Source organism: Drosophila takahashii, chromosome X (genome assembly GCF_030179915.1).
Source record: "Drosophila takahashii strain IR98-3 E-12201 chromosome X, DtakHiC1v2, whole genome shotgun sequence".
Lineage (NCBI taxonomy): Eukaryota > Metazoa > Arthropoda > Insecta > Diptera > Drosophilidae > Drosophila > Drosophila takahashii.
In genome coordinates, this window is record NC_091683.1 from 11,535,062 (window position 1) to 11,773,206 (window position 238,145).

The following is a 238,145-nucleotide window of genomic DNA, read 5'->3' on the forward strand; positions in this document are numbered from 1 at the left end:
AAAAGTCATGAAATATGTATGAATTTCCAAGGGATTAACAATTAAGCCCCAGTATAAAAACTAAAAAAATCCAACACAAAATAAATCCATATTAAAAGTTCCCTTTTTGACAAAATATTCTATAAGATATATTTTTTAGGAGTAATTTTTTGTCAAAAAATATTGTATCTACAAAATGGCTGTTAAATACATAAATAGATACATATACATATGTATCTTTGTATCTTATGTAACAAGTTTGATTCCACCTGATTCATGGTGAAAACGACTTCAAAAGAAGTTCTCTTGTGCTAAAAAGTCCAATAATTGTACAACCCATTTACAAATGTTTACTAAACGTGAATATTTCATTATTCAATGAACCAATTCGCAAATCTCAGTGTTTGTGCATTATTTTCTCCATTTTTTCTGTACTAATATTTGTTTGCCAAATATGGTTCAAGGTTTCGTTTTCTTTTCCTTGCCATATTATTTTTTTAGAAGCGTGTGGACTTTGTTTTGCGCGCTGATTGTGCTTCGTGGGCTAATTATAGATTTTTTTAGGGGTTTGGTGTACGGAATGTATTAGCGGGTCCGCCTCTTTGTTGTTGTCTTCAGTGCTCCACTTGAGTGTCAAGTTTGTTTACGGTTGCCAATAATTCGGAATCTTTGAGATACATTTTGCTATGATTTTACATGTGTGCCGCTTGTTCTCTTTTTTTTAGAGTTTGTTTTTGTCCGACTTAAACCTGTTTTTGCTTTGGTTTTTTTTGTACGACTTTGAAATGCGAGAAATAGCTATGAAAAAAAACTATAGAGGAAGCAGCATAAAAAAGTCACAATTTTCAACAACAAATTTGATATCGAAATAGAAAAATAAAAAGTTGGCGAATTGATAAGACATTTGTGACGTCACAGCTTGTGACGCTCGTAGAAAATAATGGAAGTAGCAAATAAAAGGGGAAACCAGACATCATTTGAGTTAATACATAATATTTGACTATGTATATTTATAAGAAAATCATAAATTATGGTAAAAGCGGAGGTCAAATAGGAAATATTTATGACCAAATCATAATAGTTAACCCGCATAACGTTATCTTGGCCTTACGTTACGTAGATCACACATCTAATGCCACACACAAATCAAAAATCCAAATCGAAACGTGCCAAAGGAAAAACAATAACAAAGCAAAACTGCATTCGCTGCACACCACACATACCCAGATACATATGAAAACTATGTTTATGCGCTGCCCATTTTATGAAATTGTTCCCGCATAAACACTATGTATTTCTTGTTTTCACTTACCATTTTTATCCCCGCTTTTATAATTTTTCATTTCACGATTTGTTGAATTAACGAATTCAATTATTCATGAAATTCACCAGCATAAACACGGTAATAAACTCACACAACCGTCTTGACAATACGGTGATTAGGGCGATGAGTGGGAGCGAGAGAGCGAAACGAAACTCCCTCTCCCCTTCTCTCTCCCGCAAACTGCACTCGTACTCGCACGAAACTTCGAGTTCGACTTCGACTTTTAGATTGTATTTCGTATTTGTCGATCCGATCGCAGGCCACAAAAACCGAAAAAAAAAATAATACGAGATGACGTACAACATGAACAAGAAATAAAGAAGAAGAAGAATGCCCTTGGGCAGCAGTTGTTGTTGTTAACCGCTTTTTGGTAGCTAAATATTTGAAGGCTTTTGAGGTTATTATGCTGCAATGCATTGTTTTGCCGTTCGGATCACTATATCTTATACGGTTGGTACTTGAACAAAAAAAAGTGTACTAACCGCAAAACGAATGTACAACCAACAAGAAAAACATTGCGGTTTGCTGTTCGTTTCCAAACAAGTTGTGGTATTTAAAAGACAATTTAGGGAGAATATATCTTGGGAAACAAGTACTAACAAGGCAGATAAGGGGTGCACCCTACACAAAGATTATTTCTGACTTTAGTATACGCCCTATAAATGTTAAAGATTTTTAGAAATATCAAGACGAACCATGAATCATAATTTTTAAAGAAATTCCTAAAGAGTGAGTTCAGTATTTGTACAATAGTTGCATAGTTTCAATATTATTTGTATAATTTATGTATCACTCAACAAATACCAACGAAAGCGCATTATCGCAAATGAAGTTGATGAGTCAAAGAAGACACGAGGTCTTCACGTTTAGGGTTCAATATCCCAATGGCCCATCGGGGGTATTTCCATTTTTCGGAACCTACCCTTACTGTCTTCGTCTTTCCTTTCCTCAATACCCCTTCCGATTGAAAGGCGAGCAATTGGATATTGAAAGTGGTATTGGAATTAGCCGGAGTAGTGCGCTTTGAATGGGGATCATCCCACTCAATTAGCGTGACTCGCCAAGGGCGTAGATAGGATTTGAAGTAGAGGGGGAGTTTTTATTCTTCTTTGGATTTGGAAAGAAGTAAATAAGATTTATATTTTTTACGAAAGTAGAATTAAACTCTTGGTATTTTTTCAAGGAACATACACATTTTTTAATTACCCCTTGAAAATACCTGCCTACTCCCTTGTCCTCCCCTCATTCCACGCCCCTTCTTCGTACCCACCATACACTGTAATTACCGTTAACCGAGCTTAGCATTGTCTTTGGCCCTCTGTAACGTAACTGTAACTGTAACTAGCGCGCTTTCTCTGCTCTGCCGACGTCGACGCCTCTGCCACTGTCCGTTTTCGGGCTACTGGCAAGTACAGTGGTCACTAAAGTAAAGGTTTTTTATGTTTTTGTATGTCAATGCAGGCTTGAGAAGTGCTATACAAAAATAATACTAAAAACTAAAGAATAACCTCTGTAAGTATTAAATTTTCACATTTTTAAAGAGCTGCTGTTCCGGTTTAAGGAGAGCCCACTGTACAGTTTGTGAGGATGAATGGAATGGAGTGCGAGAGGATTGGCGACTAGACAAAGAGTAGGCCGATGGCCCACCCTCTTGACTAGCCCCCACCCATCCCCTCTCTCCATCCCCCCGGTGAGACGGAAATCCCGAAGAGAGTGGGGAGAAAAGAAAACAAACTGTTGGCGGCTGCTTTCTCAGCGAGAGAGTTTGGGAGAGGGAGAGGGTAGAGGGGGAAGCAAGGCCGCAATTAATTACAAACTCACCCAGCTGTCCCCACACGTTGCCAGCCCCCCTCCCCTGCCCCTGTCTTCTGGTACTTCCTTTTTCCTCCTCCTTCCTCCTCTCTCCCTCCCGCTTTGTCTGTATGCGAAAAGTAAAGTGGCACGTATCAATGTTGAAAGCATAAAAACACAAAGAGACCAAAAAGAGTCGCTCTCTCGCAGGCAAAAAAAAAGTAGGAGACAAAGCAGAGGCGAAGAGAAATGCAAATGATGGCAACACTAAAAAGGCCGAAGGATATGTCATGTCACTTTGAGTTCATTTTGATCTTCGTAATTTTTAATTTTAATGCCTATTTCATTGGAATTCCCAAATAGTCAAGTGAAATTAATAGGCATTTTTTTCTGTGCATGCCTCTGATCCTTTCATTACCCTTTTTTTCTTGTTGCTCGCTTGACCAAATTATAAATACTCACACAAACATGTGTTCAAGTGCAAAAAACAACAACCACCTTGGGTAAAAATGGCAAATGTCTGTATGTTAGTGCATATTTATGGTTATTTTTTTTTGCTTTCTGCTAGACAGATGAAATCCAGAGGAAATAGAGTTGAAACGACTAAAAGTCTATTGCTTAAATGCAGCCAAATCAACAAACATAATGGGATGTGCTGCCTGTGTGTGTTTGTGAGTGTTTGCGGGCCGACAAACATGCGCAGGCTGAAAATCTGCTGACGACGCCAAGGCGGCATTTATCACTCCAAAGCCAAAACCGAAACCAAAACCCCAACCCCAACCCAAACCCAAACCAAAAAACGGGGGCCTCCGAGGGGTACGCGCATTGGGAGTCATTGATTTTCGTTTATGAGTCGGGCAGGCGACGCTCTCACTTTTTATACGTTCATTCACACGCGGCTGGAGTCGAAGAGAGCGCGTGGCGTCGTCGAAGAGAGTGGCGGAAAGAGAGAGCGCCAGCTGGATGAGGGACGGGGAGCGGGCAGCGGGAGAGCAAGAGGGCATTTGAATATGTTATTGATAATTAAAATTAAAGCGGGCTGCTCTTCCTCTTTTCAAATGCAATTTCATTTCGTTTTCACTTCCCCCGCTTTTCGCGCTGTGTGATTTACGTTTACCTGCGAATCGAAATGAAATCAAAGCCAAAAAAAGCGCGTGCTAAAGAATTAAAGGCAATACACTAAAAACATCTTGAAGTTCAAACAAAATAAAGCGGGGCGCTGATTTCGCTGCCGACGTCGCCGCTGATGCGCTGCCCGCCGCAGGTAGCCGTGTGCGTGTGTGTGTGTGTGTCCGCATCGGTTTTTATTTACTTTCCCACCGGGAAAGTGAGAAGGTGGTTCTTTGTGTGCTGAAAATCCTGTTCCTTTTAGCAGAAAGTGTTGGAAATCCTGTATCTTTCAGCAGGCGACGGTGTAGGGAAAATGTAAATTCCCTAGGAAAACCACATAGAAACCTCATTTCCCCCTTACTTTTTGTGTCACCCCCGTGTATTTTGAAACCAGAGACGGAAGAAATGTAAGGGGTAAATGAGGTTTAGTCCCTTCCGCTTGTATGGAGAAACCTCATGAAAATATCATATTTTCCACAGGAATGGGTTGTTCTGCTTGTTTTTTCCAGTCTCCCTGCTTTTTTTTGGGTTCTTCTGTTATCGGGCAGCAAATTGAAAGCAATAAATACTTAATTGTTAGCTTGTTGTTGTTGTCATTGTTGCCGCTTAATTACGTAATTCCGAATTTATCTTGGGCGACTTGAAGAAAATGCAAAAGAGCGCCAAACGTGTGGAAATCGAAATGGAAATGGAAGTGCAGCGAATGAGCGGGGAAGAGGAATGAAAGAAATCAAAATGGTTTATCATAAATATGATGAAACATAGAGATGGGCAAGTCAAGTATCGACAAGATAAAAAACTAAACGAATTTAGTCATCGTTTCGAAAATAAATCGTAGAAAATAAAAAGTAATTTCCATCTAAAATAAAAATAATTTCGATTAAATAATGTCTTAAAAACGTCTTGCTCAGATATAAAAGTAATTATAGAGATGGGCAAATCAAATATCGACCAGATAAAAAACTAAATGAATTTAGTCTTCGTTTCAAAAAATATTCCTAGAAAATAAAAAGTAATTTCCATCTAAAATAAAATCAACTCCGATTAAAAATTGCCTAAAAAACTTCTTGCTCGGATATAAAAGTAATAAATTCTATGTAATTGTAATACCAAGAAAGAGAGCTCTGAATATTGATAGCACTTTCCCGAGAAATGCTCAAAAGAAAAGGTTTCGAGCTCATTTGTCCACTTGTGACACAATTAGCTGATAAAGTTCTTGATGTTTTTCCCCGCAGCCTCTGGCAATCGTGTGAATCATCGCCATTGCGAGAGCTTTTGTTTCGGGGAATTTCAAATATATGAATAAACAATAGCAAGAACTTTACTTTATTTTTTTTTTATCTACGCTAAACATTTTGCACAAACACAGGCAAACATTTGTTTCGTCATTGTGAACAGCAAAAACAACAGCAGACGTCATCGCCATCGTCATCGGCGCCTTAATAATAGTACACAAAAATGATAAACAAAGATCCCCCCACTCATGGCATACCCCTCCCCCTTTTCCACCCACCCCCACGCACGCTCATGAACTCTCCCCTCTCTCTCGCACTCGCACTCTCTTTGTTTGTGTGCAAATTTGCATTGTCTCTTTGTGCTCGCACACAAACATAAGTACACACATAATCACACACACCGATGAGTGGCCAAAACTGACCTCACAATTATTGTTGTTGTTATGATGATTTGTATCCCTTGTTGTTGTTGTTGTTGTTGTTGTGGATCACTCTAAAACTGTAAATTGAATTGAACTTGTTTTGGGAAAGGGTGTTAAGTTCTAATTTCTTGAATGAGTCCTCTATGAAAGATTGGGTAAAAAAATTGATTGCAGGAAAATGATCTACCTTGAATTTAAATATACATAAAAAGATCTATACTCACTCAAAACTCTTCATCGGCATAACAATAATACCTACATATCTAGGGTTTTCCCCTCTCATTTATGATATCTATTACTACGTTTTTGAGAAGACACCCACTTAACCTCACGCTTGATTTGGCATTTCCATGGATATGAATTATTCCATTTGATTCGTGTGGATCGGATCTCTTAATTAGTAATTACCTCAAGTGAGGATGATTGCCCTAGGAAGTATTTTGCATTTTCAAATCCAGCCAAAGTCACTTTTTTTATTTTACATAATAAAGAGGCAGCAACAACTATGCGGATTATGCTCACCATCACCACCCAACCGCCCACCGCCCAACCACCCAGCCACCCACAACAACACAAACACACCACCCACTGACCAGCGTTTTGCTTCCGTTACAAATGAGTAAAAATCTTGGCGAAACATACGTACATATATTGGAACAGTCGGAGCTAAAGAAATAGTACTGAAAATCTTGAAGTTTAGTTTAAATATTTTCACAATCATTTTAGTACTTTAAGCAATTTCTTATAATCCCGAAAATGTGTTAAATAGATCTAAATATATTCCTTGAAATCAAAACTAAATTGCTATTATTTTTCCCGCAGCTGTGCGTACATACAATATACACAGTACGCACGTAGGCCAGTGGCTCTCTCGCGCTCTTAGGCGCTCTCTTAAGTCACTTCCGTTTCAACGGCGAACATCTGTGCGCTCTGCTCTGCCGCTGCCACTGCCGACGCCGGCGGCGACTGCGAACGAACGTCTTTCATTCAGCGTTTGCGTTTTTCATTTCGCGTTTTTCATTTCGTTTCGAACGCGAGAACCGTGCGGACGTGTGCGGTTGAACAGAGCAGAAACAGAAACAGAAACCAAACTGAACAGAAATCGGAAAGCAACGGTGAACTGAACAGCGACTGCGACAGCACCAACTTCTCTTACGCTCTCGCCGCCGCCGTCGCCTCACCCCCTCACCTTTAACCCTCAACAGGCGGCCACCGAAAAGAAAAAAGACCACTAATAATAAAAACAATTAAATGTGAGACCCCCGCCCCGCCCCTCTGCAATTTTGAGTCAATTGTGTGCCTAAAAGACCCGAAACAAACAAACAAACTTGGCAATTTTTGTTGAATTTTTTTATTGTGTTTTAACGTGACAATTTGTTATTGAGAAACTCGAAAATTCAAAAGTCCTGGATTATTTTGAATTTTAATTTTGGCAACGACAACAACAACAAAGAACATAAAAGAGCGGCAGCCCCCCGACTAACGGTAAACAGCCAAGTGAAATCTCAGGCAAAAAGTAAAGACAGCAAAAGCAAAGGCAGACAGAAGAAGAAGAAGCAGCAGCAGCAGCAAGTGCAAGAGAGCAAAAAAAGAGCTCTGAGAAAGAGAGCGTGTGTGTGTGTGCGAGTGTGCGGACTTCCTTGTTTCAAATGATTTATTGAAAAAAAAAAAAACAATATTCAATCAAAAAAAAGAAATCAAAATCAAATTGAAAATCAAATTCAGCAGACAGCAGAGTTGTTTTCTTCTCTCCAGGAAGGCTGCAGCTAAATCAAAGACAAACAAACAAACGGACAAAAACAAAAGCACATAAAATACACGCTTGCTTTTGCTCTTTGAAAAACGCACAATGACCTTGCCCACAAACACACACGCATCTGCAAACGACGCCGGCAGCGGCAACAACAACAACAACCATAATCACAACAACAACAACAACAGCAGCAGCGACGAAGATTCAGACATGTTTGGTCCACCCCGCTGCTCCCCGCCCATCGGCTACCATCACCATCGATCCCGAGTGCCCATGATCTCCCCGAAGCTGCGGCAGCGCGAGGAGCGCAAGCGAATCCTCCAGCTCTGCGCCCACAAGCTGGAGAGGATCAAGGACTCGGAGGCGAATCTCCGGAGGAGCGTCTGCATCAACAACACCTACTGCCGACTGACCGACGAGCTGCGACGCGAGAAACAGATGCGTTACCTCCAGAATCTGCCCAGGTGAGAATTGCTAAATGATTATCCTATCATAAACTTTAAATGGAATTTTCTAGTACATACTAGGGTTACCACCTACCGTTTAGTATTTTTATATTATTTCTGACTAGTTCTTGGTATTATATTAGATCCCAGGGATCCCTCACTTTGTAACCATTTATTTCATTTCTACCCATGAAAAATCTAAAAGCCAGATTTGTTGGTATTTTCTAGTATATACTAGGGTTACCACCTACCGTTTAGTATTTTTATATTATTTCTGACTAGTTATTTAGTTGGTATTAGATTAGATCTAATTGCTACTACCAGTGACCTTAATTAAAGAGCTACTGAGATTAGTCTAGCTAACGCGTTGCTTAACATGGTCTTTATATAAAAATTTTTACCTAACCCCCCGTCGTCGTCAGTCGGGAAATGAATGGTGTTACAGAGAAAAATAGTGTTTATAACCAGTGATCTTACATGGTGGCAGAGAGGGAGCGATAAATTAGCCAGTTATGAGGTAGTTTGTGAAGAAATCAATGGTATTACCAGAAATCCAATAAATACAACCTGTGATATACGAAGTACGAAACTCAGTATAGTAGTTCCGTTTATCCAATAAATACTATTCCAAGTGGGGGCATTGCATTTTAACCGTCTTACTCAGCGGCTACCTGTTTCTATTTTTAAATACAGCCACTCAATATGAGATCTGGTACGAAAAAACCCCACTCGTAAGTAAGCGTGTCCGGTATTTCGAATGTAAATCTTTTTCCTCCGTTAAACCGAAGGTTTTAACGTATTTGGGCATAAATAACGATTAAATGAACACTTTGAATGTAGCAGATGATGCCTTCTGAACGCATAAACTATTCAAAAGCATTTTGCATTTACATTTGCCACAAATATTGTGAAGAAACTATTTGTGAAAGAATAGAAAATGGCCAAGCATTGTTGAGTAGTTGAGCCCAAGTAAAATAGATTTGCAATTCAGCAATTATGCCTTCAAGTCAACCCAATTAAGAGACACAATTTTGTGGCATTTGTTACTCTTTCGGATTGGGATTCAGATTCCCATTGCCTAAATAATAATACCTGCACAAACCAAAGCCAAAAGCCGCCTTCTTAACCCCCAAACACATTTGACCGAAAGCGAAAACCCTTTGATACCTGATACAGTATGTAAATTTTGCCAAATAAATTAACTCATTAAACGAGTGGGTGGAGTGTATCTCGCAATATTATTTCAACCTCCAGTGCAGGTTACACTCATCATCATCATCATCATCATGATGATGAGCTGAACCAAACTGAACTGAACTGAACAATGATGATGTGTATGTCATGTGAACTGTGAACTTGGGGGCGACGCCCACGCGGCGGATGCTTGATTTGTTTTTGCCCTTTTAAAGTGCGTGGTGCGTATTGTACACACATATATACAAACATATATATATATAGATGATGTGCGGTTGCCTGGGTTTTAAAGGTTAAGAGTTGAGAGTGGGCGACTTTGCTCTTTTCCCAGTTGCGTGGCATTTGCGGTAGTTAAAACTGAAAGCTGAAAACGGAAAACAGAAAACTGAAAAGTAAGCAAGCGCGATAATGCAAGGTGTCGAGATATATATGGTATATATATGCACTATGTGTGTGATGCAACCGAAACCGAAACCAACGGATTGTTGACGGATCGTAAGGGTTTTTGAACCCTTAATTTATTCTATCCTTTGCACAATTGCCACATTTTGTTTGTTAATCATTACTATTTCACTAGCTTAGACTTTGTATCTGAATCTGTGTGCTTTTTGAACTTTTTTAACTAGCACAAAGTGTCAGCTTTGTGGTGCCAACGATGATGCAATTATTCAGGCCCAAAAACAAATACCAAACAGCATTTTCTATGGCTTCCATAAGGACTATCTATCCGTCTGCCCCTTTCCAATGGCCAGTGGGCTGGCTCAATGCCGATGATACTGCAATGTTGCAGCAACAATCCGACAGATACGAATATACTTGTGGATATACAGACGCAGTACGACGTACATACAGATGCAGATACGGATACGAACACAAGGAAAGCGGCATATTTCATAGCCAACACAACATTCAGGCCAAGCTCAGGCCAAAAACCAAAGAAAACCCAAAGCGAAAAGCAAAAAGCAAATAGCAGCAAAAAAGCAAAGCAAAAGCAAAGCCAAAGCAAAGCAAAAGCGAAGCATAGCTAAACGCAGATACTCAGAGACATAAAAACGCGACACGAAAACGAAACTAAAAAAAAAACAGAGGAGAAGCCCAACGGAAACAATGGAAAAAGTTGGGATTTTTCCAACATTATTTCTTTTGTTTTGGCCAGCAATTAGGAAAAGGGCCCAGTTAATTCGAAAATCCAAATATCCAAAAATCAAAAGATACTTTCAAATAAGTAAAAGATAATTGTGAATAAAAAGCCGATTTAAAGTCAAAAACCCATATTTACCAAGAACATACTGCCATAATCAAGCAAATATTATGTATCTACAGTTTGGGTAAATCACAGAAAATCAAAATAAAAAAAACGAAACCCAATTGATATGTTAAATATTCAACCAATAACCAATTGAAGCCCCAAAGATAACAGCAAACATTCCACTTAATCAATCAAAAAAACGGGGAAAAAAATATAATAAAATACAGGAACACAAATGCTGCACACACGCATCGCGGCCAAAACAAGAAAAAAAACAACAAAAAAAGAGCAAAAAAATAAAAGAAATACAGAAAGAAATCAAAGCCAGCGAATAGGAATTTTTACATATATACAAACAGACATTTGCTGGTCTGTCTCTGAAATTTTTTTTATATTTTTTTAATTTTTGTATCTGCTGTTGGTGTGCGCTAAAAACAACAACAACAACAATAACAAGAAAACGTTGCGCTCGTTGAAATAATCACGTTCCACTTGCAACAAAAAATATAAAAAAGCAGCCACAGCAGCAACAACAACAACAACAAAGAGGCGATGATAGCCAAAGCAATTGTTGTTGTTTTTTGTGGGCACATGCCAGCAACAACAACATCCAGTGCACTAAACCTTCAGACTTTGCCAACACATAAACGTCTGTTTGTATCTGTGTGTCATTATTTTCGTCTTGCCTTTTCCACACATTCGCTACGTCTTTTACCCTATTTTTTGTTGTTTTTTTACTTGATTTTTTTTTAATATATATGTATATGTATGCAATTTTTTTTAGTTTAAAGAAACATATGTTGTGCATTTTGTGACAACTATATGGTTTTTATATCATGAATTCATGAAATTAAAAAAAAAACCAGAGACATTTGCTTACTTTTTTTTTATTTATGTATCAATTGAAAGTAGGTTTTTAGTTCAAAGAAATAATATGATATTAAAATACTAAAATCAGAAATAAATTTAAATTATGCACCCATATATGTTTCCTTTACCAAATCTTAGGATTGGTTTTCATTAAAAGGGGATTTCTTTTTGGCCTCCCCACACGAGCACTTCCTTATAAACGTTAACTGGCGCCACGCCCCCTGTTTCTGTTTCTGTGTTTTTTTTAAGCCCACCTGTTCTCGGCCATATATAATCTATTTATCTCTCTATCATCAGCGAGGTTGCTTTCTTTATTTCTTCTTCTTTCGGCCCGCTCGTTTGCTTTCTTTCATCGGAGGAGAGCCAAAGGAGAAAACAAACAGACAAACAACAAACAATTCAACATACCGTTACACGCTTTGCAAAGTTAATTCATCGCCGATTTTCCTTTTGGCCAGCAGTGTGTGCCTCGCGTTTCCGTTTTTTGCTTTTGCCTTATTTTTTTTTGCTCATGCTCTTGCTTTTGCTTTGTGCTTTGTTTGACATGTTTTCTCTTCTCGCCCCCTTTTACACAAAACACACACACACCGCACACACACAACACGTACGCACATGGAGAATATGTGGAATACAGTGTGTATGGCGTATTTTATGCTCATGGTGCTTATTATTACTCTGCCGTAGCTTTCCTGTAGTTGCAATCGATAATTTAATTACGAGCAAAAATATGTTAAACGGTGAAATTGAAATAAGCATAGGGGCTTATAAGTGGTATTATACATGGGTAGGATATTACGGCGATGACGGCGAAGAGTGGATGTAGTGGAGTATGGGGATATGCCGGAGATAGCGATGAGCGATAAGTTATCGCTGATTGTTGGCCATGCTTTTGCCTGCGCTTATCGGTTTGCAGTGTGGCAATCAAATTGATCGATTGATTTGCATAGCGCCCTGGCATCTTATTATCGAAGAAACAGATCTTAAAACTAGAAATATAATGTATCTTTTAGATATTAGCAAAATAGGACAATACTCTATATAAGCAATCATCATAATAAGAGAGCTGAACCTGTCAAAACAAATACAACCATTTGAAATGACGAAAATTTAAATTTGCCATACTTGGCTTATGGCAAACTGAATCTGAATAAGTTGAATTTTAGGTTGTTTCTGTTGTTGTCGCTGCGGACGACGATGGTAGTTTGGGAAGTTTATCTACACAATATCCACGCTGCTCATTGCTTATGCATCCGCTCGCTGAAATGAAATCCATACAAATTGCTGCTGCTGCTGCTGCCTTCTTTTTATGCATTTTAAACACTCTCGACATTACGGCAAGCCAACAGTTGTCGGCTCTGCCGCTCACTACAACAATAATAGCCTACAACAATAACCAGAGAAACTACAAGAGCATTAACGACAGGCGGCAACAACTACAGCTGAAAAACCACAGCAGCAGCACACAGCAACAGGAAAAAGAATAACAACAATACCATGGGAGCAATATACCAGCAACAATAGGAACAAATATTGAAAGCTATAATATTTTAAATAAATTTTAAGTACACCAAACTGAATCAAAAATATCCCTTAAAAGTTAGTATAATATTGAACCGATTAACATGATGCTTGTCCAAAATCAAGCTACCTATTAACCTAGCCGAATCAGCGAAGAAACGCTCTTATTCAATCGCTTACCGAATCTCCTCTCCAATCTTTGAGAAGACCCCCTTTTCGGGTCTCTCTCTTTCTCTCTCTCTCGAGACCCCCTTCTCTTGGGCCTTGGGTTCGGGTTCGGTATTCCTCTCCCATGCTGCTTCCTCTTCCACGGCTCCACTATTCCACCCGTCCACTCTTCCACTCACTATATCACTAATACACCCGCAGAGCGGCAGACATCATCGCATAGTAGTGCATAGCATTTTGTGTAACCCACTCAGGCCGCCCCATTTTGTGGCGTCGTCGTAATAATTTCGCGACTGCGACGACGTTTTTATAGTTTTCTGTTTTTGCTTCTTTCTGTTTGGGGGGCTGCCTCCTCTGCCTGCTATCATGTCTCTTTTTCCCCCTGGGGTTTTCGTGTTTTTATTGTTGTGATTCCGATTCGGATTCGTGTGCTGCCTTCTTTTTTTTTTATAGATATTTTTCCATCTCATCATCTATTCGGTAACGCGAATTGCACCACCAAAGATTCAACATTCCCTTTTGTAAAGCATAGTAAACATAATATCTGATCCCTAAGATCAAATATTATATGAAGCATTAGATAGTATTTTATTTATTTATTTATTTATTTTTTTTTTTTTTTTTTTTTTTTTGTGAAATATTTTTGTAAAGCATCGTAAACATAATATCAGATCCCTAAGATCAAATATTATATGAAGCATTAGATAGTATTTTTTTTTTTTGTGAAATATTTAGAACAATTCGATTATACAATGTTGAGAAAGAGAAAGAAAAAGAGAGCTGAGCTGGGATAAAGATTGGGTGAATAGCAACTAGTTTCCCCACCTTTACGCCGCTGTTATTGTTTACCCGCTTATATTATTTTTAATTGTTTTTCAGTTCCCGCCCACCAACCTTGCGACACGCGCGCGCTTTTCCCCCCGTTTCAGCCCCTCGCGAATTCGCGTATGTTCTGTACTTTTGCGCCAATCGAGTTATCAGAGAAAAGCTCGAGCTGATAAGCAGATAGAGATAGAGATACACGACGTGTGCGGATGGATGGTGATAAAGTTGAGGTGTTGCTGGGGATATATTCAATTCAGGTGCCAAGGTCTCCAGTCTTTTTTTTTGTCTTTCTTTTTTTTTCTCTGCCGTAATTAAATTTACAAACGTAAACGAAGCGTAACGAACCGAACCGAACTCAAGTTAACTGAGAGCTGTTCCGTTTTTTCGCCCGTCTTCTGTGTATTTTATAGTATTTCTTTGTAATTTTATATAATTTGTAATTATAGAGCATTTATTAATGTGATTTGTAGTTTTGTGGTTTTTCCTTGATTTTAAAAACCACATGTTTATTTAAATTTGCAAGTGGGGGCTTCGTACGTTTTTTTTTTTTGTTGGTATGTTTGAAAAGGAGACTGCGAAATGAAGTTGTCTTTGACACGAAACTGCCATCGCCCCCATGTGGCGTATGCCACGCCCCCTCTTCAGGGGCGGGTCGCCTCTTTCCCTCCCTTTCCCTCCGCCCCTCTGCTTCCGCATACACGGACCAAGTCAAAAGCGCGCTCAATGACCCCCAACAGCGTCCTACATTCGCGACTTGGCGCCCCTTTTCCATCCACTTTCCACCCCCGACTTTTCCACCCTCCCCCCTTCTGTTGCTCCCCTTTTTTCCCATTTTTTTTTTATTTCTCCTTTGCTTTTGTGTGCACTTGTCGTTTGACAACGTTTTCGTCTTTCTTTGCCGCTTTCGCTCTTTTTCATCGCTTTTCCTCGCTTTCCCTTCTTGTCGCTTTTCTTCCCCACCCCCTGTCAAGTGCAGCAGGGAAAATCCTTTTTTTCCCCACGCTTTTCCTCCCCTTTGAGACCGAATTTCAATTCGATTAATCAAAAATGAAATACAGGTCAGCCTTGTGCAAATCGTAGGAGGAATTAGATAAATACCAAGACTTTTGGGTTGGAACTTTGAATGCAAACTAAAAATTTAAATGGGAAAAATCGAACTTAAAGTTTTAATTATTGGAACTGCATATCTGTATATAATATGATACCATCTTAAGTCGGGTCACACAAAATATAGGCCTTACGGGGACGGGGACTGAAATACCACAAATAAAAACATTGGTTAAAGAGCCTTGAACTGGAAACCCCCCGAAAAAGGGGTTGGGGTGAGGTGAGCAAACAAAACCAAAGGTTGACCAAGTTTACTTTTCCGGGGGGAAGGCGGTGGGTGGGCAGAAAAGAGGCGAGAGATTAACGCGTAATAAGTGTGCCCCAATTTCTGCTTGAATTCAGCGAGGAAGTCGCCGCACATATTTAATGTAGAATGAATGGGGTGCGGGGTGGGGTGCTCGAGGGGTTCTCTTGGGGGGTGGTTAACGCAAAAACGGCAAAAAAAAAGAAAACAACATGAAAAACGTGCGCAAAACGAAAAGGCAGATAAGACAGCAAAGACGAAGGACAAAGAAAAAAAAACTACAAGTGACAAACTCCCAGTTATATTTATTTCTTGATGATTTCTTCTTATTGTTCGGAGAATATGACGTCACAAGATGATCCAGCAGCCATATATTCTTATTTCGGTTTATGATTAATCAGGTTTATTAATAGCTTTAAGCTGCGACCTCACGTCTCTCTGATTAATGCAGGATGCCCATATATATATAAAGGCTATATTTAAGATATTCACTCATATATTCCTTAGGGGTTTTAGCTTTGATTCATTGTTTGTATTTCATAAGCCACCGAAATCTGTATCATTTAGGGATTGCATCTTGCGAAGATGATGTAAAAGATGCATTTCTAAACCGAAATAACCGGAAAATAGCTTGCCTCTAGTAATAGCCATTAAAACTGCCTTTTTACAGTGTGTTATCTGATTTAGCAATAAAACCGAAACTCTGACGTGGTGAAAAAAGCACCTTTTACTTGGGTTGCCAACGGGGAAAACGCAGATATATTGGTGACTGTGACGGTGAAACTGTGACAAAAGGGGCCGCTATAAGGTTGTTTTGTTAAAACTATTGGCGATTGGGAAATGTACGAAATAGTACTGAAAATGTACTAAAAATACCTCATTTACCAAGTGTGACCTTATTTTTTACAGTTTTTATTGTGATTTATCCATAAGGTCGTTTAAAAAACTATTGACGATTGGGAAATATACGCTGGATAGAGTACTAAAAATGTACTAAAAAGAGCTAATATTCCAAGTGTGGCCTTATTTTTTACAGGATTTTTTCTTTATTTTTTTTGTGATCTTTCCAGTTAAGCTCACCTGATTTATACCTTATTAGCCCGCTTCTTGGCCCTCTAACTCTGTTTTGTCTCCGCTTTGTGGGCCACTTGTGCAATCGCAATCCACCGCTCCTCCTCCTCCCCCTCCCCCTCCCCTCTCTGTGTTTTGGCCTGGCCATCTTCTCCGTTGCCTTTTGGCACCTCATTTGGCCAGCCAACAACTACGACTGCTACTCTCTTGGCTGCTTTTGCTGCTCCCATTTTGTTTTGGCCGTCCATCATTTCAAGTTAACGGTTGCGCGTGCATTAAAAGCAACAACTACAACAGCAACAACAACGAAACTAACACACTTTTTGCCCCAAACCACCTTCCTCCTCCTCTTCTTCCCAACCTCTGCTGGCCCCCTTTGTTGTACGCTTTCTGGTTTTTTGGTTTCTATAAGTTGAGCGATTTTTTGTTGCTTCTTCGCTTGGGTTTCGTTTCGTTTTGTTTTTGTACAGATTCCTCCATACTTTCGCTTTTTTTTCCCCCTCCCCTTCCCCCTTGAAAGCCCCTCGAAACAATCTTGTATTTTATTTTATTTTTTTCGGGTCCCTTGGTATTGCCGCTTTTGCCATTCTTGTTGTCAGTTATATTGCTTTTGTTGCGTCGCTTTAATAGTCAACATTGACATGCTCAGCTGCGCATTTTAATGCGTTGTGCCTGCCAAACCACCACCCACCACCCCCTTTTCTATAGGTACATGTATACCACCTGTGCACGATGAATTTCCACAAATTAGGTTGTTAATCGGGGGTTTGATTAAACACCCAGTACTTGATTTGGGATTTTCTTGGATTTCTTATAGAGTTAAATATATAAAATAAAATACCCGATAAAAAAAACTTCCAATATAATAGTCGAAATGGAAAACCCATTAACTTGTTTTTCTACCTGTGTACCGTGGCATTTTCTTCTACCTTATTTTAACATTATTATTTTGTGTTTTTTCCCTCTGCCGTTGTGACTGTGTTTCTTCGTTTTTTTGCTTTTCAAATGGTTTCCATATTGGGTGGAGAAGCAACAAGAAGAAGAAGAGGAGAAGTGAGTGCCCCAAACACAGTGCTTTTATTGAAAGAGAAATTAACTGAAATTTACTTCGCTGCTGGTCACCAAGAAAAGCCAAAAGGCCCCGGTGCCACAGTTGTTGGCCCAGTTAATTAAAAGCGTACCCCCCGACTGCCCGATTTCCTGTGCTGTGCTCAAATCCTCCCGCAAAACCAACCCATCCATCCACCCATCCACCCGCCGCCCCCTGGAAAACCCCTTGGAAACAAGCATTCTGATGTCAGGGCTGGGCCAAGTTTTGGGGGGATGGGGGTGGCTATATTATCGATGGGCGTTGAAATGTTTATGGCGAGATTACACCGTTAACTGATTTGACACAGCTCTCTCGGTGTCGTGGGATAGGTGAGGTAAATCCTAAATCCAGGAAGGGATTTAGGCTTATGATGTGTTGGTTACTCTCTATAAGGACTGGATCTATTTAGACAGGGGCGATAAATATCGAAATTATCGATTGTATAGAAATACAAGTAGCTGTATAGGTATTATTAGGACAAATATGTGTATTAGAAGTAGGGAGGTAAATGCAGGAAGGGATTTAGGCTTATGAAGTGTTGGTTATACAGCCTGCTTGTTTATAATATCGATAAATATCGAACAAATCGATTGTATAGCAATACAAGTAGCTGTATATGTATTATTAGGACAAATATTGTATTTTATCGGTTTATTTGTCATCGAACTATCGGCTTAATCGACATGGTTTTTTCCAATTGAATCACATTCAACTCGCACTCCCTTCAATTATCGCTCTTTACCGACCGACCGTTGACTAACTTTCCCTTCCACTTTCTCTCTCTTTTTGCAGAACCAGCGACAGCGGCACAACCACCGAACTGGCGCGTGAGAATCTCTTCCAGCCGAACATGGACGATGCCAAGCCGGCCAGCAATACAACAACTAGCAGCAGCAACAAGTCGTCCTCGTCCTCATCCTCAGCCTACGGCGATGCCTTTAGCTCCTCGAACGGCGGCGGAGGTCGCGGCGGTGGCCTGTGCTCCCTGGAGAACCAGCCGCCCGAGCGGCAGCAGCAGCAGCAGCAGCAGATGGTGACGCCCGCCGGAGGGGCCTCCGCCCCCGAGGCGGCCAATTCGGCGCCCCTTTCCGTTTCCGGTTCGGCATCGGAGCGGGTGAACAACCGCAAACGGCACCTGTCCAGCAGCAATTTGGTCAACGATCTGGAGATACTCGACAGGGAGCTGAGCGCCATCAACGCGCCCATGCTGCTGATCGATCCGGAGATCACCCAGGGAGCCGAGCAGCTGGAGAAGGCCGCCCTGTCGGCCAGCAGGAAGCGATTGAGGAGCAACAGCAGCAGCGAGGACGAGAGCGATCGGCTGGTGCGCGAGGCTCTGTCCCAGTTTTATATACCGCCGCAGCGCCTGATCTCGGCCATCGAGGAGTGTCCCCTGGATGTGGTTGGCCTGGGAATGGGAATGAATGTGAATGTGAATGTGGGCGGAATCAGTGGAATCACTGGCATCGGTGGAGGTGGAGCTGCAGGCGCTGGCGTCGAAGTTTCCGGAGGCAAACGGATGAAGCTGAACGACCATCATCATCTGAACCACCATCATCATTTGCACCATCATCTGGAGCTGGTCGACTTCGATATGAACCAAAACCAAAAGGATTTCGAGGTGATCATGGACGCGTTGAGGCTGGGAACGCCGACGCCGCCGAGCGGCGCCAGCAGCGATTCCTGCGGACAGGCGGCCATGATGAGCGAATCGGCCAGCGTTTTCCACAATCTGGTGGTCACCTCGCTGGAGACATGAAAGTACCAGTGAATCCGCAACCGAATCCGAATCCCCGAGCAGCAGACAAAGATTAAAGAGTTTAGATTTTATATAAGACACTGGCATAGAGTTTTTAAGGAAACATTTAGGCTATGACACGTACACGTACTAACCTAAGCTAAGCTATTATTATAAAGAAGCGAAGATCGGGCGGATTGGCCAGTATTACTCATTAATGGCAGTCGCGATTTGTACAAACAAAAATACACACAAAAAATAGTAGTAGGCAAAGGAAAAAACAAAAGAAAACAAAACAAAAATCAAAGAATTTGTAGTCAAAACAGCAGAAAGAAACAAAAACAAAAACAAAAACCAGAACAATCTATAAGTTAAATTTAAAGGAAGAAAACGAAAATTAACTCCATACTTGTAACGAATCAACAAAAATTCAGTTGTGGTTTCCATTTCGGTTTCGTAGAGAGCTCCGTTTTAAATGAGAAAACTATGCAGAAAACTTCCAGTTAAACAAAAAAAATTGCATAAGCCAAGCACATTCCACAATGCTATATAAATGATATACCCAACTTTCGTTCCTCCTGAATTTTTGTTTTTTTTTTCTACACTATCCATTGGATATTTTAAAATATCTCGCATGCGCGAAATATCAAATTTTGCATTTAGGAAATATATATTTTTTTGTAAAATAAAAAACCCACAGAAGTTCTCCTAGTCATTCAAACAAAAAAGAAGAAAATAAACGAAAGAGAACGCAACGATATCCAAATCAAAATTGAAAAAAACAAAACAAAAACCGATGCAAGGTTTCATTTTATTAAATTCCAAATAAAGTTCGTTTATTAAACTTGATTTGTTCCAACTTTTTGCCTCTGCACAAACACACAAGATGAAGACAATGTTCTGACAAGAAAACTGAGACATGAAAGCAAATTAAAATAGCAATTTAAACAAAAAACAAAACCACAAAAATAATATACAAAAAAAGTGCAATTAGAATTTTTTAAAATATTGAAATCAAGCCTCAAAAACAAAAACAAAAAAAAACCAACAAAAGTGCATTCAAAAAGATTTAAACACAAATCGGGCAAATTATTAAATTAATAATTAGTAGTAATTTAATAAACCATTTAAGGCAAACAAACAAAAACCGCAAAAAAAAAACAAAACAATTTTTTCTTCGAAAAAAATTACGGCTGTGATAGAATTTTAAGTTTTTTGGCTAAACAAAAGAGAAGAAACCACAAAAGTTACCATTAAAAAGCAAAACAAAAAGTACTACAAAAATATACCAGGCATAAAATCATGAATATTATGATCTATGTGTAAAACGAACATTTAGTATTAGTAAAAACAAAACAAAACAAAACTAATTGTGTAGAAGAAAAGCGCGAGCTGTACTTTCTTTCAGCGAGAGAGGGGCGAATGAGAGAATCTCTCAACTTTCGCTCGCTCGGCTTTCATTGATTTTATATATATCTATATATATATATATGTATAGAGATATAAAGATATATATTTTTTGCATTTTCTATAAGTCGCCTCGCCTCGCCTAAGCTTTCGTTTTCGTTTCACGTTTCTCGCTTTTGTTTTCGTTCGCGTCTTTTGGCCCAAAAGAAACCAGACCACAAACCAATCTGTTCCCCCAACGGTAAAAACAAAGATATATCTGCTTATAGGCGGGCTATAAGGGGCGGGAAAGTCAAAGACTAAAGACTCAAAGAATCTAGAGAGCAGGTCCTTCATCGATCACCTTTTTTTACTGTTGTCCCCAACTTCCCAAATATCGTATTTTGTTTAATGCTTAAGTTTTTGATATGATTATTTTTGATTTAATTTGTAATTATATTGTGCGTTTTTAACTAGAAGAATTACTTAGCCTATGTACGTACACATTTAGTGAACATTATCCATATGTATTTCCATTTTAGTTAATATTCCTACATATACACACTACATAGATAAACCAATATATAAAATACATATATGGTGTTCTGCCCGATCCCGTATTGATCGCGTCGCAGACGAACTATTAAGCATTCAAAGCTATGCAACAAAGGCAAAATAAATTATACAAAAAAAAAATTCAACAAAAAAATTATGTTTTTATTTCGTTTCTTATTTTTTAGATGGTTGATTTTGGTTTGGTATTTTATAGCTTGGACGGATTTTGAAACATTGAGTAATATAATTTGATATCGATTCGATTTTCATTTAAATTTGTTTATCGATAAGGAATCTTGTGCGATTGCTGATTAATTCCGATAACGATGGCCCAATAGCTGCGTGCCTCTATGAGATCATCATCGTCATAGCTCCGAAAATTTGTCTGTGGTTGACCTAGCCCAGGGTTAAGCCTCTGGCTTTGTTTTGTTTATACATATTTGGGGGTCAAATTTATTGAAAGCAAAACGATCAACACACTCGAAATTGTTCCGTTGACTGCATTCCGCTGGCTGTACTTTTGTATTTGTATTTTCGCTTTGAATGCCAAATTTTTTGGACCAACGCGACGCTCTCCCCGCTTTTTAGATGGGTCTTCGGCTTTAGCTTTCGGTTTCGTTTTGGGTTTTCAGTTTTTCGGTTTTTTGGTTTTGGCCAATGCCGCATTCGTTCAACGACTCTGGATTTCTGGCCTTGGCTAAAAGATTTGTAGGTTCCAGTCTGATGGATCCATTAAAATAGTCTTCATGTGGGAGTTTTAGTGCATTGCATGATCTTTATGTGATGGAAAATATGCCTAGCTTCCTGTATTCTGAATTACAAACCATAATTTTGAACATTTTAAAAGCATAAATTACATTTTTATTTAACCAAATGCAATGAAATGATATTGGGGGAACAGATTATAGGATACATTATGCGGGCCTTTTATGATTTGCCAACTGAATAATACCTCTTAATCTATGGACCAGTCTCTCTAGCACATACACATACATACATATAAATATATCTATATTAACTTGATTTCCGATCAATGAATTCGTAGTTACAAAGTTGGAAAACACGGCTTTCCTCTTTTGTTCTTGATTTGAATGTTCCAAATGATTTAACTTCATAGAGATTATATATATAAATATATATATATATTTAGTATATACATACATGTAGCGGAGTTAAGGATACATAAGTGCTTTTTAATGGAATATATAGACCGCAAAAGAGAAATAACAACTCACGATGTGAGGACAAGTAACATTGTATTGGATAACAAATGACATATGAACTAAATATACAGAGCCTAGATGTACGTATTTATTATGAGTTGCTTTTAGTGTGATAATTCATTAGCGAAGGTCATAAGTGAACAATTTGCAAATAAATTCTAAGAAAAGCATATGAATTGTATTTCTTGTTTAAGAACTATCTGGGTTGTGCTATTATTTTTATGATGGCAAGTTGTGATGTTGGTGTTGTTGGTGATCTATCCAAATGGAGTTGCGCATTTCGATCTGTGGAGGATAGATAATTTAATAGGCCTCTAGTTTTGATCTATTTTGGACTTACTCAGCACTCAGGCTTATGATCGCCACCTAGGATTCCCATATCCGCCTCGTAGAGAATCCTATTGAACTGAAATTGGACACAACTCCGAATGCGTGGCGAATACTGGGCCAGTTTGCAGGCCACATACTTCATATAGAGGCTCGTATCACATTCTTTACTGTCCTTGATATCCGTAGTATCCGGCTCTTGATTCTCCGGCTTTTTCTCCTTCTCTTCCGGTTTTCCCTCGACGGCCTTACAGCTACTGGATGCTTGTTCGTTCACCAAATCATCGGTTAAATCGCCCATCGGCTCTAAATCCACTTCCTGAATCTCCGCTTCCAACTTTGGTGGCTCGAACTCGGCTCGAAACTCCTCGAATGCCGAGCGATACGGTCTTTTGCGCGAATTTTCCGCAAGGAACTCGCAATCGCTGCTTAAGTCATCCATATCCTCATCGGAAAATGAGCCAAAGCTGTTTTCTGAATAAGTAGACTGGAAAGAAAGAATGAAAAAGTTCTTAAGAGAAAACGTTCAGTTCAAAACAGTATGTATTTTTGGTCTAAGACCATTTTTGGTCAAGTTATAGCAAAAAAAAAAAGGAAAAAATTTATTTTTTTGTAAAAAAGGGAAATCCCGAATTTCGGGGAAAAAAAAGCAAATACTGATTAAAAGTATGGATTGTCATACCTTTCTGAACTCGTTATTAAATTTCCTAACGATTGGCATTTAAACCTTGACATTTTATCTATTTTTCATTTTTCGCAAAAAATCATGGGGTACCCCTTATAAAAAAAAATAAATTGCCGAAAATTTTATTTTTTCAAGATCACCCGGAAAGTGTTATGGATTTATTTATTATTTTGTTATCTGTTCAAAACAGTATGTAATTTTGGCGTACGACCATTTTTGGCCAAGTTACAGCAAGAAAATGAAAAGAAAAAACTGTAATTTTTACCAAAAAACCCATATCCTAATTTTCTACAAAAAAACAACAGTTTCAAAAAGTATCCACAACAAAATCCTAGATCTGCCACTGACACAAACCAATCAGTCCAAAACTCTCTGTTATGAATATAAAACTGGATTTGCCAAGAAACGAAGTTCTCTTTATTTTCTTGTTCAGTTTACTCTCATGCTCTTTACACTGCTTTTCACGCGCATTTATTTGTTGTTGGTATTAGGGTGGACCACAGTACTGTTGGATCTCAAGGTGAAGTAAGATAAAGATAAAAAAGCAAGTAAGTTTTACCAATTAACATAAAAATAATCTGTTGTGAGTATACGCAAAAAAGTGTCAGGAAAATTTACAGGTTTCCTTTTTTTTCCATTGAATAAAATATTAAAAAAAGTTTTTTACATTTCAAAATAATACCATTAAGCTACAAATTATACGGAATGTCATTAAAACGGGTATCATTGATAAGAATTAAAATTGTTTTTATACATTTATGATATTAAGCTGTTATACCAAACAAGGTCCACCCTGGAGTGAGGAAATCTCAGGTAATGTAAGTATTTACCTTCTTTGGCGCTTCGGTCTCATTTTGGTTTTTGTTGGGCGGCATCAAGAAGGCGACATGCGGTGCCCACCACCTTCTGCTTGGACTGCCCCGCCGCAACTGGGATCGCAGGGAGTTCATCTTCCTCTTGACCTCCACCACCTTCATGTCCATGGCAGTGGCCACTTTCATCCAGGAATCGATCCTTTCCTGGCGATGCGAATGCGCCCGATGTTCGGTGTTCCACAACAGCGTCTCGTTTCGATAGGCGCGGATCAACTTGATGGTGCTCTCATCGTCCCAAACCACCGCATCACTCATTTCGCGCTTTAAAAATCAATAACAGTGGTAAAAAAAGACGAGTTAAAAATGATTTGCAGTCCGCTCGAAACTTTTAGATCTACATTCGAATGCAGTTGAAAAACCTTTGAGCTGTGATCTTTTTTTTTACCTCTCTCGCTCAGTTTAAAGTGGTGGTGGTGGTGATATTACCTCTTCTCTCTCTTTTTTCTTTTTCTCTGTTATCCTCTCTTAAATTACAAACGATTTGGCTTGTATTTTATTAAGGAAACGGAAGGGTTGTTTTAAAAATAAATGCGCCATTTGAATTAAAACGTTAAAACATATTTTTTTCAATAATTTCCTTTTTACATTTTATTAAGATCGCGTTGAGGTCTAGTTTACATTTAGTATCCGTATCCCTGGCTGCAAGGAGCTGGGGTGAAAACGCTCGCACAGCTGAATACATAGTTTTTGGGGCACGGTGGCGATGGAACCGAGGCGCCGCCGTAGGACGGAGCAGGAGCAGCAGATCCGTAGGATGGCGCAGATCCGTAGCCAGCTGTCCTTGCCATTCCAACGATTTGATCCATTTGGGTGCGAGCGTATCCCGAAGATTTCGAGGCAGGAGCTGAATAACCAGAAGAAGCAGCAGGAGCCGAATAACCAGAAGAAGCAGCAGAGGCCTTGGGTGCTGAATAGGATGGCGCGGCAGGCGCCGCTGCAGGGGCTGAATAACCGGAGGAGGATGCCTTTGGTGCTGAATATCCAGAGGATGCCGGTGCTGCAGAGCCCGCTGAATACGCCCGCGCTGAATATCCAGATGATGCGGGAGCTGAATACGAGGGAGCGGCAGGTGCTGAATAGGATGGAGCTGAGTATGATTGAGCCTTTGGTGCTGAATAAGATGAAGCAGCAGGGGCGGAGTAAGATGGAGCGACTGGCGCTGAATAAGATGGAGCCTTGGGTGCTGAATAGCTTGGGGCAGAAGGAGCTGAGTATGATGATGAGGGGGCTGAATAAGATGAAGATGCGGGTGCTGAATAGGATGGAGATGCAGGCGCTGAATAAGATGGAGATGCAGGCGCTGAGTAACTGGATGAAGCAGGAGCTGAATAGGAGGGTGCAGCGGGCGCCGAATAAGATGGAGCCTTTGGCGCTGAATAAGAAGGTGCAGCAGCCGCTGAATAACTGGCTGGTGCAGGAGCTGAATAAGATGGTGCAGCTGGTGCGGAATACGATGGAGCGGCAGGAGCTGAATATGATGGAGCCGCAGGTGCGGAGTACGATGGAGCGGCAGGTGCTGAATATGATGGAGCGGCAGGAGCTGAATACGATGGGGCCGCAGGCGCTGAATACGATGGAGCCGCAGGTGCGGAATACGATGGAGCCGCAGGAGCTGAATACGATGGGGCAGCAGGAGCTGAATACGATGGAGCGGCAGGAGCTGAATACGATGGAGCCGCAGGTGCTGAATACGATGGTGCAGCTGGTGCTGAATACGATGGAGCTGCCGGTGCTGAATACGATGGAGCGGCAGGAGCTGAATACGATGGGGCAGCAGGAGCTGAATACGATGGAGCTGCCGGTGCTGAATACGATGGAGAGGCAGGTGCTGAATACGATGGTGCAGCTGGTGCTGAATACGACTGAGCTGGAGCAGCAGGCGCTGAATACGATTGGGCTGGAGCAGCAGGCGCTGAATACGACTGAGCAGGAGCGGCAGGCGCTGAATAGGACGGTGAGTAGACCGGAGCAGCTGGGGCGGAGTATCCTTGGTCCTTCGGCGCTGAATAGCTGGACTGCGAATTGTAAACGACCGGCGCTCCGTAGGCCTGCGAGGGAATTTCCCTGGTGTGTCTCTCCTCGTAGTCAAACTCCGACTGCGGCAGGCCCTCGTCGAACTCCTCGTTCTCGGTGGCCGGAAGCGCAAATGCGGTGGCCAAAAGGCAGCCGATGGCCACCAAGATCAGTTGTCGTCGTCCACACATTGCTAACCAAGTTGTGACTAGAGTTTCGGGAAACGGGGCTACTTTATACGGCTGCGGGAAAAACAGATCAGCGAAATTATCCAATTCACCAAGAATATTGTGCAATTGCAGTTTGGTTTTGGTGGGTTGACTTTTCACTGTTCTGCATTCGGAGCGGTTCCATTTAAATTCGCTGGATTCGATCGTTTTCCCGTCACCTTTACTTTTACCACGAACCGTTGAGTCGGCGTTGTGAGTGAAAAGCTATTGACCCGATTTAAATACCCTTCAAATTTAGAGTTTCTATCTTAATAAAATCATTATTATTAATTTAAATTTTTTATTTATTAATATTATCGGTGATATTTATTACGATTTTTTGTGCAAAATTCATCACTATTTTAATTGAACCCACAAAAGTCAAAAGAAAAAAAGAGTATGCTAAGTAATTAGTTTTATTGTGTGTCAGCACTTTTGCTTAAAAACTCGGTCATCGATGGAATGCTGAGCTGTCAATATGTGGGTTGAAATGCTGATTGAAATAAAAGATATTTAATTGCAAGCTACATGTGTAAAATTTAAGCATTGGAGTTTACTACCTGTTCCGGTTTTCGTTTTTATATATATCATATTTTTATAATAAATTATTGTAAAACAATAAGGTTATTATTATTTCTCGCATTTCTAATATCCTCCTTATTATTATGTAAACTTAAAAGCTCTAAAAGCGCACAATTTCAAATACAAGCAGTGCAGCGCGCCATCGCACTGCTTCGCCAAGTGCCGACTATCGATTGTTCTATCGATAGTGCTATCGCCCGGGAATCAACACGTCAACGCTTTCTTCCTCTTCTTCGCGTGCCGCTGCTCTGCTTCTTCTTCCTCGTCGCGGCGACTCTGTTTTTTATTCCATTCCCCACAAATCCAATCGCTCGCTCGACGTTCCGAATTTGTGAATTAGTGAATTGCTGTGGTGAATAAAAGTCGATTGGATTGGCCAGTGGAAAGTCGCGAAGGACAGCTGGAAGCGACGAACAAAACGGGACACGTAAGTGGAAAGCGGTACTTGGCTGGAAAGATGGCAGGCATAAGGGGCGTAGGGAGGGGCGCGGGGGGCGCAGACAGCTGCTTGCGTTGCAAAAAACGAAGACGAGGGGAAAGGAGGGGAAGGGAAGGGAAAGGAGAGAAGTGAAAGAGAAAGAATTGCGGAAGAAATGTGGAAGTAGAAAAGGTTAATGCTCTTTTCGCCGATTTTCACCTAAAAAGTCTGTGAAAAGTATTACCACCCATCAAATCCAGCCGGTAAACTTTATAATTATATGTATTTCTTACTGCCACATGAGCATTACTTTTGACCGATAATCCAGTTGTATGTTCAGTTCTATTAAGTACGTGTAGAAAGTGGTAAAAATCGAAGTAATATTTGTAATTCCAGTCAAGATATATCCACTTCATAAGTTTCCTTAAGTTTTTACCTTCAATCTACCAACATTTCATGTCATACCTTAGTTCTGGAAAGATTGTTCAAAGAAAATATCTAGAAATATCTACCAGTTTCCATAGAAAATCATCATATTGTATTAAAATAATCCATTTCTATGTTCAGTTTTATAAAGTACGTGTACAAAGTGGTACAAATCTAAGTAATACTTGTAATACATCCAAGTTTAATATAGTTCTACTAAATATGGTAGCCTATGAGCAAAAGATATATTAACTTTATAAGTTTCCTTGAGTTTGTACCTTCAATCTAGAAATATCTACCAGTTTCTATAAAAAATCACCATATTGTATTAAAAAAAATCCACTTCTATGTTCAGTTCTATTAAGTACGTGTAGAAAGTGGTAAAAATCGAAGTAATACTTGTAATTCCAACCAAGTTCTACTAAACCTAGTGTTCTATGAGAAAAAGATATAGCAACTTCAAAAGTTTCCTTAAGTTTGTACCTTTAAACTAGAAATATCTACTAGTTTCTATAGGAAATCAGCATATTATTTTAAAATATATGTAGAAAGTGGTAAAAATCGAAGTAATACTTGTAATACCAGCCTAGATATATCAACTTCATAAGTTTCCTTAAGTTTGTACCTTCAATCTACCATTATTTTTTGTTATACCTTAGTTCTGAAGAGATTAGTCTAGAAATATCTACCAGTTTCTATAGGAAACCACCATATTGTATTAAAATACAATAAATAATACAACAATTCAGTTTTATTATAATTCCAGTCAAGTTCTACTAAATATAGTAGTCTGTGAGCAAAAGATATAATATAGCAACTTTAAAAGTCTTATTAAATTGGCTCCTATAATCTCGAAATATCTGCCAGTTTTCATAGGAAATCAGCATATGCCATATTAAAATATTAATAATATTTACCCCCGATAGACCATGAAACTGGTGCTCTTGCTGAGCGCCCTGCTGGCGGGGATCGCCCTTTCCCGAGGCGCCGCCGTGATGTCCGTGGACCTGGGCAGCGAGTGGATGAAGGTGGGCGTCGTGTCGCCCGGCGTGCCCATGGAGATTGCCCTGAACCGCGAGTCCAAGCGCAAGACGCCCGCCATTCTGGCCTTCCGCGATGGAGTTCGCACGATTGGCGAGGATGCCCAGACGATTGGCATCAAGGATCCCAATTCGGCATATGGCTATCTCTTGGATTTGCTGGGCAAGACCATAGATAATCCTATTGTTGATTTGTATAGGTGAGTTTTGCTAAAGCCACGTCATTGCTTACCGATTAATAACTTAACTTAACAATAGAAAACGCTTTCCCTACTACAACATTGTGGGCGATCCGGAGCGCAATACGGTGATCTTCCGGAAGAGCGACACCGAGGAGTTCTCCGTGGAGGAGCTGGTGGCCCAGATGCTGGTCAAGGCCAAGCAGTTTGCCCAGGAGTCTGTCCAGCAGCCGATCACCGAGTGCGTACTCACGGTGCCGGGTTACTTTGGTCAGGCGGAAAGGGAGGCTCTCCTGGCAGCCGCCCAATTGGCCAATCTCAAGGTGCTCCAACTGATCAACGACTATGCAGCGGTGGCCTTGAACTACGGCGTCTTTCATCGCGGCGAAATCAACGAGACGGCCCAGTACTTCCTCTTCTACGACATGGGCGCCTACAAAACCTCGGCCGCGGTGGTCAGCTATCAGTTGGTGAAGGACAAGCAGACGCGCGAGGTGAATCCAGTGGTCCAGGTGCTCGGCGTGGGCTATGATCGCACGCTGGGAGGTCTGGAGATTCAGTTGCGTCTGCGCGATTACCTGGCCAAGGAGTTTAATGCGCTGAAAAAGACCAAAACCGATGTGACCAAGAATCCCAAGGCTCTGGCTAAGCTTTTCAAGGAGGCGGGACGCCTAAAGAACGTGCTCTCGGCCAACACAGAGTTCTATGCGCAGATTGAGAACCTGCTGGAGGATATTGACTTTAAGTTGACGGTGTCACGCGAGAAACTGGAGCAAATTTGCGAGGATCTGTGGCCCAGGGCCACCAAGCCACTGGAGCAGGCTTTGGCCTCCTCGCATCTCAGTTTAGATGTAATCAACCAGGTGATTCTGTTTGGCGGCGGCACGCGAGTGCCACGCGTTCAGGAGACCATCAAGGCGCTGATCAAGCAGGAGCTGGGCAAGAACCTCAATGCCGATGAGTCGGCAACCATGGGCGCCGTTTACAAGGCAGCCGATCTCTCGGCGGGCTTTAAGGTGAAGAAATTTGTGGTCAAAGATGCCACGCTGTTCCCCCTGCAAGTCTCCTTCGAGCGGGATCCTGGCGATGGAGCCGCCGTGAAGCAGGTAAAGCGTGCTCTGTTCTCCCTGATGAATCCTTATCCCCAGAAGAAGGTCATCACCTTCAACAAGCACTCGGATGACTTTGAGTTCTTCGTTAACTACGCTGATCTAGATCGCTACAGTCAGGAGGAGGTGGCCGCCTTGGGCAGCCTGAATGTGACCCGAGTGCAGCTGAGCAAGGTGAAGGAGCTGCTGGAGAAATCCAAGAAGGAACTGGTGGAGAACAAGGGCATCAAGGCGTACTTCTACCTGGACGATTCGGGCATTTTCCGCTGCACGGGCGTGGAGTATGTGTACGAGAAGCAGAAGGAGGAGGAGGAGTCGTCATCGGATGAGGATAGCACCTTGTCCAAGCTGGGCAGCACCATCAGCAAGCTGTTCACCAAGGAGGGCGAGGAGGAGGGCGAGAAGAAGGAGGACGAGGAGGCGGCGGCCAGTGAGGAGCCGGAGAAACCCAAGGAGGAGGAGCCAAAGCAAGAGGATGCTAGTAAACAGGAGGCGGAGGCCAAGAATGACACCATTAAGCTGGTGACGGTTAAATCCCCAGTGACCTATGAATCCCACACCCAGTTCACTGTTCCCTTGGCCGGCGAAGGCTACAATAACGCAGTGGCCAAGCTGGCGGCGATCAACAAGGCGGAGGAGCAGCGTGTGCGCCTGGAATCCGCCTTTAACTCCCTGGAAGCCCACATCATCGAAGTGCAGCAGAAGCTGGAGGAGGATTCCTATGCCAAATGCGTGACTGCCGAGGAGAAGGAGAAGCTCCTCGCGGAATGTAGCTCTCTGGGCGAGTGGCTCTACGAGGATCTGGAGGATCCCAAGGCGGAGATCTACGAGGAGAAGCTGGCGCAGCTGAAGAAGTTATCCAACGTCTTTTTGGCCCGCCACTGGGAGCACGAGGAGCGACCAGAGGCCATCAAGGCGCTCAAGGGAATGATTGAGGGCGCCGAAAAGTTCCTGCTGACCGGACGCAACCTCACCAAGGACACGAATCCCGAGAAGGATGTCTTCACCCAGGTGGAGATCGATACGCTTGCCAAAATCATCAGCGAGACGAATGCCTGGCTGAAAACGGAGACGGCGGCCCAGAAGAAGCTGGCCAAGAATGCCGAAATCCGGCTGACCGTCAAGGATATCACCGATAAGATGAGCCTGCTGGATCGCGAGGTCAAGTATCTGGTGAACAAGATCAAGATCTGGAAGCCCAAGGTGAAGCCAGTCGCCGCGGAGAAGAAGAAGGAGGAGGAGCCGGTGGCCTCCGGCAGTGGCGATGGCACTAAAGAGGCGACGGAGGAGCAGCAGGATCAGCAGGAGCAGCCGGAAAAGGAGAAGCCTGTGGAGGAAATCACGCCGACGCCCACGGAGGAGGCAGAAGATGCCAAGACACCGCACAGTGAGCTCTAAGGAGCCAGCGATTATGGAGGATTACAAAGAGAAGTGCCTGTTCTAGGGGGTCAAACACGGGGGAACAAGACGGGCGTCTTAATTTCTATGATTTTTTTAGCTAAAGTCGGGGTTAAATTATGCTACTTCTAATCTAAAACAAGAAACAAAAAAAAAAACACAAAATCCACACACAAAATAATGTAAAACCGTTACTAAAATGTATAAACCACTTTCCATTTCCGTACCATTCCGCATGGGAAATACAAGACTTGAAGAAGTACTCACACGGTCCCCTCTATATATCCACTATATATATCTTATCGAACCATTGTAGCGAAAGTAGCCAAACCAATTGGGCGGGGAGCCGAGTTAAGATCGTAATAAATCTGAAATCGCCAAGTTTGTGTTGTATTGAATGTTAATTAAAAAGATTAATTAGAAAGTAGATTTTAGAAACTTTTCAAATCTGCCGCCTAGTCAAGTCACCAACCAAGGTGGGTGTACCAGCTAAGACAGAATGCCAGGTGGGTGTCCTCGCTAACTGCACTTCTAGAGATGACAACCCATCGATAACCCCTATCGATAGCGAACATCGAGAATATCGCAATATGACCGCTCTTGCACACCGCTAATTTGTTGTTGGTAAAAAAAGGTAAAGCGGGCGGACGTGCGTGGAACTGAAACTGAATTTAATTCTCCGTGAATCTGAATTTTCGCTGCTGCGTGCGTGTATTATTTTGTTCTGTTTTTTTTTTTTATTGTCTTTTTCCTGGAGCTGCTGTTTTGCCCACCAATACACACGCAGAGTTGCTGTTTTTTGTGCCCGTTCCGTTTTTCCCCTGTGTCTGTGTCTCTCTTTCTGTGTTCCGTGTTCCGTGCAAACAAAGGATTTGTTCTTGGGGCTCCTCCGTTAGTTTCAGTTGTTAGTTGCTCGCTTTAGCCCTGTTTTAGTCGCCCAAATATTGATAAATGATTAAAAGCCAACTTGCAGACTGCTCTCCTGCGTGTGTGTGAGTGTGCCCGTGTTTGTGTGTGTGTATGCAATGCTGAAAACTCAGACTGGGAACTGCAGGGGGAAAGGGGGGCCGTTGGATGGGGAAACGAAGCAGGATGAGAAGGAGGAGGGGATAAGCAGGGGGCGGGGGGAAAACAGTTATGCAGCTGTGCACAGTGGAGCCTCGGCAAAATTGGCTCAGTTTTCGATTTCCGATTGCCCATACTTGACACTTTCCTCTTTGTCATGGATTTTCTTCATCTGTCTCCATTTTTCTTTCAACGCGAGCTTTTTCTGTGTAGAAATTTCCCCCGTGTGAGCACACGAAAATAACAAACGCAGCAGAAAACGAAGACGAAGAAGGGGGGGACAGGAGATAAACGCAAAATTTGTTTCTTTTTCGCCGATTTCCAATCGGTTTTTCGATGAGTTCCGATCGTTGCGTAGGCAAGAAGAGAAGAGAAGACCTGCTGTGCGAGCGAGACGGACCAGCCGTTTGCACAAGTGTGTGTGTGTGTGTGTCAGGTTTTGTCTGTTCCTGTGCGTGTGTGTGTGTAAGCCATTAGTTGTTTTTGTTTTTGTTTTGGCTAGCTAACAACAATAATACAAAAGTTAAGAACAAGCCAAGTGAAATGAAACTGAAACACGTGTTTAAACCCCGATTTGCAGCCAAAAAGCCCAGGAAAAGCCAACAAACAAATATATAAACTGAGCACTGAAAAAGAAAAGCAAAGAAAAAACGGTAATAAGTCGGGAAAATCAAAGTGCAAAACTGAACGCCAAAAAAACGAGCGGAGAGTGCGAGCGAGACAGCGCATGCTGGGCGCCGCAGGAGCTGAAGAAGAAGAAGAAGCAGTGAGAGTGAAGTTAACTGGAAGTGGAGTGGAAAGAGGAGAGCGAGCGAGAGGAGAGGAGAGCCAGCGGAAGGGAAACAACAAAGAACGACGGCGACGGCCAAAAGAAAAAGTCGCCTTTCCAATCTACCTCGAAACACAAGCAAATCGTTATTCTAAAAAGCACAATAACTAAAATAAACACCAAAATATAATATAAATATACTGGTAGAAGAGGAAGCAGCCACTTGACAAAAAGGAAAACGCAACAGCAGCGCCATCTAGTGTCGGCGAGTCGAAGCAGCAGCTGACAGACAGAAAGAGACCGCAAAGAGGGGAGCGAACAACAAATACAAATACAAGCTTTCTTCGCCTGGAAGTCGCAGAGGAGGAACGACAGAGAGGGGGGAGTCGGCTCCCGAAAAACTCCATTTGGACCACAAAAATATAATAATCATCATAGTAGCCAAGTAGAGAGCCCAGAAAAAGAAGACCAGACCAGACCAGTTGCCTTTTTAGCCCGCCACAAGATGGCGTGCCTTAACACCCTGAAGCAGGAAATCAAAACGCTGGAGAAGATCTTCCCGAAGAACCACGAGCGCTTTCAGATCCTCAATTCCAGCGTCGACGAGCTGCTCTGTCGGTTCATCGATAAGAATGGAAAGCGCTACGATATCCATGCCAACATAACGGTAAGTCGCCAAAACACACAGAAAAAATTGCAAGCCCAAGGTCTAAAGAAAAAAAGTTTACATCTGACTCATTTCCAAAAGAAATGCAAATTCAACCAGCTTAATGGATTTCTAACAAGTTTTTCCATGAAACTGACCTTCTCTGCAATTTTAAATATAATTTTCGCAATCAGCGGCCCCCAAGTGCATAGGAATTGAAGCTTTTTTTTTTCCGTGTATCTGCCTTATCGTCTCTATTTATCGTTATCGATAGATAGGCTGCATTGGAGTTGGGCTATCATAGCGCCGTGTTTACAAATGATTTGGAGTTGGGGGCCGAGAAGGGACTACGGGTTCTGGGAGGTAACCCTCTACTGTTCCAGACCCGGCAATGCAACGATAACTCTATTTATACGGCGATTGTATGGGCTTCTATATATAGCAGGTATGGCAAGTGGTCCGAGTTTAAAAGCCCGGGGTTAATGGTTCGAAGGCCTGACATCTCAAGAATATAAACTTATTGATACAAGATTATTTATCTTGATTATCCCAGAATTTCTCCTTTCTTCCTTGAAATATTGCCATCCTTGTCTGCTTTCCGAAACTACTTCTTTTCTTTCTTCAATTTTACTTTATCGTTTATCCCTCTCTTTCTTTACCGCTTGTGCGTGTTTATATATGTGAAGATTTGTGCCGATTCTTTATTCCCACGCTGCTCGGTTCAAATGGGATTCACATGTATGAATATTATACGTATAAGTATGTGTGAGGTAGTCGATGCCCTTTGGATACTCTCTTTTTTTTTTGCCAATTTAGACTGAATCCTTCCAATGGCCTCTATAGGATATTTTTATATTGGGTATTTAAATACTGATTTTAATAAAATGGTATTTAATGGCATAATTGGATATCCCAATTCTTCCAATATCCCAAATGACACCCTCGATAAGGTGTGATTCATCATCGATCGGTTGCCAAGCTGTTCCGTTCCATCTGTTTTCTGTCTTCGGTGATCACTGATCCCCGCTTGGTTCAACGATCTAATTAAAGGTTATAATTTCGTACTTGCTGTCGGGTTGTTCGGTGCTCCATCGTTTATTATTTGTTTATTTACATGTGCATGCAAAGTAGCTCCGACGACGACGACGACAAATTCACCTGAGAACGGCAAAAAAAAAAAAGAGAACGCGAATGGAAATAAGAGAGATCTTTTGTCTGTGCCCAATTGTCGAGTGCAAAGTCAAAGTCCTTGACCCACCCCACACACGCGATTTGCAAGGCCCACCCCACTTGGGCTAGAAACACAGTAGATCCCCGATATAACTGACTAACTACTGATATTAGTATACTTTACAAACATAAATATAATATAATAACCTAGAGGTATATTGCATAGGTGTTTTTTCTATGGGAAAATCAGGCTTTATCAGTTTGGATTTTATTTTTATTTATTTTTTCTAATCTAATAAATACATACTCAAAAAATACCCATTGTTTCTGGGGTATTTGAACTCCAAACCCCATATAACTAATACCTCTATTCTTGGATCTTCCAGGAAACGTATCCCTCATCGCCGCCTGTTTGGTTCGCCGAAAGCGAGGAGACGAGCGTCACAAATGCTGTTCAAATACTTAGCAATACAAATGGACGTGATAATCACGTGATTAATCAGGTGAGTCGACTTTATACCCCGTAGAATTCATTAACTTTTGGATATTACTACTCGATGCTATAGGTGGGCATACTGCTGCGTGAGCTGTGCCGACTACACAACGTTCCACTGCCACCCGACATCGATAATTTGGCCCTGCCGCTGCAAACGCCGCCGCCATCCGCTTCGCCACTCCGCTGCGAGCAGAGACCCGGCGGCGGGGGAGCGGGGGGCGGGGGCGGACCGCACGGCAACGAGGAGACCGACTCGGATCAGGAGGAGATCGAGGATCCCATTGGCGAGAGCGAACAGGAGAGCGAGGGCGACGAGGATTTGCCGCTGGAAATGGATGATGTACGAAGTACAAACAAGGTGAGCTAAGCTGTAGGATATATATAATATCCAGAAATCCATCCTACAATAAGGACCAAAACATATATTTCTCGATATTTAAAAGAAGTTTTCCCTCGAAAACATCGATTTTGTAAAATATCGAAAATATCGATAATTTTTAAGCTCTACCAATATCGAAAATATCGATAATTTTCAAACTATCACAAAAAGGGCCCTGCGTTTCCAGAAATTCATATTTCACTTGGGTGTCGCAAGAGACTCCCCTTTAATTGCCCTGCAATTGATTTGGCACATGTTACCTTCCCAATATTACCAACTTTTTGCCTCTACTATAAGTGCCATCGTGGGCGGCAAGGTGGCAATTACCTTTGAAGTGCTAGTCTCCTAGCAAATTGCGTCTAAATCGACCAAATAATTATATTTGTTGCAATCGAATTTGAGTTAATACATAGCTGCTCGGAAATTGCCTTGAAACAATTGTCTTTAAATCGATCAAATAATTACATGTGTAGTGCAATTGGTTGAGGTTTAATCCGAGATAGTTTTTGAGCTGAAATTGTATACTTACTTGATAATTAATAATAATAATTAACGCAGAAGGACGACATGGAAGTGGAACACCTAGCAACTCTAGAAAGACTGCGTCAAAGTCAAAGACAAGACTATCTAAAAGTGAGTTCAACAATACCTGATAATGCAATGTGATAATATTGAATGTTTCTACTCTTCTAGGGTTCCGTTTCGGGCTCCGTGCAGGCAACCGATCGCTTGATGAAGGAACTACGTGATATTTATCGATCGGACGCCTTCAAGAAGAACATGTATTCAATTGAGCTCGTCAACGAGTCGATTTACGAGTGGAACATACGCCTCAAGTCTGTCGATCCGGACAGTCCGCTGCACAGTGATCTGCTAATGCTCAAGGAGAAGGAGGGCAAGGACAGCATACTGCTCAATATCCTCTTCAAGGAGACGTATCCCTTCGAGCCGCCCTTTGTGCGCGTCGTCCATCCGATAATCTCAGGTGCGATTAGATTGGCCTGCGTAAACTAGGCGCCCTAACTTGAATGTTTGCTCTATTTACAAGGCGGCTATGTGCTCATCGGCGGTGCCATCTGCATGGAATTGCTGACCAAACAGGGCTGGAGCTCGGCCTACACCGTGGAGGCGGTTATCATGCAAATAGCAGCCACCCTGGTCAAAGGAAAGGCGCGCATCCAGTTCGGGGCCACCAAAGTATGTAGCATTTGTCGTTCAACTTGAAAACTTTTAACCATCTTCTTTATTCCTTTCATAGGCACTGACCCAGGGCCAATATAGCTTGGCTCGAGCCCAGCAGAGCTTCAAGTCTCTGGTGCAGATTCACGAAAAGAACGGTTAGCTGGCAGAGTTAATAGTTGAACGCAATCTAATGTTTTCTGTTCTCGCTTACAGGCTGGTTCACACCGCCCAAGGAAGATGGCTAAGATAGAAGAGTCCCCAGACGCACATCCTTTATAGAATAACGCATGCCACAACCAGCACACATCCATCAGCCACCAGCATTACCTTATCCACACCACCCGCCAAGCCCAAGCACACACACCTACCGCACTCACTGCCGGTTCGATAAAACCATATGGACGGAGCCCCCGAACTCGAGGAGAAGGCCCACTTTGTTTTGCTTGCTTGCAACGTGGATGGAACCATCCGCATATAATTAAGTTTAACGTGTATACCTTAGACACACTTTTGTATCCACGGTTGCTCTTTTTTTCGTTGCAAGTAAATTCATTTGTATATGCGCCCCACTCGACGTTTAATGTAGTGTAGTGTGTAGTCAGTCGTCTTCTAACCAAATCCAAATCCAAATCCCGCGGCCTGAAATCGTCCATCTTGTACAGAGTCTTGGAAACTGGAGCTGATTAAGTGAATATCGCAGCAGAGGTAGCAGACTAATCAGCGGACGAACGGTGTAAAATGTAAAGGCAATATCTGTTATGTATATGAATATAATTTGTAATTTAAATATTGTAAATGTAGTGGCTTCGAAAACCTTCCAAACACAACCCCCGCACACACCACACACACCATACACACACACACGCGCCTAAAATGTAAACTAGTTAAGACGCCTAACTGTATTCTTATTTTAATTTAACAAATCCGTGGTATCTTATATTTTTTCTCCCTAACTTAACTGGTAAGCAACCGAAAACAAAAAACAAAAGAAACGGCAAGTTGGCAAGAGAGTTGACGCAATGTCGAGCGGAATAGATATATATATATACCTATACATACATATAAATATAAATATACATAAATATAAAGATATATATTAATATTAGCGCGAGAGTTTAGCTTAAGCAGAATAATACAGAACGATGCGTCGAGGATGAGCAAATTCTAAGTGTAAATTCGTCTTTCCAAATAATCGTAAAATAACGTAAATCTAAATCTACAAAGAGAAAAACAAACATTACAAATAAAAACAAGCTAAATCGAGTAGTTGGAGAACGAAAATCGAAAATATTTGCAAGTGTAATATGCATTAAAGTAAAGCAAAAGCAAAGAAAATGAAAACAAGAGTTAATTTGAGGACAACTGTTTTGCTGTCCCCATTATCATTGTTTTTTTATTATTCGTACAACGGCAGACAAAATTTCATTGTACATTTCAAAACGGAAATTGGCATGCACGACGAAATGTTCATTTTAAGTATGTATTTAATAAAGAAGGATATATACATGCATAATACGGATCGAAGAGTATTTTATTTCCCCCAGAGGATTTGTAAAATAAAAAGAGCGTCTTGTTTGCACAGCTTTAATCTTAAAGTTGGTAGAAAAAAAATCATAATATTAACTAATAGCTACTTAAGATAACCCGAGGGAATTCTATCTAAGACTAATCGTCCGGATCACTGAACGAGGAAGTGGATCTTCTGGGTCACTCCACCTGGACCTTGCCCACCACGTAGCTCTCCGCCGCCGACGAGGGCTGCATCTTTGGTGCCTTGGCCTCCGAATAGGCGGGTCTATGGGCCACCTCGCCGTTGTCCATCGAGACGCCGATCAGCATGTCCATGGCGCCCTTCAGTCGCATCAGCTCGGCGGTCAGCTTGACCTCCGCCCGAACGGCCGCCGCCAGCCGTTCCAGGGCCACGATCAACTGCTGGCTGTAGGCCACCAGCTGCCGTTCGCAGACATCCAGGATCGTGCTGGCGGCCATCATCAGCGGACGCATGAATCGCACCTCGCCCAGGTGGGTGCACACAAAGTTGATGAACCGCACGAGCATGGCGTCCGGTCGATCGGTGAGCGCCTTGTCCAGCGATCTGCGATGCAGCAGATCCGTAATGACCGCCACCACGAGCTCCGGCTTCTTCTCCATCTTCGCCTTGGCCATCACCTCATCCAAGGCCTTCTTGTGATTAAATCCCCGCAGATGGACGTCGTATCGCTGCAGTCCTGTTCCCTTCGCCCGCTCCCGCACCGTGTGATCCACATCCTGGCTGTTGTTCGGTCGCCTCAGCTCCCTGAACTGTTTGCTGGCCCGATCCGCACGGATCTTCTTCAGGTGACTCGGCTTGCTGTCCACGATCATGCGGCGTATGGAGACCAGGCCATCGACCATGCCGGCCACAACGGCCTGATCCCCGCTAGCAACGCCCAGGCTGACCACGGCATTGGGATATGTGAGCGTGTGCACGGTTTTGTAGGTGCTCACATCGTAGATCTTGACGTGCCGATCCAGGCCGCCGGAGAAGAGTCGCCGGCCATCGGAGCCCAGGCGCAGGCAGGTGACGGTCTTGTGGTGCTGCGACATCATGGTGAGCAGCCGGCAGCCGCTGATGAGATCCCAGACGCGCACCTGGCTGCCGCCGGCGCTGACGAAGATGGAGCCGTGGGGCAGGAACAGCATGGACTCCACAGGAGCTCCATGATCCAAAGTGCGCTGCACCGCAGTCTCTGCACGCGTGTCATATAGATTAATCTTGCCATCGTAGCCGCCGGAGACGAACATGTGCGAGGTCTGCGGATGCATGGCGCCGGCACGGATATAGTCCGTGTGCACATCGCCGTAGGTCTGGACCACCTTCTCGTTGGCCACGTCCCACAGCCGGATCGCCTTGTCGTCCCCGAAGCTGGCCAGCTGCAGTTTGTCCGCCGTGAACTGGGTGCGATGCACTGGGGCCGTGTGGCCCTTGAAGAGGCGCAGAATGTTGCGGCTGGTGGTGTCGAACAGCTTGACGTGGCCCTCCTCGTCGCCGGCGGCCAGGAGGCGCCCGTCCTGGCGGAAGGTCGCCCCGTAGGCGGTCTTCTGGAAGCGCGAGAGGTTCTTCACCACCAGCTTGGTCACCAGATTGTAGATCTGCACGCGCACCGAGCAGGTCACCGCAAAGTTGTCCGGATCGCTGGGGCTGAAGTCCACATAGTCGATGGTGTTGTGCTCCTTTACGAGCTCCGGTTTCTGTGGGGGATTTTAAATGGGATTTATTGATGCGATCCAATCCTCTGCAGCTTTGAACTCACCGCCAGTCGGTTCCAGTAGACCGTGTCCGGGGTTTCCACCTGCGCCCGCTGCTGAAACCGCCTGGTGTTCAGTGGAAGGAAGTTGTTGTTCTGCATCCTGGAATCTGAATATGAATCTGAGTCCTGAATCTAGTCAATCTCCTTTCGCGCGCACGTGTTCTACTCCGCCAGAGAAACTGCCGCGAATCAGTGTTACCAGAGCTCGCCAGTGCTGGCAGCCCGGCTGTTTTCAAGCCAAGTCTGGCGGGGGGCTTGATGCGCCTCGGGGAAATTGTAAGTGTAGGCATTAAAAGTGTTGTACTCTAATGTTGATATTATTAAGAGTTTTAATATATATATATAGAGAGTTTTATTTGTACGTTTTATGAATAAAAATCCCTAATAACGATTATGTGAGAGTTGAAATAATAAAAATAACATGTAACGATTATTTGAGATTTCAAAAAATAAAATTCTTAAGTAACGGTAACTTTTGTTTTTTTTTTTTTAAAAATTCTGAAATAAAAGTATATTTTATTTTTAGAACATGGAGGGAAAAACAAAATTTTTGGTGATTTTAATATTTTAATAATAGGGGGATTCCCTAAACTGTTGAATTGCTGAATTGTTGAAAATTCAACAAAAAATTTCAGCAATTAAGGGAACAACCCAAAATGATTCCTGTTGAATTTTCAAACAGCTGTTATTTGTTGAAAAATTTCACGGAACTTAAAGCATGTAAAATTTGATTTATTATTGCTAGTTACTCTCTAAAAGTGTTACCAAGGTAAAAAGAATTACAAATATGCTTTCTAAGTTGATTTTAAAATAAATAATGCGTTCTGGTGATACTAAAATGTTACAGAGTTGCCACGACTTTTAAAAAAAGGTTGACTTTGTATGGAACAGCTGATTAACAGCTGACCAAAATTCAACAATTCAGCAATTCAACAGTTTAGGGAATCCCCCTAATGATATTTTTTGGTCCCTGGTTAATAAAATAAATAATAATTACAATAAATGAAAAACAAAACGACATATTAATAAATTTTTAATTTTTTCCTACCTTTTAGCTTTTTTCCCGCCAGATGATAGTGCCACGACCAGCCACCTATCGATATCGATAGACGTGGCAGGTGCGTGTGCTATCGAGCACGGGCAAACACATGTTTGCAAACAAACATATGTTCGCTGTATTTGGCCCCAAAAGCAAAAAGGAAAAAGAAACAAGCAAAAACATTTCCGACTCTGCGATCCGCCGGAGCAGCGCGCTTTGGGGCTTTTGGCAACCTGAGTGACAGCCCCTCGCACTGGGCACTAAAATAATAATCATAGAGGCTAGATCTCGTGTCCCGGCTTAATTGAAATTTATTTGTTGTGATGCGGCCGCCACTGGGGGTTCCATAGTCGTATAGTTCTAGATTCTCCTCATCCGCCGCCTCCTCCACTTGCCAAATCTTAATTAACCGGAGGCATTGAGCATGTTAATATTAATTGGTGGCAATCAATGTGCCTGAGACCTCGAATCGAACGGAAGCTAGATTCCCGAGGAGAATAGTTCTAAATTCAGACGATATCCAGTTTCCATGGCGGAGGAACGCAACGAGAAGAAGGTGCTCTGCGAGAAGATCATCAGGGACATCAATGCGGTGTTCCTCAAGGATCAGGATCTGTGAGTTCCCTCATAAACTACTGTTAACCCTCCTATAATCTCTGATTTCTAATCCCTGATCCCCGCCAGCGCCTCGTTCGAGATCATACCCAAGGAGACGAACTGCAACAAGTCGCCGGTGGTGCATGTGGAGCACAATCTCGGCCTGGAGTCGTGGTGTGCCCAGCATGTCTACGACCACGCCCACCGCACCCTCATCTCCCACCGCCGCCAGACGACCGCCCAGCAGCTCCGGACGCTTCAGCAGCAGCAGCAGAGCGACGCCCTGGCCAAGTACCTCAATGTGGCCCTGCTGATCAATCCGGATGTGACCACCTTCTGGCACATTCGCCGCCAGCTGGTCCAGAAGAACCGGCTGAGCATCAACAAGGAGCTGCAGTTCTCCGCCCTCGTGCTCTCCATCAAGCCCAAGTCCAACGAGGCCTTCGCCTACCGCCGCTGGCTGTACTCCTTCCAAAGTAAATGGGGATTACAGGAGGCAGTCAACAGACTTCTGATATTCTTCCCTTTTCCAGGTGCCGATGCCATTGACTGGCCAAATGAGATCGGAATCTGCGAGAGGGCCGCCGACAGGTGCGCCAGCAACTACCACGCCTGGTCGCACCGCCAGTGGATCCTGCAGAGCGGTCCCTGCCTCCTGCAGTCGGAGCTTCTGCGCACGGAGAAGTTCATGCGCAAGCACATCAGCGACTACAGCTGCTACCACTACCGCCAGGTGCTGCTGGGCCGCGCCTTCGAGCTCAACTTCGCTTTGCCCAGCGATTGCGGAGCCAGTAGTGGCCCATCGCCGCTGGCCAGTCTGCAGCAATTGCTGGCCAACTATGGCCTAAAGTGCGAGCCCCAGGCCGAGGAGCTGCTGGAGCTGCTGCTGCCGCTTGTGGATCGCAGTTCGGTGAGCAGCCAAAGGCTGAGATCATTCCTCTACTGCTGCAACGTGGCCGCCAGCGATATGCGGCTGTGTGCCGAGCAGCGGCTGATGTACGGACCGCGGGACTGCTTCGAGCTGCATCGCCGGGCGGCCCTCAAGTTCATCGTGGAGCAGTGCGTGCGCCTGCAACTGGGCCTGACCGGCGGTCAGCCCCTGCATTTGGGCAGCTTCGACTTCGAAAAGCATCCCTTTCTGGGCGCCGTGCGACGCGAGGAATCCTCGCTGGGCGGCAAGCACCGGCGCTGGTGCAATCTCCACCTGAGCTTCGGCTATCCGGCCGACTAGACAGCGGGACCTGAAAACCTTGAGAGAAAGCTCAAATCAATCTACACCAATAGGATTACTCACTCTGGGCCTCTTTCCGTTTTCCATCCGTTTGCAAGCTTAGATTTCGTAGGATTTTAATTATCTTTGCTACAAATGAGAGATTATTTCTTGAAAAGTATTTGTAATTTTAACATTTCTAAATTACAATCCAAATTTTGTTAACCGCTATTGAATTAGAAGACGATTTAAAACGGTTTTGGAAACGGAAAGGGTTATCTATCTATATACTCTATATATGTGCGCCCCAAAGACAAAGTTCAACTAGCCCGATATGACGAAGGACCTACTGGTCCACCAATTGCATTTCGATATCTGTTAGCATTAGCTGTTCGATTCTTGTTAGCCCTATGTTCAGAAGTACGATTTAACCAATTACCGCCATGCCATGCACGTGTTTGTTGTTAGCCAATTTGCAGTTAGTTTTTAAATAAATCCAACCAATAGAAGACCAAGGTGGCATCTTAATGGGTGGTTGAGTGTTTCCTATCACTACTATTTTGACCGCAGCTGTATATTTTTACGATTTATGGTTACTTTTTCTTTTTTTTTTGTTCTTCCTTAAAAAAAGTCCTAAAGTTATTCTGATTATGGGGATCGAAAGTTAAAGAGTGTCACTTTTAGAATACTTTAACAGCAAAACAAACCATGCATCCGTTTGCATGTGATACCCCCAGAAAGTTGGCCAACCTCAGCATTTTCGAATTTTGAGGTTCTTCTGCTAATTCGTAACGAATTTAAATTTATCCATTGAAGGTACATTTTTGATGTATTATAAATCTATTAACATTTTTGGTACGTGGTATATTTATTGAGATCTCTTTAACAAAATCAATTAAAACTGCATTCTCAGTTTGAAGAAATCGATTTCTTAATAGCAGAAATGCCCACTTCAAAATGCATCATATAGGGGTTTGTTTTTCCGAAGATGGTAATATCGCATGGTATCGTTTTTGTGGCGGTGCAGCCAACCCCTCCCCAAATTCCCCACTCGTCTGGGGGCTTTCGTTTTCAGGGGGACCAGTGCGCATGTCAGGGATGCGAGATGCGAGATGCTGTCGAAGGCCCGAGATGACAACAATTTCAGCAGCGGACTCAGAATCGCCAGCCCGTAATCCCTGCCAGCTTTTCAGTGTGTTTCTGGAGCAGTTCGCGTGCGGCGGTGTTTTTGTGCTGTGTTGAAAGGCTAAAAGTGCTGGCTTGCTTAGAGGTTTACAAACAGTTTTTTTTTTCGACCCGATCCGAAACGAAAGAAGTGCATATAAGTTCTCCGAAAACTTGCAAGTAATTAAAGAGGTTTATTTTTTGTGAGCTTGGTTTCTGCCTGGGAATATGTATGGATGTTTTTTACAGTTTTTTTTTTGAAGAGAACCTTGTGAGTGGGTGTGCTGGTTAATGTGGGTGCTCTACTGTGCTTCTGTCTTTGTTTGGTTTTTAAAATATTCATATACGTTTTTCATCGGTCCTCTTTGCATTTCTTATCTCCCACCACCCCCCGTTCCACCTTTTTTCTACCCCCTAGGGGCGTGGGCCCAAAACTGCGCCTCAATCGGAGTTTGTGTCGTGGGTGTGAGGTGTTTAGGGTGCTTTGGGGTGTTTGAGGTGTTCGGGGTGCTTTGGGTGGTAGTGGCAAGTCTGTTTATGAGTTGATTATGAGCTGCAAACTGGTGTGCCATTGTCTTCGGGCCCTGTGTCCCTCCTCCAAGGACCCCCGATCTCGTCCTGACCTGGGATATATACTTGGATATACGCCCACTTCGCCGCTCCGGAATACCTGACCCTGGGGCTCTTTGCCTGCACATGTGTAGATAACTCAAAATGGACACACCTGATGATTTTGTGTGAGTGTGTGCGAAATTCCTTTGGCCATGGGAGCTACACTCGCGGCTGTAATAATAGCAGCTCCGGGTAATTGGCATAAGCGGATTAGGCCCAAGGTGAACTAAATGGCCATCAAAGGCCTGCAGCTGACCAAGTCAGTTAGCTGGAATTTTGGGTTAAGCGGTTTTAAAAGGGGTTAGCTGGAAATTTTAAAAGGAGTATTCATTATTATAATCTCTTAAAAAAAAAGCTAAGTGCTTCTCAGAAGAATAAAGTAGTGTATTTCCGTTATGACAACTATTGTTTCGACCTCAAGTGCCAGTGGGAATGTGCCAGAATGTCGTGGGTAACGGTAACGGTAACGTAATGTATGTGTGCGTCTAGCCCCATGGCCCACATAGGTATGCAATGCATGTGCGCCCAGCGGATGTGTGCGTGTGTGTGTTTGGGTGACAGTTTTCAGCTGCAGGTGACAACTGAACAAGCTACCGATAGATGGCGACACCTCATTCGATACCCCAGGACTTTTTCATTTCCTGTCTCCACTTTGCAGGCATTCCGCTGCATCGCAACTGTATTTGCATTGCAACATATTCTTAACCATATATCGTATATACATATATCAACGGATTCAGCGGGGGGCGTGGCAGGGCGACGGCGGCGGACAATGAACCCGCCCACGCAGCAAGGACAATAACTTGAGACCGGATTGGAATGGGATGTGGATGTCAGCGGAGGAGCAGCATGAGTTCGCCCCTTTGGAGCGATGCCAATTGTGGAATCGCAGCGGCCCCAGAATTAGAATCAAAATCCACAGTCAAAACCAAATCCAAATCCACATAACTCCATTGCGATAAGTTTCGATAGTTTGGCAATAATCGCCGGAAATGGGCAGTCTGCCGAATCTTCACGAGCTGGAGGAGGCGGAGCGCAAGCGGGAGAAGCGCCGGGAGTACGAACTTTTGCTGGAGCAGCGGGCCCGCGACACCAGTCGGGAGCGGGAGCGACTCTCTGCTTTCGCTCAGCAGCGCAAGGTAAGTTGGCTATCGATAACTAAACTGTCGATCAAATCGATAATTACAGTAAAGCCTAATTAAAGCTATGATCACAGAAGAATAGTCTTTAGCTAAGTTAAATAGGGATTATATACCTTGTATCACCCCCTCAGCAATCCTCGTATAATGCTTACATAATGGCTGGCCTGGGGATCGGCGGAGGAGGATCCCTGAGCCTCAATGCAGCCGGAGGAGGAACAGCCGCCGGAAACGGAGAGCTGCCCAGTGGCAATGGAACGAATGCCGGAAAGTCGCAGACCCCAGGGCTGGGCACAGGATCTGGGCTGGCCACCAGTTCGGGTGCTCCGGTGGCCAGCGGTGGCTTTGCTTTGCTGGGCCTGGGCAAGAAGTATGCCCCACACTCGCACCACCATCAGCACCAGCATCAGCACCACCAGCACCATCAGCACCGCCATTCGCTGACCACCAGGCACCGAGTGCTCCGCACGCGCAGCTCTGGAGGAGCCCAGAACGTCTGGGACGAGCAGATGATGGAGGTGAGTAGAAAATCAAATAGAACAAAAGATGTATAAATATCAGATAGATGACGGTCAACCGATTTTTTCAAATCGGGCTGCTCAGTAGAAAATTGGGATCTGGATTTTTGGTAAAAAATTGAATTTTTTTTTTTGGTTTTTTTTCTGTAACTTGACCAAAAATGGTCCTGCACTAAAACTACATACTGTTTTGAACAGATAACAAAATTTGCAATAAATCCATAAAACTTTCCGTGTGATTTTGGAAAAATAAATGATGATTTTTTTCGAAAAATTAAAAATAAATAAATTGTCAAGGTTTAAATGCCAATCGTTAGGAAATTTAATAACGAGTTCAGAAAGGTATGACAATCCATACTTTGAATCAGTATTTGCTTTGTTATAGCGAAAAAACTGCAACGTTTTAGCGAAAAAACGGGTTTGGTTTTTTTTTGGAAATTCGCGATTTCAGTTTTTGACAAAAATTGGAATTTTTTCTTTTGGTTTTTTTGCTGTAACTTGGCCACAAATGGTCCTACACCAAAAATTCATACTGTTTTGAACAGATAACAAAATTTGCTATAAATCCATAAAACTTTCCGTGTCATTTTGGAAAAATAAAATTTTCGCCAATTTTTAATTTTTTTATAAGGGGGTACCCCATGATTTTTTGCGAAAAATTAAAAATGAATAAATTGTCAAGGTTTAAATGCCAATCGTTAGGAAATTTAATAACGAGTTCAGAAAGGTATGACAATCCATACTTTGAATCAGTATTTGCTTTGTTATAGCGAAAAAACTGCAACGTTTTAGCGAAAAAACGGGTTTGGTTTTTTTTTGGAAATTCGCGATTTCAGTTTTTGACAAAAATTGGAATTTTTTCTTTTGGTTTTTTTGCTGTAACTTGGCCAAAAATGGTCATACACCAAAAATTCATACTGTTTTGAACAGATAACAAAATTTGCTATAAATCCATAAAACTTTCCGTGTCATTTTGGAAAAATAAAATTTTCGCCAATTTTTAATTTTTTTATGAGGGGGTACCCCATGATTTTTTGTGAAAAATTAAAAATGAATAAATTGTCAAGGTTTAAATGCCAATCGTTAGGAAATTTAATAACGAGTTCAGAAAGGTATGACAATCCATACTTTGAATCAGTATTTGCTTTGTTATAGCGAAAAAACTGCAACGTTTTAGCGAAAAAACGGGTTTGGTTTTTTTTTGGAAATTCGCGATTTCAATTTTTGACAAAAATTGGAATTTTTTCTTTTGGTTTTTTTGCTGTAACTTGGCCAAAAATGGTCCTACACCAAAAATTCATACTGTTTTGAACAGATAACAAAATTTGCTATAAATCCATAAAACTTTCCGTGTCATTTTGGAAAAATAAAATTTTCGCCAATTTTTAATTTTTTTATAAGGGGGTACCCCATGATTTTTTGCGAAAAATTAAAAATGAATAAATTGTCAAGGTTTAAATGCCAATCGTTAGGAAATTTAATAACGAGTTCAGAAAGGTATGACAATCCATACTTTGGATCAGTATTTGCTTTGTTATAGCAAAAAAACTGCAACGTTTTAGCGAAAAAACGGGTTTGGTTTTTTTTTGGAAATTCGCGATTTCAGTTTTTGAAAAAAATTGGAATTTTTTCTTTTGGTTTTTTTGCTGTAACTTGGCCAAAAATGGTCCTACACCAAAAATTCATACTGTTTTGAACAGATAACAAAATTTGCTATAAATCCATAAAACTTTCCGTGTAATTTTGGAAAAATAAAATTTTCGTCAATTTTAAATTTTTTTATAAGGGGGCATGATTTTTTTCGAAAAATTAAAAACGAATAAAATGTCTAGGTTTAAATGCCAATCGAAAGGAAATTTAATAACGAGTTCAGAAAGGTATGACAATCCATATTTGGATCAATATTTCCATTGCTGCGGTAAAAAACGAATTATTTTTGTGTGGATAGGCATTTCATAGGACATATAGTTGAAACTATAAAGAATATTGTTTTGAAATTCATCATATTTTTTCCCTGTGTGCTGCCAAGGGCACTTGTCACTTATTAATAGAATCAGAGTGCAGCTCACTTTTTTGCCTTGGACACTTGACCATCTTGCGGCTCAATGTCGACAAGGGAGGTGGTCTGTGGTGGTCAGTGGATGGGTGGTTAATGGGCAGATGTCAGAGCTTGCAAATGGATTATCTTTCCCAGTTGCACAACAAGTAATTAAGTGGAACCTGGCTGGCATTTCCCTTTGCTATTCCCGTTCCCTTGAAAGCCCAAGGTTGCTGGCTGCAGCGCCATTATCCTGATTTAATCCCTGAATCCCTGTTGATTCCTGGAAGCTGTGACTTCTCCTCGAGGTCATTAAGTTGATTCCTGGTAGAGGATGCCACCCCTTACGTATTTAACTACGCACAAAAAAAGCAAATAACACATATCGTTTTTACATGAAATACTCTTTTCGACCAGTTCAAATTTACCTGGCCGCATATCAAATTAAAATTGATTTTAAATAATGTAAAATCGATATACATTTTTTTTGGGTGTACTACCCAGAACCCCATAGTAATTTCCATATATAATATATCTCTTTTCAGCAGCACCTGGCCACATACTCGCCGTCGCCCATTTCGACCCGTTCGCACCGCATCAACCCGGTGTCCTCGTACCAGGTGCAGGCTGCCCTGGCGGCCTCGCGTCGCCGGGAGTCGATCAACAGCTCCATCGGGGCCACCTCCATCCGGCGCCTGATCACGCTGAACAACCGGAACTGCCGCCACAAGGTGCCGGCCCATGTGCGCCAGAAGGTGTGGCGCCAGTTCAGCTGCCTGAGCCTCGCCCACGGCCTGATGAACTGCGTCCTGCTGCCGGTGATGGCGCTGCAGGGCTCCAATGCGGTCTGGCACCACCGCGAGCAGTGGCTGCCGCTGGGCCCCGAGATCGGATCGCTGCTCCTGAGCGCCCTCTTCCTGGTGGCCGCCGGCATGAGCCTGCCCAGCATTCGGCTGATGAAGCGCTACGGCTGCGGGCCGCTCCTGGTGGCCAACTATCTGGCGGTGGTGCTCTTCCTCCTGTCGCACCTGTACGCCTCCATTTACACCCTGCTGCCGGCCTACCTGCTGCTGGGGGTGACCTTGAGCGGATCGGCAGGCTGTAAGGCGGCCCTGATTGTCCACTTTGGCGGCAAGCTGAGCTGCTCCTGCGAATCGCAGCAGTCGCAGGCGGCCGTGGATGTGCTGCACGAGGAGCACAAGATGTTCTGCAATCGGGATCAGAAGGTGAGGCGGTTGGCCAGATGGTTCCGGGTCTCGCAGGACCTGGGACTCATCGCGGGAGCCCTGCTCGCCTCCATTCTGCTGGCCTGCAGCGATGGCGACTTCACGGGCGATTGCTCCGGCCTGGTCTACTACGGCAACGAGAGCTGGCCGCCGCAGCTGAGGGACTTCTACAATAGGAACGAGCACGGGGACCGGATCTGCGGGGCGGACATGTGCCCGCTGCGGGTGCAATCCCTTTTGGCCGGCGGCTGGGCCAATGGCAGCTCCATACCCAGCTCCATTTACGCGGGATTCATCGAGAGCGAGCCGCGGGTGGCTGGGCAGTCGCTTCTCTGGCTTTATGTTCTCTTCGCGGTGATGTCCTTGGTCCTGTCGCTGGTGATACTGCTGGACAAGGTCCAGGCCACGGGCTCCTCGCGACCGGAACGCCTGCGGGATGTGAGCATCACGGACACGCTGCTCTTCGCCGGTCCGCTGGCCTATTTCGTGGGCACCGAACAGGCCTACATGCTGGGCGACTTCCTGCGGGCCTTCGTCACCTGCTCCCTGGGCATTGGAATGATTGCGGGCGCCCTGATCGGAATGGGTCTCATGCAGCTCATCGTTTCCTGCACCCTGAGCATGCTGCTGCGGCACGTCAAGCGGATCGTCGTGATATGTGAGTGATTACTAAGCTATATCATATATGAGTGATATCAAAATGATATCTAATTTTTATGACACTATCACACCATTTAAAGAAAAAATCCATTTGATAGAAGCGAAGATATGGCGATGCTATTTTTTTTTGTTTATTTAATTTATAATATTAAATTACGTGGGGTAAAAAATAAATAAAAATACCCACAAATTATTATTTTTGCCAAGCTTTCAGATAAAAATAATTCCCATCCCATAATGATCTTTATAAGAAAATTGTATAGTATATATGTACAATTGTGATACATTTCCCCTCTCCTAGTGGCCGGCTTCTTCTTTCATTCCTGCCTGCTGTTGGCCCTGTCCAGCTGGAAGCCCTCGAGCGACGACAGCGCCCTGTTCTACGTGATCGCCGCCTCGTGGGGCGCCTGCAATGGGATGTGGGAGACGCTGCTGCTCTCGCTGGTGACCCTCAACCATGCCGGCCATGTGACCGAGGTCCAGGCCCCTCTGCTGGCCCTCCGGTTCCTCGGACTCGGGCTGACCTTCGCCGGGCACGGCTTCCTCTGCGAGTCGATGAAGATCATTGCGCTGGTGGTGCTCCTGGTGATCAGTGTGCCGCCCTACGCCACCCTGGAGATCCGATTGGAGGCGCAGCGCAAGGCCACGCTGGTCAGCTTATGACGCAGCATCTTCAGCTAGTCCCGACGCCTGCGACGGGATGTCGTGGCCCGGACGCACACCATGTGACATGTTCCCGATACGGACACCGATACGGACACGGTGTCATATCCGCGGCCAGATCTCCTCCAATCGCAACCCGTCAGTATTGAACAAGAACGAGAACGAGAGACCCAAGTCAAGCGACGCAGGCTACACTACAAGTTCTGCGGCCAGAAGTCGAGGGATGCGGACAGGGATACGGACAGGGATACGGTATAGGTATCTCTGGACTTCTGTCCGCGGGCCTAGAGGTTAAGACTAGTTCATAAGATCGATCTATACCCATGTGCGGGGGGTTTCCTTCTCTCTAAATGGGTGCATTCTCAATTCGTAGCATTTGCCAGTGCCAGTAATGTTGTTCCATGTCTATAACTTATCTATCAAATAGAGAGAGCGAGAGAGCGAGAGAAAGAGAGAGGGAGAAGAGCTTTATGAGCCACAATAAGCATGTAATGTAGCATGTAGAACGTTATCTATGTACGAGTATATCCGATCTGAGACGATACGATATCAATTGCTGTATCTACATATGTATTTTGACCAAAGAGGGTTTTTGTGTGTGTTTCGCAAAGCAAACTAATATTACCTTCGAAGTTCGAACTCCAATTTGCAATTCCCAAACCGAACCGATCCGATCCGGTCCAGAAATAATGTTGTGTATGTTATGTATGTGTTTTATCGGTGTTATGTGCGTTATATAGGTTTCGAGACCCTCCACTTTCACCTAACCATAGGTATACGGCATACCCATCCCGATTCAGATTCCAATTCAGATTCAGATTCAGATTCAGATAAAGCTAGCTGCAGCTAAGGCTAACTGTTATGATAACAAGGTGAAATCCTAAGGTCTAAGGTCTAAAAACAACAATGTTAACATTTTGAGAATTTTGAGAGTAACCATTTTGTGACCGTTGGCGATTTCATGCATCGGGCTAAGTATTACTAGTATGTTGCTAGCCATATACTATATATACACATAGACATACTATATATTTTTTTCTTAGCGGCGGTTCCATCTGAATATTGAATAAAGCGAATCGCAAACGTGTTAAACCGGGGAGACGCAAAGTCGAAAAAACGATAAGATCGAGTTCTACGTGTATTGGATGTGTATTGTATATTGTAGGTGTCCATCTCCAGATCTAATAAAGAATCCAAAACAAGTGTATTGTGGTTTCGGTTCGACTTGGGTTCTACTTAGCACTGAAGCAATTAAAACGTCTCGGGTCTTATGGTTTAATTACAAACAACTGGATTCATTTGTGCGGTTTGGGTCTAAAGCTTTTGGCCTGAAGCTTTTTCTCTCGCCGATCGGAGCGTGAACAATGACCATATATTCTATGAGCTTGTTAGCTTTATCAATTGGTGTACTTAGCTAAGTTATTTGCTTAGTTAGTGCCTTTTTGCGGCCCCAGAGAGACGCGTCCGTTGGTGCCCATGGATAAGGATACGGATAAAGATAGGGACTCCGCCTACAAGCCAACATCCCCATCCGCCGAATGGAGCGACAAGCTGGCGGAGCTGGTCGCCTGGTTCGAGGGCAACCCCAATCTGCCCGAAAAGATCGGTAAGTAGCCACCAAACCGGGAGAATGGAGCCCAAATGGCTTTCGGGTTTCGCTTCAATTGATAACCAGTCGAGTGCGAGACAGAATTAATGGGCGCGCAATAACCTGATATGGTTTACGATCCATTAACCTTGTAACTGGACAGTGGCAAAGGTCAAGTATCTCTAGAGATATAGAGAGAGTATCTAACATAATATTCCTTGGATTATTTAGGGTTTTTATAATTTTCTATACTTTCTTCTCCCCCTTAGAACCAATAGTTATGCTACGATTCCTCAAGTGCATGGCGTTCGATGTGAAACGTACCAAATCTCTGGTGGAACTCAACTATAGTATGCGGAATAAGCATCCCCATCTGTTTATGGATCGCAATATGGAGGATGAGATGACGGCCAAGGGCCTGAGGGTTTCGTAAGTTAAGGATACAGTACTTAATAGCATATAATATATTCCCCCTTTCAGGGACCTTCTGATTTTACCCGGAGTTACGCCCCAGGGCAACAAGCTGCTCTTCTTCCGGATGGCCGATCTGGATCCACAAACGGTGGGTATTCTACCTTCGAAATTATTTTCATTCCATAAGTAAACTCCCTATTTTCATAGCGAAACTCCGTGGAAGAGACCAAAATCTTCTTTATGATGAGCGATGCGAGATTCACTATGCCGGATGTGGAGCGGAAAAACGGAACCGGAGAGGATTACGTACTGGACGAAGCGGATATTGCGCAAGGCGATGTTCAGATCGTGGATATCGAGGGCTATACTATACGCCACCTGGCCTACGTCTCGATTTTCGTGTTGCGCATCTACATGAAGTTCCTGCAGGAGGCCTATCCCTCCCGTTTGCAGGCCATGCATGTCATCAACTGCCCCTCGTATCTGGACAGGCTCATCTCGATGATGTCCCCCTTCCTGAGGGAAGAGGTTCGCAATATGGTAACACTTAATTTATCCCTTATTTTTTACTCTTTCTAATGAAATCGATCTGCAGATCAAGTACCACACCGAGGGCCTGGAGAGCCTCTATAAGGAAGTGCCCCGGGACATGTTGCCGGAGGAGTATGGTGGAAAGGCTGGTTCCATAGCGGAACTCAAGGCCCGAGGCGTTCAGTCTATCAAGGACAAAAGGTAAGTTACGAATATCTTGGCTAGAAAGGCCCATTGATACCTTGTTTTTATCTTGATATAGTGCCTACCTGAGCGATGAGCGTTACTGGAAAGTGGCATCCCAAAGCAAGAGTCGCTGGTCGTGGTTCTGATCCTCCGATCTTCTGATAACTTCCACGTGATATATTTTCAAATGTGATCCAAAAAAAAGCGCGCCTTGCCAAAAGGGTTCCCAAGTGTGAAGCTGCCCTTAATGAAGAATTTCTAAATAATTGCAGATTTTATTATATTCTTAGCATTTAGGTTAAGTACCATTTTTTTTCTATTTACTATTAAAAAAAGGGGCTACTGTCGATTTGTAAGCAGCAATGTGGGCAATATACTTGATATACCAATAAATTATATTAATTGCATTTTATGAGATTTTATTACACCCAAACGTGGCTTGACTTTTTAATGGACTGTTTTCTTTTTGTAAGTAAAAAAGTAATTCCTGGCACAAAAAGATTTTTTTTTTTAAACACACAATAATATTTATTTTTTATCTAGAATTAGAAAGTAACGTTTTTGGCAATATTTTTAAAGCCATTGCTCACGAGTGAAAAGACCCCTTTTCTTTATTTTTCAAATGAAGCTAAACTTGTGTCATTTCTGACTACGGAATTTGGATGCGGCACACGACCAGGTGATTAGGCAGATCCAGAAGCTGGGACGGAACGTATTTAGGCACTATTAAGCGTCGGCCAAACGACGGCCCAAAAGCAATTATGAAATTACGTGTTTTTAATCGCAGACGCAATAGCATTGAATATTCAAAAACTAAATCGATGAGCGAAATCGATGCGAGTGGCAGAGTCAGTTGTTTGCCAGGCCTCAAGTCCGGCGGTTCAACGGTTTCAAAAGCGATTCGAAAGAGTGATTTTCGAAAGCGATTCGAAAGCGATAGCTGCGTCCGATAGCCGATAGGAACACCTGGTGCGAGAGAACAGAGAGGCAAGGCAATCGATAGGCCAAAGCACCAATGAGCCGCACAAGTGGGAAAGAGACGGAGGCGAGCGGTACGGCGGAACAACTGCAGCGGGAAAGCGGTACGGCGGAACAGCTGCAACGGAAACGAGAACGCGATTTGAAGGACCTGCTCGAGTGGTTCCAGCAAAATGACAAGCTGCCCAAGGAGATTGGTAAGCGAAGGGCCCAGCTGGGCCATGAGGGAATCTCACATCCGTTCTGCGAGCTAAGACCCCCCACTGCCCACCCAAAACACCCATCCGAAACTCCCGCTAATGAGGTCGTTAGTAGGCCGCCCCACTCGCCGCCTTACGTCACTGCAATGCAGTGTCTATAAACAAAAGACGATACAGTCAAGCCACCCTAAGTCCAACTTGCCGTAAAAAGTTTAAAGTTTAATATCAAAGTGATATTTCCGAACATATAATTTTGTACCATATTGATATGAAATCATACCATTTTGTTATGGAAAAATTGATATGAAAGAATATCAGTTCCATATTGTTCCGTTTTCCGTTCACTTAAACCAAAAAAAAAAATCGATATAAAACGTAGATCGATTTTACATTACTTAAGATCAATTTTAATTGTAAATGTCAAAACGATATGTGTTTTGCATCGATTTTACGGAAACATGTTTTTTTTTGTGTGTAGGTAAATTTAACTGCATTAACTATAATATCCTTATGTATTTTTACAGAACCCTTGCTGCTCCGGCGTTTTTACCAGTGCATGTTTGGGGACTTGGTGGAGACCCAGAATCTCATAGAGGTCAACTATGCCCTGCGCAACCGACATCCGCACCTGTTTATCAAGAGAGATCCTCTGGACGCGGACAGCAAGCGCACCTTTGACTACGCGTGAGTGTCTATATTTTCGTATATATGATATAGAATATATTTATAATTTGTTCTACCTATTTTAGGGACATTCTACCGCTACCGGGCTTAACGCCGGACAAATGCAAGGTGTCGCTGTACTGTTTCCGGGAGTTTGAGGCCACCAAGGTGAGTGATACTTCGACTGTGGTTTGGAATCCTTTCCTCCAGTTCCAAATCCCATCCGCAGATGCATCACACGGAGGACACGCGCGCCTTCTTCATGGTCAGCGATTGTCGTTTTGCGATGCCGGACGATCCCGAGAACCCGGAGATTTTATCCGAAGGAGAGGTGCAGATTTTCGACATGAAGGGCACTACAATGCGGCACATTTCGCGACTGACGATCAGCACGCTGCGCGCCTACATCAAGTTCCTCCAGCTGGCATATCCCGTGCGCCTGCGCGCCATCCACATGATCAACTGTCCATCGTACTTGGATCGCATCGTCAGCGTGGTGAAGCCCTTCATCAGCGAAGAGGTCTTCAAGCTGGTAAGCTTTGTTAGGGAACCCTGATGTCATTTAAAATTAAATTTTTTTCTGATATCGCTACAATTATTTTCTATTTTTCAGATCCGCTTTCACACGGTGAGCGTGGAAACCTTGTATGAGTTTGTGCCGCGGAAGATGCTGCCCGAGGAATACGGCGGAGATGCCGGTTCCTTGGAGACACTGCGGACCCAGACCCAAAAGGCCTTGGTTGAGCATCGGTGGGTTTACTATCTGCAAGTCAGGTCCAGTTAGTAACGCCCCATTGCCTTTTTATAGCGACTATCTGATGGACCCCAGGCACTGGGTGGTGGAGAAACCGGAGAAGCGTAACGGCAGCTCGTGGAGATTTTTCAAATGATCGACGAGGGCATAATCGCCTGGTATTTTTTTTTTCGTACCGTTGTGAAACAGTTGGAATTAGTATTGATGTACAGTTCAATTTCTGTGGCACCCAGGATAGACTTAATATATGTGCCTGTGTATGTAAATGGTTCCTGTGGCATTTCGTCTCTTAAATAAAGCTCATATTGTAATTATTTAAGTTAATTTGTATTTTGAAAATGGTCATGGAAATGGAAAAAAATATAAACGTTACTTATTTTTTAGTCTCGATCTGAAATAGCTCAAAGTATTTATTTTGGGAGATATATAAATATTATATTTAATAACTTTTGGCTAAGAAATATGTTCAAAATTTTAGCTACTTTTTAGGGAAACGCATATTTCACACTTGCAAAAAGTGTAATGCGAGGCAGTGGAAACACGATAGGCGACGAAACTATCGGAGCACGCCAATCGTTATCGCAACACATTATTGGTGGCATTATTTATTTTTGCGATCTAAGTTAATTTAGTGATTTACTAGTTAGTTCGAGGAGCAAGCACAACAGACTTCAGCCATGGAGCGGCCCCAGAAGATGCCCAAGGTGGCCAAGGTGAGTGCGAACGTCCGCATCATGGTAAACCCCCTAATCCAATTGCAATTCCAATCCCGAAACTCAACCAGGTGAAGAACAAGGCGCCGGCGGAGGTGCAGATCACGGCGGAGCAGCTGCTCCGGGAGGCCAAGGAGCGCGACCTGGAGATCCTGCCGCCGCCGCCGAAGCAGAAGATCTCCGATCCCGCCGAGCTGGCCGACTACCAGCAGCGCAAGCGCAAGACCTTCGAGGACAATCTGCGCAAGAACCGCATGGTGGTCAGCCACTGGATCAAGTACGCCCAGTGGGAGGAGCAGCAGCAGGAGATCCAGCGGGCGCGCTCCATCTGGGAGCGGGCGCTGGACAACGAGCACCGCAACGTCACGCTCTGGCTGAAGTACGCCGAAATGGAGATGAAGAACAAGCAGGTCAACCATGCGCGCAATCTGTGGGATCGGGCGGTGACCATTATGCCGCGCGTCAACCAGTTCTGGTACAAGTACACCTACATGGAGGAGATGCTGGAGAACGTGGCCGGGGCGCGCCAGGTGTTCGAACGCTGGATGGAGTGGCAGCCGGAAGAGCAGGCGTGGCAAACCTATGTTAACTTTGAGCTGCGCTACAAGGAGATCGACCGGGCGCGCGAGGTCTACGAGCGGTTCGTCTACGTGCATCCGGACGTCAAGAACTGGATCAAGTTCGCCCGCTTCGAGGAGTCGCATGGGTTTATCCATGGCTCGCGGCGAGTGTTTGAACGGGCGGTGGAGTTCTTCGGCGACGAGTACATCGAGGAGCGGCTGTTCATCGCCTTTGCCCGCTTCGAGGAGGGCCAGAAGGAGCACGACCGGGCGCGCATCATCTACAAGTACGCGCTGGACCACCTGGCCAAGGAGCGCACCCAGGAGCTGTTCAAGGCCTACACGATACACGAGAAGAAGTACGGCGACCGGGCGGGCATCGAGGATGTGATCGTGTCCAAGCGCAAGTACCAGTACGAGCAGGAGGTGGCCGCCAATCCGACGAACTACGACGCCTGGTTCGACTATCTGCGCCTGATCGAGGCGGAGGGCGAGCGCGATCAGATCCGCGAGACCTACGAACGGGCCATCTCGAATGTGCCGCCGGCAAATGAGAAGAACTTTTGGCGTCGCTACATCTATCTGTGGATCAACTACGCTTTGTATGAGGAACTGGAGGCCGAGGATGCCGAGCGCACGCGACAGATATACAAGACCTGCCTGGAGCTGATACCGCACAAGCAGTTCACCTTCAGCAAGCTGTGGCTGCTCTACGCTCAGTTCGAGATCCGCTGCAAGGAGCTGCAGCGGGCACGCAAGGCCCTCGGTTTGGCCATCGGCATGTGTCCGCGGGACAAGCTCTTCCGGGGCTACATCGATCTGGAGATCCAGCTGCGCGAGTTCGAGCGCTGCCGCCTGCTGTACGAGAAGTTCCTGGAGTTTGGGCCCGAGAACTGCGTCACCTGGATGAAGTTCGCCGAGCTGGAGAACCTCCTCGGCGACACGGAGCGTGCCAGGGCCATTTTCGAGCTGGCCGTGCAGCAGTCGCGTCTGGATATGCCCGAGCTGCTGTGGAAGGCGTACATTGACTTCGAGGTGGCCCTGGGCGAAACGGAGCTGGCCCGGCAGCTGTACGAGCGCCTGCTGGAGCGCACGCAGCACGTGAAGGTCTGGATGTCGTTCGCCAAGTTCGAGATGGGCCTGAGCCACGGCGACAGCGGGCAGGATGCCGAGCTGAACGTGCGACTGGCGAGGCGGATTTACGAGCGGGCCAACGAGATGCTGCGCCAGCTGGGCGACAAGGAGTCGCGGGTGCTGCTGCTCGAGGCTTGGCGCGACTTCGAGCGCGACGCCGCCGATGCGGTGGCCCTGCAGCGGGTGATGGACAAGATGCCGCGGCGCATCAAGAAACGGCAGAAGATCGTCTCCGACGAGGGCGTCGAGGAGGGCTGGGAGGAGGTCTTCGACTACATCTTCCCCGAGGACGAGATGGCGCGGCCCAATCTCAAGCTGCTGGCCGCCGCCAAGATGTGGAAGAAGCAGAAGGACGTCACGGAGGAGGAAGAACCTGTTCCAGTACCTGCCGCTGATCCTGGCCAGTCCGAGACGACGGCTGGCGGGGATTGACCCGAAAGTAGCTATTCCATTTCGCATTGAAGTCTTTTCGCGAAGGCCACCCCAAAATCACAAGGAATAAACCAATTAAATAAGACCAGGATGACATTTTAAAATCGCATTTTATTTTAGTAACGTTTTTACTATTTTTTTGAACAGTGTGCTAATAACATGTCTAAAAGTGTGAAGATATTTATTTTAAAGTTATAGTATTGTAATTTCTACATCATTCTAGCACTCTAGTATATTGAACATTTGAGCAGGGACCGTAACAGTTATAAGTTTTACTTTAAATCAAGCATTGCTTCCTTTTGCCCTTAAGAATTCGCGGTCTCATTGTGTTGATGATTCGTTCAATTGGTTAGCAAAAAAATAGACAAACAATTTTTGTTACGATGGTCAATATTTGTTCCTCTTGCCCTAAAGAATTCGCGGTGTCGTTGTTTTAAAGAATTCATGTATTTTAAAAGTCTGATATAAGAGTTACTTCATGACCAATTTTAAAAAAGTTACAAATTTTTAGGTCATTGCGAATATGAATTGTGGCCTATTAAATTGGCTTTACGATTTTTTTCTCAAATTTTTAGTGGTTTCGATTAAAAATAATAAAATAACTGTTATTTTCGGTCCCTGCATTTGAGTCTAAGACCCTATTATAATTTTCCGAGGGTTCTGTAAGTCCCATCCCACACTTTATATCATCCATCTCGGCTTACTTGGCCCTCAGCAAAAGCGTGAAAGCGGAGTAGGTGAACCTCATGACCTGGAATCAAGCACATCCATCAACTATATATAATAATAATAATGTAAAGTATTACCTGCTCGAAGGTCTCCAGCGAGAGGGCGATGTAGTTCCCGGCGAAGATGAGCGAAGGACGCTGGGTCCTGGCCAGCGTGAAGAGCAATTCCCGCTTGAACTTGGGCAGCTGGTCCACCCAGTTGCAGGCGTAGAAGGCATCGCACAGCGCCTCGCTCTGCGTCCGCATCCGATCCCCAAAGAAGCAGATGACAAAGACCTCGAGAGTAACGGCCGTGAAGAAGACGATCGAGATGATCATGGCGGTGAGATCGTGGTCGTCGGCCATGTAGAGGAAGTGCATGGCCACGGTGCACTGGACGGCGGCGGAGCAGGCGAACTGGGCCATGCAGGGCACCGCCAGGATGCGCTGGATGATCCTCCTCAGCCGATGGACCCGCCTCAGGTCGCGGATGCACTCGATTAGCTGCTCGTAGCTCTGCTCCTGCCACACCTCGTAGTCCCCCGGAAAGTGCTCCCTATCCCTGGCATCCCTGTACCCAATCCGACGCACCCTTAACTCCAAAGCACGCATGTGACCCGTGAGCAGGCAGAGAAAGGCCGGCGGATACGAGTCACTCGCACAGTTCTGGATGGCCTGCACGGCCAGGCCGAACAACTGGTAGATATTGATGAGCACATAGTTCCTGGTCGAGTGCATCCAGTCCAGGCCGAACCAGGCCGGGTACAGGAGCTCCCGATCCGGCCGAATGATTACCCTAATGCAGCTCAAAGTAGTGCCGAAGACAAAAATCCAGCCGAAGGTGCGGAAGCTGCCCTGGGCAATGTCCACCTCCCTGCGCAGGGCGGCCAGCTCCTCGGGATCGCCCACCCGCCTGGCCCGGTCATCCATCCGGCGCAGGAGCGACCTAATCTCGTAGAGCTGCGACCGCACCAGATACACGTTCGCAAACTTCAAATTGGCCACGATATCCGTGATGGTGATGGTCAGATTCTCGCAAATTCCGGCCAGATTGGTGGTGAACAAGAGCCTGGCCAGGAGGCTCAGGGGAAACAGCAGGGTGACCACCAGATTGATCGTTACGGAGTACAGTCGGTAGGCCCATCGGCTAATCCCCCTGGGACGCATCAGCCCAGTGAGCTCCCAGACGCGCCAGTGGTAGTAGACAGCACTGTGGGTGTCCAGTTTGGGTTCCTCCATGATCTAGTTTACTTTTGACCCAAGCCAAAGTGTCCCTTGGTATTTATACTCCTGTGATTACCTGTGATTGCGCCATTATTGAGCCAACTTTTTGGCTAAGTGGCTGGGAAACGTAACCATTGGCCCAGGTAATGATCCCCCAGAAAAAAAGTTTTCACCGGGCCATTTGTTTTTGTTGGAAATCTCTCTCTTTATTCTGCAGTATTCTTCATTCTGGCTGGGAAATGGGGAGTGGGGGTTGTGTGTGTTTGTATCAACTAACGGTTACGGCCCCAAAACACCCGACAAGCGAGGTCAAAGTGCCTTGTTTTAAACTATTTAGTCTTAATAATCCCCTATTTCACTTCGTCATTTAGCTACCTGAGGGTTAAGTGCTTCTCCTCGCTGATTACATGAACGCCGCTACTTTAACTCCAATTAGGAGGTTAACCTAACCGGAGGTTAATAAATTGTGCCTTAGAATTACTCTTCTCACGTCAAGTTATTGCTAATTGAGGGTTTGCTGTTAACTGATTTGTTTTGTATGGAAATCGGTGCTACTCTAACGGCCATCGATGGGTTTAAACTTTAAAGTGAGCGTTAACTTTAACCAAGTTTCTCAAATCCAAGGTTTGAAAACGGGTGCTATTTTAGAGTTTATACAATGGGCCCTACAATTATGTTCTGGCTACTTTGAGGTTACTTGTCAGGTGCTTTCGGATCCCCAAAATCTAGAGCACTATTAATCTACTATCGGTAGGGAGCGAGGGGAAGAGGGGTGCGGGGTCAAAGGTCAGGGGTCGGGAAAAGAACACAAAAACAAATCCGTAGATGCACACCATCGAGAACACGTTCACAGAGTGATCTTAATTTGTAGTTTTTAAGAATTAATTTAAAAATACAATCAAGTTGTGTAATCCAAGGCTTACAGAGTGATTTTTGCCCGGGTGCTTGGAATCTCCGGTCTCTCCGATCCGATCCAATAATGTTGTAATAATGTATCAAGCACCCGGGCAGCGAATAAGAAATATTAATAATATATATCGCAATATATATATATATATGTGGCTAGGGGTTTATAATAATGTGTACAAATAATCGATATTGCTGCAGCTTAGAATTGAAGTTGAAAAGTGGTTTTTCGAATAAGGAAACTGTTACGTTACGGTTACATTTCAATACTCTACTTTACGTTACGGTCACAATTAACAATCATCGTTAGACAAGTGATTCGTTATTATTCATTATCGTAATCTTCATCTTTATCATTAGACTTTTTCCCGCATGATCATCGCTGGGTTTCAGTTTGGATTCTGTTTCAATATTATCGTTATTAAGCTCAGTTCTCAGTCGCAAAAGCATCGTGTGACAAAAGCAGGCCGTGTATATCCGATATCGAGTCGGGGTCTTGAGTTCAATACGTCTCCAATTGTCAGACTCTTGCTCTTGCTCGCTTTTCTCTGTTTTAGTTTTAGTTTTAGCTTTAGTTTTAAATTGCTCTCTTTGCTTTACGGTCTAGTTTGAGTTTTAGTTTTAGTTTTAGCTTTAGTTTAATTTTCTGTTCTGTTCTGTGAGTCGACCTGATCTTGATTCGGTTTGATTCGATTTGATTCGGTATTGGGTTTCGGTTGCATTGGCTGCCTAGGGATTTGGAATTGTTTCGTCTTTAGCGCCTTCGGCCTGAGGGGCGGCGCTCTGATTTGAAATTGCGTTTTTGTCTTTGTCTGACTTGGCATCCTGCAAAAGAAATACGAGTATTGCCAACGTGTTTCAAAAGCGATTTTTCGATAGTGTAAGTAGAGCTCTCAGATCTGTTTTCAAGTGCATTTTGCGAATTTCTCAAGGAAACCCGCAAAATAGCCTTGGTCAAATCAAATATATATTAAAAATGGTTCAACTTCCTCAGTTTTAGAAGTTGGACTATAATTATTGGCGGTTTAGAATGTAATATATTGGAATACTGAGGCTCGTTTAAGAAAGAATATTTAATATTTATAGATCAATTAAGGATATTCAGATACTAAGAGTGCATTTAATGGCTGCCACTTGGGAAGTATAAAAATAAATAATAGTTTATAAAAAAGGTAATACAAAGTGGAAGCCATGTATGCATTTTATCTTTAAATTTTAGAAGGTAATACTTTGTAAATGCAATCTATATATACAAACAGATGTTCTCTTTTGCGGATTTACTGTGGTGCCAAGGGAACCGAAGGGTCGGAACCTGCTGCTTCAGGACTCCGGGCTAAAGGGATGCAGTGCAGCAGGTTGCGGCTTTTCCTCCTACCTGGCGTACGCATCAAAGGGGCGGGGCTCTTGGGGATTTGGGGTTTGCGGATCAGGGTTGCAAATCGATTGCAGTTCGAGCGTGTAATCGATGTGCAACCCTGGATGGGACACCTATTCAAGGAGTTTTTAAGGGACTGACTCGGGGAATGCTCTATATGCTCACCTTGGCCTTCACGCTGGCCGCCTCCTGCTTGAGATACTCCTCCCGTGCCGCCTCGTAGAGACCCACAAACTTGTCGCGCTGTCCCTTGTACTGGCCAAAGAGTTCGTCATCCTTGTGGCCCTTCAGCCGGTTCTCGATATCCACCTTCTTGTCGTGCTCGCTGCGGATCTCGTCCGTCACCCAGGGCTTGTCGATGGGGTACTGGTTGATCAGGTTCTTCAGCGTCTTGATGCTGCTCTTTCCCTTCAGCGCCTGCTTGATCAGCTTGGGATTGGGCTTCGTGATCCGGCCGCCGTTCATGCTCATTGGCCCGCCGAAGGGTGGTCCACCGGGTGGCATGCCGCGCGGCGGCATCCGTGGGCCCATCATGTGCATGGGCGGTGGGCCACCCATCATGGGACCACCCGGACCAGGACCGGGTCCATTGCGTCGCATGAAGTGCGGTGGCGGCGGTGGCCCGCCCATGGGTCCCATGGGCCCCGGACCCCGCATCCCCGGCATCGGCGGCTGGAAAGGCATCTGCGGGTAGGGTCCTCCGGGACCCATGGGTCCACGTGGTCCGCACGGGCCCATGGGACCCATGGGCGGACCCATGGGCGGACCCATCATGTGCCGTCCAGGCGGTCGGTTCGGCGGCGGTCCGCGCTGAAATCCATTGAAGCCGCCGCGATTCAGGTTGGGATTCGGGTTGCCCGGAAAGCGCTGCCAGTCGTTGCCGCCTCCATTCATCTGGTTGTTGAAGGGCTGCTGCTGCTGCTGCTGGCCGGGATTGGGATTAGGATACTGCTGCTGCTGCTGCTTGATGCCCTTCATGGGCTTCTTCTTCAGGCCGTCGCCCTGGTTCTGCTTTTGGTTTCCCGGCGCCGGACTGTTGAAGTCTATGTAGAGGGGATCGCTGGGCATCTGGCTGGAGGAGAACATCATCTGGTTGTTGCTCCCGTTTCCATTTCCATTCCCATTTCCGTTTCCATTCCCATTTCCATTGCCATTCCCTCCCGGACGGAAGGGTTTCCTGTAGGGAGCTGCCGCTGCCCGGGGATTATTGATGTTGCTGTTCTGGCTGTTGCGCTGCTGTTGCGGATGCTGCTGCTGCTGCTGTTGCGGATACTGCTGCTGCTGCTGCATTTGCTGCGGGTGCTGCTGCTGCTGCTGCGACTGCATCTGCATGGCCCGGTTCGGCTGGAATTGGTTCTTGGACACCATTGCGGGGGGCGGGTCAGGATCCAAGGAAACAGAACGGCAAAGGACTAATTACACACTTATTATGCTAAAGAAAAAATAACTCAATAGAAAAAACGATCCGATTCCAGTGCCGTCAAACCGATTACACTGTAGTAGCGATAGTCGCTGGCGATGACAGCGATTGTGGAACAGGTGTGATGTGATGTTTCCACCTCGCAGGCACATATCGATAGGCCTGTTATCGGAGCTGCACGTGTGATTTCAATGTTTACTATTTTTTTTGTGTTAAATAAACATTAATATTATTACTCTGATAATATTAAACTAAATAGCCATGGGCAAGAAGGTGCACAATGCCAGGGCGCGGCAGAATCCAGAGACCATTGTGGACAACTCGGCCGTGAAGAAGGTGGGAATCGCCTCCCTCACCAATCGAAATCCAAATTCGAATCTAAATTCAAATCCCAATCTCCCACAGATCCAGATCGATGTGGATGCAGTGGCCGGCGGCAGTGGGCCAGGCTACGACGAGGCCAACGCCCTGGTGCTGCCCTCCGAGAAGCGGGCCACCAAGATCCGGGTGGACAAGGTGCAGCACGTGAAGATCCTCACCAAGAAGCAGCGCAAGCACCTCCAGGCGATTGTGGACAAGAAGAAGAAGAAGGAGGGCGTAGGTGTCTCTAATTTCTATTTAATTACCTCCTTATCAAACCAAATACCTTGATTTTCAGCGCGCCCAGCTGCTGGGCGACCTGGCCGCCGTGCAAATCCCGGAGGCGGAGCTGCAGCAGTACACATCCATCAGCCAGGTGCAGACGGTGGGCCTCAAGCGTCTGCCCACTTTGGACGAGTACCTGGCCAAGAAGCAGGAGCGGCAGACTCAAGCCCTGGCCGAAAAGAGCTCGGGGCACCGCGTGAATGCCATCAAGGGCTCCAAGCGCAAGCTGCTCGCCGAGGAGGAGGAGGAGCTGGAGGCCAAGCGCAGGAATCCGAATGTGATTAGTTTGGAGGAGGAAGAATCCTCCGATGACTCCTCCGATGAGGAGACGCCTGCAGCACCAGTTCCTCCTGCCATTCCCACGCCAGTAACTGCTGTGCCGCCGCAAATCAAAGTGAATCCCCCTAAAGAGAAGCCCAAAGCAGAGCCTGCTCCACCCGCCTGCCTTCATCAGACGGTCTACGTGCCCGTACATCGCTCCGCGGAGGTCCAGGAGGCTCGCCTGCGTCTGCCCATTCTCGCAGAGGAGCAGCAGGTGATGGAGACCATCAACGAGAACCCGATTGTGATTGTGGCCGGCGAAACGGGCTCCGGCAAGACCACCCAGCTGCCGCAGTTCCTCTACGAGGCAGGCTATGCCCAGCACAAGATGATCGGAGTGACGGAGCCGCGGCGCGTGGCCGCCATTGCCATGTCCAAGCGGGTGGCCCACGAGATGAATCTGCCGGAGAGCGAGGTGTCCTACCTCATTCGCTTCGAGGGCAACGTCACCCCGGCCACGCGCATCAAGTTCATGACCGACGGCGTGCTGCTCAAGGAGATCGAAACGGACTTCCTGCTCAGCAAGTACTCGGTGATCATTCTCGACGAGGCGCACGAGCGCAGCGTCTACACGGATATCCTGGTGGGGCTGCTCTCGCGCATCGTTCCGCTGCGACACAAGCGCGGCCAGCCACTGAAGCTGATCATCATGTCCGCCACGCTGCGAGTGACCGATTTCACGGAGAACACGCGGCTCTTCAGGACTCCGCCGCCGCTGCTCAAAGTGGAGGCGCGACAGTTTCCTGTGACGATTCACTTCCAGAAGCGCACGCCGGATGACTATGTGGCCGAGGCCTATCGCAAGACTCTGAAGATCCACAACCAGCTGCCCGAGGGCGGCATCCTGATCTTTGTCACCGGCCAGCAGGAGGTCAACCAGCTGGTGCGCAAGCTGCGACGCACGTTTCCCTACCATCCGGCGGATAAGGAAGCTAAGGAGGCCAGTGAGGTGACTCCAGAGGCGGAAGAAACGAAGGATGAGCCGGCTGAGGATCCCAAGGAGCTGGAGTTCGACATGAAGCGGGTGATACGCAACATTCGCAAGTCGAAGAAGAAGTTTCTGGCCCAGATCGCCCTGCCCAAGATCAACCTGGACGACTACAAGCTGCCCGGCGACGATACAGAGGCGGATATGCATGAGGAGCAGGATGAGGAGCTGGAATTAGATGGTGAAGAAGACGAAGAGGATGAAATGGACTCCGAAATAACCTCCAACCCGAGGCAACCCCTCTGGGTGCTGCCCCTCTACTCGCTGCTCTCCTCGGACAAGCAGAACCGCATCTTCCAGCCCGTTCCCGCCGGCTGTCGGCTGTGCGTGGTCAGCACCAATGTGGCCGAGACCTCGCTCACCATTCCGCACATCAAGTATGTGGTGGACAGCGGGCGCCAGAAGACCCGTCTCTACGACAAGCTCACCGGCGTGAGTGCCTTTGTGGTGACCTATACGTCCAAGGCCTCGGCGGATCAGCGAGCTGGAAGAGCTGGTCGCATCAGTGCCGGTCATTGCTATCGCCTCTACTCGAGTGCTGTGTACAACGACTGCTTCGAGGACTTCTCGCAGCCGGACATCCAAAAGAAACCCGTCGAGGATCTGATGCTGCAGATGCGCTGCATGGGCATCGATCGAGTGGTGCACTTCCCGTTTCCCTCGCCACCGGATGAGGTGCAGCTGCAGGCCGCCGAGCGGCGACTGACGGTGCTGGGTGCCCTAGAGGCGACTAAGTCGGAGAAGAGCGACCTTCCGCCTGCCGTCACCCGTTTGGGTCAGGTCATCTCCCGCTTCCCCGTGGCGCCGCGCTTCGGCAAGATGCTGGCCTTGTCCCATCAGCAGAACCTGCTGCCCTACACCGTCTGCCTGGTGGCCGCCCTCTCCGTCCAGGAGGTGCTCATCGAGACGGGTGTGCAGCGGCAGGAGGATGTGGCGCCCGGCGCCAATCGCTTCCACCGCAAACGGCAGAGTTGGGCATCCAGCGGCAACTACCAGCTGCTCGGCGATCCCATGGTTCTGCTGCGCGCCGTCGGAGCAGCCGAGTACGCCGGTTCGCAGGGTCGCCTGCCGGAGTTCTGCGACGCGAACGGATTGCGCCAGAAGGCGATGAGCGAGGTGCGCAAACTGCGCGTCCAGCTGACCAACGAGATCAATCTGAATGTGAGCGACGTGGAGCTGGGCGTGGATCCCGAACTGAAGCCTCCCTCGGATGCCCAGGCGCGGTTCCTTCGGCAAATCCTTCTAGCCGGCATGGGCGATAGGGTCGCCAGGAAGGTGCCCCTGGCCGATATCGCCGACAAGGAGGAGCGGCGGCGCCTGAAGTACGCCTACCACTGTGCCGACATGGAGGAGCCGGCCTTCCTGCACGTCTCCTCGGTGCTGCGCCAAAAGACACCCGAGTGGGTGGTCTACCAGGAGGCCTACGAGCTGCAGAACGGCGACTCCACCAAGATGTTTATCCGTGGTATCACTGCTATTGAACCGGAGTGGCTGCTTCTCTACGTTCCGCTGCTTTGCAATATACGCGAGGTGCGCGAGGATCCTGCTCCCAGATTCGATGAGTCTTCTGGCAAGATCTACTGCCATGTGGACGCCACGTTCGGCAAGTCCGGCTGGGAGCTGCCGCTCGGCGAGGTGGAGATGCCCATCAGCGAGAAGGCCTGCTGGTAAGTGTCCATTTCCCTTTTTATACCCTTGCCGAGGGTATTATGATTTCAGTCAGAAGTTTGCAACGCAGTGTTTGTCCGTTAGTCTGTCCGTTTCTACGCAAACTAGTCTCTCAGTTTTAAAGCTATCGGGATGAAACTTTCCCAAAAGACTTATTTCTATTGCTGGTAGTATATAAGTCGGAACTGGCCGGATCGGACAACTATATCTTATAGCTCTTATGGGAAATATCGGAAAAATAATCGAAAATTTTTTTTTGTTTTTTTACATATAACCTCCTACTTTTGAGAATAACAGTATTTTGATTATTCTGAATTTCGAATTGAATTTTATAAAAATCAGAACGATCGAAATTAATTGAAAAGAAATTATAGCTCCGTTGGTTTATATCACTGTGCAACATTTTTAGGGTTATAAAATGTAACCGCAATTCTGATTTCATGGGCGGAAAGAACTCATCGAAATAAGCTAAAACCCATTTGGGTTTCTCTGGCTTAGTTCGCGTTTACCTATTATAGCGAGTTAAAGTTTTACATACAAAATTTATTTGTAACGGCCATATCTTGTGAACCGATTAAAATTTCACTATCAAGTCTTCAGTGATTATGTAGCTATGAACTCAAGGAACTAAATTGACAAATGACTCTTGCGAAGACGTACACCTAGCGCGTTAAAAATCGAAAAATTAGGCAAATTTGTTTTTTAACGCGCTAGGTGCACTAGGTGCTAAGTGCGCAAGAGTCATTTGTCAATTTAGTTCCTTGGTTTCATAGCTATATAATCACTGAAGACTTGATAGTGAAATTTTAAGCGGTTCAGAAGATATGGCCGTTACAAATAAATTTTGTATGTAAAACTTTAACTCGCTATAAAAGGTAAACGCGAGCTAAGCCAGAGAAACCTAAATGGGTTTTAGCTTATTTCGATGAATTCTTTCCGCCTATGAAATCAGAATTGCGGTTACATTTTCCATGTTGCACTGTGTATTCTATTCTTTCTACTCTAGAATATGATTCATTTTTAATATTTCAGAATTTCGAATTAAATTTAACAACAATCCATAGGAAGGAAAGAACAAATAATACGAAACTGAACATTTTGTAATTTGTAATGATCTGCAAGGGTATATAAGTTTCGGCTGGCCGAAGCTATCTTTCTTTCTTGTTATTTATAAATGATGTAATTAAATGATTGCCTTTTTAGTTACTTTGGAATGTTCCTGCTGGAGGGCCAGGTTTTCTCCAGGCTGGCTCCCTTCCGGGGCAAACTGAAGTCCACGCCCGCCTCCGTCATCAAGAGCTGGTCGAGCATGAACGACAAGGTGCTGCGCTTCAAGCGGGCGCTCATCACCAAGCAGATCCACAGCCGCCAGGCGCTGCTGGACCAGTGGACAAGCGATCCTCACTGTAGGTTTATTGTATATTATATTATTATATATATTTTATTTTATTTATTATTGCAGTCCTCTTGGAGGAGTACCAGAATCTGCTCTACGACGTGGCCCTCAGCGAACTGACGCCTCTGTGGCCACCAGTGGATAAGGAGGAACCTCTAGCCCAGTCAAAAAGCTAGTTAACAGCGGGCTTCTTTTTGTATAACAAGTTTCATTTATTATTTATTTAATTGATATATATTTATATAATTCTTTATGTATAATATAAATATGAAATTTGTTTTAAATGGAACTAAAAAAAATGGAGTGGAAGTGGAGTGAGGGGGAATAAAAATGTTTTTGTTAACAGCTAAGTTTCGATAAATGTTTAATACAATCCATATATGTACATAGAAATAATCAATATTCATTGTATTTTGTATTTGTTTGTTGTTTGTTGTCTGTTGGTTTTCTCTCTTGGTAATCAATCGTAGGTTAATCCTTCAGCTGGCGGTGAGAAATCAGCATTTACACCTGTGTTTATGAGAGAGATTTGGCTAATTGGGCATGTGGCTATATAGTGGGCATCTGCCTTGGTTATATACGCTTCGAACGGAACGATCGGATTCGGATTGGCCGACAAACTGTAGCTTTGTTCGCTTAGCTTCGCTCTTCCCCATATGTACATGTAAATCGCTAGTTGGGATTGGGATTAGGACTCCGTTTGCTGCAGCTCCTCTCCTCGAATGCATCCTCCATACGTCTACAAATGTGTGTGTAGAAAAAATCAGTCTAATATATTAAGGCAACGTGAGAGCTTTACATGTCGTCATTCCACTTGATCCTCGTCCCCATCCTCATCCTCATCCTTATCATCCTCTTAATCATCTAGGAATTGTGTGTAATATCTTAGTTTTGTAACTTGAATCCTGTCCGAAGTTCGCTTATCGCTTAGGCTAATTTTATGCGGGACTCTTGTATCATTTGTGTACTCTTTAACAATCAATTTTGGTATGTTTTGTGTCTGTGTGTTATGTTCTTGTGTGTGGGGCTCGTTAACTTTAACTTTAAACTAATTTGCGTTAAATATACATTTATAAATTCTTTAGGTTCGCTTAATATTTCTGTATTGGCTAGCAAGAGGAGAAAGAACAAAATAGGTAATGTTTGAGAAGCATTTGGTTTTCCGTTTCCGTTTCCGTGTTATACAATTCGCAAGTTACAACAATTAGTTAGATATTTATCTTAAGATCGATCTCCTATCTCCTGTCCAAAAACTCTGCTCTCGATTTGCGCTCTGTTTTTTTTGTTTTTCCTATATACTGAGTATAATCTATAACTTGTAATTAATACTAAAAATTGAATTCTTTTTTTGTTTTTTCTTGTCTGAATTATTGTAGTTTGCTCCTAATCCCTATGCATACACTAAACGCAGTCGTTTTATAAACTTTACTTTGATTTCTTGGAAGTGTTCTCATTTGTTGTTGTTCCTGGCCAGGATATATGGTTATATGGAAATGGAAATGGGCCACACGGAAGCCCTCTGTAATCTCTATCTCCGTAACTCTGCTCTCTGCTGATATGTATTACAAGTTGGTGGTGCCATCTCCATGTCCACCTGGGTGTGAGTCCCTGTTTGCTTGGCAAACAAATGCAAATCTATGTGAAGGCAGCTCCATCGTTCGCTATCCTTCAGACCGTTGTCCCCGTCTCGCTGGCTGGCTCCTCGGAGGGAAGTTCAGGGGTCTTCCCTGGATCGACTGCCTCCTCCTCCTCCTCTTCTTGGCTGAGGGAAGGGGAGCTTGGGGAGCTGGCCTCGGCAGGAGCGGGACTGCAGGGAGCTGGCTGCTCCTCGGGCTTGGAAACGGTCACCTCCTCCAGCTGTGCTTGCTCTTCGGGACTCTCAATCTCCTCCTGCTGCTGCTGCTGCTCCTTTTCCGCCTCCTCTTCACCTTCATTGGCAGTGACTGTGGCTGGGACCTCCTCCTCGGTTACCTCCGTCTCGTCTGCGGGCGCCTCTTGCTGCTGCTGCTGCTGGACGGCGTCGTCCAGTTTCTGGAGCAGCTCTGGCGACAGCTCACCCATGTCGTAGAGCCGTCGCTTGTTATTGTCCAGGATTATCTCCTTCCACATGCTCACCAGCCTGGTGAAGTTGGTCAGGTCGCCAGGATCGTCGTGTGGCAGGGGAATGGAGCGCGTGGACGAGGTGTCCTCGTCCTCGGAACTGCTGCTGCTCACCGCCCGGATCTTGGCCTTGTGCGTCGCCTTGGAGGCGTCGCTAGTCGACGGTCTGATCGCGGGCAGGCCACCCAGACTCAGCTGGATCTTGTACTCGTGGAACTCGCGCTGGATGGAGCTGCGCCGCGAGTTGGCCATCTCCTCGTTGCTGCCCATTATCTGGTTGTATTCCCGCAGGCCCAGCTCCTCCACGGGCACGTAGTGCTCGCCGATCTCCACCAGATACACGTAGCGGTTGACGTGCGAGCGGAAGCGCATGTCCTTGTGGTTGGGCGTCCAGCAGTGGACCACGTGGCCCACCATCCCGGCACTGGGCTCCCAGTCCTTCCACGACAGCCGGCCGCCATTGTTGCGCATGCGTTCGGTGGGCCACACGACGGCATCGATGATGTCCAGGCAGTCGTAGATCTGTTTGGAATTATATATATTTTATTATTATTATTATTACAGTTAAAGATTTTCTTTTTATACCCGTTACTCGTAGTGTAAAAGGGTATATTATATTCGTGTCAAAGTATGTAACAGTTAGAAGGAGGCGACCCCATAAAGTATATATATGAACGATGAGATCTCGGAAACTACAAAAGCTGGAAGGTTGAGATTTCCCACACATATTCTTGGGCTTCCTACGCAGCGTAAGTTTATTTCAGCCGAGCGCCACGCCCCCTCTAACGCCCACTAACGATGTTAAAATGTGTCTGGTGCCCACACCTTCAAAGATTTCCAAGAAGTATAATATATTTTGTTGTGTCTATTTATACCTATCGAAATGTAGAAGACATTTTTCAAATCGGACCATTTGTTAAAATGTTATGCGCAATTAAAGTTTTATATATCCATCTCCCTCGCACTCCCTTTAGCCGAGTGACAGGTATTAGATAGTCGGGACACCAACCCGACTATAGCGTTCTCTCTCGTTCTTTCTATTTAATTTACTCACCCCCGTGTCGTCCACTATGATGACCTTCTTCAGGATCTCGATGCGCGGCTTCCTGATGACGGCGCCTCCTCCTCCACCGGATCCTGCTACCGTTCCCGATCCTGCGGGCTTTCCCTCTCCTCCCGCCTCCACGGAGGTCAGGCAAATCGGTCCCTTGGTCTTCCGCGGATAATCTCCTGGCGTGGTGATGATGTTGCCCAGGCCCACGCCCATTCCCAGGCCCAGACTGCCGGACGAAGAGGAGAGCTTGGTGCTACGCGGACTGGGCTCGTGCTCCACCTGCGTTTGGGGCGTGGCCAGATCCTTGACAGACTCGCCACCAGCTCCTCCGCTGGCAATGGGCAGGGTGGCCCGTCGCTCGTGATCCCTGCCCCGACTGCTGCCCATCTCCGGTCTTCGACTGCGCACGCCGCCACTGCTCGTGGCTCTGGTGGCTCCACCACTGGCTGCTCCTCCTCCTCCTCCTCCAGATCCAGAGCTTTCCTGATCCCGCTCCCTGTTCAGCAGTCCAGCAATCAGAGTGGTGGACGTGGGCTTCACGGGCATCACGGCCAAACCTCCGCGGACCACCGCCAGGCTGTCGCTCACATAGCTGCCGCCCAGATTGGCGGCCATCCCACCGCCGGGAACATTTCCCGGCCGCACGTTGTAGTAGCTGTTGACGGTGAGCGTGTTGTAGAGCGGCGCCGAGATGAAGACGGGCGCCAGGTCGCCTGATTCGCCGCCTGTGCTGCTGGCGGTGCCGGGAGCCACTCCCACTCCCAGCCCGGAACCCGCAGAGGCACCCACTCCGGTGGCCGTGGAGCCGGCGCCCACGACGCTGCCGCCGCTGCCAAAGTTGCAGGCGCCCAGCTGCACGGGTCCAGCGCCTGGATGCGCTTCCATTGCAGATCCCGAGCTGCAGCCCTGCCGGCAGCGCTCGCGGATGCGGTGCCACCAGCCCAGCACCGTCTGCCTAATGGTGTCCAGTGTGATGGCGCCGCCAATCACCTCGCACAGCTGGGCATTCGTATCCGCATAGGAAGTGGTCAAAGGCGACACGTAGATGGGATAACCAATCGGCTGATCGCAGCTGGAGTTGATGATGTTGCGCAGCGCCTGCTTGGCGTTCTGGATGCTGCCCCTCTCGGGATTCCTGTTGCGCAGGTAGATCAGCTCCTGCTGCTGCCCAGCCCACAAACCGCGGACGCACTCGCGATTCAATTTGATCACCCGGAAGCTGAGGCATCGCTTGGTCAGCCGGATGATGCGGTACTCATCCGACCCGTCCTCCATCACGTGGCGCAGGGCCAGCAGATTGGGTGCTCCGCGCAGCACGGCGCTCCGCCAGACGGGATCGGCCTCGTGCGAGATGACCAGCTCGTTGGAGCAGTTGTCGATGGCATCGTACAGGGCATGCGGATCGAGGAACTCGTCGGGATTGGTGATGTGGTCCTGCTGCAGCTTGAGGGCCATCTTGACGGCGGGCGCCACCACGGAATGCAGCAGCTCCATGTCCGCAAAGACCCATTCGTCGCGCGGCGAGGTGATGCGGAAATCGCCCTTGAACAAGGCGTGCAGGCCGTGCAGGAAGAACTCCACGCCGGTCAGCGAGCTGTGCGAGGCGGTGGCCAGGGATCGGCGGGCCAGGAGGCCCAAGGCCAGGCAGAGGGACACCAGCGGCGCCTCCTTGCCCACGCTGGCCAGCTTCAGCCGCAGCGCGGGCTTCTCCTGGCTCTCCTTTCGTCCGGCCGGAGCTCCTGCTGCCGTGCTACTCTTGGCCAGCTTAACGAACACATTCTGATCCATGTAGGTCACATAGCCACCCAAACCAGGAGCACTCTCCGATGTTTGCCGGGATATGTTGGCGAAGCTGTGCGAGCTGCTCAGCTGCTGATCTCCGCCAACGGTGGTTGGGCCTCCTCCTCCGCCTCCTGCGGGATTAGCAACTGATCCGGCAGCTCCTGCTGCTCCCACGCTCTCCTGGCCCGCACTCTTCGGCGGACGCCGCAACTGCTGCTGCGACTGGGACTTGGATTGGCCCGAGGCCGCTCCAGAAGATCCCCCGTGCGCCGAGAGATTGGGCGTGCTCTTCGAGTCATTGTGGGCGGGCGTAACCGGTGGCGGCGGCGGAGCAGCTGCAGCCGCAGATGCCGGGGCAGAGGAAGCTCCCCCAGAGGCAGGAGCTCCCATGGAGGCAGCCGCATCCCTTCGCATGTCCACGCAGTAGTTGATCCATTTGAGGTACACGTAGCAGAAGCTGGAGCGCGTGATGCCCACGGCCCGGAAGTCAAAGTCCTCGTCCAGATTGAAGTTGAATATGGGATCCAGATCGACGAACTGGCGGCTCAGCGTGTGCTGCAGGGCGTCCTGGATGGGACCGGAGGCCAGCCACTGCTCCAGCTTGGGGTTCTTCACCACATAGTAGATGATGCTCTGGCGTAGAAGATTTAGGGATTAGCATGTGTTAAAAACATGGAAAATGATATTTTACAGTGTGATTAAAATTTTTGATATGTGTGTGAAAAACAAAAGTGTTAAAATGTGAAAAATAATTGTTAACACACACAGCTCACTGTGATTTTTACACACTGTGCTTTTAACACAAATGAAAATTACATTTCACAGACATTAATATTTTATATGTTAGTTGTAACCATTTCAAAGCATATATGAATTCTTATACTCTAGATAACCATGCATTTTTCAGTTCAACATAAAATTCTACACTTTAATGTCAAAAACTTATTGTGTTAAAAACACGCTGTGTAAAAAACTCGTGGTGTTAATAAAACGTCGTGTAAATAAGACATGTAGGATACAATTTTTTAAACACAAAGCAATACTTTGACATTTAACATGTTAATAACACAAGTTGTTTGTAGTGCGTGTTATTTTCCGAGTAAAGAAAGAAATGCTCACCTTGATGTAGTAGGTGATGAGCACCTTGCGGTACTCAAACACCTGCAGCGTGGCACTGGCCAGGTTGTCCGAAATGGAGTAGCCCTCGATGACGTACTGGGCGGCGACCACCTGCCAGGCCAGCCACCTGGTGGAGAACATGGCGTTGGCGCTGAGCAGGCGCGGCAGGTGCCCCGGATCGCAGCAGCAGCAGCCGTCGTTGTCCTCCACGTCCTCGGTGATGGCCTCCACCTCGCGCTGCTGGCAGTAGGTGCCCCGGAACTCCAGGCCGCGCATCTGAAAGGTGCAGAGTCCATTCCCCAGCTCGATGATGTGCACCAAACAGTTGAGATCGTCGGAGGCGAGAACTGCAACAGTATCAGGTAAGTTATCTATTCTAATGAGAAGCAAAGTATTGTGTTACCAAAGCAATCTCCCTGGTTGACATTCCCCCAGCGACCCATCAGCAGATCCCCGCACAGCGAGTGCTGCAGGGAGCGCGTGAGGTGCTCGTAGAAGATGCTGTTCAGGTTGTTGTCGTCCGCCCCCAAATCGCGCTCCAGCTGCGAGCTGAGCCGCGTGTTCGAGTGGTCGATGCGGCGCGTGTTGTAGTCCCGCTCCCAGAACTTGATGGGCCGCACGTAGGATGTCAGGAAGATGGCGCTGCCCAGGAAGGGATTCAGCGGGGTGGAGAGCAGGGCCGAGATGCCCGCCTGCAGGAAGAGCATCGCCGAGTGGGGCACACTAAACGGCTGGGCGAAGGCGTGGAAGGCGGAGCCCCAGGTGATTTGCCACGGCGCAATGTAGGTTACAATGAATTGGAGCTATAAGGATAATGATTAGCATTGGAATGGTAGATGGTAATGGTAGATTTCCTCACCTTTAGCAGAAAGTCACAGCACTTGCGAAAGGCCAAGGATACAAAGAAGTAGTCTATGATGAAGGTCTCCGTGGCCATGGCAAAGTCAATGCGGAACAGCAATACCGTGAAGATGATGATCAGGTACTGGTTGGTCGGATCCGAGTAGGCGTTTCTCACAACTGCAGGAGGAGAATCCCGATTGGAATGGTCATGAAAATGAGAGAGATGGCAGATAAATTATAGTGACCATTTATAACCAGTAACCCTCCAAATTACTCACACTTTAAAGCACAAATGGCCACGATGAGGGTGCCCCAGGGCAGTCCGAACTTGCCGACAATTAGCTGCGCGTCCGCCGTCAGCGAGGAGATGGCCAGCAGCGGAAAGAGCACGTTCCGCTCGAGGACACTCAGGTAAATGTAGAGCTTCTCGAACCACATGATCTTCGGTGCGTTGAGCACCTCAAACTGGCCGAATTCGCGCTGCCGGAGCAGCGGACGAGCGAAGCACAGCCAGGGCATGTGCTTCCTCATTTGCGGCACGATGTAGTGCAGCAGGAGGCCCAGAACGCCAATGAACGAGTACAGCACCACATTGAGATCCGGCTGCAGGGCGGTGAAGACGGTGCTGCAGTGCAGACCCAGCACGCTGACCGCCAGCAGGGTCATCACCACCAGGTCGTTCTTCAGCCGCGTGGTCACCGTGGCCTGCAGTTTGCGTGGCAGCGGATCGGGGAGATCACTGCTAGTCGTTGCATTTCCTTTTGCATTTCCACTGCTGTTTTCACTGGCCTCGGTGGTTCCCGTTCCCTGCTGCTGCTGCTGCTGCTTCTCCTCAGCAGGCGCCTCCGCATCCTCCTCCAGGCAGGCTGCGCCCGCTCCCGCCGTCAGCGTGGACATGTCGCCGGGATTCGTGGCCGATGAGCTGGAGATCTTGTCCTCGCTCTCATCGGCTGCCTTGGCTGCCTGGTCGTAGGCCTCCGTTAATTCCTGCTTGCTCGGCTCCTCGCTGGCTAGCTGATCTCCTTGCTGATCCTCCTCAGTGGCCACTGGTTCTTCGGCTGCTCCTCCTATCGAGGTGCACGAACTGGAGGCTCTCTTGCTGCTGCCGATCGTCTTGGCCAGCGTCTGCTGGCTGCTGCCCAGGGAAGAGGCCTTCGACTTGCTGTGCTGCTTCTGCTGGAGCGGCAGTTCGTGCTCCTCCAGTGGATCCTCCGCTCCCTGCTCCCTCTCCTCGTTGGCGGTTAGTTTCTCCAGCGAGCTCAGCTCGATCTGCTCCTGCTGCTCCGTCTTTAAATCCGCCTGCTGCCTGCGCTGCTTCGGCGTGCTGGTGGTTAGCTGGAGGGCAGTACTATTACCTCCTCCCGGTGCGTTAACCTGACTGAGATCCTCGTCCTCGTCGTCCCGATACGTGCTCACTATGCAGGTCTTGATCAGCCGCCACAGGTGGCTGAAGTCGCTGGCGCAGCGGGAGAGGTGGTAGCCGAGGGGCACCAGCATGGCGCAGAAGATGGAGAACAGGATGTACTGGGTGCCGCGCTGCTCGTCCAAAGCTCCGTAGAGCGGTCCGTAGAGCAACATTACGGCCAGCACCGATCGCAGCACGCACAAAAAGGAACCTGAAAAAGGAACAAGCATTAGAATCAGGGTTCGAAAAATAAGACTGTGAAAAACTTTTGTTATTAACATGTTAAATGTCAAAGTGTTAAGTTTTTTGACATGTGTGTAAAAAATTGAAGCTTACATATGTTAGAAACATAATGTTTTTTACACAACGTGTTTTTTACACAATGAGTTTTTGACATTAAAACGTCAAAAATATATGTTGAACTGAAAAATTCACGGTTTTCTTTAGTTTAAAAAATGCATATATGCTTTGAAACGGTTAAAAATAACAATTAAGATATCCTAGTCCAATATCGATTCTTCATGTTCCCTTCGATTCGATAAAATGTAATTTTTATTTGTGTTAAAAACACAGTGTGTAAAAAACACGTCGTGTTAATAACACATTGTGTAAAAAACACTTTTGTTTTTGACACAGATGTGAAAAACTTTGCTCACACTGTAAAATACAATTTGACATGTTTTTAACATGTGTGTTAAATTCCGAATTAGAGAATTAGAGGGCTACTCACCCAGCAGACTGCTCGCCGCATTGCCGCCAAAGACATGCATATCGATCTGCTCCAGCAGGTACATGAGGAACGTGTTGATCTGCGGGCACAGGCCCACCGAGAAGATGATGGGAAAGCAGAGCAGCAGGATGTAGAGCGCGTGCAGCAGCAGGGCCACCACGTCGGCGGGCGAGTAGCGCAGCCCGAAAAAGGTCACAGGATCTGGAGGCCTTTCCCCGTAGTCCGTGTCCAGGCGCTTGAGCAGCAGCAGCAACCCTCCGCCCAGGCAGAAGTAGATGGCCCGCGAATAGGCCACCGTCTTGTTGAATCCATGCACAGGCGACGCCGCATCCGGCTGCACGCTCTTCACCAGCGAGTACTGCGCCCCGGCGATCACCGCGCAGAAGAGCAGGGCGCACAGATCCTTGTAGTGGTCGTGCTGCAGGATCGCCGCCCCCAAACAGGCCACCATCGTGCACAGCAGGCTGGCCAGGAGCACGTGCAGCCAGTGGAGGTCGCGGTCGAACAAGGCCAGCAGCTCCAGCCGGTCCATGGCGATCTTGAACTCGTGCTCCTGGCCGCACCACTTGAACCGGTACTTGTAGAAGCTCTTCGGCGCCGCTGGCTTCTCCGCCGCGGAAAGGAGGCACGCCGGTCGCCAGTAGTCGCAGTAGGGTGCAAAGTGCCCGTCCACATTCAGCATGGGCTGGCTCATCTGGCTGATCTGACTGATTTGGCTTATCTGGTTGCTCGGATGATTGGCTAGCCCCAAGGCGCTTAGAACTCCTCCGCTAGATGCTCCTGCTCCTCCTCCTCCTGCCGAAACGGAGGCATTCTCGCTGGCATTCGCCGCCACTGCGGCCGCCGCATCGCTGAGCTGCTGCAGTGCATCCAGCTGGCTGCGCGCCACCTGCCGCTCGCTGCGGATCACATTGATCAGTCCCTGGACGGAGAAGGGAGCGCTAGATGGATGCCGCGACCCGGAGCCGCCGCGCATCAGCATGCCCACCTGCTGCTGCGTCATCTGCTGGGTGGCCAGCGTGCTGCCCCTCACGCCAGAGTTCGCCTCCGCCGCAGCGGCCAGCTGCTCGCACATCAACTTGGCATCCAGGCGCAGCTTATCCCGGGCCAAAGCCCGCTCAATGTTGGTCATGTGCTCCACACTCGAGCTGGAGGCGGGATGGGCGCCCTGGAGCGCCTGAATGGCGTCCTGGTAGAACTGGAAGTGTGCGTTGGACATGTTCGGCGGCACGAGGCTGCTGCTCGCCGGGATCGGGGTGCCATCCGCCGAGATGCCCGTGATGGGACGGCCGCGTTCGTCCACAGCTCCGCCGTGCATCAGCCAAAGCATCTTGTGGATATCCGCCGTCAGACTATCGGTCAGGCTGATGCTGTGCGTCGAGTTCGAGGAGGAGGAGTTGCGCGAGGCCAGCTTGGTCTGCTTGACCAAAGCGAACTCGTTGCCCGCCGCCGTCGCCGTCGCAGCCTCGGTGGCATCCGCAGGGGAGCCTCCGCGTCGTCTTCTCCTCAATTCATCCACCTCCCGGTACTTGACCACCTTTGGAATGGCGCCCAGACTCTTGGCGGCCGCTTTCGAGGTGCACGGCTGCTCCTCGTCCAGTTGGCATCTCTGTAACGCCTGCTGCTGCTGCTGCTCCGGCTCCATCCCGGCCAGCAGCTGATCCTTGGAGCTGGCGCTCACCTGCTCGCAGTCGCTCGAGGGGCAGCCGGAATCCGCCTCGCTGCGAATGGGCAATGGGGGAATGGCAATGGGCGCCGGGATTACTGCCCCAGTTTGGTGCGATGATAGCTCCTGGCGCAGCTGCTTGTCCGCCTGGATCTCGCGCAGCGTGGCCTGCTGGCGATTGCGATCGCTGAGCAGCGGGGAGCGAGAGCCCGTGTTGTTGTCCTCCGTCTCCTCGTCGTCGTCGTCATTGTTTTCGCCCTTTCCCGACGTCGCCTTGTGCTGCAGATGCTGCTGGTGGAGATCGTGGGTCTTGAGGACGTCGTCCAGCTGATTGTGCGTCTGCTGGAGCTCGCTGAGTATGTGCTCCAGGTTGTCGTCGAAGTCCTTGAACACATCCTCGTCGGCGGCCACGTCGTCCGCCAGGAAGCCGCCCACATCCGATTCCGCACTGTAGTGCGTTTGGCTGCAGCCCAGCGCCCGCGTTCTCCTGCGGATCGGCACGTCGTCCACCTCGTCGTCATCGTCGGCGTTTCCCTGGCCAATTCCCAGGCAAACGTCCTCGTGCGCCGTCTTCTCGTCCGAGTGCTCCACTATGGGATAGACGGGAGGCTCAATCAGCGCCGTTGTGGAGCCGCAGGCGCTGGAGCTGCCGAAGAAGAGGCTGCTGCAGGTGCTGCCGTTCCCAGGTGCTCCTCCTCCTGCTCCCGAGGTGTTGTTGTCACCAAAGCCCTGCGTGGGATACAGATTGAGATGCTGGTTGCGCACCAAACTCTTGCTCGGCGGCGGCAGGGGATTGCGCATCTGCTGTTGGCCTGAAATGGCCTCCACGCTGTTCGGATGCGGACTGAGATTGGAGACCGAGGGCTGCGGGCAGAGCACCTCCAAGGCGGCGCTCTTGATGCGCCTCACTCCGCCGGCTGCTCCGCTGTTTGCCGATGTTCCTGGTGTGATGGCTGCTCCTCCACTTCCTCCTCCCGCCAGTGAAGATTTATTGCCCTGGCCCGAGCTGTGCTTGTAGCTGGTGGCGTTGGAATGTCTGCGTCGCTTCATCCCGGCAGTTGAGCCTCCGCCGCTAGCCGCTCCTCCTCCACTGCCGCCCGCTCCCGATCCTCCTGCCGCTGCCGGTGGAGCGCCTCCGGCCAGCTGAAGCGCAGACATTGTGCTGGTGGGATCCTTGCGGATGATCGCGCCGCCCAGGTGATGATGCAGGTGGTGGTGGTGGTGATGGTGATGGTGATGCTGGGCGCGGAAGGTCGGCTGGTGCGGCTGCTCGATGCCCAGATCTGATTTGGTGTAGCTATCGTCCTCCAGGTAGACGTCGGGAAAGGGATCTATAAAAGTTAATAGTTAAAAACCACAAATGGATGTTATAGAGTAGCAGAAAACCCACCTAAAATCCAGGACTGCAGGGCCCTGCTGCAGGCGTCGGCCACTCCGCCGCTGCCCGCATTCCTGGCCAGCCCCAGCTCCATGTCCTCCACATCGTTGGCCGCCCCACTGCCGCCGCCGCCGCCGCCGATCATCAGCGCCCCGATGCTGCTGGCTGCACTGTGGTGCGGCAGCTGCAGGATCGGCTGGAAGAGACCGCCGCGGCTCTGGTGCTTCAGCCGCTCGTCGTGCGTCTCCGAGCTTCTGTGGCGCTGCAGGCGCGACGAGCGTCCAGGATTTCCATTCGAGGAGTTGGGGGCAATTACCACAACGGCAGTGGAGGAGGAAGAGGCACCTCCATCTGCCGCCGACGGAGTGCTGGCTATGAAGTGCTGGCGCGGATTGGCCTGGCCGCGCGCCTTGTTCGTCGGCTGGGAGTGCAGGAACGAGGGCGCCGCCGTGGCTATCGTGTCCGACTGGTTGCGCATCAGCTTGTGCTCCACGCTGGAGTTGGCCGCCGCAGTGTCCAGGCTGCTCTGGCGTTCCAGGCGACGCCGATGCCGGCGACTGAAGACCTCGGAGCACTTGCGCGACAAGTGACCCGTGCGAACGTGCTGAACGGGCGCCGCTGGACCCAAGGCCTCGCCATCCGCGCTGCCCGCACTGCTGCCGGCCGCCTCGACAACCTCCGGATAGACGGTGAGGTACTTGTTGAACAGATCCGCTTGGGCGGCGGCGCTGGTGGAGGAGTTGCCGCCCGGTCCCGAGCTTCTGATGGACTTGCTAACGCTGGCGGAGCCTGCTAGCGATTGCTGATCCTGCTGGCTGCCGCCGGAGAGCATGGAAGGGGCGTAGAACATCAGTTCGATGGACTCGGAGCTGTTCTTGCGATGCACATCGACCTTGAGGTCTGTGAAGGATTACGATTAGGCTGGAGGAAGCACAAAGAACAACAGATAACCCACCAATTATGCTGTTCACATTATCGATCGACATAATGCTGTTCTCCTCGCTGGCCTCATTGATGGCCTGCTCGACGGAGATGCGCGAGCCGCCCGGCCGGATGACCTTCATCTCGATGCCGCCCTCGTCGTCGTGGTGGCGCGGCTCCGTCTCCTTGGTGACCTTGAAGAACTGCCCCTTGAGGTTCACCTCGGACATGGTCTGGGCGCGATCGTAGAGCCGGTGCAGCGCCAGATTGGCCAGCTTGACCAGCAGGATGGTCAGGCTGGTGGTCACGCAGTACAGGCACCATGTCAGCCAGGTGCTCGGAAAGTACTGCAGAATGGTAAAGTGAGTAAGGGAAAGGGAAGGCGGAGGAGGAGCACCTACCAGGTAAGCCACAAAGGGCGAGCAGAGCAGGTAGAGCCAGAGGTAAAGGTGCACCACGTTGCAGAAGACGCCCTGGTGCGGATCGTAGAAGTAGCCGCCGGTCAGCGAGGCCCACACGCCCTGGCGCAGAATCTCCAAGGTCTGTGAACCCATGGTGGCCTATGCTGCATCGCTCAGCCGCCGGTTGGATGGGGATCCACGCTTCAGCCGCTGCTGCTGCTGCTGCTGCTCCAGCTTCCGGATTACTTCGTTTATCTGCTGATTAAGCTGCAGGCGGGTGGGGGCGTGGTCAGCGGGGCGGGGCCGGGGGAGGAGGTCGTTCGTTCGCTGCTTTTTTCAGCTGGAGGGGGAAAGCAGGAGGCACTGCAGCGGCCGCGCTGGAAACACTGCGATCCTGGCCTGATTCCGCCGTTGCTCGTTTCCCGGGCGTCGCGGCTGCGAACGGCTAAATCGAATATTGCTCGCAATTCATATTTTATTCACCGAGAAGTCAAATTTTTGAAGGGATTTAAAAAAAATATATAAATTGCTTTCGATGGACCACCTGATATCGATTAACTGCCCGAAGTGGACCACCTGATATCGTTATTGAAAACAGCGAAAATCAAAACAACAATCTAGTGATGGGAAAAGCGAGCGATAAAAGTGCGGGGATGCTATATAATTTATATATCCGTAATTTTTTAATTAATTATTTAATTTTTTTCTTTTGTTTAGTTTTTCTTGTTAGAGGTGGAGAAACATCGGTGTCATCGATGTTTCCGAATTATCGGATTATCCTGACAAAAATCATACCCATCGTTTTCATATCGATAGTTTTTAAATGTAGTTAAATAAAATATAAATTTTAGTTTTATTTTATTATGGTTTAAAATGTTATACATACTAATTCAATTGTACAAGAGAGAAATTATACTCAAATTTATTCTATGCTAGAAATTTTATGATGATGAAATTCGGATAATAAAAAGATATGGTGAATACACATGGTAAGAATTTTATATTTCTCAGCTTACTCATATCACATCATCTGAAAATTTATGATTCATGAAATATGATTCAACACACTTTATTTGTACCCCATGATTTTTTGCGAAAAATTAAAAATAAATAAAATGTCAAGATTTAAATGCCAATCGTTAGGAAATTTAATAACGAGTTCAGAAAGGTATGACAATCCATACTTTGAATCAGTATTTGCTTTGTTATAGCGAAAAAACTGCAACGTTATAGCGAAAAAACGGGTTTCGTTTTTTTTTTGGAAATTCGCGATTTCAGTTTTTGACAAAATTTGGAATTTTTTCTTTTGGTTTTTTTGCTGTAACTTGGCCAAAAATGGTCCTACGCCAAAAATTCATACTGTTTTGAACAGATAACAAAATTTGCTATAAATTCATAAAACTTTCCGTGTAATTTTGGAAAAATAAAATTTTCGCCAATTTTTAATTTTTTTATAAGGGGGTACCCCATGATTTTTTGCGAAAAATTAGAAATGAATAAATTGTCAAGGTTTAAATGCCAATCGTTAGAAAATTTAATAACGAGTTCAGAAAGGTATGACAATCCATACTTTGAATCAGTATTTGCTTTGTTATAGCGAAAAAACTGCAACGTTATAGCGAAAAAACGGGTTTCGTTTTTTTTTGGAAATTCGCGATTTCAGTTTTTGACAAAAATTGGAATTTTTTCTTTTGGTTTTTTTGCTGTAACTTGGCCAAAAATGGTCCTACACCAAAAATTCATACTGTTTTGAACAGATAACAAAATTTGCTATAAATTCATAAAACTTTCCGTGTAATTTTGGAAAAATAAAATTTTCGCCAATTTTTAATTTTTTTATAAGGGGGTACCCCATGATTTTTTGCGAAAAATTAAAAATGAATAAATTGTCAAGGTTTAAATGCCAATCGTTAGGAAATTTAATAACGAGTTCAGAAAGGTATGACAATCCATACTTTGAATCAGTATTTGCTTTGTTATAGCGAAAAAACTGCAACGTTTTAGCGAAAAAACGGGGTTGGTTTTTTTTTTGGAAATTCGCGATTTCAGTTTTTGACAAAAATTGGAATTTTTTCTTTTGGTTTTTTTGCTGTAACTTGGCCAAAAATGGTCCTACACCAAAAATTCATACTGTTTTGAACAGATAACAAAATTTGCTATAAATTCATAAAACTTTCCGTGTAATTTTGGAAAAATAAAATTTTCGCCAATTTTTAATTTTTTTATAAGGGGGTACCCCATGATTTTTTGCGAAAAATTAAAAATGAATAAATTGTCAAGGTTTAAATGCCAATCGATAGGAAATTTAATAACGAGTTCAGAAAGGTATGACAATCCATACTTTGAATCAGTATTTGCTTTGTTATAGCGAAAAAACTGCAACGTTATAGCGAAAAAACGGGTTTCGTTTTTTTTTGGAAATTCGCGATTTCAGTTTTTGACAAAAATTGGAATTTTTTCTTTTGGTTTTTTTGCTGTAACTTGGCCAAAAATGGTCCTACACCAAAAATTCATACTGTTTTGAACAGATAACAAAATTTGCTATAAATTCATAAAACTTTCCGTGTAATTTTGGAAAAATAAAATTTTCGCCAATTTTTAATTTTTTTATAAGGGGGTACCCCATGATTTTTTGCGAAAAATTAAAAATGAATAAATTGTCAAGGTTTAAATGCCAATCGTTAGGAAATTTAATAACGAGTTCAGAAAGGTATGACAATCCATACTTTGAATCAGTATTTGCTTTGTTATAGCGAAAAAACTGCAACGTTTTAGCGAAAAAACGGGGTTGGTTTTTTTTTTGGAAATTCGCGATTTCAGTTTTTGACAAAAATTGGAATTTTTTCTTTTGGTTTTTTTGCCGTAACTTGGCCAAAAATGGTCCTACACCAAAAATTCATACTGTTTTGAACAGATAACAAAATTTGCTATAAATTCATAAAACTTTCCGTGTAATTTTGGAAAAATAAAATTTTCGCCAATTTTTAATTTTTTTATAAGGGGGTACCCCATGATTTTTTGCGAAAAATTAAAAATGAATAAATTGTCAAGGTTTAAATGCCAATCGTTAGGAAATTTAATAACGAGTTTAGAAAGGTATGACAATCCATACTTTGAATCAGTATTTGCTTTGTTATAGCGAAAAAACTGCAACGTTATAGCGAAAAAACGGGTTTAGTTTTTTTTTGGAAATTCGCGATTTCAGTTTTTGACAAAAATTGGAATTTTTTCTTTTGTTTTTTTTTGCTGTAACTTGGCCAAAAATGGTCCTACACCAAAAATTCATACTGTTTTGAACAGATAACAAAATTTGCTATAAATTCATAAAACTTTCCGTGTAATTTTGGAAAAATAAAATTTTCGCCAATTTTTAATTTTTTTATAAGGGGGTACCCCATGATTTTTTGCGAAAAATTAAAAATGAATAAATTGTCAAGGTTTAAATGCCAATCGTTAGGAAATTTAATAACGAGTTCAGAAAGGTATGACAATTCATACTTTGAATCAGTATTTGCTTTGTTATAGCGAAAAAACTGCAACGTTATAGCGAAAAAACGGGTTTCGTTTTTTTTTGGAAATTCGCGATTTCAGTTTTTGACAAAAATTGGAATTTTTTCTTTTGGTTTTTTTGCCGTAACTTGGCCAAAAATGGTCCTACACCAAAAATTCATACTGTTTTGAACAGATAACAAAATTTGCTATAAATTCATAAAACTTTTCGTGTAATTTTGGAAAAATAAAATTTTCGCCAATTTTTAATTTTTTTATAAGGGGGTACCCCATGATTTTTTGCGAAAAATTAAAAATGAATAAATTGTCAAGGTTTAAATGCCAATCGTTAGGAAATTTAATAACGAGTTCAGAAAGGTATGACAATCCATACTTTGAATCAGTATTTGCTTTGTTATAGCGAAAAAACTGCAACGTTATAGCGAAAAAACGGGTTTCGTTTTTTTTTGGAAATTCGCGATTTCAGTTTTTGACAAAAATTGGAATTTTTTCTTTTGGTTTTTTTGCCGTAACTTGGCCAAAAATGGTCCTACACCAAAAATTCATACTGTTTTGAACAGATAACAAAATTTGCTATAAATTCATAAAACTTTCCGTGTAATTTTGGAAAAATAAAATTTTCGCCAATTTTTAATTTTTTTATAAGGGGGTACCCCATGATTTTTTGCGAAAAATTAAAAATGAATAAATTGTCAAGGTTTAAATGCCAATCGTTAGGAAATTTAATAACGAGTTCAGAAAGGTATGACAATCCATACTTTGAATCAGTATTTGCTTTGTTATAGCGAAAAAACTGCAACGTTTTAGCGAAAAAACGGGGTTGGTTTTTTTTTTGGAAATTCGCGATTTCAGTTTTTGACAAAAATTGGAATTTTTTCTTTTGGTTTTTTTGCTGTAACTTGGCCAAAAATGGTCCTACACCAAAAATTCATACTGCTTTGAACAGATAACAAAATTTGCTATAAGTCCATAAAACTTTCCGTATGATTTTGGAAAAATAAAATTTTCGCCAATTTTTAATTTTTTTATAAGGGGGTACCCCATGATTTTTTGCGAAAAATTAAAAATGAATAAATTGTCAAGGTTTAAATGCCAATCGTTAGGAAATTTAATAACGAGTTTAGAAAGGTATGACAATCCATACTTTGAATCAGTATTTGCTTTGTTATAGCGAAAAAACTGCAACGTTATAGCGAAAAAACGGGTTTAGTTTTTTTTTGGAAATTCGCGATTTCAGTTTTTGACAAAAATTGGAATTTTTTCTTTTGTTTTTTTTTGCTGTAACTTGGCCAAAAATGGTCCTACACCAAAAATTCATACTGTTTTGAACAGATAACAAAATTTGCTATAAATTCATAAAACTTTCCGTGTAATTTTGGAAAAATAAAATTTTCGCCAATTTTTAATTTTTTTATAAGGGGGTACCCCATGATTTTTTGCGAAAAATTAAAAATGAATAAATTGTCAAGGTTTAAATGCCAATCGTTAGGAAATTTAATAACGAGTTCAGAAAGGTATGACAATTCATACTTTGAATCAGTATTTGCTTTGTTATAGCGAAAAAACTGCAACGTTATAGCGAAAAAACGGGTTTCGTTTTTTTTTGGAAATTCGCGATTTCAGTTTTTGACAAAAATTGGAATTTTTTCTTTTGGTTTTTTTGCCGTAACTTGGCCAAAAATGGTCCTACACCAAAAATTCATACTGTTTTGAACAGATAACAAAATTTGCTATAAATTCATAAAACTTTTCGTGTAATTTTGGAAAAATAAAATTTTCGCCAATTTTTAATTTTTTTATAAGGGGGTACCCCATGATTTTTTGCGAAAAATTAAAAATGAATAAATTGTCAAGGTTTAAATGCCAATCGTTAGGAAATTTAATAACGAGTTCAGAAAGGTATGACAATCCATACTTTGAATCAGTATTTGCTTTGTTATAGCGAAAAAACTGCAACGTTATAGCGAAAAAACGGGTTTCGTTTTTTTTTGGAAATTCGCGATTTCAGTTTTTGACAAAAATTGGAATTTTTTCTTTTGGTTTTTTTGCCGTAACTTGGCCAAAAATGGTCCTACACCAAAAATTCATACTGTTTTGAACAGATAACAAAATTTGCTATAAATTCATAAAACTTTCCGTGTAATTTTGGAAAAATAAAATTTTCGCCAATTTTTAATTTTTTTATAAGGGGGTACCCCATGATTTTTTGCGAAAAATTAAAAATGAATAAATTGTCAAGGTTTAAATGCCAATCGTTAGGAAATTTAATAACGAGTTTAGAAAGGTATGACAATCCATACTTTGAATCAGTATTTGCTTTGTTATAGCGAAAAAACTGCAACGTTATAGCGAAAAAACGGGTTTAGTTTTTTTTTGGAAATTCGCGATTTCAGTTTTTGACAAAAATTGGAATTTTTTCTTTTGTTTTTTTTGCTGTAACTTGGCCAAAAATGGTCCTACACCAAAAATTCATACTGTTTTGAACAGATAACAAAATTTGCTATAAATTCATAAAACTTTCCGTGTAATTTTGGAAAAATAAAATTTTCGCCAATTTTTAATTTTTTTATAAGGGGGTACCCCATGATTTTTTGCGAAAAATTAAAAATGAATAAATTGTCAAGGTTTAAATGCCAATCGTTAGGAAATTTAATAACGAGTTCAGAAAGGTATGACAATTCATACTTTGAATCAGTATTTGCTTTGTTATAGCGAAAAAACTGCAACGTTATAGCGAAAAAACGGGTTTCGTTTTTTTTTGGAAATTCGCGATTTCAGTTTTTGACAAAAATTGGAATTTTTTCTTTTGGTTTTTTTGCCGTAACTTGGCCAAAAATGGTCCTACACCAAAAATTCATACTGTTTTGAACAGATAACAAAATTTGCTATAAATTCATAAAACTTTTCGTGTAATTTTGGAAAAATAAAATTTTCGCCAATTTTTAATTTTTTTATAAGGGGGTACCCCATGATTTTTTGCGAAAAATTAAAAATGAATAAATTGTCAAGGTTTAAATGCCAATCGTTAGGAAATTTAATAACGAGTTCAGAAAGGTATGACAATCCATACTTTGAATCAGTATTTGCTTTGTTATAGCGAAAAAACTGCAACGTTATAGCGAAAAAACGGGTTTCGTTTTTTTTTGGAAATTCGCGATTTCAGTTTTTGACAAAAATTGGAATTTTTTCTTTTGGTTTTTTTGCCGTAACTTGGCCAAAAATGGTCCTACACCAAAAATTCATACTGTTTTGAACAGATAACAAAATTTGCTATAAATTCATAAAACTTTCCGTGTAATTTTGGAAAAATAAAATTTTCGCCAATTTTTAATTTTTTTATAAGGGGGTACCCCATGATTTTTTGCGAAAAATTAAAAATGAATAAATTGTCAAGGTTTAAATGCCAATCGTTAGGAAATTTAATAACGAGTTTAGAAAGGTATGACAATCCATACTTTGAATCAGTATTTGCTTTGTTATAGCGAAAAAACTGCAACGTTATAGCGAAAAAACGGGTTTCTTTTTTTTTGGGAAATTCGCGATTTCAGTTTTTGACAAAAATTGGAATTTTTTCTTTTGGTTTTTTTGCTGTAACTTGTCCAAAAATGGTCCTACACCAAAAATTCATACTGTTTTGAACAGATAACAAAATTTGCTATAAATTCATAAAACTTTCCGTGTAATTTTGGAAAAATAAAATTTTCGCCAATTTTTAATTTTTTTATAAGGGGGTACCCCATGATTTTTTGCGAAAAATTAAAAATGAATAAATTGTCAAGGTTTAAATGCCAATCGTTAGAAAATTTAATAACGAGTTCAGAAAGGTATGACAATCCATACTTTGAATCAGTATTTGCTTTGTTATAGCGAAAAAACTGCAACGTTATAGCGAAAAAACGGGTTTCGTTTTTTTTTGGAAATTCGCGATTTCAGTTTTTGACAAAAATTGGAATTTTTTCTTTTGGTTTTTTTGCTGTAACTTGGCCAAAAATGGTCCTACACCAAAAATTCATACTGTTTTGAACAGATAACAAAATTTGCTATAAATTCATAAAACTTTCCGTGTAATTTTGGAAAAATAAAATTTTCGCCAATTTTTAATTTTTTTATAAGGGGGTACCCCATGATTTTTTGCGAAAAATTAAAAATGAATAAATTGTCAAGGTTTAAATGCCAATCGTTAGGAAATTTAATAACGAGTTCAGAAAGGTATGACAATCCATACTTTGAATCAGTATTTGCTTTGTTATAGCGAAAAAACTGCAACGTTTTAGCGAAAAAACGGGGTTGGTTTTTTTTTTGGAAATTCGCGATTTCAGTTTTTGACAAAAATTGGAATTTTTTCTTTTGGTTTTTTTGCTGTAACTTGGCCAAAAATGGTCCTACACCAAAAATTCATACTGCTTTGAACAGATAACAAAATTTGCTATAAGTCCATAAAACTTTCCGTATGATTTTGGAAAAATAAAATTTTCGCCAATTTTTAATTTTTTTATAAGGGGGTACCCCATGATTTTTTGCGAAAAATTAAAAATGAATAAATTGTCAAGGTTTAAATGCCAATCGTTAGGAAATTTAATAACGAGTTTAGAAAGGTATGACAATCCATACTTTGAATCAGTATTTGCTTTGTTATAGCGAAAAAACTGCAACGTTATAGCGAAAAAACGGGTTTCGTTTTTTTTTGGAAATTCGCGATTTCAGTTTTTGACAAAAATTGGAATTTTTTCTTTTGTTTTTTTTGCTGTAACTTGGCCAAAAATGGTCCTACACCAAAAATTCATACTGTTTTGAACAGATAACAAAATTTGCTATAAATTCATAAAACTTTCCGTGTAATTTTGGAAAAATAAAATTTTCGCCAATTTTTAATTTTTTTATAAGGGGGTACCCCATGATTTTTTGCGAAAAATTAAAAATGAATAAATTGTCAAGGTTTAAATGCCAATCGTTAGGAAATTTAATAACGAGTTTAGAAAGGTATGACAATCCATACTTTGAATCAGTATTTGCTTTGTTATAGCGAAAAAACTGCAACGTTATAGCGAAAAAACGGGTTTCGTTTTTTTTTTGGAAATTCGCGATTTCAGTTTTTGACAAAAATTGGAATTTTTTCTTTTGGTTTTTTTGCCGTAACTTGGCCAAAAATGGTCCTACACCAAAAATTCATACTGTTTTGAACAGATAACAAAATTTGCTATAAATTCATAAAACTTTCCGTGTAATTTTGGAAAAATAAAATTTTCGCCAAGTTTAAATTTTTTTATAAGGGGGTACCCCATGATTTTTTGCGAAAAATTAAAAATGAATAAATTGTCAAGGTTTAAATGCCAATCGTTAGGAAATTTAATAACGAGTTTAGAAAGGTATGACAATCCATACTTTGAATCAGTATTTGCTTTGTTATAGCGAAAAAACTGCAACGTTATAGCGAAAAAACGGGTTTCGTTTTTTTTTGGAAATTCGCGATTTCAGTTTTTGACAAAAATTGGAATTTTTTCTTTTGGTTTTTTTGCCGTAACTTGGCCAAAAATGGTCCTACACCAAAAATTCATACTGTTTTGAACAGATAACAAATTTGCTATAAATTCATAAAACTTTCCGTGTAATTTTGGAAAAATAAAATTTTCGCCAAGTTTAAATTTTTTTATAAGGGGGTACCCCATGATTTTTTGCGAAAAATTAAAAATGAATAAATTGTCAAGGTTTAAATGCCAATCGTTAGGAAATTTAATAACGAGTTTAGAAAGGTATGACAATCCATACTTTGAATCAGTATTTGCTTTGTTATAGCGAAAAAACTGCAACGTTATAGCGAAAAAACGGGTTTCGTTTTTTTTTGGAAATTCGCGATTTCAGTTTTTGACAAAAATTGGAATTTTTTCTTTTGGTTTTTTTGCCGTAACTTGGCCAAAAATGGTCCTACACCAAAAATTCATACTGTTTTGAACAGATAACAAAATTTGCTATAAATTCATAAAACTTTCCGTGTAATTTTGGAAAAATAAAATTTTCGCCAATTTTTAATTTTTTTATAAGGGGGTACCCCATGATTTTTTGCGAAAAATTAAAAATGAATAAATTGTCAAGGTTTAAATGCCAATCGTTAGGAAATTTAATAACGAGTTTAGAAAGGTATGACAATCCATACTTTGAATCAGTATTTGCTTTGTTATAGCGAAAAAACTGCAACGTTATAGCGAAAAAACGGGTTTCGTTTTTTTTTGGAAATTCGCGATTTCAGTTTTTGACAAAAATTGGAATTTTTTCTTTTGGTTTTTTTGCTGTAACTTGGCCAAAAATGGTCCTACACCGAAAATTCATACTGTTTTGAACAGATAACAAAATTTGCTATAAATTCATAAAACTTTCCGTGTAATTTTGGAAAAATAAAATTTTCGCCAATTTTTAATTTTTTTATAAGGGGGTACCCCATGATTTTTTGCGAAAAATTAAAAATGAATAAATTGTCAAGGTTTAAATGCCAATCGTTAGGAAATTTAATAACGAGTTCAGAAAGGTATGACAATCCATACTTTGAATCAGTATTTGCTTTGTTATAGCGAAAAAACTGCAACGTTATAGCGAAAAAACGGGTTTCGTTTTTTTTTGGAAATTCGCGATTTCAGTTTTTGACAAAAATTGGAATTTTTTCTTTTGGTTTTTTTGCTGTAACTTGGCCAAAAATGGTCCTACGCCAAAAATTCATACTGTTTTGAACAGATAACAAAATTTGCTATAAATTCATAAAACTTTCCGTGTAATTTTGGAAAAATAAAATTTTCGCCAATTTTTAATTTTTTTATAAGGGGGTACCCCATGATTTTTTGCGAAAAATTAAAAATGAATAAATTGTCAAGGTTTAAATGCCAATCGTTAGGAAATTTAATAACGAGTTCAGAAAGGTATGACAATCCATACTTTGAATCAGTATTTGCTTTGTTATAGCGAAAAAACTGCAACGTTATAGCGAAAAAACGGGTTTCGTTTTTTTTTGGAAATTCGCGATTTCAGTTTTTGACAAAAATTGGAATTTTTTCTTTTGGTTTTTTTGCCGTAACTTGGCCAAAAATGGTCCTACGCCAAAAATTCATACTGTTTTGAACAGATAACAAAATTTGCTATAAATTCATAAAACTTTCCGTGTAATTTTGGAAAAATAAAATTTTCGCCAATTTTTAATTTTTTTATAAGGGGGTACCCCATGATTTTTTGCGAAAAATTAAAAATGAATAAATTGTCAAGGTTTAAATGCCAATCGTTAGGAAATTTAATAACGAGTTCAGAAAGGTATGACAATCCATACTTTGAATCAGTATTTGCTTTGTTATAGCGAAAAAACTGCAACGTTATAGCGAAAAAACGGGTTTAGTTTTTTTTTTGGAAATTCGCGATTTCAGTTTTTGACAAAATTTGGAATTTTTTCTTTTGGTTTTTTTGCTGTAACTTGGCCAAAAATGGTCCTACACCAAAAATTCATACTGTTTTGAACAGATAACAAAATTTGCTATAAATTCATAAAACTTTCCGTGTAATTTTGGAAAAATAAAATTTTCGCCAATTTTTAATTTTTTTATAAGGGGGTACCCCATGATTTTTTGCGAAAAATTAAAAATGAATAAATTGTCAAGGTTTAAATGCCAATCGTTAGGAAATTTAATAACGAGTTCAGAAAGGTATGACAATCCATACTTTGAATCAGTATTTGCTTTGTTATAGCGAAAAAACTGCAACGTTATAGCGAAAAAACGGGTTTCGTTTTTTTTTGGAAATTCGCGATTTCAGTTTTTGACAAAAATTGGAATTTTTTCTTTTGGTTTTTTTGCTGTAACTTGGCCAAAAATGGTCCTACGCCAAAAATTCATACTGTTTTGAACAGATAACAAAATTTGCTATAAATTCATAAAACTTTCCGTGTAATTTTGGAAAAATAAAATTTTCGCCAATTTTTAATTTTTTTATAAGGGGGTACCCCATGATTTTTTGCGAAAAATTAAAAATGAATAAATTGTCAAGGTTTAAATGCCAATCGTTAGGAAATTTAATAACGAGTTCAGAAAGGTATGACAATCCATACTTTGAATCAGTATTTGCTTTGTTATAGCGAAAAAACTGCAACGTTATAGCGAAAAAACGGGTTTCGTTTTTTTTTGGAAATTCGCGATTTCAGTTTTTGACAAAAATTGGAATTTTTTCTTTTGGTTTTTTTGCCGTAACTTGGCCAAAAATGGTCCTACACCAAAAATTCATACTGTTTTGAACAGATAACAAAATTTGCTATAAATTCATAAAACTTTCCGTGTAATTTTGGAAAAATAAAATTTTCGCCAATTTTTAATTTTTTTATAAGGGGGTACCCCATGATTTTTTGCGAAAAATTAAAAATGAATAAATTGTCAAGGTTTAAATGCCAATCGTTAGGAAATTTAATAACGAGTTTAGAAAGGTATGACAATCCATACTTTGAATCAGTATTTGCTTTGTTATAGCGAAAAAACTGCAACGTTATAGCGAAAAAACGGGTTTCGTTTTTTTTTGGAAATTCGCGATTTCAGTTTTTGACAAAAATTGGAATTTTTTCTTTTGGTTTTTTTGCCGTAACTTGGCCAAAAATGGTCCTACACCAAAAATTCATACTGTTTTGAACAGATAACAAAATTTGCTATAAATTCATAAAACTTTCCGTGTAATTTTGGAAAAATAAAATTTTCGCCAATTTTTAATTTTTTTATAAGGGGGTACCCCATGATTTTTTGCGAAAAATTAAAAATGAATAAATTGTCAAGGTTTAAATGCCAATCGTTAGGAAATTTAATAACGAGTTCAGAAAGGTATGACAATCCATACTTTGAATCAGTATTTGCTTTGTTATAGCGAAAAAACTGCAACGTTATAGCGAAAAAACGGGTTTCGTTTTTTTTTGGAAATTCGCGATTTCAGTTTTTGACAAAAATTGGAATTTTTTCTTTTGGTTTTTTTGCTGTAACTTGGCCAAAAATGGTCCTACGCCAAAAATTCATACTGTTTTGAACAGATAACAAAATTTGCTATAAATTCATAAAACTTTCCGTGTAATTTTGGAAAAATAAAATTTTCGCCAATTTTTAATTTTTTTATAAGGGGGTACCCCATGATTTTTTGCGAAAAATTAAAAATGAATAAATTGTCAAGGTTTAAATGCCAATCGTTAGGAAATTTAATAACGAGTTCAGAAAGGTATGACAATCCATACTTTGAATCAGTATTTGCTTTGTTATAGCGAAAAAACTGCAACGTTATAGCGAAAAAACGGGTTTCGTTTTTTTTTGGAAATTCGCGATTTCAGTTTTTGACAAAAATTGGAATTTTTTCTTTTGGTTTTTTTGCCGTAACTTGGCCAAAAATGGTCCTACACCAAAAATTCATACTGTTTTGAACAGATAACAAAATTTGCTATAAATTCATAAAACTTTCCGTGTAATTTTGGAAAAATAAAATTTTCGCCAATTTTTAATTTTTTTATAAGGGGGTACCCCATGATTTTTTGCGAAAAATTAAAAATGAATAAATTGTCAAGGTTTAAATGCCAATCGTTAGGAAATTTAATAACGAGTTTAGAAAGGTATGACAATCCATACTTTGAATCAGTATTTGCTTTGTTATAGCGAAAAAACTGCAACGTTATAGCGAAAAAACGGGTTTAGTTTTTTTTTGGAAATTCGCGATTTCAGTTTTTGACAAAAATTGGAATTTTTTCTTTTGTTTTTTTTGCTGTAACTTGGCCAAAAATGGTCCTACACCAAAAATTCATACTGTTTTGAACAGATAACAAAATTTGCTATAAATTCATAAAACTTTCCGTGTAATTTTGGAAAAATAAAATTTTCGCCAATTTTTAATTTTTTTATAAGGGGGTACCCCATGATTTTTTGCGAAAAATTAAAAATGAATAAATTGTCAAGGTTTAAATGCCAATCGTTAGGAAATTTAATAACGAGTTCAGAAAGGTATGACAATCCATACTTTGAATCAGTATTTGCTTTGTTATAGCGAAAAAACTGCAACGTTTTAGCGAAAAAACGGGTTTCGTTTTTTTTTGGAAATTCGCGATTTCAGTTTTTGACAAAAATTGGAATTTTTTCTTTTGGTTTTTTTGCTGTAACTTGGCCAAAAATGGTCCTACACCGAAAATTCATACTGTTTTGAACAGATAACAAAATTTGGTCCTACGCCAATGGCGTAGGGGGGGTACCCCATGATTTTTTGCGAAAAATTAAAAATGAATAAATTGTCAAGGTTTAAATGCCAATCGTTAGGAAATTTAATAACGAGTTCAGAAAGGTATGACAATCCATACTTTGAATCAGTATTTGCTTTGTTATAGCGAAAAAACTGCAACGTTATAGCGAAAAAAACGGGTTTCGTTTTTTTTTTGGAAATTCGCGATTTCAGTTTTTGACAAAAATTGGAATTTTTTCTTTTGGTTTTTTTGCTGTAACTTGGCCAAAAATGGTCCTACACCAAAAATTCATACTGTTTTGAACAGATAACAAAATTTGCTATAAATTCATAAAACTTTCCGTGTAATTTTGGAAAAATAAAATTTTCGCCAATTTTTAATTTTTTTATAAGGGGGTACCCCATGATTTTTTGCGAAAAATAAAAAATGAATAAATTGTCAAGGTTTAAATGCCAATCGTTAGGAAATTTAATAACGAGTTCAGAAAGGTATGACAATCCATACTTTGAATCAGTATTTGCTTTGTTATAGCGAAAAAACTGCAACGTTATAGCGAAAAAACGGGTTTCGTTTTTTTTTGGAAATTCGCGATTTCAGTTTTTGACAAAAATTGGAATTTTTTCTTTTGGTTTTTTTGCTGTAACTTGGCCAAAAATGGTCCTACACCGAAAATTCATACTGTTTTGAACAGATAACAAAATTTGCTATAAATTCATAAAACTTTCCGTGTAATTTTGGAAAAATAAAATTTTCGCTAATTTTAAATTTTTTTATAAGGGGGTACCCCATGATTTTTTGCGAAAAATTAAAAATGAATAAATTGTCAAGGTTTAAATGCCAATCGTTAGGAAATTTAATAACGAGTTCAGAAAGGTATGACAATCCATACTTTGAATCAGTATTTGCTTTGTTATAGCGAAAAAACTGCAACGTTATAGCGAAAAAACGGGTTTCGTTTTTTTTTGGAAATTCGCGATTTCAGTTTTTGACAAAAATTGGAATTTTTTCTTTTGGTTTTTTTGCTGTAACTTGGCCAAAAATGGTCCTACACCAAAAATTCATACTGTTTTGAACAGATAACAAAATTTGCTATAAATTCATAAAACTTTCCGTGTAATTTTGGAAAAATAAAATTTTCGCCAATTTTTAATTTTTTTATAAGGGGGTACCCCATGATTTTTTGCGAAAAATTAAAAATGAATAAATTGTCAAGGTTTAAATGCCAATCGTTAGGAAATTTAATAACGAGTTCAGAAAGGTATGACAATCCATACTTTGAATCAGTATTTGCTTTGTTATAGCGAAAAAACTGCAACGTTATAGCGAAAAAACGGGTTTCGTTTTTTTTTGGAAATTCGCGATTTCAGTTTTTGACAAAAATTGGAATTTTTTCTTTTGGTTTTTTTGCTGTAACTTGGCCAAAAATGGTCCTACACCAAAAATTCATACTGTTTTGAACAGATAACAAAATTTGCTATAAATTCATAAAACTTTCCGTGTAATTTTGGAAAAATAAAATTTTCGCCAATTTTTAATTTTTTTATAAGGGGGTACCCCATGATTTTTTGCGAAAAATAAAAAATGAATAAATTGTCAAGGTTTAAATGCCAATCGTTAGGAAATTTAATAACGAGTTCAGAAAGGTATGACAATCCATACTTTGAATCAGTATTTGCTTTGTTATAGCGAAAAAACTGCAACGTTATAGCGAAAAAACGGGTTTCGTTTTTTTTTGGAAATTCGCGATTTCAGTTTTTGACAAAAATTGGAATTTTTTCTTTTGGTTTTTTTGCTGTAACTTGGCCAAAAATGGTCCTACACCGAAAATTCATACTGTTTTGAACAGATAACAAAATTTGCTATAAATTCATAAAACTTTCCGTGTAATTTTGGAAAAATAAAATTTTCGCTAATTTTAAATTTTTTTATAAGGGGGTACCCCATGATTTTTTGCGAAAAATTAAAAATGAATAAATTGTCAAGGTTTAAATGCCAATCGTTAGGAAATTTAATAACGAGTTCAGAAAGGTATGACAATCCATACTTTGAATCAGTATTTGCTTTGTTATAGCGAAAAAACTGCAACGTTATAGCGAAAAAACGGGTTTCGTTTTTTTTTGGAAATTCGCGATTTCAGTTTTTGACAAAAATTGGAATTTTTTCTTTTGGTTTTTTTGCTGTAACTTGGCCAAAAATGGTCCTACACCAAAAATTCATACTGTTTTGAACAGATAACAAAATTTGCTATAAATTCATAAAACTTTCCGTGTAATTTTGGAAAAATAAAATTTTCGCCAATTTTTAATTTTTTTATAAGGGGGTACCCCATGATTTTTTGCGAAAAATAAAAAATGAATAAATTGTCAAGGTTTAAATGCCAATCGTTAGGAAATTTAATAACGAGTTCAGAAAGGTATGACAATCCATACTTTGAATCAGTATTTGCTTTGTTATAGCGAAAAAACTGCAACGTTATAGCGAAAAAACGGGTTTCGTTTTTTTTTGGAAATTCGCGATTTCAGTTTTTGACAAAAATTGGAATTTTTTCTTTTGGTTTTTTCGCTGTAACTTGGCCAAAAATGGTCCTACACTAAAAATTCATACTGTTTTGAACAGATAACAAAATTTGCTATAAATTCATAAAACTTTCCGTGTAATTTTGGAAAAATAAAATTTTCGCCAATTTTTAATTTTTTTATAAGGGGGTACCCCATGATTTTTTGCGAAAAATTAAAAATGAATAAATTGTCAAGGTTTAAATGCCAATCGTTAGGAAATTTAATAACGAGTTCAGAAAGGTATGGCAATCCATACTTTGAATCAGTATTTGCTTTGTTATAGCGAAAAAACTGCAACGTTATAGCGAAAAAACGGGTTTCGTTTTTTTTTGGAAATTCGCGATTTCAGTTTTTGACAAAAATTGGAATTTTTTCTTTTGGTTTTTTTGCTGTAACTTGGCCAAAAATGGTCCTACACCAAAAATTCATACTGTTTTGAACAGATAACAAAATTTGCTATAAATTCATAAAACTTTCCGTGTAATTTTGGAAAAATAAAATTTTCGCCAATTTTTAATTTTTTTATAAGGGGGTACCCCATGATTTTTTGCGAAAAATAAAAAATGAATAAATTGTCAAGGTTTAAATGCCAATCGTTAGGAAATTTAATAACGAGTTCAGAAAGGTATGACAATCCATACTTTGAATCAGTATTTGCTTTGTTATAGCGAAAAAACTGCAACGTTATAGCGAAAAAACGGGTTTCGTTTTTTTTTGGAAATTCGCGATTTCAGTTTTTGACAAAAATTGGAATTTTTTCTTTTGGGTTTTTCGCTGTAACTTGGCCAAAAATGGTCCTACACTAAAAATTCATACTGTTTTGAACAGATAACAAAATTTGCTATAAATTCATAAAACTTTCCGTGTAATTTTGGAAAAATAAAATTTTCGCCAATTTTTAATTTTTTTATAAGGGGGTACCCCATGATTTTTTGCGAAAAATTAAAAATGAATAAATTGTCAAGGCTTAAATGGCAATCGTTAGGAAATTTAATAACGAGTTCAGAAAGGTATGACAATCCATACTTTGAATCAGTATTTGCTTTGTTATAGCGAAAAAACTGCAACGTTATAGCGAAAAAACGGGTTTCGTTTTTTTTTGGAAATTCGCGATTTCAGTTTTTGACAAAAATTGGAATTTTTTCTTTTGGTTTTTTTGCTGTAACTTGGCCAAAAATGGTCCTACGCCAAAAATTCATACTGTTTTGAACAGATAACAAAATTTGCTATAAATTCATAAAACTTTCCGTGTAATTTTGGAAAAATAAAATTTTCGCCAATTTTTAATTTTTTTATAAGGGGGTACCCCATGATTTTTTGCGAAAAATTAAAAATGAATAAATTGTCAAGGTTTAAATGGCAATCGTTAGGAAATTTAATAACGAGTTCAGAAAGGTATGACAATCCATACTTTGAATCAGTATTTGCTTTGTTATAGCGAAAAAACTGCAACGTTATAGCGAAAAAACGGGTTTCGTTTTTTTTTTGGAAATTCGCGATTTCAGTTTTTGACAAAAATTGGAATTTTTTCTTTTGGTTTTTTTGCTGTAACTTGGCCAAAAATGGTCCTACACCAAAAATTCATACTGTTTTGAACAGATAACAAAATTTGCTATAAATTCATAAAACTTTCCGTGTAATTTTGGAAAAATAAAATTTTCGCCAATTTTTAATTTTTTTATAAGGGGGTACCCCATGATTTTTTGCGAAAAATTAAAAATGAATAAATTGTCAAGGTTTAAATGGCAATCGTTAGGAAATTTAATAACGAGTTCAGAAAGGTATGACAATCCATACTTTGAATCAGTATTTGCTTTGTTATAGCGAAAAAACTGCAACGTTATAGCGAAAAAACGGGTTTCGTTTTTTTTTGGAAATTCGCGATTTCAGTTTTTGACAAAAATTGGAATTTTTTCTTTTGGTTTTTTTGCTGTAACTTGGCCAAAAATGGTCCTACACCAAAAATTCATACTGTTTTGAACAGATAACAAAATTTGCTATAAATTCATAAAACTTTCCGTGTAATTTTGGAAAAATAAAATTTTCGCCAATTTTTAATTTTTTTATAAGGGGGTACCCCATGATTTTTTGCGAAAAATAAAAAATGAATAAATTGTCAAGGTTTAAATGCCAATCGTTAGGAAATTTAATAACGAGTTCAGAAAGGTGTGACAATCCATACTTTGAATCAGTATTTGCTTTGTTATAGCGAAAAAACTGCAACGTTATAGCGAAAAAACGGGTTTCGTTTTTTTTTGGAAATTCGCGATTTCAGTTTTTGACAAAAATTGGAATTTTTTCTTTTGGTTTTTTCGCTGTAACTTGGCCAAAAATGGTCCTACACTAAAAATTCATACTGTTTTGAACAGATAACAAAATTTGCTATAAATTCATAAAACTTTCCGTGTAATTTTGGAAAAATAAAATTTTCGCCAATTTTTAATTTTTTTATAAGGGGGTACCCCATGATTTTTTGCGAAAAATTAAAAATGAATAAATTGTCAAGGTTTAAATGCCAATCGTTAGGAAATTTAATAACGAGTTCAGAAAGGTATGGCAATCCATACTTTGAATCAGTATTTGCTTTGTTATAGCGAAAAAACTGCAACGTTATAGCGAAAAAACGGGTTTTGTTTTTTTTTGGAAATTCGCGATTTCAGTTTTTGACAAAAATTGGAATTTTTTCTTTTGGTTTTTTTGCTGTAACTTGGCCAAAAATGGTCCTACACCAAAAATTCATACTGTTTTGAACAGATAACAAAATTTGCTATAAATTCATAAAACTTTCCGTGTAATTTTGGAAAAATAAAATTTTCGCCAATTTTTAATTTTTTTATAAGGGGGTACCCCATGATTTTTTGCGAAAAATTAAAAATGAATAAATTGTCAAGGTTTAAATGCCAATCGTTAGGAAATTTAATAACGAGTTCAGAAAGGTATGACAATCCATACTTTGAATCAGTATTTGCTTTGTTATAGCGAAAAAACTGCAACGTTATAGCGAAAAAACGGGTTTCGTTTTTTTTTGGAAATTCGCGATTTCAGTTTTTGACAAAAATTGGAATTTTTTCTTTTGGTTTTTTTGCTGTAACTTGGCCAAAAATGGTCCTACGCCAAAAATTCATACTGTTTTGAACAGATAACAAAATTTGCTATAAATTCATAAAACTTTCCGTGTAATTTTGGAAAAATAAAATTTTCGCCAATTTTTAATTTTTTTATAAGGGGGTACCCCATGATTTTTTGCGAAAAATTAAAAATGAATAAATTGTCAAGGTTTAAATGCCAATCGTTAGGAAATTTAATAACGAGTTCAGAAAGGTATGACAATCCATACTTTGAATCAGTATTTGCTTTGTTATAGCGAAAAAACTGCAACGTTATAGCGAAAAAACGGGTTTCGTTTTTTTTTGGAAATTCGCGATTTCAGTTTTTGACAAAAATTGGAATTTTTTCTTTTGGTTTTTTCGCTGTAACTTGGCCAAAAATGGTCCTACACTAAAAATTCATACTGTTTTGAACATATAACAAAATTTGCTATAAATTCATAAAACTTTCCGTGTAATTTTGGAAAAATAAAATTTTCGCTAATTTTAAATTTTTTTATAAGGGGGTACCCCATGATTTTTTGCGAAAAATTAAAAATGAATAAATTGTCTAGGTTTAAATGCCAATCGTTAGGAAATTTAATAACGAGTTCAGAAAGGTATGACAATCCATACTTTGAATCAGTATTTGCTTTGTTATAGCGAAAAAACTGCAACGTTATAGCGAAAAAACGGGTTTCGTTTTTTTTTGGAAATTCGCGATTTCAGTTTTTGACAAAAATTGGAATTTTTTCTTTTGGTTTTTTTGCTGTAACTTGGCCAAAAATGGTCCTACACCAAAAATGCATACTGTTTTGAACAGATAACAAAATTTGCTATAAATTCATAAAACTTTCCGTGTAATTTTGGAAAAATAAAATTTTCGCCAATTTTTAATTTTTTTATAAGGGGGTACCCCATGATTTTTTGCGAAAAATTAAAAATGAATAAATTGTCAAGGTTTAAATGCCAATCGTTAGGAAATTTAATAACGAGTTCAGAAAGGTATGACAATCCATACTTTGAATCAGTATTTGCTTTGTTATAGCGAAAAAACTGCAACGTTATAGCGAAAAAACGGGTTTCGTTTTTTTTTGGAAATTCGCGATTTCAGTTTTTGACAAAAATTGGAATTTTTTCTTTTGGTTTTTTCGCTGTAACTTGGCCAAAAATGGTCCTACACTAAAAATTCATACTGTTTTGAACAGATAACAAAATTTGCTATAAATTCATAAAACTTTCCGTGTAATTTTGGAAAAATAAAATTTTCGCCAATTTTTAATTTTTTTATAAGGGGGTACCCCATGATTTTTTGCGAAAAATTAAAAATGAATAAATTGTCAAGGTTTAAATGCCAATCGTTAGGAAATTTAATAACGAGTTCAGAAAGGTATGGCAATCCATACTTTGAATCAGTATTTGCTTTGTTATAGCGAAAAAACTGCAACGTTATAGCGAAAAAACGGGTTTCGTTTTTTTTTGGAAATTCGCGATTTCAGTTTTTGACAAAAATTGGAATTTTTTCTTTTGGTTTTTTTGCTGTAACTTGGCCAAAAATGGTCCTACACCAAAAATTCATACTGTTTTGAACAGATAACAAAATTTGCTATAAATTCATAAAACTTTCCGTGTAATTTTGGAAAAATAAAATTTTCGCCAATTTTTAATTTTTTTATAAGGGGGTACCCCATGATTTTTTGCGAAAAATTAAAAATGAATAAATTGTCAAGGTTTAAATGGCAATCGTTAGGAAATTTAATAACGAGTTCAGAAAGGTATGACAATCCATACTTTGAATCAGTATTTGCTTTGTTATAGCGAAAAAACTGCAACGTTATAGCGAAAAAACGGGTTTCGTTTTTTTTTGGAAATTCGCGATTTCAGTTTTTGACAAAAATTGGAATTTTTTCTTTTGGTTTTTTTGCTGTAACTTGGCCAAAAATGGTCCTACGCCAAAAATTCATACTGTTTTGAACAGATAACAAAATTTGCTATAAATTCATAAAACTTTCCGTGTAATTTTAGAAAAATAAAATTTTCGCTAATTTTAAATTTTTTTATAAGGGGGTACCCCATGATTTTTTGCGAAAAATTAAAAATGAATAAATTGTCAAGGTTTAAATGCCAATCGTTAGGAAATTTAATAACGAGTTCAGAAAGGTATGACAATCCATACTTTGAATCAGTATTTGCTTTGTTATAGCGAAAAAACTGCAACGTTATAGCGAAAAAACGGGTTTCGTTTTTTTTTGGAAATTCGCGATTTCAGTTTTTGACAAAAATTGGAATTTTTTCTTTTGGTTTTTTTGCTGTAACTTGGCCAAAAATGGTCCTACACCAAAAATGCATACTGTTTTGAACAGATAACAAAATTTGCTATAAATTCATAAAACTTTCCGTGTAATTTTGGAAAAATAAAATTTTCGCCAATTTTTAATTTTTTTATAAGGGGGTACCCCATGATTTTTTGCGAAAAATTAAAAATGAATAAATTGTCAAGGTTTAAATGCCAATCGTTAGGAAATTTAATAACGAGTTCAGAAAGGTATGACAATCCATACTTTGAATCAGTATTTGCTTTGTTATAGCGAAAAAACTGCAACGTTATAGCGAAAAAACGGGTTTCGTTTTTTTTTGGAAATTCGCGATTTCAGTTTTTGACAAAAATTGGAATTTTTTCTTTTGGTTTTTTTGCTGTAACTTGGCCAAAAATGGTCCTACACCAAAAATTCATACTGTTTTGAACAGATAACAAAATTTGCTATAAATTCATAAAACTTTCCGTGTAATTTTGGAAAAATAAAATTTTCGCCAATTTTTAATTTTTTTATAAGGGGGTACCCCATGATTTTTTGCGAAAAATTAAAAATGAATAAATTGTCAAGGTTTAAATGCCAATCGTTAGGAAATTTAATAACGAGTTCAGAAAGGTATGGCAATCCATACTTTGAATCAGTATTTGCTTTGTTATAGCGAAAAAACTGCAACGTTATAGCGAAAAAACGGGTTTCGTTTTTTTTTGGAAATTCGCGATTTCAGTTTTTGACAAAAATTGGAATTTTTTCTTTTGGTTTTTTTGCTGTAACTTGGCCAAAAATGGTCCTACACCGAAAATTCATACTGTTTTGAACAGATAACAAAATTTGCTATAAATTCATAAAACTTTCCGTGTAATTTTGGAAAAATAAAATTTTCGCCAATTTTTAATTTTTTTATAAGGGGGTACCCCATGATTTTTTGCGAAAAATTAAAAATGAATAAATTGTCAAGGTTTAAATGCCAATCGTTAGGAAATTTAATAACGAGTTCAGAAAGGTATGACAATCCATACTTTGAATCAGTATTTGCTTTGTTATAGCGAAAAAACTGCAACGTTATAGCGAAAAAACGGGTTTCGTTTTTTTTTGGAAATTCGCGATTTCAGTTTTTGACAAAAATTGGAATTTTTTCTTTTGGGTTTTTTTGCTGTAACTTGGCCAAAAATGGTCCTACACTAAAAATTCATACTGTTTTGAACAGATAACAAAATTTGCTATAAATTCATAAAACTTTCCGTGTAATTTTGGAAAAATAAAATTTTCGCCAATTTTTAATTTTTTTATAAGGGGGTACCCCATGATTTTTTGCGAAAAATTAAAAACGTCTAGGTTTAAATGCCAATCGAAAGGAAATTTAATAAGGAGTTCAAAAAGGTATGACAATCCATACTTTGAATCAGTAGTTTTTTTGTTATAGCGAAAAAACTTCTTTGTTTCAGCGAGAAACCCGTTTCGTTTTTTTTTTTCAAAACTCGAGATTTTTTTTGCCAAAATGATATGAAAAAAAAATAAAATGTCTAGATTTTAATGCAAATAGATTCATAATAAAGCTACGAGTTTAACAAGGTATGACATTCCATATTTGGGGTATTATTTCCTATGTTTCGGCAAAAAACTGACATTTTAGGGTGGAAAATAAGGATTCGAGTTTTAGACAAAAACAAACTTTTTCATCAGTTTTTCAGCTGTTATCTGGACAAATCAAGGCCAATTATGATAAATCTGAATCCCATTTTAGATTGTAATTGTATACTTTTAAAAAGAGTTGTATCTCCATGAATATTATGTATTTATTGATAAACATACTTGTTTTAACAGCAAATAAAACCTAGTCCCGTTTTCTACCATTTTGTAAAGCTTACGTTATTAAATAATGGCAAAGCTGAAAACTAGTTATTTGTCTTTCTTAGATCTTTGCCTTTCACATTTTCCTAAAACTAAATTCGCCCTACTCCGATTTACCTGCATTTCCATTTTCATTCACACTTAAGCTACGATTTAGGCTAGTAAAAAAAAAACAAACAAAAAGGGTATGTACGTATCTAGGGAATCACAAAGAGTCGGGACAATCCGGGCGATTGGATCGCATCAGTCTGCGCCCCACGTTGGGCGCCACATAGTCAGCGCTCCTCGCTGCTGCTCCCATCGCCGCCGATGAAGTCGTCCCGCAGTCCGCCCCTGTGCTCGTAGTTGTGGTGGTGGTGGATGTGCTCCTCCTCCTCCTCGAGTTCCGGCAGAGCAGGTGGCGCCACCGACGGCGGAAGTGGGTGGTGGTGCTCGTGATGGTCATGATGGTCGTGATGGTCGTGGTGGTCGTGCTTCTCGTGGTGGTGAATGTGCTCCTTGGTCTGGTGGATCTGGATGGGTCGATGGTCCTCGTGGATCACCTTCTTCTCCTCCTTCAGAACGAGCGGTTTGTGGTGGTGGTGGACGTGCTTCACAACCGTGTGTATGTGCTTCTCGATCTTCTTGTGAATGGGCACGTGGATCACGATTTTCTTCTTTTTCTGGTGGCTCCTGAAAAGGAATGGCAAATAAATTATATTTCGATCAAATATTGTAAAAATATTATGATATTCTTATATTTATTTTTAAGCGATATGATTTAGATTATTTGTTTGAGTTCTTAAGTCCAAAAAAGCTTGTTATTTTTAAGTAATTCCATAGTAATCCATACCCCGCTTCCGTTTCCGGGACGCAGACGAACAGCAAGACCAGCGCCACCACAATCGAGAGCCTCAGCAGCTGCAAAAAAAAGATTCCCCATTTGTTTCAGTGTAATCCTCGTGTGATCCTGGGCTCAAATCTCACCAAACTGCGGTTATCCATATCGCTTGGCTAGAGATCCAGGTCCAGGTGCTGAGGTGTTGAAGGCTCCGACGGTGCGGCTGCTTTGATTGCTGCCCCACTGCGACCATTTTATTTATACAGGCCCACGGAATGCGGTGGATATAATGGAGTATAATGGAATACCCCGGCGCCAGTTGTTGGCGCTTCCGTGACGCAGTCCATCGAAAATATGGGCAGAGCTATGGGTTTTGGGTTTGGTTTGGCTGGCTTTGCTTTGGTGGAGCCGCATTTGATAGAGCCTCTGCGCACGCGCCGCAAACAAAAAACAGAGCTGGCTGCTCAGTGGAAAACCAGCAATTTTCATTCATTTCGGATGGCAGCGATCATCGTGTCATGGCTTGTGGGTGGTTTTTTAGCCAGGTGAGGACTAGACGGTGCCGGATCGTACTCTACACAAAGGCCCAAATTAGCCCTAATTTGTGAAATATACACGGTGAAAAAATTACTAAAAGATAAATCATAAAATCAAAAAAACAAAATTAAAATCTCAACATTTAAATTATTTTGTAAAGATTTATTATAAAAACATATTTCTTCTGGACTTTCCGGGTTTGCCTTTATCAATATAATTTATTTCCAACATCGAGGCTTCGTGTCATTTTTAAGCATCTTCAATCGGATAAATGCGATCCCCTGACTTCAGATTTTCCCCCAATTTGCAGGGCATGGGAGCTTCGTCCCCATTGATCGGACTACCATTGTATTTCTCTTTGTTTTTCCGTTTTTCCATTTTGTTTCGGCTGTGTGTGAACTTCTTCTAAAGTTTTGCTTTTATTTTTCAGCAGCTCACGCAGACGGAAGGCACGGAAAACTGCGCCCGAAACTGAGGCTCTAAAAGCTAAAGACCCAAACTCAGTCAACGGAAATAGCAGGAGTGCAGCGTGTGTTTAATACCCACATAGATATGTTGCATGGCCGCCCAGCCCCTGGATTTCGAGTCCCCGCCCAGTGCCCCCCGCTTAACTTAAGTATAAGTACATGGCACGTAACGCGAGAAATAGAGAAATACGTTACAAATAGATCGCATGCACATGGCGCATATTTGTATTATACTCAAATATATTATGCAATCGTACAGGCGATTTGCCAGTTTTGCGGGTGTTATTTAATTGCGAATTGCGCTTTTATTAGTTATTTTATTCGTTTTCAAATGCGATCACTGTTAGAATGTGGAGGCCTATCGATATCGATAGCAGTCATCGGGGTTCCAAGCTCCAAGCCCCAAGGAGAAGAAGAAGCAGCGGTGAAGAAGAGGAAAAGAGCAAAGCGAAAAGAACAGAGAACAGCGATAATAGCGGCACAGTGGGTTATATCACTGATTAAGATAGCTGAAATGTAACCTTTTAAATATTTTATTTATCTTTTTATATTTATTTAATTTAACTTTATTATAAGATCCCAAGTCGTATTTATTTTATTTTAAAAAGTTAACATCCTTATGTTATACCCAAGCTCTTACAAAAAGTATAATATTTCGAAGCTAATATAACTATAATGGTATCTTATTTGTTTATCTTAATCGTATCGTATTGTATCGTTTAATATCTTTAATTCATGATATATTTCAATATAAAAAACAATTTATTAATCGATTAGGAAGTATAAACTTTGTAGCTAGAATTTGTTCTCGTGATGCCCACTGTGCGCAGACTGGCTGAGTGTACGAGCGAGTGTGTGTGTGTGTGCGCGCCCCCCAATCGAAATCTTTTTTTAGTATTGAAAGAACAGTCGGGCAAGAAAGTTGGGGCGCAGCAAAATCGAGCCAGACAAAGTAAATAACTTAATAACGGCATACATATAGACAGTATATTCCATTCCGAATCGGTGAATTATTTGTTGACGAACACTTGTCCGCCGTGTTTTCCTTTAGTTTCAGTTACATAGTTATTTTCCATTTATTTTCCATTTATTTTATGTTTTTGTTGTGGTGCCTGTGTGTGTGTGTCTGTGAACCAATTGTTGCTGCTGCGAGAGTATTGGTGTCGTGATTAATAAATTCCCAGTGACAAAGCCCAAAAAAGCAGTAAATGTGCAACAATAAAGCTTCAAGCTCAAGAAGAGATCACGTTCGGGAGATTTGCTGGTTTTTCTCCGAGTGGAGATTTCGATTTTAAGTTTGCGTTTCAGTGTGCGTGCATGCGATCATTTATCCCAATGGGCAGCAGCTCCCATTTCCCAATTGGAGCCCCCTGGGAACAGTTCTGTGCGATCGGAAACCCAAACCCAGGAGCACTTGTAGCGCTTCTGATAAGAAACTGCCTCGATCAACCTGTTCCACCTGGACTTGTGTGTGTGTGTGTGTGTTGGTGCAACAATTTGCTAGAATTTGTTAGCCTTAAATGGCAACAAGCCAGAAACAAAAGTCAATAAACCCCAGCCCACATCTCAAAAACTATAAACTATTTCGAACCGGGCGTTGAGAATGGCGAAAATCAATCGAAAGCAAAATTCCATAAGTGGCGGACGTACATCACACATCACAAGTGTTCCCATATATTTAGATATATATATTTAGATATTCCTCTGGCAGTGAGTGTGTGTGTGCATTGCAGGTTCTAAAGATCTAAAGATCCAGAAATACTTCGGGTTTCTAAGTTTCTGGAGGGTGGGTCGAAGGGGGAGGGGGAGGGGTAGACCTGTTTCCATACCCCCAACCCAAAAATGGAACCTCCCACGCACGAAATATCCAGATACCCAGTTCACCTCCGTCGAGGAAGTCGTATTTTCAATGTCTTTGGCGCGGATTTCGCTTTCCCATTTTCCGCATTTTCCATTACCACTTACCACTCACCTCTTACCACTTTCCACCGTTTAGCGCTTACCACCTTTTGCCGTAAATCATGGCCAATTAAGGTCCGCACCCTTGGCCAGTTAGTGCGTCACTATAGCCAGTTCCATTTCCATTTCCAATCCGATACCCAATATCGACATCCCCCAAAAGTCTGGCGAGTGACCTCACGAGATGCGTCATCGTTATTAAAGCGAAAGCCAAAACAAGCAAAACTGAATCAACAGAACAGAGCTGAAAAATAACAACAGAAAACACAAAAAAAAAAATAGCGGAAACTTCGGGCGATAAGTTATTCAGGCGAAAAACCCGAACCCTTGGGAACTCACTGGTATTTCTAAAAAGAGGGGGAAGTGCTTCTGGGAAAAGGTTTGCCCAAACACCAAAGAAAAAGTGCTTGAAATCTGAAGATTGTCTTCTGATATATCTTTCGTAAGATATCCCATAAAACTAGTACTTTACTGCAGTCTATAAACCATATTTCTTATGAGATGTTCTGTAAAATATTGAACAAATCGTTTGGAATATGAATTGATCAATTGATCAATGCTATTTTTACATCAATTTACTGAGCTTCACCATGGCATGCAAGTTAATTGAAGCTTTGTTTTTGCTTGAATGCCTTAAACGGATATTTTGTGCCTGAATAAATCCATGATCAGTTATAATTTGCTGTGAAGTCATATCATTTTATAACGTGCCGTGAGCCAGGGTTGTGAAATATGGTTACTTTCGAATGGAAACTAGAACAGCACTGATTATTACTCTTATCTGAGAACTCAGATGGAATTCGGAGAGATAACCCCCTGAGATGTTTGTGGTTCGTCTTGTGCCCATTTAAATGTATTCCGTTTTCTTTTTTCTTTCAGTTAACTAGAGATCTGGCCCACAAGAAAAAGAAAGAGAGAGAGAGAGAGAGGAAAGTGAGATAAACAAACTGAAAAAGAAGGAAGCGCCAAAGCAAAAGAAATCAAAATGCCCGTCTTCCACACAAAAACCATCGAGAGCATTCTAGATCCTGTCGCCCAGCAGGTAAGATATCATTACGAAATGGGTAGAGCCTTTGGGGTTCGGGATTTTGTCTCAAGTAAATCTTTCGTCCGCATAGCTCTAACTAGTAAGCAAATTGGCGCCCAGGAAGGTAACGTTCCATGGTTATTAAAACGTTGATTAAAAGGATAAATATACACTCTGGAAAAATACTTAAGAAATTGGAATATTTATACAAATTATTAAAACCTTTTAAAATATAAAAAATACACTATATTTGATCTAAAGTTAGAAAGCTAAGATTAAGTTCGATGACTCCTATTTCGATTTTTTTTTTCATTTAAACCTACTGATGTTTCCCCAGTGTATGTTTACGTGGTAGAAGAAACACCCATAGTTGTGAGTTTATACCACCGACTCCACTTTCCCTTTTCCCCACCGAAACGATTACTGATCGATTACTGATCGATCACTGATCGATCACTGATCACTCATCGGCAGCTGTAGCCGTAGCTCCCATTCAAAACTCGCACCTGACATCATCCAACTGCATCTGTGTGGCATGTGTTGGGTGTTATGCTAGGCTATATACGTAGGCCCCTCGGATTCGGATTCGATCGCCCCCTCAATGTATATCCATTCATTTATGTGCGCTTTCCATCACGAGAAGAAACAAACTCGCGGAGAGGCGGTGATCAGCGATCAGTTGTTGTTTTCAGGTTTTCTTGTTTTGCTTTTTTTTGGTGTTACTTAACGGGTCTAAAAATAAATGAGGTAGAAATAATAAGAATAAATGTTGATCAGAGGCCAGCGGCCAACCTGAGCTTCTGAGGACAGGCAGAATTTTAATTTAATAACGTGAACGCAACAAATGAAAATGAAAAATCAGGCGGAGCAAAGAAAACAAATCAGGGATGGGGGGCTCCTTCGTTCGTTGTTTTTTTTCTGGCCGAGTTCCAAAAATAGCAGCATAAAATACGTTTAGTAAAGTCCAACAGCATCGGCGAGAGGAAGCAACCAAAATAAAAACATTTACGACGGACAAGCCATGAAAATGAAATCATGGCAAAGCAAAAGCAAAAGCATAATGCCAAGAGGTGAGGAAAGCAGAAGGTGTGGGAGTAGTAGGTGTAGGTATACCCATAACTACACCTATACCTATTCCTACACCCATACGAAGGCATCCATCCATCGGATGCGGATGCGGATGAGTGAGGACTGGGGTCTGGGGTCTGAAAACTGTGCCAAAAAGCAAGCCCAGTGCATTAGTCATCCGCCATGGGGAGGATTTTCGGTATAGTGGGTGATGTGGCTGCTGGCGAACAAATGAATTAAAAACGATCATTCAGCACATCAATCAGCCCATGGATATGCGAACTATATAGTATAGTATGGTATAGTCGGGGCTATGTCCATGTCTACATAATTAGAGCTGCCTAATTGCATAATTAATTAATCAAGTGGGCCAATTGCCGCTAATTGGTGGCGTCTAAGCACCGAAGGGAGGCCTTTAGTAATGGCAATCGGTTGTAATGCCCGCTCAGTGGTTAACCAGTGGTTAATCCCCCGGCTTACAGCAGTCAAGTCTCGGGTTCTTAATTCTCAGGTCTTTGTCTTTCGATTTAGTTTCGGTTTAGTGGGGCTCAGGGGAGATTAGCTGCTCACTCCCTATAAATAGAACCTCATGACCATGGCCAAAAGCACCTTGAGCAGGTGCTGATTTTGATTTTGATTTTGGTTTCGATGCTGATGTCAAGTCCAAATGCCATGCACCATGTGGCGTTCCATGGCGCCCACGTTTGGTCTTTGAATCCCAATTCGAGTCTGCGAATGAATGAATCCAACGAGTGGGCTTGCAGTCGAGCGATCACGCAGCATGATCATTAACAGTTTTGCTTCCATAAACAACTCCATTGGAATTGATTGATCAATCAGCGCGCTTGAATGGCTGAATGGTTGAGTGGAGCGGGACAGCGCACTCTTCTTACAAGATCTTTAATTCGGAAGCCTTCAATTGATAAAGCGAATGTGGAGCAATGAAGGAAATGATTGATGGAATTACAGTCGTTGCTTAACAACAAGAAAACAGTAAACTCTAATGATGACAACTCAGTGAATCTTTGTCAATTAGATCTATTATCGAATGGTTTTTATTTATGTATGTTTCTACTTGTGGTAAAAAAAAGAGTTATTAAATATTTATTATTTATCAGTAGACAAGAGATTATTTAAGAACCATTTATCTTGAATCAAAGATCGCTAGGAATTGAATGTTTAGAGTACATAATGTTAGACAAAAGTAAGATAATAATTATATCGGTTCAGGATTAATGCTGAAGTGATTAGAACATTAGAAATCGTAGAAAGCACTTTCAGTTTGTGACTGATAGATCGGAAACCATGATTACTAAGCCCCACCATCCACTTCCCACCTCTCTCTATATTGTATACTATAACTTATTTACTAATACTAATTTCCAACCCCAAAAACAACCCCCCAGGTATCTCGTCTGGTCATCCTGCACGAGGAGGCCGAGGACGGCAACGCGATGCCGGACCTCAGCAGGCCGGTGCAGGTGGTCTCGCTGGCGGTGGCCAACCTGGTGAAGGTGGGCCGCGAGACGATCAACAGCTCCGACGACAAGATCCTGCGCCAGGACATGCCCTCGGCATTGCACCGCGTGGAGGGTGCCTCGCAGCTGCTGGAGGAGGCGTCCGATATGCTCCGCTCCGATCCCTACTCCGGACCGGCGCGCAAGAAGCTAATCGAGGGTAGCCGCGGCATCCTGCAGGGCACCTCCTCGCTGCTGCTCTGCTTCGACGAGAGCGAGGTGCGCAAGATCATCCAGGAGTGCAAGCGGGTGCTCGACTACCTGGCCGTCGCCGAGGTGATCAACACGATGGAGCAGCTGGTGCAGTTCCTCAAGGACCTCTCGCCGTGCCTCAGCAAGGTGCACCGCGAGGTGGGCGGTCGCGAGAAGGAGCTGACCCACCAGGTGCACAGCGAGATCCTCGTCCGCTGCCTGGAGCAGGTCAAGACCCTCGCGCCCATACTCATCTGCAGCATGAAGGTCTACATCCACATCGTGGAGCAGCAGGGCCGCGGAGCCGAGGAGGCGGCCGAGAACAGGAACTATTTGGCCGCCAGGATGAGCGACGAGCTGCAGGAGATCATCCGCGTGCTGCAGCTGACCACCTACGACGAGGACACCAGCGAGCTGGACAACCTCACAGTGCTGAAAAAGCTCTCGAACGCCATCTCCAACAAGATGGAGCTGGCGAACGAGTGGCTCTCGAATCCCTACGCCCTGCGCGGCGGCGTCGGCGAGAAGGCGCTGCGCCAGGTGATCGACAACGCCGCCGAGATCTCGGAGCGCTGCCTGCCCCAGGACTCGTACCCCATCCGCAAGCTGGCCGACGAGGTGACGGCCATGGCGAACACTTTGTGTGAACTCCGGCAGGAGGGCAAGGGTCAGAGTCCCCAGGCGGAGTCACTGGCCCGCGGCATTCGCGATCGCCTGGGCGAACTGCAGTCCCTCGTCCACCAGGCGGTGCTCGGAGTGGACAAGGCCGGCGTCCAGCAGACTGCCCACACCATCCAGGGTCGCCTGGAGCAGGCTGTCAAGTGGCTGCAGCACCCGGAGATCAACGACGGCGGCCTCGGCGAGCGGGCCATCAACCTGATCGTCGAGGAGGGCCGCAAGGTGGCCGAGGGCTGCCCGGGCCACCAGAAGGCCGAGATCCAGCAGCTGTGCGACGAGGTGGAGCGCCTCAAGCGCCAGGCGGCCGGCTCGGGGCCAGCGGCCAAGGTGGCCGCCAAGCAGCTCACCCAGAAGCTCTACGAGCTGAAGGCGGCCATCCAGAATGCGCTGGTCAACCGCATCGTGCAGGACTTCATGGACGTGAGCACGCCGTTGAAGCAATTCACCGAGGCGGTGCTCCAGCCGGAGGGAACGCCCGGCCGCGAGCAGAACTTCAACCAGAAGTCCAACAACCTGCAGGCCTTCAGCGATCGCGCCTCGAAGACCTCGCGAATGGTGGCCGCTGGAGGAGCCTGCGGCAACAAGAAGATCGCCGAGATCCTGCTCTCCTCCGCCGCCCAGGTGGACTCGCTGACCCCGCAGCTCATCAGCGCCGGCCGCATCCGGATGAACTACCCGGGCAGCAAGGCCGCCGACGAGCATCTGCAGAACCTCAAGCAGCAGTACGCCGACACGGTGCTGCGCATGCGCACGCTCTGCGACCAGGCCACCGATCCGGCGGACTTCATCAAGACCTCCGAGGAGCACATGCAGGTGTATGCCAAGCTCTGCGAGGACGCCATCCACGCAAGGCAGCCGCAGAAGATGGTGGACAACACCTCGAACATAGCGCGTCTGATCAATCGGGTGCTTTTGGTGGCCAAGCAGGAGGCGGATAACTCAGAGGATCCGGTGTTCACGGAGCGCCTAAATGCGGCCGCCAATCGGCTGGAGCGATCGCTGCCCGCCATGGTGGGCGATGCCAAGCTGGTGGCCACCAATATAGCGGATCCGGCGGCGGCGGCCGCCTGGAAGAACTCCTTCCAGCGGCTGCTGGGCGATGTACGCGAGGTGAGGGAGGCCATAGCGCCGCCGCAGCCGCCGCCGCTGCCCACCTCCCTGCCGCCGCCCATTCCGGAGCTGAGCGCCCTGCATCTGTCCAACCAGAATGGTGGGTATACTAACTAATTAGGGTATTGGCAGCCCTGTAACCTCTGTGCTTCTTACTTTCCAGCTGAGCGCGCTCCACCGCGCCCACCGCTGCCCAGGGAGGGACTGGCGCCAGTGCGTCCGCCGCCCCCGGAAACGGATGACGAGGACGAGGGCGTCTTCCGCACGATGCCGCATGCCAATCAGCCCATCCTGGTGAGTCCAGAGGTCTAGTCGCCGCTAGAAATCCCTGGTTAATCCCTGTTTTCCTCACTCAGATCGCCGCCCGTGGCCTCCACCAGGAGGTGCGCCAGTGGTCGTCCAAGGACAACGAGATCATCGCCGCCGCCAAGCGCATGGCCATCCTGATGGCCCGACTCAGCGAGCTGGTGCTCTCCGATTCGCGGGGCAGCAAGCGGGAGCTGATCGCCACCGCCAAGAAGATCGCCGAGGCCTCCGAGGACGTGACCCGGCTGGCCAAGGAGCTGGCCCGCCAGTGCACCGATCGCAGGATCCGCACCAATCTGCTGCAGGTCTGCGAGCGCATCCCCACCATCGGCACCCAGCTCAAGATCCTCTCCACGGTCAAGGCCACCATGCTGGGCGCCCAGGGATCCGACGAGGATCGCGAGGCCACCGAGATGCTGGTGGGCAATGCCCAGAACCTCATGCAGAGCGTAAGTTGTCTAGGCTATTGGATAAACTAGTATAAGGAATATAAATGGAAGATATTATATTTTTATTTGTAGAGTATTTAAATATTTTTAAGTCATGTTTCTAGATGCTTGATTGATTTATAAATATTTAAAATCAGTTTATAATCCCCTAAGATTTATAATCCTTGACTAAATCTCTCTTCTTCTGTCTTGACTGTTGGATAAACTAGTACTAGCATTATATTATAAATAGAAGATATTATATTTTTATTTGTAGAGTATTTAAATATTTTTAAGTTATGTTTCTAGATAGTTATTTGCGTTATAAATATTTTCAATTAGTTTATAGTCCCCTTAAATGTATAATCCCTTACTAAATTCCTCTTCTCTTGTCTTGACTATTGGATAAACTAGTATTAGCATTATAAATGGAAGATATTATATTTTTATTTGTAGAGTATTTGAATATTTTTAAGTTATGTTTCTAGATGCTTGTTTGTTTTATAAATATGTTCAATTAGTGTGTAATCTCCTTAGATTTATCATCCCTTACTAAATCCCTCTTCTTAGCATTATGATTATAAATGTAAGACATTATATTTTTATTTGTAGAGTATTTGAATATTTTTAGGGCATGTTTCTAGATGCTTCATTGTTTCATAAATATTTTTAATAAGCTTATGATCCCCTTAGACTTATAATCCTTGACTAAATCCCCCTTCTTCCCTTTCCATCTGCAGGTGAAGGAGACAGTTCGTGCCGCCGAGGGAGCCAGCATCAAGATCCGATCGGATCAGACCAGCAATCGGCTGCAGTGGGTGCGCCGGCAGCCGTGGTACCAGTACTAGATGGTATAGGGGTGCCTTACCATGGGATGCCTTACCATGGGATATTAACAGAGCGAGGGACCCTCGGATCCGCATCCGCCCACCTGCCACGCGCCTTGTGTAACATACAAAGCTAAACACTAATCTTAATGGTTTCTATTTTAAATGTTAATCGCCTAATCTGTTCCATCTAAAATTCAGTTATTTAAGTGCCTGCAACTATTTATTATGTCCCCCCGGAAAAGTACTTGTGCTCATGTCCCCCGCCCGCCCGATTCTGTTCTATATTTTTGTTTTCGATAATTGTAAAATTAATTATTAAGCGTGCAATAAAAAAGAGAAATGAAAAAAAGTAAGGAAATGAAAAGGAAAGCAATATGTACATACAGGCAGTCAGATTTAAGCGAATGCAATGTATATAATAAGTGACCAGAGTTCAAGGAATTTCAAATTTCCAATCGCATCCCCTCCTTTGTATTTGTAGTGTACTAACAGAAGCATTTAAACCATAGAGTCCCGTTTGTTTGAAATGTTTGCAAATGTTCGAAATGTCTAACTCACTAAAACAGCAGGGAAAACAACTGCTGAAAGCCCAAACATGTAACCCAAAAAAGCGATGTGTGTCATGTTCAATACATATATAATTGAAATAAAACTGAATTTCGGGCCTTAATTGCTGGATTGGATTGGTTAAGTTCTTCTACTTGTTTCTACGTTGCGTATACGTAATGCAGAGCGCCCAAAAGCAGGCTATCGTTTTTCCTCTTCAGTAATCCGCTTCGGCACATTGCGTATACGCTAAGTGGGCTCAGAACAAATGGTTGCGTGCTTTTAGGCGCACACCACTAAAGCGCATTACGTATACGTAAGTGGCACTTGTGGCGAACGTTAATTATACGACAGGTGGGCTGTTATAAAATGAAAGATCCATGAAAAATGAAGCTTAAATGAATATACAAATATATTTATTTAAAAATAATTTATGTATAAATATTTACTATGCCCCTTACCACCCCGTGGGCCGTCAGTGGGTTAAGTTCGCTGGCTAATAAAAGGCTTGTGTTTACATATCGACGGCCGCATATCCGCCAGCTGTGCCTGTCCAGCGAGCAGTCGGGAAATCCGAGAGCCGCACTATAATTAGCTGTCCGCTGAAAACTCGCGCGATCAGAGAGTTTCCGCTGCGGCGACGGTCAGTTGCGTTTCGTTAATCGGCGGAATCGAGAGAAAGAGTTGCCCTTTTCCACAGCCGATCGATATGTCCAACGGTGCAGCTGGTGTTCCCGCGAAGAAGGAGGAGGAGGAGCCGCGATCCTCGAAGCAGATGACCATCAGCGCCTCCACGCAGGAGCTGGCCGACCTGATAGACCAGCACCTGGGCGAGCTGCGCCAGAAGGAGCCCTCGTGGCGCGTGGCCGACTCGCCCATTTCCGGCCGCGGCATCTTTGCCACCCGGGACATTGCGCCCGGCGAGGAGCTCTTCCGGGAGCACACGCTGCTGGTGGGTCCGACCGCGCATCGGTCCACCAATCTGCGCACCTGCACCCTCTGCTACCGCCTGATCCCGGGCTCCACGGACCCCGAGGCCCTCTGTCCGGCGGGCTGCGGGCTCCCAGTTTGCTCCGACTGCCGCAGCTCCCAGCGTCACGCCTTGGAGTGCAAGCTCTTCAGAAAGTGGAAGCCGCTGGAGAGCCAGAGGATCGAGCCGCGCGCCCTGCGGATCCTCAGCGTGGTGCGCTGCTTCTTCCTGGACGAAGCGGGCCGCAAGCTGCTCTACGCCATGCAGGCCAACATGGATCGCTACTACATGCAGGAGGTCCAGCGGGCCGCCGACTGCTTCGAGCACTTTCCGCGCGAGCAGGACATGCTGGACTACTTCTACCGCACCATCTGTGCCTTCAACACGAACGCCTTCGAGAGCCGGAGCAGCGTTGGGGGCCACGAGGTGCTGGTGAGGGCCCTCTTCCCGCTGGCGGGTCTCCTCAACCACCAGTGCACCCCGAATGCGGCCCACCACTTCGAGAACGGCGAGACCATCGTGGTCTGCGCCACCGAGCGGATTCCCCAGGGCGCCGAGATCACCATGACCTATGCCAAGCTGCTCTGGTCGACGCTGGCCCGAAAGATATTCCTCGGGATGACCAAGCACTTCATGTGCAGGTGCGTCCGTTGCCAGGATCCCACGGTGAGTTGGCTGATTGTCGATTGGATTGGATTGGATTGGCTTGGATTTGCATGGGCAACTGCATCCCAAATGGGCAATGGGCGAATGGGAGCGCGAGTGTCGCAATCGTTGAGAAGTGCCACCAAAATAGCTTCATCGGTTGGGCCCCAAAGAATGTCAGCCCAGGGGCGTACGCATGGGGGGTATTTTTGGCGCAGTAAGTGGAGATATATGCCAACTATTGAAGATAAAGAGTGTGGAATATCTGGAAATACTTGGGTTAACATAAGTGCTGCAATAAATTTAAGTATTTCCTGCTGAAAATCAACCCCCCTATATAAGACGCCCCTGGATTTAGGCCGCGGCACTGCAAGCACTTAATTAATGCGACGAAGTGAATGATTCTGGCTAGGCAGCTGGCCAAATGCCTCGAGAAACCGAGATGATTAGATGATCCCCAAAATGGGCCACATAGAAGAACGGCCTCCAGTGAGTACTCCTATTATTCCCTAGAAAAGCTCACAGAAGAGTAATCAGGAACCGCATGACACCACACATGTAAATATTCATTTCGTTTCTGAATGACATCTCGTTGGAATGGAACTACTTATTAGATCTGCCCGTAATTTTACCATACCCGTTATCTTTTATTGTCTGTCTGATGCGTTTACGTTTCGGGCAATCTGCCAATATTCTCGAAATGGAGGCGCCACAACTAGTTCAAGTACTCACACCCAACACCACATTCCATTACTCATTTATTCGAATTTCGAATTCGGTCGCTGTCAAAGATCGCATATCACGTCAAAACAGCCTCCTCCCTCCACAGCCTCCCTCGTTTCGATACCCCTTTGACCCAGTCGCACGTCAATCCACCGGCAAGTTGCTTTTCCTCCTTATTTTTCCTCGCTTTGTGTGCCTTTAAATATACGATTTGTGCGCAAATTCTTTAAGATTTAAAGCGGAAAACCTAGAAACCAGCCAGACAATGAGAAATCATTTCAAATTTGTCGAGTATTTCGGTTAGGCTACTCTTTTTTCGGGGAATTAATTTATCATCAATTTATCATACGGCGCAAACGTAGCTTAAGGCTACATCAGATATAGCAAAAATTTTATTTTTCCAAAATCACACGGAAAGTGTTATAGATTTATTGCAAATTTATAAAAAATTAAATTTATAAAAAAATTAAAAATTGACGAAAATTATATTTTTCCAAAATCACACGAAAGTGTTATGGATTTATTGCAAATTTTGTTATCTTTTCAAAACAGTATGCATTTTTGGTGTAGGACCATTTTTGGCCAAGTTACACCAAAAAAACCGAAAGAAAAAATTCCAATTTTTGTCAAAAACTGAAATCTCGAATTTTGCAAAAAAAAAACAAGGCAGTTTTTTCGCTAAAACAAAAAAACTACTGATTCAAAGTATGGATTGGCATACCTTTTTGAACTCCTTATTAAATTTCCTTTCGATTGGCATTTAAACCTAGACATTTTATTCGTTTTTAATTTTTCGAAAAAAATCATGGGGTACCCCCTTATAAAAAAATTAAAAATTGACGAAAATTTTATTTTTCCAAAATCACACGGAAAGTGTTATGGATTTATTGCAAATTTTGTTATCTTTTCAAAACAGTATGCATTTTTGGTGTAGGACCATTTTTGGCCAAGTTACACCAAAAAAACCGAAAGAAAAAATTCCAATTTTTGTCAAAAACTGAAATCTCGAATTTTGCAAAAAAAAACAAGGCAGTTTTTTCGCTAAAACAAAAAAACTACTGATTCAAAGTATGGATTGGCATACCTTTTTGAACTCCTTATTAAATTTCCTTTCGATTGGCATTTAAACCTAGACATTTTATTCGTTTTTAATTTTTCGAAAAAAATCATGGGGTACCCCCTTATAAAAAAATTAAAAATTGACGAAAATTTTATTTTTCCAAAATCACACGGAAAGTGTTATGGATTTATTGCAAATTTTGTTATCTTTTCAAAACAGTATGCATTTTTGGTGTAGGACCATTTTTGGCCAAGTGACACCAAAAAAACCGAAAGAAAAAATTTTAATTTTTGTCAAAAACTGAAATCTCGAATTTTGCAAACAAAAAACAAGGCAGTTTTTTCGCTAAAACAAAAAAACTACTGATTTAAAGTATGGATTGTCATACCTTTTTGAACTCCTTATTAAATTTCCTTTCGATTGGCATTTAAACCTAGACATTTTATTCGTTTTTAATTTTTCGAAAAAAATTATGGGGTACCCCCTTATAAAAAAATTAAAAATTGACGAAAATTTTATTTTTCCAAAATCACACGGAAAGTGTTATGGATTTATTGCAAATTTTGTTATCTTTTCAAAACAGTATGCATTTTTGGTGTAGGACCATTTTTGGCCAAGTTACACCAAAAAATCCGAAAGAAAAAATTCCAATTTTTGTCAAAAACTGAAATCTCGAATTTTGCAAAAAAAAACAAGGAAGTTTTTTCGCTAAAACAAAAAAACTACTGATTCAAAGTATGGATTGGCATACCTTTTTGAACTCCTTATTAAATTTCCTTTCGATTGGCATTTAAACCTAGACATTTTATTCGTTTTTAATTTTTCGAAAAAAATCATGGGGTACCCCCTTATAAAAAAATTAAAAATTGACGAAAATTTTATTTTTCCAAAATCACACGGAAAGTGTTATGGATTTATTGCAAATTTTGTTATCTTTTCAAAACAGTATGCATTTTTGGTGTAGGACCATTTTTGGCCAAGTGACACCAAAAAAACCGAAAGAAAAAATTCCAATTTTTGTCAAAAACTGAAATCTGGAATTTGCAAACAAAAAACAAGGCAGTTTTTTCGCTAAAACAAAAAAACTACTGATTTAAAGTATGGATTGTCATACCTTTTTGAACTCCTTATTAAATTTCCTTTCGATTGGCATTTAAACCTAGACATTTTATTCGTTTTTAATTTTTCGAAAAAAATCATGGGGTACCCCCTTATAAAAAAATTAAAAATTGACGAAAATTTTATTTTTCCAAAATCACACGGAAAGTGTTATGGATTTATTGCAAATTTTGTTATCTTTTCAAAACAGTATGCATTTTTGGTGTAGGACCATTTTTGGCCAAGTGACACCAAAAAAACCGAAAGAAAAAATTCCAATTTTTGTCAAAAACTGAAATCTGGAATTTGCAAACAAAAAACAAGGCAGTTTTTTCGCTAAAACAAAAAAACTACTGATTCAAAGTATGGATTGTCATACCTTTTTGAACTCCTTATTAAATTTCCTTTCGATTGGCATTTAAACCTAGACATTTTATTCGTTTTTAATTTTTCGAAAAAAATCATGGGGTACCCCCTTATAAAAAAATTAAAAATTGACGAACATTTTATTTTTCCAAAATCACACGGAAAGTGTTATGGATTTATTGCAAATTTTGTTATCTTTTCAAAACAGTATGCATTTTTGGTGTAGGACCATTTTTGGCCAAGTTACACCAAAAAAACCGAAAGAAAAAATTCCAATTTTTGTCAAAAACTGAAATCTCGAATTTTGCAAAAAAAAACAAGGCAGTTTTTTCGCTAAAACAAAAAAACTACTGATTCAAAGTATGGATTGGCATACCTTTTTGAACTCCTTATTAAATTTCCTTTCGATTGGCATTTAAACCTAGACATTTTATTCGTTTTTAATTTTTCGAAAAAAATCATGGGGTACCCCCTTATAAAAAAATTAAAAATTGACGAAAATTTTATTTTTCCAAAATCACACGGAAAGTGTTATGGATTTATTGCAAATTTTGTTATCTTTTCAAAACAGTATGCATTTTTGGTGTAGGACCATTTTTGGCCAAGTGACACCAAAAAAACCGAAAGAAAAAATTTTAATTTTTGTCAAAAACTGAAATCTCGAATTTTGCAAACAAAAAACAAGGCAGTTTTTTCGCTAAAACAAAAAAACTACTGATTTAAAGTATGGATTGTCATACCTTTTTGAACTCCTTATTAAATTTCCTTTCGATTGGCATTTAAACCTAGACATTTTATTCGTTTTTAATTTTTCGAAAAAAATCATGGGGTACCCCCTTATAAAAAAATTAAAAATTGACGAAAATTTTATTTTTCCAAAATCACACGGAAAGTGTTATGGATTTATTGCAAATTTTGTTATCTTTTCAAAACAGTATGCATTTTTGGTGTAGGACCATTTTTGGCCAAGTTACACCAAAAAATCCGAAAGAAAAAATTCCAATTTTTGTCAAAAACTGAAATCTCGAATTTTGCAAAAAAAAACAAGGAAGTTTTTTCGCTAAAACAAAAAAACTACTGATTCAAAGTATGGATTGGCATACCTTTTTGAACTCCTTATTAAATTTCCTTTCGATTGGCATTTAAACCTAGACATTTTATTCGTTTTTAATTTTTCGAAAAAAATCATGGGGTACCCCCTTATAAAAAAATTAAAAATTGACGAAAATTTTATTTTTCCAAAATCACACGGAAAGTGTTATGGATTTATTGCAAATTTTGTTATCTTTTCAAAACAGTATGCATTTTTGGTGTAGGACCATTTTTGGCCAAGTGACACCAAAAAAACCGAAAGAAAAAATTCCAATTTTTGTCAAAAACTGAAATCTGGAATTTGCAAACAAAAAACAAGGCAGTTTTTTCGCTAAAACAAAAAAACTACTGATTTAAAGTATGGATTGTCATACCTTTTTGAACTCCTTATTAAATTTCCTTTCGATTGGCATTTAAACCTAGACATTTTATTCGTTTTTAGTTTTTCGAAAAAAATCATGGGGTACCCCCTTATAAAAAAATTAAAAATTGACGAAAATTTTATTTTTCCAAAATCACACGGAAAGTGTTATGGATTTATTGCAAATTTTGTTATCTTTTCAAAACAGTATGCATTTTTGGTGTAGGACCATTTTTGGCCAAGTGACACCAAAAAAACCGAAAGAAAAAATTCCAATTTTTGTCAAAAACTGAAATCTGGAATTTGCAAACAAAAAACAAGGCAGTTTTTTCGCTAAAACAAAAAAACTACTGATTTAAAGTATGGATTGTCATACCTTTTTGAACTCCTTATTAAATTTCCTTTCGATTGGCATTTAAACCTAGACATTTTATTCGTTTTTAATTTTTCGAAAAAAATCATGGGGTACCCCCTTATAAAAAAATTAAAAATTGACGAAAATTTTATTTTTCCAAAATCACACGGAAAGTGTTATGGATTTATTGCAAATTTTGTTATCTTTTCAAAACAGTATGCATTTTTGGTGTAGGACCATTTTTGGCCAAGTTACACCAAAAAAACCGAAAGAAAAAAATTCCAATTTTTGTCAAAAACTGAAATCTCGAATTTTGCAAAAAAAAACAAGGTAGTTTTTTCGCTAAAACAAAAAAACTACTGATTCAAAGTATGGATTGTCATACCTTTTTGAACGCGTTATTAAATTTCCTTTCGATTGGCATTTAAACCTAGACATTTTATTCGTTTTTAATTTTTCCCAAAAAATCATGGGGTACCCCCTTATAAAAAAATTAAAAATTGACGAAAATTTTATTTTTCCAAAATCACACGGAAAGTGTTATGGATTTATTGCAAATTTTGTTATCTTTTCAAAACAGTATGCATTTTTGGTGTAGGACCATTTTTGGCCAAGTTACACCAAAAAAACCGAAAGAAAAAAATTCCAATTTTTGTCAAAAACTGAAATCTCGAATTTTGCAAAAAAAAACAAGGTAGTTTTTTCGCTAAAACAAAAAAACTACTGATTCAAAGTATGGATTGTCATACCTTTTTGAACGCGTTATTAAATTTCCTTTCGATTGGCATTTAAACCTAGACATTTTATTCGTTTTTAATTTTTCGAAAAAAATCATGGGGTACCCCCTTATAAAAAAATTAAAAATTGACGAAAATTTTATTTTTCCAAAATCACACGGAAAGTGTTATGGATTTATTGCAAATTTTGTTATCTTTTCAAAACAGTATGCATTTTTGGTGTAGGACCATTTTTGGCCAAGTTACACCAAAAAAACCGAAAGAAAAAAATTCCAATTTTTGTCAAAAACTGAAATCTCGAATTTTGCAAAAAAAAACAAGGTAGTTTTTTCGCTAAAACAAAAAAACTACTGATTCAAAGTATGGATTGTCATACCTTTTTGAACGCGTTATTAAATTTCCTTTCGATTGGCATTTAAACCTAGACATTTTATTCGTTTTTAATTTTTCGAAAAAAATCATGGGGTACCCCCTTATAAAAAAATTAAAAATTGACGAAAATTTTATTTTTCCAAAATCACACGGAAAGTGTTATGGATTTATTGCAAATTTTGTTATCTTTTCAAAACAGTATGCATTTTTGGTGTAGGACCATTTTTGGCCAAGTGACACCAAAAAAACCGAAAGAAAAAATTCCAATTTTTGTCAAAAACTGAAATCTCGAATTTTGCAAACAAAAAACAAGGCAGTTTTTTCGCTAAAACAAAAAAACTACTGATTTAAAGTATGGATTGTCATACCTTTTTGAACTCCTTATTAAATTTCCTTTCGATTGGCATTTAAACCTAGACATTTTATTCGTTTTTAATTTTTCGAAAAAAAATCATGGGGTACCCCCTTATAAAAAAATTAAAAATTGACGAAAATTTTATTTTTCCAAAATCACACGGAAAGTGTTATGGATTTATTGCAAATTTTGTTATCTTTTCAAAACAGTATGCATTTTTGGTGTAGGACCATTTTTGGCCAAGTTACACCAAAAAAACCGAAAGAAAAAATTCCAATTTTTGTCAAAAACTGAAATCTCGAATTTTGCAAAAAAAAACAAGGCAGTTTTTTCGCTAAAACAAAAAAACTACTGATTTAAAGTATGGATTGTCATACCTTTTTGAACTCCTTATTAAATTTCCTTTCGATTGGCATTTAAACCTAGACATTTTATTCGTTTTTAATTTTTCGAAAAAAATCATGGGGTACCCCCTTATAAAAAAATTAAAAATTGACGAAAATTTTATTTTTCCAAAATCACACGGAAAGTGTTATGGATTTATTGCAAATTTTGTTATCTTTTCAAAACAGTATGCATTTTTGGTGTAGGACCATTTTTGGCCAAGTGACACCAAAAAAACCGAAAGAAAAAATTCCAATTTTTGTCAAAAACTGAAATCTGGAATTTGCAAACAAAAAACAAGGCAGTTTTTTCGCTAAAACAAAAAAACTACTGATTTAAAGTATGGATTGTCATACCTTTTTGAACTCCTTATTAAATTTCCTTTCGATTGGCATTTAAACCTAGACATTTTATTCGTTTTTAATTTTTCGAAAAAAATCATGGGGTACCCCCTTATAAAAAAATTAAAAATTGACGAAAATTTTATTTTTCCAAAATCACACGGAAAGTGTTATGGATTTATTGCAAATTTTGTTATCTTTTCAAAACAGTATGCATTTTTGGTGTAGGACCATTTTTGGCCAAGTTACACCAAAAAAACCGAAAGAAAAAAATTCCAATTTTTGTCAAAAACTGAAATCTCGAATTTTGCAAAAAAAAACAAGGTAGTTTTTTCGCTAAAACAAAAAAACTACTGATTCAAAGTATGGATTGTCATACCTTTTTGAACGCGTTATTAAATTTCCTTTCGATTGGCATTTAAACCTAGACATTTTATTCGTTTTTAATTTTTCCCAAAAAATCATGGGGTACCCCCTTATAAAAAAAATAAAAATTGACGAAAATTTTATTTTTCGAAAATCACACGGAAAGCGTTTGAAGTCCCATTAAGAAAAATTGCTACAATAAATTGACGTTAAAAATTGAATGTGTCATCTGAGCCTAAGTCTTTTTCGTGTAGGAAACAAACAGAATTTTTGGCAGAAATAAAGAAAAGTTTTGGCCAAAGCAATAGAAATAATGATTTTATTCTGTCAGTTTGTTTTCCACTCCTTTTGATATTTGGCATTCAAGTGTGGAACGAACACTTGCCTTCCGTTCGATTGGACCAATAAAACGGGCGTAAAAAGTGAAAATAGACTTGGAATGTAGGCAAACGGTGTACCATAAAAGTTTACAGCTGATTTACGTATGTGCGCAGAGAAAGGGGCGTGGCAGAAGGAGATATGTGACAATGCGTGACATTCGCGACGGAAGGTGCACAGGTGAGGAGTGGAGCCATTCCCACCTGGCCACGTATCACGGCGCTCACCTCGTTTTCTGCGTTCCATTTTTCCCTGAAACACGCAACTCCTTGGCCGGCGATGTCTTAATTTATGTCCTGGCCACACGCACTGCCATTTGTAGTGGAAGCCATGGGAAGTGGGCTACACTAAATGCCAATTCCGGAATAAAATAATTTTTTGGAGAAATGCAAATATATTTAGGCCCTTAAAGTATTAAAATAATGTGGGTTTAAAAAGGGATTATCAAACTAAGAACATTACGATTTTACAATTTTTTACACAATCTTAAAAGTTCCTGAAATTAAAAATTGTGTATCCCAGTGGTAAACTGTATAATTTTAGGAAACATTTTAAATTGAAATAAATATTTTTGCCCAGTGTAGCAGCGTGGGAGACAAACACGCCTCGTATCAGTGGCGCTGCATCTCCGCAAATAATTTTTCCAGCTGCTCAGATTGCCGTGTAGGGTGGCGCCGGCAGAAATCGTTTGGGGATGGGTTGTGGGGCTGATGGGAGGTGGGTGGTGGGTGGTGCTCCTATGGCTTCGCTTCACTTTATGGCATCCATAACCAACCGCAGATGGAGGAGGAGGAGCTGCCACGCTGAGGTGTTTGGCGAACAAATTGACAGCGGGAAATGTTCTTTGATGGCTGATGGCTGCATCAATGCTCTTTTCTTCGTTGTCCCAACCCCTCGGCCCACTGCCACCCCCCTTAGCCACCCCCTTTGGCGAATCCAATTGAATGCAACAATAGCAACCACAAAACAACAACAGCTCAAGCACAAATTGAATAAGAGTCAAAAGCAAAATCCGCTTTGCGTCGTCCCAGCCAAATGTCTCTATTTCCCAGTGGCGCACCAAGTAGCTCCAAGTTCCCGATTTCGAAATCGTTTCAATATTGCTCAATTGAATTTTTACCAAAAAACCAGAATCTAATTTTCACCAAAATAAATCAGTATTTTGGTCAAATGAATGGAAATAATGGTATACATGTGAAATACTGTGCCTTGTTGAACTCGTAAGTAAATTTTTAATTGATTTCAACCTAGAACTTTTCATTTTTTGCTATTTTTTGCCAAAATTCACAAAAAATAGTAAAATTTCCATAAAAATGATTTTTTTTAATATTTTTAATAGCTATAGAGATCAAAAGAATGGTCCCTTATCTGTTATAAAACAGTGTATAAATCCAAAAACCCTTTTTTTTTATGTATTTAAAAATTTCGCCTTGAAAGAAATGTAATTTTTGTTTTCGTATGTGGGAACTTGGCGGCGAGTGTGTGTTTTCAGTGTGCGTGTGCCTTGGAAAAATCATATTTGACTCTTGTCGCTGTCGCTGTTGTTGTTGTTGTCGTCCCCCTGCCCAGCCCCTTTCTCCCCTTCTGCCTCCCCCCGATTTCCCCCCGTTGGATGCCTCTAATTTGTGTTTTTTTAGTTGTGTCTAATGCTCTTCGAGGGCGTCGGCGTGTCCACGTCATAAGCGTCGCTGCTTTGGTGGCTTGGTTCCACTGTCAGCAGTCGGCAGTCAGTTGTTGCTGTTGTGCTGGGTGTTGCTGTTGTACTGGGTGTTGCTGCTGCTGCTGTTGCTGCTGCTGCTGCTGCTCATGTTGCTGCTGTCGTCGCTGTCGCCATATCGCTGCTATTCCCATTCCCGCATAGACCGCTCGGCTGCGCGGAGACATCTTCACTCGCCGAGTTGCCGCGCGACGCGTTGGTTCGCCGCAGTTCCGTCCGTCAATCGTCCGCCGCCGTCCTAGCCATGTCCGCTCTCACCCAATCCCCCCGAGCGGGGGACACCACCCTGGCCGCCCTGGGGGCCCACATGGCGCCCTGTCGCAACACGACGCCCGAGCAGCTGGCCGAGCTGATAGACGCCCATTTGGGGGATCTGCGCCAGGAGCAGCCCAACTGGACCATATCCTCCTCGAAGGTGGCGGGTCGCGGGGTGTTTGCCACCCGGGACATTGCCGCCGGCGAGCTGATCTTCCAGGAGCGGGCTTTGGTCACGGGACCGACGGCCAGGAAGGGCCAGCTGAGCAGCTGCGTCTGCTGCCACGAGACGCTGCCGCAGACGGGCTTCCTGTGCCGGCATCGCTGCACCCTTCCCGTTTGTGAATCCTGCTCGGATTCGGAGGAGCACCGGGCGGAGTGCGAGCACTTCCGCCGCTGGCAGCCCAAGGACGCGGATGCCGAGGGCGAGCAGGAGCAGGTCAATCCGCTCTCGCTGCGCATCCTCACCGCCGTGCGCGTCTTCCATTTGGGCAAGGAGCAAAGGCATCTGGTGGACGCCATGCAGGCGAATGCGGAGCGGGCCTATCGACGGGAGATCATCAAGGCGGCCCAGTGCTTCAGGAACTTCCCCACCACGGATCGCCAGTTCATGGACCAGCTGTTCCGCATCGTGGGCGTGCTGAACACGAACGCCTTCGAGGCTCCCTGCCGCTCCGGCGGCCACGAGACGCTGCTGCGGGGCCTCTTCCCGCTGACGGCGATCATGAACCACGAGTGCACCCCCAATGCGAGCCACTACTTCGAGAACGGCCGGCTGGCGGTGGTTCGGGCCGCCAGGGACATTCCCAGGGGCGGCGAGATCACCACCACCTACACCAAGATCCTCTGGGGCAACCTCACCCGCAACATCTTCCTCAAGATGACCAAGCACTTTGCCTGCGACTGCTCGCGGTGCCACGACAATACAGTGAGTAGGAATGGAGCTATCTTTGGGGAGCAATCCTTTCTTCATCCTTCTTGGGGGTTAGCCAACACAAAACTCGGAAATTTCCATGATATCCAAGATTTCTTTATTATTCCTCTTGAAATCACATAATCTACTTGGATCTTCTTGACCCTTCCGATCTCCAAAACTAACTTCTTCATTGATATTTATTAATGTCTTTACTTTGACCTCAATTGCCCTGTAATCTAGTAATTTATAACTTTCAGCAAAAGCTTTAATGGGTTCCAAACGTTGGGAATTCTAAATTCTAAATAAACATTTTTAGTAGAAGCTTTCAATGGATATAATTACACATTCTAGTCTAGTTCTTCTGACAATAAAATACTTAACCCAACATTATTAGGATTTATCTTTGGTAATCTTTTTCCCTAAAATTCAAGGTCTTCGAATATGAACCATTTAATATTTACTTAGCCATCTCTCATTGGATAACTTTTTTCTTTTTCCCGTGAAACGCAAGTTCTTTTTTAGTCTCGAGCATGTGTATCCGCCAGATACACAACTCCAAAGTCGAACCAAAACTAAAACCAAAACCAAAAGAACAAACGTGAGAGCAACGCAATCTGTCGGGCTGAAAACAAAAAGCAATTATTGAAATATGAAAGCATTTCACTTGAGTTTCGACCAAAATTTTCTTGGCCAACGTCGATGTCAACGGGGCTCTCTAGAGCGTAGGGTTGTCTACAGATATATACCCATCTATATATGCACGTACGATCCACATATCCGGCCACAGCTATTTATGTGGCCGCTCTTCTGCCGCTCGGGGATAAGTTGAATAATGGCCTCTGGCGTTGGCAGTGGCCGCTGGCCAGGCCACCTGACACAAATGCGTTCCCTAATTAAATTAGTTCTATGATTTGCATCAGCCCGGGGCACAGGGGCGCCGCCTAAAAGGGGGGTAAAAATATGGCACGCACTTTTGGCCCTTAAAATGGTTATTAGGGCTCCCTGATGGATTTTGTAATTCAATTACTTGTGCTTTGGAAAACATATGAGCTATGAGCTAGCAAAGTGAAGTAGACAAAAAATCATGGGCTATAAAACCTTATTTCTTAAATGTTAAAAAAGGATATATTTCCATAGAAATATTGAAACTTTATATTACAATTTTTAATGTTTAAAACAAAGAAACCGGTTTTCTCGTTCAAAAGTTGTAGCTTCTCAAGATTTACTATAGGGTGGCAACCCTACATGCAACGAACCTTAAATAGCACATTTTATGTTTGGCATATATATTTCCTCTATACATTTGTTTACCCCATTTGAAGAACTGGCTGATCCATAGATCAGCTTTATTTAATGCCCATTTATCGGATTTTAACGCACACCCCCCGAAACTTCCATGAGCATGACACACCGAATGCTAATTTTGATTTCAGTTTCGGTTTCGAATTCGATTTCGATTCAAAGTGGAATGAACTGAACGCCGTGAATGGACAGAGGCGGACATTGAACCCGCCAAAGGGAGAGATCTTTGATCCACTTGATCCCCAGAACCCCAGACCCCCACTGATCCACTAATCCTTTAACCCATATCTGCTTGCAGGAGAACGGAACCTACCTGTCGGCGCTCTTCTGCCGGGAACAGGGTTGCCGCAGCCTGGTGATTCCCGTCCAGACTCGCACCCTGCAGCCCGACTGGCGGTGCATCACCTGCGAGAACGTGTTTCCGCACTCGAAGATGGCCAAGTACCAGGACTTCGCCCTGAACACCATCAACAACCGGATCAACTCGTGCAGCGTCCAGGACATGATCCACTTCATCAACGAGATGTGCCCGCGCTTCTGTCCCTCCTCCAACTACGTGCTCATCGAGGCCAAGCTGAACGTCATCTGGCGGATGACGAGGTTCGACCGCGAGGAGTACACCCCCGAGGAGATGGGCCACATGGATCGGTATCGCGAGGAGGTCCTGGCCATCCTCCACAAGCTGGGCGCCGGCGAGTGCACCCTGAAGAAGCTGATCACCGGGGAGATTCAGTGAACTTGTGAATACTTAAGCGTTTTTTTTTTTTATTCGCGTGTGAATGAGCGAGTGTTTGTTGTGAATGAATGGGTTTTGTTTGGGCCACGGGGTTAAACCTCTGGGCCCTTTGTTGCTATTTTATTCGTAGTCACTTAAGGAAGAAAACAAATAAACACCGAACTATGTCTCTTTATGTTGGCCCGTATTTTCATTGAACCCCTTCTAAGGAACGCCTCTGTCGCCCAGACAATAAATATGAAAGGCCAACCAGCCACGAAGATCGCCGGCCTGCGATTGACCAACAAGTTGAAAATTGCCGCGATACAAAAGTTCTAAATAGTGATATTTTCTTTACATTATTTTGGCAGGCATTATATTATCTGGGAATCTCTTGTCGGATGGGAAAGAAACGATAAACCTTTACAAATTAATTAGAATTATTAATTTCTTTCTATTAAATCCCCAGAAAATGATTATTATAGTCTAGAAATCTAGAGATATTTGTAAACGATTAAGCTTTAAAAATTCATTATTCTATTAAACCTCCAAAAATTGATTATTATAATCTAAAAATTCAAAGATATTTGGTATTGTGAACGATAATCCTTTACAAATTGATTACCATTATTAATTACCATCTATTAAATCACCAGAAAATGATTATTATAATCTAAAAATCCAGAGATATTTGGTATTGTAAACGATAAACCTTTACAAATTGATTACCATTATTAATTACCATATATTAAATCTAGAGATATTTGGTAATGTTCCCTTTACCTACCTTTATTTTTAATGCATCCCATTTTTTGCGACCATATGTGGCTTTCCAGCTAATCGATTTCAAATAGACCTCTAGTTTTTTTTTGTTTTTTGTGGTTGTACAAAAGCTTTCTTTAATGGCGTATACACAGACAGACACACGCACAGGCATACAGTCATAATAGAATAACAATAATTTCCCTAGTACAGTTGGATATACGTATGGTTATACATTTGTTTTGGGAGGTTTGGGGTTGGGTTCAAGGGTTCAAGGGTTCAGGGGTCAGGGGTAGTTGCCTATACATTAATAATCGGATATGCTCTAGCTGTGGCATACACACATACATACATGTCTGGCCTAGAACTAGGTCTTAACCTAACCAAGTGACGTGCGTTTATAGTTTCTAGATGTCTAGATTTCTAGATCTATAGTTACAATAGAAAAAAAACAAAAAAAAAAGAATTGGAAATGGTTATAAACAAAAATAAGGGGGGCGGACGATGGCGTGGAGGGCTAAGGATGGGAGGATAGGTGGACTAACTTAGGGCTAGGTGCTCGGCATGGTGCTTCTGCTCCGATTTCCCGGCCTGAAGTCGCTGCAGCGGGGGAATGGCGAACATCACGACGCCGCTGATGGCGATCATGAGTCCGGCCATCAGGAAGGCCGGCGCATACGAGTCCGTCAGATCGTACATCCAACCTATAAAGCAGAGATCATTATTTCTTATTCTTTACAAAGATCTACGATCTACACCCACCTCCGATGGGCGGTCCAATAAAGCTGGCGATGCCCTGGAAGAGCAGCAGCAGCCCGAAGGCATTGGTCAGCTTGTCCAGGCCCAGCAGGTCCACCAGGATGACCGAGGTCAGGCCCACATAGGCGCCGATCGTGAAGCCGAAGGCGATGCAGTAGAAGGCCAGCGACTGGTAGTCATGGCACAGCGGCACCATGGCAGTGGCTAAAAAAATAAAAAAAAATAAATAAAAAAAATAAATAAATTAATAAATAAGTAAATAAGTAAATAGGTAAATAAATAAATAAATAAATAAATAATTAAATAAAAAAATAAAAAAAAAATAAATAAATAAATAAATAAATAAATAAATAAATAAATAAATAAATAAATTAAAAAAATTAATAAATAAATAGGCAGACTTACAAATTCCGCAGGCTGTGAGGCAGACGTTGTAGACCAGCAGGCGGTTGACCCACGGCTTGTCCGATATGTAGCCCAGGATTATGCGGCCCACCGTGTTGGCCACCCCGATGGTGGCTATCAGGTAGCTGGCCTCCGTCTTGCTGATGTTCAGGGTCTCCGCGTAGGCGGCCACATAGAGGTAGGGGACGTTGAAGCCGATGCTCGTGCAGAAGTTGGACACCGAGAAGATCACGAAGATCACGTCCTTCAGCAGCGAGAAGTTCATCATCTCGGCGAAGGTGTCGCGGGTCTCCTTGGAGCAGGTGATGCAGCCGCAACATTTGGTCTCCTCCTGGAAATAGGAGTATAAGTTTAAGTTTAAGTTTATAAGTTTGTAGGTATAATTAAACTAAAGTCAAAATAATAATAATTATCATAAAATATTAATCAATCCCAACGTAATAATATATGAAAATAATAAAAGTAACATATGTCTAGTTCAAAATTGTTAGTAATAAGTAGTAGTTCAAATTCAATGTGACTAGTGCTACAAATATAAGTGTAAAGTTGCTGTGCTAGTATAATAATAATAAATAAAAATAAATAATAATATCATAAAGTTCTATATTATTAGATAAGAAATAAGACATTTCATAAGAAGAGAAGAACTGGTAGACCTTAGACCTCTCTATAACATGACTATGAATTAGAAATGGGCCAATGTTACCCCCTTTGAGGTAGCCCAAATATAAGTTTCGGGATCACCCAGACGAGGGTCACTGTCAACCGCCTCCTCCCCATTAATCCCCAGCCGAATTGAGCCCGAAATTAGCATGGAAATGCAATGCTCATGTTAAGCAAATGAGGGCGGTAATGAATATGCGTGTGTCCACGTTCAGTTAAGCGGATTCACCAACGCAGCCGGCTGGCAGTGCTTAGCGGGCTGCTCTGGGCAGTGGATCACCATCCAGTCACCCAGTCCAATGGAGGAGTTCTTCAAAGACAGCGAGATATTCGTGACCGGCGGCTCGGGAGTGGTGGGCAAGGCGCTGATCGAGAAGCTCCTGCGCTCCTGCAATGTGCGCCGCATCTACATCCTGCTGCGTCCTCGCCGGCAGCTCTCGGCGGAGGAGCGGCTCCTCCGCCTGCGCCAGGCGACCGTCTTCCATGTCCTGGCCGTGGAGAAGCCGCAGGAACTGGACAAGATAGTGGCGGTGCCCGGGGATGTCTCCCTGCCGGGACTGGGCATCCATCCCGCGATGGTGGAGCAAATGCGGGGGGTTTCGCTGGTCTACCACTGCGCCGCCACCGTTCGCTTCGATGAGCCACTGCGGGTGGCACTCCGCCTGAATGTCGGCGGCACCCTGGAGGCCCTCAGGTTCGCCGAGAGTCTGCCGCAGCTGCGGGCCTTCGTCCATGTGTCCACCTTCTACAGCAATCCCTACTTGCAGCGGGTGGAGCCCAAGGTGGGTTGGGGCGACCTGGTTACCTGTTTGATTCCTTTTCTCTGATCCTTGCAGTACTACTCCTCGCCGATGGACTGGCGACTGTGCCTGCGACTGCTTGAGGAGGTTCCAGACGACGGGATGCTCAATGCGCTCACAAGAAAGTAAGTCTTCCTTTTCATGGATGCTATGCTATATCCTTTGGCCATCCTTAGGCTGATTGTGGGCTTCCCGAACACGTACACATTCACCAAGAACCTGGCCGAGTCCCTGGTGAACGACTACCGCCATCGCCTGCCGCTGATAGTCTACCGTCCATCCATAGGTAATCCAGTAATCCAGTAATTCCAAACTATATCTCGATTCCCCTTACCCAGTTCTCTTTGCGGTGGACGACCCTTCGCCTGGGTTTTCGCCCTCACTGATGGGCGCCATGGGTCTGTTCGCCTTGGTGGGCGCCGGGATTCTGAAGACCGTTTACCTGGGCAGGGACATCCGGCTGGACATCACGCCGCAGGACATTGGGATCAAGAGCATGCTCTGCTACACGAAGCGGGGAGCCGAGATCTACCAGAAAGGTCCGCCGGCGGAGCTGCCCGTCTATTTATCCTCATCCTGCACCCATGTGCCGCACACCTTCACCCAGATTGCCGAGCAGATGGACACGCTGGACCTGTGGCGCGACGTGGCCTTCGGGAAGAACCTGATGATACCGGGCTGTCACTACACGGACAGGCGGTGGGTCTACCAGCTGCTGGTCTTCACCAAGCAGATCCTGCCGGCCATGATCATCGACCTGCTGCTGAGGACCTTCGGACAGAAGCCCGTGCTCATGAGTGCCGTGCGGAAGGCCTACCAGACGCTGGAGGTGATGCAGCCCTTCATGTTCAACAACTACGACAGTCCCGGGGTCACGGACATGGAGCTGCTGTCCGAGGAGAACGCCGGGTAAGCGGATTAGAGTCTTTTATCACTTCTTTCATCTCTGAACTTTAAACCTCTGGAACCCAGCACCCCCTTTAACTTGGACGCCTTCAAGCACCCGGACATCCATGGACTGATCATCCAATCCTGCGGCGAAATGCTCCTCAGCATCCGAACGCATTTGCTACGCGAGGATCCAAAAACTCTGGGCCGCTCCAAGATTATCTTGCGAACGTGGGTACCCGCTATAATATTGGTTACTTTAAACTAAAATCCCTCTTTCAGTAAGGTCTTCCTCTACCGGCTGTTCCGCCTCTTCCTGCTCTACAAGCTCATCCTCTGGATTTGGAGGAGCTACTTGTCGCAGTTCTTCTAGATTAGTGCCCTCTGATTTTCTAGTTGTTATAATTTGTTTTTTTTTTTTTGGTAACTTAAGTAGAGTTGAATTTGATGTCAGCTTGGAATAACAAACGAAGTTGTATTGTAGCTTCACTACCTTTTAACTATTTTTATTTTCTATATAATTCCTGTGTTTTTGGTAAACTAAGGCGAGTTGAATCTAAAGTCTGCTAAGAAATAGCACAACGAAGTTGTAACCGCTCAGTCTCGACTAAAATTATACTAACTTTACCTTTTGTTATAATTTTTGATTTTTTGCTAACCTAAGTTGAAATTAAAGCGTGAATAATAATATAATGAATATCATGGATAACGATTATGCACCCATTGGCGGGGAAGAGATGGCGGCCATTTACCAGGAGGAGGATGCGCCCATTGGCGGGGATGAGAATGCTCTCATTCCCCAGGATGACAATCCAGTCGTTCGCTGGGATGAGAATGAGGAAGCTGAAGATTTGGAGGAAGTTCAAGTAGAAGAAGAAGTTTCGGAAGTTTCGGAAGTTGAAGAAGATGTTGATGATGATGATGCTGAGGAGGTTGAGGAGGAATATGAATACTTTGAAGATCATTTAGATGAATTTGTCGAGATTGATACAGATGAAGAGCAAAATATGGATATTGATAATGACGAAGAAGAGGACGAAACAGAGGAGGAGGAGGAGGAGGAGGAGGACGATGGCCATGAAGGTAGGATTGATATGGAGCAGTGGGTGTGGGAGTTCAACAGGCGGGAGCCCATTGAAATTCCTGCGGTCCGTTGGGAGGTTGAGAACACGCCCTTCTGGATGCTGGCCATTCGCGAGACTCTTCGCCCGATCCAGTGGCTTTTGTGGCCCAGCGATGATTTTCTGTTAGTCCTGGGCAGCTGCCTTACGGTGGTGACCGTCATCCATTTGGTCATGCTCACCTACGAGGTCCACGAGCAGACCTTTGCGTGTCGTAGGGTCGACTACTCCTGGCAGGGCTGGATCAAAGATATGCTAGCCGAGGTGCGCTCCTTTTTGCTGGAGGACCACTCGTACCGGAAGCTCCCCTTCTTTCACCCCAGACCCAAGGACTGCAAGTGGACCCGCTACTCATTGCCCCATCATAACTAAGACACTTTTTTCGATTACCTTTCCAAAGCCTCGGCTTGAGAAGCCATGTGACCAGGGAGCCGTTTTCACCACTTATATATTTTTCTACATTTAATTGTTTCACCTGGAAACACACTAAGGGATTTGCTTGAATACAACAAGGTGCTAACCATATGGTGAGTCTTACAATGAAGCTTCTGAAAACAAAGTAGTCTTCCTAAAATTAATATTTATCTTTGAAAGTAACAATATGTCATTTATTCCATAAAGCTTATATTTCATAAAAACCACAAGGAACACGTGTTGTTGTCGTTTTACCCATTCAAACCAAAGAAGTATTGATTTTCAAGGCCACTTTATAAGAACTTACAACGAGGATGCTTAAATATACGAGCTATCTATATACAAGGAACACTTTTGGTAAGTCTTATGGTAATTCTCTAGATTAGCGAACTCATCCCCCAAATTCGCAAAAAAAATCCGTTGATTGGGAGTTTTATTACATGCTCAACGAGGTATGACATTCCATATTTTGACCATAATTTCCAATGTTCATAAATTGTTTTAAAAAAATGTATAAAATAATTTTAATCGCTGTCCATTGAGGATAATTTTTTGCGAATTTCGGGGGTGAGTCTGCTAATCTAGAGTATAACCAGTCTTATATAGGAAAGCAGTCTACTCAAGAATACTATATCATGTTCTAGCAAATCTATACTACAAATATAATCTGGTTTACTTGTATTCCCCCAGACTCACCTGACTCTGTGACACATTGTTGCTCTGGCGCAGCGAACCGTACCGCTTGATGACTCCCGATCCGGACATCGAGCGGTTCAGGTCGTTCCTGGAGCTCACATAGTCGGGCAGATTGTGCAGCGAACCCTGCGGACACGAGAAATAAACTACATTCCATCTGGACACCTGGACAAATATCCAGCACACACACCTGGTAGAGGGCATCTGGGCGGTACATGGTGCCACTGGCACTCCGCTCCCGATGGGCGTCCCGCAGCGGAGTCAGCTGCAGTTGGCTGTGACACTTCCTGGCGATGTCATCGTTGCTGGTGCTCTTAACCACCGCCTGCGGTGGCGTGACCAAAGTGGGCACTCCCTGCCCATTGACGGCGCCATTCGAATTGTTGTTCTATCACAATTTACATACATTAATAAATGGATCTTCAAGGGCCAAATCTAGACTCTCTTACCAAACTGGGCTTGAGGTTGTGACCCACACTGTTGGATCGGCAGAGGGCACCTCCTCCTCCTCCTCCCGAAACTGGGGGCAACTGCAGGTACTGATCCTTGGGCAGAATCTTCAGGGGCTCCAGTTCCGCCGGCGTGGTATTTCCATCGATAATGGCCGACTTCTTGCCCAGCTTGGGAGTGCTGGGCGTATTGGGGGGCGTCTGTGCTGCCGGCGATGGCCCCAATTCCAAGGGACGGAACATCGCACCGAAGATGATGCAGTTGAGCACGATGCCACCGATGATCAGCATCGCTCCGCGCCACCCATAGTTGCCAATCAGGTACTCGGTGAGCGGGGCAAAGACAAAGGTTCCGAATCCGGAGCCGCAGACTGCGATGCCCGTGGCCAGGGATCTCTTCGCCTCGAAGTACTGCGTCACACTCACAATGGCCGGCAGGTAGATGAGGCCGAAGCCCAGGCCGGTTCCAAAGCCAATCGTGATGATCAGCGTGAGGACATTCTGGGCGAACATGCTCACGATGATGCAACTGGCGGCCAGGATGGCACCCGCAATGGTCACCGCCCGACAGCCATATCGGTTCACAAAGGACGATGAAATGGGTCCTATATAGATCACATATTATTTTATATAAACCTATTTACCAAATCAGTGGTGGCAGCAGAGGCAGCGCACACGGGATAGTCAGTTTCTCTACCGCTGCGATGTTTCGACGCTCACGTACGCAGTAATACTTCTGCTGGCCATATATGTTTTCCACTTACCTGAAGAGAAGGTCACGCCCACCATTATAGAGGCAATCCAAGCCGTATAACCCTTGCCCTCGTTGAAATAGTCCAGGAACTCATTGTAGAAGATGCCAAAGGAGTAGGTCATGCCATCGGCTGTGGGAAAAAAGGAAGATTAGAAGGGATCCCTGAAAGTAGACCCCTAAAATTCCCATTCAAAGCGGTTCTCGTTCGATCAAACTGGTTACCAAGCGCCCGGCTCTTTCTGACAGGCCATAAATCAGTTTAGTTGGCAATTAATTACGGCTCCCAATTTTATCAGGATCGCCAAACTATTTCCGTGGCCGGGCAATTACAGGCGGTAAGCGGTGATAAGATTGCCCACCGACTGGACACTTGGCCACAATTATCATCCAATTGACAGTTGTACGGCTCAAGTGGCGACTGTACTCCACCTCCACCTCCGGTTAATCTAGATCTACACACTCCCTCCCCCCTCGTAAATCAGCCCCCTATCGGCCATATCGGATAGTGATATCGGCAAGGTCCAAGCCTGATAAGTCCCACTCCCAATCTATCCCGGCTGAACACAAAACACTCTGATTTCCGACGATTAGGCTAGAGGTGTGCTTAAAGTATTTACGATCCCCAAAAAAAAAATCCATGAAATACTCGAATAATCAAGAGTATTCGGCCACTTCGGTTGCCAGGTCAGTCCAAGGCTGGTTTGGCTGGGTTTGATTTATGGCAGCCGTAAAGGCATGAGTTTCCCTCTCCCATTCCCTGTTTTCAGTTACCCAACACCAGTTGGTCAAGTCCTCCTCCCCGGGCGAAAAGCTCCACGGGTCCACCGATGTGCCTAATTGAAACTCAAAACGGGCTAACGGGCTAGCGACTGGGGAATACCCCTCAAATAACCCCTGTTAAAAGGAAATTTTAATAAAATAATAATAAACTATCGGTGAATTTCTCAATCAGTGGTTAATATAACCGGAACAACGGATAGGATCTTTAACTGTTTTCTCATCAGGTTGGATTAGATACAACCTATGATCCACTTTTACTCCCAGACTGGCTCAAATAACTCCCGTTTTAAGGAAATTTTAATAAAAGAATAATAATCTTAATCAGTGGTTAATTTAACCGGAACAACGGATAGGATCTTTAACTGTTTTCTCATCAGGTTGGATTACATACAACCTGTATTCCACTTTAACTCCCCGACTGGCTCAAATAACTCCTGTTATAAGGAAATATAATATAATAATAACATCCTATCAGTGAATTTCTCAATCAGTGGTTAATATAACTAAGATCTTTTACTGTTTCCTCTTCAGGTTAGATTACATACTCCCCACTTTGCACTTTTACTACCCGACTGGCTGGGGAAAGACTTTCACTTACTGACTATGTGTATCATGAAGGAGCCAAAGACGACCACCCATCCCCATCCTCCATCCGGTGGAGTTGGCTGTCGTTCGAGATCCATTTCGCAGGTCTGCTCATGCTCATGTTCATGCTGCTGCTGCGATTTTCTGCGAGCCGGTGGTCCGTGAACCATTTTGTTGGTATCGCCCTGGGCTTATTGCTCCTGTTCCCTGTTTCCTGTTCCCAAATGAACCTGGTCCTGCTCCTCTCCTTTCTGCTGAATGTTGCACCTGCTGCTGCTGGATGGTCTCCTTAAAGCCAGCGGCTCATGTTGCGCCAACTGAAACGAAAGGGATTCGGTGAGCAATTAGAATACATGTAGTCTTGTGAGGAAAGTCAATTAATTAATGCCCCGCCCAGCTTTAAAATATTGAAAACACGTGATGAAGAGGATGTTGTCGCTGTGTTGTTGGTGTGTCTGCCCCGATTATCAGGCGAGTTCAACCGAAATACATTGAACCGGCTGAAAACAACCAAAACAGATTTTATTTTTCCAAAGCAAATATAGTTTAAATGCTTCAACCTAATAATAGACTTTGTGGAAATATTTTAGCAATCCCTTGAACTTATTGAAATAATATATTATTACACAGGCGAATCAAACCAAATTAAAGCGGTTATCAGGCTGCCAGTGACCTCTTGACCTCTTGACCTCCTGACCCCGCCCACCCAGTCCGCCCCTCTCTATCAGCAGCGTTATTTGGCAATTCCTATTACGATTCCTACTCCTCTCCGATTTCCATTGTCCGCCGATCGTATAAACAAGAAGCGGTGAGAGGAGAAAGGTGAAGTATCATTATACTATATATAGTATTTCAGCACTCGGCTTATCAGGCCAAGCTCAGAAAAACACCCGACTACAGGCTGTAGACTATGGAAGATTCGCTATTCGGACCCCCAGCAATCAGCACGGAAAGTCTTTCGTTTATGCGGCAAAGAGTTCGCGAACTATTAAAGAATTAATTGGTAATATACTACCAACATTCTTTTCAGTATACTTAGTATACAGACGACTCTAATCAATGACCAAAGTGTGAATTACTTTCGATTATTTTGCGCCGTTCTGTTTTGTTCTCGACTCTTCGGCTGCAGCCCACAAATAGATACGGCATATCGAACACAGACTATAGAATATAGAATATATTCTATATGCACATATAACCTATAAGCAAATGTATCTCCAGAAATGCTGCCTGCTCAATCATCGTTGTTATTGCTGCGTTTCTGTCGACTGAAAACAAAGCGCAAAAGTTGCAACAATGCCGCAAGATAATTGTGACGTGATAAAGCAGATGATGTGGAAAAAGGGGAAGGGGCGGAATTTCCCCCCAGACCGAACAAAAACAAATGCTATTTCACTTTTTCCAAAGCCATATCAGCAGGCACTTGATATGCACACACATTACAATGAGAGCCAGGCATGAACAAAAGCTAAAACTCAACCTAAAATTGATTAGAGGCGAACAATCGAGGCATGGTCGTCGGCAGAGGGGGGCGTTTCACTATACTAAATAGTGCTAGCTATAAGTCAACAGGAAACGCATCCCCAGCATCTCCAACTTATGCGGATTGCGGATGGCATGATTCATCCGTCGGCGTCGCTCTTTTGTGCAATCAAAGGCAATTAAAACAAAACAAATCAAATCAACGCAGAATTAGAGCCTATAAAATGGCTCCTACCTCCAGAATAGAATTTTAAGAAATTCGGCATTCAACATTATCACATATACACATTATCACCGTGACATTCAGAGTTTCGTGCCAAAAACGTTTCATCTGATTGCCGACAAAGAGATTGCGCATACGCAACGTTGGCGGGATTGACCAAAGCAAATTTGGATGTCTTTGCGGAGTTTACAAATTATGGAAAATCAACCCACTTGACCGCCACTCATCTGCTTAATTAAAGGATAGAAAGCACTATTTAATAGGTTTAGGAATATTTAATCTTTTACATTATCTGAGGGATGAGTTATTTGTGATAACATTTTATTTAATTACTCATAATAAAGTATTTTATTATTATGAGGTATTAATTTATTTGAGTTTTTGTGATTACCGTTAGCTTTATAGTTTCAATTATTATTCATTAAAAAAATATTAAAATGAAATGATCCTTGCCTATATATTCAACTGAGTTGCTTAAATTCCTGAAATAAAAGTATGTTTTTAACCGGTTGCTAACTGGATCGTAATCGGGTAATTACTGCTCGATTCTACTATTCCACTGCCCCCTCCACTTGTTTATCTTGCACTTTCGCCTGGCAGCGACATCAGTACCCCTCCTCGAAAGCGAAAAAGCGATAGCACTCGGACTGGATGCACTCAGTCACTCGGCCATCGGATGGGGGCCACTGGGAGGAGACTTTGCCCTTGACCCATACCCATACCCACACCCATGCACCCATGTAGCCATTATGCATTATGAGTGTGAAAGCCGAGTGATAGCCCCAAAAATGTGACCAAATGTGCGCAGTAAGCAAAATGCAATATCAGCAACCAAGAAAGCAAGAGCAACACGAACTGTTCGATTACGTGAGTGCACTGAGAGAAATGTTGAAATTTCAATTAATAAATTATCATAATTATTTCTATATGTTTCATGGGTTTAATATATATTTTTAGGCAATATTATAAATTTATTAAATAAATAAAAATTTTATTAAGCTCTTAAAGTAATCCCATTTTTTTCTAGTGTGTGGTTTCTGTTATTGTTCTTTTTCTGGGGGTGTTTTGGGTGGCTAGCAAGTGTCGTTGAACCACCAGCAGCAAAACAAACAAATGCGAGTTGCCAAATAAAAAAGAAGCGATAGAGAACGCTTGCATGTGACATGCAAATTATTCACCCCCTCTATATGAACTGAACCGCATCATCCTCTGCCAGTTCTCGACTCTTTAATTATGAGAATTACGAGGATGGCTTAATTACACTCCCAGCGGGCTTTGTCTCCTCAGATTTACGGCCCGGTTATCCTTGCCCGGTTCAAACTGCATCTCAGCTGGAAAAACCGTTGTGCATCGGTCATTCGCACTTTGTTTATTATGAAAATGAAATTAATTCACTTTGCTTGGCACTAAATGAATTTCAGCTTTTGCGGTCACGGATTTTTAATTGCCTCGGCCTTGGACTTACTTTGTGCTCACTTCCCAGTGGGAATCGACCTCCCATTAATCAGATCCACCTGACTACCAGGCTGTTGAACCTGGTCAGGGAAAGATACTGACCCACTAACCGGATTTCAAGGGGAAGAGAGAAGGGTTTCCACCTTCTTTATTGGGTTTCGTCAAAGGTATACAATTCAGGAGTTGCTATTTAATTATTGCAAAATAACTAAAATATTTCACTACACTTCGATGCCCATCCCTTGCCTCATATTTATAATTCATGCACTCACGTACACCTCCATTTAATCTTCCCACTTTTCGCCCTGATCCCGATCAATCTTTCTCAACGATCTTGTCAACACGGCTCTAAACCTTCGCATTTAGTCAATATCAATATCGGGAGCTATCAATATCGATCACGGCCACCTGTTAAGCGATAAACGAATGCACTTTCTGCGCTTTTTCTCTCCCACGTTCTATGTCTATAGGCACACCACACACCAGATAACCAGACAACAGACAACAAAAACCGAAAAAGCCGAAAATAAAGAAGCAAATCCGTTTAAAAATAGTTTCGAAGAAAAGTGCATTCTCGATATTTGGATGGTTCTCCGTTTTTGTTTTGCTCTCCAGGGCGATTGCACTTTGCTTTTCGGGGGAAACAGACACAGAAAACAGAGAGATGATCCGATCAGATCAGTTCAGATGTGATAATTCCAACGCGGAGCATTAAATCCTAATCCCACTTATCCTTATCTGATCCAGCCGACTTACCTTTACTCCTATTTGGCAATCAATTAGCTGCTTTTGCCCTATTTGTTTTATTGTTTCATTTACTTTATTGCCAGAGTGTGCGAATATTTTTACGACTTTGTTGACAATTTGTGTTCTTCACGTTACAGTTGCAATTGTCCAATCGTTGAGATTATGGATTGCACGGGGCGTTGAGTGTTCAATAAAACTGAATGGAATCGATTGGCCGACTGATCGTATCGCGGTTTAATGCTTTTGTTATGGCAGCTAACGTAAGAGGTCCTTGGCAACTGGCCACACTCGACGGGGGTCCTTGCGGCCTATGAGGATTTGGCCACACTGAACGGTTGATTAGTAGCACAGCTTGAGCACGGACTACGGCTTGTCACTTTTCTTTTATTTACTTCTAAATTCCGGGAGCGTGATATTATTTTTTGGCGAGACGCAACCGATGTCGCTGTTAGCAGGCGACCAAATAAAATTAAATGCGAACTGTGTAAGAGCAAAATGCCGAGCAGACCGAGCAGAAGAAGGAACGGAACGGCGGCAAAGAAAAAGCAAACACTGAAAAACACTCACTCTCCCTCTCTCTTTCTCTTCTCCGGGCTTCTCGCACCGCTCTCGCTCTTCTTGGGACCCTTATCAGTGGTCAGCCATATGGAATGGAGGGTATTACTTATAGAGAGAACTCTGGGACCGGGAGAGCTACCAGCTACCAGCTACCAAGTGATCGGACTCAATCCGCTTCGAATTATAGAAACCTTATCAGTTTATAATTTTTTGTACAGGTTTTCTTCTTTTTGTCTGCTTCCAATTGTTGTCCATAGGCAAATAACACGGGTTTTCGGCGGTGGACCTGGGGAGGGGGGTTGAATGCTTACGCCTTTCTGGGCTTAGTGTTAAATATTAATTAACAAATTTGCTCGAGTTGAACTGTGCGTAAAACGAAATCACAACGGCCATAAAAAGAAAATACAATCATAACAAATTGTATACAACAGACTACTTAGACCATGCAGGGCGTTATGATACTCTATCGGAAGCAGTTATTTAAAGTTTCTACTCATCATTCGAAAGTATTATTATTTGGTTGGTAAAATTGTTTACCAAAAAAATACAATATATTTTAAAAACCAAATCAAATAATACAAGATTTTAGAGTGTGTTCCAAATTGTATCCGTGGGAGAAGTGTAAGGCACAGTGGAACAAACCCAACTTGTTATATGTTTCTTGTTTAAATTTTAACCTTTTAATTTCCCATTTAACTCATATTGTTTGTCTTTTTGATCAATCCTGTAGAATGCAATTTATTGCAGTTGACATAAAATACCGAATGAACTCACCTTCTCAAAAAAGTAGTGAAAAATCAAGGTCAGCGATAAGACGAGTTCTTTATGGCCCACAGCGAACGGTTAATACTCTATGCGCATTAAATGGAGCGGAATATTCAACTTTCCCCCCACTCACGGGATTCCCCAGTCCGAGGAGCACCACAGACAAGCCATAGTTTCCATTGACCAACATTCGCACTGATCGCATAATTTGCTGGGCAAATAGTGACTTTTAATGCTAAAAATAAGCACAAGACCCCAAGACTAGACTGAGGGCAATCGGTCACAGGTTGGTTGACCACCACCCAAGATGAATTGGTCGACCAACCCGTGATCCTATATACGTACATATAGTACCCCCCGAAACCCCTTTTCCCTCTGCTCGTTTTTGATTGTCGTAATGCGACAATATTGATAACCGATTATACCAGGCCATTGATAACGCCCTCGCTGCGAAGCGGACTATTCTATTTCTATTTCTATAAACAGGAACGGGAAAGGGAACGGGTATACGGGTATGGGATTGGGAATGGGAATCAATTCCGCATAGTGAGTCCGAGGGTGGCCATGCCACGCCCCATTTCCAGTTGATAAGATAGTGGAGTCCGGGGCAGATGAAATGGAGCGCTACTGAAGGCTCAACTTGCTGCAAGGAGCGAAGTGGCGCCCGAACAGGAATCTAAATACCCAGGTGCCAACTGTCAGGCATCACAAACTCATCAGTCAGTGGGTAAATTGGAAATATTTCATTCAATACGGAGAGTGCAGGTTCGGTTTTTGCTTATCCTTTTTTTTTACTCCCTAAAAATATCACCTTTCTTTCTCCTCTGACAGTATATTTCTTAGCAATGGAGCTCTCTCAACTGGATGACCAATACAACTGGCGCAGGTCCATCTTTGGAATGCACGAAGAATCATTCGGAAAGTCGTGGAGCTACAACTTTCGCATGCCCAGCGATCCTGTCCAGCTCTTCCAGTGGATCATGTCCTTGGATCTGCCCATGCTGGAGGATGAGACACCGCCGCCGAGCTTTTATTTTGACTTGCTGGAGACCAAGGATGTGGAACTCGACCGCAGTGTCCACAGTGGCAAGCTGCTCGTAACCCTCGGTAGTCAGACAACAGATGGCGAGGAGCCGCAGCTAGAAGTTTCCGAGGAGGAAGTTCCTAAGGAGGAGGATCTCAAGGCAGAACCATTGCCTTCTCCTGATATCATGATGATATCAGAACAACCCAATTCTGAGGATACAATACCATCTGAGTTCGGAGTTACCTTTTGCTCCCTTCCCCTGATGGTGGAAATGGGAACTGGAACGGATGAACCAGATGTTCCCAGGTTTGTGGAAAGGGGCGCTGGTTCCGATGAAGATTTCGCCCCGGAGGCTATACCATCGTCCACTGAGGACCCACATCCACCGAACCCTCGATCGCTTGGGTTCTTCGTGAAGAACGCGGTCATCGCGATCTCTGTGCTTCACACCCTATATGTTCTGTCCAAGATCGCCTTCGGAACCTCCATTGCCCAGGGTTGGGAGTCGTGGTCCGGGATCTCTCCTCCGCCGCCGCAGATCGAGGAGACTTCTGTGCCCACCTGCATTTGGGAACATGTGGCCTCCAAGCTGGCGGAGCTGCGAAGTCGATTCTCCTAAGTCCGCTCCTGGAATCGCCGATGCTATTTATAAACCCAACTATTTTTACCCCTCCAGAGGCAGAGCTATGGATCCATTACATTTACAGTTCCCAGTTCCAGTCGATTCCGTTGCCTCTATCTGTTGTTGTTTTTCTCATTATTGGATGTTACTCGTAATCTCCAGCGGAGTGCCCGAAAATACGGATTGCGGATCGCTGTTGTTGTGTACTCAAGACGACAGCAACAGCGACAAGCGATAAGCCTCGGGACCTACACGAATCTCGGTCAATAGCTCACCGATCCGATCCATAGCCAAATAAATACCTAGCCGAATCTCGTTCTCTCTCTTTTTCTCTGTGACTGTGTAAAATATTCCATGGCGCTAGTTATGCTTAGTCCCACCTCTCCAATCCCCGGATCCGCTGATCTAGTGATCCGTGGACAATGATCCCCGGACAGTCGCGTCTTATCGGTGTCAAACACCTTTTGCTTATTCTACTTTAATAGGTGCATTCACTTGCCTTTTCCCAATCCCAAACGGAACTCGATCCCAACTGGCGTCATCGGTTTATCACTGCACACCGAGATGGAACTATCTGATCATATTATAGGCCAAAAAAGGGAAAAGGTTTTCAGTTCACAAGGTTGGTAATGTTGGGGTTCTTTAAAGTAGAGCAGCGGTCGGCAGCGCCCTATTAAGTGAGCATAGGGTTTTGTTATGCCGGCGCGCTGCTCGCACACGTATAACGTAGAACAGCGGTCTGCACACTTACTCTGATGATCTGCCCAGTGCAATTTACTCATACAAATATTAAACAAAATGTTATTGTACGTGTGTGCCGACCGCTTTAGTAGAGTACATAATTACAAAACAATTCGTTATCCAGTATAATGTGTAAAATATGGTTTAAAAATCTTGAAATTTTCTACAATTTTTAGTTTAGTCTTAAGATTAACTTTACTCAACTTTTTTGATCGTAACGATTTTCCTATCTATTCCGAGAGCCCTTTATAGGCCAACTACTTGCTAGTTGGTAGCACCAACTATTGATTTAATTGCAGCTGACGGCCAAGGAAACTTCTGGGCTGGAATCTTCGCTGCACGTCAACGTCAGACAGGCGAAAAGCCGGAAAATTGAGCTGCCAGGGAAAGCTCAAAGCGGGCCAATGGCAAATGGCAAATGGCATAATGTACCGGCTCGAGAATATGCATGCAAATTAGCTGACAAAACAAGATTGACATTCGGCAATCAGCGGCAAATTGTCTGCATCGGCCATTTTGTTATTTCACTTTTTTCCACAATTTTCTTTCTTGTTTTTTTTTCCACGAAACATGCCGCATTGCCATTTTCCATTTCCCTGCTTTATAAGCCCTATAAGAACTGGTTTTTAACCAGGCAAATGCCAAGAGCAAAGGCCGCGAAAAGTGCTGAGAAGGGGGGCCAAAAAAGGGGGAGGGCCCAGGCCATACATATATATATATCTATATAGTATAGCTAGTATCTGGGCAGGTCGTTTGCTCTGCCGCCGCCTTCTATTTAACATGCACTCGTCAGAAGCGCTGGGCCGCATTAATATTGCAGCGCTGGGCAGGACGAAAGTCGATCCAAGGGGCGGGACTTGCCACAGCCACCTGTTGATTCGCCCTCCTCCTCCATCATCCCATCCTGTTTCGGTTGCAACAATCAGATATGCACAGGCACACACGGGCAAACAAGCAATGCAACACTCTGAGCCTTTTGGCAGGGGGTCAAGCGTACAGCAGAGTCCATTTGGCTAGGAGCCATAAATATTAAATTAAATAAATATAAATTTATTATAAAATGATCTGTTTAAATATATGGGGGAACCCCAGAACTTGATAGTCCTTCCTGAAATCATTAAATTGGTATGGTGTTTTTCCAAAATTTCTATCAAATCTCTATAAATTCTCCACAAATTAAACTTGAAGCAAATCCGAATAGATTTAGGAGTTGTTTTGTAGTAGGTATTTCTAAATATATTTAAACAGATCATTTTATAATAAATTTATATTTACTTAATTTAATAATAGCAATAAGTTTTAAAAGTTTACACATATATTTCTTGGTACATTATTTTTTATTTCCTATTTTTCTTTTACAATACATATCATTAGCCCGAAATATATCCTTCAAGTACTAATTTTGCGACCGCCACAGTGGCATTTCCCGTGTGAGCCCTCGCTAATTATGCACGGACTAATGAAAGGCATGCGCTCTCGAGCGAAAACAGCAGAGTTTACACTTAAAACATCGGCGGGGGGAAGGGAAATGGGATATGGGAATCCTGGACTCTACCTGCCTGCATATATCTTACATATATATTTGGAACGATCAAAGGAGCTGTCACAGCATCCGTGGAACTTTCACAAGCTATCTTCCTGGCTGTTGTCACTGTACTTTCCACTTTCACTCGCTTTCCCTGCGATGCACGTGCCGCGAGTGTGTGTGTGACAGGTGGTTATATCAATGCACCTGAGTTCGCCCCCCGGCGTCACGTTCTCAGTCGGTTAGAATGTGTTATGCATATGCAGTGATGGCGAGAAAGGGCCTCTTTTTTTCACTACGTATAGTTGCGGCACTAGGCTCTGGGATTATGGAAAAAGCATACCGAAAAGGACTACATTTTATGAGTAACCCCTAGGGTTTCCCATTTGCTGTGGAAACTTTGTGGTAGCGAATGGCGAAAAAGTACTATATCCGGGAAAACAAAGGTAACAAAGGCTAAAGGTTAGAGGTTTTCATTTAAACGATATTTTAAAGCCCATTTTTTTTTTGGGTAGATTTTGTGTAATATATCCAAACAAATCTAAACCTAAAACTCAATTTACAATTAGAATAAACTAAAAACTTACAAACATTTATTCATTATTTTTCGTAGATTTCCTAGCTATTTTTGGGTCGCTTTTAAACATACATATAGTAAAAGGTAAAGTTATTTCAAGGGGTATTTATTATGTCTGGCTCAAAAATAAAACACTGGACGTATGGGCACTTCCCATCGCTGTGCACTTGGCCACTTACCCTTGCACTTTTCGATGAACCGGCACGTGGCACGTGATGCGACCGGTCGATCCTTGGGTCACGGACACCGATGCGGATTTGGATACGGATAGGAACGGGAATGGGAATGGAGATAGAAACTCGAAGACAAATACGAAGAAGAACACTTAGACCGCAAAGGAATCGAACTGTGTCGCGTGATTAATTGGCAATCGCGACCCGTGTCCGTGTCCGTATCCATCCGCTGTCCGTTAACCGCTTTGGCCGGACAGTCGAACCGTCGGACTGTCGAACAGCCGAGCTGCCGAACCGCAGGAATTTGAACTCACCGTTTTTGGCCAGGCCAGCCTGCCGCCTCGAAACATTCTGGCCGCGGGAGCTGTGCTTTTGGCTTGATTTTGAAATAAAATAGCGCCGATGCCCGAGAGCTTTTCAGCTTTTCCGAGGAGCTTTCCCCCATCCTTCCTTTCTTTTTTTTTTGGGGCTCTAGTCACGTTGCAGGGATAACATGTGTTTTGGACTCACCAACCACTTGTTGCACCGGCATAAGGTAACCATAAGGTCAGGGGTCATCGGTCATTAGTCATTCATAAGCCACTTGTTGAATCGCCATTTCATATCAGAGCCCCCGGCTGTTAAGCTCCTTGTGAGGCTGTCCAATTAGGGACTGCATCCAGCTGGACTGAAACTGGCTGTAATCCGAACGTATTTTCTCCTCATTAAAAGGGCAAACGGCAGCGGCAATTAAAATTGCCGCTTCCCAGAAAAGTTTTGTCCATGCAACTAATTATTTGATCCGCTAAGCTCCCCTCTTGTTTATGCAATAATTTAATAGGATTCTGCTTATTATTTGTAGGTAAGCATAACCATTTCAATCTATCAAAATATACTTATAATAATGCACACGTAAGAGCAGAAAAAATAAAAATGCATTCATACGTAAGCAAATGGAGCATGCAATAGGTTATTATTATAATAGAAAATAAGTAGATAAATGGAATGATAAGGGGTGCTTCAGTTGCAGCTGCTTTATGTTTGCATAATGGATTTCCGGAATTCCTGGCGATTCCTAGATGCCTCCCCTGGCCCCGTCCTCCTCCTCCTCCTCCACCTCGTGGGTATCGACGGTATCGTTGGTGTCCGCATTCAGATCCACCCAGTTGTCGTCGCTGATCTCGTCAATGGTATCCGTATCATCCACCACGGCCGCCACGCTCACGTCATCCGTGGACCCGGAATTGGTGGTGCCCGTGGTGGTGGTGGCCGTGACGGCGGACGAGGGTCTCAGTATCTCCTCCTGGGTGGCCGGAGTTGGGGTCGTCGACGTGGTATTGGTATACGATGCCGAGGAGGGTGTATCCGATCGGTAGCCCAGTCCCAATCCCGTTATGTACGATCCAGATGTTGATCCCGATCCCGATCCCGAACCCGATCCTGAACCCGATCCCGATGCAGTTTCCGTTGCCGTGCCCGTATTGGAACTGCAACTGGCCGTTGTCCCCGAAGTGGAGGCATCATCTCCGGCTAGGGCATCCTGGGACAACCTGGATCGCTGTGCCTTCTTGGCTTTGTTCTGCTCCCGGGCAAACTCGTAGTCCTTCAGATCGGACAGCTTTAGCGTAATCTTCTGTAGATCGCGTTTTAGCATCTTTATTTGGAAACAATTTTAAGCGTGGATCAGAAAACAGTTATTCGAAGAGAGCTTACATATGTTACATTTGCTCTCAATTGGTCACACTTTGTGGGAAAAGAACAGTGACTTTCGTATACCAGTCACTTTTATTAATAACGGATATATATCTTTTTATAACAATTATTTTTATGCATTAACTGCTTTATAAAGTAACCAAAATTCTAGGTTTTCTGAGTTTTCTCACTCCCAAAAATATTATTGTTCTCTCAAACTTAGTATAAAACAAACTACTGTGACTTGTGTTATTATTTTCATTTCTATATTTGGATAAATTATGCTCAATGGATATACAATATGTATATGAACACACATATATATTTATTTCTTCACATTTATGGGCTAATATATAATTTATTAAAAAAATTTGTACCAAGCTAAATATGATAAGATCCTCAAAATTCAAAGTCATTATATAAGCTATTTGCAGAACATTTATTTTGTGGCAAATGGATCACGAAAACAAATATATATATATGTATGATAGTGCGGTGATGAGCATGAAGCGATCGAGAAAAAAAACAGTATGTATTATGATCATGGACAGGTGGTGTACCTAGTAGAAGCCGTAGTGCCCATGGTGGTACGGATAGTAGCCGTGGTGTCCGCCGTAGTAGGGCGCCGCATGGACGTATCCGTAGCCGCCGTAGTAGGGGCTGCCCAGTCCATAGCCGCCGTAGTGACCATGTCCGTATCCGCCGTATCCTCCGTAGCCTCCATATCCGTGGCCAAATCCGTAGATGCCCCTCTTCTCCGTCTTCTTCTCATCCACGGCCGCCGACTCGGGCTCCGGTTCCAGGGCCTCGGGAGCGGGTTCCGCAACTGCTGCCCAGGTGCCCACCAGACAAATGGCCAGGATGACGAATACACACTGCACAGAGAAAAAAAGATTGTAGTTTAGTATTGCCTTGATGATTGTTGCTTTAAAAATACAAAACCCATATATGATGGTCGTATTTTTAAGGATATTGTTTTGTTTTTTGGGATAAAATGTTTTTTTTTTATCCAAATCTGACATTAAATTTTCTTTTATAAGGATATATTTTGCGCAAAACGATAGGAAACGTAAAATATTTATGTAGCCTTCAAATAAATCACTTAAAAAGTTATTTTAATCCAAATCTGACATTATACTCCCTTTTATAAGGATATATGTATTTTGCGCATAACGATAGGAAACATAAAATATTTATGTAACATTAAAAAAATAAATCACTTTTTGAAACTGTCACTTGAAAAAAATATAAGGTTTATAAAAGATTTTTGTTTAATCCAAATCTGACATTAAATTCCCTTTTATAGGGATGTATTTTGAGCAAAACGATGTGAAACGTAAAATATTTATGTAACACTAAAATAAAACATTTTTTTAGAGTTATTTAAACTGTCACTTGAAAAAAAATACAGGTCCATTAATCGACGCTTTTCCTGAACGGGATTTATCCTTTGTGCTGCTGCTGCTTACCAAGAACTTCATGTTGCTGCTGCAGATGTTGCTGGATTGCCGGATTACTGGATTGCTAGAGATTGCTCGGTTGCGAGTTGACTCGATGGGTTGGGCGCCAGGCGAGGTTTGTTGATGGCTGCCAGTTGCCCGGCGCTTTTATAGTCACCCGGCATGGCTCATTGTTGCTGCTACAGTTTGCAATTATGCAAACTGACAACAACAGCAGAAGCGGCAGCAGCAGCAGCAGCAGCAGCGGCAGCGATTGTTGCAGCTGAATTGAATGCATGACGGGTTGAGGACTTGAAATCGAATATTGTTTATGCTGCGAGAGCCAAAAGGTCATCCATCCGCTCATCCGGCGGATCGGAGCGGAGCGGAGTGGAGTGGGCGTGGAAACTAACGATATCGGTTATAATTGCAATACCAGTCGAAATTCTAAGATCCCAGGCTTATTGGGCAATCGAAGTAGGGCGGCAATGCCCATGCAATCCACATGCAACACGAGACTCTTGAATGCGTTCCACAATCACCAGGTCCCCGGTTCGGAGTCTTGTATATCGCATAACACTTTCACTGGCCGATCGGATGGTTTACAGCGCCCAAAAGGGAGCATTACCCAAGTTTGTCCAGAAGCTGGGCAACATATTAAAATGCCACAAGCCCCGTGGGAATCGCTCATGCATGCGCCAGGCATTATATTCAAAACTATCAACAATTGCACGTTTGACAGCCTTTTGGCATTTTTAATTAAGCCGCCAGCCCAGCTGAGATCTCTGCCAGATCATTTCCAAGCTCTTATCGAAAGAATATCCAAAGTGCACGATTTTCGAGGAGACCAGAGGTCCCTGGGTGAAGGGGTATATTGGGCCAAAGGTTGTTGCCCAGTTCGTAAAGTAGGAATTTTTCGTTTTGTTTTTCTGCTGTAACTTGGCCAAAAATGGTCCTACACCAAAAATTCAAACTGTTTTGAACAGATTAGAATATAATAATTAAATCCATGTTACTTTCCATGTGATTTTGGAAAAATACAAATTTCGTCAATTTTCAATTTTTTTATAAGGGGGTACCCCATGATTTTTTGCGAAAAAAAAAAAATAAATAAAATGTTAAAGTTTAAATACCAATCGTTAGGAAATTTAATAACGAGCTTAGAAAGGTATGACAATCCATACTTTGAATCAGTATTTGCTTTGTTTTAGCAACAAAACCGGATTTGTTTTTTTTTTTGGAAATTCGGGATTTCAGTTCTTGACAAAAATTGGAATTTTTTCTTTTAGTTTTTTTGTAACTTGGCCAAAAATGGTCCTACACCAAAAATACATACTATTTTGAAAAGATAACAAAATTTGCAATAAATCCATAACACTTTCCGAGTGATTTTGGAAAAATAAAATTTTCGTCAATTTTTAATTTTTTTATAAGGGGGTACCCCATGATTTTTTTCGAAAAATTAAAAACAAATAAAATGTCCAGGTTTAAATGCCAATCGATAGGAAATTTAATAACGAGTTCAAAAAGGTATGACAATCGATACTTTAAATCAGTAGTTTTTGCCTTGTTTTTTTTTGCAAAATTCGAGATTTCAGTTTTTGACAAAAATTGGAATTTTTTCTTTCGGTTTTTTTGGTGTAACTTGGCCAAAAATGGTCCTACACCAAAAATGCATACTGTTTTGAAAAGATAACAAAATTTGCAATAAATCCATAACACTTTCCGTGTGATTTTGGAAAAATAAAATTTTCGACAATTTTTAATTTTTTTATAAGGGGGTACCCCATGATTTTTTGCGAAAAAATAAAAATAAATAAAATGTCAAAGTTTAAATGCCAATCGTTAGGAAATTTAATAACGAGTTCAGAAAGGTATGACAATCCATATTGGATCAATATTTCCATTGTTATGGTCAAAAAACAAATTTTTTTGTAACAAATTAGAATCTTTTTTTGTTTTTTTTTTAACCTCCTGCTATCGATCATTTCCGTCTGCCGGGGTCTGGTTACCCATAGCCAGTACCAGTACCAGTACCGCCACAGGGAAGGACGACCTTGACCGCAGTGGCAATTGCAAATTGAGATTTGCAATTGCAGTTTGTGATTCGCCGTGTTCCCAAGTCATGAATGAAGCAACGCCGGAGGCAACATTGTTGAATGAAGCATGGAAAACGGCATTTTCATTTTCCCAATCGACGACGACGTCTCGTCATCTCTTGCCAAAAGTGGGTGGCTCCGCCATTGTCTTCTCCTCCCCGCGATTGTTTTGCTATCATATCATTTAATATTAATGCCCTGCGCATTGGAGGTGAATGCTCGCGAGGAGGGACGGAGCGGGAGGCGTTGGGCAAGCGGAAGCCATCGGGGGCCTGGTCTCTGGTCACGATCCGGAGATGACAACACTTTTGATTGCCAGCTAAATTATAATTCTTGGCTAATTCTAGTCTGCGCTGTCGATTGATTGATTCCCCATTGTGACCGGTTTGATTTACGGCCCAGACGGCTAATGGCTCATTGTTGGTCTGCTTGGACCAGGTTCCAGGGCCAGATCTTGAATCTCGCAAGCCCGCCGGCTCCACGGATAGCCATCAACTTTGGCCAGCTGGCCGTGTCCGTGGTTACACAACAAATAACCGGCGTTTTCGGCTGAAAATGCTTACATTTCCTTACAATTTATTGCGCTTAACAGACATTTAACAATTAATGGGCGGGTGGGTCCTAGTACTTCAGCTCCTTGGCCTTGTCGTGGGCCCCCTCGTCCAGGAGCTTCAGCTCGGCCTGCTGCTTCTCCGGCCGGATGACCGTGTAGTAGTGGTAGTAGCGCATCCCCAGGATGTAGGTGCCGTAGAGGGTCACGCCGATGCAGGCGTACACTGCGCCGCGGTGCAGCTTGTCCAGCAGCGAGTTGGCGTTGATGGGCTTCTTCTGCATGGCGGAAAATCAAGTCCGGAAAATATCTCAAAATTTCCGTTTAGTTTTGTCAGCTGTTTTGTCAGTGCTTCCGATAATGGCTGGTGTATCGTTAAGGGAAACAAGCTAAATTCCATAGCTAGAAAGCTACATATTTGATTTTTTAGCTCTGGCCTATAAAAAGATATATATTATATTGCTTATAAAAATTGACAAATCAGCTGTTCCATACAAAGTCTTCTTTCAGAAATTACAGCAATTCATCAGCCTCGAGGCTGTAAAAAATTTTGTTGAATCGTTGAAAACCAGAGTTGTTACCTTTTTTATTAAAAGTCATGGCAACTCTGTAACATTTTAGTATCACCAGTACGCATTATTTATTTTAAAATCCAATTAGAAAGCATGTTTGTGGTTCTTTTTACCTTGGTAACAATTTTAGACAGTAACTAGCAATAATAAATCAAATTTAACATGTTTTAAGTTCCGTGAAATAGTTTAGGGAATACCCTGATATTTTCGAAGGTTTCCCATTACAAACTAGCTAGATTTAGCTAGCAATCTAATCTCTCACCGATTATTTTCTCCTGCTAAACCGACACCTCCACCGATTGACCCCCCGATAACTTTCACTCGCACGTGTTTACAAACCAGTGCATTCCATTCCCGAAACGCCATTGTGAAATAGCTGCGCCACAGAGATTCTCCAGAGGATTAATGGATCACGAATACGCTGGCGTTAGCCCGCTGGGCGCCGGGGAGGGCAAGGGGGCCGGCGGCGCCGCCACGAACGCGGTGGTTCTGTGCTGCGAGTGCGGAGTGGCCATCACCCCGAATCCGGCCAACATGTGCGTCACCTGTCTGCGCAACCATGTCGACATCACGGAGAACATCCCCAAGCAGGCGGTGCTGCACTTCTGTCGCAACTGCGAGCGCTACCTGCAGCCGCCGAACGAGTGGATCCAGGCCTCCCTGGAGTCCCGCGAGCTCCTGGCCGTTTGCCTGAAGAAGCTAAAGGGCCTCAAAGACGTGAAACTGGTGGACGCGGGCTTCATCTGGACGGAGCAGCACTCCAAGCGCATCAAGGTCAAGCTGACGGTGCACGGCGAGATCACCGGCGGCACGGTGCTGCAGCAGGTCTTCGTGGTGGAGTTCACGGTCCAGAATCAGATGTGCAACGACTGCCATCGCACCGAGGCCAAGGACTTCTGGCGCTGCCTGGTGCAGGTGCGCCAGCGGGCGGAGAACAAGAAGACCTTCTACTACCTGGAGCAGCTGATCCTCAAGCACAAGGCCCACGAGAATACGCTGGGCATTAAGCCGGAGCACGGCGGCCTGGACTTCTTCTATGCGAGCGACAACCACGCCAGGCGCATGGTCGACTTCCTGCTGACCATGGTGCCCGGCAAGGTGACCACCTCGAAGCGGCTCATATCGCACGACATCCACAGCAACAACTACAACTACAAGTACAACTGGTCGGTGGAAATAGCGCCGGTGTCGAAGGACAGTGCCGTCTGCCTGTCCAAGAAGCTGCGCCACCAGCTGGGCAATCTCTCGCCACTGGTCCTGGTTAACCGGGTGTCCAGCAGCATTCACTTGATCGATCCCCTGACCGCACAGATCGCAGAGCTCACCTCGCAGGTGTACTTCCGGTGGGAAATCTCTTGATGCTTTGTTAAATTGGATTTAGCTAATTGATTGGCCTTTTTTCAGCGCTCCCTTCGAGGCCGTCTGCAATCCCAAGCAGCTGGTCGAGTACATCGTCATGGACATCGATGTGATCATGGAGAAGGACCGCAAGAGTTATCCCGGCCAGGGGCAGGTCTCCTTCAAGCACGCCCTCTGCGACATTTGGGTGGTGCGAGCCTCGGAACTGGGCATCAACGACAATCCCATTCACACGCGCTCCCATTTGGGCCATTTGCTCAAGGTGGGCGACTCGGTGATGGGTTACAACACGGGCGAGGCGAACATCAACGACCAGGAGTTCGACAAACTGTCGCCGGACCTAATTCCGGATGTGATCCTGGTGCGCAAGCACTACGATCGGCAGACCAGGCTCAGCCAGCGCATGTGGAAGATCAAGCATCTGGCGGCGGAGGCCACCGACGAGCGCAGCAAGTACGACTACCACGAGTTCCTCGATGATCTCGAGGAGAACGAGGATATACGCGGGCAGGTCAACATCTATCGCGACTCGAACAAGACGATACCCGTTGAGGTGCAGGCCGCCGCCGGCGGGGATGTGCCCCAGATCACGCTGGAGGAGATGCTGGAGGACATGACGCTCGAGTGCGCCGACGACGAGATGGGCGAGGAGGATGGGGAGCCCGAGGAGCCGCAGCTGTAGTTCTCTTTTTTTTTTATTTATCTATCATAACCGCTTTCTTTTTACCCATGTATGCCCTGTACATATTCGCTTAATCCACATAAACAACTAGGAAACTAGAGGAAACTTAATGTGTGGAATACTACTCCCTGGGAAACTAATTTCGCCCCTATGTTGCCAAGGAATACTGAAGAATTTCGACAATATCATAGATTTGCTACTCCTTTTTGGTAACATAAATGGTTTCACTAAAATTCTAGCTAAGTCTTGTCTAAGCTCCTTTACGAGAGTCCCAGCTGCGGTTTCTCCTTGAAGAAGTACACCTCTTCGCAGTCGCAGCCATGCTCCGCCTCCCATTCGAGCAGCGCTCGCTTCACGATGGGCAGGATGTGCTTTCGGGTGGCCTGGACGTTGTGCTGGCGCAGGAAGCAGCCGCCCATAAAGCGGGTGTCCACCGCATGGGCTTGCAGCTCCAGCTTTGGGTCCTGGGACTCCATTAGTGCGTGCCGCACGCGCTCCACAAACTGACTCTGGCCGGAGAGAGAGATCAGGGCCAGGTCTCGCTGAACCTGGCCGTCGGCAGGTGAGACATACATGCCCAGGATGACGAGCAGGTTGCTCTCCACGCCGAACTCGCGTACGGCCTTCTCGGCGCCCGATTTCTCCACGAAATCCCTGACCAGGATGGGCATTCCGGCCAGGGGAACCACCTGGCGATCGGTCTGCAGGATTTTCATGTCCTTGCGCAGCACCTCGGTGAGCGTAAGCCTACTAATGTCCGCCCTGGCGGCCACTAGCTCGTCGAAGAGGCTGCTCCGCTGGTCCTCCCGGCGGCACAGCTCCCTCTCCAGCTGCTCCACCATGGCCACATCCCGGGGACCAAAGCGCTTGGCCGCCGGGGCAAAGTTAATGGTGTCCAGCACGATGGTGGCGTGCAGCAACTGGGCCACGCCGGCGGATCGGGGCTGCTCCTCGGCCAAGTAGCGCTGGGCCACCAGAGTGGCGCAGGATCCGACGGCCGCATCGATGTCCAGCACACAGCTAGCGGGAAGCTGCTTGAAGGACGCACTGCTGTCCTCCAGCGGCCTGTGATCCAGAATCTCCGAAACATTCGCGGCCAGCGGGCTGACATGGTGATCCACCAGGATAACGCTCACGTCCTGGGCCACCTCGCTGGGAATATCGTCGCGGAAGAGCAGCGCCGCTTCGGCAATGCCGCACTGGCCAAACAGATGGCCCACCTCCGTTTTCAGGGGGTAATCCCGGCGAGGAATGTTCAGTATGGGCACATAGTCGTGCTCCCGGTGGCGCTGGGCGTAGACGAAGGCCAGGGTGACGGCGGATACGGCCGAGTCCAGGTCGCACGACTCGTTGCCCATCACCAGGTGCAATTTGCGGCCAGGTGACACTGAAACCTCCACCTCCGCCAGATGCTGCGGAAGATGAGAAGCCTTAGGAGTGCTGGGTCCACTCGATACCCACTTGCAGAACACTCACCCGCCCCAAGGCGCCGCGGGCCTGGGCCAGAAAACGCAGGAAACACATTTCTACGCCGGGAAAACTGTGAAAAGCTGGGAAAACAAACGGCTCTGTTCCATATAATTCAACAGTTGACAGTTATCGATTGGCAAAAGCAAAAGCAAAAGCCTGAAAATAGCTTTAAAAGCCAGATGTTTAGTTGTGTTTATATGACGCAGGATTGTAATCTCTTGTTGTTCAGCTAGCCCAGCTTAATCGCCTCAATTGGGTTTATTCCACTCTCTCGATTGCTATCAGCTGCATCTTTTCCTTATCAGCAGGGTTTTAAAATCTATAGGCAATTGTTGCTATATATATTTGGGGAGTTATTTCTTTATTATTTCGTTAGCATTATCACATAGTTTTTAGTTGTATTTAAATTCGTTAACTACCGTTAGTTACTTTTCAAATCTAGCTAGTTTGGCGGTAAACCGTCAAATCCGTCCATCTCCACGCCAGCTGACTGCTATCGATAACGGCAGATAGATTCAAACTGCTTTGGCGCCACTTTAATACTAAAATCACAAATCATTGGTACAATCGCGGACGCAGCCCAACATTAACACCGCTCCTCGATCGCAGCACAATCTTGATGGACGGCTCCACCTGCGGGCCCATTGGAAGCAGCTGGTAGTGCCGCACCAGCTTGATCACCATGGTTTTCAGCTCCAGCAGGGCAAACTTCTGGCCGATGCAGTTCCTCGGTCCGGCGGAGAAGGGTATGTAGCTGTAGGGCCCCAGTCGGGTGGCGGCCCCATCCCCCCCCAGGTGCCTCTCCGGTTGGAAGAGCAACGGACTGGCAAAGAGTTCCTCATCCCGGAGGAGCTGCCAGAGAAGTACGACCACATTGGTTCCCGCCGGGATGTGGCCGCCATCTAAAGTGGATTTCAGGTTAGTTTAGTGAGATTTACACCCTTGTTTCTTCCTCTCACCTATGGCCAAATCCCTTTCCAGACAACGGGCCACCGCCGGAATGGGCGGATACAGACGCAGCGACTCCTTGACCACGCAGTTCAAATACGGAAGGTCGGCGAAATCCGAATGGACGACCCGCCTGTCCAAATCTCCGCCGTAGCGCTCGCGCAGCTCCGCGAACAGCCGCTGCTGCACTGCCTCGTGGCGGGAGAGCAGGTACAAGCAGAAGGAAACCGCCGAGGTGCTGGTGTCGTGACCCTCGAAGATGAAGGTGTTCACCTCGTCGCGAATCTGCTGGTCGGTCAGCGGCTGTCCATCCACCGAGGCCCGCAGCAGGGTGTCCAGCAGGGCATGGCGCTTCTCTGGCATCTCTGGCTTCTCCTGGTGCGATTCCCTGGCCAGGAGAAGGCGACGCTGCTCTATGATGCCATTGGTGAACTGATGCAGACAGCGGACGCCGGCCTGCTGCTTCCTGAAGCCACTGGGCCAGCACAGGCGGAAGATCTGGGGGAACAGGAGATGCGGTCGCATGAACCGGGTGGCCAAGATGTTTGTCAGACTGAAAGGGGTTTAAAGGTAACTGCAGGATAGCTTTGATATGTATTCTCACACCCACTCTTTTACAGCGCAGACCACCTCGGAATCGTCATCTTCCTGGGCGCCCACACTTACACCCATGGCAGTTTCGGTGATGATGTCCAGGGCAGCCAATCCCACAAAGGGATAGATGTTTACAGCTGAAACGCCCTGGGAATGGGGCTTCAGACGCTCCACTAACCTAGAGCTTTGCCTGTCGAAGACCTCCACGAACTGCTCCAGGATGCTGAAGTGGAACGTGGGCGTGATGATCTTGCGCATCGTGTGCCACTCCTCGCCGCGGCTCAGCAGGAGTCCATTGCCCAGCCAGCCACGTAAAGCCCAGTACATGGTGCCCTTCCTCAGCTGCTGCTGGCTATGCAGCAGTGCATCCACGTGTCGCGGCTCCGCTGTCACCACAATCACATGGCCCAGGACGCAGCCCATGAAGCTGCGACCAAATCGCTGGACATACTCGTGGAATTTCTCATGGAGATCTGGATTATATAGAGGGAAACTGAAGAAACTCCAGGAATTTAAGCCGCAACTTACTGTCTGGCTGGAAACTGCGCATCTGCCAGGCGGAACCCACGAGGGGAACCCTCGAAACACTGGGCACCACGCCGCGCAGAGGATGTCGCAGCTCCTTAAGAGCCAAGCGGCACAGCCAGGCCACCAGACGGGCGACCAGGAGAGTCGCCAGCAAACCCACCAGCATGTTGTGATCCCTGTCAAGCAGCTAATCTTATCTGGAGCAGGGCAAACGGATTACCTATTTATACACTCGAGTTTATATAAGCAAACCGATTCGAATTGTGCGCCCAGAGATGGGGAAATGCGGCACCAGGCTGAGCGAGATGGGAAAACCACCAGCCAGCTGTTTTTCCGCCACAACAGCTGGTGGAATCAATCATTAGTTAAGTGCCGCAGTCAATGAATCGCACTTCCCATTCGATTTAACCAAAATACAGGTAATTATCTATACACTCATAGAAATTAATTTCTACATTTTAGAAATCTCGCCATTAAATCGGAATACCTTTGAAAATAGAAAGAAAATTTGCCTTTGAATATAGAAAACCTTTCTAGATAAAGAAAATTCAAGAACGATTTTTCTAGATTTTAAGGAAAAGTGTAGAAGTACACACACATTCACATTTATTCTAAACAAATACGGATAATTTTTCAGGCTTTGCGGGGTTTCAAGCCCAAATGGACGCCGTTGGCCGAGCGGAGGACGATGTTCATCGAGTGCCGGGGCTCGGGGCCCAAAGGCAGCAGCTCGAAGTGCCGGAGCAGCTTGCTGACGGTGCTCTTCATCTCCAGCAGGGCGAACTTCTGGCCAATACAGTTCCTGGGTCCGGCGGAGAAGGGAATGTACGCATACGGATGAGCCTGCGGAACGTCCGCTTCGAATCGCTCCGGTCGGAACTCATCGGGTGACTCGAAGTACTCGGGATCGCGCAGGAGAACATAGATGCCCAGCGTGAAGTTGGTGCCCGCTGGAATGCGCTTGCCACCTGGGAATAGAGGAGTCTTAGTTGGTTGCTCGCGAGACAGGATCACTACCCACGTATCTCCACATCCTCGGCGAACCAGCGGCCGATCATGGGCACCGGCGGATGCAGACGCAGCGACTCCTTGATCACATTCTCCAGGTACTTCAGCTCGCCGAGATCGCGCAGGCTAACTGCCCGCTGGCGATCCTCGCCGAGAACCTCGCGAATCTCCTGCACCAGACGGCGCTGCACCTCCGGATGCCTGGAGATCTCGTACAGACAAAATGAAATGGCCGATGTGGTGGTGTCGTGGCCCTCGAACATGAAGGTGTCCACCTCCTCGCGGATGTCCTCGTTGCTCAAAGGAGCGCCATCGATGGTGGACTGCAGCAGCACGTCCAGCAGGGCCAGGCGGCGCTTCTGGCCCAGATCGTCCACCAGTTCATCGGGCGTCGCATCCTTGGAACTGCTGACCAGCGTTTGACGACGCTCGCGGATGATGTTCTCCGTGAAGTCGTGCATCACCTTGATGGCTGCATCCTGGCGTTTGGCCTCCGTTGGCTGGGTCAGCCGGAATATCCAGTCGACGCGCTGCCAGGCGTGGATAAAGCGAGTGATCATGATGTTGGTGATGCTGGCGCAAAGGGGAAATTGGTCAGATAAAAGGGGTATTGCACCTGGAGCACACTCACTCATTGACAGCCTGGACATAGGGAAGATTGGGATTCCTCTGGGCATTGATCTTTGTGCCCATGGCGGTTTCTAAGCGGAGGAAGAAAAAGGAGTAAAAATATAAATATAAAAACCATTTATAGTAACCTGCAATGATATCCAGAGCAGTTAGACACACCACCGGAAAGATGTTGATGGGCGTCTGGCCATCGGCCCGCGATTGAAGTTGCTCCACCATCACGGCGCTCTGCTGATCGAAGATCTCAACGAACTGCTCCAGGATCTTGAAGTGGAACGTCGGCGTTATGATCTTCCTGCGACCGTGCCACTTCCTGCCCGTGCTCATCAGCAATCCCTCGCCCAGCCAGGGATTCAGCAGCTTGTACAGATTGTTCTTGGTGATGTGCTGCTGGCTACTCAACACGAACTCAATGTCCCGGGGATCCGTGGAGAACACGGCCAGCTGGTGGATGACCCACACCCGGTAAAGGCGACCGTACTTGCGCTGGTTCTTGGTCACAAAGTCCATGATTTCTAGGGGTTTTAGAGTTTAAAGGTCGAAGGTGAGATCGGGATTTGCTATTCATAAGTGGCCAGATAACTGCTATTAATCTACAAGCTTTCTATTTACTAGATATTTTAAATTTATACTACAGAGCGTCATGATATCATAGAGAACTCACGTTCGGCATTTAAACCACGGTACATGAGCACGTTTCCCAGGAGCGGAAGTGGCCGCGGACCCGGCATATAGTGCAGCATATCGTTGCGCCGCTTCCGCCAGAAGTAATCCCACACAAGGAGTGTGGCGAACGCCACCAGGAGTAGCAGACCCAGAACTCCCAGCATTGTGCAGCGGACGACGAGCGACGAACTACTGAACAGCCCTATAAATAATAATAATTCGTTCTTTATCTCCCGCAACGCTTGGTGGGGCTCTTAATCTGGAATCCACCGCTGGGTTGAATTCCGTAAGAGAGAAGCGAGTGCCTAAGAGAACGTAACCCTCGTCTGGTAATCTACTTTTCTCAATGGGCTGTTCCAAATGCGAATTTTACTAACCGGGATTTCATAGCCCAGTCACGATGATGGTTAGTCTTTTTTTTAAAGATCATGCTTAGTCGAGTAATTTAAGCTCTGTATAGGATATGAATTTTAGGATATTAATTTAAATAACTACTGTTAATTAGCATATACTGAACTTTTAAATTATTATGATATTAAATTAACTGTTAATTTATTAAGATATAGGTTTAATAGTTGTTAAATTATTAATCGAGATGTGTAGAAATACAAAGCAAATAAAAAAGTTATAAATCTTCTACACATCTTATAAAATTCGCACTGATTAAGACTTCCTATTTCCAACTAATCACCATGAGTTGTAGATATGACCATCCAGTCACCATGAGACCATCGAATGGTTATCAATAGCTGTATTCTTTGCTCGACTAGCTAAACATTCTTATCAGTAATGTAATTGGGTTAACCACGACTATTATAGTTGTCGAATTTATCGAACATCAGTAGATTTGTTGTAGAACAAATTTAGAAATCCCATTTGTTTAGCTTATCTTACTCTTAAGAAAACACTGAAGTTTATTATTTGGTCAATCATGATTACCAGGCAGCTCGGAGCTCTTATCAATTTCGCTCGTCATGCTTATTCAGCAAATCGAGGTAAATATTGGACCTAAAGTTGGATTAGGCAGATAATATAGATATCTATCCGGGATATTTGAGGGATATACATTTTAATAAAGTCAGCAATAATTATAATGATATAAACAAAATTCCGGTATAACGCTCATGCACGATGAATTAAATCATTCAATAGAGATATTTATTTTTTAGCGTAACGGAAGTCGTTTAAAAATCATCAATGGATCGATCGATTTGGTCTGATTAATTCTACACACTTCTGCTAATTCCGGTTTTCGATGTAATGAGGTTCAAGTTTAATAGCATTGAGAAATATACCCGCATAGTGTTTGTTTAAATATTAAATTATTCAGAGAGTTCTAGTTTAACCTGTTATAGAACAGCATCCAAGCTCTTCTCTTCTGATCTATCTGATCTCCGATCTTAAATTACATCTTCAGATTTAAGAGAGTCTCGCTTGAAGAGAGCTTGCTCTTAACTGCATAGATCTATGTATTAAATAAATCCTATACAATTAATTTTATTTAACTTTTATCCATAAATTAGTATCCATCTTTTAATTTTCAGTTTTAAAGTATTGTAATTTTATTCTTTACTTCCAGATAGTGTTAAAATTATTGGGGATTCCCCAAGTAAAGTAGCTTTCCTTGCCTTGGGATTTTAAAAGTTCTTTCAGATTTAGGATTACCCACTATTACAAACAATAAATTTATTTAATTTCCAATTACATTGGTTAAACCATTATCTATTCAAATATTTGTTTGGTCTTTGGTTCCACACGCCTGACAAAAGCTTTCGATCTAATCGGACATATAACCTGGTACTCTGGTACTCCTACGGGGAGATAACGCTGCATGCGAATTTCCCAGGCCCACGCTCGCGTTATCCAAGAAAGGGGGGCGGACTTTTAGTCTTCCGATAGTGGCGAAGCCTCGAGTCACGATGAAGGTGCAGTTTCCGGTTCATTCATCAAATAAATTGGTCCTCGAAGATCCTCGTTGAGATGACATTTCCAGGCGACAAACTCATCAGTTTGTTGAGAGATGAAGGGAGAATGAAACCCTCCCGGGTTGACACACCAATTGGTAGCCTGGTTTTGACCCCGGTCGTAATTTGTGGCCTTCGCCTTGGTTTTCGGCTCCAGTCCACTGATTGTGGTCGCCTTATCGCAATCCGTGTTGGCTACAAAACAGCCCCGCCGCCGAGCAGAACCAACCAGTCGATGGCAAACGGTGCCAGCGTTAGATAGATCAATTCTAAATCCATTCCACGCCGGAACTAGAAACCATGTACTTGGAGCTCGTTGCGATCCTCCTGACGACCCTGTTCGTGTGGGACTACCTGCGATTCAGGCGCCACAACAAAATGTACGCCGCCGCCGGAATCCGCGGACCCACCTGCTATCCTTTCGTGGGCAATGCGCCCATGATGATCAACGAGTCGCCCAAAAGTAGGTCATGGTCGGATAATAATACGATTATTACAAAACAAATCGGTTCCACAAGATTAGGTTTTGGTGATTCTAATCGCAAATTCTGATTCAAATTGGAGATTTTACAACTTGAAGTGAAAACAATTAAAAAACAGTTCAAAAATCAGAACTGAATGGTTTTGAAGAAACCAAAAGTGTGAGAATGTACAAATTTTAGATCATTTGTTGTAATACAACAAGGAAACAAATTTCATAAATTGAAGATTTTACAACTTGAAGTGAAAACAATTAAAAAACGGTTAAAATATTCAAAAATAAATGGTTTTGAAGAAACCAAAAGTGTGAGGATATATACATTTTAGATTATTTGTTGTAATACAACAAGGAAACAAATTTCATAAAGGTTCCACAAGATTAGGTTTTGGTAATACTGATAACGAATTCGAAAGAGATTGGAGATTTTATAACTTAAAGTGAAAACAATTAAAAAACAGTTCAAAAATCAGAACTGAATGATTTTGAAGAAACCAAAAGTGTGAGGATTTACAATTTTTAGATCCTTTGTTGTAATACAATACAATACAATTCAATACAAATTAAATGGATCAACTATTTCTTTTCCAGCCGTCTTCGATCTGCAATTCCGACTGATCGCACAGTACGGCAAGAATGTCAAGATCCAGATGATGGGCGAGCGCGGCTTCATGACCGCCGATCCCAAGATGATTGAGGCCATCATGAGCAGCCAGCAGACGATCCAGAAGAACAACCTCTACGGCCTGCTGACCAACTGGCTGGGCGACGGCCTGCTGGTTAGCAAGGGCCAGAAGTGGTTCCGCCGCCGGAAGATCATCACGCCCGCCTTCCACTTCAAGATCCTCGAGGATTTCGTGGAGGTCTTCGACCAGCAGAGCGCCATTATGGCCCAGCAGCTGCACGCGAAGGCGGATGGCAAGACGGTGATCAATATGTTCCCGGTGGCCTGTTTGTGTGCCATGGACATCATTGCGGAAACGGCCATGGGTGTGAAGATCAATGCTCAGCTGCAGCCGGACTTTCCCTACGTTCAGTCGGTGAAAAAGTGAGTACTAATCATATTCCTCAGCGAGCTAATGGATAACCATGTATTTCCAGTGCCTCTGCCACTTTGGCTGAGCGCTTCATGAATCCCCTGCAGCGCCAGGATGCCCTGATGAGGCTATTCTATCCCAAGGTGCTCGACAAGCTAAACGATTCCGTGAGCAACATGCACAGCTTCACCAACTCGGTAATCACCGAGCGTCGCGATCTCCTCCAGAAGTCCCTGGCTGGCAACGCTCCTCTCCTGAACGACGTGGGCCAGAAGCGCCGGATGGCCCTGCTGGACGTCCTGTTGCAGTCCACCATCGATGGGGCGCCCCTGAGCAACGAGGACATCCGCGAGGAGGTGGACACCTTCATGTTCGAGGGCCACGACACCACGACCAGCAGCATCGCCTTCACCTGCTACCTGCTGGCCCGTAATCCGGAGGCCCAGGCGCTCGCCTTCCAGGAGATTCGCGACGTCCTCGGCGACGACAAGTCGGCTCCGGTCACCATGCAGCAGCTGGGCGAGCTGAAGTACCTGGAGTGCGTGATCAAGGAGTCGCTGCGCCTGTTCCCCTCGGTGCCGCTCATCGGACGCCACATCACGCAGGACACCATGCTGGCTGGCAAGCTGATACCTGCCCACTCGGATGTGGTTATCCTGATATACCATGCCCAGCGCGATCCGGAGTACTTCCCCGAGCCGGAGAAGTTCCTGCCGGAGCGTTTCAGCATGGAGCGCAAGGGCGAGATCAACCCGTTCGCCTACACTCCCTTCTCGGCGGGCGCGAGGAACTGCATCGGCCAGAAGTTCGCGATGCTGGAGATGAAGAGCACCATCAGCAAGATGCTGCGGCACTTTGAGCTGCTGCCCCTCGGCGAGGAAGTGCAGCCGGTGCTGAACCTCATCCTGCGCTCCTCCACGGGCATTAACGTGGGCATCAAGCCGCGCGTCTATTAGGGACTCCTGGTTGGTTGTCGTTTGTTTTTTTTTAGCTATTTTTAAGTGAAGGGAACTGTAAATATTGCAATAAAATACTTTGTATATAGATGTATCCAGTGATGGATGGAGTTTTTTGTTTCTTAGCCATTTTTTGAATTTAAGAGATGTTTTTTAAAAATTCTACCCTTATTATGAGAAAGAAAAATCATTAAAAAGAAAGAATAATAAAGAAAATTAAAGTTATTTAAGTTTAAGGAACCAAATTCTTGTTTAACAAATTTTATAATTATCATAGGAAATATGATGTGGATATAATCATATTTTTTTCTTTCTCATAAATGCGATATACTATTTTTTTAATTTAAGAGATGTTAGAAGGACCTTTTTTAAAGAATCTACTCTTATCATGACAAAGAAAAAGCATTTAAAAGAAAGCAAAATTAAGAAAATTTAAGTTATGAAAAGGTAAGATAAATTCCCTTAAAGTTTAAAGAACCAAAGTCTTGTTTAACAGATTTTTTAAATAGCATAGGAAATGTGATGTGAATATAATCCCATATTTTTGTTTCTCATGAATGGTCTGTACCATTTTTTGAATTTAAGAGATGTTAGAAGGATCTTTTTTAAAGATTTTACTCTTATAATGACAAGGAAAAAGCATTTAAAAGAAAGCAAAATAAAAAAAATGAATGTTATTAAAATTTAAGGAATCAAATTCTTGTTTAACAAATTTTATAATTATCATAGGAGGTACATGATTCCTATATAGAGAAAACTCCAGTACCTCCATCACTGAATGCACTCACTACACTCCAGTTTCGATTTGAATGGATTCTATATTAGCTTTAACTCGCACTACAACTCAAAAAAAAACATTCCCGCGGATTCCCTTCGGGGGACTGGGGCCTCCTAATCCCAGGCGTAGGTCTTGCCCGGAGTGGGCAGCTTGGAGGAGGAGGCCTTGGCCGCCTCGCCGGCCTCCGCCGCCAGCTGCTTCTGCTGCTCCACCAGGTCGATGGGCGGGAAGACCTCGCGCCGGGCGTCCCGCTGGCAGTAGTAGTTGGCGGAGGCCAGGTGGGAGGGTCCGTCGGGGATTTCCGGCTGCGGCTGGGTGCGATCGGCCAGTCCGTCCTCGAAGCGAAGCGCCAAATTGTGCTCCCGCTGTAAGTAAAGTCGGTATCACCAAGAGATTCCCATTTTCCGTCTTACATAACGGAGAATCGAGAGTTCCGTGACCGGAAGATTCCCGGGGATTCGGAGCACGGAATAGGGATACTCACGCCCAGGAGGAAGGCCCGGATGCGCTGCAGCAAAGGCGAAACGTCACGGCGCAGGACAGACATTCTGATTCTGGTTTAAACAAAATAACTCAATTTATTATTTATTTGTGTGGCCTGCTATCGGGCTATCGATAGACTTAGATCTGGCGATAAACGCAGATGGTCATCTAGCGATGGCTATAGCTATGCAGTATATCGATAGCATCTAGCTACTTCAACCGTTCAAATTTAAAAGTTTAATTGGCTTAAAGGAATCTTTAAACTAGATCCTTAAACTTGCTTCTCCCAATTCCAAATCCCTTAAAATGCCTTTGTTATACTGTGTCTAAGTACGTGTATTTATTTTATTAATATTATATCGCCTTGCACTTTCCCAACTTTAGCGAGTGGAAAACTTTAGTTAATTCCCATAGAGTAATGATTAAAAAATTGAGGAAACTGGCTCCTTTGGTCGTCCGTTAATGATATACATATATAATAATAATAAATAAATAGTCGCTCTCTCGTTTCTGTTTCTGTTTCTGTCTTCAGTGTGTGTTGCTCTAATTGTAAATTAAACTAAGTACGCCGTAAACTAAACTACTGCAATTTAAAGCTGCCGCTTTAGTAGTTGCGCGAGTTGCTTTCAAACGATTCCAGGTTCTGTTCCCGCTCCATTAGGCGGTCGTGGACTCTGGCTGGGATTCGTCTGGCGAGGATTGGGTGGCCTCTGCGGGACTGGGCGCCAGCTGCTCCACGCTGACGGTGCGCACAAACTCGGCGGTGGCTTCGATCACAATTGTGGGCAAATCCTCGGCAGCTGTGGGTGCGGGTGCGGGTGCAACTGGAGCAGCTGCTTCTTCTTTGGTGGCTGGTGCTTCCGGTTCCGGTTCTGCTTCTGCTGCGCTGACTATCACGGCCACGGGCGCAGCTTCAGGCGCTGCTGGCTCCTCTGGCTTGATCTCAACGGGAGCTGGAGATGGAGCTGGAGCCTCCACCGGTGCAGGAGTAGGTGCTGCCTCAGGTGCCGGAGCAGGCTCTGCCACGGGAACGGGTGCAGGAGCTGCCTGAACCACTGGAGCCGCAGATTTGGGCACCGGTGCCGGCGACGCCGACTTGGCCTTGGCCGACTTGCCCACCGCCGGCGAGGGAGTACGCGACTTGAGGTTCTGCTCGTGGGCACTGCGGTCCATCAGCACCGAGGTGGACTGCGGCGGCGCCGGACTGGCCGCCCGCTTGATGTCCTCGATCTTGGCATCCATCTCGCTGCGGATCTCCTTGATCGGCTTCAGCAGGAAGACCGGCACATTGTCGTCCCGCCGCTGGTAGAGCATCTCGCCCTCGAAGTCCACCAGCTTGTGCTTGCGGGCGCGCAGCAGGATGCCCACCACCTTGTCGGATATGTAGTTGTAGATCTGTAAGATAGTAGCCCACTAAGTCACTGGGTCACCAAGAAAATCCAGGAAACTCACATTGAACAGCTCGCCGAAGGGAATCACGCGCATGGTGGGCTCGTCCTTGACGTCGTAGCCCTCCGAATTGATGATCTGGCACAGCTCGAGCATCTCCTTCATCACATGGATGTTGGCCTTCTGGCCACGCATCTCCGTGAGGCTGCCGGCCAGCGGCTTTCCGTACTGGTCCTTCGAGAAGGTCGGCTTGGGCGAGGAGGCGCGTCCGTCCTGGGAGAAGGGGTTCAGCAGCTGCGACTGCTTGTGCTGCGTCGCCTGGTTGTTGAACATGGCTACCTTGGAGGAGAGCGGCGAGTCCTGGAAGTGCAGAAGGCGAGATTCGTAAGTTTAAATTTAAAGGAAGCCTTTGAACTTTGCGCGGCGTTGCCAGACTTGTCACTGCTTAACCTGTCAGCTAACCGCGTTGCCAACTATTCGACAGGTGGGCGGTCAATTCAACTCAAGCTTAACTATAAGAATCAGCTAGTAATAGTAAATTATTTCAAATTACATATTGTTTAAGTTTAAGGCACTTATTTGCAATAAGATTCATTCAAAGCTGGTTTCAATTTAAAATAGATTAATGTTCTTCAAATTCCCCGTTCGCGTTGCCAACCACTCACCCACCCACTGGGCGCGCAATTAATGGTTTTCAAATTCAACAACTTGCTCGAACAAGTTCTCGCGGGAAAATTAATTAGCCGCAATTAAATAACAGCGGTCTTACATTTTGTGTAATTTTTCATCTAATAAGTGCAAGATTCCCGCGCCATGAGCCACCAGCGGCGGCCAAAGAAAGGAATGCGCAAATGTCGTGGTCATAAATAAAAGTCTCTGCGGAAAAGGGGGCGTACGAACAGGGGGCAATGTGTGGGCGGGGCAGCACACTTTGACGAACAACTAAAAACATATATATATATATGAATATATACGGCCACTTCCTATAGCCCAAGTAAAAGCGAGAGAAAAAGAAAACAGGAATGACCTTCACGGCCAATTTTCGCCACTAGCTGGTGTTTATTCTATTTGATTATAAATATTATTTATGGGCACTAGATCGAAATAAGAGTGGAGTCCCTGATCGAGTTGCCCGTGAATATGAATCTGAATATGAATGAATACTATTGACTATTGACTCTTCCCACTGCTTATGCGATGTTTATATAATTTGCCATTTTGGCAAGCGGCGCAATGACGTTCCGAATTTGTCTCTTTGATCAATATCCAAAAATTCGTCAATCAGGCGAATTTCATTCATATCGCACACAGTCGCAAAAGCGTTTAAAAATAAACCGAAGCCAACGATGAATGAAAAGCGGCCAGAACTTGGCGACCGCTTTTCACTTTGTTTTTTTTTTTTTTGTTCACCCCGGGGAGAAAGTCTGGGAAAAATGCATAATAAACTTGTCCATAGAAATTAGTTTTGAAATTTTCATTTCGTCACTGGGAAGTCGCCTCTCCACTTCGAGGGCGATAAAAACGAAATTTGTGCTGCAAACAAGGTACGCAGATCTCTAAACATAATGGAAATGCATTGCGAAAAGCCAACGACCTAAAAAACTGAAAAAACCAAGCTCATCGGGGAATCAAAATTAGCTAACAATTGTGGGAGACTTTCATTGAAATTTCTCCAATAATAAGTACAAGTTATAATATATTAAATATAATAAAAAGGAATTTTAAAGTATGATATTATTGAGCGTAGTATATAAATTATATAAAGTACAAGTTAAAATATTTTAAATATAATAAAAAGGAATTTTAAAGTATGATATTATTGAGGGTGGTATATAAATTATATGAAGTACAAGTTATAATATTTTAAATATAATAAAAAGGAATTTTAAAGTATGATATTATTGAGCGTGGTATATAAATTATATAGAAACTGAAACCGATATTGTCGTCTTTTTGGCCAACACTTTATATTGCAGCTGGCCGGGTCCGTTGCGAATTGGTTACGTAGTCCCCCCGGCTGTACGGATCTATTTGTCGGCGCCGTTGTCACTCTCGCAAAGTCTGGGCATTCTACACAGATATATTCTCTATACGGACGGACACTACGGACGGGTGTGGCTATGGGTATCTATGCATATTCAGCATTGCTATTTCGATGGTCATTGCCAAGAATTTTTCCGTGTTTTGATCTTTTTGGCTGTGCGAAAAACCGAAAAACCGAAAACCCGAAAACCCGTTTGTTTTTCTGCCATTCTATTCTATATGTTATATGTTCTATTTGTCTATATCTATTTGGTGTGGCAAAAAAAAGAGGCAAAAAGGCAAAAAGTCGGGGTGTGTATATTTTGGCAATTCATGTGGCGACAAATTAAAACAAATACAGCAGCAAATTTTCTGACAAAAAGAACAAACCCGCATTGTTATTGTTTTGTTTGTGGCTCTTTTAGAGGCTGAACATTCTTTATATCATTTCAATCCTAATGATTTTTAATCATGCTCTTGGAAACTGTCCAGACATTTTTCTCGCAGCTTTCGCTTGACATTTATTTTGGCCATTTGCATTATTATTTTTCCTTGCCTTTTTTTTTAAATTATATTTATTTTTTATTCCGACTTCTCACGCATTTCTTGTGGTTTTCTTTTCGACGCATAAATAATTTTCGGGCATTCGTCGCACGAGATATGCGGAAAAAACAATACAATGTGGCTGAGTTTCTGTTGTTGCGATCTTTTAATAGTTCCCAGTGCGGCATTCCAAACATTTCTTCAAATCCTAATCCAAATCCCTTTTTTATTTTCTGGCTCTGGTGTTTCTGGGCGGCATTTTTGGCAAACTTTTTAAATTTATTTTTTATACACTTTTTCAAAGGGATTCTATAAGATCTAAGTGAATTAAAATATTGTTTCCAATTGCAGGCAATATTTAGAAACCCTATGATTGTAATAACAATACCACATTTAACAAATTTTAGTTGTACAACTGTGATCTATAAATTTAAACATTTAAATTACTCGAAATTTTTAAAGATTAAGATTATTTAGGGTTGATACACAAAACTATACAGTTGTTACACTCAAGGGGGGATCATTTGGGATTATTGATCTAAAAATCGAGATTACTTACCACTACGAAACGCAGGGCCCCCAATTCGTGCGATACGTCCGTCATAATTGCACTGGTTTTAGGTTGATTGGGTTCCGGATTTTGGTTTTGATTTTGATTTTGATGCTGATTCTGGCTGGGATCTTCGACCGGCAGATGCAGATTGCTGCTGGGATGGGGTTACTGCTACTGTTACTGCTCTTTCTTGGCCTTTTGTCAGCCCGAATTCGCAACACTTTTGCCTGCAATCGGAAAGAGAAAAGAGTTGGAGACAAAGGCCCCGCGATGGGAAAGAAAACCAATTAAATTTAGCAACAAACAACATTCATAACAATGGAAATGTGTGTGATGTGCCATATCCCATTGTGGATGAGTTTTTTATGCCTGCGTCTATGGCGAATTGCCAAACGGCGTTTATTTACTCTTTGCTTTTTACCAGTTTTTACCATTTCCTTTGCGACCGAGACCCAGACCTCCAAAGAGGTCTACGGATCCACAGACCCCACCAACCAAAGCGAAACGAAATTACAGAAAGCAGGGAGATAGAAACAGAGACAGAAACAGAGACAAAAACAGAGGCCAAACAAAACAAAACAAAGCGAAAAAAGACCGTTAGGCCTGAACTTTTGAGCGCCCCTCGCATGGCAATAGTATAGTATCATGATAGTAATAGTTATAGCAGCATGGCATCATGGTATTCGTAGTCGTACGACCCCGAAAGATGAACCGGAATTCGGTTTCGTGCCCATTTCGCCGCTTTTTCCCATTTCGAATTAACTGGAAATTGCTGTGCATTAACCTCCGCGATTTCCAGCCAGCTTTAAGTTACCAACAACCTGCTACGCATATCAGGTATGTTTTTAGTTGGGATCCAGAGATCAATCACAGAAATTGATTTAAATAAGTATTCAATCAGTTGAACTCCAAGAGAACTTTAAGAAATGCATTGCAATTTTTTCTCCAACATAATATTATAATCGAAGATGATTTACATTCCCCCAAAGATAAAAGATTGAATACTATATGTTATTTAAGCAAAGCTTAGATATTCTTTTTCCTTTTAGAACGAAAGCAAAGATTTTGGGATCCTATAGAACAATAGTATGTATTCAAAGTACAACAAATCATTTATATAAGCAAATGTTGTTGGTACAACTAGTTAACTTGTGGGGGTTTTGAATGAAAAAATGGCTTCTAGTCTTTCCAGAGGCTTCGGAACTCCTTTGATCACTTATTCCATAAGGGTTAAACACTTTACCCCCTTTCCACAGTACACTCACTTTTCTTGGGGTTTCTGGAAGCTACTCCTCTTATTTCTTTTCTTTGGCTCTTGGCTAGCTGGAATTCCTCGATGTGTCGGGCTACCAAATATCCGTTTCGATTCGATCCACTCACAATGCAAAATGCAAACGTTTCGAAAACGTTTCTTCTTCTTTTTTTTTTGATTTAACAACGGAAAAAAAAACAAGAAAAATGTGATACTCGCGGTTTTAATTATTTTGTATTTGACTTGATTTGGATCTGATCGATGTGGTTGATTATATCTTTTGGTTTATTTCTTATTTTAATATATCTCTTATGGGTACACGCCGTTTGGTAGCTGCGACCAAAAGTGAGCGCCGAAAGCGATCGCGCTTTCTTTTTATAGCCGCGATGGCACGCACACCGCGACACACACACCTACAGGGCAGCTGCTTTTCTGATTTTCCGATTTTCCGATTTTCAGCTTCTTCTCAGCTTTTCTGCTTTGTTTTCCCGCTCTCGGCGTGTGAAAATGCTCTCTTCATTTTCTATTAATTTTAGACCGTCCTCACCATTTTTGCCCGCTTTTTTTCCCAGACAAACGTGAAAAACTCCCAGAAGTTGGAATTTCCAAGTTCAAGGGAGCACCTGGTGGAGAGTTGGCACTCCAGTTCACTCACTATACCAGGCAGATGGTATGGATACACATATTTAGACGGGGGGTCACTCTCCAATCAACACCAGCTTACGCGCTCCGCTGATCCGAGGGTCCGAGTTCGAGTTCGACCGCAGAACAGATTCCGATTCGGATTTCGATTCCGATTCGGATTCCGATTCCAGGGGCCTCCAAGAAGCCGCAGAGAAAAGAGCTCGAAAGAGAGGTACACGGAGAAAAAAAAGTAAAATAGATAAATAGTAACTCTTCCGTTTATTGTAAACATTTTACAATTTTTAAAATTTTTTTTATATGTTCAATGTTCAACCACACTACAAAGTTTTAAATTGTATCTATATACACAGAAAGAATTTTTCAAGAAGACTGACGTTCTCAAATTAAGTATTTTTATTCTCAATTTGAGGAAGTACTAATTTTGTGGTCAAATTTTGATAAAAAAAAAAAAGCCTAATACATAATCCTTGATGTTTCCCCCTTATTTGTCCTCGTTTTTGGAGAAAAAAAACTCTAAAAAGACTCAATTACAAGGTATATTACTATAAAAAATTGTACTGAAAGTGAGTATTTCGCACTTAAAGTGAGTACTTGGTTTTATTTTGAGTAAAAATTCTTCATTTAAGTGCAACGTTCATGAAAAATTCTCTCTGTGTATCATTAATCCCTTAACTTTAACTAATAATTATAATAATAATGTTTCTTAAAATTCGTAATAACCAAGACTATTATTTTTAGTAAATATTACAACTTTTTAGGGTCAGTCCATATATTTCTCACTTGTTTTAAAATCCCAGCTTGCGTGCTATAGCATTTTTCTCGCAGTGTGTCGGCATGTGGGAAACGTAGAGAAGTGAAAATCGAATCAGCGATGCAACGCTCGTGCCGTTCGTAATGCTCTTGGGAAAAACCGGAAGCGGTCGCTCTGCCCCTCCCGCTCCCCCTCCCTTTTCCCCCTCCCAACCGCCCCCTCTGCCCCTCCCCCTTGGCAGCCCGCTTATATAGACCCGAAATAGACCGACCATCTAACGGTATGCTGATGGTTGGGTCTCGTTTCGATCGAGGGTTCATGTAACGCGCTGATCGCTGATCGTCGAAGGGAATTTTGGATGCCGTTCAAAAGGCGCGACCCCCGAAAGGAGGAGCCGAAATAGGAGTTCTGGTCTTAGGATCCTCGAGGAATAGAGGCCCAGAATCCCAGAGAATCCCCGAGAATCCCCTACGAAATGCGCGTGCCCAGCTGCCTTGGCTTGTCAGTTGGGTTTCGGATACGGGTGCGGATTTGGACTTGGTCCACCCGGCCCGCCAATCTTTAATATACGAGTTTATTCCGCTAATTAAACAAATTCGACTGCATTGTTCGCATACAATGCTGGGTATTCGGGCACTGAGTTTTGGGGTCTGTTGGGCAGTTGGGTCGGGATAAAAACCACAGCTTAACTCTTAATACTTGTATACAAATGTGGTGTTGATTTAATACTAAATAATGTAAAGACTGTATAGTATAGTATATTACAAAAATTTCGTTATTATACTAACAAAATAATTAGTTTAAGAACTATCTTATTAAAATATTTTTCAAACTCAATTAATAAGAATTAGGATAGGAATAGATTGGTTTCTATGATCACTTATTGTTTTTATTGGTAATACTTATTTTTAAATTTATTTAAGTAGGGTTCCCATAAGCTTGTCATAATTTATTATTATAATTGCCTTGCTCTATTGATGATTCCGATTTAAAGCGTGATTCCGGTAAAAACATCATACTTGAGATTACCTAGATCAGCCACAAGTGGTTCACTGGGTATGCCTGCGGTCCATCACTTCCTTTGGACCCGTGCCACTGCAGATCTCGCTTGTTATTGTTGCATGTTTGGCTGACAGCCACAAGTGCATGGCGATGCGATTTCGATGGCAATTATTTATATACTACCTACTACCCCATTCTATATACTATATAATATATATTATATATACCCCATACCATATACCGTATGGGAGCAACATTGGTTTGCCTGGTTTGGCAGCAGCCAGCACATAAATAAAATCAACTCATGAATGAAAATGCGTTCGCCTGAGCAATTTCCTGTTGCATCCGAGGATCTGAAGATCTGATGAAGGAAGCCGCCGACTAAGTGATTGCCAAATGGTTAGCATAAATTATTTGATAGATCTGCCAGAATGCTGTCGGCACTGCGCGTATTTGTCCCTCAGTAATAAAGAGTCAATTGCATTTGGGATCACCGATCAGCCTCAAATGGATTCCGAGTCTCAAGAACAAAAATAATACGGAATGCAGAGGGCACTTGGCCTATATTCATTTTCCATTTCCAATATTTTCCCTTCGGCAAATGCGTCGTAAATTTGTGGCTCACAAAGAAGTCTTCAAAACAAATTCACCTTTTGGAATTTATAAATATTAGATATTATTTATTTGTTCTTTTCAATAAAACAAAAAAAGGAAATACTTTTAATTCCCTCAACGCAAAACTTGTCAGCACAGCAATATAATGTGTAATAGAAACAATTAGTTGTATTTATTTGTACAAAATAGCCAAGTGGAAACGTCAAAATGAGCTACTATATTTGGGTTTCGAGATGATTCATCATACCAAAATTATTCAAATTTCGTATTTCGTCGGCCGATGTCGCATTCGACGAGAGGAAACAGATTTGCTAATATTCAATTATTGGCCGCTTTAAGTAATGGCGCTGAATAACGGATATTGCCTTATTTGGCCAGCGATTGCCGCCGCCTTTTTCGCGAATTTATTTCGGATCGGTGGCGTATACGTAATGCGCGGATCAACGGGGCAACGGCAAGCGAAAATTGCGCATACGCTGCGTCTGCTTAATCATATGTTTTATTATTGTTATTATGCTGTATTATTAGTACGGGCATGCATTGTGGCGCAGAAGACGAGCGATACGATGGCTCATCCTTAGATCTAAATATACGACGGGCAGTTGGCCCACCCAGGAACAGCACAGGTCACCAAGATAGCAACTTGATGTAAAAAAAAATATATAATAAAATAAATATAATAAATTATCTAAATGGTATTGATATATTTTTTATTCTTTATTTTATTTATAATTACTATTATTTTATTCTTTTAATATTGGAAAAACCTGCTAGAAATTTCTGTTATTTTGACCGCTCGTATTATATACATGGATGCGATATATGCTATATTCTATGCGAGTACTATAGATGCCAAGTAGGCAAGTGCCGTTGACGCAAATTGCGCGCCTCTGCCAAATTGCTATTATTTTTATTGTTATGATGTAGTGCTCTCCAGAGTTGAGGTCGCTTCGTGTCCATCCATCTAGCCGCTGCACTTCGCTTTGAAGTACGTACGGCTAGGGGATCCTGAGCAGGGGCGTAGTCTGAATTTGTATATTTCGGAGGGGGGCTAGAACTAGCATGATTTATCCGGTTAAATAACTATTATTTATAGCCAGCCATTGTCATTGTATATTTGTGATACATTTAACATTTTAAGAGGGTTATTTTTTATTACCAAAATATACATTAAAGGGATCCTAAAAATGGAACCCCCTGATAAGGAAGCCCGACTACGACCCTTTGGCCACCTCATTGAACTGTCGACCGGCAGAGCGATGCGCAATGTTAAGATGAACAGAAACAAAATCAAAAAAATGGAAATGCCAATGAAATTCCAATCCCCATCCGCACCCCACAGGCTATATGGCTATATATCCGACATCGAAAAATGGCCAGCACTTGTAAGACATGTGTAAATATTTACGTTCCGCCTTTCTATATTTTTTCGCTTTTTTCCGGGGGGTGGAGGGCAGGAGGATCTCGGATCTCGGAGATAAAGTGACGTCGAAGTCGACGACCGACGAGCGGCGACGCAAGAATTTTGGAATTTGGCATGGTCGAAGGACGCCTGTTGTTGCCATTGTGGTATAATAAATATACATGTACAAACATATTTACGTAGAGTTTTTATCTAGTACGCAGTGTGTTTTTAGATGGGGGTTCGCATTTTGATTTTGATTCCGATTCTGATGCGGATTTCATATATTCGGTTGGGGATGGGGATGTGGTTGTGGTGGCCGAGTCAAATGAGTCAACTGGGGGCTGCCAAATGGGAATTTCTAATTTGTGCTCGGGTACAGCGCAAATTTGTACGTATATATGCAAATATGCCAATTCATATTCGCAGCTGCATAAACATCTGCATTTTAAAGGCCATAAAGGTCAGAAGTGCTGAGAAGATATGTGAGCGAATAGCGGCCCAATAAGGATTTTTCTGGGTAATTAAGTAAATTAGAGTTGTGCTTTTATGGATTGTTATTTGCGATTTTTTATTGGTAATTATTGTAAGTTTCTTTTATATATTTTTATTTGCAATTTTCCTTAGTAATTAAGTAAATTCCCTTATGGTTTTTTGTTTTTTTACTAGTTGATTTTTACGAAATAATAAGAATTTTAAAAATTATACCAATACAATCAATACAATATACAATAAAATACAGGGTACCTAAAACCCTCTCCAAACGTTATTTTAAATCAAATTTTCATTTTGAAATTAGCCTAATTTTGGATACAGCAGTGCAGTTTTTCCAGAGAACTCTAAACAAATCCAAATCCCCCGTCGAAATTCGCGCTGAGGATTTCATTGATTTCAAGTTCGCGACTTCGTCATCGTTGTTTGTCTGCCATCGCTGGGATGTGAGTGGGATGGCCTAAATATAGAGCACCTGGCCCCAAAATAGCCCGGCCATGTGGCCATTGTGACGTCAGAGAGGGGGTGGAAAGGGGGTGGAAAGCTGGATGAGTTGCTGTCAGGTGCTCGCCCCCCAGAGAATGTAAACAAGTAGCGCTGGAATAGAATCGAATCGAACCAAATCGAATCGAAAGGAATGCCATTTGGGACGGTTTGTTTACACTCGATTCCATCAACTCAATCACATTCGTTTCTCTTCCGATCGGAAGATCGGCTTCTTAATCTTAATCTCTCCGAAATGCCGAATACCCATAGACATAGCCGCCAATCTCTGTCAACCCGAGATGCTGATGACCGTTCCCGGTTTTTGATTTTATGCCAGCTAAGGATGACTGGGGGAATTCGCTAAACATTAGACTGTGACCCCAGAAACGTATTTCAAGTGCAATATAAATTATTATATGTTTTAGAAAGCCTATATGGAAAATGAACTCTATGTTTTAAGTACACACTTTGTAAAGCATAAATTTTTGTGTAAGACCATTTTTGGCCAAGGTACAGAAAAAAAACCAAAAGAAAAAAATCAAATCATATCATAATCATAAAACAGAGCATTTTTTTCGCTAAAACAAAGCAAATACTGATTGAAAGTATGGCTTGTCATACCTTTCTGAACTCGTTATTTAATTTCCTAACGATTGGCATTTAAACCTTGACATTTTATTTATTTTTAATTTTTCGCGAAAAATCATGGGGTACCCCCTTATAAAAAAATTAAAAATTGGCGAAAATTTTATTTTTCCAAAATCACACGAAAAGTGTTATGGATTTATTGATAATTTTGTAATCTGTTCAAAACAGTACGTATTTTTGGTGTAGGACCATTTTTGGCCAAGTTACAGCAAAAAAACCAAAAGAAAAAATTGGAAAATACATAATTCGGATCACCAATGATTTCCCAATTGCCATCTCTAGTTGAGCTGCTGATAAGCAGCCGGCATCTTGGGTTATCAACGTGTTGAGTTAGTCGCGAGCTGGGCATGTGAAGCAGACGGCAGCATCGCCTGCAGTGAACTGGTCATCCCCATTCCCCCGAAAATGTGGCTCCTGCTGGCACTCGTCCTGCTCCTGGCGATCCTGGCCCTGGAGATGCTGCGCTTCGTGCGGAACATGCGGACTGTTCCGGCTCCTCTGCCGCTGCCCCTGCTGGGCAATGCCCATCTCTTCTGGGGCCTCAGCCCCGCGGAGGCGATCCTGAAGATTGGCGAACTGGCGGAGCGGCACGGCGACGCCTTCGGCCTCTTCCTGGGGCCCTCCTACAGCGTGATGCTCTTCAATCCGCGCGACGTGGAGAAGGTGCTGAACAGCACCCAGCTGCTGAACAAGTCGCAGGAGTACTCCTTCCTCAACCGCTGGCTGAACGAGGGACTGCTGGTGAGCAGTGGACGCAAGTGGCACCGCCGCCGCAAGATCATCACCCCGGCCTTCCACTTCCGCATCCTGGAGCCCTACGTGGAGATCTTCGACAGGCAGAGTCTTCGTCTCGTCGAGGAGCTGCGGCTGAAGAGGAGCAGAGGGCAGGAGAAGATCAACCTGGGCGAGGCCATTCACCTCTGCACCTTGGACGCCATTTGCGGTGAGTGAATTGTATACTAAGTAGAAATTATTTTTTTTTTTTTTTTTTTGAGTAACTCATATAATTTTACATTGATCAGCCAAATTAATGGATATAAAACGTATAGTACAAATAGAAACAAATAACTTGAAAACATAACAGGATGGAGAAATTATAAAAAAAAAAAAAATTTTTATTTTAAAAAATGTTCTTTATTTTGGTTTCACATCAGCTAAATTATTTCTATACCATTTGAATGATTATTTTTTATTAGTGGCCGTATTCTAATCCAGCAATCCAGAAATCTCCGGGGGGGAGACCGATTGAAAGCATTGGGCCAAGGTTCAATTCCAACTCACCGCCATAAAAAACTAAATACAGTTATCAATATCAATGGCGATAAGATTTCGAGCTTGTTTGGCAGAGTATTTCGGTAGTTGGCTGGCTTTCGACAGCGCGATAAGATATTCCTACAGCGATTAGGATCAGCGGCATTAGCTGCACTCAGGGAAAATATATATAAATGCAAGAACTTAGTATGGGAAACTATAAATTGGAAAATCCCTCTTAAAATATTTTGAAATCAAGCTAGAGAAGCCTTTCTCCCAGTGTCTCGTTGGGTGGATAATCAATGCTTTTGGCCGTTTCCGTCGTGGTTCTCATGTTTACGGGCCGCTTGTTGCCGGATCAGTAGTTCCCCCGTTGCGAATGCCTGCAGATTGATTAGGGAAAATCACGAAAAGTCTATAGACGACCTGCAATATGTTCCTGGTCATCGGCGCCATCCTGGCCAGCGGCCTCTTCGTGGGCCTGCTGCTCTACCAGCTGAAGTTCAAGCGGCTGATCAACCTGATTAGCTACATGCCGGGTCCTCCGGCGCTGCCACTGGTGGGCCATGGCCACCACTTCATCGGCCTGCCGCCGCACGAGATGGTCCAGAAGATATTCGAGTTCATGGAGAAGTACTCCAAGGACCAGGTGCTCAAGGTCTGGCTGGGGCCGGAGCTGAATGTCCTGATGGCCAATCCCAAGGACGTGGAGGTGGTCCTGGGCACCCTGCGGTTCAATGACAAGGCCGGCGAGTACAAGGCCCTGGAGCCGTGGCTCAAGGAGGGTCTGCTGGTCAGCCGTGGTCGCAAATGGCACAAGCGACGCAAGATCATCACGCCCGCCTTCCACTTCAAGATCCTCGATCAGTTCGTCGAGGTCTTCGAGAAGGGATCCCGTGATCTGCTGCGGAACATGGAAAGGGATCGTCTGAGGAGCGGAGACGCTGGGTTCAGTCTCTACGATTGGATCAATCTGTGCACTATGGACACGATCTGCGGTGGGAATGTGATATTATGTGATATTTTATGTGCTATTATGTGATATTATATGATATTATTTGATATTATGTGATATTATACGATATTATACGATATTATATGATATTATATGATATTAAATGATATTATGTGATATTATTTGATATTATTTGATCTTATATGATATTAAATGATATTAAATGATGTTATGTGATATTATGTGATATTATTTGAAATTACATGATATTAAATGATATTAAATGATATTATATGATATTATGTGATATTATGTGATATTATATGATATTAAATGATATTTAGTGATATTATATGATATTTTTGATATTATACGATATTAAATGATATTAAATGATATTATATGATATTATATGATATTAAATGATATGAAATGATATTATATGATATTATGTGATATTATATGTTATTATATGATATTATATGATATTATGTGATATTATATGATATTATATGATATTATATATTATTATATGATAGATATTATAAGATATTATATGATTTATACAAATTCCTTACCCAATCACCGACCATATCCATTTTAGATCGTTTTTTCAATAGATTTCCTCCCTCTTTTTTTAGAAACCGCCATGGGTGTGTCCATCAATGCCCAATCGAATGCCGATTCCGAGTATGTTCAGGCGGTAAAAACCATATCGATGGTGCTGCACAAGCGCATGTTCAACATCCTCTACCGCTTCGACCTCACCTACATGCTGACCCCTTTGGCGCGGGCCGAGAAGAAGGCGCTGGATGTGCTGCACCAGTTCACCGAGAAGATCATTGTGCAGCGAAGGGAGGAGATTATCCGTGGAGGAAATGGAGGAGATCAAGGCAGTACAGGCAGCACCGAGGATGCCGATGTGGGCGCCAAGCGGAAGATGGCCTTCCTGGACATCCTGCTGCAGTCGACGATCGACGAGCGGCCGCTGAGCAATCTGGATATCCGCGAGGAGGTCGACACCTTCATGTTCGAGGGCCACGACACGACCTCCTCGGCGCTGATGTTCCTGTTCTACAACATAGCCACGCATCCGGAGGCGCAGAGGCGGTGCTTCGAGGAGATCCGATCGGTAATGGGCGAGGACAGGAGCACTCCAGTGACCTACGAGCTGCTGAACCGGCTGCACTACGTCGATCTGTGCGTGAAGGAGACGCTGCGGATGTATCCCTCGGTGCCGCTGCTGGGTCGCAAGGTGCTCGAGGATTGCGAGATAAGTGGGTTGAACTGAAAAACGGGATAAGAGTTTATAATAATATTATAAAATACCTTTTATTTTAGATGGAAAACTGATACCGGCGGGCACCAATATCGGCATTTCGCCACTTTACCTCGGCAGACGCGAGGAGCTCTTCAGCGAGCCCAATAGCTTCAAGCCGGAGCGCTTCGATGTGGTCACCACCGCCGAGAAGCTCAATCCCTATGCCTACATACCCTTCTCGGCCGGACCGCGCAACTGCATTGGCCAGAAGTTCGCCATGTTGGAGATCAAGGCCATCGCGGCCAATGTTTTGCGGCACTACGAGGTTGACTTTGTGGGCGATACCTCCCAGCCGCCCGTCCTCATTGCCGAGCTCATTCTGCGCACCAAGGACCCACTGATGTTCAAGGTGCGGGAGCGAGTCTACTGAACTTGTAAATAATATAAAGTGAATTTATTAGATCAAAAACCCGCCATTTTTAAATCCATTTTTGAAAATTTTAACGGTTTGGTTTGAGTCTGGGCTGAGGCGCTATTCATGGTATGTTTTAACTACCACGCGAAGGTCACACTGGCTATATTCGATAGTCATGGTTGTGGTATTTTTTGGCAGTATATAAATACCGGACAAGCAAAAGGTCCTAAAATTTCGATTACCATCTTTATGTTATGTTATATTATCGAAAAAAAAAACTAGATGTTTTAACATCTAAAAATTAACACAAAAAAATCAAGTTTTTCTTGCAAAAAAACAGCAAAATCCGCCGCGTTCGCAGCCCCGCTCATTGCACAACGTCGCGCAATCAGTTGGCGCCGAAAAATACGGCCACAAAGTCGCGAAATCGAAGGAAATATCCGCAGCAAGAAGAAGAACGAACGGAACGTTCAGTTTCAGTAGCAGCTATAATTGTCGCTGTTGTTGTGGTTGTTTGTGTTGGTGGTGCGTGTTGTTGTTGTTGTTGCTGCTGCCTCTGGGATGATGCTGTAAAGTAAAGTAAAAGTGGTGGCAAAAGCAAAAGAAGGCCGTGTGTGCAGCGCAAAACAAAAACCGAAAATTGGCGGCCAGGCGGAAAATGATCGGAACGATGGCTTGAATGCAAAAAAATATACAGTGCGTGCTCGTGCAAAAAAAAGAATTGCGCCAATAAGCAAAAGCAAACATCGTTTGCATTCCCTACACACACACACACACACACACACGCAGTCGCATACATATGCGCTGCAGCAGCAACAGAGATTTTTTTGACCACACTCACTCACACACACCCACATGCATCCACGCAGCAAACGGAGGACAACAATAACAAGAAAAGCAGAGAGAGCAGTCAAATGTTTCACCTGAGGTGAGTTTTCCCAAGGACTTGGCTTAAATTGCAACAGCCCAGTGCAACAAATTGTTTGCAATCGGCTTTTCCTTTTGGAAATACATGGCTCTTGATTTGATTTCGATGCGTGTGTGAGAAAATTGGAAATCGCTGGTGCGTCAGTATGTGTGCGAGTGCGGGCACTGTCGTGTGCTCTCGCTCGCACCCACCGACTCCTTACGGCCGCGCGTTTGTTGTGTTTTGCTGTTGCTGCACTTCTCTCTCTCTCTTGGCCCAGCCAAACAAATCGCTCACTTTTAGTAAAATTCAATAACTGTCCGCCGAGCAAAAACATGAATTAATACTTAATGATGCTGCGAATCGGTGTATATTGTGCTCCACGTCCTACGAAAGTTTCGACCGCGGCGGCGGAAAACTCCCGTTTCCAGTGAACGGTAAACTTTGGATTGGTAGTTGACCAGGAAACTGGGTTCTCTATTTATCTTCTGTACATGGCTTAAAAACGGTATAGTTTAGTCCTCTGACTATCCTGATATAATATCTTTGGGATATTTCTATTTCCGCATCCTACAAATACAGTTTTAATAACACTTTTGTTAAATCGATATATTCGAAACTATTTTGAACTTGATTTGTAGAGTTTTTCTATTTTATAATGTTATATATGATACCTTGAACAATTCTGATTTTAATCATTACAGTAGGAGTAATAACTTGAATCCTCCAACTGTCCTGATATAATATCTTTGGGATATTTACATTTCCCGGTCCAAAATCGATATATTCGAAACTATTTTGAAATTAATTTGTAGAATTTTCCATTTTATAATATTTAATACGATATCTTGAAAATTCTCATTTTAATCATCCCAATTGCAGTAGGAGTAATAACTTGAATTTTTTAACTCTGCTGATATAATATCTTTGGGATATTTCCATTTCCCGGTCAAAATAATAAAGTTTTGTAGTGTTTACCATTTTCCAAAGATTAGCTTTTAATCTTCGTTTTCCATTTTATATTATAAAAAATGACATCTTGAAAAATTCTGATTTTAATAATCATAAACTAACGTATTTTGCAATTGCAGTAGGAGTAATAACTTGAATCCTCCGGCTATTTCCATTTTCCGGTCCAAAGAGTACAGTTTTAATAACATTTATGTATGTTAAATCAATTTATTCGAAACTATTTTGAGTTTTCCATATTATAATATTTAATATAATTCTTTAAATCACATACTAACGTATTCCCCCATTGCAGTGACCAGATCACCAAGGATTAGAGCCACCCAAGAGGATACGACGGATACGAGAAGGAGCTAAAAAGATGTCGCGCTGGGGCAAGAACATCGTGGTGCCGCTGGACTCGCTCTGCAAGGAGAAGGAGAACACCAACCGGCCCACCGTCGCCCGCTCCGTGGGCACCGTCGGCAAATGGGGCAAGATGGGCTTCACCTCCACCCGCACCTACACCCTGTCCGCCCTCCATCCGATGGCCGCGGCAGCGGCGGCGGCAGCAGCGGCCGCCAGTCCCTCCCAGAGTCCCGCCTCCACGCAGGATCACGATCCCAACGACCTGTCCGTTTCGGTGCCGGAGCCCCCGAAGCCCAAGAAGTTCTTCAAGTCGAGGAACACCGCCCCGCCGGAGGTTATAGCCCAGATAATCCAGCAGTTGCCGCATTGCGGTGCCTCCGGTGCATCGCCCATGCGGGATCAGTTCTCGGCCGGTGGTGCTGGTGGTGCCACGCCCACCTCGGGCACCTATGAGGCGGGCGGACCGAAGACGAAGCCGGGCAAGGGCGGCAATTCCGCAGAGCGGAAGCGCAAGTCGCCCAAGAAGAAGGCGGCGGCGGCAGCGGCAGCGGGAGCAACGCCAGGAGGAGGAGCAGGATCAGCAGAAGCCACCTCGACGCCTGGTGCGTTCTACGGAGCCTCCGATCGCGACGGCGATGGGCTGAGCGATCCCGCCTCGGAGCAGCCAGAGCCGAAGCAGAAGCAGCCGAAGAAGCCGAAGGAGGAGAAGAAACTGAAGCCAGAGGCACCGCCTTCGCGGGTTTTGGGTCGCGCCCGCAAGGCTGTCAACTATTGCGAGGTGGACGAGGACGAGCGCTATCCCACGCCCACCAAGGATCTGATCATTCCCAAGGCGACGCGGCAGCCGGCGGAGGTGGCGGCCACAGTAACAGCTGCTGCCGCCGCCGCCGCCGCCGCTGCCTCCTCGTCGGAAGCCTTCATCAGTTCCACGTTTGGCAGCCCGGAATCGGAGCCATCGCTACCCCCGCCCACTTCAGCGCCCAGTGCATCCGCCTCCCAGCTGCCCTGCGCTTCAAGCGGCGCGTCTAATCCTCCGAGCGCCTCGCGAACGCCGGAACATCCTCCCATCGTGCTGCGCATCTCCAAGGTGAGTCTTCGGGGCAGGAATAACCCATATTTCTCACTTAAGATCTGTAAAAAATTTAGAAAATATATAATCTTATTTATTTATTTATTCTCTGGTTAAGAGGGAATGTTAAATCTATTCTATCTATTCTATTCTATATAAATCTTATGTTAAACCTATTCTAATGATTCGATTCCCATTCGAACTTTTTTTTTTTAATTTTCAAATAATATAAATGTACGGTTTCCTTTGGAATTTTTAAAAAGGAGAAATTAAATGTTACAGATCAGAAAATGTTCTGTGGATTTGAGTATTATTGTAAATATTTTCTAAATTTAAAATAATCCAAAGTAATTCAATTTAAATTAACATATCCACCACTTTAGTGAGTGCCCCTGACTTTGTTGCATTTCTCTTGAGCTGCATTTTCACCACTCTCTCTTTTTCGATAAATTATCCAACTCGAGTACCCCAAATGCGATCGCTCTCTCCGTACTCTCCGCGCTCAGTCTTTCTCCCTCTCCCTCTCCACCCGCCTTCACCGCCGTGTGTGGGAAAGGGAAAGCAGCGCAGCGCGCGCAGCAGTGTTAAATTACGCGCGCTTTTACATGGCAAACCAAAGCAACGGAATTGGAGTCGCTCTCTCTCAGCGAAGTTGTTGGTGTTTTTCCCTTCTTTTCTTTTTGCTTCGCTCCACACTTATCGGTGGCTTCTTGCCGAGTTCAGTTGGATTGTGTTAATTACGCGGGGGGCAAACGACCCATTTCCCATTTCCACTTGCCAGATCAGCTAGTCAGCTAGTCAGCTAATCCTGTACTATTTTCCAGGGCACTTCCCGCCTGGTCAGCACGGACAGCGAGGAGCCGCCGAGCAGCTCGCCCGCTCACCAGCAGAACCCACTTCCGGCCACCCAGGAGGAGGAGGAGGAGGAGCCTTCCCGACGGACGGGTGACGAAACAGTTCCTGCAAGTACGCCAAAAATCACAGTGAAGCCACTGAAACCGCCGCCAGGAGCAGCAGAGGATTCGGTTGAAGGAGGAGGAGGAGGATCCTCCGCTGCGGCGCCTCCAGCCAGCGAATCCCTCGATCCCGCAAACGAGGACGAGGAGGACGAAGAGGAGGAGGAGGACGAGGAGGAGGAGCCGCCGGAGATCAACTACTGCACGGTGAAGATATCGCCGGACAAGCCGCCCAAGGAGCGGCTCAAGCTGATCATCAAGACGGACGTGATCCGCAACGCCATCGCCAAAGCCGCCGCAGCCGCGGAATCCCGGAGTGAGAAGAAGTCCAAGAGCAAGAAGCACAAGCACAAGCAGCTGCAGGCTCCAATTCAGTCCAGTGGAGCAGCAGCAGCAGCAGCAGTCGGTAATCCTATAGAGCCCAATTCCGAGTTCAAGACGCCCTCACCTCACCTGGCCTTCAGTGAGGCCCAGAATCCGCCATCTCAACACCTGCATCCCCAGCGAGGCTCCGCGGTGATATCGCCCACCACCCGATCCGACCACGACTTCGACTCGCAGTCCTCGGTGCTGGGCAGCATCTCCTCCAAGGGCAACAGCACGCCGCTGCTGCTGGCGCAGGCCGTCCAGGAGGACAGCTGCGTCATCCGCAGCCGGGGATCGAGTGTGATCACGAGTGATCTGGAGACCAGCCAGCACTCCTCGCTGGTGGCCCCACCCTCGGACATTGAGTCGCGTTTGGAGTCCATGATGATGACCATCGATGGTGCGGCCACGGGAGCAGCTGCCGTGGTTCCAGAGACGCCGCTGCAGGAGGACATACTGGCTGTGCTGCGCGGAGAAGTGCCGCGTTTGAATGGCAATGCAGCGGCGGCGGAGGAGGAGGAGGAGGGGCAGCAGCAGCCGCCGCCGAAGAGGGCCACGCGTGGCAGGGGCAGAAAGGCGAATAACAATGCTGCTGAAGCAGCTCCTCCGGCCACGGAAACCAGGACAAGAGGCAGAGCCAAGGGAGCAGAGGCAGCTACCATTTCGCCACCGGCACCCAAGAGAAGCACACGAGGCACTCGAGGCTCGAAGAAGGCCGAGCAGGAGGTGGACATGGAGGTGGACGAAGCGGCTGTTGAGGAACCCATCGAACAGGCTTCGCCGCCGCTGAGAAGAGGTCGCAATGCGGCCGCCGCCCGGGCCAACAACAATAACTCAGCCAGCGTTAACAACAACATCAACAAGATAGCCGCCAATCTGTCGGCCAAAGCGGAGGCCAGTCGCCTGGTGGAGGGCGGGGCAGCGGGCGGAGCGCCACGTAGTTATGGGCGCAAGCGAAAGAACCAGCAGGTGACGCAGGTTCTGCAGCAGGAGCAGGCGGTCGGCCAGGAGCAGGAGGAGCCTGCCGAGGCCGAGGAGGAGCAGCCCACGCCCGCCAAGATGCCGCACAGGGAGCACTCGCCGGACCACGATCCGGATCCCGATCCCGACGAGCTGTCCAACAACTCGAACAATTCATCGCTGCAGCACGACGGCTCCTCCTCCTCGCCCCCGCCGCGCGACTTCAAGTTCAAGGATAAGTTCAAGCGAACGCTTACCTTGGATTCTCAAGGAGCGGGAGGAGCAGCCGCTGCAGCAACAGGAGGAGCACCAACAGAGCCACCTGGCGAGCAGCGCAGCGCCGTCAAGCTGGTCATCTCGAAGAAGAAGGGCAGCATCTTCAAGAGCCGCGCCCTGGTGCCATCCGACCAGGCGGAGCAGGCGTCGGTGGCCAAGCGGCATCTGTACAAGCACAGCTGGGATGCCGCGCTGGAGGCGAATGGCGGTGGGACGGGCAGCGATGCCAGCAATGCCTCGGCAGCGGGAGTGGCCGGGGCCAAGGATCATTTGCTGCTGCATCATTTGGCGGCGGGCAAGTCGGATGGCGATTTCGGTGACAGTCCGTCGTCCAACAACAACGGCTCCTCCAGTGCCTGCAGCAGTGCGTCCACGTTGCGCGGCGACAGTCCGGCGCTGGGGAAGATCTCGCGACTGGCGGGGAAACAGGGAGTGCCAGCCACCTCCACGAGTTCCGATGCCTTCGACCTGGATCTGGAGCCCATTGCGGGCGAACTTGACCTGGAGCGAAGTGCAGGAGCGGGAGCAGCTTCCGGGGGTGCAGCGAGTGGAGCAGCTGGCGGCGGTGGAACGACTGGAGCCAGCGGCGGCGGAGGACCCATTCGCGTCGATCGCAAGACCAAGGACTACTATACGGTGGTGCGGAACGTGAAGACGGCCCACCAGATCCAGGAGATCGGCGAGTATCAGGAGATGGACGACGACGTCGAGTACATCCTGGACGCACTGCAGCCGCACAATCCGCCGGCGACGCGCTGCCTCTCCGCCCTGCAGCTGGCCGCCAAGTGCATGATGCCCGCCTTCCGGATGCACGTGCGTGCCCACGGCGTGGTCACCAAGTTCTTCAAGGTGGGTTCTTAAGTTAACTTATTGTATTTCATTTGAAATATTCAATCCCAAGGCCAAACCTTTGTTGGAACTAATTGTTTGTTGATTTTTAGGTTTGAATTTAGTCCTATCGAATTTCCACATCGATTTCCACACAAAAGTTTTCCGCAGAATCGCTACTTTTGTTTTGAAAGCCTGCATATCAAGTATTAAATGTCTGTATAAACTAGAAACGTTTTATAAATAGAGAGTACCAGGTTGGGTATTGTTTTTCACTTCTTTGTAAAGTCTGATTTTATTAAAGTCTTTGTTAGTTTCATAGAAATGCTTCTATTAAAGTAAATATTTAGCAGCTTTCTTGAAGGGATTAAATAGATCATTTAAATCGGATATATCTTATTATACATCTTATTAAAATATTATTATTATATATCTTATTAATTAAATAGATCATTTATCATCTTATTAATTTATTATTATTATATATCTTAAGAAAAAAAAAAACCAAATCGAATTTTGGGGCCCCTTGGGGTCATTTTTTATTATAATTTGTATCTCACACGCGGCTCCTAATAATTTTAGTAATTAATGTGATTTTTTTACATTTTTATGTCAATCCGTTCTGGGTGAAATTTGCTACTGACCGTTTTTTAGAGGTCGAACTTTATATTAGTTTAGATTAATTACATAGATTATTTACATCGAATATATCCTATCATCCAGGAATAATCAATTGAATCTCTTTTAATCGCAGGCTTTATCCGATGCCAACAAGGACCTCAGCCTGGGCCTGTGCACCTCGGCCATCATGTACATCCTCTCGCAGGAGGGCCTCAACATGGACCTGGATCGCGACTCCCTGGAGCTGATGATCAACCTCCTGGAGGCGGACGGCGTGGGCGGCAGCACGGAGAGCGGACACCCGGACCGAGCGGGCTACGACCGCAACAAGCAGAAGGTCCGCGAGCTGTGCGAGGAGATCAAGGCGCAGGGCAAGGGAACGCATCTTAACGTGGATTCGCTGACCGTGGGCACGCTGGCCATGGAGACGCTGCTCTCGCTGACATCCAAGCGGGCGGGCGAGTGGTTCAAGGAGGATCTGCGCAAGCTGGGCGGTCTGGAGCACATCATCAAGACCATTTCGGATTTCTGCAGACCGGTGATTGCCTGCGACACGGAGATCCACTGGCAGCCGGCGCTGCTGGACAATATACAGACGGTGGCGCGATGCCTGCGAGTCCTCGAGAATGTGACGCAGCACAACGAGGCGAACCAGCGCTACATGCTCACCTTTGGCCAGGGCAAAGCAGTGGAGACCCTCTGCCAGCTGTACCGCCTGTGCAGCCGGCAACTGATGCTGCATCCCTCGGTGGACTGTGCGGGCAGCAGCAACAAGGAGCACCCGGGCGTGGCCATGCGAGAGCTGCTGGTCCCCGTGCTCAAGGTGCTGATCAACCTGACGCACACGTTCAACGAGGCGCAGCCCTCGCTGGGCGCCGAGCTGCTTGGCCAGCGGGGCGATGTGGTGGAGACGAGCTTCCGGCTGCTGCTGCTCTCGGCCAACTACATTCCCGACCACTGTGTCTTCGAGCTAAGCATACTGGTGCGTTAACCTTGTGGTTTATGCTTTATTTTCCTCTTATTTATTGTTGATTCTCGCCATTTTTAGGTTCTCACCCTGCTAATCAACCTGTGCATGCACACGCTGCCCAATCGGGCTGCGCTGATGCAGGCTGCCGCTCCGGCGGAGTACGTTGCGGACAATCCGCCGGCGCAGGGATCTGTTAGTGCCCTGCAAGCGCTGCTCGAGTACTTCTACAAGTGCGAGGAACTGGCCAGGTGAGATAAGGAGACATTTTATAGTTTTCTGGGCATGGTATATATATTTTCCCTTCTTCTGCGCAGATTGGTGGAGAAAAACACGGACGCCTTCCTCGAGAGCAACGAGAAGGGCAAGAAGAAACAGGAAGAAGTGGAGGAGACGGTCAACAATCGTGAGTATTCAAAAGATTAATCATCCGGCATCCATGCTAATCCATGGTTTTACCCAACAGTTCTGCAACGCGCCGGCCACCACATGGAGCACACGCTGAAGGGAAGCTATGCGGCCATCCTGGTGGGAAATTTGATAGCGGACAACGAGCTGTACGAATCGCTGGTGCGGCGTCAGTTGCGAGGGAACAGCTTCAAGGAGATTATCGGCGTGCTGGAGAAATACCACACGTTTATGAACCTGACCTCCAGCGTGAGTTTAACACTGACTTTCTATCTTAAATATATAGCTTTAACTTTTGTTCTTTCCCATTCCGATTAGTTGGAGGCGGCCTTTGTGGCGCACATGAAGTCCACGAAGCGCATCATCGACAACTTCAAGAAGCGCGACTACATCTACGAGCACTCGGACGAGCACGACAACATCCTGCCCCTGAATCTGGAGACGACGGCGCAGGTTTTGGCCGTAGGAACCACGGACATGTCGCATGCTGCTGCCTCGAGCTCATCCGCAACTGCAGCTGCTTCCTCATCAACATCGCCCACGGGAGGAGCAGCGACGAGGGTGACGCGGGTGTACAAAACGTACAGCAGCCACAGATAATCGGACTCGGACTCGAAATGGGATTGCCAACGCCATCGCCATCGCCATGTCGTTAACCACACCGAAAGCCTGCCACCAAAATAAAATTCTGTTGTTTGTGATTATGTAATTTGTTTATATGTTGATATAGCAACAACCACTATATGTATGTGTATAGTCTGTAATGCACCTAGTTTCAGTCAGCTGTACCCCCGCGTATATATACAGAATATATATGTATGTATGTATATCGAAGTATATAGCTAAGATAGCTAAGAGCGATAGGATAGAATGCGATCTGATCTGTTTATGCGTTTGTATTAACCCAAAGTGATAGCGAATTCTTGAGCATGGTCTGCGTTTTAACTAAAATTATAAAGATTGATGAAATGAAAGCGACACCCCGAACAACACAAAGATCCAAATCCCCTACTGATACGAGTACGTTATATAGTCATAAGCAATATTAGCAGCTAAACGTCGGCTTACCCTCACAAAAACACACCCATGTAAATATTGTTTAATCAGCGATTTTATCGGACGCGTCTTAGGTTTATTTCTAATGTTTTTTTTTACCTATTCTTACCTTAAATATTAAACTTTTTTTTATTCGTAAACTTAAAAAACAAACGCTCTTAAATAGATTGCAAGAGAAAGAGCGAGAGCGGTAGACAGAAAATGTAAAGAGAAAGAGAGAGATTGAGGATAAAAATCTAGATTCGATGAGGAAAATAAAGTTATTTTATTGCCTAAACTTAAGCTAAAAAGAACTCTACTTATAAAACTAAAACTGATCAATAAATATATATATATATATATGGATATATGTGTACGTTTACAACCACAAAAATGTCATATTTAGGCTACAAAAATCAGATTTAAAAAGCAAGCGCGCGTGCAAGAAAGAAACAATTTCGGGAACAAAATATATATTTATTTTGTGTTTTCAACGAGTACATAATATATTGTTCTTGCAGAAAAAACAAACAGAATTAAAACTAAAATTAAAAAACATGCAAAGATTTTATTATTTTAGAGAGCAATATTTGGACAACGGACAATTTAAAATTTGTTGGTAAAAGGATCTGGGGTTCTGATGAAAAATATGATTTTTCTTCGAGTTTTTTTAATGTAACTTGAGCAAAAATGGTCCCAAATCAAAAAGGCGCACTGTTTTGTGCAGCTTACAACCGTATAATTAATATCAGTGCGCTTTCCGACTGATTTGGGAAAATTAATTTTTGACCAAATTTTCGCTTTTTTTTAAGGGGTACCATCATCATTTTTTGCGAAAAATGGAAAAAATTTAAAATTTCCAGGTTGAAATGCCAATTGATTGGGAATTTAATAACGAGTTCAACAAGGTACGACACGCCATATTTGGATTATTAGTTCCATTTTTATGACCAAAATACTAATAGTAAATACTACTTTTTTTTGGCTGAAAAATCAGGACCTTGATTTTTGGAAAAATTTGATTTTTTATTATAGATTTTTTGCTGTAACTTGGACAAAAATGGTCCCAAAACAAAAAGGGGCACTGTTTTGTGCAGCTTACAACCTTATATTTAATATCAGTGAACTTCCCGACTGATTTGAGAAAATAAATTTTTTGACACAATTTTTCCTTTTTTTTTTAAGGGGTACCATCACGATTTTTTTTCGAAAATTAAAAAAATTAGAATTTTCGAGGTTTAAATGCAGATTGAGTAATAATTTCATTACGATTTCAACGAGGTATGACATTTCATATTTGGATTGTTATTTCCATTGTTCTGTCCAAAATACGGATTTTTTTGGTAAATATATGATTAAAATTAATATATACAATACAAATAAGTCTGTACAGTCTTTATAATAGAGTCTTTATAATAGTCACACACATATTTCAGCCCATTTACAATTAGTTGCAACCAGTTCGATAGGTCCATCTCTAGAACTCACGCACGTGACTGGGAAAATACCGCCGTCAGCTGTTTTTGGTATTTTTGCGGCGGGGATGTGAGTATTTTGCCGCTTCCCACATGTAATTTTTATGTCATCAGGCGGTCGGTCCACCAATCCAATAGGAAACAATAACCAGGGTCAAAACAAAACACGACGCCGGCGTTGACACTCATCAATTAAAGGGCGCTCCAAATCTCCGTCTCCATCTCGAGCCACTCCGCTTGCTCGGTTCCATTTGGCCAGGACAGGATAGGATTAGGATCAGGATCAGAATCAGGATGTCGACGCGTCGCCAGGCGATCACGTTATACAGGAATCTCCTGCGCGAATCGGAGAAGCTGCCCTCCTACAACTTCAGGTGGGTGTGGTGAAATAGGAGAACTTTTAAACGAAGAGTTATCATATATGATTTATCTGCTTTTCAGGATGTACGCTGCCCGCAAAATACGCGACACATTCCGTGCCAACAGGGGCATCCGGGATTTCGGGGAGATCGACCGGCAAATGGTCGAGGGACAGCAGAATCTGGAGCTGATACGTCGCCAGGTGAGTTCTCCTTATCAGCAATACTCTGGGAAGTATCTAGATGTTTACTCTCTGAAGTACTTGGGTAGTTCGAGGGCTCCTATATTATAGGGAATATTTATTTACTTGAAGATGACTAAAAACTTAAATAACAAACTATACTATCCTCTTATCATAGTAAAATAATAATAAACCCATTGATGTTTCTGGATCATATTACTCATATTTATCATAAACTTTAAAAACACATAGATTATCTAGAACCAAAAGTAATGTGTTATATTTAATTTCAATATTTCTTATCAAATTTCATCAATCAATCAAATCTTATGATGGAAGCCCTAATAAATTGACCTTTGATCTTAGTTTTAGCTCTGTACAATATGTTTTTCCACACGATAAATAAGGAAGCCAAGTTAGAAAGCGAAAGCCATTAGTTTTCCCCCTTTTTCTTATCAGTTGAACGAGTTTATTAACCTTTGAGTGTCCACAGGTGATCATCGGGCATTTGTACAGCACCGAAAAGCTGGTCATAGAGAACAAGAAGACTCTGAAGCCCTCGGATGACTGAGGATCGGAAGGGCTGAAGGTAGCTGAAGAGAGTACAATAGCAGGAGGAGGAGGAAAAGGAGGAGGAGGAGGAGCAGGAGGCGTCTCTACATGAGGACACAACTCGAAAGACTCGACACACAACCACACCAACCACACACATTGTTGATTTTATACCGGCACTTTGCATCCATCGAACCAAGGAACCGAAATCATTTGCTAGCAAAAAAAAACACCAATTTAATGTTATGTTAAACAAGAAATATGAAATTATATATACATACATATATATTAATGGTATAAATAAGTACTAGGGTACTCCAGGGGGAAAAAAAAAGAGTGGGGGAACATCTAAAGACACCGGTCGCCAATGACATGTGGAATGTGTGAGCGGGAAAGTGAAGCTGGAGGAGGATCCTACGCCTGGTAGGTGCTGGCGGACACATTGCCGCCGGTGCCCGTCCAGTTGGTGTGATGGAACTGGCCCTCCTGGCCGAGCAGCTCGTAGGTGTGGGCTCCAAAGTAATCCCGCTGGGCCTGCAGCAAGTTGGCGGGCAGCTTGGCGGTGCGATAGCCATCGTAGAAGCTCAACGCGGTGGACAGGGCGGGCACGGGGATGCCCCAGCGGAAGGCATTGGCCACCACCTCGCGCCACGAGTCCTGGCCGCGTTCAATGGCCTTCTTGAAGAAGTCGTCGAGCAGCAGATTGGACAGCTGCGGCTGCTTCGTGTACGCATCCTTGATGTTGCCCAGGAAGACGCTGCGGATGATGCAGCCACCGCGCCACATCAGCGCAATGCCGCCGTAGTTGAGCCTCCACTTATTCTCGCTGGCCGCCTCGCGCATCAGCATGAATCCCTGGGCATAGGACACGATCTTGGCGCAGTACAGGGCGTGCTTGATGTCGTCGAGGAACTTGGTGAGGTTGCCCACCTGGGCCTTGGTCGCGGGTCCCTTGAGCGAGCCGCTTGCCAGGACGCGCTCATCCTTGAGCGCCGACAGGCAGCGCGAGAAGACCGCCTCGCCGATTAGCGTCACGGGCACGCCGTACTGCAGCGCCGCAATGGCCGTCCACTTGCCGGTGCCCTTCTGGCCGGCGGTGTCGCGAATCCGCTCCAGCAAATGCCCCTTGCCGTCCTTGTACTTGAGAATATCCCGCGTGATCTCGATGAGGAACGAGTCCAGTTCGGCCGCGTTCCACTTGCCGAACTCCTCGGCCATTTGGTCGGCCGAGAGGCCCAGGCTCTGCATGATGTGGTAGGCCTCGCAGATCAGCTGCATGTCCCCGTACTCGATGCCATTGTGCACCATCTTCACGAAGTGGCCTGCGCCGCCATCGCCCACCCACTCGCAGCATGGTTCGCCGTCAGCCTTGGCGCAGATCGCCTGGAAGATCGGGCGGATGAGGGGCCAGGCGGCCTCGTGGCCACCGGGCATCAGCGAGGGTCCGTGGCGGGCGCCCTCCTCGCCGCCGCTCACCCCGGATCCCACGTACAGCAGGCCCAGTTTGGCCAGCTCGTCGCAGCGGCGCGATGTGTCCTGGTACTCGGAGTTACCGCCATCGATGATCACGTCGCCGGCGGAGAGCAGCGGCACCAGCTGCTGGATGAAGTCGTCGACCGCACTGCCAGCTGGAAATGGATGGGAATGGGATTAGAATATATAGTTAATAGAATATAATTTCTAATAAAAAATGGAAATGGTTGGGAACTAGATTAGATCATATTGTAGATATTATACAAATGGAATTTCTTATCAAATTACTTAAATTTATTAAATTATTTTGAATTAATAACAAAAATATGTTGGTGCTGCGATATAAGCCTACACCAAAAAAAATCGATATGAAACGTAGATCATTTTTACATTATTTAATATCAATTTTAATTTGATATGTGGCAAAGTAAATTTGACCTGGTCAAAAAGGGTATTTCATGTAAAAATGATATGGGTTTTGCATGACCTGAAATGTACATGGCCATATCGATTTTACGGGAACATGCGTTTTTTTGTGTGTATCATTCCCGAAAGTTCTTTATGGTACTACCATTTGTAGACTCTATGAACTTTGGTTGAGACCGAAATAATTGATCTCGAAAGTTCTTTAAGGCTCTATAATTTTAGATTTTATCAAAATTGATTTAGAATTGAAAGGTTTTCCGAATGTGTAACATTTTATTTTTAATTCTATGCTTCCCCTTGAAAATCGACCGTCTTTATAGCAATCATAGAACAATCCACGCGCTTCTCAGCTCTTTTTTACATGAAGAAATCATCGATTTAGCCAGAAAGTAGAGCGTGCGATTAGACAAGGTCGGTGGGTTGCTTTTGGAAAGTCACTGTTTTGCTTTGGAGGTCACCGTGAGGCGTCCCTTGTGCCGGTGAGCACTTCTCCAGCGCAATGGAACCAGATAAGGCCAACGAGTCGTGGCGATAATAGCATTGATCTATCTATCTAGCGGTCGTTGGTTTGCGGGACACACCAGCGGTCAAGAATGTAGGACCAGGACTCACTAATTAAGCCTAGATAATTGTAATAGATAACTATAGTAGACAAGCAAACTGTGAGATAATTTTACTAAACGATAATTACTTTGAATTTTCGAATTACCCTTGTTCTCAATTCAATTTTGTGAAAGTTCCCACCACTCGTCATGCAACTTTCAAATATTTAATAAAAAAAAAATAAAAAACGAGAAGCTATATTTATGACCCGAACTGTTTGCTCTCACGCTGATCGGCAGACGAAATGAATCATTGGCCTGGCAACTTGCAAGGAAGGTCGGCGGGACAAATGATCATGCGGACAGAACAGAAGAACTCATAGATTTCGGCTAGTCCAATCCAATCCGAGGAAATCCCCTTGCAAATCGCCCATTGTGTGTGACCTATAATGAATGTCAAAGATTTCTCTCTGCGCCGGTGTGTTGTTATTGTTGTCTTGGCACAAACAACAAGCTAGGTAGGAATAGGAATGGGAATCGGAAGGTGCAGATAAGCCGGGCACGCCGACTATCGTACGAGCTAGAGGTGACATGCGGGCAGGGTAGATGAACGCGTGAGTGACCTGGAAACCCACTCATTCGAAAATGGTTTTTAAGAGCCTACATTATGCAGTTTAGTTGTTCAAAAAGGGCAAAAATTGAGCGTATCTCGATTAAAAGAAAAATAAATCAAATACGATCTATGAAAATCTAATCTTAAAAAAAAATTTTTTTCATAAATATTGAGTTTGTATTATTGGACTAACTTTTAACTTTGCATGCTGTTTTAAAGGTTCAAATAATTTTTTTTATGAAAAATTAAAAATAATATATCAAATTGGTTTAAAAAAATCCCATCTCTAACGTATCTTTACAAAAACAACAGCAAAGCCAAGCTTTGAGCTCGATGATCTCTGAACAGTTGTTTTTTGTTGTTACTCCTCTTCCCGTGCGTCTCTTCCACCTGTTTATCCTCTCTTCCCCTTTCCCTTTACACTTGCACATTGCAATATGAACAGCAAAAAAAACAACAAAAAAATCGTTTGATTTGATGACTTTGCTTTGACTTCCACTCACAAACGCGTGCACACATGTAAAACTGACTCACTAACACAGCGGCTGGCTTTTTTTGTTGGTTTACTTTTGCTGGAACCTGAATTGGCAACACAACTCACCCTTGACCAGCAGCATGACCTTGCGGGGCGTTTTAAGCTTGGAGACCATGTCCTTCAGGGAGTCGGCGCCAATCACATTGGTTCCCTTGGCCTCGTTGGCCAGGAACTCCTTGACCTTGGCCACCGTGCGGTTGTAGGCGCACACCTTGAAGCCCTTCTCGTCCATGTTGAGTATCAGATTCTGGCCCATGACGGCCAGGCCGATGAGAGCAATGTCCGCTTGTCTGCAAAAAATATTAGAAAAAAAATCACAAAAAAAAACATGACATTACAAAAATATTAACTAAGGGCCGCTTCCTCTTACTCACCCGCTCATGTTTCGTGTGTTTCGGTCTCTGTTTCAGCAATGTGGAGCTTATTCTTTCAGTCCTACAATTTATATGTGAGAGCGCCGATCGATAGGTTTTGTTTTGCCAGAATGCCAACTATCGATAGCTGTGGAAAAGCTCCCGCGCGAAGCTTTCAGAGAGCGATTCGTCCGATCATTAACCCATTAGGGCCCGTTTTATTCCGGTTTAAATATTACAACTATTTTGATTTACATATAACACGCTGCTGAGATGGCAAATTATATGTACTATTTTATTTTAAAACGTTAATAACACTTATTTTTAACCATGATAATAATATATGGTTTCCACAGTTTTTAATAAAATATATGCTATAAGTTCGTGTCTTAAACGTGGGAAGGTAGTCTTCCGATTTGGTTTAACCCATGAACAATTAGAATTTCATCTATGATTTATCTCTTAAAAAAAGTTTTTTCATCTTAATATCTTTAAGAACAAGTTTAAACACCCGAAATGCAGTTTGCTAATTAATTTTAGGCAATTTATTTATGGAAATAAAAAAAAACACAAGACTGTAGACTGTAGACTTATTAATGAGACGACAACGGACCCCTTCAGTTGAGCACCTTGTAGGGATTGAGGATGCCGTTGGGATCGAGCAGCTTCTTCATGTCGCGCATATAGTTAATGGCCACCGGATCCTTGGAATAGTGCAGATAGTCCTTCTTGAGGAACCCGATTCCGTGCTCGGCACTAATGCTGCCCTTCAGCTTCGACGTGTACTCGTAGACGAAGGGCTCGACGCGCTTGTAGATCTCGTCGTTGAACTCCTCGCAGGAGACGTTCAGGTGCAGATTGGAGTCGCCCAGGTGGCCATAGCCGCAGACGACGGTGGCCAAGGGCCCGCATCGCTCCCGCATCACGTCCACAATGTTGTAAAAGTCGCGCAGCGGCAGCGAGATGTCGTACTTGAAGCAGAAGCTCTTCTCGATCAGGCCGAGCGGCACCATCTCGCGGATCTTCCAGATCTCCTGCACCTTCCCCGGATCCCCGGTGACGGTGCCGTCCTGGATTTCGCCGCGCTCCATGCCGTCGCCGATGAACTGGTTGATCTTCTCCTCGTCGTGGTCGCCATTGCTGCCCGAGGTCTCGATCAGCATGTAGAAGGGGAAGCCCGAGATGGGAGAGCTGTGTAAGGGATTTTACAGATTATAATATGTATAAAATATATATGGAGTGCTTTTTACTTGAGGAACTTGAACTGCTGGAGGGCTGTGTTCAAGGCCCGCTCGTCGATCAGCTCGCAGGAGCTGAGGATCTCGCCCAGATTCCGCTTGGCACTCACGAAGGTCTTCAGCACGTCGTCGAAGGAGTTCAGCCCGATGAAGGCCACGTTGACCGCCCGCGAGGAATGGGGGCAGAGCATCGAGAGCTTCGTGACCACGCCCAGCGTGCCCTCGGATCCGATGAACAGGTGCTTCATGTGATAGCCGGTGTTGTCCTTCTTGAAGTTGGACATGAGGTCGAGCACCTGACCGGTGCCCAGCACAGCCTCCACGCCGAGAACGGAGCCATGGAGATTGCCGTAGCGCACCACACGGACGCCGCCCGCATTGGTGGAGACATTGCCGCCGATGTGGCAGCTGGCCTTGGCCCCCAGATCCAGTGGGACCGTCAGGCCCACCTCCCTGGCCCGCTGGTCGAAGTTCTCCAGGATGCAGCCCGCCTCCACGACGGCGATGCCGGTCACCTCGTCCACAGACAGCACTTTATTGAGGCGCGCCAGCGATAGCACAATCTCGTCGCAAATGGGCACCGATCCGCCCACCAGACCCGTGTTCCCGCCCTGCGGCACCACGGCCAACCGACGCTCGTTGCAGTACTTCAGGATGGCGGCCACCTCCTCGGTGTTCCCGGGTTTCAGCACCAACTTGCTGTTGCCTGGTTATGGGTGAAATAATAGGCGATTAATATGAAACGATTAACATAGAAACCGCGAATTCTTCAGCATATTGCGAAAACGATTAATATGAAATAAGAGCAATAAGGAAAGGTAACATAGAAACCACGAATTCTTCAGTATATTGCATTAATGATTAATATGAAATGAGAGCAGTAAGGTAAGGTAACATAGAAACTGCGAATTCTTCAGCATTTTGTGTAAATGTTTTAAAAAAAGCGATGTGTGACGTAGATCGATTTTACATGATTTAAGATCAATTTTAATTTGATATGGGGCCAGGTAAATTTGACCAGGTCGAAAAGAGTATTTCATGTAAAAACGATATGGGTTTTGCATGGCCATATCGACTTTACGGGAACATGCTTTTTTTGTGTGCACTCTTCCTCGAACCATCTAATAACAAACTAATAACTCACCCCGAATCCTCTTTAAGAAGCAGATATTGTAGCCCTCCAGATCCTCGGTGAGGACAAAGTTCTTGCCCAGGAGCTGTTCAAAGTGGGCGACATCCTTGTCGGTCAAAGTGGCATAGTTGCCGCGCTGCACGTTGTCCGTGATCTGAAGTGGGAATAGGTATTACTATTGGTATTCAAAAACTATGCAACAAAATCCCACATCCCCCACTGAACACCATATTTAATTCACCACACCTACCTCGGTGAGTTCCGGAATCGGAGCCCCGCTGCCCGCCATTGTGCGCACTGTGGTGGCCCTGGCCCAAGTGGTGCCCGCTGTGGGGTGGGTGGCCATGGACAGGGCTGGGCCAGTGGTGGTGGGTCGCCTCATCAAGGTGGTGGCCCCGGCGCTGGCCAATCTGCGCATTTGCAGGAGCTGCTGGAATCTCATCGTGGAGGGTGGTTGCGACTGAAGTTTATATGTCTGTTATAAGTCGCTGAAATTAAGATGGCAATGATGAATGTCAGTAAACTTGTGTATCTCTAAAAACAGTCACCAAATAACCGCTTTAAGTTCCTAAAAAATGATTTTTTCGTTAATTCTTTCCTTTAAAGTACTATAATTGTAGTTATTTTAAGGCCACTTCTAAATATTAAATAAGAACTCTTATTTTCAAGACCAAATCCGCGAATTCTTTAGCATAAGTTTCTCCTTTCCCCCTATTTACAGTTGGCTAAGGTGAATTTTTTTCAAGCACTGTCTTCGATTAGACGAAACCCCAGACTGCCGGACTTCCCCGGAGGTCTGGGATGCTTATCGTATTATCACGCCACTAACCATCCACTCGATTCGAGTTATGGACGCAATCTTCTCCTAGCCGCGGACCGTATCGCACTGATAGCACCGAGTCCCCAGGAAACCGAACTTTTCCACTAGACCTCTCGGGCTCCAAAGCTACGTATATCGCTGTATATGACAGCGTTATCAGTCCATTCCGACTTAGCGCGTGCATAAAGAAATTAGCATATTTATTTTGGACCACGCACACACACACATACGATAGTCTGGCTTTGGTCTGGTTCGAAAAGTGCAATCCACAAACCGTGGAGTCAAGATCTTTATGAGGCCACACAGATTATCGCAGGTAGATGTATGTATGTGCCTAGCCAAAAACTATCATAAAACCATTTGTCCCAGGGACGTAGGGGCACCAGATATAGATACGGATATATGCATGTGTTCGGAGATGTGACTACCTGGAGTTCGAGTATCTGCACGGAGGATTAAATGCGGTGTTGGGAAAAATCGTTTACATTTTACCACATTAATGGTGTAGGTGATTATTGCAAAATCTTGACATTATATCAAGGAAAAAATATTAAGAATATATTAAAAATACATAACAACGAAATATGAAAAAAATAAATAATAATATCTAAACTTGAATTTTTCAAATACTTAAAATAGGTAGTGAGTATTAGAATCTAAATTTTTTAAGAGTTTTTATATGGACTTTCAGTTATGCAAGACACTTTTTTTTTAATATTTCAAAAATTTTCGAAATATTTTTCAAAATTCAAAAGCTTTCTAACGGCCTGATAAATCCCTCCATCCCTGGTTATCTCAAGATATTTGTTTGTTTTCTCTCTCTCGTATTTTGTCGTGTGTTTATTACGTCAAATCAAAAGAATGGAGCTTTTAGGTGGGTGTGTGTGTGCAAACGCGTGCTGAGTATAAACAAGTAAAAATAAATAACAACATATGTATGTGGGGGGTTAACAGGTAGCTGATAAGCGTGTAAGCCTTATCAAAATCTGCATATGTAAACCGGTCGTAAAACAAATGACGGCAATGTCATTGCATGTGTTAATAAAAGGTTTAATTAGGATCCTTTATTTGCATAGCACTCGGGAAATATTAGCTTCAATGCAATACACCACACAAACAAAGAGAGCGGCACGCGCCGATATCTCGCACTGGAAAATGGAAAACCAAAAACAGAAACTAACCTAAAAGCACTCAAAAACATACTTTTTGTACTTATCGATGTTAGCCAAAGATACTTTCCAAATCCATAGATTTTCCTTTTGGGAAAATTGTATTCAGAGCAACGTGTAAACCGGAACCACAACAAACAGCAACTGAAAAATCGAAACGCAAAAAGGGGGCAAATTAGTTGAGAGATAAGATGGGCCATATGATCGCTGGCAGAAAGCTCCCCAAAGCGAGAGCGCCAACGGAGCTTTTCGAAAAAAACATGCAGGGGCGTATGCTAAAAATATGCCAGGGGGTTTCCTAATTTTATTCTTAGTATTATTTTTGTTGTTAGCAAAATCTGGTAAAGTGGGGTTTAATTATAAAAATGGGTCTTGTATTAAGTTTTCTTTACTATTTCTGGACTCTGGATTACCAGCTAAAAAATTTGTCAGATTATTAGCGGGGATTAGCGGGACCTAAGCAATATTTTCCTTTTTTAGATTGAAATAAACATTTTATGCACTCATTTGAATGCAAGATATTTTAAAATTAGCAGCATTTCTGAGTGCAAAAACACACTGTGTTTTAAAAGGCGTAAAAGGCGTGTTTACAGTTGTAATCATAAAATAATCATAATCATAATCATTTATGTTAAACACTTGAGAGTTTAGCTAAGATTCTTTTTACTAATTATGTAATTAGAAACAAATTTAAAAGGTAGTAAAAATTACGTAAGATTAAAAATATTTAAAATGTATTATCCTTAAAGTATTTAACGCGTAATTTACTGAATAATAAAATAATGTAACATTTGTTTTCTTTGGTTATTGCCAAGCAACTGTTATACTGTCGCTCGAATTCACCACACACGCACAGGCAACGCCCACCAAAAACTGTGAGAATCCCCCACCTCTAACCATCCAGTATACCTCCATCCCTTTCTCCCTTGCGCAACGCACAATAGTGCTGTCTCTGTAGCACCCTCAAACCCCTACTAAAAATAAAACACTTTTTCTTTTGGTGGTGCGCCCATTTTTTATTCTCTTCGATCTTCCGTCGGCATTTTGTAAGCATTATTTGTTGTTGCTGTTGTATTCGAAACAAAATGGAGAACTTGGAATTTATTTTATAGTTTTAGTTCTAAATCAAAATAACTCCTAAATTATACTTTATATTTTGTTAATTTATCGACTTGTAGTTTGGAAACACTATGTTAAGGATTATTTGTTTTTATTTTTAGTTGAGCTGTTTTTTAGAAAAATTTGTAGAAAAGGGTTGTTAAAATTAAAAAAAAATATGTTTATCGCATTTTTTACACAATACCAATAAAAAAAATCTTATTTAAATAAGTTATTTTAAGTGTAATGGTCAGCGCTTTTACCCAAAACACATTACCCAAAAATGTTTTTTTGCAAAAAGTATTATTTGGTAAGTTTTACATTACTAGCAGATCTATCGAGATCACAGTGTTTTCAATCTATGTATAATGTATAATAAATTTACTTGGGTCAGGGGCTGTGATTGTGGTTTTGATTACGATTGTGAAACATTTGATCAGGTTTCAAAGTAAGAAGACACACTATTTAAGAAATTTCAATTAAGTGTAAGAGGTTAAAAGTTGTACACCAAAAAGAATGGCTAAAACAATATCAATATGGGATTGATATTGTTTCATATCAATAACAAAATGGTATGATTTCACACAGAACGGAGCAAAATTGATATTAAAAAATTCCCGATTGATGACTATTTTTGGTGTTTTTTTATATGTGCAGAAACAAGGCAGAAGGTAAAGTACCCTAATCGGTATCGATACCCTTATAAAACTTACAATACATAGATAACGCAACAATGACATGATTAGATGACGATTTAAGTGATAGATGCATTGACCAGAAATGAGGGCTGTAGGGATTAAAAAGTAAACGGTACCTGAGTTTTTCGCAATTCCAGCAGCTTGTTCACACCCCTAATGAGCTTAGGGGTTGGATTCCGTACAGCCCATTTGGATAAACGAATTGTTTCTCTTTTGAGGGTAATTGTATCATGTTTGTTTTGGAAATCGTTTCGTCGAGTCGCCAAAAAATGGTGGAAAAGGGTGGGTTGTGTGGTTGCAAAGGTCGCACGGAAGGGCAAGTGTCAAATGGCGCAACCCTTTTTCCGGGCTTCTTGTTTATTTTTTAGAGGATCGCATCGAATCGCGAACGAAAGTACAGTTTCGATGCGATTTATTTTATAGATAATGATTGAAACACGGTTTTCCAAATTACATTTGTGTAATGGAGATAAGCAAGCAGTAAAGCTACACCTAGCGCCCAAATCATTTTAATGACAGGAACCATTTGTAGTTTTGAGATCTCTGCGTTTACACGGACAAACGGACATGGCTGGATCGATGTGGCCAGTCTGATTAAGAATATATATTCTTTATACGATTGGAAACGGTTCCTTCTAATTCTTACATACTTTCCAACGAATATAATATAACCTTTTACCCACTTGGTTTTTATTATAAAGTGGCGCCCGAACAGGGACTAGAAATAGTAGAGCCTTCAGTTTCAGATACAGCAGAAACAATGTTATTCTAAAATTGTAATGGAATACAATTAAAATGATATTAATTGATTAAATAAGTTACTTTATTACGATGGCTTATAATAATGGTTTATTTTATAGCGTATCGGCAGGGGCAAAATATAAATATTGGAATTCCAATTAACGTAAAGGAAATTGAAACTTACCTCGAATTTTAATTTCATTTATTTTGGGTAGCGTATACCACTGTCACTATGTAACGACCCAACGGACTACCGAAACATTTCATCCACCACTAATATCGAGGACTTCCGGTTTACGCTACACATGAGTTGACAGGTCAATTAAGTGTTCTGTAAGGACAATGGCAAATATAATGCACCGGGGGTGAGTTAATAACAATGGAGACTTTTTTATAATAAAGGAACTAGGGGCTGCTAAAGAAAGGAAACATTAGGCATTGGAATTATCCATTATATGAGTTGGCTCTATAGAGTTTTTACGCTAGAGCGAATGTTATAGTGCAGGGAAAAGTCAGCTGCAAATATGAAATTTTTATTTCAACTTCTGTTATTTCAATTTCTGTAATATCAAAAACAAATTTTAAAAAATATATTTACCATTTTCTAATAACTTAATTAAGTTTTTTACATTAAAAAGATTAAAAGACTTATTATGGTTTACCGTTAACCCAAAAACCATATCCGTTGGAATTTTGACTACCATTTATTTTGGTGGTGATCTTTTGTTGATCCATTTTTATTTCTGGCCACGCCTAATAACAATAAAACCCAGGAACGGACTTCATTACCAACAACCCACTTTTGATTGTCGCCCAAAACACACACACCAGCGCATATCCACATGCATTCCAGTTGTTGTATGCAGATGTTGATAATTCCAACAAAAATGGTGTTGGAAATTCAGGCAATTGTCCAACAACAGTACAACAAAGACAGGTACATACATACATACATATGTACGTGTGAGTGTCCGTTTCTATTACAGCGAGCGAGGGAGAGGGCCGCATGCTAGACCCAATGCGCCAGAGCGAGAGGCAGTGTGCGAGTGTGAGTAAAGCACGCGCAAAGCAATTTACGCTCATTAAGCATTTGTCATTTTTACCGAATGCAAATAATAGCGCTCTCTCACTCTTACTCACAGCCCCCTCACCATTCACCCCAACAACAACAACCCAATAAGTTGGAGGCAATTAATTGAATGGCAAGAAGAAGAGCGCATGCTCGACTTCTTGTACAGTTGAGCGTGCGAAGAAGAGGCGAAAGAGGGAAGCGACGGCGAAGGAGGAGGCCGCAACTAATAAGAAAAAAGCTCGGCGAAAAAAACCGAAGCCCCAATACCAAGCTGAACCCACAAACACACACATGCACCAGAAGCAAACAAAAAGCCAAGCAGAGAGCGAGAGAGCAAAAGCACTTAACGGGCATAAAAATAATATGGCGGCAGCAAAAAGCAAAAGAAATGAGACGAAATTCTGATTCTGTCGAACCCAACAACAACAATAGCGATCGGAATGATGAGCATTTGTGGGGCTCAGCAGCGTTGTTGTTGGTGGGTATGGGAAGGGGAAGGGAAGGGAGGGGAAGAAGAAGACCGACAAGAGCCAAAGCAACGCACCCATACAAAAATACACACACACGCAGGCAGCACAAAATGAAAAATGAAATGCCAGAGACAGGCACAGTGGGACGAGAGTGGTGGAAATAAAATATATAATAAAAACAATAAAAAATATTAAAATAGTCAATATTTTAAAGACGATGTTTAGTTTTTTAAATGGTAAATATTATGTATTTTTAAAAAGTAATATAATTTTGGGTAAAGTGCCACAGTCGCAATGGGAATAGAACCACTGTGCTCATGCGACAAAAACAGCAGAGCCAAAGTGAATGCAATCCCATAATAATGGATCGCACGCCACTGTTCGGCAGAGTGAGTGAAAAAAGCATTTGCCTCGGCCTCTGCGCATACGCTACCCCCTCCTCCTTCTCTTCCACCGTCTGTTTCCGACAAGCACAACTAATAATAAAGTAAAGCCGACCGATCCGATGCGAAACGGAATCAGCCCAGAGGGAGGGAGACAGGAGGTGGAGGCAGAGTAGGTAGCGGTGGTTGTGATGGAGCGAAAAAAAGAAGATGAAGTATAGCAACAATCGGACTCGAGTCGGTAGACATTCGAGTGTACAGACACAGAAAACTGGATTCGGTCGCGGGTATCTTTTCAGCAGTGGATTCGGAAGGGGAGGGGGCCCGCAGTCGGGGTGGTTGAACACACACAGATACAGATGCGCCAGCTGTAGCCTCGATTCCGGATTTTTTACTCGTTTTGCTGTGCCAACTGAACTGCTGCCGTTCCTTTCCAACCCCAAGCGGTCAGAGGGCGTCCCGCTCGCACGCGCTCTCCGGCCCGGGCCGCCCCTAGTGCCGTCGCACTCGCACCCGCGCATTTCGGTATAGAGAAAAGTTATTAGTTCCAGCTGCCCCTTCCCGCAGTCGCACACCAGCGCAGGGACACACACATGCGCACTTCATTTTGTTTCCCAACCGAACAGAGAGCGAGCGTAGAGTTGTCGCTGGGGCGCGCGGTTCATTTCGAAACTAAACTTGGCGGCGTGCGGTTCTTGCGCTCTGCTCCGCGTTCGTGTTGCCTTCGTGTTGTATTATCGTACTTGTATTGAGAACGGGGAAATTCTCGCGCCGACGCGACGCACACACTTGATACCCTAGGAATTAAATTATTTTTTGAAAAGTGCTAACGGTGCTGGAAACTAGTGGGCCCGGATGAAAAAGTGATGCCGCGCCACAGTGGAAACCCTTGCTGGCGAACCGTCGCTGGCGACGTAGGCAGTGCAATAAAAACAAGCGTCTAGAGCTGTTGCCGCTGAATTGTGATATTTTTTATGTAAGATCGCGTGCACAGGTGCTTAGTCGCGGTTACACTGAGACAAAAAAGTGACGCTGCCAGCGGGGAAAACGGAGAGAAAGTGGAAGTGGAGTGTGAGTGGAGTTTGTACTAATTACTACTGCCCGTGCACGAAAAACACTCATTTACACGCAAGCACACACACACACTGGAACACACACACACACCGGGACAGTGGGACGTTCGTCGGATTTTCGTATTCGTTTCTGTGTACATTTTGTTGTCTTGCGTTCCACGTTACATATCTGTTTGTTGTTGCCTGCTGTATGTTTATATTTATATTTATTGCCTCCCCATATATATATGTACATATATGTGTGTTTGTTAATGTTCAATACAAAAACTACGAAGAGAAGAGCAACTAAAGGCCAAGCCAAAAAGAAAGCGCAATGCCAATAAAAACAACAACAACACCGACCGCCGCTGAAAACAAAAACAAAACGCCACCGCCGACGCATGCATACCTTTAATTTATTACACATATTGTTTTTATTTTGAATAATGGATCGTCGTGCATTGAAGTTTATGCAAAAAAGGTATTTTTCGTTTGGTTTCGTTTTATTTTATCATTTTATTGTATTGCTTGCAATTGCACTCGTGCTTTTTGTTGTTTGTTCGGGGTTTAAATATGCACTGAAGTATTAATTGTTTATTGTCCGGATCGTGAGACGTTAATCATTATTCTCGTAAAAATGCAGCGAGAGATATTCTGTGTTCTGTCATCATAAAATGCGTTTGACTGGCGGGCCAAAAAAAAAGGAAAAATTCCCCAATACCAAAAACGAGTTTCCCCTGCGACAGCCCTGCTCCCTCCCCCCTCCTCATTCGACACACGCCCCCTGCTGTGCGGTGTTGTTGCATTGTTGACAACGAATTTCGCAATGCATGCCTGTGTTTTTTGTATTTTTGGGCTTGTGCGTCGCCTGGTGGTGGTTGATTTACCTTTCCCCTCTCCCTTGCTCTCACTCTCGACCAAATAATAATAATAACAAACAAAAGTTCTGGCAAAAGTAACAGTTTTTGTTGTTGCAAATGCAACCCTGGTTCCTCTTTCCCACCAATTCTCTCTCGCTCTCTCTCTCTCTCTCTGCTGAAATAAACAAAAATTTAAGGTTGTCAACATTGACCAAAATAGGGAAAATAAAAAGTGCATTTTTTTTATAGTTAATATCTTAAAATCGTTTGTTGAAAACAAAACTAAATTGTAATCTTTATGATCAGGGCTTTGATAATTTTAAAAATAAAATTCTATTTTGGAAAGAATTTGCATATTCATAATGTAAATTTATTTGATTTATTTTGAACAATTAAAAAAAATGTGGTATTTGAAACCATATAAGTGTTTGAACATATTTAAATGAATATATTTTTTAAAGGTAAATGACAACTCTGTTTACACCTACGCCTGAGTTTGTGTACCATAGCTTCATCTCGCTTACTCGCATTTGTTTTATCCTTTTTGATTGCAAAACTCGTTTGTGAATCAATCAAAAGGCTGTCGTACCACCCTCTCACTCGCTCTCCCGCATTTTGCACGCCTGATTCCACTGGAACTGATGTTTGATTTGAATTTGAGCTCCCTTTTATTCTTCCCCCCCTCTTTGAAGCGCATGTGTGTGTATGTGTTTGTTTTCCCCGCATTTTTATCAGTCCTTCCCCTTTCCTTATGCTACTGCTTTCCCCTGGTTGCAACAAAATTGTTGTAAGAGGCTCTCAAACACACACATCCAGATATACAAACACACATACTCTACGCCAAGTTGGAAACCAGTCTTTTTTTCCTTTTCTCAAGACGTTTTTACTGCGGGTGGCTGTGAGCTCAACTTACACACTTACTTACACACGCACACCCACCACCCCGTGGCGGGAAAACCAAAAATCCACCCCTCTAGACCGCCCACCACCCTTTCCTACCTTTCTTCCCTTCTTTTTTGTGTTTTTGCGGGGTAGTTGCGATACGAGGGTTACCAAAATGCTTTTACCGGCTTTTATAACCCATTTCGCTTGTTCTTCTGCCTTCTTTCCACTTTTGCCTTTTATGCTCTCGCTTTTTATGGGCCTCGCGGGCTTTTTGGGTGAGGGGAAGGAGGAGGGCGAGGGATCAGCCTCTCCGGCTCGGCATCACAGCAGAGGTCAACAAATTAAAACACAACGTTCGGGCTATATTTTATTAGTTTATTCTTTATTAAGGGATAAATTAGTTTTTTGTAATTTATTTTTATTATAATTTATTATAATACTATGTTGATTTATTTTGCAACCCATTTTTATAATGATGTTAATATATTACTTTACAAGTACTAAATATTATAAAATAATTATCGGTATGAATATGAATGTATTATTATTTAAGTAGTCGATCTTGCGGTTCCTCAAAAATTAAGAAAAATGTAAATCCGCTAAGCCCACTTTGTTGACCGCGGCTGTATGAAACACTAACCATCTCGTGTTGCTCCCAACTGTCAGCATTTTTAGCATTTCGATGGGAAGGTCCTTGAACTTCGCCTGCAATTCGCATCGGCTTTATTGCCCTTCTACATTCTACAATAATATCAAACGGTGCCAGCTGCGTGGCTAAATTAGTTTCCCGGTCTTCCGGCGGTTGTTGTGTTTTCAAATGTGGAAAACGAATACGGCTGCGGTGCTTCACATGGAAATGGAAATTCGAAAACCCATAGATAGAGATCGATGCGATGGCTGTCAGCCCGCTCCTTTCTTTTCTTTCAATGGATGCAAAAGTCCTTTTCGCATTTTGCCAAATGTGTTTATTGTCGCTCGAAAAGGGCGGTTTTAGGTTTACAAAATGAAAGAATATTTCGGGATCGGGATCGGTTTCGGTTTCTTTCTACCTAAAAGTAAACTAGGGAACAATCTTTCCCAATAAATCGTTGGACACTTTTTTTGTGGGAAAATGAATGAACATTGAGGGTTCCTTCTGCTTAAAATAAACATTTTTAAGTGATTTAATTTAAGGGTATAAATCTGGAAATTGCACTTTTTTACCTTTTTGCCTTTAATTTACTTTTCCCGCATTTTTTTCTGCCACTCTCAAGTAGTCATCTTTAATATTTACCTTGTCAATATGTTTTTTCAATAAGAGCCTCTTTGTTTGCTTGTTCCAGCATTTTTCTCACACATGTTCGAATGACAAAATACAGATTTTTATGTTTACCAAGAAAGGAAGAAATGAAATACTTTAATTTTATTACCAGTTTACTTTACTTTGACATATTATTTTGCTGTATTTAAAATAATTTTATTTTTCCATCTCAAGGATTTTAAGTAGTATTTGTATCTTTAGTTGGAATTTAGCTTAAGAGCATGTTTCACTTAGTTTTCTTTTTATGTTTGACAACCTGTTTGCATTGGTTTGTTATTGTTTGTCGTTAGGACAAGGGAAGACCATTAGGAGCTCGGTTCTTCCAGCTTTGTTTGCGTGCGGTCCAAAATGATTTGCTTTTTTTCGGTTAAGCAAATGGTTACTTATTTCTGAACTCTTTCCTCTTTTCTTTTTTTTTTTTGATCCCACAGAGCGACCGACAGCGACACCACCACCACAACAGCAAACACCACAGCATCCCCCGACACTCTGCCCCTGAAAGACAACTCCAACATCCGCGAGAAACCCCTGCACCACCACAACAACAACTCGCAGCACACACACACACACTCGCATCCGCAGCAGCAGCAGCAGCAACAACAGCAGCAGGCCGGCGGCAAGCAGCTTGAGCGGCCACTGAAGTGCCTGGAAACTCTCGCCCAGAAGGCGGGGATCACCTTCGACGAGAAATACGATGTGGCCAGTCCCCCGCATCCCGGCATTGCCCAGCAGCAGGCGACTCCAGGATCAGGATCAGCAACAGGAGCAGGATCAGCAACAGGAACGGGATCAGCAGGCACAGTCACCCCCACAAGCCATCGCCACGGAACTCCGCCCACCGCCCGCAGGCAGACGCACACCCCAAACACACCGGGCAGGCCGAGTGCACCCAGTACACCCAACACCCACAACCAAACCCACTCCCTTGCCCGCCACACCGGCCTTACGCTGGAGAAGGCGCAGAATCCCGGCCAGCAGGTGGCCACCACCACCACGGTGCCGCTGCAGATCTCACCGGAGCAACTGCAGCAGTTCTACGCGAGCAATCCCTACGCCATCCAGGTGAAGCAGGAGTTTCCCACGCACACGACGAGTGCCAGTGGAACCGAGCTGAAGCATGCAGCCAACATCCTGGATGTCCAGCAGCAGTTGCAACTGCAGCAGCAGCTCTCGGAGGCCAGCGGAGGAGGAGGCTCGGGCGGCGGCGGCGCTGGCGGTGCACCTAGTCCAGCAGCCAACTCCCAGCAAAGCCAGCAGCAGCAGCAGCACTCCACCGCCATCAGCACCATGTCACCGATGCAGTTGGCAGCTGCCAACGGAGATTGGTCGCAGGGCAGGACGGTGCAGCTGATGCAGCCCTCCACCAGCTTCCTGTACCCGCAGATGATTGTGTCCGGCAATCTGCTGCACCCCGGCGGCCTCGGCCAGCAGCCCATTCAGGTGATCACCGCCGGCAAGCCGTTCCAGGGCAACGGCCCCCAGATGCTCACCACCACGACGCAGAACGCCAAGCAGATGATCGGTGGCCAGGCGGGATTCGCCGGCGGCAACTACACCACCTGCATTCCCTCGAACCACAACCAGTCGCCCCAGACGCTGCTCATCTCGCCGGTGAATGTCATCTCCCACTCGCCGCAGCAGCAGCAGAACCTGCTGCAGTCCATGGCAGCCGCAGCGCAGCAGCAGCAACTCACGCAGCAGCAGCAGCAACAGCTCAGCCAGCAGCAACAGCAGCAGCAGCTCACCCAGCAGCAGCAACAGCAGCAGCAACAGCTGACGGCTGCCCTGGCCAAGGTGGGGGTGGATGCGCAGGGCAAGCTGGCCCAGAAGGTGGTCCAGAAGGTGACCACCACCAGCAGCACGGTTCAGGCGGCGACGGGACCAGGATCCGCTGGGACGACCCAGGCCCAGCAAGTGCAGCAGGTCCAACAGCAGCAGCAGCAGACCACCCAAACCACCCAGCAGTGCGTCCAGGTCTCGCAGTCGACGTTGCCAGTCGGAGTGGGCGCCCAGTCTGTTCAGTCTGTCCAGACTGCCCAGCTCCTCAACGCCGGCCAGGCGCAGCAGATGCAGATCCCCTGGTTCTGGCAGAATGCGGCAGGACTGCAGCCCTTCGGCTCCAACCAGATCATCCTGCGAAACCAGCCGGACGGAACCCAGGGCATGTTTATCCAGCAGCAGCCGACGACCCAGACCCTGCAGACGCAGCAGAACCGTAAGAATATTATATTGTTACTGTAAATCAAGTTACCAAGTCAAACTATCTCCCCACAGAGATCATCCAGTGCAATGTGACCCAGACCCCCACCAAGGCACGCACCCAGCTCGACGCACTGGCTCCTAAGCAGCAGCAGCAGCAGGGAGGCACCACCAACCAGACACAGCAGCAGCAGCTGGCTGTGGCCACTGCCCAGCTGCAGCAGCAGCAGCAACAACTCACGGCAGCAGCTCTGCAGCGACCGGGGGCCCCGATCATGCCCCACAATGGAACCCAAGTGCGTCCGGCCAGCTCCGTGTCCACACAGACGGCCCAGAACCAGAGTCTGCTGAAGGCGAAGATGCGCAACAAGCAGCAGCCGGTGCGACCCGCACTGCCCACCCTGAAGACGGAGAATGGTCAGGTCGGGGGCCAGAACAAGGTGGTGGGTCACCTGACCACCGTGCAGCAGCAGCAGCAGGCGACGAATCTGCAGCAGGTGGTCAATGCGGCGGGCAACAAGTGAGTTAACACTGTTTTATTGTCAATGTACCCCACTAACTATCTCAAATCGTTACAGAATGGTTGTGATGAGCACGACGGGCACTCCCATCACCCTGCAGAATGGCCAAACACTTCACTCGGCCACCACGGGAGTGGACAAGCAGCAACAGCAGCTGCAGCTAATCCAGAAGCAGCAGTTCCTGCAGCAGCAGATGTTCCAGCAGCAGATCGCCGCCATCCAGATGCAGCAGCAGGCGGCAGTGCAGGCGCAGCAGCAACAGCAGCAGCAACAAGTCTCCCAGCAGCAGCAGGTGAACGCCCAGCAACAGCAAGCGGTGGCGCAGCAGCAGCAGGCGGTGGCGCAGGCCCAGCAGCAGCAGAGGGAGCAGCAACAGCAGGTCGCCCAGGCTCAGGCGCAGCAGCAGCAGGCACTCGCCAACGCCACTCAGCAGATCCTCCAGGTGGCGCCCAACCAGTTCATCACCTCCCACCAGCAGCAGCAGCAGCAGCAGCTCCACAACCAACTGATCCAGCAGCAGCTGCAGCAACAGGCGCAGGCGCAGGCACAGGTTCAAGCCCAGGTGCAGGCCCAGGCGCAGCAGCAACAACAGCAGCGGGAGCAGCAGCAGCAGCAGAACATCATCCAGCAGATTGTGGTGCAGCAGTCGGGCGGAGCCAGCGCCCAGCAGCAGCAGCAGCAGGCACAACAGCAATCTGGACAGCTGCAGCTGAGCAGCGTGCCCTTCTCGGTTTCCTCGACGACGACGCCAGCCGGAATAGCCACCTCCAGTGCCCTGCAGGCAGCTCTCTCCGCCTCGGGCGCCATCTTCCAAACAGCCAAGCCCGTCACGTGCAGCTCCTCCTCCCTGCCCACCAGCAGTGTGGTCACCATCACCAACCAGAGCAGCACTCCCCTGGTCACCAGCAGCACGGTGGCCAGCATGCAGGCACAGGCTCAAGCTGCTCAGATCCACCAGCAGCAGCAGCAGCTGATCAGCGCCACCATTGCAGCAGCATCTCAACAGCAGCAGCAGCAGCAACAGGGACCCCCTTCACTGACGCCCACCACGCCCTCACCCACCACCAATCCCATTCTGGCCATGACCTCGATGATGAATGCCACGGTGGGCCACCTGTCTACCGCTCCGCCCGTGACTGTTTCTGTGACCAGCACCGCTGTCACTCCGTCGCCGGGTCAGCTGGTCACGCTGAGCAGTGCCAGCAGCGGAGGAGGAGGAGGAGGAAGCTTTCCCAGCACGCCCTCCAAGGAGACACCTTCGAGAGTGCCCACCGCCACCCTGGTGCCCATTGATTCGCCCATGACGCCTGTTTCGGGCCAGGACAGCTGCAGCACACCCAAGTCCTCCACTCCCGCCAATGTCAGTGCGTCCGTGGAGGCCAGTAGTTCCACGAGTGAGGCTCTGCCCAACGGGGAAGCCTCGGATCGGGCCTCCACGCCTTCGAAGGCCGCCACCACTCCCACTAGTAAACAGAGCAATGCGGTGCAGCCAACGAGCAGCTGCTCCACTCCCACCAGTGCCAGTGGAAAGGAAGAGCCCAAGGTGGCGACTTCTGTTACTTCCACTTCAACGACGAGCTGCACGACTGTCACCACAACTACCACGACGAGCAACAGCGTGGGAGCCAAGGATCTGCCGAAGGCGATGATAAAGCCAAGTGTATTGACCCATGTCATCGATGGTTTCATCATCCAGGAGGCCAATGAACCGTTCCCCGTCACCAGACAACGGTATGCGGACAAGGACGTCAGCGATGAGCCGCCAAGTATGTACAAATTACGGCCATTGTTACATAATCCCAATCTCACCTCAACCTTCCTTTCTGCAGAGAAAAAGGCAGCCATGCAGGAGGACATGAAGCCAACTGGAATAGCATCTGCTCCAGCCTCGGACATGGTGGCCTGCGAGCAGTGCGGCAAGCTGGAGCACAAAGCGAAGCTCAAGCGAAAGCGCTACTGTTCGCCGGGATGCGCCAGACAGGCGAAGAACGGCATCGGGGGAGTCGGAACAGGAGAGACCAACGGTCTGGGAACCGGCGGAATCGTTGGAGTGGACGCCATGGCATTGGTGGACAAACTGGACGAGGCTATGGCTGTGGAGAAGATGCAGACAGAGGCCATGCAGTCCATGTCGGAATCTCTTTCAGCAGCTTCAACGGAGGTGCCACTGCCAGTGGTGGCTGCCGTTCCAGCCTCTTCTCCCCTCGCAATACCCCTGGGATCGCCATTGCCAGTTGCATTTCCCACCCTGGCACCACTGCCTGCAGTCACTCCCGCTGCGGGGCCCACGTCTTCGAGTGTAAATGGATCGGATCGCCCGCCCATTAGCAGCTGGAGTGTGGAGGAGGTCAGCAACTTCATCCGAGAACTGCCCGGGTGTCAGGACTACGTGGACGACTTTGTTCAGCAAGAGATCGACGGACAGGCGCTGCTGCTGCTCAAGGAGAACCATCTGGTGCACGCCATGGGCATGAAGCTGGGCCCAGCCCTCAAGATTGTGGCCAAGGTGGAGTCCATGAAGGAGGTTCCGCCGCCTGGCGATGCGAAGGATGGAGGAGCTTAGTAGGAAACAGCTTGAACTTCGCGTGGAGCCGCAAATGATGATCTCCTAACTGGTCCAACCGTGTCTGTCGTGCCGGGTGAATCTGATTCAATCGGTCAGGCGAAGAGGGCGCGAATCCACTTGTAAAATCAATACCAGCACCAGGTCCAAAACCCATCAACCTTGTAAATATTTCCAAATTCTCTCATGCTAGGATATTTATTTAACCATAAAAACAACCGACAGTCAGATAACGAATGGAATTACTTAAACTAAGTATAAGCAATAAATAATGTTCTTTAATTGAGCTGCCAGCCAAGTGAAATCGATAGAATTCTACAATTAAACATTAGTTTAGAGAATAACACTAAACGTCATGGATCGTTTTTTAAGTATTTTAAACTAAGCAATCATATTTTCCACTAAGATTGTACTAGCAACTAAAAAAATTTGAACTTTCGAAAGAAATGATATAACATCTAAATGTGAATTTAAACTTTTTGCTAACCAATTTTTAAATGCCTAGACTTAAGCCTATTTTTTTCAATATTATTTTTTTTTGCTATTGCTGAACAAAATAAGAAATGCACTGTAAAGTGCTTAATAAATGTGAAAAAAAATTTGTTGTGGTTTTATTTAAAAGGAAGAAGCCGGGTTTCAGTTTCTAAGACTGTTTTATGACTGATAACACATTACATACATTAAAATAGTACCTACCGACCTTTATATTTAGACAGTTAGTTTAGGTATTGAAACTTAATTTCGAAGTAACCTTATTTTCGACTAAAAGATATTGGTAAAAATATTATTTTTCTTTGGAGAGGTAGAAACCTTATTAAGCGATCACCATTACTTTCGGGAAAACTACATTTTTCACCAATTTTCGCATTTTTGATAAGGGGTATCATAATTTTTTGCTAAAAATAAAATGTCCAGATTTAAACGCAAATTAAGCTACGAGTTCAACAAGGTATGATATTCTAAATTTGGGCCATTCTTTCATTTGTTTTGGCCAAAAAACTCATTATTTTTTGGTGGAAAATCGGGTCCTGGATTTTTAGTAAAAATATAAATTTTTTTAATGTGTTCTTTTGCTGTAATTTGGCCAAAAATGGTCCCAGATCAAAAATACGCACTGTTTTGAACAGCTAACAACTTAATTATTAAATCCATGGGAATTTTTTGTGAATTTGAGAAAAATAAAATTTTTGTCAATTTTCGCGTTTTTGATAAGGGGTACCATCATAATTTTTTGCTAAAAATGGCAAAAAAATAAAATAAAATAAAATCGATTGAGAATTAAGCTACGAGTTCAACAAGGTATGACATTCCAAATTTGGGCTATTATTTCCTTTCTTTTGGCCAAAAAACTGATTATTTTTGGGTAAAAAACGGGTCCTAGATTTTTAGTAAAAATATGCATTTTTTTGTTGTGTTCTTTTGCTGTAATTTGGCCAAAAATGATCCCAGATCAAAAATACGCACTGTTTTGAACAGCTAGCAACTTAAATTTTAAATCCATGGGCATTTTTGGTGGATTTGGGAAAAATAAAATTTTGGCCAATTTTCGCGTTTTAGATAAGGGGTACCATCATAATTTTTTGCTAAAAATGGCAAAAAAATAAAATGTCCAGATTTGAACGAAAATCGATTGAGAATTAAGCTACGAGTTCAACAAGGTATGACATTCCAAATTTGGGCTATTATTTCTTTTCTTTTGGCCAAAAAACTGATTATTTTTGGGTAAAAATCGGGTCCTAGATTTTTAGTAAAAATATGCATTTTTTTGTTGTGTTCTTTTGCTGTAATTTGGCCAAAAATGATCCCAGATCAAAAATACGCACTGTTTTGAACAGCTAGCAACTTAAATTTTAAATCCATGGGCATTTTTGGTGGATTTGGGAAAAATACAATTTTGGCCAATTTTCGCGTTTTATATAAGGGGTACCATCATGATTTATTGCTAAAAATGGCAAAAAAATAAAATGTCAAGACTTGAACGCAAATCAATTGAGAATTAAGCTACGAGTTCAACAAGGTATGATATTCCAAATTTGGGCTATTATTTCCTTTGTTTCGGAAAAAAAACTGAGTTATTTTTTAGAAAAGTTTGTAATTTGTCGAAAATAATATATACAACCTAGAAAATACTCCTATTTTCGCCGCAATCCCTAATCCCAATTTGGCACCAAAATATTCTACATATATTGTGCGAAAGCATGCGAAAACGGGCCTTTGAACATTAAAAGGATCGCTATGCTCCAGAGTCTAAGATATTAATTCTCAATTGTGGGGTTCAAATTGAAATTTTAATTATTTAAAATTTTGAAATTTACCAAATATTCATATTTAAGAATAATAAATTGAAAAATAAAAACTGTTATACTACAAATTCACCACATGGCTATGCCGCGCCCACTAAGGTAGTGCGATGTCGCAGAAAGAGAGAGGTAGAAAGTGCTATATTGTTATCCTTGTCTTGCCCGGAACTGCAGAGCTATTCATTTCCCTCCCTTAACCACACCCCTCACTGCTAAAAACAAGAATCGTGCCCATTTTTTCACATCCACCTTCCCGACGGCATTTTGTTTTTGTGCGCAATTAAGCAGCGACGCCTGCAGAGGTAGAGCGGCGACTTCGGGTTCAGATCAGTGGGTTTACCTATGAATTATTCTTGTTTTTTTTTTGTTGTTGCTGACGTGGTTGCTTGCAAATCAAAATGGAGAACGTTACCATATAAACAACAATATTAAAAATTTATTGAGACTCAAAAATTGTTTCTTTTTAGATTTTTATCACTGCGTAATAGCATAAGCTAAGCTTGTGAAAAATAATGAGGACATTTCTACACAAAATGTTGTGGTATTTACAAGTCCTCAGAACTTATTTGTAATAAAAGTAATTTGTTTAAATAATTTAAAATTGAAATCTTGGAATTGTATTGCAACGTCCAAGTTAAAATGTACATACATAAACTCAAAATAAAAGACTTTCGTTCCGTAAAATCTGTTATACTGCAACAGTTAGGAATTCAACCCAAAAATAGGCGCATGAAAAATAATATTGAATGTCCCACATTGTTCATTAAAACAAAATGTGTCTAAAATATCAATCGGGGGTGCCACAGAAATCTTTTCCAACCAAAATTATAGTGGCCGAGAATCTCAGCGTTCATACGGACAAACAGACGGACAGCTGGACATGTCTAGATCGACTCGGCTAGTGATCCTGATCAAGAATATTTATTCTTTATCGTCGAAATCGCATTCTTTTGCCTGTTACATACTTTTCGAAGAATATAGGTTCCAAAGATCATAATTAAAACAAAATTTGTATAAAGCGTTTTACTTTCTAAAATGTTTCACACCTGTTTTTAAACCTTAAATTTTTCTAATTTTCTTTGTGTATGACAAAACGAGTAAGGCTGATTTAAAAGCACTTAAGACCATCAAATAAGAATAATACGAAGATACAACAATTCTATTAGTTTCTGGTTATGTCTTTATTATTTTTTACAACATAAATTGGGGATCAAGCGAGTACATTTCTTTGCCGTATTTGTTTCATTAACCAATTCTACGCCTCTGGATATGTCTGTTCTGGTTTTCAGCTAAAGGACCGTTTTCTTGTCCGCATGTTAAATTTAAAGTAGGGATTTGGTTTTGGGGGGATTTCAGAACAAATTATTTGTTGCATACTTTTTATGCCCAATTTCCATTCATTTTTCACCAGAGTGGGGTTGATTTATTCCTGTTTATTCTCCGTGGATCCGCGTGGAAAAAACCTTGAAAACGTATGAGAATTTAGAGTTTATAGCGTACTTTAAGTTTAACATGCTGACGAGAAAACGGACCTTAGAATGACTCTTTCGGTTTACCTTTCTGTAAGTCATCGGAAACTAAATAGTAACTGGCATAAAAATAGGTCCACAAACTAAACGCGTTAAAAAAAAAAGTTTGAAGGGAGATTATCATATAATTGGGATGTATTTTTTTAAAGCTCTGAACTTTGAACTCGTCTCAAATTTCAGAATCCATGTATTTTGAGGTGCTTAATTACAAATCGGGATTAACTAAGAAAAGGATTTCGCAAATGGGGAAGTATTGAAAATAATTCGCGATCCCTAGTTTCACATAAACAAATACAATGCACCTCCCCTCATCACCATTCCTGTTCTTTGTGATTTCCCTGATTTACCCTTCTGCGACCTTAGCTTCTCACCCCTAATAATAAGCTTAGGGGTTGATTTCGCTAACCATCCCGTTCATAGTCCTGAAAAGATTCGCTTTTGAGGGTAATTGTAACTGCTTTGCTTGGAAATCGTTTTCCCTGCGGTGCCTAAAATGGTGGCTAAGGGTGCATTGAGGTAGCTGGAGTCTGCAAGTGTCAGAGGTCAACCCTTTTCCGCATTCCTGTTTGATTTTTGCCAGGACACTACCCATACCCTTTATCCTTACCCTTTACTTCGCAGTGCCAGTGAACCGGGTACAGTTTATTCCGTTTCCCTGGGGGACCAGAAAAAATAGTCATTAAGGCAAGAAACAACGAAATAATATTAATATTCCTTAAAACCCCTAGTCCTCCCCTAAATCGGGTGAAATCTTATGCAAACCATGCATTGTGGAAATTTAAGATTTTCGCTTTTTGATATGAAATTCGCAGACTATGGCCAGCTCTAAAATTTGGCCCAAATGGCCCCAAAACCATTTCATCCCCGCAGTTTATCCAACTTAAGCGAAGTGCTGACTCGAGTACTTCCTGTGTGCACTACACAAGAGGTCACAGGTCAACTATGTGCAGCGGAAGGGGATCGAGGAGAAGGTAATAACATGAAAGGGGTGATTTAGTTTCAGTGCAATTGGAAATTTATTTGTGAAAAAATCAAATAATATGTTTATTTTATTTTAGTAATTAGAAAGAGTTATAATAAATTTAAGGGTATATTAAAGTAACTAAATAATGAAAACAAATTATTTTGGGTTTTTTTCGAGTTCTATTAGGCAATTTTTACTGTACTTTTGGGGTAGGATTGTGCACCCTTGAATGTGTTGGTGATCCTGGAACTGATCCATTTTCACCGTTAGCCACGCCTTGTGACAATAAAACCTCTGCCGCTGCCGACGCTGACGTCGACTTCCTTACGATTGCAGCAACAAAACGGGTAACTTTGGTTATCACTCAGTATGTATGTGTGTATGCAGATGCTGATTAATTCAAGGTTTCGTCTTTTCAAAAATGGTGTAGGAAATTCAGGCCAACAACAGTACAAGAACAACAGGTACACACATACATATATACGTGTGCGTGTCCGTTTCTATTACAGCGAGCGAGGGAGAGGGCCGCATGCTAGACCCAATGCGCCAGAGCGAGAGGCAGTGTGCGAGTGTGAGGAAAGCACGCGCAAAGCAATTTACGCTCATTAAGCATTTGTCATTTTTACCGAATGCAAATAATAGCGCTCTCTCACTCTTCCTTACAGCCCCCTCACCATTCACCCCAACAACAACAACCCAATAAGTTGGAGGCAATTAATTGAATGGCAAGAAGAAGAGCGCATGCTCGACTTCTTGTACAGTTGAGCGTGCGAAGAAGAGGCGAAAGAGGGAAGCAACGGCGAAGGAGGAGGCCGCAACTAATAAGAAAAAAGCTCGGCGAAAAAAACCGAAGCCCCAATACCAAGCTGAACCCACAAACACACACATGCACCAGAAGCAAACAAAAAGCCAAGCAGAGAGCGAGAGAGCAAAAGCACTTAACGGGCATAAAAATAATATGGCGGCAGCAAAAAGCAAAAGAAATGAGACGAAATTCTGATTCTGTCGAACCCAACAACAACAATAGCGATCGGAATGATGAGCATTTGTGGGGCTCAGCAACGTTGTTGTTGGAGGGGGTTGGAAGGGGAAGGGAAGGGAGGAGAAGAAGAAGACCGACAAGAGCCAAAGCAACGCACCCATACAAAAATACACACACACGCAGGCAGCACAAAATGAAAAATGAAATGCCAGAGACAGGCACAGTGGGACAAGAGTGGTGGAAATAAATATAATAAAAACAATACAAAATATAAAAATAGGTAATATTTTAAAGACGATGTTTAATTTTTTTAATGGTAAATGTTATTAATTAATATAAGTAATATAATTTTGGGTAAAGTGCCACAGTCGCAATGGAAATAGAACCACTGTGCTCATGCGACAAAAACATCAGAGCCAAACTGAATGCAATCCCATAATAATGGATCGCACGCCACTGTTCGGCAGAGTGAGTGAAAAAAGCATTTGCCTCGGCCTCTGCGCATACGCTACCCCCTCCTCCTTCTCTTCCACCGTCTGTTTCCGACAAGCACAACTAATAATAAAGTAAAGCCGACCGATCCGATGCGAAACGGAATCAGCCCAGAGGGAGGGAGACATGAGGTGGAGGCAGAGGCAGAGTAGGTAGCGGTGGTTGTGATGGAGCGAAAAAAAGAAGATGAAGTATAGCAACAATCGGACTCGAGTCGGTAGACATTCAAGTGTACAGACACAGAAAACTGGATTCGGTCGCGGGTATCTTTTCAGCAGTGGATTCGGAAGGGAGGGGGCCCGCAGTCGGGGTGGTTGAACACACACAGATACAGATGCGCCAGCTGTAGCCTCGATTCCGGATTTTTTACTCGTTTTGCTGTGCCAACTGAACTGCTGCCGTTCCTTTCCAACCCCAAGCGGTCAGAGGGCGTCCCGCTCCCACGCGCTCTCCGGCCCGGGCCGCCCCTAGTGCCGTCGCACTCGCACCCGCGCATTTCGGTATAGAGAAAAGTTATTAGTTCCAGCTGCCCCTTCCCGCAGTCGCACACCAGCGCAGGGACACACACATGCGCACTTCATTTTGTTTCCCGACCGACAAGCGAACAGAGAGCGAGCGTAGAGTTGTCGCTGGGGCGCGCGGTTCATTTCGAAACTAAACTTGGCGGCGTGCGGTTCTTGCGCTCTGCTCCGCGTTCGTGTTGGTGTCGTTGTGCATGTGCATCTGTATATGTATATGTATTGAACGGAGAAAAAAAGTCTCGCGCCGACGCGACGCACACACACTCTGCCACTGCCCGTCGTATTTATTTATTTTTTTTCGCTTTTGGCGACAACTGCACATCTGTGGTGACGATTGACGATTAAGTGATATTAGTGAATGCAACACCGCGATACCGCAATACCGCAATACTCAATGAAAATGAGGAGAAACGGAAATATTTACGGACGTCGCGACGCTGGCGACGAAAGTGTATCGGATAGTGGATAGTGTCGTCGCCTGGAACAAAAACAACGCAAGAAACCAGAAACACCGAAAAACAAAAAGAAGCAAACACACAATTAATGCTGTGCGGCGTCTAGAGTTGTCGACTTTGGGCCTTTTTTATGTAAGATCGCGTGCACAGGTGCCCTTTAAATATACACAAATACCCGGTACACCTATGAAATTAAAAACGAAAACGATAAAAGCTGAATGGAGGAGAAAACATATTTTTTTCGAGACTGAGACGCCGTCGTCGGCGCATGCTCTTTGCTTGTTGTTTGCCCCGCATTGTTGTCAGTCCTCCCTCTCCCTCTTCCTCTTCGCTTCCTCCTCCTCTTCCTCTTTTTTTTCTGTGTTTCTGCCGCACGCTGCTTCTTGCAACTCAATTTTGGGTTGAAGGGAAAATCAAATGATGATGGCTTTGGAATTGTTGTAAGCCGTCTGCCGCACACACACCAAACACACACACACATGCACCCTCGCACAGTGGAGAGAAACCAGTCTTTCGGTTGCAAGTTGAAGATGCTGCTTCGTCTAGTTCGATTTGGATTTCCTTTCCGAGTTCGATTTCGAAACCGAATTCGTTCTTCTCTCGAAAATCGAAAACCACCCCCAAGGCTTTTTTTTTCTTCCAAGGGTAACTCCTGGTCTTATTACCATGAAAAGGGACCCTGGCTCATCTAAAACCGCAACCATTTGTTACTCCTGGACAACTGTCGGGATTTCGGGCTCGCAACGCAGGTCTTTGAACCTGCCCCCTTGGATACCCCATGCCACCACTATCGCGATGGTGTTCTATGCGCTTTGGCCATCGGCAAAGAGCAAACCATAAATAAAGGTCGTCTCGCTCGCTCCCACTCCACTCCACTCTCCTCTCTGCGGGGGAGGATGAGGATAAGGAGGAGGACGGCGAGGCGGAGGACAGACAGAGGAGGACGACAGGATAGGCAGCAGAGAGCAGGAAAGCAAGGCTACTAAAAATAGAAGTTGTGGGCACAGGCAACTCTGACAAGTGACCTCTTTTAAGCACTGTATTGCATTCATTGCATACATGTGTACATATATGTATGCAAAACAGTGCACTTTTAGTGGGTCATGGAACATTATAAATTTAAGCGATACTTTTGACCGGATGCCCCTAATGACCATCTTTTTTGGCAATTCAATTAAAAAACACAAATAATTAACTTACAATGTAAATGCTTTAGAGACCCAAAATATTTTTTTTTTTTGACACATAATTTATTAGACTTAAAAAGAAATCTTCTTTAAAACCATTAAAAAGTTATTTTTTTTTAATATTCCTAGTTTCACTTAAACGATCTCCACTGTAACTGAATTCACCTAGTGTGTGAATAATCACCCAAAACAAAGTGTATCTCGCTCCGTCTCACTTTTTCGTCTCGACTTTGTTTTCGTTTTCTTTGCCGTTTTGGGACCTCGAGTGCATTATTACACGATCCCGTCTTTGTCTTTCTCAATGATCGTGCGTCCCTTTCGCACCGCCTCCTTCTCGACTCGTTCCGTTCCTCTTTGGAGCGCTAGTGAGAGTGCGATTGCAATGCTAATCCCTCTCTCCTGCTCTCCCCACTCATCCAATTCGATCCCCACTCAGCTGGGAGAGAGATAGCAAGAGAGAGTGACTCGTAGTCACAGTTTGTTGATGTGCGATAAAAAAGAATATGAATATGAAGCATGCCCCACGCATTCGGAGCCGCCCCAAGTGTGTCTGTGTTTGTTTGTGTTTATACGCGATGTTTACTGATCGTCTTCGTTTTCTTTTTCCAGCAGTGCGGTCACCGAAAGTGAAGCAACACCTCCATCGTCACCTGCACCTGCACCGCTCACCACATCCACATCCACATCTGCACCCGTGAAAGGCGCACTCAACGCTCGCGAGGATCCCCAGCGACCACTCAGGTGCCTGGAAACACTTGCCCAGAAGGCGGGCATCAACTTCGACGAGGACTTGGCCAAGAGTCCATCATCCCAGACATCCCAATCATCGCCCAGCACCAGGACGACCCGCGGAGCAGCCGGAACGCCCACCATCAGGCGGCGCCACCCACTATTGCCACTCACCAGCAGCAGCAGGAGCAGCCGGAGCAGCTCACCAAGTACGCCCAACTCGAAGACGCGCGGCCATAAGCTGGAGAAGTCACAGAGTCCCGCCCAACAGGTGGCGGCCGCCACCACCGTGCCGCTCCAGATATCGCCCGAGCAGCTGCAGCAGTTCTACGCGAGCAATCCCTATGCCATCCAGGTGAAGCAGGAGTTTCCCACGCACACGACTGGCGGAGGGGGAACCGAGCTGAAGCATGCGGCCAACATCCTGGATGTCCAGCAGCAGATGCAGCTCCAGCAGCAGCTCTCGGATGCCAGTGGGGGCGGAGGAGCGGGCGGAGGAGCCGCGGGGAATGCAGGAGCAGCGGGAGGAGCACCTAGTCCGGCCAATTCCCAACAGTCCACCGCCATTAGCACCATGTCCCCAATGCAGTTGGCAGCTGCCACCGGTGGCGTGGGCGGGGATTGGTCGCAGGGCAGGACAGTGCAGCTGATGCAGCCCTCCACCAGCTTCCTGTACCCGCAGATGATTGTGTCCGGCAATCTGCTGCACCCCGGCGGCCTCGGCCAGCAGCCCATTCAGGTGATCACCGCCGGCAAGCCGTTCCAGGGCAACGGCCCCCAGATGCTCACCACCACGACGCAGAACGCCAAGCAGATGATCGGTGGCCAGGCGGGATTCGCCGGCGGCAACTACACCACCTGCATTCCCTCGAACCACAACCAGTCGCCCCAGACGCTGCTCATCTCGCCGGTGAACGTCATCTCCCACTCGCCGCAGCAGCAGCAGAACCTGCTGCAGTCCATGGCCGCCGCAGCGCAGCAGCAGCAACTCACGCAGCAGCAACAGCAGCAACAGCTCACCCAGCAGCAACAGCAGCAGCAGCTCACCCAGCAGCAACAACAGCAGCAGCAACAGCTGACGGCTGCCCTGGCCAAGGTGGGGGTGGATGCGCAGGGCAAGCTGGCCCAGAAGGTGGTCCAGAAGGTGACCACCACCAGCAGCACGGTTCAGGCGGCGACGGGACCAGGATCCGCTGGGACGACCCAGGCCCAGCAAGTGCAGCAGGTCCAACAGCAGCAGCAGCAGACCACCCAAACCACCCAGCAGTGCGTCCAGGTCTCGCAGTCGACGTTGCCAGTCGGAGTGGGCGCCCAGTCTGTTCAGTCTGTCCAGACTGCCCAGCTCCTCAACGCCGGCCAGGCGCAGCAGATGCAGATCCCCTGGTTCTGGCAGAATGCGGCAGGACTGCAGCCCTTCGGCTCCAACCAGATCATCCTGCGAAACCAGCCGGACGGAACCCAGGGCATGTTTATCCAGCAGCAGCCGACGACCCAGACCCTGCAGACGCAGCAGAACCGTAAGAATATTATTATATAGTATTGTAAATCAGTTACCAAGTCAATCTATCTCCCCACAGAGATCATCCAGTGCAATGTGACCCAGACCCCCACCAAGGCACGCACCCAGCTCGACGCACTGGCTCCTAAGCAGCAGCAGCAGCAGGGAGGCACCGCCAACCAGACACAGCAGCAACAGCTGGCTGTGGCCACTGCCCAGCTGCAGCAGCAGCAGCAACAACTCACGGCAGCAGCTCTGCAGCGACCGGGGGCCCCGATCATGCCCCACAATGGAACCCAAGTGCGTCCGGCCAGCTCCGTGTCCACACAGACGGCCCAGAACCAGAGTCTGCTGAAGGCGAAGATGCGCAACAAGCAGCAGCCGGTGCGACCCGCACTGCCCACCCTGAAGACGGAGAATGGTCAGGTCGGGGGCCAGAACAAGGTGGTGGGTCACCTGACCACCGTGCAGCAGCAGCAGCAGGCGACGAATCTCCAGCAGGTGGTCAATGCGGCGGGCAACAAGTGAGTTAACACTGTTTGGTTGTCAATGCACCTTACTAACTATCCCGAATTCTTACAGAATGGTGGTGATGAGCACGACGGGCACTCCCATCACCCTCCAGAATGGCCAGACGCTTCACTCGGCCACCACGGGAGTGGACAAGCAGCAACAGCAGCTGCAGCTAATCCAGAAGCAGCAGTTCCTGCAGCAGCAGATGTTCCAGCAGCAGATCGCCGCCATCCAGATGCAGCAGCAGGCGGCAGTGCAGGCGCAGCAGCAACAGCAGCAGCAACAAGTCTCCCAGCAGCAGCAGGTGAACGCCCAGCAACAGCAAGCGGTGGCGCAGCAGCAGCAGGCGGTGGCGCAGGCCCAGCAGCAGCAGAGGGAGCAGCAACAGCAGGTCGCCCAGGCTCAGGCGCAGCAGCAGCAGGCACTCGCCAACGCCACTCAGCAGATCCTCCAGGTGGCGCCCAACCAGTTCATCACCTCCCACCAGCAGCAGCAGCAGCAGCAGCTCCACAACCAACTGATCCAGCAGCAGCTGCAGCAACAGGCGCAGGCGCAGGCACAGGTTCAAGCCCAGGTGCAGGCCCAGGCGCAGCAGCAGCAACAGCAGCGGGAGCAGCAGCAGCAGCAGCAGCAGAACATCATCCAGCAGATTGTGGTGCAGCAGTCGGGCGGAGCCAGCGCCCAGCAGCAGCAGCAGCAGGCACAACAGCAATCTGGACAGCTGCAGCTGAGCAGCGTGCCCTTCTCGGTTTCCTCGACGACGACGCCAGCCGGAATAGCCACCTCCAGTGCCCTGCAGGCAGCTCTCTCCGCCTCGGGCGCCATCTTCCAAACAGCCAAGCCCGTCACGTGCAGCTCCTCCTCCCTGCCCACCAGCAGTGTGGTCACCATCACCAACCAGAGCAGCACTCCCCTGGTCACCAGCAGCACGGTGGCCAGCATGCAGGCACAGGCTCAAGCTGCTCAGATCCACCAGCAGCAGCAGCAGCTGATCAGCGCCACCATTGCAGCAGCATCTCAACAACAGCAGCAACAGGGACCACCTTCACTGACGCCCACCACGCCCTCACCCACCACCAATCCCATTCTGGCCATGACCTCGATGATGAATGCCACGGTGGGCCACCTGTCTACCGCTCCGCCCGTGACTGTTTCTGTGACCAGCACCGCTGTCACTCCGTCGCCGGGTCAGCTGGTCACGCTGAGCAGTGCCAGCAGCGGAGGAGGAAGTTTTCCCAGCACGCCCTCCAAGGAGACACCTTCGCGAGTGCCCACCGCCACCCTGGTGCCCATTGATTCACCCATGACGCCTGTTTCGGGCCAGGACAGCTGCAGCACACCCAAGTCCTCCACTCCCGCCAATGTCAGTGCGTCCGTGGAGGCCAGTAGTTCCACGAGTGAGGCTCTGCCCAACGGGGAAGCCACGGATAGGGCCTCCACGCCTTCAAAGGCCGCCACGACTCCCACCAGTAAACAGAGCAATGCGGTGCAGCCAACGAGCAGCTGCTCCACTCCCACCAGTGCCAGTGGAAAGGAAGAGCCCAAGGTGGCGACCTCAGTCAGTTCAACGTCCGCAACTTCAACGCCAACGACGACGACGATCAGCAATGGGATTGGGATAGCCAGATCGACCGCAGGCACCACTGGGAGCACGACCGCTAGCACAACTACCACTACTTGCAGCACTTCAACCACAAGTTGCACGAGCATCACAACAACTACCACGACGAGCAACAGCAATGGAGCCAAGGATCTGCCGAAGGCAATGATAAAGCCGAATGTTTTAACCCACGTCATCGATGGCTTCATCATCCAGGAGGCTAATGAACCGTTTCCGGTCACCAGGCAGCGGTATGCAGACAAGGACGTCAGCGATGAGCCGCCAAGTGAGTACAAACCACATAATCCCAATTCCAATCTCACCTCAACCCTTCGCTCTGCAGAGAAAAAGGCAGCCATGCAGGAGGACATAAAGCCAAGTGGAATAGCATCTGCTCCAGCCTCGGACATGGTGGCCTGCGAGCAGTGTGGCAAGCTGGAGCACAAGACGAAGCTCAAGCGAAAGCGCTACTGCTCGCCGGGATGCGCCAGACAGGCGAAGAACGGCATCGGGGGAGTCGGAACAGGAGAGACCAACGGCCTGGGAAGCGGCGGAATCGTTGGAGTGGACGCCATGGCATTGGTGGACAAACTGGACGAGGCTATGGCTGTGGAGAAGATGCAGACGGAGGCCCTGCAGGCAATGTCCGAAATTCAGCCCATTCAGGCGGCTCCCACGGAGGTTCCAACACCGAACACAATGCCGGTGCTAACGGCTATTCCGGCATCCTCCCCACTTTCGATGCCTCTGGCATTGCCGTTGCCAGTTGCAATACTTCCTTCTGTGCCATTGCCGCCAGTCGTCCCTGCCGGAGTGGTCACTCCCGTGGCCGCCGCGCTGTCATCCAGCAATGTGAATGGATCGGATCGCCCGCCCATTAGCAGCTGGAGTGTGGAGGAGGTCAGCAACTTTATCCGAGAACTGCCCGGGTGTCAGGACTATGTGGACGACTTTGTTCAGCAGGAGATCGACGGCCAGGCGCTGCTGCTGCTCAAGGAGAACCATCTGGTGCACGCCATGGGCATGAAGCTGGGCCCAGCCCTCAAGATTGTGGCCAAGGTGGAGTCCATGAAGGAGGTTCCGCCGCCGGGCGATGCGAAGGATGCGGCGGCCGGTGGAGCGCAATAGTGTCAGCGGGATGAGCCAGGTGAGATGATGCCTTCGCCCTCGTATTCCATAACTCCGCCACCTTATTCGCCGGTGGGCAGGCAAACCGCTCCATCTCCGACTCCAACTCCGACCGCTCCTGCCAGCACTCCGCCAGAGTCCGAGGACAGCAGCGGGGGCAGTCACCTGTGCTACGACCTGACCACGCGCCTCTGCCACGACCTTCGGCTGGAGGAGGAGCCATAGCTCTGGACCGGGTCCAACCGGGTCCTTCGACGCCGCCCGCCAGTTGAATCTGATTCACTTGCGGCGAGCTGTAGAACTTTTTTTGTACGTAATCTAAACCTAAACCTAACTAGAAGATGGGTGTTCGCGTAGCTCAAATGACAGGCCGCCACATGTATGATAAAGCATAGACTGTTGTCCCAGTCATCAATTCATCAACTTGTATAGAACTTCACCACTACTCCTAAGCGCTGACGTATTTATTTAAACGTTGTTAATCATTACACAACGCCCTATGGGAAGAGCATGAAAAAATCACTTAAACTAGACGTAAGCTGGGAATCTATTTACACTTGCATAGTTAGAATTAAAACTTAAGCCTGAAGTAATTCCTAAGTGAAACTGAATTGAATACAACACTAAACGTTTAATTTATTGATTAATTAAGGGCATGACGTCAATGTAAGGCTCCCGAAAAATGCAGTCGAACCTCCATTGCTCGAAATAATTGTCCAAGTAAATTTTTTATTTTTTTGGAAAAACTTGTAAAGCTAACAGCTATATTATTATATTTTGTATTTATCAGTGCGGAGAACGCCAGCGAGATGTAAGGAAAAGAATATAAAACCTTAAACTGTGAACAAATTAAGTTAGGAAGGTTCGAGTCATGGAAGTTGGACTGAATTTACCCTAGGGTATACATACATTTACGAGCATATGAGAATATTATAAGGATAAACATAATTATTTTGAAAGTTCCGTGGTTGTATATTTTTTTTTTTTACAAAACCATTTTTTTTCCTATTGCTGAACAAAATAAAATCTGTCACTGTATAGTGCTTAATGAACGTGAATATATGAAATCGCGATCGAGTTTTATTGGAAGGGAAATTTCACAACTTTTTAGTTTGCTCATTAGTCTTCATTATTTATCACTTTTCATTTTCCCACCAAATATAGATCTTCCGAAAGCCATCTGTAAGTAAAATAGTAATAAAAACTAGTTCAATTTTTGAAAGATTATTTTGTAATATGGTTTATTCAATAATATATCTTTTTCTTTCAAATATGCAGACACATAAAAATGTTGAATATATCTTCAATATCGGTATTTTCGGTATAATGTTTCGAACAGCTATGCCTCTTAAGGTTTCAATTTAATTTCATAATAATATTTCGTGGCTGTGTTTAATTTGTTACGTTTGTTTAGCGTACTCGCAGAATGATTTACATATGTACCTATAGAATTTCTTCAACATTACAACGATTTGGTTTGTCTATAATTTATTTGGTGTTGACTTTTGTCTTGATTTTCGCGATCGTTTTGTTGCGTTTCGTTAATTCGTTAATTTGTTAATTTGTTAATCTTACGATCTAGATCTAAGAAAACGTTGTTTATTGCGTTTCTCGCGTTTCGTCGTGGGCTTGTTTACCATTTGTTCTGGATTGTTACCTATAGTTCCAATTAAATCGTCATCGTTCAACAATATTCGCAGTATTCTACACATATATATCTTATGCTTGTAGGTCGATTATTCCGTATTATTTCGTATGCAAAGAGAACTACGTTTTAGTCGCTTCTTGTATATAGATATATATTTGCTTTTTCGCTTTCGCTATCGTTTTCGATTTCGCTTTCGTTTTTCATGGGATTAATGGAAAAGAAGTCACAGAGTACTGCGCTGTAATTCGTCTCTAAATATATATATTATTTATACTCCATATGGTATATGGCACTATAACACTTGTATTATGCAAATTGGCAACATTTGAACAAAGAAAACGTCGTCTCTATTTGGTATTTATTCTTGCAACATCGAAACCGCACCGAGGTTTCGCTAAAAATCGAACAACTTCTCATCGGATATTATGAACACGGGGTGAGGTTGCATTTGTGCACTAGC

The 238,145-nt window shown here is 43.9% G+C and overlaps 38 protein-coding genes across 53 annotated transcripts; 21 read left to right on the forward strand and 17 right to left on the reverse strand.

The window, feature by feature from the left end:
- The first annotated feature begins 6,876 nt into the window (after positions 1-6,876).
- LOC108056470 (homeotic protein ocelliless) lies at positions 6,877-19,764 on the forward strand. Its single transcript, XM_017140277.3, has 2 exons — positions 6,877-8,078; positions 18,189-19,764. The coding sequence occupies exons 1-2, from the start codon at positions 7,711-7,713 to the stop codon at positions 19,153-19,155; spliced, it is 1,335 nt and encodes a 444-aa protein (XP_016995766.2). The 5' UTR covers positions 6,877-7,710; the 3' UTR covers positions 19,156-19,764.
- A 2,205-nt stretch (positions 19,765-21,969) lies between these two features.
- LOC108056472 (uncharacterized) lies at positions 21,970-24,545 on the reverse strand. Its single transcript, XM_017140278.3, has 3 exons — positions 24,141-24,545; positions 22,639-23,112; positions 21,970-22,583 (listed from the first exon to the last, which is right to left on the reverse strand). The coding sequence occupies exons 1-2, from the start codon at positions 24,438-24,440 to the stop codon at positions 22,639-22,641; spliced, it is 774 nt and encodes a 257-aa protein (XP_016995767.2). The 5' UTR covers positions 24,441-24,545; the 3' UTR covers positions 21,970-22,583.
- A 198-nt stretch (positions 24,546-24,743) lies between these two features.
- Vml (Vitelline membrane-like) lies at positions 24,744-26,407 on the reverse strand. Its single transcript, XM_044393134.2, has one exon. It carries the CDS (start codon positions 26,387-26,389, stop codon positions 24,806-24,808), a length of 1,584 nt encoding a protein of 527 aa, XP_044249069.2. The 5' UTR covers positions 26,390-26,407; the 3' UTR covers positions 24,744-24,805.
- Positions 26,408-27,236: 829 nt separating this feature from the next.
- Positions 27,237-31,936, forward strand: Grp170 (Grp170 co-chaperone). The gene is made up of 3 exons (XM_017140287.3): positions 27,237-27,416; positions 28,760-29,073; positions 29,132-31,936. Exons 2-3 carry the CDS (start codon positions 28,763-28,765, stop codon positions 31,557-31,559), a joined length of 2,739 nt encoding a protein of 912 aa, XP_016995776.2. The 5' UTR covers positions 27,237-27,416; positions 28,760-28,762; the 3' UTR covers positions 31,560-31,936.
- A 249-nt stretch (positions 31,937-32,185) lies between these two features.
- LOC108056476 (ubiquitin-conjugating enzyme E2 Q2) lies at positions 32,186-38,785 on the forward strand. 2 transcript variants are annotated; one of them, XM_017140286.3, is made up of 9 exons: positions 32,186-32,264; positions 33,205-34,060; positions 35,596-35,712; positions 35,776-36,063; positions 36,643-36,717; positions 36,778-37,069; positions 37,133-37,281; positions 37,343-37,421; positions 37,480-38,785. In XM_017140286.3, exons 2-9 carry the CDS (start codon positions 33,899-33,901, stop codon positions 37,509-37,511), a joined length of 1,194 nt encoding a protein of 397 aa, XP_016995775.2. In that variant the 5' UTR covers positions 32,186-32,264; positions 33,205-33,898; the 3' UTR covers positions 37,512-38,785. The 2 variants fall into 2 exon arrangements, with proteins under 2 accessions (XP_016995775.2, XP_016995774.2); XM_017140285.3 differs by lacking the exon at positions 32,186-32,264 and having other exon boundaries at positions 33,115-34,060.
- A 51-nt stretch (positions 38,786-38,836) lies between these two features.
- On the reverse strand, positions 38,837-40,759 carry LOC108056475 (U3 small nucleolar RNA-associated protein 15 homolog). The gene is made up of 2 exons (XM_017140284.3): positions 40,560-40,759; positions 38,837-40,497 (listed from the first exon to the last, which is right to left on the reverse strand). The coding sequence occupies exons 1-2, from the start codon at positions 40,653-40,655 to the stop codon at positions 38,974-38,976; spliced, it is 1,620 nt and encodes a 539-aa protein (XP_016995773.2). The 5' UTR covers positions 40,656-40,759; the 3' UTR covers positions 38,837-38,973.
- Positions 40,760-41,683: 924 nt separating this feature from the next.
- Positions 41,684-43,917, forward strand: temp (protein prenyltransferase alpha subunit repeat-containing protein tempura). Its single transcript, XM_017140291.3, has 3 exons — positions 41,684-42,210; positions 42,280-42,668; positions 42,726-43,917. Exons 1-3 carry the CDS (start codon positions 42,125-42,127, stop codon positions 43,421-43,423), a joined length of 1,173 nt encoding a protein of 390 aa, XP_016995780.2. The 5' UTR covers positions 41,684-42,124; the 3' UTR covers positions 43,424-43,917.
- Positions 43,918-46,060: 2,143 nt separating this feature from the next.
- LOC108056462 (protein unc-93 homolog A) lies at positions 46,061-52,625 on the forward strand. 3 transcript variants are annotated; one of them, XR_011419583.1, is made up of 5 exons: positions 46,061-46,317; positions 46,452-46,835; positions 49,419-50,757; positions 51,061-52,406; positions 52,466-52,625. XR_011419583.1 is itself a non-coding variant. In XM_017140262.3 (4 exons), exons 1-4 carry the CDS (start codon positions 46,171-46,173, stop codon positions 51,420-51,422), a joined length of 2,232 nt encoding a protein of 743 aa, XP_016995751.2. In that variant the 5' UTR covers positions 46,061-46,170; the 3' UTR covers positions 51,423-52,625. The 3 variants fall into 3 exon arrangements, 2 of the variants coding, with proteins under 2 accessions (XP_016995751.2, XP_016995752.2); XM_017140262.3 differs by having other exon boundaries at positions 51,061-52,625; XM_017140263.3 differs by having other exon boundaries at positions 49,422-50,757; positions 51,061-52,625.
- Positions 52,626-52,715: 90 nt separating this feature from the next.
- On the forward strand, positions 52,716-54,548 carry LOC108056468 (alpha-tocopherol transfer protein-like). The gene is made up of 6 exons (XM_017140269.3): positions 52,716-53,028; positions 53,280-53,439; positions 53,491-53,572; positions 53,632-53,964; positions 54,020-54,156; positions 54,218-54,548. The coding sequence occupies exons 1-6, from the start codon at positions 52,899-52,901 to the stop codon at positions 54,285-54,287; spliced, it is 912 nt and encodes a 303-aa protein (XP_016995758.2). The 5' UTR covers positions 52,716-52,898; the 3' UTR covers positions 54,288-54,548.
- Positions 54,549-54,794: 246 nt separating this feature from the next.
- On the forward strand, positions 54,795-57,055 carry LOC108056467 (alpha-tocopherol transfer protein-like). Its single transcript, XM_017140267.3, has 6 exons — positions 54,795-55,316; positions 55,844-56,003; positions 56,069-56,150; positions 56,212-56,514; positions 56,596-56,732; positions 56,791-57,055. Exons 1-6 carry the CDS (start codon positions 55,157-55,159, stop codon positions 56,870-56,872), a joined length of 924 nt encoding a protein of 307 aa, XP_016995756.2. The 5' UTR covers positions 54,795-55,156; the 3' UTR covers positions 56,873-57,055.
- Positions 57,056-57,302: 247 nt separating this feature from the next.
- Positions 57,303-59,658, forward strand: crn (pre-mRNA splicing factor crn). The gene is made up of 2 exons (XM_017140264.3): positions 57,303-57,449; positions 57,521-59,658. Exons 1-2 carry the CDS (start codon positions 57,414-57,416, stop codon positions 59,573-59,575), a joined length of 2,091 nt encoding a protein of 696 aa, XP_016995753.2. The 5' UTR covers positions 57,303-57,413; the 3' UTR covers positions 59,576-59,658.
- A 225-nt stretch (positions 59,659-59,883) lies between these two features.
- On the reverse strand, positions 59,884-61,579 carry Or2a (Odorant receptor 2a). The gene is made up of 2 exons (XM_017140266.3): positions 60,382-61,579; positions 59,884-60,326 (listed from the first exon to the last, which is right to left on the reverse strand). Exons 1-2 carry the CDS (start codon positions 61,519-61,521, stop codon positions 60,276-60,278), a joined length of 1,191 nt encoding a protein of 396 aa, XP_016995755.2. The 5' UTR covers positions 61,522-61,579; the 3' UTR covers positions 59,884-60,275.
- Positions 61,580-62,734: 1,155 nt separating this feature from the next.
- On the reverse strand, positions 62,735-65,285 carry fs(1)K10 (female sterile (1) K10). The gene is made up of 2 exons (XM_017140265.3): positions 63,953-65,285; positions 62,735-63,237 (listed from the first exon to the last, which is right to left on the reverse strand). The coding sequence occupies exons 1-2, from the start codon at positions 65,153-65,155 to the stop codon at positions 63,142-63,144; spliced, it is 1,299 nt and encodes a 432-aa protein (XP_016995754.2). The 5' UTR covers positions 65,156-65,285; the 3' UTR covers positions 62,735-63,141.
- A 68-nt stretch (positions 65,286-65,353) lies between these two features.
- On the forward strand, positions 65,354-70,427 carry kz (putative ATP-dependent RNA helicase kurz). The gene is made up of 5 exons (XM_017140259.3): positions 65,354-65,543; positions 65,613-65,804; positions 65,866-68,828; positions 70,033-70,235; positions 70,292-70,427. Exons 1-5 carry the CDS (start codon positions 65,469-65,471, stop codon positions 70,399-70,401), a joined length of 3,543 nt encoding a protein of 1,180 aa, XP_016995748.2. The 5' UTR covers positions 65,354-65,468; the 3' UTR covers positions 70,402-70,427.
- Positions 70,428-70,623: 196 nt separating this feature from the next.
- On the reverse strand, positions 70,624-84,303 carry pcx (pecanex). 2 transcript variants are annotated; one of them, XM_017140260.3, is made up of 10 exons: positions 83,625-84,302; positions 83,258-83,570; positions 82,315-83,202; positions 79,259-82,255; positions 77,402-78,739; positions 77,140-77,300; positions 76,684-77,083; positions 76,281-76,627; positions 73,380-75,794; positions 70,624-72,847 (listed from the first exon to the last, which is right to left on the reverse strand). In XM_017140260.3, the coding sequence occupies exons 1-10, from the start codon at positions 83,775-83,777 to the stop codon at positions 71,894-71,896; spliced, it is 9,966 nt and encodes a 3,321-aa protein (XP_016995749.2). In that variant the 5' UTR covers positions 83,778-84,302; the 3' UTR covers positions 70,624-71,893. The 2 variants fall into 2 exon arrangements, with proteins under 2 accessions (XP_016995749.2, XP_044252136.1); XM_044396201.2 differs by having other exon boundaries at positions 83,258-84,303.
- Positions 84,304-107,155: 22,852 nt separating this feature from the next.
- On the reverse strand, positions 107,156-108,201 carry LOC108056408 (histidine-rich glycoprotein). Its single transcript, XM_017140188.2, has 3 exons — positions 108,127-108,201; positions 107,993-108,060; positions 107,156-107,832 (listed from the first exon to the last, which is right to left on the reverse strand). The coding sequence occupies exons 1-3, from the start codon at positions 108,142-108,144 to the stop codon at positions 107,436-107,438; spliced, it is 483 nt and encodes a 160-aa protein (XP_016995677.2). The 5' UTR covers positions 108,145-108,201; the 3' UTR covers positions 107,156-107,435.
- A 1,631-nt stretch (positions 108,202-109,832) lies between these two features.
- Vinc (vinculin) lies at positions 109,833-118,769 on the forward strand. Of its 2 annotated transcripts, none has more exons than XM_017140210.3 (6): positions 109,833-109,936; positions 111,823-111,985; positions 114,445-116,635; positions 116,699-116,829; positions 116,892-117,290; positions 118,010-118,769. In XM_017140210.3, exons 2-6 carry the CDS (start codon positions 111,929-111,931, stop codon positions 118,115-118,117), a joined length of 2,886 nt encoding a protein of 961 aa, XP_016995699.2. In that variant the 5' UTR covers positions 109,833-109,936; positions 111,823-111,928; the 3' UTR covers positions 118,118-118,769. The 2 variants fall into 2 exon arrangements, with proteins under 2 accessions (XP_016995699.2, XP_070074703.1); XM_070218602.1 differs by lacking the exon at positions 109,833-109,936 and adding an exon at positions 110,275-110,293.
- Positions 118,770-119,288: 519 nt separating this feature from the next.
- Positions 119,289-133,372, forward strand: SmydA-8 (SET and MYND domain containing, arthropod-specific, member 8). 2 transcript variants are annotated; one of them, XM_017140199.3, is made up of 2 exons: positions 119,289-120,281; positions 132,737-133,372. In XM_017140199.3, exons 1-2 carry the CDS (start codon positions 119,355-119,357, stop codon positions 133,172-133,174), a joined length of 1,365 nt encoding a protein of 454 aa, XP_016995688.2. In that variant the 5' UTR covers positions 119,289-119,354; the 3' UTR covers positions 133,175-133,372. The 2 variants fall into 2 exon arrangements, with proteins under 2 accessions (XP_016995688.2, XP_070075162.1); XM_070219061.1 differs by lacking the exon at positions 119,289-120,281 and adding an exon at positions 130,202-131,148.
- A 540-nt stretch (positions 133,373-133,912) lies between these two features.
- On the reverse strand, positions 133,913-146,620 carry Mct1 (Monocarboxylate transporter 1). Its single transcript, XM_017140195.3, has 9 exons — positions 146,146-146,620; positions 142,243-142,546; positions 140,875-140,994; positions 140,111-140,715; positions 139,852-140,049; positions 139,662-139,787; positions 135,080-135,410; positions 134,678-134,878; positions 133,913-134,619 (listed from the first exon to the last, which is right to left on the reverse strand). The coding sequence occupies exons 2-9, from the start codon at positions 142,397-142,399 to the stop codon at positions 134,456-134,458; spliced, it is 1,902 nt and encodes a 633-aa protein (XP_016995684.2). The 5' UTR covers positions 142,400-142,546; positions 146,146-146,620; the 3' UTR covers positions 133,913-134,455.
- On the forward strand, positions 135,991-137,848 carry FarO (Fatty acyl-CoA reductase in oenocytes). Its single transcript, XM_017140196.3, has 6 exons — positions 135,991-136,524; positions 136,579-136,667; positions 136,719-136,828; positions 136,881-137,451; positions 137,515-137,661; positions 137,713-137,848. The coding sequence occupies exons 1-6, from the start codon at positions 136,042-136,044 to the stop codon at positions 137,801-137,803; spliced, it is 1,491 nt and encodes a 496-aa protein (XP_016995685.2). The 5' UTR covers positions 135,991-136,041; the 3' UTR covers positions 137,804-137,848.
- Positions 137,854-139,795, forward strand: LOC138913814 (VID27-like protein). The gene is made up of 3 exons (XM_070218663.1): positions 137,854-139,078; positions 139,173-139,322; positions 139,656-139,795. Exon 1 carries the CDS (start codon positions 138,123-138,125, stop codon positions 138,921-138,923), a length of 801 nt encoding a protein of 266 aa, XP_070074764.1. The 5' UTR covers positions 137,854-138,122; the 3' UTR covers positions 138,924-139,078; positions 139,173-139,322; positions 139,656-139,795.
- Positions 146,621-148,074: 1,454 nt separating the features above from the next.
- LOC108056404 (uncharacterized) lies at positions 148,075-149,414 on the forward strand. The gene is made up of 2 exons (XM_017140183.3): positions 148,075-148,224; positions 148,291-149,414. The coding sequence occupies exon 2, from the start codon at positions 148,305-148,307 to the stop codon at positions 149,103-149,105; it is 801 nt and encodes a 266-aa protein (XP_016995672.2). The 5' UTR covers positions 148,075-148,224; positions 148,291-148,304; the 3' UTR covers positions 149,106-149,414.
- Positions 149,415-153,045: 3,631 nt separating this feature from the next.
- Positions 153,046-153,837, reverse strand: LOC108056401 (period circadian protein). The gene has a single exon (XM_017140181.3). The coding sequence runs from the start codon at positions 153,755-153,757 to the stop codon at positions 153,179-153,181; it is 579 nt and encodes a 192-aa protein (XP_016995670.2). The 5' UTR covers positions 153,758-153,837; the 3' UTR covers positions 153,046-153,178.
- A 479-nt stretch (positions 153,838-154,316) lies between these two features.
- Positions 154,317-155,358, reverse strand: LOC108056402 (keratin-associated protein 19-3). The gene is made up of 2 exons (XM_017140182.3): positions 155,265-155,358; positions 154,317-154,670 (listed from the first exon to the last, which is right to left on the reverse strand). The coding sequence occupies exons 1-2, from the start codon at positions 155,274-155,276 to the stop codon at positions 154,356-154,358; spliced, it is 327 nt and encodes a 108-aa protein (XP_016995671.2). The 5' UTR covers positions 155,277-155,358; the 3' UTR covers positions 154,317-154,355.
- Positions 155,359-157,875: 2,517 nt separating this feature from the next.
- Positions 157,876-158,255, reverse strand: LOC108056405 (uncharacterized). Its single transcript, XM_017140184.3, has one exon. The coding sequence runs from the start codon at positions 158,165-158,167 to the stop codon at positions 157,955-157,957; it is 213 nt and encodes a 70-aa protein (XP_016995673.1). The 5' UTR covers positions 158,168-158,255; the 3' UTR covers positions 157,876-157,954.
- A 512-nt stretch (positions 158,256-158,767) lies between these two features.
- Nmd3 (60S ribosomal export protein NMD3) lies at positions 158,768-160,606 on the forward strand. Its single transcript, XM_017140189.3, has 2 exons — positions 158,768-159,798; positions 159,860-160,606. The coding sequence occupies exons 1-2, from the start codon at positions 158,861-158,863 to the stop codon at positions 160,494-160,496; spliced, it is 1,575 nt and encodes a 524-aa protein (XP_016995678.2). The 5' UTR covers positions 158,768-158,860; the 3' UTR covers positions 160,497-160,606.
- pn (exopolyphosphatase prune) lies at positions 160,492-162,132 on the reverse strand. Its single transcript, XM_017140191.3, has 2 exons — positions 161,973-162,132; positions 160,492-161,908 (listed from the first exon to the last, which is right to left on the reverse strand). Exons 1-2 carry the CDS (start codon positions 162,018-162,020, stop codon positions 160,757-160,759), a joined length of 1,200 nt encoding a protein of 399 aa, XP_016995680.2. The 5' UTR covers positions 162,021-162,132; the 3' UTR covers positions 160,492-160,756.
- A 182-nt stretch (positions 162,133-162,314) lies between these two features.
- LOC108056391 (uncharacterized) lies at positions 162,315-166,504 on the reverse strand. The gene is made up of 9 exons (XM_070218522.1): positions 166,339-166,504; positions 165,803-166,189; positions 165,676-165,745; positions 165,058-165,617; positions 164,679-165,004; positions 164,037-164,223; positions 163,525-163,981; positions 162,926-163,467; positions 162,315-162,868 (listed from the first exon to the last, which is right to left on the reverse strand). The coding sequence occupies exons 1-9, from the start codon at positions 166,502-166,504 to the stop codon at positions 162,522-162,524; spliced, it is 3,042 nt and encodes a 1,013-aa protein (XP_070074623.1). The 3' UTR covers positions 162,315-162,521.
- A 31-nt stretch (positions 166,505-166,535) lies between these two features.
- Positions 166,536-170,913, forward strand: Cyp4d14 (Cytochrome P450 4d14). 2 transcript variants are annotated; one of them, XM_070218516.1, is made up of 3 exons: positions 166,536-166,746; positions 169,374-169,830; positions 169,884-170,913. In XM_070218516.1, exons 2-3 carry the CDS (start codon positions 169,433-169,435, stop codon positions 170,773-170,775), a joined length of 1,290 nt encoding a protein of 429 aa, XP_070074617.1. In that variant the 5' UTR covers positions 166,536-166,746; positions 169,374-169,432; the 3' UTR covers positions 170,776-170,913. The 2 variants fall into 2 exon arrangements, with proteins under 2 accessions (XP_070074617.1, XP_016995679.2); XM_017140190.3 differs by lacking the exon at positions 166,536-166,746 and adding an exon at positions 168,575-168,767.
- Positions 170,914-171,573: 660 nt separating this feature from the next.
- Positions 171,574-172,197, reverse strand: ND-B14.5A (NADH dehydrogenase (ubiquinone) B14.5 A subunit). Its single transcript, XM_017140194.3, has 2 exons — positions 172,038-172,197; positions 171,574-171,918 (listed from the first exon to the last, which is right to left on the reverse strand). The coding sequence occupies exons 1-2, from the start codon at positions 172,098-172,100 to the stop codon at positions 171,667-171,669; spliced, it is 315 nt and encodes a 104-aa protein (XP_016995683.1). The 5' UTR covers positions 172,101-172,197; the 3' UTR covers positions 171,574-171,666.
- Positions 172,198-172,347: 150 nt separating this feature from the next.
- LOC108056412 (uncharacterized) lies at positions 172,348-178,153 on the reverse strand. Of its 2 annotated transcripts, XM_070219021.1 has the most exons (4): positions 177,809-178,153; positions 176,550-176,770; positions 173,489-173,785; positions 172,348-173,431 (listed from the first exon to the last, which is right to left on the reverse strand). In XM_070219021.1, the coding sequence occupies exons 2-4, from the start codon at positions 176,592-176,594 to the stop codon at positions 172,694-172,696; spliced, it is 1,080 nt and encodes a 359-aa protein (XP_070075122.1). In that variant the 5' UTR covers positions 176,595-176,770; positions 177,809-178,153; the 3' UTR covers positions 172,348-172,693. The 2 variants fall into 2 exon arrangements, with proteins under 2 accessions (XP_070075122.1, XP_016995682.2); XM_017140193.3 differs by lacking the exon at positions 176,550-176,770.
- A 5,914-nt stretch (positions 178,154-184,067) lies between these two features.
- Positions 184,068-187,785, forward strand: Cyp4d1 (Cytochrome P450 4d1). Of its 2 annotated transcripts, none has more exons than XM_017140202.3 (3): positions 184,068-184,779; positions 186,684-187,319; positions 187,384-187,784. In XM_017140202.3, the coding sequence occupies exons 1-3, from the start codon at positions 184,242-184,244 to the stop codon at positions 187,731-187,733; spliced, it is 1,524 nt and encodes a 507-aa protein (XP_016995691.2). In that variant the 5' UTR covers positions 184,068-184,241; the 3' UTR covers positions 187,734-187,784. The 2 variants fall into 2 exon arrangements, with proteins under 2 accessions (XP_016995691.2, XP_016995690.2); XM_017140201.3 differs by lacking the exon at positions 184,068-184,779 and adding an exon at positions 185,139-186,085 and having other exon boundaries at positions 187,384-187,785.
- A 153-nt stretch (positions 187,786-187,938) lies between these two features.
- Positions 187,939-197,794, forward strand: wapl (wings apart-like). Its single transcript, XM_017140200.3, has 8 exons — positions 187,939-188,646; positions 189,890-191,029; positions 191,836-194,418; positions 195,152-196,000; positions 196,067-196,236; positions 196,303-196,391; positions 196,452-196,642; positions 196,712-197,794. Exons 2-8 carry the CDS (start codon positions 189,956-189,958, stop codon positions 196,991-196,993), a joined length of 5,238 nt encoding a protein of 1,745 aa, XP_016995689.2. The 5' UTR covers positions 187,939-188,646; positions 189,890-189,955; the 3' UTR covers positions 196,994-197,794.
- A 1,198-nt stretch (positions 197,795-198,992) lies between these two features.
- bcn92 (LYR motif-containing protein bcn92) lies at positions 198,993-200,282 on the forward strand. Its single transcript, XM_017140180.3, has 3 exons — positions 198,993-199,277; positions 199,345-199,465; positions 199,938-200,282. Exons 1-3 carry the CDS (start codon positions 199,198-199,200, stop codon positions 200,013-200,015), a joined length of 279 nt encoding a protein of 92 aa, XP_016995669.2. The 5' UTR covers positions 198,993-199,197; the 3' UTR covers positions 200,016-200,282.
- Pgd (phosphogluconate dehydrogenase) lies at positions 200,082-204,158 on the reverse strand. 2 transcript variants are annotated; one of them, XR_011419634.1, is made up of 4 exons: positions 203,960-204,158; positions 203,652-203,875; positions 200,278-201,624; positions 200,082-200,212 (listed from the first exon to the last, which is right to left on the reverse strand). XR_011419634.1 is itself a non-coding variant. In XM_017140178.3 (3 exons), the coding sequence occupies exons 1-3, from the start codon at positions 203,965-203,967 to the stop codon at positions 200,411-200,413; spliced, it is 1,446 nt and encodes a 481-aa protein (XP_016995667.1). In that variant the 5' UTR covers positions 203,968-204,158; the 3' UTR covers positions 200,209-200,410. The 2 variants fall into 2 exon arrangements, 1 of the variants encoding a protein (XP_016995667.1); XM_017140178.3 differs by having other exon boundaries at positions 200,209-201,624.
- A 297-nt stretch (positions 204,159-204,455) lies between these two features.
- D2hgdh (D-2-hydroxyglutaric acid dehydrogenase) lies at positions 204,456-208,441 on the reverse strand. 4 transcript variants are annotated; one of them, XM_070218345.1, is made up of 5 exons: positions 208,332-208,441; positions 206,559-206,796; positions 206,321-206,462; positions 205,189-205,882; positions 204,456-205,129 (listed from the first exon to the last, which is right to left on the reverse strand). In XM_070218345.1, the coding sequence occupies exons 2-5, from the start codon at positions 206,748-206,750 to the stop codon at positions 204,556-204,558; spliced, it is 1,602 nt and encodes a 533-aa protein (XP_070074446.1). In that variant the 5' UTR covers positions 206,751-206,796; positions 208,332-208,441; the 3' UTR covers positions 204,456-204,555. The 4 variants fall into 4 exon arrangements, with proteins under 4 accessions (XP_070074446.1, XP_016995665.2, XP_016995662.2 ...); XM_017140176.3 differs by having other exon boundaries at positions 208,310-208,429; XM_017140173.3 differs by lacking the exon at positions 208,332-208,441 and adding an exon at positions 207,138-207,225.
- Positions 208,442-213,419: 4,978 nt separating this feature from the next.
- Positions 213,420-222,724, forward strand: LOC108056390 (polyhomeotic-proximal chromatin protein-like). Its single transcript, XM_044396127.2, has 5 exons — positions 213,420-214,292; positions 217,288-219,071; positions 219,131-219,575; positions 219,634-221,342; positions 221,406-222,724. The coding sequence occupies exons 1-5, from the start codon at positions 214,258-214,260 to the stop codon at positions 222,137-222,139; spliced, it is 4,707 nt and encodes a 1,568-aa protein (XP_044252062.2). The 5' UTR covers positions 213,420-214,257; the 3' UTR covers positions 222,140-222,724.
- Positions 222,725-231,007: 8,283 nt separating this feature from the next.
- LOC108056392 (polyhomeotic-proximal chromatin protein) lies at positions 231,008-237,104 on the forward strand. Of its 3 annotated transcripts, XM_070218973.1 has the most exons (6): positions 231,008-231,113; positions 231,179-232,815; positions 232,876-233,320; positions 233,379-235,195; positions 235,253-236,056; positions 236,118-237,104. In XM_070218973.1, exons 1-5 carry the CDS (start codon positions 231,073-231,075, stop codon positions 236,035-236,037), a joined length of 4,725 nt encoding a protein of 1,574 aa, XP_070075074.1. In that variant the 5' UTR covers positions 231,008-231,072; the 3' UTR covers positions 236,038-236,056; positions 236,118-237,104. The 3 variants fall into 3 exon arrangements, with proteins under 3 accessions (XP_070075074.1, XP_016995652.2, XP_016995653.2); XM_017140163.3 differs by having other exon boundaries at positions 235,253-237,104; XM_017140164.3 differs by having other exon boundaries at positions 231,023-231,117; positions 231,182-232,815; positions 235,253-237,104.
- Positions 237,105-238,145: the final 1,041 nt, after the last annotated feature.

What these genes read in the sequence shown, in the direction of transcription:
- LOC108056468 (XM_017140269.3), top strand. Translation starts at nt 52,899, where the DNA reads ATGGATAAGGATACGGATAAAGATAGGGACTCCGCCTACAAGCCAACA. An exon ending in CCGATCTGGATCCACAAACG is followed by an intron (nt 53,573 to 53,631) that starts GTGGGTATTCTA and finishes CTATTTTCATAG; the next exon opens with CGAAACTCCGTGGAAGAGAC. An exon ending in CAGTCTATCAAGGACAAAAG is followed by an intron (nt 54,157 to 54,217) that starts GTAAGTTACGAA and finishes ATCTTGATATAG; the next exon opens with TGCCTACCTGAGCGATGAGC.
- crn (XM_017140264.3), top strand. Translation starts at nt 57,414, where the DNA reads ATGGAGCGGCCCCAGAAGATGCCCAAGGTGGCCAAG. An exon ending in AGATGCCCAAGGTGGCCAAG is followed by an intron (nt 57,450 to 57,520) that starts GTGAGTGCGAAC and finishes AAACTCAACCAG; the next exon opens with GTGAAGAACAAGGCGCCGGC.
- LOC108056462 (XM_017140262.3), top strand. Translation starts at nt 46,171, where the DNA reads ATGGGCAGTCTGCCGAATCTTCACGAGCTGGAGGAGGCGGAGCGCAAG. An exon ending in CTTTCGCTCAGCAGCGCAAG is followed by an intron (nt 46,318 to 46,451) that starts GTAAGTTGGCTA and finishes TCACCCCCTCAG; the next exon opens with CAATCCTCGTATAATGCTTA. An exon ending in CAAGCGGATCGTCGTGATAT is followed by an intron (nt 50,758 to 51,060) that starts GTGAGTGATTAC and finishes CCCCTCTCCTAG; the next exon opens with TGGCCGGCTTCTTCTTTCAT.
- temp (XM_017140291.3), top strand. Translation starts at nt 42,125, where the DNA reads ATGGCGGAGGAACGCAACGAGAAGAAGGTGCTCTGCGAGAAGATCATC. An exon ending in TTCCTCAAGGATCAGGATCT is followed by an intron (nt 42,211 to 42,279) that starts GTGAGTTCCCTC and finishes GATCCCCGCCAG; the next exon opens with CGCCTCGTTCGAGATCATAC. An exon ending in CTGGCTGTACTCCTTCCAAA is followed by an intron (nt 42,669 to 42,725) that starts GTAAATGGGGAT and finishes TCCCTTTTCCAG; the next exon opens with GTGCCGATGCCATTGACTGG.
- LOC108056412 (XM_070219021.1), bottom strand. Translation starts at nt 176,594, where the DNA reads ATGACGGACGTATCGCACGAATTGGGGGCCCTGCGTTTCGTAGTG. An exon ending in GGGCCCTGCGTTTCGTAGTG is followed by an intron (nt 173,786 to 176,549) that starts GTAAGTAATCTC and finishes CTGCACTTCCAG; the next exon opens with GACTCGCCGCTCTCCTCCAA. An exon ending in CCTTCGGCGAGCTGTTCAAT is followed by an intron (nt 173,432 to 173,488) that starts GTGAGTTTCCTG and finishes ACTATCTTACAG; the next exon opens with ATCTACAACTACATATCCGA.
- pn (XM_017140191.3), bottom strand. Translation starts at nt 162,020, where the DNA reads ATGTGTTTCCTGCGTTTTCTGGCCCAGGCCCGCGGCGCCTTGGGGCGG. An exon ending in CCCGCGGCGCCTTGGGGCGG is followed by an intron (nt 161,909 to 161,972) that starts GTGAGTGTTCTG and finishes CATCTTCCGCAG; the next exon opens with CATCTGGCGGAGGTGGAGGT.
- Cyp4d14 (XM_017140190.3), top strand. Translation starts at nt 168,605, where the DNA reads ATGTACTTGGAGCTCGTTGCGATCCTCCTGACGACCCTGTTCGTGTGG. An exon ending in GATCAACGAGTCGCCCAAAA is followed by an intron (nt 168,768 to 169,373) that starts GTAGGTCATGGT and finishes TTTCTTTTCCAG; the next exon opens with CCGTCTTCGATCTGCAATTC. An exon ending in TACGTTCAGTCGGTGAAAAA is followed by an intron (nt 169,831 to 169,883) that starts GTGAGTACTAAT and finishes ATGTATTTCCAG; the next exon opens with TGCCTCTGCCACTTTGGCTG.
- LOC108056405 (XM_017140184.3), bottom strand. Translation starts at nt 158,167, where the DNA reads ATGCAGAAGAAGCCCATCAACGCCAACTCGCTGCTGGACAAGCTGCAC.
- LOC108056391 (XM_070218522.1), bottom strand. Translation starts at nt 166,504, where the DNA reads ATGCTGGGAGTTCTGGGTCTGCTACTCCTGGTGGCGTTCGCCACACTC. An exon ending in CGCCGAGGATGTGGAGATAC is followed by an intron (nt 165,005 to 165,057) that starts GTGGGTAGTGAT and finishes CTCTATTCCCAG; the next exon opens with GTGGCAAGCGCATTCCAGCG. An exon ending in GTGGTCTGCGCTGTAAAAGA is followed by an intron (nt 163,468 to 163,524) that starts GTGGGTGTGAGA and finishes AACCCCTTTCAG; the next exon opens with TCTGACAAACATCTTGGCCA.
- FarO (XM_017140196.3), top strand. Translation starts at nt 136,042, where the DNA reads ATGGAGGAGTTCTTCAAAGACAGCGAGATATTCGTGACCGGCGGCTCG. An exon ending in TGCAGCGGGTGGAGCCCAAG is followed by an intron (nt 136,525 to 136,578) that starts GTGGGTTGGGGC and finishes TGATCCTTGCAG; the next exon opens with TACTACTCCTCGCCGATGGA. An exon ending in TCCAAGATTATCTTGCGAAC is followed by an intron (nt 137,662 to 137,712) that starts GTGGGTACCCGC and finishes TCCCTCTTTCAG; the next exon opens with TAAGGTCTTCCTCTACCGGC.
- Cyp4d1 (XM_017140201.3), top strand. Translation starts at nt 185,521, where the DNA reads ATGTTCCTGGTCATCGGCGCCATCCTGGCCAGCGGCCTCTTCGTGGGC. An exon ending in CACTATGGACACGATCTGCG is followed by an intron (nt 186,086 to 186,683) that starts GTGGGAATGTGA and finishes CTCTTTTTTTAG; the next exon opens with AAACCGCCATGGGTGTGTCC. An exon ending in GCTCGAGGATTGCGAGATAA is followed by an intron (nt 187,320 to 187,383) that starts GTGGGTTGAACT and finishes CTTTTATTTTAG; the next exon opens with ATGGAAAACTGATACCGGCG.
- LOC108056467 (XM_017140267.3), top strand. Translation starts at nt 55,157, where the DNA reads ATGAGCCGCACAAGTGGGAAAGAGACGGAGGCGAGCGGTACGGCGGAA. An exon ending in CAAGCTGCCCAAGGAGATTG is followed by an intron (nt 55,317 to 55,843) that starts GTAAGCGAAGGG and finishes GTATTTTTACAG; the next exon opens with AACCCTTGCTGCTCCGGCGT. An exon ending in AAGCGCACCTTTGACTACGC is followed by an intron (nt 56,004 to 56,068) that starts GTGAGTGTCTAT and finishes TACCTATTTTAG; the next exon opens with GGACATTCTACCGCTACCGG.
- LOC108056392 (XM_017140163.3), top strand. Translation starts at nt 231,073, where the DNA reads ATGAATATGAAGCATGCCCCACGCATTCGGAGCCGCCCCAA. An exon ending in CCTGCAGACGCAGCAGAACC is followed by an intron (nt 232,816 to 232,875) that starts GTAAGAATATTA and finishes ATCTCCCCACAG; the next exon opens with AGATCATCCAGTGCAATGTG. An exon ending in CGTCAGCGATGAGCCGCCAA is followed by an intron (nt 235,196 to 235,252) that starts GTGAGTACAAAC and finishes TTCGCTCTGCAG; the next exon opens with AGAAAAAGGCAGCCATGCAG.
- LOC108056472 (XM_017140278.3), bottom strand. Translation starts at nt 24,440, where the DNA reads ATGAGTGATGCGGTGGTTTGGGACGATGAGAGCACCATCAAGTTGATC. An exon ending in AGACCGAAGCGCCAAAGAAG is followed by an intron (nt 23,113 to 24,140) that starts GTAAATACTTAC and finishes CTTTCTTTCCAG; the next exon opens with TCTACTTATTCAGAAAACAG.
- LOC108056408 (XM_017140188.2), bottom strand. An exon ending in GTCCCGGAAACGGAAGCGGG is followed by an intron (nt 107,833 to 107,992) that starts GTATGGATTACT and finishes ATTCCTTTTCAG; the next exon opens with GAGCCACCAGAAAAAGAAGA.
- wapl (XM_017140200.3), top strand. Translation starts at nt 189,956, where the DNA reads ATGTCGCGCTGGGGCAAGAACATCGTGGTGCCGCTGGACTCGCTCTGC. An exon ending in TGGTCACCAAGTTCTTCAAG is followed by an intron (nt 194,419 to 195,151) that starts GTGGGTTCTTAA and finishes TTTTAATCGCAG; the next exon opens with GCTTTATCCGATGCCAACAA. An exon ending in GGAGGAGACGGTCAACAATC is followed by an intron (nt 196,392 to 196,451) that starts GTGAGTATTCAA and finishes TTTACCCAACAG; the next exon opens with TTCTGCAACGCGCCGGCCAC.
- LOC108056390 (XM_044396127.2), top strand. Translation starts at nt 214,258, where the DNA reads ATGGATCGTCGTGCATTGAAGTTTATGCAAAAAAG. An exon ending in CCTGCAGACGCAGCAGAACC is followed by an intron (nt 219,072 to 219,130) that starts GTAAGAATATTA and finishes ATCTCCCCACAG; the next exon opens with AGATCATCCAGTGCAATGTG. An exon ending in GTCAATGCGGCGGGCAACAA is followed by an intron (nt 219,576 to 219,633) that starts GTGAGTTAACAC and finishes AAATCGTTACAG; the next exon opens with AATGGTTGTGATGAGCACGA.
- Nmd3 (XM_017140189.3), top strand. Translation starts at nt 158,861, where the DNA reads ATGGATCACGAATACGCTGGCGTTAGCCCGCTGGGCGCCGGGGAGGGC. An exon ending in ACCTCGCAGGTGTACTTCCG is followed by an intron (nt 159,799 to 159,859) that starts GTGGGAAATCTC and finishes GCCTTTTTTCAG; the next exon opens with CGCTCCCTTCGAGGCCGTCT.
- LOC108056475 (XM_017140284.3), bottom strand. Translation starts at nt 40,655, where the DNA reads ATGCAGAACAACAACTTCCTTCCACTGAACACCAGGCGGTTTCAGCAG. An exon ending in TCTACTGGAACCGACTGGCG is followed by an intron (nt 40,498 to 40,559) that starts GTGAGTTCAAAG and finishes AATCCCCCACAG; the next exon opens with AAACCGGAGCTCGTAAAGGA.
- ND-B14.5A (XM_017140194.3), bottom strand. Translation starts at nt 172,100, where the DNA reads ATGTCTGTCCTGCGCCGTGACGTTTCGCCTTTGCTGCAGCGCATCCGG. An exon ending in TCCGGGCCTTCCTCCTGGGC is followed by an intron (nt 171,919 to 172,037) that starts GTGAGTATCCCT and finishes CTTTACTTACAG; the next exon opens with CGGGAGCACAATTTGGCGCT.
- Vinc (XM_017140210.3), top strand. Translation starts at nt 111,929, where the DNA reads ATGCCCGTCTTCCACACAAAAACCATCGAGAGCATTCTAGATCCTGTC. An exon ending in TAGATCCTGTCGCCCAGCAG is followed by an intron (nt 111,986 to 114,444) that starts GTAAGATATCAT and finishes ACAACCCCCCAG; the next exon opens with GTATCTCGTCTGGTCATCCT. An exon ending in ATGCCAATCAGCCCATCCTG is followed by an intron (nt 116,830 to 116,891) that starts GTGAGTCCAGAG and finishes TTCCTCACTCAG; the next exon opens with ATCGCCGCCCGTGGCCTCCA.
- Vml (XM_044393134.2), bottom strand. Translation starts at nt 26,389, where the DNA reads ATGTGTGGACGACGACAACTGATCTTGGTGGCCATCGGCTGCCTTTTG.
- LOC108056404 (XM_017140183.3), top strand. Translation starts at nt 148,305, where the DNA reads ATGGAGCTCTCTCAACTGGATGACCAATACAACTGGCGCAGGTCCATC.
- SmydA-8 (XM_070219061.1), top strand. Translation starts at nt 130,210, where the DNA reads ATGTCCGCTCTCACCCAATCCCCCCGAGCGGGGGACACCACCCTGGCC. An exon ending in CGCGGTGCCACGACAATACA is followed by an intron (nt 131,149 to 132,736) that starts GTGAGTAGGAAT and finishes ATCTGCTTGCAG; the next exon opens with GAGAACGGAACCTACCTGTC.
- Grp170 (XM_017140287.3), top strand. Translation starts at nt 28,763, where the DNA reads ATGAAACTGGTGCTCTTGCTGAGCGCCCTGCTGGCGGGGATCGCCCTT. An exon ending in CCTATTGTTGATTTGTATAG is followed by an intron (nt 29,074 to 29,131) that starts GTGAGTTTTGCT and finishes ACTTAACAATAG; the next exon opens with AAAACGCTTTCCCTACTACA.
- pcx (XM_044396201.2), bottom strand. Translation starts at nt 83,777, where the DNA reads ATGGGTTCACAGACCTTGGAGATTCTGCGCCAGGGCGTGTGGGCCTCG. An exon ending in GCTGTGACTTTCTGCTAAAG is followed by an intron (nt 77,084 to 77,139) that starts GTGAGGAAATCT and finishes TTATCCTTATAG; the next exon opens with CTCCAATTCATTGTAACCTA. An exon ending in TCATAGTGGACGACACGGGG is followed by an intron (nt 72,848 to 73,379) that starts GTGAGTAAATTA and finishes AATTCCAAACAG; the next exon opens with ATCTACGACTGCCTGGACAT.
- LOC108056470 (XM_017140277.3), top strand. Translation starts at nt 7,711, where the DNA reads ATGACCTTGCCCACAAACACACACGCATCTGCAAACGACGCCGGCAGC. An exon ending in TACCTCCAGAATCTGCCCAG is followed by an intron (nt 8,079 to 18,188) that starts GTGAGAATTGCT and finishes CTCTTTTTGCAG; the next exon opens with AACCAGCGACAGCGGCACAA.
- D2hgdh (XM_070218345.1), bottom strand. Translation starts at nt 206,750, where the DNA reads ATGAGATTCCAGCAGCTCCTGCAAATGCGCAGATTGGCCAGCGCCGGG. An exon ending in CTTCTTAAAGAGGATTCGGG is followed by an intron (nt 205,883 to 206,320) that starts GTGAGTTATTAG and finishes ACCCATAACCAG; the next exon opens with GCAACAGCAAGTTGGTGCTG. An exon ending in CAGCAGTTCAAGTTCCTCAA is followed by an intron (nt 205,130 to 205,188) that starts GTAAAAAGCACT and finishes TCCCTTACACAG; the next exon opens with CTCTCCCATCTCGGGCTTCC.
- kz (XM_017140259.3), top strand. Translation starts at nt 65,469, where the DNA reads ATGGGCAAGAAGGTGCACAATGCCAGGGCGCGGCAGAATCCAGAGACC. An exon ending in ATCAGCGAGAAGGCCTGCTG is followed by an intron (nt 68,829 to 70,032) that starts GTAAGTGTCCAT and finishes TTGCCTTTTTAG; the next exon opens with TTACTTTGGAATGTTCCTGC. An exon ending in GTGGACAAGCGATCCTCACT is followed by an intron (nt 70,236 to 70,291) that starts GTAGGTTTATTG and finishes TTATTATTGCAG; the next exon opens with TCCTCTTGGAGGAGTACCAG.
- LOC138913814 (XM_070218663.1), top strand. Translation starts at nt 138,123, where the DNA reads ATGAATATCATGGATAACGATTATGCACCCATTGGCGGGGAAGAGATG.
- bcn92 (XM_017140180.3), top strand. Translation starts at nt 199,198, where the DNA reads ATGTCGACGCGTCGCCAGGCGATCACGTTATACAGGAATCTCCTGCGC. An exon ending in CTGCCCTCCTACAACTTCAG is followed by an intron (nt 199,278 to 199,344) that starts GTGGGTGTGGTG and finishes TCTGCTTTTCAG; the next exon opens with GATGTACGCTGCCCGCAAAA. An exon ending in TGGAGCTGATACGTCGCCAG is followed by an intron (nt 199,466 to 199,937) that starts GTGAGTTCTCCT and finishes GAGTGTCCACAG; the next exon opens with GTGATCATCGGGCATTTGTA.
- LOC108056401 (XM_017140181.3), bottom strand. Translation starts at nt 153,757, where the DNA reads ATGCTAAAACGCGATCTACAGAAGATTACGCTAAAGCTGTCCGATCTG.
- LOC108056476 (XM_017140286.3), top strand. Translation starts at nt 33,899, where the DNA reads ATGGCGTGCCTTAACACCCTGAAGCAGGAAATCAAAACGCTGGAGAAG. An exon ending in ATAATCACGTGATTAATCAG is followed by an intron (nt 35,713 to 35,775) that starts GTGAGTCGACTT and finishes TCGATGCTATAG; the next exon opens with GTGGGCATACTGCTGCGTGA. An exon ending in TCCAGTTCGGGGCCACCAAA is followed by an intron (nt 37,282 to 37,342) that starts GTATGTAGCATT and finishes TTCCTTTCATAG; the next exon opens with GCACTGACCCAGGGCCAATA.
- Or2a (XM_017140266.3), bottom strand. Translation starts at nt 61,521, where the DNA reads ATGGAGGAACCCAAACTGGACACCCACAGTGCTGTCTACTACCACTGG. An exon ending in CGCTGGAGACCTTCGAGCAG is followed by an intron (nt 60,327 to 60,381) that starts GTAATACTTTAC and finishes GCTTGATTCCAG; the next exon opens with GTCATGAGGTTCACCTACTC.
- Mct1 (XM_017140195.3), bottom strand. Translation starts at nt 142,399, where the DNA reads ATGGTTCACGGACCACCGGCTCGCAGAAAATCGCAGCAGCAGCATGAA. An exon ending in GGGCGTGACCTTCTCTTCAG is followed by an intron (nt 140,716 to 140,874) that starts GTAAGTGGAAAA and finishes TGATCTATATAG; the next exon opens with GACCCATTTCATCGTCCTTT. An exon ending in ACAATGTGTCACAGAGTCAG is followed by an intron (nt 135,411 to 139,661) that starts GTGAGTCTGGGG and finishes TCCTATTTCCAG; the next exon opens with GAGGAGACCAAATGTTGCGG.
- Pgd (XM_017140178.3), bottom strand. An exon ending in GGTCATGCTGCTGGTCAAGG is followed by an intron (nt 201,625 to 203,651) that starts GTGAGTTGTGTT and finishes ATCCATTTCCAG; the next exon opens with CTGGCAGTGCGGTCGACGAC.